The following is a 288,358-nucleotide window of genomic DNA, read 5'->3' on the forward strand; positions in this document are numbered from 1 at the left end:
AGAAGACAGTGGAGAGGATTTACCTAGGTTGGACACATTGTCAATAAGAGATCTTGAGATACCACCTCAACACCTCCCGGATCGGCAAAAACATAAAGCCTGACCACACCAAGTACTGGAGAGAATGTGAATCAATAGAAACTGTCATCGCTGCTGGTGAAATTGCAAATCTGTTCAAGCAGTTAGGTGTTACCTAGTCCGGTAAAGTGGAGCGTGAGCACGCTCTCTGACCCATCCACCCTGTTTCTAGGGCAGCACTGACAAACATGCTCCAGAAAGCATACACAGAAGGTTCTGGCAGTGCTGTTGATAACACAAGAAATGTGAAAATAACCAAAATGTCCATCGTTACTACTAAGAAAAATAAATGTTGGTTATCATTATGGAAATCTGCAATCAAGTGATCCATAGCTACCTGAATCAAAGTGGATAAATTTCAACAACATGATATAAACAAAAGGAATCACATAGAATATATACAGTAGGATTGCACCAGTAGAAAGTCCAAAAGCAAGAAAGCTTAAGGATGATTAACGCATTGTTAACTCTAGGTGTATGTATGTGAGTGTCTGCATGAGTGTGTGCGTGTGCGTGTGCGTGTGCGTGTGCGTAGTAAAAGAACAAAGCCATAGATACACACCAAGTTCAGATTAATGTTTACTTTTGAGGAGGAAGAGAAGAGAATTAGAGAGGGATAAGAAAAGGGCTTCCAATGTCCCTTATCGGTGAGATCTTATTTTAAAAAATAAAACCCAAAGCAAATATAAGAACATGTTATCATGCATTCAATATGTGTGACAAGTGTATAGGATTTTTATAGTATTATCTGTAATTTCCCCCAGATTTGAAATAGTCCTTAGTTTTAGAAAGAAAGCAGACTAGTGTACATAATACATAAAGAGCTCACAAAAACTACTGCGAAAACAACCAACCATAAAAATGGACAGAAGATGTGAACAGATACTTCACTAAAGAAGACATATGGATGGCAAATGAGCACACGAAAAGCTCAACATCAGCAGTCAGTTAGAAAATGAAAATTAAAAATTCAATGAGACACCACTAGTAGAGACGATAAAATTTAAAAGACCCTATCAGGTGCTGTTAAGGATGTGGAGCAGCTGGAACCCTCTTACGTTGCTGGTGCAGATGTACAATGACAGCATTTGTTTTGAACCTCACTTAGGTAGTTTCTTAAAAATTAAACTTAGAACCCGTATGAACATATAAACTCTGTCACCCAGTCATTCCACTCTTTGGCATTTATCTAAGGCAATAGAAAACACATGTCCATAGAAAAACTTTTACACAAATAAGCATAGTGGCTTTATTTGTAATAACCCCAAATTGGAAGCAATCCAAATGTCCATCGACAGGTAAGTGCACAAACTCTGAGACAGAATATTATCCAGGAATTTAAAAGGAATACATTATAGGCTACAACAAGAATTGCTTTCAGAAAACATTACATCAAGTGAAAGAAACCAAACAAAAAGAGATACGGTGTGTAATTCCGTTTACTTTTAGGAAACGTAAACCAGTGCATAGCAACAAGAAACAGCTCAGTGATTGCCAGGGGATGAGGTGGTGGGGACAGGAGGGGTGGGCTGGAAGAGAGCATGAGGAGACTGCTAGGGACGATTCGTGTGTTCATTACCTTGATTGTGGTGACGGTTTTCCGAGTCTATTCCTATGTCAAAAGCTGTCCAACTGTACCCTTTAAATATGTGCATTGTTAAATATCACTTATATCTCAGTAAGTTATTTTAAAATAGAAATAAAGCATAGGGAGAAATAGTAACTGACTACCAAGGCAGATGAAGGCACAAGCCATAAAAACGCAGAGAGTTCCAACAAAATTGAGCAAATTCTCCTCAAAATACCAGAAAGTTTCAGGAATTGGGTGGCCCAGGGATGTGGGAAGGTATAAAAGAAAGTCATTGGATGAAAAGGTTTGCAAACCAGCAGGTCACTTTCCCTGTTCAGCACTCAGACACTGACGCACTCCCCACCCCGCTCTGCCCGCTGCTGCAGTACTGCCGGCCACGCCCACCGCTCTGCTCCTGCAGTGCTGGCGGTCAGGCTCGGCCCGGCTCACTATTGGTGGATTCGACTTCAGGGAGAGGAAGGGCCCCCCGGAGAGATACACAGGGAATTCGCTCGTCATGTGATGCCTCCCGCAGGGCAGCCCTCATGGGGTAAACAACCTGCCCCTGGAAGTCAGCTTTCTCTTCACTGTCTCTTTAACACAAATAGATAAGGGCTTCCCACGCTTGTAAGGAAACTAACCAATACGAAAGAGAGAGCCAAAAGAAAGAGAGAGGAGAGGTGGGGAAAGGAGGAGGGGGAGCGAGGAAGATTAAACCAGAAGAAAATGGAGACAAGACAGAAAACAAAACACAACCTTAGAAAAACGGTCACTGATTATTTAGAGAAATAACAGAAGACAGTATAGCCATAAATGAAGAACATTTGGCATACGAAAGCGCAATCACAGATTAAGAAATGATCCTGGGAATTAAATCTATGATAGCTGAAATAAATGGAGAATTTAGGGAAAGGGGCTTTGGAGGAAGAGTGTGGAAAATGAGCAGAGCTGGTCTGAGCTGGCCAGGAGGGAGGAGGAGGATGGAGACCAGCAGGTCAGCCAAGAGCTCCAAGCGCTGGGACAGCAAACTCCGCTCACGCTCCAGCTTTTTGAGGATTTCATCCTTCGCCAACTTGGGTGGAGGATGAGAGTGCAAGGTACCTGCAGGGCCACCACGCAGGGTGCTCCGTTTCTGCCCAGCCACAGGGCACTGGGATCTCAACTCGCGCTGGGTGCACGGCTAGGGGCACGAAGGGAGTGAGTCCCCAGGGAAGGGGGCCTTTGTCAAATTGACACAAAAGAGCACAACGGGCCAGAAGGGCACCGGCGCAGGACAGCTATTTGTCCCACAGGGGAACACGGACCTTTGACAGCTGGCCGCGGCCCTGAAACATGACTGGGGCACTTGGCTGTTGAAAGGCTGTCCCCTAGCAGGCACAGGTCCCACTGAGCTCTCTCCACACAGCATCCCCGCATCTGTCTCCCAGGCTCGCCTCTGCAGTCTCCCCACCCCCAGAGCCCCTCTCCCCGCGGAGGCAGCAGCATCCTGCTTCCTTTGTGCTCCCCTCCCACAGAAGGACGCTTGGGGGCAGTCGTATGACGCTGCATACACTTCATCCTCTGGGAGGCTGGCGCTCAGGCTCCTGCTACGCCGAGAATGAAGCCTTTATCTGGGGGCTCCAGGACGCTCTGTGACATCTCCGAGTCTAATCCCCAAACAAGACCGCAGGTGATGATGCTGGAACTCAGCCGCTGCGGTCCAGCCCCGCCAGCCTGCACTCATTCAGGTCACTCACTGCGGGTGGAAAGGAAGGGCTGGACAGCCCCGCTGGCAGGACGCATAAATCACAGGCCCTGCTCGGGCTCAGTGAGTGGGAAGGGAGAGCAAATCGAGAGATGCGCCGATTCAAGTAAATTTAGAGACACACACACCAGTACACAGCTTGATTTCCTCGTCTTGCTCCCTTTCGTTCCCTTGATAGCGCTGCCGCACTTGCGGGAACACTTCCTCTCCATGGAGACGCGTACAGATTCTATGTGATAAAATCATTCGGTCTTAAGCAAATCAAAAAAGAGGGGCATAAAACAGACCGAAAGTGATGTTGGGGAGCGCGGCGCCGCGATCCGCGCCCCCCGCGCAGCCCTCCTCCGCCCCCCCGCGCCCCCCCGCCCGCGGCCCCGCGCCGCCCGAGAGGAAGCCAAGTGCTGCGGGCGGGAGACTGCGCGGCGGCGGCCGCGGACTCTGCTCGGCGCTCCGGGCCGCCTTCGCCCCGTATTTCCCGAGCGTGTGTGCGTGCGTGTGTGAGTGTGTGCGTGCTTTCCTACAAAGGGCGTTTTACGATTGATTCGTAGTCCGCCCCCTTGGTCCTTTGTGCTGTAACCCCTCTCCCGCCCACCCCAGGTGCTTCGTGCTTCCTCCCCGCGCCGGCCTCTCCGCGAGCGCGGGTCGCCGGTCGTGCCTTCCGTTCCGCTTCGCCCCCTCCGCGTCCCGGTGCTGCCCGTGGCCTCCGCGCCCCGCTTTCCCCGCCGCGCCTCTCGCCGTGGCGACCGCGCCCCCGTGCCGCCGCCGCCGCCGCCGCCGCCGGCGGCCCGGCCGCGCCGCGGAGCCCCGCGCGGCTGTCGCGGCTGCAGAAGGAGGAGCCGCGCGAGCTCAGCGACCGGCTGGCCGTGTGGCGGACAAGGTGCGCAGCCCGGAGCCGGAGGCCGGCGCGCTGCCGCTGACATCACACGGCAGCATGTCTGCATTTGGGGCGCTTTTAGGTGGTTAATTCTACGGGATGTGAATGTCAACTCAATAAATTACTTTAAAAAAAATACAGATAACCACGTGACGAGTTGCTGCTGCTCCTACTATAGCACCTGCTTTATTTAGGTGGTCAGCGCCCTCCCTCCTACTTTTGCTCCTCTCTTTTCTCCTAAGTTGTATTTGGTGGACTCAGCATGTCCACATAAAGGGAACGCCCAAACCCCCTGCATACTGGCCCCTGATCAGCAGCCACTGGCCAGCACCAGCAGAAGAGGGACGGAGCAGCAGAACCAGTCCCCGGAGACCAGGTTAAAGATGAGTGCTGTCACCTCCCAGGTGTGCAGTGCCCTTGGGGACAGAGCCCTTCACACGGCCTCCACTTCCCCCTTCATAAACCAGGGTCATAACAATGCATTACCCAAGTCTTGAGACCACAGGGTGTGAGAATTATATACATGCTCTTGTAAGCTGCAAAGCACCAGGAGGGTGTAAATTTTGTATTTGATTGCGCCACATGAAATTGCCGAGTCAACCATTTTGACCTCAGTTGCTGTCTTTTCTTAGGTTGAAAATGATTAACCCTTGGCAATTTCATGTGATTGAGCCTAACGTTTAGTCCACTATGTAGCAACAATCTCTTGCATTAAAAATGCAAGATGATAATTCAGTTTTATACATGCAAGGTAGCGCTTCATCCTGTCCCACCACGGACCCCTTAAACATGCTAATCTACACACCTTACAGAGCTCAGTCACATACAAAGAGGTTAAAATATTACAGTATGTTGTCACGTAGAGGTTCAGAGCACAGGTGCTGGAATCCCATTGCTACAGTTCTAATCCTGTTCTAGTATGCCCTGTGTGACCTTGAACATGTTGCTTAACCTCTCTGTGCCTCAGTTCCATCATCTATAAAATAAGATTAATAATTATACCTACCCCACAGAGCTGTTGTCAGGAGAACATGGTAAAGACTATCTAGTCATTCAATGTTATTATTACTGACTTTCACATTTTGGACTTAATTCCACAAAAAATAAGAACGGAAGTCACCCTTTAAATGTTCTGTGAATTTTTATGTGCCTATAGGTCTATGCAATTTAAGAGGAATAAATGGCAGTCAGTTTTGTAGAGATTCAAGAAATCATTTGGCCCTAAAAACTCCAGAATACACGAAACTGGAATTCTGAGAGTCTTTCTGTGCTTCCATAGGAAGCCTCAGTATTTCTAGCCTACTAGCCATAAACTCTAACTTTTGATCTAAGTTTACTACGATACTACATAGGAGTTCATGTGTGATACACTGAGGGTACTTACCAAAGACGAATTTTGCCAGCATGTTAAGGAGAAGATTCTAACATTTTGCTTAATGTGAAAAGCCTGCCTTTATTCTTAAATTCTCTGAACATATCGTTTTTCCTGTTAAATTATGGGAAAATTTGATGAGAAAATCCAGTGAATAAAATGGATATTTTTATCTTTCTTAAATTATACCCATGTTTCTCAAGGAATGTTCTGAGGCACAGTTGCATCAGGGTCACTTGGAATATTTGTAAAAACAGAGATTGCCAGAGCCTACAGGTTTTGAAGTGAACAGAAACTGAACTTAAATTAATCGTGTTATTAAGTAATTTTTAACGGAAGCCTGAAAATATGATCAAGAAACAAGACACTATAAATAATATCTGGATAGCCTTAAAAAGCACAAAATAATTTCTAGGCGTAAAAAATCTTGGGTTAAATTAAAGCACAGTGGGCAGATGAACATTAGATTATAGTCAAGTAGAGAGAGAATTGGGAGAGGGCTGGAGGGTAGAACTAGGTCAATTATGTAGAATACACTGCAGAGAAACAAAGAAAAACAAAAGGTAGTCAAGAGATGTGGATGCTCAGTGCAGCCATTAAAGAAAACAGTATGGAGATTCCTCAAAAAGCTAAAATTCGATTTACCATACGATCCAGCAATCCCACTCCTGGACATACATCCAGAGGTAACTCTAATTCAGAAAGATACATACACCTCAGTGTTCATAGCAGCACTGTATACAGTAGCCAAGACATGGAAACAACCTAAATGCCCATCGACAGGTGACTGGATAAAGAAGGTGTGGTATATTTATACGGTGGAATACTACTCAGCCATAAAAAAGAATGAAATAATTCCATTTGCAGCAACATGAATGGATCTGGAGATTGTTATTCTAAGTGAAGGAAGCCAGAAAAGGAAAGAAAAATACTATATGATATCATTCATGTGAGGAATCTAAAAAAAATTAGAAAGAAAGAAAAAGGAAAAATAAGACATTAATGAGCTTACCTACATAACAGAAACAGACTCACAGACATAAGAATCATACCTATGACTACTGGGGGCATAGGGGTGGGAAGGGATAAATTGGGAGTTCAAGAATTGCTAATATTAACTACCTTATATAAAATAGATGAAAAAACAATCCCAAAATGGGCTAAAGACCTAAACAAACAATTCGCCAAGGAAGAAACACAAATGATCAATAGGCACGTGAAAAAATGCTCAATATCACTACTTATCAGAGAAATGCAAATGCAAGCTACAATGAGGTATCACCTCACACCAGTCACAATGGCCGTCGTTCAAAAGTCCACAAATGACAAATGCTGGAGAGGCTGTGGAGAAAAGGGAACCCTCCTACATTGCTGGTGGGAAGGCAGTTTGGTGCAGCCACTGTGGAACACAGTATGGACATTCCTCAAAAGACGAGGAATAGACTTACCATACGACCCAGGAATCCTGCTCCTGGGCATATATCCAGAAGGAACCCTACTTCACAATGACACCTGCACCCCAATGTTCATAGCAGCAATATTTACAACAGCCAAGACATAGAAACAGCCTAAATGTCCATCAGCAGATGACTGGATAAAGAAGAGGTGGTATATTTATACAATAGAATACTATTCAGCCACAAAAAATGACAACATTAACACCGTTTGCAGCAACATGGATGTTTCTGGAGAATGTCATTCTAAGTGAAGTAAGCCAGAAAGAGAAAGAAAAATACCACGTGAGATTGTTCGTGTGTGGAATCTAAAAAAACAAAACCAAAAACCATAAATACAAACCAGAAACAGACTCATAGACATAAGAATACAAACTTGTGGTTGCCAAGGGGGCAGGGGGTGGGAAGGGACAGACTGGGATTTCAAAATGTAGAATAGATAAACAAGATTATACTGAATAGCACAGGAAAATATACACAAGACCTTGTGGTAGCTCGCAGTGGAAAACATATGTGACAATGAATCTATGTATGTTCATGTATAACTGAAAAACTGTGCTCTACACTGGAATCTGACGCAACATTATAAAATGACTATTACGCAATTAAAAAAAGTTAAAAACAAGTACAGTGTACAATTAACTATCTAAAAAAAGGAAATTTCTTCTGTAGAGCTCAGGAAACCATATTCAATATCTTATATCACCTATAATGTGAAAGAATAGGAAAATGAATATATGTATGACTGAAACTTTATGCTGTACACCAGAAATTGGCACTTTGTAATTGAGCATATTTAAATAAATTAAATATATATATGAGATGCAGATTCTCAAGTGAGCAGGTCAATTATATGTCTAACTGGAGTTTGAAAGGAAATAATGGAGGATGAGGAGGAATGTTTTTCGAGTTGGTTGCTGAGAATTTTCCAGAATTACTGAGGGACACCAATGTTCAGATCCAGGAAGCTGAATGAACTTTCAGTATAAACTTCAGAAAATCCTCTCCACGTATAGATATATCATAGTGGCACTGCAGAACAGCAAAAGGAGAGAGAAGATTGTATAGGATCTCAAGGAATGAAACAGATCATCTACAAAAGAACTGATAGTAGCAACAGGATCCAGAAGACAGTGGAGAGGATTTACCTAGGTTGGACACATTGTCAATAAGAGATCTTGAGATACCACCTCAACACCTCCCGGATCGGCAAAAACATAAAGCCTGACCACACCAAGTACTGGAGAGAATGTGAATCAATAGAAACTGTCATCGCTGCTGGTGAAATTGCAAATCTGTTCAAGCAGTTAGGTGTTACCTAGTCCGGTAAAGTGGAGCGTGAGCACGCTCTCTGACCCATCCACCCTGTTTCTAGGGCAGCACTGACAAACATGCTCCAGAAAGCATACACAGAAGGTTCTGGCAGTGCTGTTGATAACACAAGAAATGTGAAAATAACCAAAATGTCCATCGTTACTACTAAGAAAAATAAATGTTGGTTATCATTATGGAAATCTGCAATCAAGTGATCCATAGCTACCTGAATCAAAGTGGATAAATTTCAACAACATGATATAAACAAAAGGAATCACATAGAATATATACAGTAGGATTGCACCAGTAGAAAGTCCAAAAGCAAGAAAGCTTAAGGATGATTAACGCATTGTTAACTCTAGGTGTATGTATGTGAGTGTCTGCATGAGTGTGTGCGTGTGCGTGTGCGTGTGCGTGTGCGTAGTAAAAGAACAAAGCCATAGATACACACCAAGTTCAGATTAATGTTTACTTTTGAGGAGGAAGAGAAGAGAATTAGAGAGGGATAAGAAAAGGGCTTCCAATGTCCCTTATCGGTGAGATCTTATTTTAAAAAATAAAACCCAAAGCAAATATAAGAACATGTTATCATGCATTCAATATGTGTGACAAGTGTATAGGATTTTTATAGTATTATCTGTAATTTCCCCCAGATTTGAAATAGTCCTTAGTTTTAGAAAGAAAGCAGACTAGTGTACATAATACATAAAGAGCTCACAAAAACTACTGCGAAAACAACCAACCATAAAAATGGACAGAAGATGTGAACAGATACTTCACTAAAGAAGACATATGGATGGCAAATGAGCACACGAAAAGCTCAACATCAGCAGTCAGTTAGAAAATGAAAATTAAAAATTCAATGAGACACCACTAGTAGAGACGATAAAATTTAAAAGACCCTATCAGGTGCTGTTAAGGATGTGGAGCAGCTGGAACCCTCTTACGTTGCTGGTGCAGATGTACAATGACAGCATTTGTTTTGAACCTCACTTAGGTAGTTTCTTAAAAATTAAACTTAGAACCCGTATGAACATATAAACTCTGTCACCCAGTCATTCCACTCTTTGGCATTTATCTAAGGCAATAGAAAACACATGTCCATAGAAAAACTTTTACACAAATAAGCATAGTGGCTTTATTTGTAATAACCCCAAATTGGAAGCAATCCAAATGTCCATCGACAGGTAAGTGCACAAACTCTGAGACAGAATATTATCCAGGAATTTAAAAGGAATACATTATAGGCTACAACAAGAATTGCTTTCAGAAAACATTACATCAAGTGAAAGAAACCAAACAAAAAGAGATACGGTGTGTAATTCCGTTTACTTTTAGGAAACGTAAACCATTGCATAGCAACAAGAAACAGCTCAGTGATTGCCAGGGGATGAGGTGGTGGGGACAGGAGGGGTGGGCTGGAAGAGAGCATGAGGAGACTGCTAGGGACGATTCGTGTGTTCATTACCTTGATTGTGGTGACGGTTTTCCGAGTCTATTCCTATGTCAAAAGCTGTCCAACTGTACCCTTTAAATATGTGCATTGTTAAATATCACTTATACCTCAATAAGTTATTTTAAAATAGAAATAAAGCATAGGGAGAACTAGTGACTGAGTACCATGGGAGGAAGTACACTGGCTCGGTGGGCAGCCCATGAGCGCGAGCCCTCCTCCCAGGCGAAGGCTGACTTGGAAACATGCATACTGGGAACCTGGGGCAGGAGAGGCAGCCCCTAGGCCAGGCCCTTTTGGAGATGGGAGCAAACTGATCGGCTCCCTCAAAGCAGTCTGCTCCCCGCGACTTCCTTGTCCCCTGAACTCACCTCGACTGCCTCCCAGTACCTGGCTGACAAGGAGAATTAAATCTGGGGTAGCAGAGGCCGCCCCGAGGCCAGGAGACGGGTAGATGGGAAGAAAAAGAGCAACTCGCCGAGGGATCCCCCTTTGCTGCTGGGCTTCCTCCGCCTCTGTGGCCGACCTCTTCCCCCGACAGCACCACGCCCGCTCCCAGGAGCAGGCTGACTTCAAAGGCTTCAGTCCGGTGAACCTGGGGGAGCTGAGGTTGCCCCCAGGCCAGGCCGCTAGGGACATGGGAGAAAATCCTCTGGCTCGTCAGGGGCACCCGTGTCCCCTGTCGGTGATGCCGACCCCGTCCCCAGAACGCACCCCGCCTCTAGTGTGTCAGTGTGTCTGTCTGTCTGACTGCCTGCCTGACTGCCTATCTATTGGAGGAAGGGAGAGGCTAGTCTATGTGTGTGTCTGTTTATCTAACGGAGGAGGAGGCACCTAGCATGTCACTCTCCTTGCCTGCCTATCTATGTATCTCTCACTCTCTCTATCTATATATCTGTCTATCTATCTAGATGAGGCATAGGAGTAGGCTAGTGTTTCTTTTTATTTTTCTGTCTGTTGGAGGAGGGGGTTACTTTGTCTATCTAACTATCTACCTATTTGAGGAAGCGGAGGAGGCCACAGAGGGTCGAGGAGGGACAGGGAAACACAGAGTGCAGGGGGGCAACGAAGGGGAGACCCCACCTCAGAGACGGGACCCCACAGAGGGTCCAAGAGGACAGGGACAGACAGAGTGCAGGGGGGCAACAAAGGGGAGACCCCACCTCAGGGAGGGGAACCTACAGAGGGTTAAGGAGGACATGGACAGACAGAGCTTAAGGGGGCAATGAAAGGGAGACACCCACCTCAGGAATGGGACCCCACAGAGGGTTCAGGAGGACAGGGACACACAGTGCAGGGTGGCAATGAAGGGGAGACCGCATCTCAGGGATGGGAACCCCACAGAAGGTTGAGGAGGACACGGACAGAGTGCAGTGGGGCAAAGAAGGGGAGACCCCACCTCTGGGACCCCACAGAGGGACCAGGAGGGACAGGGACAGACAGAGTGCAGGGGTGCAATGAAGGGGAGATCCCACCTCAGGGATGGGTCCCCACAGAGGACCAGGAGGGACACAGACAGAAACAGGGGGGCAATGAAGGGGAGACCCCACCTCATGGAAGGGACCCCTGAGTGTTCCAGGAGGACAGGGACACAGAGAGTGCAGGGGGGCAATGAAAGGGAGACCCCAAACTCAGGGATGGGACCCCACAGAGGGTCCAGGAGGGACAGGGATATACAGAGTGCAGGGGGGCAACGAAGGGGAGACCCCAACTCTGGGTCCCTGCAGAGGGTCCAGGAGGGACAGGGACAGATAGAGTGCAGCGGGGGAAATGAAGGGGAGACGCCACATCAGGGACCCCACAGAGGGTCCAGGAGGACTGGGACAGTCAGAGTGCAGCGGGGCAATGTAGAGGAGACCCCGCATCAGGGATGGGACCCCTCAGTGTTCCAGGAGGACAGGGACAGACAGACTTCAGGGGGACAAAGTAGGGGAGACACCACCTCAGGGATGGGAATCTACAGACAGTCCATGAGGGACAGGGACAGAGTGCAAGGGGGAAATGAAGGGGAGACCCCACCTCAGGGACCCCACAGAGGGTCTAGGACGGACAGGGACATACAGTGCAGGGCGGAAATGAAAGGGAGACCCCCTACCTTAGGAACGGGATCCCACAGAGGGTCCAAGAGGTGAAAGGACAGACATAGTGCAGGGGGGCAATGAAGGGGACACCCAACCTCAGGGACGGGACCCCACAGAGGGTCCAGTAGGACAGGGACAGACAGAGAGCAGGGGGCAGTGAAAGGGAGACTCCCCCTCAGGGATGGGACACCACAGAGGGTCCAGGAGGGACAGGGATAGACAGAATGCAGGGGGGCAATGAAGGGGAGAACCCACCTCAGGGACGGGACTCCACAGAGGGTCAAAGAGGACAGGGACAGACAGACTTCAGGGGGTCAATGAATGGGAGACCACACCTCAGGCATGGGAAACCACAGACAGTCCAGGAGGGACAGGGACTTATTGCAGCGGGTAAACAAATGGAGACACCCACCTCAGGGATGGGACTCCACAGAGTGTCCAGGAGGGACAGGGACAGACAGAGTGCAGGAGCGCAAAGAAAGGGGTCTCCACCTTTGGGACGGGACGCAACCCATTCCCTTTGTGCTAGATGAACGAACGTTCATTAAGAGTTTGTTTAAATTCTGCCTTAAGATGCTGGTACTTGGTCTCCACTTCTGACAGTTCTTCCTTGAGCTTTTGAGTAGCTTCTCCCTTTTCACCTAGTTCTGCCTGTATTCTCTGCAGAGACGTTTCAGATGCAGATAACCTTGACTGAAGCTGTTGATAATCTAAGTCTTTCTGAGGAAGGCTTGCTTGTATATTCTTTTTACTCACACATTCTTCATTGTGTTTCTCCTCTAACTGAGTATAGTCCAGTTCTTTCTTCTGCAACTTTTCAGTCAAGTCCTGAAATATCAATTTAACAATGTATTTCTTTTCCTAATACTTTCAATTATTTTAATTATTCAAACAATCTTTAGAGCAGTATCATTTCGTACTAAATATTTTAGTCATTATTACAATATAAAAACAGTGAAAATATCCAACCAAGAATTAAATCATTACATACTAACTTATGATTTTATTATTGGTCCACTTGACTAAGCTCTTAGTACTAGTGTAATAAGAACTACTAACAAAATTTTGACATGAAATGAAAACACTAAAATCTACTAACTAGACTCTTTAAGGTATGCAAAATATTTACATTCTCTCATTTGAGTTAAAAATTAAAACTACTCCTCTATCATCAAAAATTGTTTTACATAACAATATACCTCAGCAATTCTGATTTCTGGCTTTACAATTTCATAGTTGGTAAGAGTTTTAGCATAACAATACCATTCACTGCTGTAGTATGCCTGATTCTACTGATTCCTAGTTTTTGCTCTTCTTAACAAACACTATTTTTAGGAGTAATTCAGAGTTCTTTCTAGGTATGTAAAAACAGTGATCTAAAAATTTCACTAACCTATCTCATGTTTTGTTATTTTACTCAGTACTATCAAGTATAAAGTATAAAAACTGACACCTCCAATCAAAGATCTGGATCAGTCAGCCTAATCAAATGTCAAAGTCTGGTCTTAGTGGAGTTGTTACAATTAATATTGAACATTTTTAAGTCATCATATGTACACATAAGGTATGGATCAGAATTTTAACTCAATTCTGTAACAAAGATAGCCAGGATAAGAAGCCACGGTGAGCACCTGATGAGTCAATCATGGACATTTATAATGCTCACTTTTTATATGCAGTGTGCTAGAAGGGGATACTACAGATGTAGTGGAGGACTAGCAAAGCCTCTGACCTTTAAACAGACTAATCTAAATGAAACACGCATATCAAAAAAACAAAAAACTTTTCTAACAAAGTTGAAACATAATGCATAGGCAAAAATGGATTAATAGAAAAGCTGTGTTAAATTTCTTGAGTATATAGTCTTAAATAAAATGAGTAAAGTTGAGTGGGACTAACTAGTAAGTTAAAAATCACATGAAAATAAACTTTTAACTTGGTAAAGTGGTGAGAGGAGTTAAGCAATAGGTAGACATGACTCATGCTATCTGCTCTATACAAGAAGACATAAATAGATAAAGTCACAAAGGAACAAACAAGTTGCATGAGGGAAAATAACAAATGCTATTTATTACCTCGAGGGGAGTAATAAGTCTAGGTACCAAAGTGGGAAAGGCAGGCAGCAGTAATGATTCTTGAACACCCGTCTGAGAAGTTCGTTAATATAAATTACCAAGTAGGAATATACTATAGAAAAAGCAATGTCAGAAAGATGATATAAGTATATATATAACAAAGAGAAGATGGGAGACAAAGTAAAAAGAACAACCATAAATTCTGGGCAAAATTAGCAGAGATGTGTCTTGACCAACCAACAGAAACAGAAAAAAAGAGACAGAGCCAAAAGACTAGAGAAAAAAATAGTAATTTTGAGTCAATCTGTATATTAGGAAAATTCTTTTTTTATATAAATATTTGTGTCTTGTTAGTAACTCCACATCTTTCTTGACATAATTTTCTACTTTTAAGAAGATAACATTTATTTTAGAATTCGTAAGCTAAATCTATTTGTTGATCATTATAGATATCTTGTATCTTTTTGAAGAAAAGTCCAAGTTACTAAATTTTATGAATGCAACCACACTAATACTGAGAACTTGGGTGGGATATAATTTTTTTTAATGCTACTAAAATTAAGGCTAGTAATGAGGTAGTAAGTCTTCTTCCCCATAGGCTTAAAGTAACCAAGTAATCCCACTAGTTCTACACATAATCCCTCAGACAGCTCCGCTCTTTAAGAAGCAAAAAATACATAACAACCATTGACTGTTTAAAATTCACTTGCCTAAAAAATTAATCAAAATCTTCCTGCTTTACTGCACAGATGAGAGCTAATTAAATTTTAAAAGAACCTAAATCACTTACTTTCTTTTTAAAAGAAACTAATACACTCACATGATGTAATTTTTACATGCAAAAGGCTAACTGAATTTAGTATGACAAACTTTTCATTCTCATTATCATCTTCCCATAGAATCTGAAGCAAAAAGTATAGTGAAAACATGGTTTTTGAAGATTGATTTTTTAATGCAGTAGAATCCATTAAGGAAATCAATAATTGCACATTCTCTTCTCTATATCAATCCTTACAACAAAAAATGAGATAGACATTATCATCCCCATTGTATGGATGAAGAAGCTAAAGTCAAAAGCTTGATATGACTTGGCCAGGTGGCAGAGTCACGTATTATGATTCTAAGTCCAATAAACTTTCCACAACACAATTCAGACACTCAGTGAGTCAATTCATGCTCCTCCAAACTTATACTATTCAAATTTAAAATATAAAATGAATGTTAAGATTGGTTTATAACAATTATCATTTGAGTAGGCAAAAGTCTTTCCTTCTGAATGTCCAGTCCTCTTTTGATTTCCTCACCAATTGTTCTTTCAACGTATTTTCTTACAGAGACAATTTCCCTGTATTAGGCTCTATTATCCACTTGTTACTAGTCAGGTAATGAGAAGAAATGCAAAAAGAATGGTATTTTTTATAGCTTGAGAGCTTACAGAGTAGTTTCAGGGATCTCATTTGTTCCTCAAAACAGCTTTGTGAGAAAGAACAAATTAACTATTTGTAGCTCTCCAACATCTTGTATTTTGTGCTCTTACATGTTCCCATGCCTTCTATAGATATATCTATCTCTAAAATGAAATGCCATTAACCCCTCTGCCACATGATATGCTCCTTAGCATCCCTAAAGACTAAGCTAAATAAAGTTGTCTTCTACAAACGCCTTTCCTGATTTACTAGTCAGTAAGATAGGAAAACATCCACCGTGGTCTTGATCCAACTCGGCATCACAACACTTCCAAATAAAAACAGTGACAACAAATATTCATTGAGGTGCTTTCTAAAAGCCAGACACTAGTCTAAGCACTTTAACATCTATTAATGTATTCAATACTCACATCAATCCTAAGAGGCAAATGGATATAACAGTACTTCTTAGCAGAAGAGGAAACACACTTTAAGAGGATGTGTGTCACAACCAGTTAGTGGCAAAGCTGAGATTTAAATGGGCTTTTGACCACTGTACTATTCTGTTCATGTCAGTATACCACTTGGCAACACAGTGGTAATACACAGCGATACAACTACTTGCCACATCTGGCTCTCGCTCTGGCCTATGAGCACCTTAATACTGGGACCGTTGGAAAGTGGAGAGCAACGAAGAATGGAAAATGGATAAGAGGTGTAACCCAGAAAACAGTCAGTCTCTTACAGTGACCCATGTTAATCACATTAGTAGCTTTAAATAAACATATGATTTTGTTCAGAATCATACAGAAATAGTTAAACTAAGCTGCAGAATTGTTTAAATGTCAGAATATGATTCTTATTAGAAACTAAGAAGGAGGCTCCCTCAATATTCCTCTCGTTTTTAAGTTTTCCAAGTCAGTAATTAAAAAACACTGGCTTAATGCTGAGAACTTGACATTAACATAAAAGCAACTATTTTTCCCATTCATTATATTTTAAAATGTAATCTATCCACCCTGATGCTGCCTATGACCTACAAAAGCTGCCAAGGCATTTCATGTAATAGCCTTCAAAAGACCAAGCATAGAGATTTCCAAATTTACAACACTTGGATATCACCACTGTCAACAATTATGATTTATCAAGGCAAAGGGTGAGGAGTGGCGAGGGAGGCAGAAGGCAAAAATTCAAAAAAAAAAAAAAAAAGAGAGAGAGAGCGATAGATAGATGCACCTCTCTGCTTGCTCCTGCTCTAACTGGTGAAAAAAATCCTAAGCAGGAAAACACTTTGAAAAAAAATTGTCAAGTATTACACTTCTGTAAAGATTATTAAGATTAGTAGAAAATCCTCTTATCCCCTAATAAAAAATTCCATTTTTACCACACTAAACCATCTTGATTCCCTGTAGTGCTCATAAAATAGACAGAGTACTTCCTTTAACAGTGTGTGTGCACGTATGTAGGCATGTGTGAATATATATATATATATATATATATATATATATATATATATATATATGATATTTGTTTCATAAATATTAACGGTTTGATGTTTCAGAAATACGTAACAAACTACACTGATCATAAACATCTGCTGCATGTACACATCTGGCCATCTTCCAAGAGGCAGAAGGTCAACTCTAATCTCAAAAGAAATTAAAAATCAAATTGAGGGACAAAGATAAAACTAAAGTGTATGTAGATGTTTTCTACATAGAGTTTGACAGGAGAAAAAAAGGAGGGACAGGGAGGCAGGGAGGTTTTTATCAGCCATAAAAAGATTAAATTTTAAAAATCCGTCAGCACCAAGTGTTGATGGAGAAATAGAAAATGGTAAACTAGTATAATTACTTTGGAAAACAGTTTGGGATCACCTAGTAAATATGAGTATGTATGTAGCCAGTAGCCCAGCAATTTCACATGAGAGTACATAACAATTTAATTCCTGCACAAATGCATGAGATTTATGGTGAAAGTTCATAGCTGCAGTATTTGTAACAAGAAAAAAGAAAAACTGTGTGAAAAAATAGGAAGTATATATGGATCACTTTGGCTGCATACCAAAGAATAATGTAATTGTCACATAGAAAAGCATTTATGCAATTGAGCTAGTTGCTTTTTTCCTTGAAACGCTATTTCAACTGGAAAGAATCACGGACGAACTATCATTATTCAGACTTGGGTAGGAAGAGAATCTGTCATGTCAAAGAATAGAAGTGATCCCGTTGGTTGCCAATGATAAAACTGAAGCTTCAAGATGAAGCTTAGAATTTTGGAAAACTTGTATCTACCACCACGAGCTTGACACTTCCTTATGCTTAAAGCCTGTACTGAGATTGATGGTGATGTTGACAAATGTGACTTGTTTTATACTGTACAGTGAACTGTTCAATATCTGGGAAATCTGCATAACTCAGTGAACCAGTATTTTTCACATGACTAATGCATTATGTTATAAAAATCATGCATAGGAAAGGTCTATTCAAAAGGCAAGACAGAGGAATGAATTTCAGTGTTACAAAGTACAAAAACTGCATTGATATGGTTTCAGAATCTACACTGCAACTAACTTTTGAGAAACTATACCTTATCTAATTTCAGTACAATATCAAATAAAAATAGCTACAATTATCTGAAAAGGCTATTTAGTCCTCCCTTTTCCAACTACATCTGTGTAAAACTAAGTTTTCTATGCACACTTCAACCATATCACAACAGATTAAAGGTAAAAGCAGACAGAAGAATCCATCTGTCCTGTATTAGCTAGACATTAAAGAGGACTGAAAAAATGTAAACTAACACCACTATTTTTTATATTGGAAATTAGACATTTTTAATAGGATTTTTGTTATTTATGTTAATATCTAATGGTTACTGTTTTCTAAATAAAATAATGAACATATATTTTTAGTTTATTTTAATTTCTGACATAACTGTCCATAGATGCAACCAAAAAAATAAATAAATAAAAGTTCTTTGGGGTTCATGACACTTTTGAGAATATAAAGCAGTCTTGAGATCAAGAAGTTTGAGAAATACTGTGCAAGGGCACAAGCAACAAACACCCCAAAACTTAGGAGCTGAAAATTTTATCTATTATCTCACACATTTTCTGAGGGTCAGGGAATTCAGAAACAGCTTAGCTGGATGGTTCCACCTCAAGGTTTCTCTTAGACTATAGTAAGCCATGGGCCAGAACTATAGTCTCTGAAAACTTGACAAGACTTGGAGGATGTGCTCCCAAGTTCATTCACCTGGCTGTGACAAGAAGCTTACTATTTACAACCAATTATTCTCATCTCTTTTTCCCTTCTACCATGTTACTTTCTGTCTTGATTTTTCCTTGTTATATTTCATCAGAATACTAGGTTCAAGTTATTTAAAGCAAAGCCAACAAATTCACCATACATTTGAGTAAAAAGATTTAATAACTCCCTATTATTCCACCAACAAAAAAGTAAAGACATGGGGGGAAAAAGTATTAATACCATGCCTGCCCTGCCTCCAAACTAAATATTATCTGTTGCTCATCTTTAAAGAAACAAAGTGGAAAATATTAACATTAAAAAAAATACAGAATAAGAACAAAGTTGGAGGTCTCACACTTCCTGATTTCAAAACTTATTGAAAGCTACAGTAGTCAAAACAATGTGGTACTGACATTTAAAAAGACATCTAAACCAACAGAATAAGAATAGAGAACCCAGAAATAAATACTCACACATGGTGAAATGATTTTCAACAAGGGTGCCAAGACCATTCAATAGAAAAAAAGAACAGTCCTTTCAACAACTGGTGCTAGGAACACTGGATATCCAAATACAAAAGAAAGAAACTGAACCCTTACCTTATGCTGTAAAAAAATTTTCCAAAATGGATCAAAGATCTAAAATTACAAAACTATTAGAAGAAAACAGGTGAAAAGCTTCATGACAAAATTTGGCAATGATTTCTTGGATATGACACCAAAAACATGGCAAGAAAAGTAAAAACAGACAAATTGGATTAGATCTAAAACTTCTGTGCATCCAAGGTGCGATACTGTAAAATATACATTTGGTCCTGGTCCCCATTTCTGGAACTGGGCTCCTAAAACCCTAGGAATTTCCTATGTGATAAGAGCAATAAAGATATCCTTTGCTATTCATAACAAGCCCCCTTCAGCCACCTATGAGTTTTTAATAATGAGGTGATTCTTTAGAAAGCTCTAAGGATGGGGGCCGGTGCTAGGGGCACCAAACTTGAAGGAAGGGTTGAACTTTTAGCCCTACCTGCTCCCCAGGGAGAGAAGAGGGGGCTAAAGGTTGATTTAAATCACCAATGGCCAGTGATTTGATCATCTGTGCCTATGTAAAGAAGGAAAGAAATTTGAGAGATTTCAGGTTGATGAACGTGTGGAGAGCTCCCAGAGAAAGCATGGAAGCTTCATATACTTTCCCACGTATCTTGCCCTATGCATCTCTTCCATCTGGCTGTTCTTGAGTTACAGTCATTTATAACAAACCAGTCATGTAATAAGTAAAATGTTTTCCCAAGTTCTGTGAGTCACTCTAGCAAATTAATTGAACCAGAGGCAGAGGCCTGGGAACCTCCCATTTATAGCCAGTTGCTCAGAAGTACAAGTAACAAGATGGACTTTGAACTGGTGTCTGAATTGGGGTGTGGGGAAGGTACGGGTGTTCAGGCACAGTCTGGTGGGACTGCACCCTTAATCTGATGCCAGCTCCAGGTAAATAGTGTAAGAATTGAGTTAAACTGTCGGACACCCAGCTGGTGTCGCAGAATTGTTGATATACAGAACACCCACACATCTGATGTCAGATGTGAAGTTGCGGTACAGTACTGAGAGTAGAGGAGACACACAGGAGTGTTTTTCCTTTACAAAAAGACACAATGAACAGAGTGAAAAGGCAACCTAAAGAATGAGAGAAAATATTTGCAAAATCATGTATCCAATAAGGGATTAATATCGAAAGCATATAAAGGACTCCTACAACTCAACAAAAACACAAACAACCCAACTAAAATTATATGGCCAACAAGCATATGAAAAGATGCTCATCAACCTAATCACTAGGGAAATGCAAATCAACCATGATGAGATACCACCTTAACACTCATTAAGATGGCTACTATAAAAAAAACAAAAACAAAAATAAACACAGAAAATAACAAATTTTGGCAAGGATATGGAGAAACTGTTGAATCCTTGTACACTGCTGATAGGAATTTAAAAGGATACAGCCACTATAGAAAACAGTACGGTGAAATCCTCAAAAAATTGAAAACAATTACCATCTGATCCAGCAATTCCACTTCTGGGTATATACCCAAAAGAACTGAAAGCAGGGTCTCAAACAGATATTTGTATACCCATGTTCAAAGCAGTGCTATTCACAATAGCCCAAAGAAGGAAGCAATCCAAGTATCCATCAACAGATGAATAGATAATATGATAACACATGTACAATGTAATATTATTTATCCTTAAAAAGGTAGGAGAATCTGACACAGGCTACAACATGGATGAACCTTGAGGACATTATCCCATGTGAACTAAACCAGGCACAAAAAGACAAATACTGTGATTCCACTCATATGAGTTACTTAGAATAGTAAATTCATAGATATAGAAAGTAAAAAAGGTTTGGGTCAGGGGAGACAGTGAATGGGGAATTGTTTAATACTGTTTAATGAGTATAGTTTTAGTTTTCCAAGATGAAAAGAGTTCTGGAGACAGGTTGCGTAACAGTGTGAATGTACGTAACATTAAAAAAAAAAAACAACAACAAAAAACTTAACTCACACTGTACTGTGCCAATATATAAATAACATACACAAGATTAAAATTTAAGATATACAAAATCACTTTCCCATTATATATAGTTTTTAAATTCTCACCTGATTTTTTTGTGTTAATTCATTAACTGAACTTTTAAGTTTCTGTAGTTCCTGCACATATACAGCAACTTCCTGGGGGCGTTTGGCAAGTTCACTTCTCAGCTGGCTTACTGTGGCCTAAAAAGAAAAATAAAAAAGAAAAAATTAGAGCAAACTAAAATGAAAAAGGAAATGAAAGCATCCAGAGGTTTTAAGATTCCATAGATTTTTGTCATTGTTGTTGTTAAATTGAAATAATCCTTAGAAATTTCAACTTGGTTCTTTATCTTACCACCCTCTACTGCCACCCCACAACTTCTTTGACTGAAAATTAATTTTTAAAATTTATCCAAAATGAACAACTTTATTTAATAATACAGTAAGTGAAAAGTTGACATCCTATTTTATGTGTCTGAAGTAAGCACCAAACTGCAAACTTGAATTTACTGGCTTTAAATTCTATACTTTAATCCTGAATTTAAAAAGGATATGCAAGTCATGCCTGTGTTTTCTCCCAACTTCTATAGCATAGCCTTTTCTTTTTACTTCAAAATCACGTTAAATGCAAACAACCAACACAGAAACACCTTTAAAGGTGGTGAATCATCTTTTTCACTGTAATTGAAAGTACCTGTCTATAGAAGTTATCAAACAGAAATTATATGTAGTTTCACTAACCTGGATCACACTATGATCATGGATAATAGCTGGACATGAATTTGCTTTAATACATTTTAACATTTTTAAATAAAATTAATGTCTATTATTGAAACAATGATTTGATCATTTAGTAAATATTATAAGAGGAAGATAAGCAAAGATCTTGGAAATACAAACTTTCTATACATGAAAGTTTTAACCACTACAGAGACTAAGTACTGTTTTTAAAGTATGCTTTCCTACAACTGAAAAGAACTTTGTATTTCTAATTCATTGTTTACATTGTTAGTAAATAAACTTTATAATATGAATATGGTAAACTTTTTTAAAAATTTTAACAAATACATCAGCAGTTACTATATTATATATTACAAATGAGTACTTTCATCTTCAAGGGGGAAACCTTAGAAGGCTACTAATTTATTATAAAAATAATGCCAAAAGATCTTTTGCTATTTCTTTTGGAAACCCTTCCAGAATGCATGGCACCTTTTTTCTTTTTAAAGATTCTCACTAGTGACAAAACCAAATCCACTATAAATGGATGAATATATAAGTTTTAGAAACAAACTAGTAAACAAGGTAGGTGAACTGAATGATCAAACACTTGGGTTTATCTTATTTAATAACCATAAATTAATGAAACTAGTTTTCTGAGTGTTTTCCCAACTGGTTTAAAGTCAACTAAAAGAGGTTTGAAAATGTTTTGGGGAATGGCAGCATGTCTGAGATATGTTCATGGCCTTACCTTTTATGGAAAATATATGTATAAAAAAATATATATATATATATCATATATTTCAAAAAAGGGAATGTTTAAATATTCATGTCTTTTTAACTGTGTTCAATTTAAAGTATATCCTAACACCTCCTGTCTTAAAATGGTCATGCATCCTTCACATGGTTATAGGTATTAAGAGTTTACTTCAAATTGCTGTATCTAACAACTCTGAATCTCAGAATCATTTTCTATTAGCAACACTATGGATATTAATAAAAACATTAAAACAACCTGGCTATTTCAAATTACTATGTTTTAACCATGTAACACAAATGCCTACTTATCACACAAGAAAAGAAATTATATTTAAATCCCTACTTGTAAATATCCTATCAAAGGAATGACTAGAGTATCTCGCACATAATAAACAGAAATAATAAACAGTATGTACTAAAGTGCAAATTTTGAGTATATTTCATTAAAATACCCTGATTCCACTTTAAAGTCTGTAAGATGTAACATGTCTATCTTGCTGATAAATTCCAACATGCAGAAGAAACTAAACAAAGAAAATATATCCCAATTTTGTTATTTTTATAGCTTTTAGATATGTTCTTATACATAATTTTATAATGTATCCTTTGTACACTAAATATGTATTTTTTAAAATTATAATTCATATTTTTAAAAATATAAAAGCAAGAATATTTTTAAATTTAATTTACTCAAAGAGGGAAAAAAGAAAGATGTGGGAAGAGTATATACCTAAAGGTACATTTTAGTTGTGGGGAAGAGGAGAAACGGGAGTGAATTACAGGAAACTTTCACTTTCTCCACTGCACAATATGAGTCATTTTAATTTTTTACAATGATCATGTATTATGTTTCTAGTTAAGAAAAAATACAGATTGAAGAAAGACACAATTTTGAAAGAAAATAAATACATTCACTATTTAGTTATCACTATGGTGAAATTCAAACAAAGAAGATTCAAGCCACACTGACACTCCTTACTAGTTAACAGGCGAAGCTCATCTGTGCCCGGAGGCTGTAACACTTGCATTCCCTCTTCCTGAGAATGCTGCTCCCAGTTACTCACCATACTATTTGCTTACTTCATTCTTTCCCATGTAACCTCGTTGAGGATATCTTCCTTGATCATTCTAAAACTGTCCCATATTACTTCCAGCCCCACTACTGCCTGTATCTTGCTTTGTTTTTCTTTATAGCACTTTGCATGAACCGACTTTCTATCATGATTTGGTTTACTTACATATTATTTGGCTAAAGGAAGATAAGCTTTATGAGAGCAGGCACTCTGTTTAATTCACTCTTGTACTCCCCACACCTAAAATAGTTGCTGGCACTCAGGCATTCAAAAAATACTCACTAAAGGGATGAGTGACTCTATATCCTAGAAGTTAACAAATATTTGTTCCCATGAAAACAGTATATAAGATCCTATAAAATAGCCTGCATTCCCTTGAAGCCATGTTATTGAATTTAACATCAAATTTTACTAGAAAACTATAAATTACAAAAGAATTAAAGAATGATATTTCAAGCAAACATCCTGCTAGTGCTTTAGGATTATAATTGTTGTCCTCAAATTCTACTACTCTTAGCAAATAATTATTTTAAAGATGGTTAAAAGTTTGCTTGGTTAATAAAACAAAAATGAGTATATCTTTGAAGTTCTTATATTGCCTTGAAACACAAAATTTGCCATACGATGAAAGAAGGTGCTATATTAGAAGTATTACTATTATTCAAAGCCTTCCAAAAACACATTACCTCAAGTTTAAGCATCCCCATTAGAAAGCAGAAAAAAAAAATGATAGATGAAAGGTGGAAGACAAGACTGACAAAAGTACACATTGAACACACGATAAAAAGTCCAAACACACTACTAATCTCTGATCTCTTACACTAGCATACTTTTAAAAGATATTCAAATGCTCTTTCATAACTATGCATGAGTGTAATATTACTTATTTCGTATCTTTTTAAACTTTTTAGCTTTAAAAATTAGGACTCAAATGAGTATATTTGGAATAGAAATAAAATTTTTAAAGAATCATTTCATTAAAGACCACACCAAATAAGCTGATTACCATTTTGATATTTTCAAAAATGCAGATTTTTGGAAATAATACTTTTATGAACCTTTAAAGCCTTAATTTCTGATCTAAAGAATGGCTAATTATTTATAAAGCCCTTTTAAATGCTTTAAAATGAGTTATTTTTCTATATGCCTTTTAAAATATCTGGACCAAAAAAATGAACTGTCTACAAATGCATAAGGTATATTTTCAATGACAGTAATGGAACATATTTAACAATGTACACCAGATTATATATCTTCAGCCTAAACTAGAAATATCAAATAAACCACTGCATTTTTCACTTCTTTAATTATTTTAATGTGTTTTGTTTCTGATGTCAATATTTAGGTTCAGTTAAAGCAGTAAAATAAAAAATAAAAATTTTTTCTATTAAGTTCCTTCAGTGCTATAATTTATTAGCATGTTTAACTAAGAATAAATAGAATGGAATTTTAATAAATTAATAAAACACATGTCATATATTTAAAGAGTAAGCAGAAGCTAAAAGAGTTATAAACAAATAAATGAGATGGAAGATTAAGACGGTAATTTTTTTCATATGGAAATGGTATGAGACACAACTCAAAGGTATTTAAGCTATATTCAATACAATATGTCAAAATTTAAAAAGTAATAATAATAAGTATTAAGTAAAGATTAATAGCACAAATTTACTTACAAGGCAATCATCAGATCACCTAAAATGGGAGATAACATGATACAAAAAGAACACGGGCTTTGTATACAACCTGGGATCTAATGCTACCTTCTTTATATTAGGTACATGGCCTTGAATGAGTTATTTAACTTCAATGAGCCCAAATTCCCTACACATAAAACAAACTTAGTACTTAACTTACATGGTTAAAACAAACTTAATACTTAACTTACAGGGATAAAAGAAACAAATGAAACCACATATTTAAAGTGCCTAGCATAGTGTCCAAAACCTAAGTGCTCAAAAAGAGTTTGTTTCTAATAACAATATACTGCTCTGACTCTCAAGCTACTATTTCCTAAAGCTATTCAAAATATTTCAGCATAATCTGAGGTCTTGATCACTATGTATTTATTAACTGAACAGCAAGTAAATAGTATCCTTGTTTTATTAAAAATATGATGAAATATTAAATCAATTACCCTGAAAGAACAAATCCCTGTATTTTAAAATTTATTTCAAAACACTTGGAAAGATACATTTTAGGAAAACTTAAAAGAAATTAAAATGTGAAGAATGGATTTCTAAGCCACTTTTCTTCTTTCTCAGAAATATCTTTTCTAGAGAAAAAAATAAATCATTGTTTCCAAACAGACACAGATCCAGAGACATAGAAAACAAACTTATGATTACCAAGGGGTATAAATTGAGATTTCGAGATTTGCAGATACTAACTACTACATATAAAATAGATAAACAAATATATACTGTGTAACACAGGGAACTATATTCAGTATCTTATAGTAACCTATAATGAAAAATTTGAAAAGGAACATATGTATGTATGTGTACGACTGAACATCATGCCAGACTTTGACACCACACTGTAAACTGACTATATTTAAAAAAAAAATTAAATTAAAACAAATCATTGTTTCATCACCCATGTTGACAGGTGGACAATGTGGGAAGATACTAAACCCTTTCACCTCAAATCTTTTATGTCTAGTTAAAACTTTCTCATCTCTAATGACCTATTCTCATTATATATAAACATATTTTAATCTACATGAATAAAAACAAATTTATAAAAATCCTCCATATTAAACTTAGAGTAATTCTTTTGCGGGGGGTAATTAGGTTTATTTTTTTATTTAAATGGAGGGCCTAAGGATTGAACCCAGGATCTTAGGCATGCTAAGCATGCACTCTACCACTGAACTACACCGTCCCATATAGAGTAATCCTTAAGTAAAATATTACTTAGATATATTTTCCCACATATATTTTTCCCAAAATATGTAAGTTTATTCTCTTTGGTCAAACTCTACTTATAAAAGATGTGTATGTATAACTCCATAATTCTCAGTTGGAAAAGGTCAAAGAGGATTGCACATTAAAATAGATGTATTCTAAAACTACCATTACTGTGATTCAATTTTAGTCACCCTATTACACTTATTTTGAAATTTCAAATAACATTAAAGGAATTTTTTAATCAAAAGAGTGTAACTTTTTTTTACTAGTATTTGAGAAATACTAGTAATCAGGCAGATTTAATTAAAAGTAATTCTTATTGAACCACAGAAATAAATGACTAGATTCACCTATGTTCAAGTATTTCTACTTTAGCATTGTTTGAATCAGGCTTTTCCTCATGAGATTCTTTGATTCAGACTCTCCTTAATTATACATTGGGAGCTTTCATCTGGCTTTGATAAATTCATGAACTCCCTGAAATTGTTTGAAAAGTTGTGAGATTAAATGTCACTGGGCTACAAAGATCACTTTTGGGAAATCTACACCTGAGGTTCATGAAGTCTGAAGTGTTAAGCATCATAAATTCTCACATGCCTATATGTGTTATACCATAAACTTTTACCATTCCCCCATTGATAAGATATAGGAGGAAGTAAACTAAAGAGTGACATACGTTATCTATAATATTTATACTTCATTGGCTTATTAATATGTTACCAATTATGAATAGAGTGGCTTTTAGATCACAAGCTGAAAAACTCTAAGAGATGCAAATTAAAATATCACTATAACTTAACTTTTTAAACTGAAAACATGAAAAACAAACATCCACATCACATAAGGGAGCTTAAGAACTGCACATAGTAGTAGTTATAATAAAATATCTCCTATAATACAGTAAAAAAAGAACAAAGGCTAGGATTTTTAAGAGAAATATTTACTACATATCCCAGAGCTTGTCATACACTGACATAATTACATAAGGGATTTACAGGCCAAAGTCACGTGAGCAATAGAAGAAACTGAGAATGTTTATCTTGGAAGACAGAAAACTCAGAGTAAATATGAATAGTCTTCAAATATTTCATGTGGAAAAAAAGAACAATTTATTCTGTGTAATTGCTGAAAACTGAACCTGTGCATGCAAATTACAGGGAAACAAATGTCAACTCAATGGAATGGTTGACTTATGAAGAAATGTATCACCCAGCAAGAGTTGTAGATCACTTACCAGAGATGCTATAAAGGGGATTCTTGGATGCAGTGTTAGACTGGATGATTTTTAAGACTCCTTTCAACCACATAATTCAATAATTGATAAACAAAAAACAAGTCTACTAGAAAATAAGCCTTTCTTGAATATTTTTTTCTAAATATTGGTAATACAATTGAAGAAAATTAAATCACACTTCCTTTACCCAAACTGAATTTAGGTAAATTCAATTAAAACTTATTAACTAGCCTGGAGCAAATTTAACTTTAAATATCATTTCTCCACAATATACCATTTGTTAAATAGAATAATACTCTTTAATGCAAACATTCGTCTCTAAGTTTCTAGCTTCATAAAACAAAAATAAAAAATACTATCAAACCATACTGACTATATACAAATATTACTCAGACCAAATGAAAGAAAGGCAAATACTGTTTGATAGGTCTTCAGAAAAAAATCTCAAATCCTGGCTTTACTCAACAGTATACACTAAACAAGTTAACAATAATCTCATTTAAGTGCAGTGAACTTCATTACCTCTGAGTTAGCATACTCTGTTTGTAACTTTTTGCATTCATCTTTGAGTTTTTCAGATTCTTTCTCACGTTCCAAGGTCATGTTATCCATTAGCATTTGAACTTGGACCAGTTCTTTCTTTAGCACAGCAACATCTTCTATACCAGGTCTCTGAAGCTATGAAGCAACACATTTCCATTTCAATTAAAAATTACAGTGAAACTAAAATAACATATTTTTAAAATAATTTTACTGCAAAGAAATCAAAATAAAAATAATCTTTAATGTCAATTATTAGATTCCGAACATCAAACACTAATGTCTTCCCTTCAACAGTCCTCTCCTTTTCCCGCTCTGCCTCATATTTAATAGTATTACCACTCAACGTGCAAACTAGCAAATTCACAGTTGTCTTCAGCGCTTTAATTGCTTTCCCTTCCTTCGCAAAGTACACTCACTGGTAATAACAATCACTTGATAAATGCTAAATTCTTTCATTTTCTATCTTAGGAAACTGGTAATAAAATGAAGGAGGAGCAAATATAAGCATAATTAGAGTCTGCTGCAGGTTCAATATAGTTGATTCATTTATTCATATATCTATTAAGTACTAAATAAAGGACAGGAAGGAGGCAAGAACAGATCCCAGGTTGTTAAGCCTGGGGAGAGTGCTGAAAATGGGTAGTACCAGTGACAGAAATATAGTTATGGAGGAAATATGATGACTTGATGTTACACTTGTCCAATCTGAAATCGAAGCTAGAAAAGTATCCTAAAAGTAGGTGGATTTACAAAACAAAGTTCAAAGGACGGTAAGATCAGAGATGCAGATATGAAAACTACTAAGTAAGACAGATAATATTAAGACAGAAACAATAAGAATGTTAACATCATAAATTATGTATTGTAAACTTCAATTTTTACTTTAAAATTCATATATGTAGGTGGTAAAACTATGGAGAATTTATTTCCTCCATTTTACTCAAGCTGTATTTCTAAAAAGTTTCATCAGAGTACATATTTTATTTTTCAATTTCAAATAAGGTTTATAGTCTAATAATGGTTTCTAAATTACCAGTTCAGTCTTCAGATCTTGAATTACAGTCGCCTCTTTATCTAATTGGTCTGTCAGATGTGTCATTTTTTGTTCAGCAGCTTCTCGAAGACTCTTTTCTTCATCATATTTTGACTTTATATCTAACTAAGGATAGTTATATAAATATTAGTTTCATGACATTAACTTTAGAGAAGAACAGTTTTATAAATTATATTCCAGTACATAGCTATATCTGTATCTATCTATATATATATCACTCTAATTCAAATTCACATTCCTTAGATAACTATAAATATATACAATAAAATTGTGCTTCTAATTACATTAAATGATAAATTTAAAATGATCAAATGTCTTTGTCTACGTAAATTCCACACACTAAATTACTAATTAGCATTTTAATGTATACTTAATCATACATAATATTTTACCCAAAAGCATGTAGTTGAAAAAATTACATGTAATTGATAGCATAAACAAATACTAACTCTATATTATTTAACTTCTTCAAAATGTTACTTGTTAATCTTTAAGCATACCCCAAAAGAAAATTCATCTTCTGTAAAGTGAGTCTTTTGAAAGGCAGAGATGAGAGGACAAATGAAGCAATTTATAGAGCACTCTGTTATCATTATAGCAACTCTCTTACCATTAAATTCCATTAATCATCACCATATTAAGTCTAACAAATGCTTTATCACACTAAAATACGATGTTTATTTCTCAAACATACAATGGTAAAAAGGTAATGAGACTGATTTATTGGCTAAAAAAAATTCCGATTCATTTTACCTGCAATTTCAGTGGCAAGTTGGGCTGCTTTCTGTTCAAATAAGTCTTTCATTTGCTTAATATTAAAATTTTCTGTTTGAGCTTCTTCTAATTGTCGTTCCAAAGACTGTAGTTCTACAAAAAAAGTACAGTAGCTATTGAAACACAATATTAATTACATTTCCTAATTGTTATTACTTATATTTTAATCATTGTAGTAATTAAAGACAATCAACATGAGTCTACTATCCAATTACAAGCAGAGTATCTTCACATTTCAAGAATTAAGCATATGTTTCATTTAAGGTCAAAGTCATAATTTACAAACATATAAAACAAATGAAAGGAGTACTCAGCATCACACCCGAATGACATAAATGTTTGTTTAAAGATTATTTTGATTTCATATTTCAGTTATTGTCCTAAATCTGTCAACTGACCAAAAAGGAATACATTCTCTCCTCTGATAAAATGTACTATAATATGAAATGTAATTAGAAATGTTTTAAGAACAAGCAAGGCCTTATGTAAAATAATCAACTAAAATATGCAGTAAACTTCTACTATTTCATTCTAACAAAGAAAAGAGATATCAGAGGGACATTAAATACAACAGCTAACCTCAAAATATAATTCTGATTAATTCATTGAGCATTTCTCCAGTTAAAGTCCATTACAAAGATGCTAGTTTCATCTTTCCTTCATTTCAAGAGAAAAAGAGTGCATCTCTTTAATATAGATTTAAATTTTCACTAAACAACCATATTAATGTAATATTCCAGAAGTTTGTTTATAACTTCAGAATATAATGATCTAAGGAGACACTAAGATTTTCGTTAACTGATTAAATTATGAAGTTCACAGGCAACAAACATGCTGCTCAGCCTAGAATATGACTGTTAATCTTCACTGTTTTAGAGCCATGAAGTATCCACAAAACAAAATTCACGTAGCAGGCATCAGAGAAAAAGAAATAAGAAAGAATGAGAAAGATGAAAAATAAAAATGGAAAAAACAATAGCTTCAAGTAAAGTTACCTGCTGGTGAATCAGCTACTAATCCATCAGGTTTAGACTCCTCAATGAAAACAAAAGACAAATGCATTAAAAGGAAAAGACAATGCTGTTACAATTGCCAATGTGAAAAAAAAAATCTCTGAAAGCCACAATCTGTCAGGTAAGTAGCAAGATTTTGACAAAAATTAAATTTTGGCCTGCTTACATTCTTCAAGATCACTAAGGTAACACTAAGCAGACTGGCATAAAGATCTAAATACAGCTCAGTTCCTCTAAGACTTTTTGTATTTTAACATATTATTAGATTTTTAGGTCTTGCAATAGATGGCATCTTAAATTCCATAAATCCAATAACAGATAAATAAGATAAATTATTACAATTATAAATATAGATTCTAAAGCAAATACTCAAGTTAGCAGGTAAGATTCAGTCCTATAATATTTGAAAATTTTCATAAGCTAAAATAGGCCATGAAGCAATCACTACTAAAAAATGGCTTTTAAAACATAAATTTTTAATTCAGGATAATAAACTGTCTTTAAAAGAAGCAGAAATAAAGAATATATTCCATAAGATTTAATTTACCACATGCATTAGGAATAAAATAATATACCACCTGGTCATTATTTCCATATTCTAAAAATTATATATATCTAGAAGAGTTTAATAAGGCTTCTCACAGTGTATCTGACTTTTTATTTTCCTACACATTGATTTAAGCATATTGACTATTAATAATCATCAATATTTAAAATACACTTTCCCCAATGGTAAATTTCTTATTAAGGCAATTGCACTGTGGAAGATGTATTTAATGTATTAAATGTAAAACAGTTGTCTCAAATGAGGAAACAATTTCCTCTGTGTTTTCAGGTACAGAAAACAATATAGCCCATTTCTGATTTTTAATAACATCTACATAAAACATGAGTAAGTAAACTATAAGTATTTTAGATTACTAAAAACCTCTTTAATGTATCCTCAATTACAGAAGCTGAATAGTAATAAGACTCATCTTTTTATCCATTTGTTTTTCTTCTCTAGTCCAAATGACGATTTTTGATGAAAAGATAAAAAAGGCAAAAAGACTAAGAGTCACAATGTGCTAAGATAATGTGCAAAAGGATTATTAATTCCTTTATAAAAATATTAAAGCTACTGTCAAAGGGTATCCACTTTATTCTTATAAATGAAAACTATATATGCATTAGGTAAAATTATTCTAGGATTCTTTATGTAATTTTCGTATAAAAGTCAAGATAATTTTAGTGTAAAACTCGTAATTGGATTAAGACATTTCCTTAGAAAATATATTAAACTATAAAGATTATGAAATATATATATATATTTATATATATAGAATCTAGGATATCAAACGAAATCACTAAAAATAACCACTTCTGTTACCACAGTGACTTTTCTTTTCCTCATGTATTTTTTTTTTTGTAAAGTTGTATAGCATATGTATCTGTGTGTGTACAAGGACACATAAAAATTTTTATTGAGTTTTTTAAAATCTAACATTAATACAAGAGTTTTCCCATGCTTTCAAATGATCTCCACTAATATAAACTATCTGCAGTTAATAGTTCTTTCCCTCCTAACAGACATTTTAGTGATTTCCAATTTGTCACCAATTCTTTGAAGAGTTTCACTGTTGTCTGAACTTATTTATACTTTTTAAACATTTAGGTATATTGTCAGAAAATAAGAATAATGTAGCCTGATATAAAAAAAAACCAACACATAGGTAAATGATTCTTAGTGGAACACCTTTAAAGAGTTATATCTTAGATTCCCATATTTTGGTTATATTCATTTGCATTCATTAATATTAAAACGGGTATACATGCAGGATATTAAACACATAGAAACAAATTAGGAAGTTATTCATATCAGGCCACCTGCTTACAAAAAAATATTATGCTTAATTTTCAGCAATGAAAATAAACAACTAAAAACACACTTCAAGTATTTAAAAGCAATTACTTGCTGCTGTAGCCCTTGAAACTTTTCTAATTCTTTCTTTCATTCTTCTGAGTACCATTTTTCTTCCTAAAGGAAAAAAATGCCTTTTAATTAGTAAATTTTAAGACTTTTTTATCTGAAACATTGAAAATAAACACGTAAAATCATTTTTATTCTTACCTTAAGTGAAGCTTGTAGGTCTTGGACCTCTTGTCTAAGTAGTGTTATGTCATCTCTAAACATACATTGGGAAAAACAGGAATTAATAGTTAATGTTCTTTAACAAGTCATGGCTAGTGACTGTATATTAGTATTCTAGTTTTCTCAATTCTTAAAAAAACTACTGTACATTTTATGCATAGTGGAATATACATATAAATCCCTTAGGAGAATAATTGTATTCCTAGAGTATGTTATTTATAAATGGAAGAACATTTTATCACGGAAATGATAGAACTGTCAAATGCCTGAGCCAGAAACAAAATACCATTAATTTACCAGCAAGAAGTATCCATGGCTTCCTATTGCAGTTAGTATAACATCTAAACTCACTAATAAGGACTATAAAATCTGTACAGTCTAGTCCCTGCCTTACCACTCTCCCCCTCACTCATCTAGCTCCAGCATTACTGGCTTCTTTCTGTTCTTTGAGTCTGAAATGCTATTTCCTGGCAAAACTTCACATTTTGTTCCCTTCATCTAAGAGTCAGTCTGATACAGAATAGTGAGAGACCACCCGAAGTCCTAATGCAGGAGAGATTCCATGAGAAAACACATTTGGGATTATTATTCGGGGTATAAGAAACATGTATCTTCCCCTGTTGGATTGTAAACAGCAGATAAAGGGACCCTCCTTGCTCCATGCCACTGCAATGCTGCCATGGTAGAAGACACAATAACTGAAATGAGTAGACTGAAAATACTCAAATGAATTCATTCTAGTACAAAAGGAATAGGAGAACAGGATCAGTTCTAATGATGGGGAAGACCAAGTCCACTACAGCACAAGCATATGAGAAAGGTAAAAGATAACAGGACAATGCTGGTGGAAGAATTATTCTCTAGGATGGGGGTGGGGGTAGAGAGTAAAGGGACAGAATCAGCTTCATCTGTGAAACATGGTTAATGATAGGAAAGGAAGGAAATTGCCAACAAAGAAAAATGTAAAAGATGGAGAATTGAGTCCTCTATTTTTTGTACTCATTCATAAGTAAAGAATTAACTCATTGTTCCACAGAATTTGTCTACTCCAGACTCTCAAGCTGTTCAGTTTAACGGGGGAAGTAAACATGTAAACAAGTAAAAGCAATAGATGATCATCAGTTCTATGATAGAAATAAAAGCAGAGGCATAAAGACAGTGATCACTTCTACCTAAAAGCACTTCATGATGGAGATAAACTCTGAGGTAAAGTCTTTAATCTCTGAATACAGAAGTAAAATTAGATAATAGATTCCTGTGTCTTTTGTTGACTCTTAAAATTTATCTTTATCTGACACTTTCACTAATTTTCATTTCTCTGTTGTGTGTGTGTGCGTGTGCGTGCGTCCCCATCCCTCCCTCTCTCCCAAGTGGCCCTAGGAACATATCTATTTGTAGAGACCACAAGCCAACTGGAGAAGACTTAGTCTTTACATGCATATGGACAATTGTGGGTGTGTTTTAAGTTTTCCCTACTCTTTATTAATCTTCCAAATCCATGTATAAACTAAAATGATGAAGAAAGGAATTAATAACAATATACTTGAATGGCTCATACTAAATTGAATCAAATTGCAAAGAAGATAATCCAATTCAGTTTCTAATTGGGTGAACTTAGTTATTCCAATTAATCTTTTAAAAAGTGCCACTTCAACAAATTTGTGAGAGTAATTTGCCTATCAGTGTTTAGAAGGAAATATAATGAGCTCTGTTTTCAAAATGTCAACAGTGAGATGTTCCTTTGGAACATCAAAAGATACCTAGTAGGCAACTTGGGAGATAATTCTAGGTTGGGAATGTAGTTTAGGAGGAAGTCATAGATGTAGATATCATCACACATATAGAGGAAGAGGAATACATTAAACAGATCAAAAAAGAATGATAACAATGGTATGTTGTCTCAAAAGAGCAGAACGAAAGACAGCCAGTAAACCAAATTTGCAGAGACTGTGACATATGGTCTACAAAGATGGCTGCCATCAAGTTCTTCCCTTCTTATATGTAAAAGCCACCCCTTCACTGAAAGACAGTTTACTTCTTGGCCTCTTGAATCGTAACGGGCGTTGAGCAGTCTTGTGGCTACTTTAACCAATAGAATAGGGCAGAAGTGACATTCTGACACTTCTGAACCCAAACCTTAAGAAGACTGACAGCTTCTGCTCCTTTCCTCTTGGAATGCTCTTTATTAGGACCTAACTGCTATCCTGTGGGCAAGTCAAAGCAGCCACATACACAGGTCCATATAAAGGAGAACTGAGCCCCCTGACATATAGCCCCAGCTGAGCTGCCAGCCAGTATCCAGTTATAACCCCCAGCCATGAATGTGAGGCCATTTTGGCCCTTCTGGCCTTTTCAAAACCCAAGTCTACATAACTTAAAGCAGAACCACCCAGTCAAATCAAAGAATCATGAGAAGTAATACACTGTTAACGTTTTAAACCATTAGGTTTTGAGTGGATTGTTACACAGTAATACGTAACCAAAACAAAGGTCTACTAAGATAAAAACTGAAAATAATCCTTTTTTTTTTTTTTTTTAACTGTTGGGCTTTGAGGGAATAGTTTCAGAGCATGGTAGGGCAGAAACCAGGTTTCAGTGAGCTAAACATTGGATGAAAAGTTAAGGGTAGACTGAATGAAAATTCACGTACTAGGCACTAATTCGTAGATGAAAAAGCAGCTCTGTTAAATTGACACTAAATATAAAGGCACTTATACATGATTTAATATAAATATATATTTTATATCTATTTCCTAATAAAAGACAAAAGAATGGTACCAAAATTATTAACTCATACACAAAAATCTTAAAGAGCATTAATAGTCACATGAAAAGGAAAGATTCACACATCCCAAAAGCACTGGTTTTCCCACATATTTTAACAAATTAAAACAACCATATTTTATAGTTCTTTATTATCAACCATAATGTGGTCATAACCAACTATGAGCCATTTTTTAAAGAAAAACATGAAACAAATTTTTTACAAGTAGAATAAAATCAAGATTTCTCCCTTAGTGGGAATATAAGATAAAGAGTTTTCACCAATAGCAGAAGAAAAGGAAAGTTATATTGTTGAATGCCTTTCTAAGTAATTATATTTTAGCTTGATTTAATTTTAAAATGGTCAGGCAAAATTGCCAAGAAGCAGAATGTGTATGTGTGCTTGTTATTATATTGGTGATTACAAAAGAAAATTTTAAAAATAATTATTAAATTTAACTCTTGGCTAAATTAATTATTTTAATAACTTACTATAAAATCTTCTAAATAAAGTATATCATTTTTTATTAAGCAGAGTATGCTAAATATAATTTAACCTTTTGATAAATCACAACCTTCTTTCAAAACATAACCTCTGAACCATGTTGTAGATGCTGATATAGTTATTGGTCAAGGATAGAATAAGTTATAACAATAAAGGAGGAAGAAAAAAAAATGATAAACGAGGAAGCCACAATAAATGAAGACAGATTTAAATTAAATAATATAAAAACACTATTTTCAAAAACTAAGTATTCACAATGAAACAATGGTATCACACACATTCACTACATTACACTTCAAAACTATTATACTGTACCGCTTCAGAGCAAGAGCTTCTCCTCCATGACCTGAATCATTGCCAGCATCATGAACTGCCTCATAGTGTTTGAAAAGTTCATCAGCAGATCCAAGAGATTTCATACACTGGGGACATATGAAACCCTAAGAAAGAGATAGAGAAAGGTTTCAAAATAGTATTTTAGTATTGCAGAATAACCGTTTGTATGTTATGAAATACAGTCACATGTATTATTCACACCAATGGTACCATTAAGTAAACTCTAATTTATGGTGTTAAGTCCAAATTCTGGTATTGCGCAAAGGTACGTCACTGCTTATCCTGGATGCAGTTTACAAGATATAAAGAAAACCTTTACAACCTTCTTTTAGGTTGAGTAAATTAATGGTAAGAGAGTTTTATCCTGAAAAGTCAATTCTAATCTCGAAGTCTAGTTGAGAAGATTTGTCTTCATATCCTCCATCTCTGTAGATAATCCTCTTCATAAATAATACCTGCTCCAATCTACTTCAAAGGAATGATAACCAAAAAATTAAGAACATGAAGTACTCTGATCATTGAGAAAAAAGGTAATGTAAATAACTCATAATTACCACAGAGTTATCTACAATGGTTGAGAAGTATTCTAGTCAGTAATGCTAACCGAAGACTAACATAAAAATTTTAAATTAACATATAGTCCTGTACTTCTCTTCTAAGAACTTGTGGTTCCTCCATACCCCATTTATACTTCTGTAATTTGTCTCTTCAAAAATTAAGTTTCTTGAATTACCTTAAAAAAATATATATATAGTCTATATATATATAGTCCTGTAAAATAATAAAAACTTACAAATAATCCCAGAATGACTATATGGTTATGGTATACAAGGTCCTTCATGTGTATTACCCGAATGACCTAACCAGTCTGATATCTGGACACCCTTCCTTACTCTATACAACATGGCTCAACTATACTGAAGTACCTATGCTTCTCTGAACACACCATGGTATCTCACATTTTTATCCTTTTGTATGTATATTGCTATTTTCCTCCAGCATTATTATTAGTGTGTCAAGTTTCTACATTCACTGCGACACACAACACAAAAAAAGATTTTAATCTATGTTTCCCTAATGGCTAGTGTAGTATTTTGAACATACCATGTATTTCTATACTGTGTATTTATTTAGTGAAATATGAATAAACCCAGCAGGGAAGAATTTGGGGGGCAGGGACAGAAGAGCTTCAATAGTTTGCAGATCACAAAGCTTCCAAGGGACAGATTGAGCTAACTAATAAAAACTCTGGATACATAAAAACTAAAAATAAATAAATAATTTGTGCTCTTTTGTTGGCTGTTACACAAGTAATATACCCTTACTTATCATTTGTGCATATTATATGGCAAAACCAAGGCTCACTGAGCATAACATTACCAGACAATGGTGTAACAAGTATATATAAAGGATTATAGGAACACAGGAGGAGAGGTATCCAACTTTGCCTGTGGTAGCAGTTAATGCTTTACAAAAAATACAGATACACATACATATTGTGTATATGTGTATATATACATATATGTAGAGATATGTATATATGAGACATTAGAATTAGGTACTAAAGAATAAGTAGGAGGAAAGAGACTAAATAGAAGTTTACTTGTCAGAAATAAAGTCATTCTAAGCAAATGGAGGAGCATGAACAAAGATGAAGGAAATGGTATGAAATACAGTCGTGCTGCATTTAGGAAGCAGAGGTCTGTTCTGATTATAGAGCAAGAGTGAAGGGCAGGGGCACTATAGGTGAATGAATGCAATGATCTCCAAGAAACTCCTAAAATAAGCAAAGACAGTAGTACTGAGGCTGTGCATTTGGACATCAGAATAACGCATCAGGATCCACAGATATTTGATGCTCTGCTGAATTTGATGTCTTCTGAATGAATGAATGCTCCCAATCTATGAGTTAATCTAGCTGATGTTATGCTCTTTTTTTTAAAGCCACCTATTATCTACCATCATGTTTCATAACTGCTCTATATTATGCTTTATTTGGCATTCTTGTAAACTTCTGCCCAGTAACTACTGTATCACACAAGTTAACATGCTTTTGGTGCAACAGCACATAAACCCCTATAATATTTAGCTTGTCATCTCTCTTTTGCGTCTCAGCTTCTTCTAGTAACTAGAAGGCAAATTACAGTGTTCCTCAGGGAATCCACACCCCGTTACATTATTTAATCTTCACAACTTTGGCTTCTTGACTATTGTCTCTACTTCCAGGTTTTGGCTTTAGATACCTAAGTATGCCAAAAAGCTAGTGATCACATTAAGGTATGTCATACCCTCTTAAAGCTTCTAAGTATTACCAGATTAATATTCCAGAATGAACTGATTCATCCCTAAAGAGAAATTTTAGAAATTCAGTAATAAATATTTAGTTATAGAAATATTCCACCTACGTAAATTTTCCATGTGATTAGAGCTTTCATGGATGTTTAAATAAAACTTCAGTTTGGGGACATTTCTGATAAAAATAAATCTTCCTAAAGTACATATATGCACTTTCTCACCTTCTTAAATAGATGATATTAAACCTTTGCTTAATGTCTAAGCAGCATAAATATTAATCACTGAATGAGTATCTTCCACTCTGTTAATTCTGGCAAGCATCTTTAATTCCTGTAACCACATTTCAGTTTTTTCTAAACCCTGTTTTGTCTTTCAACAATCATTTCTAAAAATTATTCACGTGCTATTTCTAGCAATGCTAGCCTCATATGAATGGGAAGGGTATACTGGGGGGGGGAGTCTATTAAAACTATATCACTCATTTAAAATAAAAGTAAAATAAGCTCAGAATGAATATCTGAGAGATGTCCCATGAATGGGACTTTGTGATACTAATTCTGGATATTAAGAGATTCCTCTATTTTTTCTAAAATATTGTCAAGGGGACTGAAGTTGCTAGATAGCATAAAACACCAAATAATAAAATACTCAAAATAGCTAGCTACATTTATTTCCCTTAGTCATTCCAAATTTCTCACCAACTTACACACACACACACACACACACAGGTTAAAAGCAATTAAATACCTTACTCTTAGCTTTCAGTTATCTGCAACCCTTTCTCAGATCCACTGTAGCTAAGAGCTTATCTTAACTTGATACTGATGATACCCTGTTGTACCAAGTATCCTTTCAGGTAAAAGGAAAGTTCTTATTAAGTGACAGGGAGAACAGGTTGTCACTTTTGATTCTGGCTAGCCCATAAAGAAAAGCTGACCCATATGTTCTGGAAGAAAGACAACTGGTAAAATGCTAAGCAGAGTTCCAAGACTTTTATGCCTCTATCTTTGTTCACACTGCTTCAGCTAGTTTAACTGTATCCTCCCACAGGCACCCGTTCCCCCATCACCCTAGAGAATGTCTGGTTTAAGTGTTCCCCACCAAAGTTTTTCTGCAGTTTCCCTTAAGTTGAATTAGACATTGCACTCTTTTGCAAATATGTATCATAGAAACTTCCTGGCATAGAGATCATATCTTATTTACCTTTTTTTTTTTATCCCTTTTATCTACCAAAATACCTGGAACATAAGAGGTACTCTATTAATGTGTTAAATAAGTGGAGGTTTGGTGAGATTGTGTTCCTTATATGTCATTATCTCATAGGAAAAAGTAAGTGTGATTTTTTTGTCTTTCATGGTTAAAAAAAAGTTTCATTCTTTTATAAAACTTATAGAAGAATTTTTTAAAATCTATGCCTCTATTTGGTTATAGAATACTGTAGTCATTTTCAAAGGAAGAGACATAGCAGGATCATCTGAGAAACTGTTTCCAGCCTAAAAATTGGCAACAATTCCCCTCACTGGTTCCCACCTCTAGCCTTAGATATGCTTAGATATGCCCCACACACTACAGAGAAACATTTGGGTAACCCACAGTTCATGGTAAGTATGCCTCATTCTTTCCATCAGGTCTGGGTAGTCAAAACAGAGGTTGAAACAGTGGTAGACCCAGGTTCTAATGCAGTGTATTTTCCCAAATAAAGACAGTGACAGTTCACATGCAAAGTCGTCTTTAAGAGTAAAGCATTAATCTAAAACATTGTAATATATTCACCGATAAAACATTAACTAATAAAGATATAATTATTGAATAAAAAACTCACTTTATATTTCAAATTTCATGGCAAAATTTATGCAAAAATATTAACTTAAATGTTTATATTTGTTTACAGATTCACAAAGAATAGCCAAGCCAACTTCCCAAGAGCCTCTTTTCCTTATTGAAGCTTCTTTAAAGCATGCATAATTAAAGCAATCCATATTCCCTTGTAGCATAAAAAATTAAGCAACACCAAGGCCAGGAAAAACAAAGCTATTTTGAGCAACCCATAACCAAGCTGCTAAAACAAAATATATAGGACCCACAGTAACACTGGAGTCATTAAGAAGTTCCTGTCCTCTTGTCTCATTTTCAGCGTGCACTTTCTGGTAATGCTCCGACAAATCAATAGCAGTTATACATCTTTTCATACATAATGGACAGATGAAACCCTGTGAAATAACAACTTTTAGGAGGATATACATAAAGTTATTTATGAAACAAAATATAGACAGTAAAAACAGACATAACAGGAAAATAATTAGTATATCTCTTTTTAGTATATAGAAAGGAAATTTTTAAGCAGTAACTGCACGAAAGGTGAAAGACCTATCCAAAGTAGGACTTTGAAAATTAGTTTCCATCCTCATGCTACAAGTTTCCTCTGGTTCAGTATTATAGTAACCAGCTGCTTCAGTTGGAATATAACTACTCTTTTTGTTTATAATACTTCGTTCTTGCTTATCTGAGAGCCATTATTGGCAAACTAGTTTTTATTTTAGATCAAGAAATGACTGGCAGTTTTAACAAATACCTTTATGTAAGATAACATTCTCAACAAAAAAAAATTCTTATGATGAAAGCAATTTTTAGTCTTCACCATATTCCACTAGCCTAAGATTCTTCTTGTCCACACCCATGTGTTCCAGTAGGTAGGTTTCTAGTAGGTAACCTTTTATTCTAACTTTATGAGCCAAATAAAATCATTTAAAAACAATTTCCCAAAATCCCTATACCTAACAATATCTATATTTTAAATGTGAGATGTTACACTTATCTTTGGTTTGGGGTTTTGTCAGACAGGAACAGTAAAAGGATAAGAGGATAGAGGAATTGAGAGGATCAAGGAGAAAGTAAATTAAATGAAGACAGTGGTGAAGGACAATAGGTTATAAAGTTTATAATGTTATGGGTTTGGTGTCAAAAATAGATGTGGTTTTGAGTCACAACCAATATTGACTATATGAATTTTAAAAGTCACTTTATTTTGCTAAATATCATTTCCTCATCTATAAAATGGGGCTGATATTAGTATCTGTTCTTCTAGAGTTATTGTATAGTATATAAAATGCTTAGTACAGTGCCTGAGACATTATAAGTGCTAAACAAATATTAACTGTCATTGGATGTACAGTTAGAGAGTAAAGGAAATGAAGCTAAGAAAGGCTGAGAGACTAGAATAAAAAATAGAAATTAAAAACCTGAAATACTCAGTAAGGCCAAAGAAGTTAAGTAGTGAGGAGAGAAAAAGTTTTTGCGAGGACAAGCGGTTAAGGTAAAGAATGCAGAGATACGATTTTATTTAACATTTCAGATGAAACTATTCTACCTGATAAGAAGATGGAAGGTACTACCATGGGCTTGAGTAACTAGAAAAGAGGTAATAAAGATCATTGGCACTGATAACATTAAGAACTGGGAGGCTAAGATGTTCCTTGAGTCTCTAACATCACTTAGGAACATAGCAAGCAAGAAGACTGCAAACAAATGTTCCAAAGTGAGAAGCAAGGCAGGGTAGCAGTTAAAAGCCAGTCCTGGGCTTGAAACCTGGATTCATACCACTCTTAGTAGCATGTATGACCTTCAATTTCTTCATCTTAAAGGAGGTAAAAATAACACCTACTTCATATGGGGGAGTCGCATGAGATTTAAATGAAATAATAAATGCTAAGTGCTTATCACAGCATCTGATATAAAGAAAACATTCAATAAATGTTAGCTATCATTAATATCATTGTTCCTTTTGTTAACAACCCTTAAATGGGACTAGCTAGGGGATGAAAGTAAGGAACATGAATTCACTTTTTTTCTTTTTACTGATGAAAATGCTGTCTTCCAGGCAACCACAGTCCCGAGTACTAAAACTACACAATAATTTTTCAAAAGAATGCACTGTTGCATTTTTACCACAATATATTTATGCTGCCTACCATTTTACTCATTTCTTCACTGTAAGCATCCGCATATCATTCAATCATTCATTCAAAAAGTATTTACTGAGTGTGATTACTAGGTCATTATGCTACCGTGCTGAGAACACAATGGTAAAATAAAATGAAGTCCCTACTCTCAATAAGCTTGCAGGGTTCTTGAAAAATTTACTAAAGAAAATAATCACATTTTACACTCCACTAATCAGAAAATCCTATTAAAACTACCTTCAAAATATATTCAGAATCTCAGGACCTTTACTGTTATCGCTTGATCCAAACCACCCTCACAGTGTACATGGATCACTGCAATAGACTTCCAACAGTCTCTCTGCTTCTACCCTTACCCCACTAACAATTTTATTTTCCACAGAGCAGCTAGAGTGTATCCTACAAAAACGTAAATAAATTTTGTCGTTTCACTGCACAAAACTCCCAAGTGACTTCCCATCTCACCAAGAGTAAAACACCTAAGTTGTTACAAAAGCCAAATGGCCCTATGAGGTGGGCCTCATTACCTCACTATCCCAGCCTCCCCTCACACTCACTGTGCTGGAGCCACAAAAGCTTCCTGGCTTTTTCATCACGCCAGGCATGCTCCCACCTCGGAGACTGTCTACTTGTTCCACATGCCTGCAACATGCTTGTTCCAGAAGTTCACATGACTCATTTCCTCACTTCCTTTAGTTCTTTCTGAGCTATCCACTTTCTTAGAAACATCTTCCCTGACAATCCTATTTGAAATCGCACCCACCCAAAATACTTTCTGTGCCCCCTTCCCTGCTTTTATTTTTCAAAATAACACTGCCTCCTTCTGTACAATTTTAGTGTGATTTGGGTTTTTTGCCTGTTTCTACCCACTAGAATATAGGTTTCACCAAGATAAAAACTTTTTACTATTTCACTCACTGCCATATCTTCAGCATTCAGAACAGTGTCTGGCAATAATAAATATTCGACCAAGAACTGAATCTCATAATAATAGTCATTACCAAAAGGATAAGGAATACTTTTCCATAGAAGAACATGGAAGAAGTCTCCATCCTACATGTGAGCCAAGGAAAGTTTACTGAAAAAAAGTAATTATCTGCGATGAGACTTGAAGGATAACCAGATGTTAACCAAGAAAAATGAAAAGCCAAGAACAAGTAAGGTATAGAGATCAGCATATTCAAAAGTCCAAAGATAAGAAAAAACTTGGAACACCTTAAAATTAGGAGTTCATTATGCCTGGATCAAAGAACATTAAAAAAAAAAAACCCACATATATAAGGTTGACTGATTTACCACAAAAGTAAAAATTTAATGCCATGGGGAAAGGTAACATTTTCAACAAATGGTCCTGACAGGCATATGGGGGGAAATGTGATTTCCATATTCACGTGGAAAAAATGAAACTCAACCAGTACCTCATACCATACATAAGAATTTAAAAGAAACCACAGACTTAAATGTAAATGCTAAAATGATTTTTTTATCCTTCAGTCTTTTTTTCTAAAATATAGTTGATGTACAATATTATATGTTACAGGTGTACAGTATGATTCACAATTTTTAAAGGTTATACTCCATTTATAGTTACTATAAAATATTGGCTACATTCCCTGTGTTGTACACTGTATCCTTGTAGCTTGGGTTTTATTTTTTTAGTCAGGAGAAAGTTTTGCAGTCTTGGGGTAGGCAAAAAATTTTGTAGAACCCAAAAAGCACTAACCATAAAAGAAAAAGATGACAAACTGCACTTCACCAAAATTTAAATCTTCTCTTTGAAAGACATAATTAACAAAATGAAAAACAAGCCAGATTGTAAAAAAATATACACATCACATATTTCTGATTGTGGTATAAGGCCTAAAATTAAGGCCCAATATTATATGCTGCTTTGACAACTGGTGAAACTGGAAGAGCTTCAATGATCTAACTACAAGCTCCCCTCCTTACTCTGCTCCAGCAGATAAGGTCCTCTAGCCCAAAAACCCTCCTCTTCACTGGGAGCAGGCACAGGGCCTGCTTAAGCCTGAGCAGCAGTTTTCAGTTTCCTACCAGTCCCTGGAATTATTCAAACAAGCCAATCACATCTCCTGTAGGAAGCAGACACCTCACCTTCCTGATACTATAATGACTGCTTCTCACAGCCCCTGAGTGTTCGTTTCTTCCCCAAGTGCAATCCTTGTGTGGCCCTACTTGGCACACAGTGTCCTCCTCATCTGGGCTGTGAGTATATGTGAATAATAAACTGCTGTTGATCTCACTTATCGAGTGTCAGGTTAATTATGTGTTGAGCCATCCCCATAAGTCTAGGGAGGGGCTTCCCTTAGCAATGGGGTGAATAGGAGGCAATCAAAACACTGACAAAGGACTTGTACTCAGAATAGATAAAGTCATCTTACAATTCATTAATAAAAAGATAATTCAGTTTTTTAAATGGTCAGGTTTCCAGTTCCAGATAAAATGGAATAGATACCCTTCTTTATTTTTCCAGCTAAACACAGCTAAAATCCCTAGGCATTATATATAAAACAAACATAAGACAATTTTGACAGATAAAGAGAGAAACGCAGACCAGCTAAGGAGCTCAGAAGGCAAGGACTGAGACAGTGGTGAGTACTCTGCATTTTCCTTTTGCATCATATATTCTAAACTAGGTGCTAGAGAAGCCGGCAACCTGGAAACTTCAGTGGACCCTTACCACTTACCAGTGGACAGCACCACAAGAAAAGGCTGCTCTCCCTAGCCAAAGGAGCAGAAAAATGAAGATTGGATTTGGTAATATGGTGGTCATTAGTGAGTGCTTTCAGTGAATACTAAGGATGGAAACCAGACTGGAAAGGGTTAAAGAGTAAATAAAGACATTTGCTTCTGCAATGTGATATACTAAATAGTCTGAACAACTACCCTGACAAGAACAACTGACATAAAAAATCACTTATTACATTATATATTATATGTATTATATATTTGTTATAGACTGAATGTTTATCTACCCTCAAAATTCATTTGTTGAAATCTTAATCCCCAATGCGATGGTACTAGGAGATGGGATCTTTGGGAGATAATTCAGTCATTAGAGTAGAGCCATCATGAGTAAGATTAGTACCCTTATAAAAGAGACCACAGAGAGCTCTCAAACCCCTTCTACCATGTGAGGACAGCCATCTATAAACCAAGAAGCAAGCCTCCATCAGACAAAGAATCTGCCGATCTTTGATCTTGAACATCCCAGTCTCTAGAACTGTGAGAAATAAATGTTTATTGTTTAAGCTACTCAGTGCTTTTGTTATAATAGCCTATACTAAGATAGTTATATATATTATTATACATAATAATATATAAAATGTGAGAAAAATGAGCACTAAAGCAAGGTATTGCTTTATTTCTATTTCTTTAAAATCCTGGAAGCCATATTTCAAATTTCATTTAGATGGCTGCTAAAGGAACAATGTTAAAACCTAGAGTTTGTTCAAAGTGGGAAGCCAACTTCAGAGTAAAAGGGAAATAACCTGAGAGAAAGATTAAGAAAAAAAGAGACTGAGGGAGGGGGAGAGACATCGACCAACATCTTAAACAAGTCTGTACCTTAGCATGGGCTAACGGAAAAAACAACATCTCCTGAGAATTCATAATCACCAATAACCCTTGGGTGGGTAGTTGGATTTTACGCTAGTTAGTAATCTGAAGAATTTCAAGCACCAAACTTAATTTAAGGGAGTCTCAGGTTAATGGCACCTCTAAAGCAGTATTTATACGCTGATGGGAATAATTTGTGGCATGGGTAAAAATCAAAATCGTAGGAGGGAAAGATGATAAACTGAGAATATGAGAGAGAATGGAATCCAGAGCAAAAGCAAAATGACTGAAGTCTGATAGCAAAAGAGACCTGTCTTTCACATACAAAAGTAAGAAAAAGAACAGAGGTGCAAGTATAGCTTTTAGTGACAAAATGAGCACATTCATCTAATGGTTCCTATTTTCTCAATGATGTAGAGGGTGACCAAAGGAAGGTGAGAATAAGGTAAGACATACGGAAGATTTAAGGATAACAGAGAGAGTACGGCTATCACAGACAACAGAAAAGGGACCCTGATAAGAAAGCACAGCAGGATTACCAGCCACTGCTCACTACCTTTTGGAGATTCTTTGTTGTTTTTGGTCTGAATGAGGTCAGCAATTACTACTAAACTCCTTTCCAGGGTTACAACTGAGCACTCTGAGCTCATCACATCATGAACACAGTTTGGAATGTTTTCCTTGAATGTATTTCCTTAAACTTGCTCATAATATAAAGTTCAACTGATACTTTCCTTCTCACTTTCACAGTCTTGTTAGATCTTATTACAGTTAATACACATATACATGAAGACAGATGGCCAGAAAGAGACAAAACAGAAAGATGAATGGATAGAGACATACCCAGAAACAAACACAAAAATAGACTCACCAACCAAGAGGTGGGGAAGAGTAAAGGGGACTGGGTAGATAGTACAGTTAGATTCAGAAAGGGACAACTGACAAAAACTGTCAGAGCAGAAACACAAGTGTATCAATCTCTTAGGGGCAGTATTATGGGTGGTTTTTATCTTCTTCTCTCATCTTACCTCCTTTTTCTGTGATGATCATATATTGTTTGTTAAAACTAATAATAACAATAAAGCAACTACTAAGGCTGACTTTTGGAAAAATGAGGGTTTTTTTAGACTTATTTACTTTATCCATTAATTTTCAATAAGTTATCAAAGATAAAAGTTCTTACAAAGTCATAAATGAAGACAACAAATAATGTATAAACTTTATAGCTAATCTAATCTTTCATTAGCTTAGTAGTTCATGACAGTACAAACATAATTAGATACTAATCAACTGTAATTCTTCACAGATTTAAAAATCTTCATTAAGTTGAGATGACATTAACATTAAAGACAAATTGGTACTACTATTTTTCGGTCTTAATATACACTTTCTCAGTCTCAACTAAGCACAAATAGCTATCCATAAATATGATTCAAAAGGTGCTTTTCAATTTGTAAGAAAGATTTCTGAGAACTTTTTCTACAAAAGTTTATATTACCAGTTGTTACTTGAAATATTTGCTATTTTTCCTTAAATATTGAATTTTATTGTAAAATTTTATTTTCATACCTCTGAAGAGCTTTCATTAGTGACATCCACAGTGTTTACAGGAGCTGCTGATGAATCTAAATCAGAACCTTGAGAGCCAACTCTCCCAGGAGTCTGAAACACAAGCAGAAGGGGGAAAATCAAATTAAATATTAACAATATATTCATAAACTATTTAATAACCTAAACAGTAATCAAGGCTAGCCATATACATAAAAGTAGACATCCTCTCAATAATAACAAACAGTAGTAGAAGCTATCCTTTACTGGAGACCAACTGTACCTAATATTTTATCAAGATCTCTACCTGGATTCTCTCAGTTTTAGTTTTTTTGAAACTAATAAAGTTTATTTTTGTATATAGTGCTTTATCATCCTCATCTCACTTTCACAGAATATCTTATTTAATCACAATGACATCTCTGAGAGAGGCAGGGATAATGTTATCTCTATAGATAAGAAAAGAGAGAAAATAGACATCACAAAGCAGCTAAAAGATTTCTCAAAATTGTACTGTTAAAAAAAAAAAAGGAAGCAGAACCAAAATGCTAAAATTTTAATTCCTCTTGCATTGCTCTCTACTACACCAACTAAACTACAATTATTTGAGGGGAGCTAAAAAGATCAACACACCACACATTATCTAGTCACCCATCCATCTACCACCATACTAACCATTACCAATCTATCTCCAATACTTAATATTCCATTGTCAGAGACAGTTTGGAGGTTTCAAGATGATGGTGTAAAAAGATCCTGAATGAACCTCCACCCACAGACACAACAAATATACACTTACCTATGGAATAGTTCTCCCAGAAAGGGACCTGGAAACTGAATGAACAGAACCTCCACAGCAAAGGGTAAAAGGACAGCAATGAGATGGATAGGAGAGGCAGTCACAAAACCAAAACTACAGCAAGCCACAATTGGGAGGGATCACAAAGGAATAGATCTTTCCCCTGAGAAGCAAGGGATTTAAGCATCACATTAAGCGCCCCAACGCCTACACCCTGCACGAGAGATGAGAACCAAAACATCTGGGTTTGAAAACCAATGGGGAATATGCCTGGGAAAACTAGAAAACTATAGGGAATAGAAAATCTGCTCTTAAAGGACTTGCACAAAGACTCATTTGACCTGAAAACCAGTGCAAAAACACCAAGCTGTAAAGTGCATGAACAATGGGTAAAGGGGACTCACCTACTAGCCTTGAAGCATCTGCTGGAGGGGCAGGAACCAGTTGGCACACCCCCAGGGACTGAGTCACTGGCAGGAGCCATTTATGTGATCTCAGGCTACCTTGCTAATACCAGTGCTGGCTGGCACCATTTTGGAATTCTCCATCCAACCTGTTAGCGCCAATGGTCACACCCCCACTGAAGCTAGCATTAACCTGATACCTAAATCAGACCAAAAAAGAAAATTACAGGCCAATTTCTTTGATGAACATAGATGCAAAAATCTTCAACAAAATATTAGCAAACTGAATCTAACAATACATTAAAAGGAGCATGCACTATAATCAAGTAGGATTTATTCCAAGATGCAAAGATCATTCAACATCCACAAAGCAATCAACATGATACATATTAACAAAATGAAGGATAAAAATTATACTGTTATCTCAATAGATGCAGAAAAAGCATTTGACAAAATTCAACATCCATCTATGACAAAAACTCTCAACAAAGTAGGTATAGAGGAAATGTACCTCAACAAAATAAAGGCCATATAGGACAGATCCACAGCTAATATCACACTCAACAGTGAAAAGCTGAAAGCATTTCCTCTAAGATCAGGAAATAAGACAAGGATACCCACTATAGACACTTTTATTTAACATACCATTGGAAATCCTAGCCAAAGCAAGTAGGCAAAGTAAAATAAAATAAAATTTAATTTAATTTAATAAAAAATAAAATAAGGAAAGAAAAAAGCATCCAAATCTGAAAAATAGAAGTAAAACCATCACTATTTTTGCAGATGACATGATACTATATATAGAAGACCAGAAAGACTACACACACATACACACAGTTAGCACTAATAAATGAATTCAGTGAAGTCACAGGATATAAACTCAACATACAGAAATCTGTAGCATTTCTACACCAATAGCAAATATCACAGAGAGAAACTAACAAAACAACCCCAGTTACAATTACATCAAAAAGAATAAAATAACTAAGAATAAATTTAACCAAAGAGGTAAAAGACCTGTACAGTGAAAAACCAAAAGACAATGATGAATGAAACTGAGGAAGATACAAATGGAAAGATATTCCACAGTCACTGATTGGAAGAATTAATATTCTTAAATTGTCCATACTTCCCACAGCAATCTACAGATTCAATGCAATCCCTATTGAAGTTCTAACGGCATATTTCACAGAACTAGAATAATTCTAAAATTTGTATGGAACCATGAAAGACCCCAAATAGTCAAAATAATATTAAGAAGAAAACAGTGGAGGTGTCATGCTCCCTGATTTCAAACAATACTATGAAGCTACAGTAATCAAAACAGTGTGGCACTGGCACCAAAACAGACACACAGGTCAATGAAACAGAATTGAGAGCCCAGCAATGTAAACCCACACATATGTGGACAGCCACGTGCAAAAGAATGAAACAACTCAAAATGGATTAAAGATTTGAATGTAAAACCTGAAACCATGAAATTTTTAGAAGAAAACATGGGCAGTAACTTCACTGACATCAGTTTCTGTGGATCTGACTCCAAAGGTAAGGGAAATAAAAGCAAAAATACACAAATGGGACTGTATCAAACTAAAAATCTTCTGTACAGCAAAGGAAACTATCATCAAAACAAAAAGGCAATCTACTGAATGGAAGAATGTATCTACAAATTATATACTCAATAAGGGGTTATTATCCAAATATACAAAGAACTCACAACTCAACAACCAAAAAACAACTCAATTAAAAAAATGAGCAGAGGATCTGAACAGACATGTTTCCAAAGACATGTGCCAACAGGCACAAGAAAAGATGTTCAATATCACTAATTATTAGATGAATGGAAATCAAAACCATAATGAGATATCACCTCACACCTGTCAGAAAAGACAAGAAACAACAAATGTTGGAAAGGGTGTGGAGACAAAGGAACCCTGAAAACTGGTGATTTGACTATAAACTGGTGTAGCCACTATGAAAAAAAAGTATGGAGAGTCCTCAAAAAATTAAGAATGGAACTACCATATGACCCAGCTATTCCATTTCTGGGTATTTATCTGAAAAATACAGAAACACTAATTCATAAAGATATATGCACCCCTATGTTCATTACAGCATTACTTACAATGGCCATGATATGAAAACAACCTAAGTGTCCAACAATGGATGAATGGATACAGAAGATGCGATAAACACACACACACACACACACACACACAAACACACACACTAGACTACTAGTCAGCCATAAAAAATGAAATTCTGCAGTATTTGCAATAACATGGATGGACCTTGGCGCATGATGGACTATGCTAAATGAAATAAGTCAGATGGAGAAAGACAAACACTACATGATTTCACTCATATGTGAAACCTAAAAAAAACAAACAAACTCAGATACAGAGAACAGATGAGTAGTTACAAGAGGTAAAGAAGGTTGGGAAAATAGGTAAAGAGGGTCAACTGTATGGTGATTGACAGCAACTAGACCTGGGGTGGTGACCACTTTGTAATAAACACATATGTCAAATTATAAAGCTGCACACCCAAGCTTACATAATAAAATCTTAAGTGGACTATCTTCAAAACAAAGAATAGGTTAACAAAATTGTAACAAACACACTCAACAAACCTGACAATTAAAAGTGCCAAGAGTGAAGGTTGTGGAGAAAATTTACAACACATGTGATATGATGTTGAATTTGTACAAGAGGTAAAAAGTACAAAATTTGCAAATATTATGACTTCAATTATGTAAAGACATAAACAGAGTTCGAAAGGTCATAGGAGATTGATGCATTTTACGCTAGGGTTATTTTTGTTGTTGTTACTATTTTTTCCCTATGTTATTGAAAGGATGAGATTTGTGTTAATGATTTTGTTAATCACCCACCTACCTCCTCCCAAAAATTTTTTATTAGCATGGTCATATTATTCTAATTTTCAGACTTTTTTAAATGTAAAAAAATTGGGGCTTGCAAAAAGATCTAGATGATTATATTTATCCAACACCCATCATTATTCCTTAGCGGCCTCCACCAAACAGATCAAAATTTGAAAATATAAGGAAAAAAGTTTATACCGTATGAGGAAAAAAATGTATATGGTATTCAAAGTATTTACTTCAACCAAATAAGAACAGGTGCCTGCTATATATTTGGCTACCCTAGGTTGTTGATAATATAAAAATACATTCCTACTATCAACAACTATAAGATCAACATAAAGTAGTATTAATATCTGCAAAAACTGCTTTCAAAGAATCACATGCAAGTTTTTGAAGAAAAAACAGTACTTCACGGGGGGGATGTTATCATTGTTTACTGTATGCAATACCTTGAAAGGAAGTATCACTATCATACAAGTTTTAACAACATGAAATTTCTTTGAAATGCATATTTGATCTATTTCAGTTGATCTAAACAATCAACTTGTGAAAATGATAACTGCACTGCTCTAATCCAAAGCAACCAATAACTAAGTCTTCTAATTGTGACTGAAAATCTGATAGCAAAGAAGACCAGAATCAAAACAAACGCCTAGTAGCATATAAAAAAACAACTATTTTATAGATGAAGAACAGAAGTTTTTCTAATATCTGGTGATATACTGAGTCAGAGCTTTCAAACTCAACATAATCTCCCCACCCCTACCACTATTTATGACTCTACTCCAGAGAAGATCAAGCAGGAAGAGAACAAGAATTTCACTGGAAAAATAACTCAGTTTCACAACCTAATTGCTACTGAAATAAAGAACCTCATCTTTAAATTCTACCTAGCTTCAAAGCACTAAAACTAACTAAAAGGATAACTAATCTTTGTACACAAAAGAGACATAGTAAATGCTTACTAAGCAAATAAACAACCCATAACACTCTGAAACTAGACTGGAAATAAGACAAACAGGCAAAAGCTGAGTTAATAATAGATTAATTGCCACACACACACACACAAAGGTGACTTGACTAAAAAATGAATTATTACTTTTAAAAAAAATATTTGAAAAAAATTGTTATAGGCTACTAAACACACCTTATGCTTAGCAAAATTATTTCTGAAAATGGAAAGGATACAAGTATTAGAAATTAAATGACATATAACCTCAAAACCTTGGGGACTTAAAAGACATCTATTAGGATTTCTTATAAAATGTAACTTTCAGCACTGATTTTGTCACACTATTTCACCCTCAGCCCACCATAGAAACCAATTAGGAAAATTTTCACAAATTCAAAAAATGTGAAAAGCCACCTACTATATGCAGACCCTAAGAAGGGTGCTTTAAATACATTACCTGATCCTTGCACTAAAAACAATAATCGAAGATTTCTTAGGGCCCTCACTACCTCTTTACTACTATTAAGAGCTAAGACCTTACCACATTCAGATGAACTGAGAAGTATATTTGCAAATGATACTGTTTTTATGTCATGGAAAGCATTCCAGGGCTTCCTAGGGAGTTTTCATGCTCAATCTCTTAGCTTACTGTACACTATTCAGTGATCTCATTTACTCCTTTAATTTTAATAACCCCCAATGCAGACAAAAACAAAATGCTAAATCTAATCCAGATCTCTGCTGAACTTCAAATTCATATTTTCCTGTCCTGCTAAATATTTCTACCAGAGTGCCTTGGAAGCACCCCTAAGTCATTTTGTTCAAAACCAAATCCATTATCTTTTTCCACAAACCTTTTACCTGTCTGCATTCTCTATCTCAAATTACAAAAACATCACATACTCATCTTGCCTAAATCCAAAGCATTACCCTTAACTATTCTCTTCCTTAAATGTCACATCCAATCCCAAGTTAATTCAATCATCTACATTATCTGACATGCATCTCAAAAATGTTCTCCTAGAACAGTCTACCCAAGCAATAGAAATAGAAGAATAAACAAATGGGACCTAATTAAACTTACAAGCTTCTGCACAGCAAAGGAAATCATAAGTAAAACAAAAAGACAACCTATGGAATGGGAGAAAATTTTTGCAAATGAAACCGACAAAGGCTTGATCTCCAGAACATATAAGCAGCTCATACGAGTTAATAAGAAAAAAACAAACAGCCCAATCCAAAAATGGGCAGAAGACCTAAACAAGCAATTCTCCAAGGAATAAATACAAATGATCAATAGGTACATGAAAAAATGCTCAATATAACTAATTATCAGAGAAATGCAAATCAAAACTACAATGAGGTATCACCTCACACCAGTCAGAATGGCCATCATTCAAAAATCCACAAATGACAAATGCTGGAGAGGCTGGTGGGAATGCAGTTTGGTACAGCCACTGTGGAAAACAGTATGGAGATTCCTCAAAAGACTAGGAATAGACTTACCATATGACCCAAGAATCCTGCTCCTGGGCATATATCCAGAAGGAACCCTATTTCAAAATGACACCTGCACCCCAATGTTCATAGTAGCACTATTTACAATAGCCAAGACATGGAAAGAGCCTAAATGTCCATCAACAGATGACTGGATAAAGAAGATGTGGTATATTTATACAATGGAATACTATTCAGCCATAAAAACCGACAACATAATGCCATTTGCAGCAACATGGATGCTCCTGGAGAATTTCATTCTAAGTGAAGTAAGCCAGAAAGAGAAAGAAAAATACCGTATGAGATCGCTTATATGTGGAACCTAAAAACAAACAAACAAATAAATCATAAATACAAAACAGAAACAGACTCATAGACATAGAATACAAACTTGTGGTTGCCAAGGGGGTGGGGGGTGGGAAGGGATAGACTGGGATTTCAAAATGTAGAATAGACAATCATCTACATTAATTTTGAATCTATCCTTCTCCATCTCCTTTGCCGTTAACTCAGTTCAAGGTGTCATCATCTCTCACCTAGACTATAAAAAAGACTTAATTTAGCACTCTATCTCTACACCACAATTCCAGTTACTTTCTAATTTATTTCCCAAAGCACCTCAAATGAATCATATCCAAAATCAAACCCACTTATCTCAATGTTCTACCATCCTAGGGAAAAAGTTCATTTCCTCCTATGTTCTCTAGCTGAGTTAATAACCCTCATTTATTGAAAACCTCAGCTAAAGTCTAACTAAACACAAATTGGTATCTGTACATCACTGTTCATAGAAGCATTATTGACAATAGCTAAAAAGGTGGAAACAACCCAAATGTCCACTGATAGATATGTGGATAAACAAAATGTGATATATACATACAATAGATTATTATTCAGCCTTTCAAAGGAAGGAAATTCTAATCATGCTACAACATGGACATACCTAGGAAGTATTAAGCTAAATGATATAAGCCAGACACAAAACGACCAATATATGTGACTCCACTAATATGAGGTCCTAGAATAATCAAATTCATAAAGACAAAAAATAAAATAGTGGTTGCCAGAGGCCAGGGGTAAGGGGAATAAGGAGTTATTGTTTAATAATACAGAATTTCAGTTTGGTAATGATTTTAAAAAATTCTGGAAATAGTTGTGATGGTTGCATAACAATATGAATGTATATAATGCCACTAAATTGTATGCTTTAAAATAAAAACGCTGAATTTTATGTTGCCACAATTTTTAAATTTTTTAAAAAATTTTAAACCTAACTGAATCTCAAGCTAGTGGTATAGCCACACAAAGAAAATAATTATTTCAAGTGTTTTAAGAACAGTGTTTTGACTATATAGCCTTAGTGAGCAATAGTATAAAGATAAACAGAATTGCTTTAAAAAAAAAAGTAAAATTCATATTCAGTAATCTTATTAACAATATTAATATTGTTATTTTAAAGCTATTTCATGTATATATTTATGAAAATTGTGTTAATGTTAAGAACCAAGATATTCAGTATAAAATTTAAAAATATAAACTCAAATAAGGAAAAAGCATTTTATAATCTTAAATTTGAACTCTTGTTTTGCTTTTCAAATCTATCAATATGTATATGTGTATATATAACCTAGTTCTAATCTTGAAAGCTTAAAAGCAATGAAAACAGAGAAGCAATGAGCACTCTAAATGTCCAGACAGCGCTATCTAAACAGCATTCTCCATTTAAAAGAGCCAGGACTCTTTGGAGAAATGGATTATTCCAGCCTGGAGGAGAAATTTTATAAGATAAACCTGGGACATGTTGTTATGCCACAAAGCAAAGAGACTATCAAACACTGTTATGGTCCAGTCAAAATAACAAGTCACCTTCAAGGTACTTCCACTAGCCACAGCTGGGACAATCTGCACATCAAAAAAAATCACACTGACTTCAAATGACTGAAACCCACTAAATATATATAAATCCATGAATTCGTGAAATATGTTAAAAATCCATGAGTTCTCTTTTCTCGAAGAAAGAAAAAGTCAAAAGACAAATAAGCAAGCCTCACTGATCACTATTAGAGTAGTGTATCAACTCTTACTCTGAAAATTCATAATTAAAGGAAAAGAATTAAGCGTTTATCCTGCCCATCCAGTATACACTGAAGTTCACAGCAACCAAATAGCCCCGAAAGATACTGAAAACTTCTTTACAGAAAAATGTCAGTTAATACAGAAAAATGTCAGTTAAAAATCTAGAAAATCAACAGTTTGCAACTGTCGATGAAATCAGTCTTTCCAACTTTGGTAACATCATACAACCTTTCCTTAGATAAGAAATATTTCTGTTCTTAAAACTATTATATCTTTTATTTATACTTCTCCTGTAACCCTTACTCATAATACAAGGAGGAAGAAAGTGCTGGTAGATTGTTATAGTAATGACCCTCAATGAACTGTGCCTATGTTTTAATGCCCTTGTAATTTTTATGTGTAATCCTCTCCCACATGGGCTCTGGGCTGGCCAGACTTGCCTTGGCTATTGACAGAGTAGCAAATGAGATAAAAGCAAAGATCTGAGAAGTGCTTGCACAATGGGATTTGCTCACTCCTTGCTGGAAACTCTTCTGCCACCATATAAGCCCATACTACCCTTGGACATATGTGGCTCAATGAATATAATCAGCAATCTGAGTGAAGCCACAGTAGACTATGATCCCAATCAAAACCACAGATATCTCCAGCTGTATGAGTAACTCCAAGAGAGACCAGCAGAAGAATCACTCAGCTTAGCCTAGCCCAAAATGCTGATCTACAGAATCTAAAGCAAACAAAATGGTAGTGATTTTAAACCAAAGCCAAAGTTTGGGGATGGTTTATCATGCAGCAACAGATACAATTAGATACAGTAGATATAATGTCATACCTTCTCCTCAAAAGAGAAAAGGAACCTTTTTGAGGGCAGGAGCCCGATACAGAGTGAGTATTCATCACAATTCCTAGTAAGGATACAATAAAAGTGTCCACCTGAGTTTAATTTACACACAATAGTTTTCAAACATTAAAAATAATTAATATAACTACTCCAAGATTTACATTATTCTACTTCCATTGTTTCTTTTTTAACTTTTTAAATTAAACCAGAGATTAGAAGACTAAATGACAACTGTCAATGTGGTTTTCAGGGTATTTGAGAAAAACCAAGTTTTTTTTTTTTAATCTTTGACAATACTCATTGGTAGAAAGGGTATTGGAAAACCATCACTCTCATACATTATTTGTGGGAGTGTAACTATATACAAAAAATGTACATACTCTCTGGCTCACTGCTAGGAAATTATGCAGCGGACAAATTCATTAAAGGGAGACCTATCTATGTGTACAGGCATGTTCACTGCAGTGTTGTTTATAATAGCAAGATTAGAAACAAATGAAATGTCCTTCAATAGGGAAATAATTAAATTTTGATAATCCATATAACGAAGTATAATGTAGTTATTAAAAATAAACAAATAATATAAGACACAATTCTGAAAATGCTAATACTGAAAGAGCTCCAAATTGTATTAAGTGGAAAAAAGAACTCAACTCATACGAAGAGTATTATTATACTGTATAATGTTAATGGACATATGCATAAAAATTGTGGAAAAATACACAAGAAACCATCAGCAACGATTACTGGGGAAGGACCTTCTACTTTTCATATTATAGCTTCTGTACTCCTAATCCCTAACTCCTGTCAGCTTCAAACTTCATATAAAATTTGTCTCTTGTCCTTTCCTGCTTGCTCTCTCTTCAATCTTGAAAATAGCCACTAATATTCTTCATTCTAATCTCCATTATAACTCTAACACCTTTAAACTTGTCTCATAATTCATTTTTGCTAATTATTTTTTGTCCTGAGTTCCTTCTCATTTCTCCACTTTCTTCTTAAAACTCAATATATCCCAATCTATATCAAATCCTGATGTAGAAGGCTTACTCAGACTTTTCCATAAGATGACCTTGACCTACCATTATAACTCTACAAATGCTTTCCTATCCATCATAAAATCGTATACAATAGTAAGCTTCCCTAAAAATATACCACATGCAACCCTAACTCACTTATATCAGCTTTCAACTGAAAACAATTCCTATTTTTTTGAAATGTGAGCAATTCCACCTAACTTAGAGCCATCTACAACTTCAGTGAGTATGCAAATAGCCATCTATGTTATTAAAGTATTAATGCTGAATTAAGTACCATCCCTATTCAATTTGTCTTTTAAGTGGCTTCTAAAAGGCTATATCCCCCCTGTTGTACCTGATTCTAGCCCACTCCAAAATTTCTCAAGCACCACCACACAATGTACTTCTGCATCCTAAGTCTTTCCTGCTTAACCTACTGACACACTACACTATGCCAGAGAACGGGGCGAGAAGCATATACTTATCTAAATGCAATTGGCTCTCATTTTCAGCAGGGCCTGTCAAGTGTTCCAAAAACAAAAGTACATCTAAATCTAGGAATAGTGATTCAGAATATAGTGGTTGGAGTCACACAGACCTGAAATCAACTTCCAGTTTACCCACTTAGAAGCTTTATAAATTTATTTAACCTAAGACCCAAATTCCCATTTGTAAAATGAAACTGTTAATGTCAGCCTCACAGAATTGTTGTGAGGATTAAATGAAACAGTATGTGTAAACTGTTTTAGTCAGCACATGGCATTTGGTCGATATACTATAAATAGTAGATAAATGTATTATTATTAAGTGCACCTCTCTCAGAAAAGACCTAGATTCAAAATTCAAAACCTGGAAAACATCTCAGAAATCATGTTCTAAATGTAACACTTCATAGATGAAGAAATGAAGCCCTAGAAGGTATAACTGGCTTACCTGACATCACTATGCTATCTAATTAATGAGAGAGTTGCAATTAAAACTTAGGTTTCCCAAGTCCTAATTCAATATTCTCTCTGCTATCTCAAATGTTTCTTGGCCATCTCTCTGATATCCATCAAGACACTTTATCTTTCTAATCTCAGCTTCTTCAATGACACATTACAGGGACAGAACAAGATCATGGTTCCTTCTGCCTCCAAAATTCATATTCCATGATTCATGTGGGCCCTAACCTGGCTAACTTAAAAGCATGCACACAGATATAAAGTCAAATATATTCCCAGTCTCTATATATGCTTAGCTTTTTTATGGATACTTTCAAAACTCAAACTTAGTTATTGGTTACTAATAGTTACATGAAGTAATTTACCTCTCAAAGCAGTTAAATCAGAAAAAAAAAAAGGCAGCCAAGTCACTGAGACTACACAAAACTAATTATAGACAAGCTACTAGTAACTAAATTGGGTTTATAGACATCATACAATGAACTTGATATTAAGTAAAAGAATAAAAGTTGTTAATATCTAACAATTTTTAAATATCAAACATATAATAAAATATCTAACACAGTTAGAATTGATCTACATATTTTAAGCAAGTTTAGAGTATAGGGTGTTTTGATTCAATAAATATGGATAGACAGATGCAGAAATACATCAAAATAAGAATTCACAGTCTAGTTCTAAGAAGTTGCCACTTTTCATTCTTCAAGTCTAAAAATCACTTGAAGGAACTGGGAAAGGTGCTAATGATAAAATTTCCTGAACAGACTATCTGTGGGCCATGTTCAAAATCCCAGAATGTGCTTGAAGTCCTACCATGTAATACTCCAGTATCTTTAAAAAAAATTCTAATCTACTGGCTATGGATTCTTCTTATAAAAGATATGTAAAACATCAGTTTCAAACAAAATTCATAAAATTAAAATCCATCCTGAATATTACCATCTTTTATGATACATTAATCCCTGAGAAAGACAATCCAAATAGCCAATGACTCATAATTCAGGCTCCCAAGGAAACAGATTCTGAGACTAAAATCTGCAAGCAGAACATTTATTGGGGAGTGCTCTCAAGAACACATGTGCAGGCACATGGGGAGCATGACTGGGCCAAGGGAGAAACTGAACAGTATTGATCAAATAACACAGTTGGAACGGCAGCCTCAGTTAGTCCGACTAAGAGTCATGAAGCTAGAATGACCCTTCATATTAGTCTCTAATCGAGGCAAGAGGATGAATCTTTGTATGCCCTACATTAACCAGTAATGAAGTATAGGCTGCTTCCAGGAAGGTGACATAAACTTTGGTGAGGCAGCCATGATTCCAAGCAACTAAGAGAACATGTTTCCATCCTGAAGAGGGGAAATCTATCCACTACAACAAACGTAACTTACTTGAATTTGAGATAACCATAAAGTGCTTTATATTGGGGAAAGGGGGTGGGGGAAGGAACTCAGCAGAAAAAGAGATCTACTATCTTCTAAAGCCTACTATGTAGCAGGTGCTGTGACAGTCACTTTGCATGAGCTATCAAATTTTACCACTGAATCCTTGCTTTCTTCTCTGCAAAGATGCTAGGAAACAGGATAAAAGAGATCAGGATTTGTTAAGTAACACCTAAAATGCTACTCTGGGGTTGCAAATGATCTGCAGACTCAAAATCCTGGTACTTATAATTTTCAACTAATATTTTCCACTCTGAAAAGCACTTTAGAAATCACCTAGATGGTACCCTCATTGGACAGACAAGGAAAGTAAAGCCAAAAGAAGTTCATGATTTGCCTAAGATGACATTGATAGCAGAATTCAGAACTTGAACTCAAGTTTTTTGATTCCAAATTCAGTGATTTCTCTACTTGCTCTGGTGCCTTTATACTCAAAAATTTAACAAAACCAGAATAACCCTAAGGCATGAATCTTACTGTAAAGCTCAGAATATCTTCTCCTAAATCATTTGTACTTTGAAAATCATGCACACTAGAAACCTGAGTTTTAGACTCACGGACCTAGAAAACAAACTGTGGTTACCAGTGGGGGAAGGAGCGGGGATAGATGAGGAGTTTGGAATTAATAAATATACATTACAATACATAAAATAAACAAGAACCTACTGTATAGCACAGAGAACTATATTCAATTTCTTATAATGAGCTGTAGTGGAAAAGAATCTAGAAAAAAATATATGTATGTACATGTATAACTGAATCACTTTGCTATACACCTGAAACTAACATTGTAAATCAACTACACTTCAATAAAAAAAAAGAATTAAAAAAAAACACCTTAGTTTTATACTAAAGAAATGTCTATGTGTAGTCTGCTAAATGAAATATGTCTTTCTCTTAACAATAATAATAGCTAACATACAAACTCTATGACAGGTACAACATCAAGATCTTTATATACATTATATTATTTAATCAAAGAATTAAACAATTCTTTGAATAAAGTCAAAGGGATTGTTTCCATTTAGCCAAGGGGGAAAACTAAGGTTAAAGTTGTTAAGCTAAGATTAACATAAACTGTTAGCTAAGATTACAGATATAATAATGCACAGAGCTGGGATTCTACTTGATTCCAAAGTGTTAAACTACCCCCTATTCTACAAGCCCTATGTTTCTTCTCAATTTTCCTGTTCTGAACTTTTCAGATTTCCATGATGTACATGATTTATTTTCATAACCAGAAATATATTCTTTTATTATTTTTAAATATTTAACATTGCTTAAAATATTTAGAAGTTGAAAACAGATACAATAAAGTTATATCAGAAAAATGTCTTGACAAACAAAATAAATCCATACTTCCTTATCAGAGATCTAACTTATATGATTTACCTCTTAATCCATTCCTCACTACAGTCTATTTTGGCATAGAACTATATAAAGACAGGAATTCTTAAAACATTTTCCAAGTATTATTTAGATAATTAGCTAATAAAGTCCAAATAAAGTATCACTGAGACTTTGGAAAAACTTTTTTACTTACGTAAAACTTAGCCATAGCATGATATTAAAAATTGAGATGAAGAAAATGTGGTTTTTATTCAATTTCAGCTACCGCTATGGCCCATGGAACACTTAACCAGATATCTATGTAACTAAGTTATTCATGTTATTGTATGAAATATGTCAATCAATCATAGTGCATGCAATGGCCATGGATCCATCCTAAAGTATGATACCCTACCATAGCCCATGTTGAGACCCCTCATCCAAAACAGCCAGGTTGTATGACCCTATGTCTATCGACAACTGACCATATGTGATCACCTGGACCCAAAAGTAGCCATTTACAAGCTAGCTAGCAACCAATAAAATGGCTCAGTAGCAAAACAAACCCCAATGTGAAGAATGAACTACTGCTGAGCTCCATGCTTAGGCCTCTGAATTGCAAACTATGAAAAGAAGTGACTAACTAGCCACACAAACTGGTACTAAATAGAAACACAGTGCAGTCATGAGGTAAAGTAAGAGTACAGGAGGGGCTTGAGCAAATCAAAATTATAACCCAGCAAAACTTTCAAAAGACTATAGACTCTGAGCATGCAGAAGGTATGAAGAAAACACTACAGTGTAAGAAAATTAGCTAGAATCAAATGAACCTAATCAGAGCTATTATCACTATTTCAGAGCCACCGTAAAGCTTATTTCTAGAAGAATGATCTGTAAAAGATGTCTTTCATGTATCACAATTCCTAAAAGAAGGAATCCTAAGTATCAAATGACCCCACTCCACTCCCAATCTCAGTTGATCAAACCAGCAGTGGACATATACCAGCAGAAAACAACTTTTTATTGGCCAACCAGAGACCTACACATGATCTAAAAAGAAAAGATGAGGAGGGCATTTCAGATTCTTCTCTTGGGATTTGGGAATTGAGACACTGGGCCAGCAGACTATGCAAAGCTAAGGTGAAAAGCAAGTAGAATCATGTGGTCAGATGGCCATTTGGGGTCTTGGGCACACTGAGTAAGCAGCAGTGAGGAGGATGGACACGGAGATGCAAAGACAAAAGGCCAGTGGTCTATGAGACTGTAGAGACAAAGAGTGCCGCCTCTGTCCCTGACACCATTCTAGGTCCTACTGTCCAGAGACTCAACTGTACAGCAGTTCTTGTTCTTAGATCACTTTGAAACCTTACAATAAATCCTTTCAACTTAAACTGATTAAATGAAGTTTATAATCCTTAAAAATAAAAAGCATTTGTTAGATGCTGTCCAAGGATGACAGATTACATTTATATATTAAATATTTTAGTTTTCCCTTCTCCATATATCTTGGAAGAATAATAGTGTGTGCTCCCTGTTTCTATTTCCTTACTTCCCAGCCAACCATTTTTCCCTATGACTCTCCTGAAACCAAACTAGACATGCCCAAACTGTTCCATTCAGTGGACTTCTTAGTCCTTATTTGACTTGACCTTTCAACATTCACACACATCTAATACTTGACTCCACCTGTCTCCTGAGTGCTGGACCTATATTTCCACCTGCCTGGTGAACACTCCATAGGGATGTCCACACCTCTAGTTCACGCTCATTTTCCTCCCCAAACCTGTTCTTCCTCCTCTTCTATTCTTTACCTTGGTCCATTCCACCAAAACTATTCACAAGTCAACAAGTCCTATTAATTCTCTCTCTTAATTTCTTGAAAATCAATCTGTTCTTTCCCTATCCCCAAAGCTGCTGCCTGAATTCAAGTCTTCATCATCCCTTGGACTGACAACCAGAGATCCAGAAATTCTGATTCAATGAAGGTACCTGAGAACATTTTTGGGGGGGATTCCAAAGGATTCTAATACATAACTATTGCTTTCTGTTGTTGGTCTCTCCCTTTATGGAGCCATCCTCTTTACACAGCCACCAAGCAGTCAACATATAGTACTGAAAATACAATACACTAATGGAGAAAGAAAGAAAGAAAACAAAGAAACCAAGAAAGAAAACAAAAATTCCCACCCTAAAGGAGCTCAAACTAGTAAGGGAGAAGTCAGGTAAACAAATCACAAAAACAATGTAATAAATTTTGCAGAACTCTGTAATGTAACAGCTACTGCATACTAAGTGTTTACTGAATGCTGGAACTGTGGTGGGTGCTCTGTGAACATTATTTCATTCAATCCTTCCCCAATACTGTAAGGTACATATTACACTCAATTTACAGATAAAGCAACTGCGTCTCAGAGAGCTTGAAATTTTGCACAAGATCTCACCTTCATGAGTGGAAGAGCCCAGGGCTTAAATGACGGTCTAATTTCAAAAGCCCATTCTCTTAATTAGTCTGGGGTGCTTTGGGAGAAGGGAAAAAAAGCAAGCAAATAACTCCTAGTATCACCTAAACTGAGCAACGTGGACAAGTGATGGTAGGGTACTCTGAGCAGAATAAAGAGTTCTATAGAGATGAGGGGATGAGAGAACAGGAAAGTTGTGCGACACACAATTAGTGAAGATGGCAAGGTCAGTGCACGTAGAGAGGTAGTTGGAGATGAGCCTGTAAAGTGTAAAGGAACCAGAGCAGTATGGGCCTTGCATGGGTCATTGGTAAAGAGTCTGGACATCTTCTGTGGGCACGGAGTAGTCACCAATAGATTTTAGACAGAAAACTGATTCACCTGATTTGCTTTTTACAAGGATTACCTAGGAAAAATATTTTAAAGGGTTTTCCTTATTACAAATTAGATCATTTGGAAACTTTCCATGGCTCCATATTATCTATTGTATAAAGTCCAAAATTCTGTCCAATCTCATCTCACAACTGTCCCCATCCACATGCAGAAATACCCACAAATTCCCATATGCTGTGCTAGGCTGCTCTGTGCTTTGGCATCTGCCTGGTCCTTATCTCTAAAAATGCCTCCTCTCTCTTGCTCCACCTTGCCTGAGTCCCTCTGGCTTCTGCAAACCTTCAACAATCTCCATTCCCTGTCTCCCCACCTTTCACCACGGAATTAGTTGCTTTTTCTTTGTGTTCACACTCTTCCTCTGTGTATCTATTAACACTTATCACATTGCTTTGTAATTATTTATGTCTTCCCCATTAAAACTCAAAAGTTCTTTTTAATCTCCCAGCCCAGCATAGTTGGGTGTTAAGACCCAACATCAGGGGACAGATTTCTTCATTGAGTAAATGGACAAACTGAGGCATAGAAAATTTAGGTAGTTCTAGACTCTGCAGCTGCAGAGCCTACCCCTGTCACCAGGACACTATGCTGCCTATGGAAATTAAATCGAACAGAGGTGGAAAAACGAGTATTTTTGGAACAACACACAAGGTCCAGAGGAAAGAGTCTCTGGTGTGTTCAAGGAACTGAAGGAACGCCCGTGTGACCAACAGGAGCAGAGTGCACCAGGGAAGGATCATGTGAGATATGAGATAAAGCTTGAGAATACCACAGTGTGTTGGTCACTCACAGCCTTGTGGGTCATGGGAGAAGGTCTGGATTTACCTTAGAGTAATGAGAAGATCTTCAATAGTTTTGAGCAGGGGAATGACATGACCACTTCTGTGAGAATTGGTGGGGTTCAAGGAATATTTTGGATTTGAAATAACTTGAAACTTGGTGACTCACTGGATTTTCTCCTCCAGGGAGGAGATAAAAGTTGGAGAGGGGAGTGTGATAAGCTTGTAAGAAATAAACCATTTTTGTGTGTTCAGTCCCTGAGAGTTCAGGACTAATTTGTGATCATAGCATAACACAGCCTATACTGACTAATGCAGATGATAACTGAAGTCATGGGAGGGGCTAGGACAGAGCCTTGAGAACCTAAGTTTGGGTAGAGGAAGACTGGGCAACAAAAAAGTGCAGCATCTGCCAGAATGGTAGGAGAAGAACCAAGATCATGGGGGACCCTGAAACCAAAGGCAGTGAGGCAGTAAAGCATGAGGGTATGCTCAAAAGCCACTTCTGCTGAAAGGTTAAACAAGATGAGGATAGAAGAGTGTCTGTTGGATCCTGCAACATTCCAGTCATTGGTGACCTTGACAAGATTGGAAGGATTTGAAGAATGAATTGGAGGGGAGGAAGCAAATACAACATGCACATACTATTCATTCATTTATTATATTGCAACAAATAAATGAAGCAGTATTATGGAGGAGCATGTGGGGGTCCAGGGCTTTTATATTTTTTTAAATGGGAGACACTTGAGAATATTTAAATTCTGAAGAAAAATTCAAGAAGTAATGGATAACACACATCTTGGACACTGGCTAAGCACTTTACATGCATGGTCTTATTGAAGGCTCACAAGCAACCCAGTGAGGTGGTTAGCTGAGAACAGTTTACAGTTGAGGACATGGTGGCACGAAGAGGTTAAGAGATTTTCCCAGAATCTCACAGCTAGTAAGTAGCAAAACCAGTGTGTGAACCCAGGCAGTGAGAGACTTTGCATTTTCTTCCTCTGCTCTACAGACAAAGAGGTTAAAGAGAAAGGTAATGGGTTGACCCCCATATTTCATAAAGGTCCAGAGTAGGCAGGAAGTAGTACTCTCTAGGGTACTAGCTTTTTGGTATAGCACACCTCTCCATGGTGACAGCAGGTGTGGAGGAGAGGATGAGTCAGATGCAATCACTGGACTGAGCAGTGAACTGTTGGGGGAGTATTTTCTGCTGGTATCTATATTCCCTGCGATGCAAGAGGCTGGGTCACGTATCAAGAATGAAAGGGTGAAGTGGGACAAGGCCCTCGAGGAAGGGAGAAAAGATGTGAAACAGTGCGTACGGCGAGTGAAGGCGTAAGCGGTGTTAAGGACCCACCTGAGGTTGGTAATGATGAATTTAAAGCAGAACCGACCTGCCTTGTTACAAGAATTCTTCCAGCAGTGAGCAGCTGTGGACAGAATAATAGCAGCTAAGCTAATTGAACACTTGGCATGTGTCGGGCATTGTGCTAAGCACTTTACATGTGTTAGTTCATTAAATACGCTCAATGACTATGAAACGGGTTCAAGTGCTGATCTGAAGAAGGCTGCTGCCTCACGTTACTTCAGCTGGAGCTAGACTTTAGTTTTCTTTTTCCCTCACATCCTGTCAGTGCTGCTGATCATTGCCTCACCATTTCTTGGTCTTGTGTCCTCCCCTCTTCATTAGCAATGGCCCTCCTCCGGCCAAGCACTTCTGACCTCAAGCCTGAATGACCACAGTTGGCCTCCTCATCGGCCTTTCCCTTTCCAGCCTCGGCCTGTTCCTGTACATCTTTTACATCTAAGGCAACAGGAATAATCTATCTTAAGGAGCTTTTGAATAGATTCTTCTCAGGCTCAAGAACCTGTAATGGTTTCCCACTACACCTTGAATCAATTCCCAATTCTTCAGATTAAGATGTAAGACCCTTCATCAACTAGCCTCAATATTTTTCACCAGTGTTATTCATTATTCCACCCTATTTTCTGCATAAATGCTTCTAAAAGCAAAGATCATTCATGATTGTGAATCTTCTGGGCTCCGTGCTTTTGTCCTATTTTATGGCTACAATATACACTTGTGTATAGAAAATAGCCACTAATTTGAAGAATCCAGTCTAGAGCTCTTTCCTAAGTTTTAGTCTGATCTATCTCGGGGTGTTCAGGCACATACAACTCAGAATGTCCAAATGTGAGCTCATCCTCTCTCTGCAACCCCTATGCTGGCCCCAGTTACTATACTTATATTCCTCACTTCAGCCAATGGCAGGACCGTCCATTCAGCTGTTCTAATTAGAAGTCTGAAAGTCATCTTTTACTCCTATTTCATTATTTCTGAGGTATTATATACATACAGTAAAGTGAAAACACTGTTAAGTGTAAAGTTCGATGAATGTTTACATATGTACACACCCATGTAACCACCAACTGTATCAAGATACGGAATGTTTTTAGTACCTAGAAGGCTCCCCAGTGCCCCTTCCCATAAGTACTAGCATCCAAAGATAACCACTACTCTGACTTCTATCACCTTTGACTAGTTCTGCCTGCTTACATGAATGGGTTCCTACTGCAGGTACTCTTCTGTCTTTCACAAACATTACATCTGTGAGAATCATCCTCGTCATTGCTTGTATCAATAGTTTGTTCTTTTTATTACTCAGTTGTGTTACATTGTACGACTATACCCAAATTGAACTATCCATTCCACTGTTGATGGACCTTTGGGTTGTCTGTGAACAGTTGAGGCTTTTGTGAATAACAATGACATTAACATTTCTAAACATATTTTTGGTAAGCGTAGCCATTCATTTATCTCAGGTATATACCCAGAAGTGGAACTTTTGAGTCACAAGATAGGTTATTGAACTTTAGCAGATGCTGTCAAACAATTTTCCAAAATGCTAGTACCAATTTACACTCCTACCAGCAGTATATGAGACAGCTAATTGTTCCACATCCTTGCTAACACTGCAATATTGTCAGACTTTTAAATTTTGGTCATTCCGGTAGGTGTGTAGTGGTATCTCACTATGGTTTTAATGTGCATTTCCCTAATGATTAATAATGTTGATCACCTTTTCATGGCTTATTAGCCATTTGCAAGTCCTCTTGTAAAATGACTCTTCAAATCTTTAACTAAACTTTAAATTGGGCTGCCTTTTCCTTCTTGATGTGTAAAATTTCTTTTTATATCCTAGACATGAGTTATCCAACAGACATATGTAAGTGAATATCTTCTCCTAGTCTACTGCTTGCCTTTTCACTTTCTGAATGGCATCTTTGAATGAATAGAAATTCTTAATATTAATGAAGTCAATATATAATGTCTCATTTTATAGGTTCTTTTTGTGTTCTGTTAAGAAATCTTTGCCTATGCTCATCCTTATTTTGACTTCTCCCTCTCCTTCAACCCGTCAACAACCAATCAGTACCAATATCTATAAACCATGCCTCCAAAATATATTCCAAATATGTTCAGTGTTTCCCACATCCACTGCTAAGATCCAAGCTGCTGTGCCAACTTCCTAACTAATCTCCTTATTGTGAGAATCTTCTCCAATCCATTTTCTACACTGAAGCCATAGTGACATTTCTGAAATGCCAGTCTGACCATGTCACTTCCTTGCTGAAAACCCATCAATGTCTATTCATTTGTCTTAGAGTCATAAATGCTATGGTTCTTTCTTACCTCTTTGATTTCATCTAATACCACTCTAGCAACCCTATTCCCCCAGCTCTTTAATTGGCCACAATGATTTTGTTAGTTCCTTGAACGTGCCATGTACTTTCTTGCTTTGTGCATGCTGTTTTCTCTTCCTGGAATATCTTCCATCAATTCTCTACCAAAACTGTGCTAACTTGTACTCATCCTTGATAGAGGACCACAGGAGTCACCTTCTCTGAACACTTTGAGTCACTAGGAGTGCACTTGATGCCCCTTCTAAGGGCTTTCATAAAACTGAATGCATACTCTCATCACACTGCACTGTAAACAACAGTTTATGTGTCTGCCTCCTCGACTAGACAGTGAGCACCTTGAGGGCAAGGACTGTGTCATTCTTTTCTGTATTCCCAACTCTGACCATAGTGTCTGACACATTGTGAATGAGAAAGGAAGGAAGGAAAGGAGGAAAGAAGGAAGGAAGAATGGAAGGAAAAAAGAAAGCAAGGAAGGAAGAAAGGAAGGAAGGAAGGAAGGAAGGAAGGAAGGAAGGAAGGAAGGAAGGAAAGAAGGAAGGAAGGAAGGAACAGAGAGAGAAAGAAAGAAAGAAAGAAAAAGAAAGACAGACAAATGGACATGGGATGTAGAGATGGAGGGAGGAAGGAAGAAAGAGACAGATGGGTCCAGATCTAGGTGGTACTCTCTAATTTGCAGAATGGTCCTATGTCTTGTTAATCCTCTAATAGAATGGCTGCCATCACTAGCACTACTACTACAGACCCCAGCCGTTGTCTCCAGGTAATCAAATAACCTTTTATTAAAGCTGAGCAGAAACAAATGTGGCCTTAACCCCCAAGTCCAGGGAGCCACTAAAAGGCTTTTTTAGAAAGCAATCATTGATGTAGGAAATTAAGGATGAAGCTGGCCAAAGATGGAGAGTGGGCTGTTGGAGGATATTTCTGAAAGTGCTGGGGATACTAGATAACTCTGGAAAGGAGCTACCTCGGGGAATAAAGAGGAGGGCAAACACAGATGATGTTCTCTTTGGAGAAATGTCAGAATGTGGTGGGCAGATGGGATGTGAGGAACAAAGCACACTTAAGAGCCAAAAGTTACTTTCCAAAGAAAATTTGTTTCTTTTTGCCACCAAGAAATCTAGCTTCTTTAACTGTTAGACAGCCCATAATTTAGTACTCATATAAGACAAAGCAGTGCAACTTTGAGGTTTGCATATCCAGTCCCCAGACTTGCCTTGTTGACAGGATGAAACCAATGGGTTGGTTGGAGTGGAGCAGAGAAATATCTACAATGACAGTGCCTCAGCATAGCAATCTCAAAATACCAGGAGAACACCTTCAGTAACATGGGCTCCTTTCTGCGAGGGTCCAGAGCTGGGAGTGTAGAATGTACTGAAAATGAAGATTCATTGCCAGCCTCACTCACTGTTAATGCCGCACTCCATCCATTCATCCAATTCCACGAATATTCATTGAGCATCCACCATGAGCTGAGCACTGTTTGGAGTTTTGTAGATACCACATCACTCATGATAAAGTCTTGTGTAACTTACATTTAGATATACCAAAACAAACCCAAAAAACCCCAAGTAAACTCAAAAGATAATTTTAGGGAATAATAAATGCTTAGAGGAAAATAAACAGAGTGAATCAGGATGTTTTCAGCTATATCTGGTAGAAACGCCAACTCAAAATGATTTAAAGAATAAAGTAATTTATCATCTCATGGAACAGCAAGTCCAGAGGTAAGACAGGATCCAGGGGTGGTTCATTAATGGCTCAACAATACCATCAAGGATCCATCATCTTAAGATTGGCTTCATCCTCTGACTGGGTGCAAGATGCCGCCCCAGTTCTAAGCATCACCAAAAGATGGGAACACGTCTGGAAGAGCATGAGAGACACCCTTCCCCTGTTATTATGCTGCTAAAGACAACGAAGGTCTTTCATAGGTGCCAACTCCCTCCAAAGCTCTGGGAAAGGCCTAGCAATGTGTTCACATGGTCATAAGTTATTGTAAAATTTGCAAAGATAAGATATTTTAACCACTTTCAGTTAAGGCCTCTGTCTCCTTCTATTTTGGCATCTCTTCTGTCACACTTCCCCTGATGTCAGGTGGCAATGGAATGGCCATGGGAATGTTAGGGATCCAGCTAAGGGACAGTTGAGTTGTGGATACACTTAATATGGATCTAGTAATATATTTTTACATGTTCTCAGTTACCTCAGCACATACTTAATTTGTCCCTAGCCATTCCAGAGTAGGAATGGCTTCTGGGAATACTCCCACTGCTCATGTTGGTGATTTACCTTGTATCATGAAATGAAAGTGCTGAACAGAAATCATTTCATAGTATTATATGTCCTGCCATGCCCAGCCTCAGCCCCAGAACGATGTGGATATTCAAAAAGAAACAAAGTTTCAAACATTCAGAGCTACAAGCTAGTCTATGGAAAACTCTTCCAACCATTAAACATGTAAAATTTTGGGTTTTCATTCAAACTATTGAAATGGAAGTTCTCACACATCAGCATGATCATTAACTACAAACATCCAAAGAACAGCCTTGGATTGCTTGATATTCCACTTCACAAAGAGGAGTGAATCACATAAACATATTGGAAAATATTGAAATTAAAATTTCTTTCTGATTTGCCATGAAATGATGACATTGACAAGGAAAATATAAAACTCAATTTGCCACTACTAGGTATTCCACAAATTGGTTCATGAATCTGATCAATTCAGAGTAATCTCTGCACAAAAAAAATCCTGAAAACTTTTCTTTCATGGAAGAGACTTGCTAGAAGTTTCCCCCAGATTAGACAATTCTAAAAATTGATTTGATGTTACTAACATCAAGCTGTGATGCTGAAACTATTGTTTCTAAATTACTGATGATAAAAAATAAAATGTTAATCACATTTGAGGAAGGGACTAGTTTATCTTTCTACAGAAAATATTCCATAATCATTGTCATTAAAAGAGGTGATCAAAGAATATTCAGTCCAAATCCAGGGGAATAAAACACAGTTGTCTGCCAGGCAGTTGTTCTGCTGAATTCGTGAGGTCTGATTTATAAAAGTCATTAACTTGTGACTTATTTTCTAATTCGAAATATACAGTTTTATGAACAATTTTGTATTTTCATTTTTGCAAAGAGTGCCCCCCCCAGACTATGAAAGCAGCAATTCCCACACAATCTGGCTCTACTCCTACTCAAGCCTTATCCAGGTTAGGGAAGTTTTCTGCTATTAGCTCTTCAAATATTTTCTCAGGCCCTTTCGCCCTTCACCTTCTAGGACCCCCATAGTACAAATATCTGTGTGCTTGACGTCATCCCAGAGGTCTCTTAAACTGTCCTCAGTTCTTTCCATTCTTTTTTTTTTTTTCTGTTTTGCAGAAGTGATTTCCACTACTCTGTCTTCCAGCTTATTCGTGTGTTCTTGTGCCTCATTTATTCTACTCTTGATTCCTTCTAGTGTATTTCTCATTTCAGTTATTGTATTCTTCAACTCTGTTTGGTTGTTCATTATATCTTCTAACTCTTTGTTAAAAACTTCTAACTTCTTGCTCTATGCATCCATTTTCCTCCCAAGTGCTTTGATCATCTTTATGATCATTACTCTGAACTTTTTCTTTGGTAGATTGCCTATCTCCATATCACTTAGTTCTTTGGGGATTTTATCTTGTTCCTTTGTCTGGAACATATTTCTCTGCCATCTCATTTTGTCTAAATTTCTACTTGTATTTTTATGTATGTGGTAGGTTAGTTATGTTTCTCAACCTTGGAGAGGTGACCCTCTGTAGGAGACGTCCTACGTGTCCCGGCAGTGCACTCCCCTCTTGTCACCCAAGGGCCAGGGGCCAGTTGTTCCTGAAGTAGGGTCTGGCCTGCGTTTGCAGACTTGTTCTGCAGGCTGCAGAATTATAGTTTTCTTCCCTCTGGTGTCTGGTCTCTAGTGGGTGAGGCTGTTCTAGAGGCTTGTGCAGGCTTCCTGGTGGGAGGGGCCAGTGCCTGCCCACTGGTGGGCAGGGCTGGATCCTGACCCTCTGGTGGGCAGGGCTATGTCTATGGGTGTGTCTCGAGGTGGCTGTGGGCTCAGGAAGTCTTTAGGCAGCCTGTCTGCTGATGGGTGGGGATGTGTCCCCACTCACTTAGGTGTTTGGCTTGAGGTGCCCCAGCACTGGATCCTACAGCTTGTTGTGTGGGGCCAGGTCTTGGCGCTAACAGCCTGTTCCCCCTACTAAAACGTAGGCTTGAAGAAGGCAGGTATTTTTCTTTGTTTTGTACATTGCTGTATCCCCAGGACATAGAATAGTGTGCAGAATGTATCTGTTGAGTGAAGGGATGAATTGTCCAGAGTTGGTTCTCATGCCTGCTCCTCAGCCAGTCGCTGGCACATGGAAGACAATGAGCTGCAGAGGAAGCAGCCCCATTCCCTTAATTAAGACTCAGGGCTGAAGGCGGCAGAGGTGAACACATGAACAAAAGCGGCGTCCCGTTGAGAAGGAAGGGGGGGCTCAAGCCAGGTAGGAAACCCACAATGTCCAGCATGAAGGACGAGGAGACAGGGCAGTACGGAGGCTGCTTTAGGGAAGGCGGTCAAGTGAAGACCTCTCCGAAAGGAGATGACATTTTATCTGAAATCTGGAAGATTAGGAATAATAAGATCTGGGGGGAAAGCTTTCCAAGTAGAGGGAATGGCCAGTGCTAAGGTTTTAAAGCAGGTAAGAGCTTTGTGTGTTTCAAGTACTGAAAAGAAGGCCACTTGGCTGGAGAGGAGAAAGTGAAAGGGAAGAGTGAAATGGGAAGAATTTGAAGAGGGAGGCCGGGCCGTTTCAAACCCTTGAACTCCAAGGTTAGCCATGTGAAGGGACAAGACGAAGCCACTGACAGGCAGTAAGCAGGGAGTTGTGGGATTTGACTGATGCTTTTAACTGTACATTTAGCTGCTGGGTGGGAAATGGGTTGTAGCAGGGCCAGACCAGGCGTGGGAAGACCAAGCGACTAGCCTGGCTGGAAATGATGGCACTCCCCTCTCCCCAGTCCCTTGAAAAAGCCTCTAACTGGCTCCCCTGCCTCCACACTCACCCCCTCCATTCTCCTTTGTATCGCTGCCAGGGCAATTTTTCTGAATTTACTACTCTCCACAGTATCATCAGTGCTGTGCCCCCTTCCTGCCAGCAGAATCAGATTCAGACTTCCTATCTGCCATTCACTAGGCCACACACACCTAGAGAAAGGGGAACTGATGTCTGATTTGCAGACTAGTGTGAACTCACCATGGGTATCTCCTCCTGCCACCTGTACTGAGTAGAAACTCTCACAATGTGAGTTCTGGACTGATGTCCCTCAGACATCGATGTGATGGCCCTGCCTGAGGCCCCAGTTTGTGTTAGGTGCACCTCTCCTGTCCTTGCACACCCTGAACTTACTGAATGATAGATGGCTTCCTACTTGCCTTCTTCCAGCCACTAGAAATTGAGCACCTCCTGGGAAGTTTTCCCTTCCCCTCGCTTCCCCTCCTTCTCCCTTACATCACTGGTGCCTTTACAGTTCCTGACATGCAGGGAGTTGCCAGTATTTTTTAACTGAACAACTAGACTAGATTCCCTGATGGTAAGGGCCATGGTTTTCTCCTTTCTGTGTCCACCATAGCAAAGGGCCTTGCACAGAGTAACTACTCAATAAATGTTCATTACATGGAATCCCACTACTTATTTGGAGGCCTGTTGCCACTAATGTAATGGAGATTTGCACTACAAAGCATTGATCCAGGTCATCCCTCAAAGCTAAATTTACATGCCTGCTGAAATTGGAAGGAAGTACCTCCTGATGACTCCTCTCTAACTACAGAATCTCTCCAAGCACCCTCCAAAAGCAACTGCTCCTGAGAATCACATCCAAACATGGCTCCAACTCCATCCAGCTCTTGTGATCTCCAGATCCACATTATGAAAACACACAAATAAATACCTGAGGACATTTCCCAACAATATCCAACCTTAGTAACCTCCTTTCCCCTTGAGAACTAAAAGGTTTCAGTATCCCTCAAAGAGGAGGGATCGGTTATGGGTTAAATTGTGTCTCCCCAAGATTCCTCAAAATACTAGGAATAGACTTACCGTATGACCCAGGAATCCCACTCCTGGGCATGTATCCAGAAGGAACCCTACTTCAAAATGACACCTGCACCCCAATGTTCATAGCAGCACTACTTACAATAGCCAAGACATGGAAACGGCCTAAATATCCATTGACAGATGATTGGATAAAGAAAGAGGTGGTATATTTATACAATGGAATACTATTTGGCCATAAAAAAAGACAACATAACGCCATTTGCAGCAACATGGATGACATTCCAGAGAATGTCATTCTAAGTGAAATAAGCCAGAAAGAGAAAGAAAAATACCATATGAGATTGCTCATATGTGGAATCTAAAAAAAAATGAACATATAATACAAAACAGAAACAGACTCATAGACATAGAATACAAACTTGTAGTTGCCAGGGGGGAGGGGGATGGGAAGGGATAGACTGGAAGTTCAAAATTTGTAGATACTGACAGGCATATGTAGAATAGAAAAACAAGATTATACTGTATAGCACAGGGAAATATATACAAGATCTTGTGGTAGCTCATGGTGAAAAACAATGTGACAATGAATATATGTATGTTCATATATAACTGGAAAATTGTGCTCTATGCTGGAAATTGACACAACATTGTAAACTGACTATAACTCAATAAAACAAAATTTTTTAAGTAATGTAAAAAAATTGTCTCCCCAAAAGATTGAGTTGAAGTCCTAACCCCTAGTATCTCAGAAAGTGATCCTATTTGGCAATAGCATTGTTGCAGATGTAATTAATACAGAGGAAGTCACACTGGAGTAGAGTGGGCCCTCACTCAGTATCATTGATGGCCTTATGAGAAGAGAGAGAGCTGGACACAGACACAGAAACACACAGTGAGAAGGTCATGTGACAATGGAGGCAGAGACTGGAATGATGAAGTTAGAAGCCAAGGGAGGCCAAGGATTGCCAGGAATCACCAAAGCTAGGACAAAGAAAGGAAGTATTCACCGCTAGAGCCTTTAGAGGGAGCACAGCCCTGCTGCACCCTTGATTTTGGATTTCTAACTTCCAGAACTAAGAGAGAAAAAAATTTTTTTGTTGTAAACCATCAAGTGTGTGACACTTCGTTACAGCAGCTATGAGAAACTAGTACAGTTCTTCAGGCCATTTCAAAGGAGTAGAAAGGAAACAAAGAATGATCAAGTAGTAGGTGGTAGTGAACTTGGAAGAGCAGTGGGTTAGGCAGTCAGACGACCTGGGTTTGAGTCTGACTCTGTTGCTAATGTGTGATCCCGAACTGTGTAAAATTCAGTTTCCTCACCTGTAAAATGGGAAGATAATACTGCCTGGCTGGCTTATCTTACAAGACTGTTATCTGTTATCTGCTGTGAGGATCAATAAAATAACACACTAGAGCCATCTGAAATTTGTAAAATCAATCCAAATGTGAGGCATTACTACTACCATTAGATCGAGTCTCTTACTTGACTCAAATAAATTTAAATCTGATTCAAATAAACCCAGTGAAAATGGTTGGTTAAAAATAGCATCTAAAAATCTCAAATTTGGGGAATGTAGGTCCACTATGAAAGAGAAAAGCCCCAGTGTTCTGATTAAGATGAAGGAAAAATATTTAATTGGTCCCAGGTGCATGTGCATGTCTGCCTCCTGCAATATATCTAGTTTTGTTCTTTTGTTAACAATTCAGGATGTAAAAAATTAAGCCCATCTATTTTTTTAAATATCTGAAATAATTGTTTCACCCTCCTGGCATTATTAGAAGGGAGTGAATTACTATTACCTATAAGAGTTTTTCTATAAAAGAATTCTTTTTCCAATTTTAAGTGACACTCTCACAAAGATCTTCTATGTTTAGTGAGTTTTAGTCACTTCCACCATGAAGAAAACATACAGAAGAGATCCCTTTTGTATAGGTTTTCAAGTCTGAGAATATAACACAAAAACAGAAAATGAGCCATAATTGGCTAAAGGTGACCCTTAGATACTCCCAAAATGGAAAGTTGAATCATTTTCTTAAATGACAAAGAGGGAAGAGATTTAGCCCATTTCCATCCTCAAGCTCAGTTCCTTCAACAACCCCACTCATCACATATATGCATACAAAAGAGAGGGAAAGAAAAACCTTTAATGTAGGGACTAAAAATAGATAGCGACTGCTTCAGGACCTGCAGGCACTACCTGCTCCCTGTGATGATTCATATTTTGATGATAAAGAATTCTAGGTATTCTCCATATGTAGTATATCATCCTGACAGCTGATGATGAGATACAACAAGTCAAACCACTGTACAGCTTTCGTTTCCATTCCTCAAGGCGGTTCAACATTTAATTAATAACTGGGATAACGGGGGGTGGAGAATAGAGCTCAGCGGTAGAGCGTGTGTTTGGCGTGCATAAGGTCCTGGGTTCAATCCCCAGTAACTCCACTAAGAAAAATAAATAAATAAGTAACAGGGATAACAAAGAGAAAATATCTGTTTGAATAAAATAAGCATCCAATTAATGAAGATGAAGGAACTAAAGCTCAGAAAGATTAAATAACCAGGCCCACATCACAGACCTAAAAAGTGGTGAAGCTGGGCCTATACCTAGATCTGTCTCCATCATCTATATTTTCACTGGCTGATCTCTTAAAAAAAACAGTAAATTGTTTCTTTTCGCCTCTCCCTCCCTCCCCTTCTCTTTCTCTTTCTCTTTCTCTTTCTCTCTCTCTCTCTCTCTCTCTCCCTCTCCCCCTCTTGTCTTCCCTTACCAGAGCAGAGATTCAAGCTACACAAATAAAAGGGAAACCATTAGCCAGAAAATGGTCAACACCCCAATCCAAGCCTGCCCTGGTTCTAGACATCACAGCTTCAGGGTATATATTCCACAAAAATTAAGCTACCAGCCATACCAGCAGAAAGGCCCTTCCAAGAAGATACATGGAGGCAAAGGGTACATCGGGGAGGGCCACAGACCGTAACAGAAGAGAGAGGAGCCCTTTCCCCACCCTCTCCTCATGCCAGCTGCCAAGTGACCAAAGCCAAACAGATTCTTCCCGGAGAAGTGGTTCAAAGTAATTAGAGGGGTTCAGTTACTGGGGTTGGAAACTAGGTTATCAGATAGAGGGTTGGAGGGAAATTGTACCGTTAGGCAAGGCTTTGGTGTCCATTTCCTATACTTGACTCAGAAGGAGTCCTTAGGCAGTTTCAGGCCTCTGCATGGTTCAAAGAACTCTGAGAAGCTAGTGAAATAAGACTTTTGTCACTCCAGCCTTGACTGGCATGTGCGGTGGCTGGCCATCTGGCCTCCCTCCTGCAACTCACCACCATCGATTCCATTTTTACTTCAGTCTCTTGGGCCAACTTGGTGCTGGCATAGGAGGAATGACGGTTCCCAGGTACAACATCAGCATCAAAAGCAACTCCCAGTAGAAGCCGTAAACATTCCCTCTGTAGCTTTTCTTGCCTTAACTTAAACTCCAACCTCTAAAAATGTCATTGTCTAACAACCCTCCAGTGGAGGCTGCTCATTTTCCCACAGCCCTCATCCATCCGGGCAGAAAGATAAGTTATCCCTCTCCTGGCTCCCGAGTGGAGCTTCCCTGAACCCTGCTTCGCAGCTCCCCTGTCGCTGAAGCCCACACCATCTGGTTAGTCCACCCTTTTCTCATCGTCCGCACTGTCACTTTGAAAAGGTGCGGAATATCTCCTGCGTGCCTGGCGTGGGGCTACGCACTTTGCACACGTTGTCCTGAGTAATCCTCACAACTGCTCTGTGGAGTGTTCATTCGTATCCACACGGGGTCGTGTGTCCTTCCCAAGGTCACATAAATAGCAAGCAGTTGCACCAGGTGTGAACCCAGGTCTGTCTGGTTCTGACGTCCATCTTAACCATTAATCCGTGCGGAGAATCAACGACAAGCCTCCATGGTAATTGCCATACTGGAGTGTATAAACGGTGCCAGGTGAAGACAGGGACAAAGACACTGAGAACCCACCTGGCGTAGCCAGTAAAGTTCGGAGAAGAGCTGAGCGGAGGGAGGAGGGGTAGCACCTGCAGGGCGCGGGACACGCTAAGGCATGGGTGTTCACCCTGCGTTATGAGAAATGTGAGTGCTGGGTCTGGCTGGAATGTTGGGTCTACGTGAATGAGTAGCAAGGCTCAAGGAGACTTGAATACCTTGTGAGGGGGCACAAATGTCTCCTGAAGGCAGCGGGGATGGATCCACCTAAAGGTTTAAACCCAGGGACATGAGATTTGTACTTCTGAAAGCTCACCATGGCAACAGGGTGGATTTTAGGTGGGCAAGCTAGGAGGCAAGGAGGACAGTTAGATTATTATTTAGTCATCCAGGTGAGAGAGGATGGTGATCTTGTGATGGATATGAGGGAACAGATTCAAAAACTCTTAGAGAAAATTCAGTAAAATGGATAACTATAAAAGTAATGTACCAAAGCTTTTCCATATACAAATAATAACCATTTAGATCATATAATGGAAGAAAAAATCCTATCATACTAGCAGCATAAAGTTAAAAAACACAAAGGACAACCTTAAGTAAATCCTTGGAATTATCATTTTAAATAATCCCATGAATAAATCTATAAAGCTCTACAAAGGAGGTAAAAATATATTTGAATTAATGGAGAACGGTAGCTTGCTTTCAGATAGGAAGACTCTACAGTGTAAAGATATGAATTCCCCATGTGCTAATCCATGCATTGAATGTCATCCCAACTAAAATTTCACCAGGAATTTTTTTGAGGAACCTGTTTCTAAAAGTCATCTGGAAGAATAAGAATGCAAGGCAATATAAGGCAGTGGTTAAGATAATAGGCTTTTGAGTCAAAAAGACCAAGTTTCAGTCCAGATAAGGCCCCTGCACGTGCCTGACAACCTGCTTCATGAACTACAGCAAGTTATTTAACCTCCCTGTCCCTCAATTTTCTTGTCTGTGAAATGGAGATGAGAGTATTTACCTCGTAAAGTAGTTGTCAGAATTAAATGAGCTAATACATGTAAATAAAGCACAGTGCCTTGTACATATTAAGGACTAAATAAATATCAGTTATTATGACTAATGGAATGATTAGGCGGAACTGTAAGAAATTGCCATTTTTGTGGGTCAAACACGATCAAATATTGGCAATTTCATATGATTCAATCTAATATATACACATACTTTTATGTGTGTGTGTATATATATATATATATATATAAAGACTTAATATTCCTCATATGTAAATAGTTCTACAATCTTGAAAGAAATCCCAGTAAGGAAATGAGCAAATAATACATCCAAGAAGTACACATTTTAAATGGCCAATAAATGTATAAACCGTGTTCTATGTTACTCACAATAAAAATATAGAAATTAAAATAATTACGAGGTATTATTTTGTGCTTAGATCAGCAGTAATTTTGACAATATCGTAAGTATTTTCAAGGCTGTAGATTACAGGCAGTCCTACGCGCCACTGGCTCCTTACAATAGTGGCCACGAAGCATGGGTTTCAAGAGCCAAAGTACCTGGATTCCAGTCTCAACTTTACCACGAAACCCTCTGTGTGACTCTGGGCAGATAATCATGCCTTTCTTTGCCTCACTTTACGTTTTAAAGTGAGGATGGTAGCCGGGCTCTATCTCATAAAGGTTGCCGTGAGGACTAAACGAGCCCATCTACGTAGAGCACTGAGAACAGGGACTGGCTGGCTCATGGTAAGTACCATGGAGGTTTTTAAAAAATCATCATTATCATTATTATTGGTGAAATTAAGCCACTGACCCAGTTCCCAAGGCCTCAGACCTGAAAGTCATCCTAGATGTGTCTCTATCACCCCCACATCCAAATGATTAAAATATCCCTCTGCAGTGAAAAAAAAGAAAATTGCATTCATGTCTTTATTTCCATCATGACTGCCATTCAGGATCTCAAAATTTCATCACCATCCCATAACTTTATAATTACATTCCATTTTTTCTGTATCTCCCCAGCCCATGAATCCATTTTTCCACACTACTACCTGGGTTTTCTTTCTTAAACTCTACACAGATCACATCCATCTCCTGCTCAAAAACCTGCAATGCCTCCCTAGTGCCTACAGAACAAAGCACGGAATTCAAGATCATCTAGAGCTCAGAATATGCACATTCATGGCTTTCTCCACATTCATGTGACTTTCCACATGCTGTTTCTTTTTTTAAGCTTAGGATGCTGTTTCTTCCATTCTCCATCTCTTCTGATCATACCCTTCATTAAGTCACAGTTCCAGAGCCACTTCCTCCATGAAGCCTTCTTTGATCCCTTGGTCATCAGTTCCAATCCTCACCCCTTGCCAAGTCAGACTGACTTTATTCTACACTCTAGACTTCCACAGCCCATTGTTCATATTTCTTGTATTACTTACACCATCCTGTGTAGAGATGTTGTGTTTTTTTTGTGGGGGGGGGAGAAATTAGATTTACTTATTTTTTTTTTAATGGAGGTATTGTGAATTGAACCCAGGACCTGGTGCATGCTAAGCTCGGGCTCTACCACTGAGCTATCCCCTCCCCCACCATGTAGAGTTGTGATTGCGATTTGTTTGTCTTCTCCACGTGGATCCAAGTTCCTTAAGAATAGGAACCATCTCTTTATTTATTCTTCTTCCCCACACTTAAGCACACAAATTGCCTTCTCTGAGATCAGTGCCTGTCTATTGAGTCAGATGCAACAAGATATTTGACATCATAGATCTTGTCAGTCCCCACCAAGTAATAAAAAGAGGTGACTTGTCTGTTTTCTGCTTTTGAGAAGATGGAATTCCTTCACAGAAACCAGGCCAAAATCCATCTAGGTGTTCCTCTAGCCAGCTCTGCATCCCCTGGGCTCTGTCACAGGGTATGAATAATAGGCTATATACCAGCCAGAGTCTCTATCCCAGGCTCTTGTGTGGAAGGCAGAGGTCACAACAGGTTGAGAAGCAGCCCCTGGCTGGCCTTGCAGGGGGAGGAATTCTTCTGGGGATGTGCTGGCTTCTAAGTAAGCTGAAGCCCTGAATATACAGAGAAATGTTTGTAAAGATCAGCTTCTATTCAGGAGGTAATTTAGTTGCTCTGCTGCCCCTACCTAACAAGGTTATTCTCCCACAAAATTACAGCATATTCTGCTCTACCTTGGAAGTCACCAAATTAAGGTAATGGTTGGCCATTTACAGTATTATTTTGTTTTGGTTTTTGAGGGGGGAGGTGATTAGGTTTATTTATTTATTTGTTTATTTATTTATTTAATGGAGGTACTGGGGATTGAATCCAGGACCTTGTGATTGCTAAGCATGTGCTCTATCACTGAGGTATACCCTCCCTGCTCCATGGTTAGCCATTTAGAATAAGAAAAATCTATACAAACAACTGAATCAACTGTTGGGGCAGATACATCAATCCATAATATCCAGACAAATGTTTAGCACAATTATATAAACACAGAGTAAGCAAATGCAGATGTGTGATAGTGAAAAGAAGATGGGGGTTCAAGATCAAAGAGATATGAGCTGCATCCCTAACTTCACCACTTCTAGCTGTGTGACCTTGGATCCGTCACTTCCAGTCTTGAGCCCTGGGCCTTTCCTCATCTGTAAAATGGAGAAAAACAAATACTCACCTTTCAGGCTTGCAATAATGAGCTAATGTGATGGAAGTGCTTTAAAAAGTCTTCCACGAACCTCAGCTATCATGATTTTTGAAGCAGGAAGGCATTTAGAGATGATTTAGTACAATATTCTCCTTTTCCCAATGAAGAGACTTAGGCTTAAAGAAGTGACCGCACAGCTAGTAAGTGGTATATCTGGGTCTAGAGCCCAGTTCTCTCGTCCCTTGTGCTCTTGCTTCTGCCTAGACAAGGGAAGCAAAGTACCTAGGTGTCTAACAGAACTTTGGACAAAATGGATTATATGCTTTGGGGCACTGAGTTAGCCACTCCTCCTGGAGAGAGAAATTGTTTTCTTAATACATACTCTTCTTCCTTAAGATCACTTCTCTAGACTTCCCAGAGAACACATTCAATCTACTGAGTCACTCTTGCCTGCAGCTCAGTGAGTCAGAATCTTATCTATCCCCATCAGAAGTTCAATTTGTTGTCAGGAATAAGATGAAATGAAAAAGAGACACAAATGCACAGAGCGGCCATCACTTGCTTGTCCTTGGGGCATAAAGCAATTTAAATAGAGGAGCACTAAAGAGGAACGCAGTTGTTAATTTTGCTGCAGCGCTGGCACCGGCTGTAGAAATAAAACTGCAAAATAAACGTAGAGCATATCATCTGGGGTGCACAGCAGCCACACCCTGGCATTTGTGAGATGTATACAGAGAGGAAGGGTATCTGACAGGAAGATAGGTGACCTAGATTCTAGTATCCGTCCTACTAAGCAGTGTGCCCTTAGACATGTCCTTTAACCTCAAGGAACTTGTGGTCTTATCTGTAAGGTGAAGAATGACACTAGCTCTGCCAGCCTTCTAGGACTGAGTAAGGTTCAAATGCAACACAGGTATGGTGTGCAGATTCAATGAAATAAGATATCAAAAGCCCCCACTCAGTGCCACATAGTCAGTTTCGCTCAGTAGAGATTAACAACTACTGCAATTAATGTTGCAATTAAGTTTGTCATTGTTTAGCACTTCTTTGTCATAGGACTACTTCTCCATGGTGACTAGCAATAAAGCTTTCATACAAAAGGGACCACAGGTTAGTAAGAGGTAGAGGTAAAACAGGCAGAAAAAGAAAGGCAAGCTTCAGAGGCCACAGCGCATGGAGGGAAAGCCCACGGCCTCCGGGGCACTTGGATCGGACTTAGAAGTCAGGCTGTACCTCCCACTGCATCGGCAGACACAAGGCTCTTACCCCAGCCACGCCTCAGTCTGCTCATTTATAAACTGAGATCACAAGCCCTACTGCGTGGGAATGTTAGAAGGGCTGAATGAGATAGACTATAGAGTGCTTCAAATGCCTGGCACAGAGAAACTGCTGGGTAACTTACTAAAGTGAGATGATAGACATCAAAGCACGTTTCAAACTCTAAAGCAATATAAACATGTAAGAAATTATTATAACAAGGACAAAATTTTATGCAAAACACCAATGCTTGGTTAATTGCTTAAGTGTTAAGGGAAAATTCACTATACTGTCCAAATGTAAAACATGCTCATTTACAGCAGTTTCCTCTACAGCTGTGCCAGGGATGAGGTGGGGAATATTTGAAGGTTTCTTTTTTAAACACAGCTGCTTTATGTATTATTGTCAATTTTCTCCATTCTTTTCAATTTGATCCTTTGGACTTCATCTTTTATGCTTCTAAAATGGGCAGAACAGCAGACATTTGGTGACGGTAACTTGCAAATGCAGAAGTGAGCACTCCAAAATGAGTTAGAATCCACATAAGCTCCTCTACTCCAAAAGATCGTCCCAGATAAATGCTTTGAAATCATTAGTCTTAATACATGGAATATTCCAGAAAAGAAAGTGAATTTGCTTTCAGAACTTATTTTAGGAATATACTTTTTAAAATAGTTACTGTTATAAGCAAAGATAGAAAATAAATTTTATGATAAGTAATATTTTGGAGGAAATAGAGTGATCTAGATGATCAAGGGTCTTAATAGTTGTATTATACTACTGAGATCTCAGTGAAATACACACACATGAACACACATAGATAGTTAAACCTGAATGATTTCAAGACCTCTTTGGTCCAACTTTATTGTAGATCTTTGAAATAAAGAATTTAAAATTAAATGCACCCAGAAGTTCACATTAGTCTAAACTCCTATCCAAACAATAAACTGCTTCTAGAGCCTCCCAAGAAAGATGCTCTCCTGCTTCCAGTAACTTCCAGTGACAAAGCAATCTTTTCCAGCTCCATTCTTAGAAACGGCTGCCTTAAGCAGAGCAGCCAAAAGTGACTCCAGCATTTCTCTAGAGCAGGGGCTTCAAGGTTACAAACTGGTTGGGAAGCCAGGTTAGGAGACTTGTCTTGAAATTGCATTTGCCAAGCAAGCACACTGTTTGTACCTGGAGTGTGTGTTTACTCGACATGGCTTGGGAATGGGGCAAAGCTATGGGCATTAAAGTTGACTAAAAGTCCTGTTCCAACCACCCATTGGTACCTCCACTGTCCCGAGAAACTTCCATCTTCCCAGTTCTGCCCTTGGCAGCATGCCACACATGTGTGATACTGCTGGTTTGTAGAGTCACAGTCAAATGCCAAATGCTAGGTGTCTGTATATGTTAAAACTAGATTAGACAAATAAGCCATGTGCTAAATTGTCATGATTTCAATAGATCAACTGTGCTGAGGAGATTCCAAAGCCAGGAAGTGGTAGATTCAAGCAGCAAGATATATTGTCAAACAAAATTAACTAAGAAATTATGTATCAATCAATAATCTTCTAAAAAGTCTTGTAATGACCTCTGCTACTCTATTTAAGCATAAATAAGATAATCAACCATGTTCCCTATCTGGAGATTAGATCTTTTCCAATTAACCTGACTTAATTAACTCTCTAAGGTACTGAATTTCAGATGCCTCAGACACTGTACTTTAAGATCATTACAACTGGAGTACTCACAGAACTTGTTATTTTTATCATTTCAAGTATAGTTACTCATTAGACAAATAGAATTCAAAATTTAAATTCATGTGTGGGGGTTGGTAAGGAGTGATACAATCAAAAAATGCAACCCCAATAAAGACAACTGAAATAAACCAAAATGAAAGAATTGGGAGACCAGTCTGTGTTCCCTCATTAAGGATTATAGGAAAGGAAGTCAGTTAGCTTCTGGTAACCACATGGCGCTATGTCAAGTAGCCAGCTTTAATCAGTCTTCTTTGTATTGCCCTTGCTTCCCATCTCATAGACAATGCCAGTAGATGGGAACATCATCAACTTCCTCTCCACATCCCCATCTGCCTTGGCATCTCTTCTTCCTGCCTCCCACATAATGGGAGGCACATTCCGACCTTCTATTCAAGGCTCATCTGTTTACTTTTGCTCTGGCTCACATCCCTATCTCCTCCATAGAGACCATGCTCCATCAGACAGCCAGTGTCTCTCTGTATCCTCAAACCCTCTCTCTCCACTGGCTCCTTCTCCTCATTTGATACAAAGGTTTAGGTCTCCCCCATCTTACAGTCAAGAAACAATGCCCACCATCACCCCTCCAATTCTACTGCTATCTTCTTCCTTCTTGAAAGATTTGTCTATGCTCCTTGCAGCCCCATTCTCAACACTCATGCCTCAACTGCCCAGAGTCTGGCTTCTGCTCCCACAATATCACCGATGCTACTCTCACAGAAGTCTTAATGACTTCCTAATCCAATGACCACATCTCAGTCCTCATCTTATATTTTTTTATTGAGGTGAAATTCATATGAAGATAAAATTAACCATTTTAAAGTGCATGGTTCAGTGACATGTAGTACATTCACATGTTCCGTCACCCTGAAAGGAGGCTCTGTCCCAGCAGCCGCTCCTCATTCCCCTTTTCTCCTCAGCCCCTGGCAACCGCTAACCTGCTTTCTATCTGTATGGATTTGCCTGTTCCAGACATTTCATATAAACAGTGTAATACAATATGTGGTCTTTTGCGGCTGGTTTCCCTCACTTAGCGTAGCGTTTTTGAGGGTCATCCAGTTGTCGTGTGAATCAGTGCTTCATTCCTTTTGCTGACTAAACAGTGTTTCATTGTACAGATACACCGCCTTTTCCTTATCTATTCGTCAGTTGATGGGCATTTAGGCTGCTTTTACCTTTTAGCTAGTCCTCATCTTATTTGACCTTTCAGAGGCATGTGACATTGCTCGCCTCCATCTCTCTCTTACGAGCCCCTTCAGTGTAGGTGTTCCCAACCACCCAGCCTCGGTCCTCTTCTTTCAGTCTCTGCACTCTGGTTAGGTGAGCACCTCTGTTCCACAGTGCCAACTACCAATGGCCCCTACGACATCTTTGTCTGCTTCTAGTACAGATCAAGGTGTACTGTTCCCAGGATGTGAAGAAAAGTGCAACAGGAGTACTTGGGACCCCAATATGCAAGCCATGCTCCAGGTAGCAGCAGAACACTTTACATTGACTCCCAATCTCCCACCACCCAGGAAAAGCCAGACAATGGGAAAGAGAGAAGGACCTGGAACCAAATGCCTCCTATAATACTCTCCCCTCCACTGGCCCATTTTCTACCCTTCAAACCACATATACACAATATCAATTCAGTTGGGAAAGAAGTCAAAGAATATGTGTCATGCAGACAGAACAATTGGTTGACTCCATTTTTCATTTTTCAATCTATTGCTTTGTTGTCAGACACAGCTTCAGTGCAAAGTTTTAGCAGCAGGGGGAAAGTTCCGTTCCAGCAATTCATGCTTTTGTTATTTTCTCTCTTTTCTCCTCCTCACACTGACTCACCTTTGGTTAAAAGAAATATACAATCAGCAAATATTGACTCAAAGGACTATGTGATTTACATCTTAATGCAGACTAATACGTCTCATTGCAATGCTCTTGGGAACTGCTTATCCCGGCCCATTTTTGTCTTTTGCTTTCAGTTTAATTCTATTTCTCCTTTGTGATTTTAACAAGTGACACAGATCAATGCTTTAGGTTTTGCAGGGTAGAGATGGACAGTGTTACGGCAACAGGGTCTCTTCAGCTTCCAGCCCTTCCCGAGGGGCTGAAAAGGACAAGAGTCATTAGGACGGTGTCAGTGCTTCAAGGGAAGTATTTCTGTTGTTATTAATAAAACTAACTGGAAATCATTCGTTCAACATTAAGCAAGCATTTATCGAATGCCTACCGTGTATTCCCATAGCCTCCTTGGCATGCATCCCTAGTACTGCAATTAACATGTTGAATAGGAATTCTGTTCACTTTTCTATTTCTCCTCTTTGCAATGTGAGCTTCTTGGGGCAAGGACCACGCCTTGTTGATTGCTGTACCTGTGCTGAGAATAAGTGTTCATTCATTCATTCAGGCAATCAATAACTAGTTACTGAGTGTGTGTGTCTGGCATTGTTCTGTGCACTGGGGATTCAGCAATGAATAAAACAGATAAAAATTCCTGACTCTCCTGGTGTTTTATTTACATTGTCAGTGGGGGGGGGCGGCGGCGGGGGGAGTAGACAATAGATAAGAAAGTAAAATATGCAGTATGTTAAATGATGGCAAATGCTATGGATAAAAATAAAACAGGGAAGGGGGTAGGAAGTGTGGGGGATAGGAAGGTTGTAGTTTTAAATAGGATAGTCAAGGAGGTCTTCCTGAGAAGGTGACATTTAAACCACGACCAGAAGGAGGGGAATGAGCAAGCCATGTGGATAAATGCAGGAAAAGTGGTCCAGGCAGAAGGAACAAGAAGTGTAGTGGCTCTCAGAGGTGATGGTAGGAACTTGACTTTTACTCTAAAGGAGACAGGGAGCCATGGGTAGGCTCTGAGGAGGCAAATGACGGGATCTGACTTATATTCTAACATTGTTACTCTGGCTGCCATGAAGGGAAGAGACTGTGGAGGTCAAGAGTAGAGGCAGGGAGGTCATTTATGAGGCTATGATATTAACAACAATTTGAGTAAGAGATGATGCTGGCTTGGACCAACATGGGAGCAGTAGAGGTCAGGAGAATGGTCGGGCTCTAGACCTATTTTGAATTTTCATTAAAAGGATTTGCTGGAGGATGGGATGTGGGGTAAGAAAGAGAGGATTGAAGCAGGACATGAGGTTCTTTGGGAAAATGGGAGGATAGAATTTCCATTTATAGAGATGGAGACCACTCCAGAAGAGGCAGATCTGGGGAGTGAAGGATCAGGAGGTCAGTCTGGGTACTGTGAAGCTGAAGATGTCTGCTAGACACCAAAGGAGGGATGTTAAGCAGGGAGGTGGAAGTAGGCGCCTAGAGTTCAGGGGAGGAACCTAGGCTAGAGATAGACATTGGGGAGTGATTGGCACAGAGTTGGTATTTAAAGCCATGCGATTTGATGACAGCAGCATGGGGGTGAATGTAGATGGAGTAAAGATAAAGGATGGGGAAAGAGGGTGAACCAGCAAAGGAGACTGAGAAGAAATGGCTAGTGAGGGAAGAGAAAGCTCAGGAGAGTGTGGTGTCCTCGATGTGTTTCCAAGAGAAGGAAATGATCAAGTGAGTCAAGTGCTCCTGACAGGTCAGTCTAAATAAGGGCTTGGAGTTGATCATCGGGTTTAACACATAAAGATCATAGGTGACGCTGAGAAAGCCATTCCCCTGGAAGAGCAGTGCTGCTCTAATTGGGTTCCAGAGAGAATGAGAAGTGGCCATTCAGAAAGAGAGAAAATGCAGACAGTGAGTACCTGCAACTTCGCTCAGGAGTTTTTTTTTTACTGGTTTCTGTACAGATGGGCAAAGAAGCAGTGGTAACTAGAGGGGAATGTGGGGTCAAGAGCTCTTCCCGAATCGGGAGCAACTGCGACGTGTGGATGCTGATGAAAAGACCCAGGAGTGAAAAGAAGATTGAGGACGCAGGAGGGAGAGAGGAGAATGAAGATAGCAAGGTCCCTGACTAGCAGGTGAGAAGGGAGGAGTTTAGCACAGGAATGAACAACTCTCACTGAGTTCCTCCAATGAGAACCTTCTATGCTAGGTATCTGCATCTCTAAAATGGGGCTAGTGGAACTCTCTAAAATGTGTGCTCCATGAGGGCAGGGGTGTTTGTGTGGTTGGTCCTCTGATGTATTCCTGGTGCCTAGAACAGAGCCTGGCACACATGGCAAGAGATTAAAGATATTTATTGAATGATTGGCTAACTTGTTTCTAATTATTTGATAGTGAAAACCTCAAGATGGGCAGAATAGTGTTACAGCGTTTTGACAATTAAATGGAATGTATTCTAACATTGGGATTTCAATCTTCAGATACACACAGTGTATTCTAAATACATCTCTGTACTTTTATACATAATCTAAAAGTATCAGGCATGTGGATGTTTAGGAGACCCAGAGGCAGCACCACTAACACTGTCATAAATGTGCCTAAAATGGATATTCAAAACCTAGAAAATGATGGTTTTGGAGGCCTCAGCCATTGCTGGGGAGCCGTAAGGAAGTGTTATGTACACATCTGTTAAATCAAAGGTGCAGCTTAAAGCTGTTGGGAGAAGGTGGGTATTTCATTCCTTGAGCAGAGTCAAAAACTCACCTCCTCCTTCTTAAAGACATCTAGTGATGGAGAGTCTTCGATTCTTAAGGATGTGTTATGACGGCTTCTCTCTTTAATTAATTCTAAGAGCCAGTGGCTGAAAGAGGAGAGGATTATCAGCCCCTGAGATTGTTTTCAGGATCTACTAAGGCCCCGAAAGCAAGCTCCTCGGAAACAAAACATGAAAGAGGCATTCCAAACAGAATGCATACTCGACTCAACACATAATTTGTTCCCAAGTGATCCTTTTACATTTTTATGTTTTGTGGCACGTATGGTGATACATAAATGAACAATATGCAGGTCTCTGCCTTGAAGGAGTTCATGGTCTATTAGCGGAGACTGTCCAGGAAACAGATCATTAGGAGAGCATTAAGGGATGATACAATGGTGTTGTTAAGGAGTATCCAGGACGGACGTCTCATCAGCTTGGGGAGGGAGTTCAAGGAAGATTTGTTTCTTTTCTATGGAAAATTTCAAATATGCCCCAAAGTAAAGAGACATGTATGTGAAACCCGTGTGCCCGTACCCCAGCTTCAGCTGTTCTCAACATCTTTCAACCTTGTTTCACTCATTCCCTTCCCCTTATTTTTTCCTGGAGTATTTCAAAGCTAATCTGAGGTATTATGCCAATTCACCTATATTCCTAAACCTTATTACACTTCTTTAACTATAAGGACTTTGTAAAATATATAACTGCTATCACTCTTCGCCCAGTTAACAATAAGGAAGACGTCTTAAGGATGGTGGCTTCTGCATGCGCGCCCATAGAACACGGAGGTGTGAGCCAGGAGAAAGCGATGGCCAGAGTCAAGGGGACTATGAGACCTTGAGAGGGGCAAGAGAGAGCCTGGATTTTGTGGAAAACTACAAGTTGTTCAGTGACGGGAACACAGGGCCACCACTGTGCTTCTAGGCTCTGAGCCAAGCAAGGCCCTCATTCATACTATCTTGTTTAATCTTCACAACAATGGTACTACAAGACAGACATATAATTAACTACAGGCAGGGGAAGTAGGCTTCAAGATGTCAAGTAAGTGGCCCAGCTCTGGCCCCGCAGATAAATAAGCGGAAGAGTCTGACTGTGAAGCCAGGTCTTTCTGACGTCCTCGGTGCGTAACCACGGGGCCATCCTTCCTTCACAGATTGTCCCCAGCCTCAAATGTTTGTCCCTTCAGTCTTGTTCTATGTAACTATCTACTTTACCAATTAATGATCGCTTGATTTGCTTCTTAAAGTGTTGATGTGAACCTTTTCGAGGGGCAGGGGTTGGTTGGGTTCAAAGGAGTAGAAATTCACAGCAAGACTCTTGCTTATAATATATGAACCTTTGGTTGATCAAGCAATGTGAATTTAACTGAGTCATCTACTGTCGCCAGAGATGAGCATATCCTCATTGCAAGAAAAGCATCCAGAAGGAAAACTCAGTCTCCTGAGTGCTGAGCTCACCAAGCTGCGGTGGCGAAGCCGTGGTGAGCAATGCAGATGGAAGAACCCCCTTATTTCCCTTCTTGAGAAATGCCCGTATCTGCTGATGCAGATATACGAAGGTAAGAAAGGGCTAATTATTCTGTTTTTATGAGAACTGAATTTTGTACTTAATTAATAGATTAAGTTATTGCCTGTTGCTAACAGGCTGTGTTCTCAATGAAACCAAATACTATGACAATTGCCAAGTTTATTTGATAGTTTATTGTATGAATGCTAAAAGTCTATTTTACTGAGTTTTTTCCCCCTGTATTAGTTTTGGCCTCAAGCCCTGGTTTTAGGTATCACAATTTCCCTGCTATTTTCATTTGGCCGTTCTCTTGGTATGCGTTTAGTTTGGGGTTTCTCCTTTACAGAGTGATGTTCCAGAGTCTAGCAGTCTACACACTTCGATTCCTCTAGCAACAGAATCACAAGAAAGATGGCAGGGCCTGGTGAGCCCCTTCCTCTCTCCGCCACGCCCCAGCAGGACATGGTGGCTGAGGTCATAGGCACTGGCCCCAAAGACATGTGTTCTTATTCCAGTTCCACCATGGCCAGTTTTGGAGCTATGGGAAAGCGAAAGTGACCCTGGCATCTGGCTCCATGTCCAGGCTTTGGCCCACGCTCCCTGGGCTTGACACCCAGTCCAGCTCACTGCTCAGCGGCATATGCTGTGCCAAATCGCAGAACTTCTCCATGCCCTGGCTTCCTCAGCTGCAAAACAGGGTTGATCTTCCAAGCGTCTGCTGCATGGAGTTGTGACGTGAGGAAGGACTGAGCGCTTGGCAAATACATGTTAGCTGTTACTCATTTCCCAATGTCCCAGAGCAGAGGGGAGAGAGTGGCTTTGATTGTTGAAACCCTAAAAGTCAACAAAAATCTGCTATGCAAATGATGAAAGAAATCAGAATTCCATTTGCTCAGTGAGGCAGAAAGAGAGAGAGATTAGCAAGCTGTCCTTGGTAGTGGCCCCACCAAGGCTGGGAGGCTTGTGGAGACGGCCAGGCCATCATGTCTGTCCAAGGAGCTCCTGAGGTGCAGAGGCCCCTGGAGCTTCTAGACGGAGCAACCTTACACTCTTGGTTTCAGAGAAGAATCCCATACAATTAGCCTGTCTCTCTTGCCCTGGGAAAATCCCTGGAGTTGGGGTGACAGTGAGCTTAGGGAGACTGCTGACGGCGGACACAATGCCAGCGGCCTTGTGAAGGGCTCCCTGACTCCCACGTTGAAATGCTACTGTAGCATCTTTAGGCTGTCTCTTCACATTCCGCTGATACCAGAGCGTCCTGAACATATCAGAACCTTTTATTTGAAATAAAGTCTGCTTTGCCTAAAGAACAGAGCTCAATAGCCTCGTTAGAGCAAAATGCCACCTGAACATTAAACAGAGCCTGAAGGGAACGTCCCTACCCCAAATTTAGGGTGAAGGGTAAGGGAAGAAAAGGGGTTGGGAAAACAAAGAGAAACAGCAAAATGCTGAGAAAGGTAAGGAACAGAGGAGGGGAGTAACTTAGAAATGTGTACTGCAGAAGTGTGGGACAGGGCCACGGAAGCGGATCCAAGAAGCCACATCGGGGCACCAGCCGCACGTCAACTTTACAGCAAGAAAGCACCTTCTATTTCATTTACCAAACCTATTCATATTAGAGACTGGGAAACTGACGCTTGCCTGCTCGTGGTCACACTGGGCGTCGGTGAGAGCTGGGGGAGGAAGCCTGGCCACCTGCCTCCCTACCTGGGTCTCTGGAAGTTGTTGCTTCTCCCCACCACCAGGTGCAAGGCTTGGTTTGAAATGAGAACCCTTTTCTTCCTACAATATCTACAGTGAATTGTGGGGACATTCATGCCACTTCTGTCCTAGACGTCAAGCCTTCATTGCATGGTGTGCTTTATAAGTAAACTAGGGTTCCCTGGGTAGAGGCTGGGTTCTTTGAGAGGCCTGGAGGTGGAGAAGAGCTCCACCAAAGCCCTGGAAATAATAGTCAAGGACCCCGACTGACCGGAGGGGAAGCAAAGAAAGCCCTGAATTTTCTGCGACTTTATCAGAATGCATTAAAAATGAAAATTGTGATTTCTTCTGAGAAAATATTGGTGCTTTCTTGTTTTATTAAAGGGAAACTTCTTCTTTTCTGATACACACGCTGGTGCCATGGAGTGATTATTTGTCCCATTTTATCTTCAGTGACCTGGGAGAAGAACGAGATAAAGCTCCTTTCAAAGTGGCCTGAAGAATCCTCTTGAGATGCAGATGGAAGCCAGTGACTTTCAAAACTGGTCAGAATAATTTCACAACGGAGACAAAAGCAAATATACTCTGCTACTGCCTATAAATTCTCACCCATAAATGCATTTTCCCAATAAGCCTGCTGGCCACCCATCTCGTCTCTGAATTCCCATCCTGTGCTAATGAACGTCCCAGATCCACACAGAACACCCGCTACATCTGGTCTGAGCCTTTGCAGCTTGCGTTCGTCTTTATAAATTTGGTTCTATCTTGCAGTAAAAACAAGATCGCTATCAATTTGTTTGATCTCCCCTGCAAGCAGCTATAGGACATTGTTAATTCTCTCCCAAGACCTTTCCCCTCTCACTCTAAGGGAGATAAACAGAGTTATTCTAAACCCTTTGCTGTGTTATGACAATCTTCTCAGAATAATTACCCTAACGCATCCACAAGAGCAAAAGAGGACATAAAAGATAAGACTGCCAGAGTTTAAGCCAAAGATCAGTTGAAACATCCAGCACTTTCAAAAATAATATTTAGAAACAAGAACTCCCAGAAAACATTCTTATGCTGATTTCCACAAGGCTGTAAAGGTCAATGGGCCCGACCCCATGCTGAACAATAGGTTTAAAATGCAGAGCTAGACATCCAGTCACATATGAATAAAGGAATGTAATGCATCAAGAAGTATATTTTTCTTCCGATGAAAACATTAAAAAATAGTGTCCCAAAGATAGCAGGGTTGTGGCAGTGAGCTTGTCACCAAATGATGGAATTCACTAAACAAGTTATAAGAAACTTGACTAAGGAAATTGTGCCAGCCCCTCCAGTTTGCCGTAGTTGGTACTGAGATACAGAGCCAGTTAGCACATGTTGGGGGTGGGTGGCTGGAATTTGAACCTAAATAATAAGACTCTAGAGCCAGTGCTATTAACCAGGGATGGTGTGAGAAATTGGGATAAGGTGAAGCTCAGGGATGGGATGTGTGGTCACTTGGAAGATGTTACCTGCTCTGTCCACTAACCTTAAGGGGTAAATCTGGCAGCAGAGGTGGTGGGAAGGAAGATGATTTTTCAGTTAGGAGAGAGTATTTCAGTTCTTGGTTATGCCCTTTGTTAATTTCTCATTCAAGTTTCTGAAGCCTGTCCTGCTGATAAACCATCCTTGAAGTGCAGTTGGTTGGCATCTTGTTAAAAAAGAGGTTTTCAAAAATACAGTGCTTTTATAGGACACTGTAGTAGACTGAATTGTGTCTCCCCAAAAGGTACGTTGAAGTCCTAACCCACAGTACCTATAATTATGAACTTTTTTGGAAATCAGGTCTTCGTAGATGTAATCAAGTTAAGACGAGGTCATGCTAGATTACTGTGGGCCCTAAATCCAATGACTGGTATTCTTATAAGAGGAGTGGAAATGCAGACACAGGAACACAGACACATAGAGGAAAAGGCCATATGATGACAGAGGTAGAGGTCAGAGTGAGGCACTTCCAAGCCAAGGCACACCAGGGATTGCTGGCAAGAGGAAGGAAACCTCTTCCCCTAAAGGCTTCAGAGGAGCATGGCCCTGCCAACACCTGGATTTCAGACCTCTAGCCTCTAGTACTGTGAGACAATACATGTATATTGTTTTAAGCCAGCAAATTTGCAGGGATGTGTTATGGCAACCCAAGGAAATTAATACAGACACTATAGCATTGGAACAAAGTTAGTGTCCCTTGAACAAAAATTATTTTGGCTCTTCTGTTTATTTTAAGAATGGAGCTCTAATACTAATCCATTCTGGATGGAAACCCCAAATGGGTAACTGTATCATTTTTGAAAAACACTGGAGTGAACCTTTAATTATGTTATAGTGTGTAGTCATAATAAAGTATCTAGAAATATCCACTGTGCAGACTGGACAGTCAAGCTAAAGTGTGTTGTCTGCTAAACTAATTCCATCTACTCCGCTTGATTTATCATTTCTATATCGCTCTGCTTCTTTAGAATACTACTTTCTACATTTCCCCCTTTGCTCACTTTGGAACAACATGAGAACAATTCCCAGAAGACAGTTCTCCATATGGAATCAACTGCAAAAAGCAAACTTTAACCTTCTGAAACAGATCTTTGGTGAGATAGAGTCCCCTATACCTATGATTTCCTTTAAAGGGTTCTCTCTTCACTAACACCAAATATTTCTTATTGTTCTTCCAAAAGCTTTGCATTTTGTACTGCTGTTGATAAAAGTACATACTTAATCTATTTCACACATTACAACTGAAAATTGTAATATTTAGTATATATTTACTTTAGAGCAATATTTAGTATATCACTTTACAGCCAACACACCCTAGAATTCTGTGATAGTAATCTGGTTATCTTCTTATCTGAAATGTATTTAAGTACACACACACACCCCTTATCTTTTACACTGTAAGCAAGAAATTAGCATTTTATTCATTATTATTCACTTCTTGTGGCAGGGATTCCAAAGGACCTGACTGAACTGGTTAAGTGGCTTGATCAGTGACTTTACCACAGATGAAAATACTGCCCAAACTCTGCACATGAAGTTATCTTCTCATGCAAAGTGGATGTGACATCCAAGTTCTTAACTGATGCCTTTGATCAAGCATCTATAGAATTAGCTCTACGAAGAGCTCCAGTCAGTGAAGGCTCCCAAGGTCATATCTAATCCAATGTATCTCCTCCACCTGCTTGCTGGGCAGTCACCCTGACCTAATCCCCCCACCATTTCAGTCATTGTTCAAGGTTAGATACCTAACACGGAGGCCTGAATCCAGGTCTTCCATTAAGTAAGAACATGTGACCAGGAAGGGGAAGGAAGATTCTGAGTCAGGTGTGCCCTAGCCATCTCTTGTTCACACATCGGGGTGAATTTGCTTATCCTATCATATGGTGCATATTTTGGAATCCAGAGAGAATGTTGTTTTGTTAAGGATGAGATCCAGTAATGGGGAAGTGGGAATGGAAATGATGCCCTAGCAGGTCCTGGGTAATGACATTGAGAGTGAGTGAAAGCAGAATAGTTAATAATGAACTAACTCTGTCTCGGCTACTTACCCAGCAGAACTCTCCACCTCCACCCTCTCCACGGACTTGCATGATGAAAGCCTTAAGCCTGATGTTGCAAGCCTAGTATTGCACCCCATACACCACTACAGATTATGTAAAGGCCAACAGATTGAACTTTTGCAGTGAGACAGAATCATATTTTAATCTTGTGTCTGGTATTTACTGGCTGTGTGACCCAGGGCAAGTCACTTGACCTCTCTGAACATTCAGTTTTTCATCTGTAAAATGTGAATCATGAAACTCCCATAACAAACTTGTTATGAGAATTAAATAACTTAATGCTTAACACATCATCTTGCACATAATAAGCAATAAATAAATATCAGCTATTATTAAATGAACCCAAACTATGCAAAGTAGCATTTATTCCTGATGGTCAGTCACTGACCATCAAATGGTTGATTAATTGATCCAGTTCAGCCCCCGAGAAGTCTAAGGTAACTTTACCCTAACTACCTGTGGGCCAGTTATATCGCCTTATTAATCAAATAGGATATTTACTTGTCTAATTTCACTACTATCAAATAAAACAGCTAGCAATTTGTCAACTACAGTATGGGGAGACAGAATGGAAGGCAAGGATTCAGAACATTCAAGCAAATACACCTGGCTGATTTATACTTGGAGAGGCAGGCTGTGTAGGGGCACCCAAAGACTTTAGTGTATTTGCATTATTTGGTTTCCTGTCCACACTCAAAGAGCATCCTGTGTGACTCTGAGCCAGGTTGGCTTCCAGATGGTTGGGCACCCTATCTGATTTATTCCAGTGGGACCAGTAAGTAGAAAGGCTGGTGGGACAGATTTGATAGAAGACTGGGTTGTTCCAAAATGTAGTGAGCTCCCCATTGATGAAGATGTATGAACAGAGGCTTGATGCCCAATCCTTAGGGAAGCTGGGGAAAGAATGTGTTCCTTTGGAAAATATGTGTCTAGATAAGAGTTAAGTGTCTTTCTACCTCTAAGATGGTATTATCCAATGACTCTATAACAAGCATGAGAATCTGTATTTATAATTTCAGTATTTCAGGAGGCTTCCATTAGGTTTTAAGTCACCTATGGATAATTTCATGCCAAAAAAAAAAAGATGAACTAATCAAAGGAATAACTGCAACATATTTTATATACAGTAAGGTACAGTTATTCATTCCGGTCTAAATTACTTTTTAAAACAAGTAAATAGTCTATAACTAGTACTGGGATTATACAAAGAGTATATGCTATTTGCAGATATGTGCAGTAGGAGGAAGAAAAATATGCCCTAATAAAATTACAGCTCATAAGTTTCAACATTAAAAACCCTGCTTTAATTTTATAATCCATCCTTATGAAGTCACTGAAGATTTGTAAGCTTTTGCCTAATGAGGATCTACAGTATAATGGTCATAGCACTCTGAGGATGGAGGGGCAATGTACCTCGGAAAACATTTGAAAATCCATTTAATTATATCAGGCCCCATGACAAGCATTTATGAATGCACACATCAAAAACTAGAGGTGTGATTGGGGACCACATATCATCAGCTGAGTAGCAGACACAAAGCTAAGTACAATTCTGCTTCTCTTCTCAAATTAACAGGATTGCCTCTGTTTAATTCCAGTTGTGGTTTTCTTAAGGAGTAAACCAATGGTGCAGCACTATTGCAGCCCAATCAACTGCCTAATTTCTCATACTGAGCCCTTATGATTTTGCAAAGCTAAGCAGACATGCCAGGTATATTTCTGTGGAGACCCACTGCAGACAATAGCGACTCTGCTCTTAACCCAAGCAAAGAGTCTGGGGCCGACAGCACCCTAGGCTTCCCACACGCTGCTGTCTGCACGTTAGGTGTGATAAACTGAATACTAATTAGGTTTTAACACTTGCAATTGGATGGTTTATTCATGCTGTTGTAATGTACTTTTCCTTTCCAAATTTGGTTTCACTGTTGTCACTTACCAGGTCATTGCCTGAGTTTTGGTGGCAATACTGATAACTTCTTATAGCCTCCTCCATTAGTCAATGCTTATTTGTTGAATGCACAACCTCTTCGGAGTCCAGCCACTTCTGGTTTACTGCAAGAGTCCCCTAAACTAATTTTGCTTCTTCCATCCTTGATCACTTACAGTCCATTCTCAACACAGCTGCCAGAGGGCTTCTCTATGTCAAAGTCAGCTCATGGCCCTCCTCTGCACAGATTCCTCTGGGGGCTCACCGTTTCACTTGAGATCAAAGCGGAAGTCTCTTGGAAGGCCTGATCTAGAAGGTTCTGTATAGCCCTGCCCCTCCATTGTTTCTGTGGTGGCCTGCCCTACCACTCCCTCTTTCACTCGCCCTATCCCGCTCACCCAGCTTCCTTGGAATCCCCAAGCCTAGAACGCTCCCGCCTTAGAGCTTCTGCACTGCCAAAGCTTCTGCACTACTGGGACTGATCTTCTCTCCTAGATCTTCACTGACCTTCACTCTTCTGTCATGTCTTTCAAGTCTTTTCTCAAATATCACCTTGACTACCCTACCTGAAATTTTAACACCCACCTCCAACATCCTGCTCTATTTTTATAATTAGGTATAAATCAGATTAAAAATACACAGAATCTATATTCTGAAAACTAAAAAATACCACAGAAAGAACTCAAAAAACCTAAATGAATGGAGAGACCCACTATGTTCCTGAATGAGAACACTCTACATAGTAAAGATTCATATACAGGTTTAACACAATTCCTAGCAAAATCCCAGCAGGATCATTTCATAGATATAGACGAGGGGACTTTAAAATATATATGGAAAGGTAAAGGAACTAAAATAGCCAAAGCAATTTTGAAAAAGAAGAATAAAGTGGAGGAATCATTCTACCTAATTTTAAGACTTACTATATAGATAGCTAATACTCAAGACAGTGTGTTACTGGCAGAGGAATAAACACATAGACCAATGGAGTAGAGCTGAGAACCCAGAAATACACCCACACAAGTATGACCAACTGACTTTTATCAAAGGAATACAAGCATTCAATGGGAGAAGAATAGTCTTTTCAACAAATGGTGCTGGAACAATTGGACAACCACAGGCAAAAAAAAAAAAAAAAACCAAAAAAACCACTCAATCTAAACCTCATATCTTATATAAGATTAGCTGAAAACCAATAAAAATTTAGATGTATAACATAAGAACATAAAACTTTTAGTAGATAACTTAGGAGAAAATCTTGATGACATGGGGCTAGGAGGTGAATTCTCAACCATGGTTAAAAAATGATAAATTGGACTTTGTCAAAATTAAAAACTTTTGCTTTGTCAAAGACAACTGTCAAAAAAAGTGAAAAGACAAATGACAGATTGAGAGAAAATATCTGTAAACCACATATCCAACAAATGACTTGAATACAGAATATGTAAAGAATGCTCAAAACTCTATAGTAAGAAAACAACTACCCAACTGAAAAATGGGCAACAGGCGTAAGCTGAAACTTCATCAAAGATGATATAAGCAAATAAACACATAAAAAGATATTCATCAGCCATTAGGCAGATACAAATTAAAACCTTGGTGAGAATTACTACACACCTATTTAGCTAAAATTTTTAAAAAGACAACAATTCATGTGGAAAGGATGTGGAGTAACAATTCTAAATCATTGCTGTTGGGAATATAAAATGTTACAGACACTTTGGAAGACAGTTTGGCAGTTTCTTATGCATTTAAACATATACTTGCCATATAACCAACAATGTCACTCTTAGATACTCAAGTGAACTGAACACCTACGTATACACAAAAACCTGTATGTGGATGTTTATAGTAACTTTATTCATAATTGCCAAAAGCTGGAAGCAAAAATAAAAGATATCATTGAGTAGATGAATGTATAAACAAACTGTGGTCTATCCACCCAATGCAACATTATTCAGTGATAAAAACGAATGAGCCATTAATCCACATAACAACATGGATTAATCATAAATGTATTTTGCAAAGTGAAAAAAGCCAGATAGAAAATACCACATGCTGTATAATTCCATTTATATGATAGTCTGGAAAGGCAAAAATGTAGATGTGGAAAACACATCAGAGACTGTTGGGGGTCAGGGTGGGAGGAGTGACTGAGTACAAACAGCTGCCCAAGGGAACTGGCAGGGCGCTGGGACTGTTCTCTCTGGTACGATGGTGCTGGATACACGACTACATTTTTCAAAATCCACAGAACTCTACAGCACAAAGAGTGACCTTTACTTTATGCAAATTCAAAATATCAAAAAGGATTTCAGGAGAAACTAGGATGGAATGCAGACCATCACAAATGAATCTACCTGTATTACAAATGTATAAGGTAACCTTGCTGAAAGGAATGGGGGAAAAGGTAGCCAACCTAAGTAACTTCGGAAAACAATATTTTGAATTGATGCTGTAAGGCGAAAAGCAAACAAAACTATATATAAACTATGTGCCCCAGTCAGTAAATTTGTTTCTCACAAGGATACAGGTTGGCCATTCTGAAACTACACTAGGCTTGAACAAATAAGTAAATGGATAGTGGATAGATGATGAGAGCCAGGTTTCTCACAGTCAGAGAAAGAACTTACAAATAACCAAGGTGGGAAGTTAGAAGAATAAAACCTATGGTGCTGGACTGGAATCAGAGACACCAGTATGAACTCATACATATATGTATGTATACGTGTACATATATACAAACGCACATATACACATATAGATAGATATAGAAATAAGTACATATATGGATTAATACACACTTATACATATATGAATATTAATATATATCTCCTATCCTAGCTCTGTCTGCTGAGGGGTCCTAGGAGCAGGGACACTCCAGTAGGAATGAGCACACCCTGCACCCACATTATAGTTTATAAGTATCACTCTCCAATCAAAAGAGCCAGGGCTTCCTGAGGAAATGACAGTTCTAGGGCTGGGACAGGGAAAATGGGGCAGGGAAAATGCAAGAAAAGGGATGAGGACACGTCAGAATGACACAGAAGCCAACTTGAAAGAGTTCTCAATTGCCAAAGCTAGAATAATTTGAGCAGCAAGGTAAATAACTATATAATTATAGCATTGGAGTCTAACCCAAAGAGTTAACTAAGTATCCATGGGTTCATACTGATCTAAATAAATGATCGAATAACAAATACATGTGGAAGAAGGGCGAGATCTTTCTTATAGGAGAATTATCAGTAATAAATGTAGAAGGAATTACGAAACTAGAGAATCCGCATTAGAACTCCACAGCAATGATTGCTACAGGTAAGGTTCACTGGTGAATGCCAACATTAGGGGGCAATACTTTAAGGAGAAACAGAATAGTTACATAGCTTTCTCAAAGTATCTCCCCCTAAATATTGATTAATTACTATAGTGGCTTTAACATATGTCCACAGATTTTTTGATACTCCTTCATCCAGGAGGTAGAGCTTAATCCCTCTCCTCTTGCTTGTGAGCTGGGTTGAATGACTGGCTTCTAAGGAATGGAGTATGGAAAGGGAAAAATTAGTAATTTTATAAAGGAGAAATCTGGCAGAGACCACCCTGCAATAAGTGATCAAGTTTAATATGATGAGAAATAAGTCATGTTGATATCATGTCCCCCCTAATACGATGTGATGAGAAATCTATAACTCCAGTCTGACCATGAGAAAACATAAGGCAAACCCACACTGGGAGACGTTCCACAAAATAATTGATTAGTACTCTTCAAAACTGTCAAGGTCACACAAAATGAGGAAAGACTGAGGGATTGTCCAGATTATAGGAACAATAAAAAGACAGGACCAGCTCAATGCAATGTGGTATCCAGGGTTTGATCCCGGAATAGAAAAAGAACATTAGTGGGGAAAACGGTGAAATTTTTTAAAAAGTCAGTAGTCAAGGGTATCATACTTCTATTAATTTCTTAATTTTGATACATGTATCATGGTTTGTGAGATGTTAACATTAGGAGAAGCTGGGTGAAGGATAAATGAAAAATTTCTGTATTATTTTTGCCACTTTTATTAGTTTAAAATTATTTCAAGATAAAATGTTTTTTAAAAGCATGATGAAAAGACTAAGTGCTGGCTAGGGTGCAGAACAGTTGAATCACTCAGATATTGCTGGTGGGAATTTAAAATGTTACAGCCACTCTAGAAATCAGCTTGACAGTTTCTCGTGAAATTTAACATACAAAAGACAGACAACCGTAATTAAACAACTAATTGTATTATTCATGGGTATTTAGCCCAGAGAAATGAAAATGTATATCCAAATAAAAACTTCTATATGAATATTTATAGTCACTCTACTAATAACAGCCCAAACTGGAAACAAAACCCAGGTGTCTTTCAATGAGTTAACAATTTTTTAAAACTGTGGTATATCCCATGGAATACTACTCAGCAATACAGAGGAAAGAACTATTGATACACACAACAGTTTAGATGGATCTGGAGGGATTCATGCTGAATGAAAAAAAAAAAAAAATCTCCAAAGGTTATGCCTTGCATGTATGTACTTTTACAACATTTTTTTTTTTTTTTTTTTTTTTGTCAGTGGAGGTACTGGGGAAGGAAGCCAGGACCTCATGCATGCTAGGCACAGGCTCTACCACTGAGCTATACCCTCCCCCACTTTTATGACATTTTAAAGACATTCTTGAAAAGACAAACCTAAGACTAATAATGGAAAAGCAATCAGTGGTTGCCAGGAGGTAGAGGTAGGGTGATAGAAGGATTCTGTATTTTGATTACAGTGGTGGTATTTATTTGAATTTATAAATGGTATAAACTTAATAAAACTATGCAGCAAAAGAGTCCATTTTACTGTGTGTTAATTCTAAAAATAAAAAAAAATTTTAAATGAAAGCCATACACCAAAGATTACTGCACTTTAAACATTACTGTATCCATATTGTAACTCCATGGAAAATGAAGAAATTCCAAAAGAATGTAAAAATTGTGCATATGTTAATGTCTACATTTTAAATTAAAGTTAAGTGATGAAAAAATGTAAAAGCCATACACATGGGGCTGTGTTGGTTTTATTTTTCCTATTGATTTCTACTCACAGCAGTGAGTGAGCTGACTGCAATACTTTGAAATAGATTTGGACTTGCTTTTGGCCTAAAGTGTTGTCAAACTTTTTAAACATTCCATATATGCATGAAAAGGATAGACAGTCTATAGCTGTAGATATTAGTTTATACCTAGTCTGTTAGGTCCAATTTGTTTAATGTGTTGTTCAAGTATTTCTCTATTTTTCTTTAAACTAAGATAGGAGTGTGCATCTCATTGTCATAAAAGAATTACCTGAGGGAAATTTTTAAGTTGAAGATGAAAGTAGTTTCTTACAGAAGGATTTGTGTACACTTCTGCCAAGTGCTTGGCGGCATGACCAGTCCAAGACCACCTTTAGTCACATTCACAGCTTGGTGTTTCTTTGACAACCCAGGCAATGCAAATCCAGGCTACAGTTCTACATAAGGACAGGCCCATGGCCACAATTCTCAGTGACGAGTCTTTCTTTTTTTATTTCCACTGCTCTTGTTAACCCTGGAGAAGGGTACCTTTGGCTCCTACTTTCCATCAGAGTACAATCCTATGGGGTCCAAAGTTAATGTGGGGGAGAGTCTTTTATTAGTGTCCTCCCACAACCCTAGACTGTGGCCCTTCTGTCTGCCCTGACTCCTGACTCCTTCCTGGCTCCTTTGCCTGTGCCCTGATCACCTAGGTTTCTGACCTCCTGACCGTTCTCTGGTGCCCCATGCCTGACCTCTGAAAAACCCAGCTCCTGTTACCCGTGGGGTGGCCATTCAGCCAGGGCTGGGTGGCTGCTGTGGTGGCTTTGCTCCTCTCTCGAGTCACTGAGGCAGAAGGAAGCACAAATGCAGACCTACTATGCTTCTCCACCTCAGCTGAGGTGATCAAGGCAAAGACTGGGCATATGTATTAGTGTCCAGGGGCCCCTCATAACAAAATACCACAGACAAGCCGGCTTAAACAACACAAATGTATTATTTCCTCACAGCTCTGTAGGCTGGAAGTCCCAGATCAAAGTGTCAAATGGGCTGATTTCTTTTGAGGTGTCTCTCCTTGGCTTGCAGACGGCTGCTTTCTCCCCGTGTCTTCATATGGTCTTCCCTCTATGTGTGTCTGCATCCTAATCTCTTCTTATAGGGAAATACTAGTCATGTTGGATTAGGGCTCATCCTAATGACCTCCTTTTAACTCAATCACCTCTTAGGGACCCTGTCTCCAAATACAGCCACGTTCTGAGATACTGCGGATTAGGACTTCAACGTGTGAATTTAGCAGAACACAATTCAGACATACCCACTTATATCGAAACCGAGAAATGCTGTGACCTGCCCACGTTACCACACCAGCATCATCAACACAAATGAGTTTGCCTGCGTACCACCCAGGTTTTGGCAATAAGCAACTTTACCTCGCACAAGCACGATATGCCATCTGCTTCCCAACTATACGAGAGAATTGGCAAGCTTCAGTGCAAAAGTTTGAGTTCTAGATATTAAATATTTCAATATTAATTTGTTCTTTGAAATGCTTACCAAAGTTATCAGTATGTTCATTACAAGCCTCATAATATTTAATATTCACTCATGAAATCAACAGGACAGGATTCTACCCTCAGTTCTTTGGTGCTGAAAGTAGAACCTCTTATTTTGTTCTCCTTGTCATTATTTCTCTTCTCCTCCAGGTACTTCAGTGAACCATATAAGACTGTACATATTAAATCCTGTGATATGCTTAACTGACAAAATATGGGAAAAAATGTCTGTACCAGTAGCTATAAATGACATCATATGCTCTGGAGGAAAAATGTCTCAGTGGGAAGTAAGGTAGCAATAATAAAAACACACCAGTTACACTGAAAACGGGAACGCGTTTGGCCGAGAGAGAAAAAAATTGTTTCTCAGCACAGAATTTTTGATGGAGAAATTGACTTTAAGTAGGCTTAACACAGAGGGTGTGTGTGTCAGCACTAACAATGGGCATTTCTGTATTTTTATTTAACATTATTCACGGCTTCAAAATAAGTATTTTCTGTTTCTTCCTGTATCATAGAAGAGAAGTGGGATAAGCTTCCCAGGCTCCCCAAGGAAACAGTGGCTCACGCTTACGGAGCACGCCTCTGCCAAGGACTGCCTGCATCAGCTCATTTCACCTGCAAGTCAATCCTCAGAGGCAGCTACCATTATTTTCCCCACCTTATTGATGAGAAAACTGAGGATGGAGTTTGGGTGATTCCCACACGGTCACACAACTAGGAAAATAGAGGAGCTGTGACTTGAACTCCGCTCTGACTTTAAATCCCATGTTTTTAACCACTATATTTAACCTCTTCTTGACCCCACATTTCCTCAAGTGTACAGGGCATAAGATACAAATGAAGACCTTGGCAATATTAAGGAAATACTATACCCAGAAATATTAGAAAAAAATAAAGCTCCCTGCAAATAGGCACGGAGCTAATTAGGGGAAAAGTGAACTCTCACTGCCTGCCATGTCCAGGCACTAAGAGGTCTTGTTAAGCTCGTCACAGACTAACAAAGCTGGAAGAAAATACTTTATGGTTTGGCAACGTCAATGGCCTAATTTACCGAGTATTAGTTAAAAGGTACTACACAGTGACTGTGTCTAACAATTATTAGTAAAGGAAAGCTTTAGAAACCTTATCTCACAATCAATACTGCTTATTCTCTTAAAACATTGAAGAGAAGTTTTAACTATTTTCAATGTCAACTTCAGTAATAACAACTAGAACAAAGAGAAAAGAACAAGATACTACTTTCATCCCAATTGTTCAAAGAATTCCACGGGAATACAGAGGCGCAAACGACCTTTTCCTTTATTTCTTTTGAGGGAAAGAGGCCCAATCATGCTGTGAAGTAAAGGTTTGCAAAAGTAAATAGTATGTAAGGAAACTCTTGCCTAGGTTGCCTTGTCAATATCAGAGTGTGTCAATAAAAATGGCTGCAATGCACGGGAGTGTACTGAAGTAGACATTTCAGACTCCAAATAAGGGACACGTCATCGAGCAGGAGAGTCAGGAGACCTGGGTTCTAATGCAGGTCCTGCTATTTACATCTGAGGGCCTTCAGCCAGCCATTTCTCAGGCCTCAGTTTCCATACTAGAAATGTGAAGCGCTGGACAAAATCATCTCCACGGGCCATTACAGCTCTAGTGCCCTGGCCCTCTAGGCCCGTCTCTGCAACCTCCTTCTAGGGGCTGAGCTTTCCGGGGTGAGTTGGAGAGCTTCTTCCCCATGCCCAGATGTGAGAGAAAGCAAAAGGAAGTGCTTTGTTTTTTTTCCTTCGGCGATTGGCATTGAGGAAAGCTCCTTGTCAGGAAGGAGTATATTATCTGAATGTTTAACGGCGTCACAAACACATGCTTCAACAAAGCAAGAGCTCGCTCTCACTCGATGGAAACAATCCCTGTCACTGGTATCAGCACTAGCCACTCAACCTGAGCTTAACCGTCTCCTTGCAATTCCATATCTTGTCTGATTTTCACTTTTTGGTTTGCTATCCTCACATTGTTCTTTTGCACAGCGTGAGAGCTGCTTCTGATTCTGTTTGTTGCCATAGGAATCAACTCTCATATAGATATGCAAGTGACTCACCTGCGGCTCCTTCCAATGGCACCAGGGGCCAGGCCTAGGATGTGATCTATGGGGAAATTATGGCTTGGGGCTCCAGGCAGTCATTCTATAAGGAAAAGTAAGCACCTACGATTTGCATGGTAATTCCATTTTTCAACAAGCAGGCCACCTGTGTTTTCCCATCTTCCTGAAAACATATATTCCAGAGAGGTAGATAAAACAGTGATTCTCATCTTAATTTGCAAATAGGGAAACTGAAGCCCAAAGGCATTACATAACTTGACCAAAATCCCACAGAAAGTGAGTGGCACTACTGAGGCTCGAGCCCAAATTCTTCAGGTCAGTTCTCCTTCCTTGCATTAGATCACCGTCTCTAATTCTAGGGTACTTAATTCTAAGACCAGAACAATTGTTGCTGCAGACAATTAGGGAAGTGTCATAGCTTAGTTCAGGGGTCAGTAAACTACAGCCAAAGCTAGCCCATCACCATCTTTTTAAAATAAAGTTCTAGTGGAACACAGACATGCCTATTCATTTACGTATTGTCTATGGCTGCTTTCATACTGTGACAGAGGCCATGTGGTCTGCAAGGCTGAAAATATTTACTATCTGGCCCTTTACAGAAAAGTTTGTGACACTCTGGCCTAGTGGGTAAAGAGTTGGATTCAGAATTCACACACACCGAGATTAGAATTCTAATTCTGCTACTTTGAAGTTGTGTCACCTTAGAAGTTACTTAACCTTCCTGAGCCTCAGTTTCTCCCTATGTAAAATGTGGCTTAATAATTGTGCCTGCCATGTAGGGTTGTTTCTTATCCCTTAATAGAATAAAATGAGATAATGAATGCTTAGAATAGTATCTGGCATATGGTAAACTGTCACTCAATGGTAATTATTATTATTTCTGAGGAAAATCAGGCCCCCTTTCCAGTGCTTTCTCCTGGGTAGCTGAGGTATATTCCACGGCACTGCCAAGATGTACGAAATTTTCATAGATCTGGTGCAAAAGCCTAAAAGCCTGGGCCTGCCGTCCTGCCTCGCTATTCCTACCCCTTGTGGCCCCCACTCCCCCCAGCCATGCCTGCTACAACTGAACCCACTTCTGATTTGGCTTCTGAGCTTGATTATCATTATTCAGGCCTTTCCTCTGCTAGTTAAGGATATTTGGCTGCTGCTTCTGCTTGGACACTGTTGCTACGCTTGGGATTTCTACCCCCAGTGGATCTGAGCTCTCGAGCAAAGTGTAGCCTGTGACAGTAAGTAGAACAGGAGGCGAGGGTGGTGCATTTTGTGGCAGGAATGGGGCCCAAGCCACAAACTGCTGTACAGGTGTGTCCCTTTTGTGCATGTTTCTGGATTTTTGAGTTATCTTAGTGGTGCAGGATGACTTATTTCTTATGTTCTGAGCTTTTATGTAAGAAATAGGTCATTCCACTGACATAGCCAGCTCAGAGACTCTACGTGATGAGCTGTGAGTGCATGTAGTCACCGCTCTCCTTGAGGTGGTCCCCAAAGGTTGGAGTTTATTCTGCACTTCCTGGACCTCTCTACCAGCCCAGGGTAAGGCTATCACTCACGACATGACCTAAGCCAATAAACGGCCCCATCTTCTTATCCTCTTTTTTTTAGGTTTTCCCCACGGGGAACTACATATTTTAAAATATTCCCCCATATTAACTGCAATTAATTATTTGAATAACTTTCTTTACTAACTGTACTTATGAAGTAATAATTAATGAAACTCTTCCTTTTTTATTTTTATTATTTTTTTGATGGAAGTATTGGGGATTGAACCTAGGACCCTGTGCATGCTAAGCACACATGCTATGAGTGAGCTGTATCTCCCCAACCCTCAAACTTTCCCCTTTTAAAAAATGAATTATAAAAGGAGCAGGTAACTCATAATCAGTTTCTTGTCAGTGTGAAATGGCCTCAAGTTCCTCATCTGTAAAATGGGGATGGTGATAGTCTGTATCTCAGGGCTGCTGTGAAGATTCAATGAGATCAAACAGTGGCTGACGCGCAGTAGGAGCTCAGGATGGGTTAGCTATGATGGTTGTGAAGATGAGGCTAAATTACTAGTCGAAAGCCAGAACTGATGGACTTGACAAAAATCTTGCCCCAAGGTCAAAGCATTTGTGGCTTTGGCTGCCTGCACAGTCTTAGGGGGATTATATATAAATTCTGTGTCAGGTTGGGAGCATTTTTGTTTGTTTTGCTTTGAGAACAGCAATCCCTGCATTTCTACCCTCTAGGTGTCTAGGGAACTGATCTAGACCCTTCTCAAGCCAATCTTTTCAGGCTCTACAACTTGAGGTTAAAAAAACAAGTAGTATTTTTGTTCCCCACTACACAGAGACGACTGCCTTCAATTTGCCCTGAAGTGCCTCCTTTGGGTTTCAGGATGTGTACCAGGAGGGCTCGGAAGGAAGCTGTCCTTTCATTTTAGCATCCCCAGATTCAATGACTAAGTCCAGGATGATGTATTTATAGCCTTTAAGAGGGGAGGTAGTAAGTAGGGTAATTAGGGGCATAAGCTTTGAGTCATGCAGACCTGGCTTCTGCCCCTGGCCCTTTCACTCTCTGAGCCTCTGTTTCCTCACCTACAAAATGTAGAAAATGATAGTACCTACCTCATAAGCTGGATGTGGGAGGGAGTGAGACGGAGCACAGTCAACAGCTACAGTGGCCCTCGTGCAGGGGACATGCACAGGAGGGGCAGAGTGCGGCAGGCAGCATCTCGTTTCCTTCCTCCTTGTCTGCGCAGCCGGATCGTGGCCCCTCTCTGCCTCTGTGTTCTCAGGCTGACGAGTCCAGACCTCATAGTGTGCCTAGGGAAGAGACAAATGGCGGGATGGTGTCTTGGTTAATGTCAAGCCCATTTCTTCAGGGAAAAAGCAGGCATGCTGGGAACAGGTGGAAGTGAGCTAACCACAAGCGGACATCAAACTCACACAGCTGTTGGGGCGTCAGTTGAAGATGATACCATTTCATGATCCCCATCAGCTCTATCATCGGGAATCCCCAGACAAGCCCCTCAGAGTCTTGGCAAGCTGGTTTCATAAAAGTCCTGCTTCATCCTGGAAGCACATGAGGCTCAAAATCACTCCGGAGGGGCTGCAGCCTGGGGTAGGAAACCCATAGCCTGCAAGGCCTCAGAGAGGGTCACACTGTCTAATTAAAAGTTTCTCCTGGAAACTTGCTGCAAGGAGCAGGTGAGTATAACACCAGGACCGAGCCATCCCAAACAGCCTGGTCTCTCCCAGGCCCAGCTGGTTCCCCTCCCGCCGGACCCCCGGGCATTGCATCAACACGACGCTTGTGCATGAGTTCACTAGGGCTCCGTAACAAAGCCTCACAGACTGGGTGGCTGAAACAACAGAAATGTATTGTCTCCCAGTTCTGGAGGCTGGAAGTCTGGGATCAAGGTGTTGCTAAGGTTGGTTTATTCAGAGGTCTATTGTCTTGGTTGTAAATAGTTGCCATCCCCCATGTCTTCAAGTGGTCTTCCCTCTGTATGTGGTCCTAATCTCCTCTTCTTATAAAGACACCAAGCAGATTGGATTAGGGCCCACCCTAATGATGTCACTTTAACTTAATTAAAGACCCTGTCTCCAAATCCAGTCACATTCTGAGGTGCTGGGCATTAGGACTTCATCATATAAATTTGGGGGGACACAATTCGGCCCTCACACAGTGAGCCTGGGGCCCCAGCCCCCCAGTCTAAGTGAGGTACCGCCTGCCCTTGGAAATATTAGTTTCTTTTCCTCTTCTCCCCTTCTTCTCCTGCCAAATGGAGACCTTGTTCTCTTGTTCCTAAAACCTCCATTATGGGACTCCTTTACTCTCCCCAGCTGCAAAAGATACACAACCAAACGGCTCTGAGGTCACCCAGCCATGACCTCCTTCTGACCTTTTCCCTCTGCAGAGCAGTCCCCCACCCCCGCCTCGCTTTATGGTCTTACAGACTTGAGCCCAGCTTAGTCTCCTCATCCTCGGTTAAAAAGTGCACACACATTGGGCACAGTGCCTGCCAAGGGACGTGTGAGCGTTTCCAGGACGGCCCAGATTTTAAAAAATCCAATCTCCTTGTCAGACCACGTTTCCAATTACACTTCTCAGTTTGGGATTTGGGAAATGTGGTCACTGTAGGTAGGAGCCTACCTCTTTAGAGGCAGATGCACAATTATGTATAATAATGTACCTCCTGAAGATGCATAATGAATGATAATTAAGATATTTACATTATGCACATGTGCTTTCAGCCCCAGGACTCCAATTCAAAACGCCAGTTGTTCCTTAACATAAAATGAGATTCATGACAATTCTTCCTAGAACTTTATCTCAAATGTTTTCTTCCAGCTCTATGAAGTACAAAGGGAGACTGGAATCAGAGTGCTGGTATATCACCCATCTTGAATTTTCCAGGCAGTCCAAGTTTCAAAGCATGTGTCCCCGATTGGGGTAAATACAATCTTCATGCAAAAATAATTCAACCATGAGGTTTGGTTAATTTACTTCTTAAATAGTCAGTTCCATTTTAAAGAACCTACTGGGTACCCCATATGATGACAACCATCACCTTTTTTAATTTACTAGCAGCTGTTTTTCTCTTCCCCTTCCCCTCTCACCCATCTCCAAAAAAGGAAAATCTCAGGTCACTTTTGGCTCCCTAGGTGTTTAGTAATGTGTGTGTGAAGATTTGTCATTATCATTCCTATTTCCTGTATGATTTCAGTATGTTTAAGAACCTGTTGCCATGCATGGCTCTAATCACCTTGTTGTCACTTCTTTGGATGATGAGAGAGAAATGCCTAATATTCACTTTAGAGAACATTCTAGAATATATAACTTACAATGCAATTAAATAGATCTGGGGGGTTCTTATCCTGTGTATCTGGTGATGTTTGAGGTAGAGAGAAGTGGTCGTGAAGTAAAGAGGCACTTCTTTATTTTTTTCCCTCCAGCATTGTACTAGAAAAATTTCAAGTCTATAGCGAACTTGAAAGAATTTTACAATGAACAGCATTCAAGGGTTTTAGAACTATAAAGACAGCAATCTCCTTTTGGTTTCCCCTAGTACACTCTGACCAGGCGAGCCTGGGCAGGGGCATTTTGGTCTCTGTCCTTCTGAACAGTATGCACCTCAATGGGACAGTCATTTGTAATCTGAACTAACTGTATGTACTGTCTCAGCAAATGACTGTAAGTACAGTATATTTCTTAAAATGCCCAAAGGTCTTTGCTATTTAAAGAACACTGGTGACTCCCTTGCCCTGCCTGGGACTGCCCCCACTGTCTGCCCTGATCCCAGCCCACCCACTTGTGTATCCCAACTCTCCTTCCAGCTGCAGGGCCAATCATTGGGGAACGTGAACATCTAGACCACGGGGAATATTTAGTTGCTACCTCCCAAAGACAGTTTAATGAAGCTGGAAGAAAAATTTTCAAGCAAATGTCACAGGGAACATCCAGCAATCTGAGGTCACCTTATTAGACAGAGAAATAGCTGTCTTCCCTTTTATTTGGCTCCTGATTCCTGTCAAGCTTGAGTAAATCATAACACAGGGTTATTTCAATTCTTCCTGCCACGAAGGCAAGGCAGATTACTAAAATTACAAAATACAGGTGGTAAAAGTACTCGGGGGAGACTGGAGTCCTCATCAATTGGTGCCCACCCAAATGAGTCAGAACTCGAGAGGCTAGAGAGGCTACTCCCCAAAATAGTCATTTCAAAGGGTTTATTCATTTTAAACAAGTCCTAGCTCTGCATCTGAATTGGAAAATATGTGTGTGTATTAATTATAACATTTATAATACAGAAGGTAATCATAGCTTGTAAATTCTAGACTCTTTAATTCAAAGACTTCAAGGAACTTTACAAGTATCAATTACTTCTTTTAACTTCCCTGTGAAACAGATACGTATCAGTACAGCCATTTATATTTCTTAACAAGTACCCGACAAACTTTCTTATTTTGGCTTTAAAATTTATATTGGATATAAAGCATCTAGTGTGTATATGTGACAATACTTTGCATATATATAACACCTTTTTCCTAAGAGCTCTAAGTACTTAAGAGGTATCTTCACAAAAGCCTTTGAGTATCTTGTAATAACCTTTAATGAAAAAGAATATGAAAAAGAATATATGTATATATATGCATGCCTGGGACATTGTGCTGTACACCAGAAATTGACACACTGTAACTGACTATACTTCAATTAAAAAAATTGAAAAGCCTTTGAGGTAGATAGGATGGGGCACTATCATTTTGGACTTCTAGATGGGAAAACAGAAAAGCCGGACTTAAGTTGCACTGGCACACAGCAACTGAGTGAAAGGCTGAGATCCACTTTCTTATCCCAGAGAGCAGATTGGGCAAAAACCAATTTCCTGGCAGAACTCGGTGGAAGAACCACATTCTCAGTAAGCAAAACTCTGAACCTGAGTTTTACTTTTGCATTACTTTCGGGTTGTAGCTAGACCTTTGCTGGGCAAAATCTAATTTTCTCATTCTAAAAAATAATGCTTAAAAAGAAATAAATTCCTATTCAACTACTGTAGGAAATATCAAGATGAACTGTACATGGTCTCAGCTCTCCAGGAGCTTCTCAAATATCCCCTGAAAGAAGGAACCCCTGTTGATAGGCTAGACTTTATGTCATTACATGAAGGTGAAGGTGGAGGTGATGGGGCCCAGGTGCCCCAGAGGCTTCCTCCAGAGCTCTGACTTCAAGTAAAGAAAATCAGCCAAACAAGACTGTTCTTCAGGCCCTAGATTTAATGAACAGGATTGCAGGAGTCCTTCCAAAGCCTTAGGCAAGTCACAAATTCCTTCTCTCAGTTTCTACACCATCTTAAAAGGAAGTTAACAACCTCCCAGGGCATTTTGTGAAGATGCATTCACAATTACCAAACGCTTTGAAGATTGTAAGTGTTGTTCCTATAGTGTCGTGTAGCCTTAGTCAGAAATTCTGCAAGACTTAACTCCCTACTTATTTCTTATCCTTTAAATGCACTGAATCCCTTCAGGGTGACTTGAAATGAAAATGTTTATTTGACTCTCATCCAATTCTAGGCAGAATAGGTATTCCTCATTAAGATTCAAGATAAAATGTAAATATTTCTATTAAGTATTTCTTTATATGCTACATTTAAAAATCTTTGATTGTATTGAGTCAGAACCAGAAAATCAGATGACGCTTTAGCGATCAATCCCGACCCCTCTCATTTTACAAATGAGAGAACTGAGGCCCAGAGAGGGGAAAGGATCTGTCAAGGGTCAAATAGTAGGACAATAGCAGTTTTCTTGACTCTTTCTACGTTCTGTGCTTTTTCTAAAATGACACTTAACCACGTTCCTTAAAAGACAATAAAATAAAATTTTATCAGAAGATGCAAATTTTTGATATTTTGCATATACACTGGCACACATTCACATGCCAGAAATTCGTTCCTCCCTGTCTTCTCTTCTCCACCCAATCCCTTCATAGGTCTTGCTTTCTTTTCCACAAAGAAGATTGAGGCCAGCAGTGAGAGCGTCCTCAAGCTCCACCCACCACATCTACATAAATACTTATTCTTGTTTGCCACACCCCCACCTTGTCCTCCCCACAGATAGCAATTCCTCTGGACTCATGACCATAATATCTTGCCCCATCTCTTATACCTTCCCCTAGGCCTATGAAGACATTCCACATGCACTCATCTACTTTTGAAAAACCATTCCTTAATCCGAATCCCTCCCTTCCAGAATATTCAACTACCTGCTGGTCTACATGTAAATGTCTCATAGACACCACACATTCAACTCATCCGAAATTTAACTCATCCTCTCCACATTCAAACTTGCTTGGTCCCCAGGCTGCCCTTCCCAGTAAGTGACACCAATGGGCTGTTCAAGTTAGAAACCTGGAATCATTCTTGATTCCTTCCTCCCCATCAAGCTCCTCATCCAACCACTCAGCTTTAATGAGATCATGCCCTTTGACTTTCCAGGTGGCATATGGCACTTGCTACTTAGGCATCACTTGGAACCTTGTTCGAAATGCAAATCACAGACCCACTCCAGATCTGATGAACCAGAATCTGCATGTTAACATGTGGCTCTTAGACACAATCAAGTTGTGGAAGCACTGCTTTAGGCAGTGTTTGTGAAGGACACAACCACCTCCGTCTATGAGCAGCCCCATGCTTGCTCTCGTTCTGCAGGTACACTAGCTTTCCATCAGGTCCTTGATCCCCCATGCTCCTTTCCCCCACAAGGCTCAGACACGTGCTGTTCCGATGGCTTGGAACACTCTCCCCCTTTCTTCATCTGGATAACTCACATTAGCCTTTCTGACCTCAACTCAAATATCATCTGTTCTCTGATCTTCTGGCCCAGGGGTCAACAGATTTTCTTATAAAGGGACATAGTAAATACTGTCAGGTTTGCAAGCTGTGTAGTCTCTCTTGCAACAATTCAACTCTGCCACTGTAGTGCAAAAGCAATCTTAGATGACAAAACAAATGGGGGTGGCTGACTTCCAGTAAAACTTCATTTGCAAAAACAGATCCCTGGCTGAATAATGGCTTGCAACTCAAAGTCTGTGCTGCCCCCTCCCCGTTCTCTGTTCTAGACGGGAACAGGAACCCCTGGTATGTGATCTCATAGCACCGTGCACCTTTTCTTCCCCCACTGATCACAGTTTGCTGTTACACATTCATTAGAGTAACTTTGGCATCACCACATCAGTATATTCAAACTACGTAAGCCATCAGACCAGATAGGGTCACCTGGGAGGTGGACATAGCTAGAAAAGAGAAGGCCACGGACTAATCCTTAGGGCACTGCAGGGTTTAGGGGTTAGGAAGAGGAGGGGGAAGCAGCAACAACGACTGAGAAGTTAGTGGTTGGTGAAGTAAGAGTAAAACCCAAAGAGTGTGGTGTCCTGAAAGCCAAGTGAAGAACATGCTTGAAGAAGGAAACAGTGGCCAAGGGTGCCAAACTCTGTTCCTTGATGAAGACTGAGCAAGGACCACTGGATCTGACACCAAGGGAGCCACTAGTAGTCCTGACAAGAGTAGTTTTGGGGGAGGAAAGCCTGACTGCAGTGGGCTCGGAGGAGAATGGGAGGAGCAGAAGTGGGTTCTTTACCAAGTATAGACAACTCTCTGGGTGAGTTTTGCTGTAAAGGGAAGCAGAGCCATGGGGGCAGTAGCTGGAGGAGGCTGTAAGGTCAAGGGAGGGTTTTAATGATGAGAGAGATTATAGCATGTTCCCATGCGATAGGAAAGATCCAGGAGTAGGGGAAGAACTGATGAAGAATGAGGTTACGGCCAGTGCGGCTTATCTGATTTGCTCTCACAGGGTGAGGTCTGACACCATAAATCTCCTTGAAAGCTGGGCCATTGGAATGACCAGCTGGAAAGGCTTGAGTCATGGATACAGTGGCCCTAGAAGAGGCCACCAGGCAGTTTTGTTCAACACTCTCCTGAACAACCTCTGTCCCTACAAACGTTTCACTGGACTGCGGGAGTCACACTAATTATAGTCATTTACAGAAACTGCTTAATATTTTGACACAATTACCACACAAATCATTTCTTATTTTAAATTTGTTGCAAATCTTATTTGATTATAATACTAATTTTTTTTAAATTGAAGTATAGTCGATTTACAATGCTGTGTTAGCTTCTGGTGCACAACATAATGATTCAGTTATACATATATATACATTCCTTTTCATATTCTTTTTCATTATAGGCCATTACAAGGTATTGAATATCGTCCCCCATGCTATACAGTAGGACCTTGTTGTTTACCTATTTTATATATAGTAGTGTGTATCTGCAAATCCCAAACTCCCAATTTATCCTTCCCCCATCCCCTTACCCTCCTGGTAAGCATAAGTTTGTTTTTTATGTCTGTGAGTCTGTTTTGTTTTGTAAATAAGTTCTTTTTTTTTTAGATTCCACATGAAAGTGATATCATATGACATTGTCTTTCTCTGTCTGGCTAACTTCACTTAGTATGATCATCTCTAGGTCCATCCATATTGCTGCAAATGGCATTATTTCATTCTTTTTTATGCCTGAGTAGTATTCTATTGTATACATATACTACAACTTCTTTATCCAGTCCTCTGTCGATAAGACATTTAGGTTGTTTCCATGCCTTGGCTATTGTAAAATAGTGCTGCTATGAATACTGGGGTGCAGGTGTCTTTTCAAATTTAAAGTTTTCTCCAGATATTTTCTGAATGGGATTGCTGGATCATACGGTAACTCTATTTTTAGTTTTTAAAGGAAACTCCATACTGTTCTCCATGACAGCTACACCAGCTTATTATATTCCCACCAATAGTGTAGGAGGGTTCCCTTTTCTCCACACATTCTTGAGCATTTATTGTTTGTGGACTTTTTAATGATGTCCATTCTGACCAGTGTGAGGTTATACCTCATTGTAGTTTTGATTTGCATTTCTCTGATAGTGATGTTGAGCATCTTTTCATGTGCCTATTGGCCATCTGTATGTCTTCACTAGAGAGATGTCTATTCAAATGTTCTGTTCATTTTTTGACTGGGTTGTTTATTTTCTTGTTATTGAGTTGTATGAGCTGTTTGTATATTCTGGAAATAAAGCCCTTGTCAGTTGCTTCATTTGCAAATATTTTCTCCCATTCCATAGGTTGTCTTTTTGTTTTGTTTATAGTTTCCTTTGCTGTGCAAAAGCTTATAAGTTTAATTAGACCCCATTTGTTTATTTTTGCTTTTATTTCCTTATTGCTTTGGGAGACTGACCTAGGAGAACATTGCTATGACTCATGTCAGAGAATGTTTTGCCTATGTTCTCTTCTAGGAGATTTATAGTGTCCTATAAAGGCATTTTGAGTTTATTTTTGTGTATGGTGTGAGGGAATGTTCTAACTTCATTGATTTACAGGTGGCTGTCCGGTTTTCCCAGCACCACTTGCTGAAGAGATTGTCTTTTCTCCATTGTATGTTCTTGCCTCCTTTGTTGTAGATTAATTGATCATAAGTGTGTGGGTTTATTTAATTTTTTTTTTTGTATGTTCAATTTGGATAGGTTCATGTAACAGGACTACCTGCTCCCAACTCAAGAGAATTAGAGACCTTATGAAAATATTGACCCAATCAGCTTGAACCATGAAGACAGCAATGACTAGTTCTGTAGGCTCACATACCAATAGGTTTCAATTTAAGTAAACTCAATACACAAAAACCCAGGCTTATAAAATCAGTGGTGATATTCACATTACACAAAGACATTTCACTTTACAAAAACTTGATTTGCAATAATGACCACATTATGTTAACTCAAAGCTTCATTATATATGTATATGTTTGTCATTTACTCCATGTGTGTAATTTACTCACTGGTTTTCAGAAGCACACCTATTACATAAATGGGGGCATACCAGCAGCAGCCTCCGGCTCTTGCTGGGAATGAACTGGGAAGCTTAAGAGCACCACTTGGATTTCAGATTATTCTGAGGCAGTCCTGTCACAATTCCAGTCTTTTCCTGGAGATTTGCCACTGATGTCAAGAACAGCTTCTTTTATGAGAGCTAGGAACCCTGGCAAGGTGTGAATGATACACCGTAACTCATGCCTTGTAGCTGGTTCTTGGGAGTTCCATAGCCTAAGTGCCATCCACACAACTAGGTAAGAATCAATTCAAAGCAGTTCAGAGAGGGAAGAAACTTATTATGATTCTGTGTTCCATTCCAAAATGTTATTTTAAAGACATATTTATATTGTTAATGAGGACAGGAGCTGTATCAGTCTTGTGCACTGAATTGTCATGTAATGAAGCCATTGCTCAGAATTCTGATTAGCCCAACGGGTCAGTCAATTCCTCCTGCCCACCTGACAATGATAAATAGCCAGTGAAGTGCTCCGTCTGGTAGTGGCCTTCCTCATTTAGAGCGTCTTCACGATCAAAGGGGAAATCCCTTGTCTTATATGTGAACTCAATACTCAGATTACGTGGTCAGCCCAAGCCCTTCTGTCCATACCTCCCAGCCTAAGGCTTCTTCCTCCTGCCTGCCAGTTCAGGACTCAAGTGCTGAGCAGACCCACTTGACCTCCCTTCAAGAGAGGCCTCTTCTGGGAAATCTTCTTGGATTAATCCCCTCAGAATCCTCCCCCTCCTTAAACCCTCCCTTCTCAGCTCTTGTGTATTCAGATTGGACTGCATTATTCTGCACTTAGCACACTGCTTCGTCAAGTCAAAAGAGAGATGGAAAAAAAGAGTATATAAAGGTGGGCCTGGGACACAGGAAGGAACCCAAATCACTGTCACTGCCGGAAGCTCAAAGCTTTGTGAACAATTCTTTCACCTCAGTGGTTCTTAACCTTTGGGGATCAAGGGCTCTCTCTGACTCTGATGAGAGCTGAGCTCGTCTCCTTAGAAATATGTTCATATGCACATACATGCAAAAGGTTGCCCCTGACTTCAGGGAGTTTATGAACCCCACATGGTGCACCCATAGGCCCCAGGTCAAAAGTCACCAGTAATCACCCCTCATCATGAAATCCAGTCACACCATCTGTGATTCATGTGACGCTTCCTTGAGAATAATTTTATTAAAACATCTGACATATAGTTGGCTGATTTCCTCAGTTCTGCCTGGACCTCCCTCTGCTCGCCCCTCTTTTCAGGAAGGCTTACTCCCTAGGTGTCCGCAGGCCTCTCTATCAGTGGCTAGCCATCCTCTCTGCCTTTGCGAAACCCACAGAAGTTCAAAAGTCTCTCTCAAGAAACAAACACTTAAACACACATCCCCTCAGTCTGGCCCCTGATCTTCAGCACACTCACATGCCACCTGAAGTTCATCCACAGACCCAAGATGAAGAATCTCTGGCTTAGAGGGAACCACATCTCCTTGTACTAAGTGGATTTAGGCATTTTGGTATTTTAACTTGGGATATAATTTTATTCCAGTAATTCATACAAACAATCTTTGCGTTTCCAAACAGCTGTATAATCCAGTTTCAAATTGTCCTGGCTTCTTAGTTCATTACAGAAACCCTGATCAAGCCCCCAGTGCCAAAAATGCAGGTGACTCACACAAGTTCTGCAGAGCCCAGTCGGTTCCCCTAGGTCCTGCCACAGCCCTCTAGGGCACTGTGAGTGAGCCATTAGGCAGGCCTTGGCCCACCGTGCTCAACTGGGGACTAAATCAACTTGTTTCATTACCCTATTAAACCCCAAGTCTTTTATTTTGGTGCTATTTACAAGATAATGAGATCCAGCAAAGCCTAGTCATGAAAAAGATCTATTGCCTGTAATGAATTCTAATTTTGCAAGCAGCTCCATCTCACATCAATAGCTAAACATAATATTACTGATTTGCCTTTACCTTGTTTGTCTGTAAATTTGATGCATTTCTACTCTTGACAATAAATATTCATAAACTAAGCTAAATGGGTTTTAGAAATGCAGCCCCTTCACGTGTGAAGTGGAATGCTGAAATTGAAAGAATATGAGCTCTGGAGTCAAGAGGAAAGTGTCTGAGTCACTGCACTGCCATTTCCTAGCTGTATCTTGCATTAAATCCTTGAAGCTTTCTGAGCCTCAGTTTCATGATCTGTACAATGGGGTTAATAAGGGACCCTTTCAAGATTGTTCTGAAGATTCAAATGACATGTTGGGTTCTATAAGTTTCAAATGCTATGAATTTGTAATTACTGTTTTCTGTTTCGTATATAGATGATTTTTGAAAGAACAAACGACAAATGTGGATGAAAAGGACTAATGATGTTGAGTACCACTCTATACAAATACTAACGGGAACTCATGCAGATTCCTTACTTATTATTGATATTAACCTTTAAGCATAAAAACATAGCATTTTGTAGATTTTGTAGAGACTAGGTAACGCCCACTTCTGCCATCCTTGATACTCCCTTTAAAATCAGTATGGGTTCGACATGGTGGAAAAGCCACAGGCTGAGAGGTGGGGCTTCACTTGTAACTTCAGCTCTGGCAGTGACGCGCCAGGTCACTGAACCACTCTGTGGTTCCGTTTCCTCCTCAGCCAGTGAAGCTAATACCACCTGCTCAATTTATCCAATGAGATTAAACGGACTTTAAAAATCCGAGGGAAAAGAAAACAATCTTGAGGCACAGCAGCAGGGTGGAGGGAGAAGAAAGTCAAGGATGAGGAGGAGGAAGAGGGAAGTAAGGAGAAAGCAGATAAGGTTCTTGTTCGCCCTCGCGAGAGCTGCCGGCAGAGAGGAGGCCACAGAAGGAGAGGGGATCTGAAAGCCTTTCCACGGTGGGGGAGGCGGCGAGTGGGGCCAGACCTCCCAGGGAAGATTTGGTTTGCGGATCTGCTTCAAAAGCACCGCCGCGATCCTGTGCTGCGGACCCTGATTAGTAATCCAATTGGCACGAACCCTAGAGACATATTTGTCGTAATTAAATTCCCAGAAAGTATAGGAGTTTGATAGAAACTTTAGATCAGCAGAAACAATTGGATTTATTTTGAGGCGTGCAGTAGGAGAAAAGGCAGCAGGAACTGTTTAAGAGGGATTCTGTGGGGGTCGGTTCAGTTAAGGTCTTTGTTTTCTTGAGAAGTCAAATCATAGATGCCGGAAGGGTTTCAACCTGGAGCAGAAAAGGCTGTGATGTAGGAAGACAGTCAGGTTCGGGTTTGAGGTCTGGGCTGTCGAATCTAATGTGGGAAGGAGAGTTCTGTTCAGTTCAGTTCAAGGGCATTTTTGCCTTGGCACTTCCTGTGCCCCAGGCCTCGGACTGGATGTCAGTGATGCAACTTTTCAGCTATTTGACAAACATTAACTGCGCATCCACTAGATGCCAGAGTGTACAGGCTAGAATGTCCTAAACATTGTACCTGAAACATGGCCAGTCCCCCAGAGCCCCTGTGGATCAGGCGCTCTTCTAACTCCCACTTTACACAGATGAGCACAGCGCAGAGGCCAGGAGCCACGTCCCTGTGTGACTGACGCCCAGCACTGGCCTCTTCCCTGCACCGGGCTGTCTACCTCGGGATGTGGGCACAGGGAGGGCCTGGACAGGTCTGGGAATGGGAGGCTCCATCTTGCTTCCTTCGGGAGAGAGGGTTTGTCAGCCTCCATAGAGGCAGCGGCAGGGTGGAAGGTGGGGCACATTGGGGCCGCCAAGAAACCAGTGAAGAATGAGATGAAAGAGATGAGCCAATAGACGTGGGCCCAGTTTGTGAAGGAAGAGGCAAAACTAAAAAGGGCAGAAGGAACAGTAGCAGGTAAGGGGAGGCAGTAGAAGAGGGAAGAAAGATGAGGCTAGGTCAAAAGAAACCTGGAAGCACTAATTAAAGTAACACCATCGGGGAGAAAGCGCATCACAGAACAGGTGATACAAATAATCTAAGAACACAGGAAGCTCAAGACAGAGCCTGTGGGGCTCTGAGAGCAAAGAAACAGGATGTAATTTTAGTGTAAGAAACAAGGCTGAATACAAAGAAGGACATGCATTATGCATGAAAGGACATGGCTTCCAGGATCCACACCGTGGGCATCAGGGGGAGGAAGTCATCCAGGAGAGGAAGTCTGCCCAGCTCACACCATGTGGGGTATCTGAGGCCTGAGCTGGACGTGTGTAGAGAGAAAGGTGCAAAACTAACCCTCCATCTCCAGATGTGTAGACAATGCATAACATTCTTCATTGCTATAATGAAGTAGTTCTTGACTGGGAGCAATTTTGCCCCCCAGGGACAGACTGTCATGACTAGGGTGGGGAGGGTGCAACTGGCGTCTAGTGAGTAGAGGGCATGGATGCTGCTAAATATCTTACAGTGCCCAGGAGAACCCCTGCAACAAAGGGTTGTCCAACCAAAAGTCTCAGTGGTGCCCAGGGCAAGAAACTCGTAAGTGTTCTCATCTCCATCTGAGGTCCCTGTTCTCATGGATGGTGGTGGTGAAGGGTACCTTAAAAGCTCCTAATTAATGGAAACTCAGTTCTCTGTCCATCAGAAAGAGTCTCTTCTGGGTTAACTTAGTACCTCTGGGTAAATGCTCAGTGTTCCAGGGTTTCTCAGCCCACCCCTATTTCCATCTCCCCAAGATGGCAACAGAGGTTGATATGGGGGTCCCTGTGTGCCTCCTCACTGGCCTCTACACTAATGCCCCAGATACCCTCACTCCATCACTGAGCTTCCCTAACCTTCCTGGCATCCACTGATGAGGTCCAGAGCTTGTGAAATATAGAGTCCTTTCTCTCAGCCCAGTCCGGGCCCAGTGTTGCATTCCACCTTGCTGACTTGGCCCTGCCTCAGCCTGTCACTGTCGTTCAGGTCCTCTGAGTCTCAGCACATCCTCCATCCAGCCCCTGGATGAAGCTATCCACCTTCAGCCTCTGCCATGGGGCCACCTTATCCTTTACCACTGTGGCCCCATGGCAGGTCTGTTGGCTCTCAACACCCAGCTCCCTTCTGTGTCCTCCACTGGGAGCATGTGGAAACATCTGGATCCCAGGTAAGTGTTCTTGCATTTCTCCTCCATTATGATTGCCCCATAATGAGGAACTCTCTGAAAGGTGGTCTCCCAGAGTCCCAGGGAGCAAAGATGGCTTAAATCCAGTGTATTGTCAATTCCTCCTTAAACCTGGTTGGAATACTTTTGTCAAACCTCCACTCCTCAGCAGGTTCCACTCTCATTAATAAGGAGTGGGTGGGAGAGGTGGCAAACTGCTATCTGGCTTCTTCCTCATATTTCTCTCTTTCATTTCCCTCTCTGCCACCTCTCAGTATGCTCCACTTTTGTTCCTAAATAGTAGACCCTTTGCTTGCATCATAGATCATATTTTGGGTTTTCCCAATTGATGACTTATATAGTAAAACTCTAGAGTCCTAGTTAACCAGGCTTGCCCTTTCCTTCCTTTCCTCCCTCCCTTCCTTCACAGCTTTATTGACATATAACTCACTTACTATAAAATTCACCCTTTTAAAGTGTACAATTCAGTGGTTTTTAGTGTATTCACAAAGTTATACAACCACGACCACTACCTTACTGTAGAACAATTTCATCACCCCAAAAGTAGCCCCAAATCCATTAGCAGTCCCAATTCCCCTCCTCCAACAATCCCTGCTGACCATGATTCTACCTTCTGTGTTTATGGATTTGCCTACTCTGGGCATTTCTGTAAATGGAATCATACAATATGTGGCCCTTAGTGACTAGCTTCTTTCACTTAACACAATGCTTTCAAGGATCAACCATGCTATAGCCTGTACAATGCTCTTTTATGGCTGAATAATATTCCACTGTATGGACAGACCACATACTGCTAATCCATTCATCAGCCGATAGACACATAGATTGTTTCCATATTTTGGCTGTTATAAATAATGCTTCCATGAACATTCATATCCAGACTTTTTTTTTGAACATAGGTTTTCCTTTCTCTTGGATATATATCAAGCAGTTGAATTGCTGGGTCATAGAAAACTCTATGTTTAACTTTTTGAGGAACTGTGACACTGCTTTTCAAAGTAGTGGTACCATTTTACATTCCCACCAGCAATGCAATTTGTAGCCCTGCATCCTTGTCAGCACTTGGATTATCAGTTTTTCACGCTAGCCATCAGTGTGAGTGTAACAGTTTGGCCTTTTGATATAGAAAAGAAATTTTGGAAATTTAGAGATTCCTGACTCTAAAGGCCATTGTCTCCATGAGGACTTAAACACTTCTAAGTAGATGATTAAAACCTAATAATGACTTAAAGCACTGCAGTCTACTGATTTAATGGCAGAGGGTGATGGAGGAAGTGACAGGGCATTTTGATTTAAGAAGAATGAAAGATGTTTTGTTTGGGTCCCTGATACACACACACATAGATGTGAGAGTGGAAAAGAGCACCATTGGGAATGGGTATGACCATACGACCCCTAAAATACAGAGGAAAGAGAAACTATATCAAAGGTTATTTGCTTGGAGGGTGATGGTGGCAGGCAATATCAACTGCATCAATGAAAAAAGGATGACAGTGTTGAAAGCAGCCAAAACATGCCAAATATTTAGAATTGGCAAAGAAGAATCCTGAAATGAAGACTACTTACAAATATCCTTTGGGAAAAAATAGTTACAGAAAAGAAGTAAGATAGCAGAATTGCTAGGAAGTAAGTGCTTTAGAATAGGTGCTGTGTAGTCAAAAGGGAAATGTACTGACTTTTCTGATTATACTTTGGTAACAACTGAAATTAATGCATCAAAAGACAGAATGCTTGACATGGATATAGAGAGGATATGTACATGCCTGTTAGAACAGAGCAAAATTTAAATTCTGCTAATAGACAAGATCAAGGAATGCAAAGCTTCTCTGCTGTCTAAGATGCTAGGGAGCACAGGACCTGCTCTGAGAAGACAAAGTTGACTCAAGATACGTGCCTTCAAGAGACCGTCTCAAGGATAAAATCTAAGAAACTCTATTATGGGGGAACTGACCTATCTCAGGAGAGCTGCAGCCTGTTGTGGTGAAAAGACAAAAGGCTTGGACGCAGGCACAGCTTTCAAGTCTGGCTTTATAAACTTAGGCAAGGTGTTCATCCTGCCCAGGCCTCAGAAGGCTCATCTGTGAAGTGGGGTGAATAATAATATTTACCACAGAGGTTAATTGGCTGGTTGATTGTTGGGTAATTAAATGACACAGCATCTGTAAAGTAACTGGGCATACGGTAGGCACTTATTATATGACAGTATATCGGTAATACTATTGGGTACAACAACGGCCTTTAAAAGAGAGATGAGGGATGTTAGAAACTGGATGCCCCTGGAATCCTTGAATGTGAACTATGTTAAATTAGCAGCAAACTCATACCCAAGACAGGCAAGGCTATCGAGAGGACTTATCCAGAGATAACTGGTAGACTTGGACTTGCGATATGGCAGAAAATGCCCATTGAGGGAAGTTAGAAAGGATATTTATTATGGGTGAATGAGGGAAAATTCATCCAATCCTCAACAAATCTTGAGTTTCTCTCCAAGCTGTGGTGTGTTGGGGTATCCAACAGGACCCCTGGGAGCCCATGTGGCCACTTCTCAGTGATGCTTTCCCTGACCTTCCTGTTTAATGTGGCCCCCCAGCACTCCTTACCACCCATCCCCGCTTGTGTCATGTCCTGCACTGCGCTCTGCACTGTCTCACAGTCTGTTAATGCCAGCTTCACCAGGGCAGGGTCTGTACCTCTGTCGTTCACTGCTCTATACTCAGTGCCCAGAACCGCACCTGGCACACAGTAGGCACTTAAAATATCTCATGAGAGACTAAATGATTTAGTTAATGAATACATAAATGATTTATTCAATATCAATGCAATTACATGTCCAAGATCAACGGGCAGAAAAGTTAGAATAAAGGGGGTGGGAAGAGAAATGAAAGTGAAGCAGGGAGTGAGGCAGAACCCCCACAGCACCCCTTCCCTTGTGCGGTCCCTGTGGGCCCGCTAATATGGTCTACAGATCAGTGGAGATAAAAATAAAAAAGAACACTTAATAACAGTTGCACGAGACCCCACCATGAAGCCTGGTCCTGGTCCAAGGTCGCTCTTTGATTTGATCTCAGAGGATGCATGGGTGGACTTGGCGGCTCAGGCCACCCCTGCATGTCTCAGAGGCACGTGTCAAGTTCTGCAGCGTGGGAAGCTCACACACAGATGTCCACCCAGGGCACAGGTGTTGGGAATTTCTCGTTTGGTGTCTTTTCCACCCTTAGTGTTATGGACTCAATGTTTGTGTCCCTGTCACATTCACATGTTGAAGCCCTACCCCCTGAATGTGGTGGTGTTTAGAGATGGTACCTGGGGGAGGTGATGCGGGTTAGATGAGGTCATGAGGCTGGAGCTCCCATGGTGGGATTAGAGTCAGACACCAGCGAGCCTGCCCCACCCCTCTCCGTGCACTCAGAGAGAAGTCCGTGTGTGCATACAACGCGAGGTGCCCATCTGCAAGCCAGAGAGTCCTCGCTAGAATCCAGCCATGCTGGCACCCTGAGCCCAGACTTCTAGCATCCAGAATGATGAGAAAATACCCAGTCTGTGGTATTGTGTTATGGCAGCTTGAGCTGACTGAGACAGTATTCAGCACCCAGGGACAACTTACACCCTACACAGTGTAAATCTGGGCCCAATGTCTGCTTTTTAAAAAACTTGAAATTCTTACTTTGCTGAATCTCATGGGGTAATCTCTGCTTTTCTGCACTTGTACTAGGAGTTTTCTATTTTGGTCCACGTCAGTGCCTCCTGTGGCCCACCACGCCAGTCGCAGCTGAGCGAGCTCATGTGTTACATCACTTCCGCAAGAGCAGCAGAAGAAAGGCAGCACGGATTCAAAATATCAGCAAGAGTAGGCCTAAGAAGCAGGAGCCAAAATTAGTGGGACAAAGAGTAAGCTATGAACACGGGGCTCAAATGGAAAAGTAGCAGCATGAATGCACAGGTGAAAGGAGGGCTCATCAGAATCCTTCACAATGAGACAAACTTATGGTCACAGTGGGGCAGGGAAGGTGGGAGGAGGGATAAATTGGGAGTTTGGGATTAGCAGACAGAAACCACTATATACAGACTAGATAAACAGCAAGGTCCCACTGTATAGTTCAGGGAACTATATTCAATATCTTGTAATAACCTACACTGAAAAAGAATATGAAAAAATATATATAACTGAATCACTATGCTGTACACCAGAAATGAAGACAACATTGTACGTTGACTTTACTTCAATTAAAAAAAAAGAATCCTTCACAATTGTTTGTAGGGAAATATGATGCTAAAAGAAATTGGTGCATGGGAATAAAAGCATCAGAAAAGGAAGGGATGGCTCGAGGATTTGGGAGTTTGTCATGAAGAAATCGTAAGACTGATGAGGAACGTTCTGACACCAGTTTCCTGTTCATTGCATGTCTCCCTTCAGAATGTGCAGGCCTGCCAGAGGGGACCACTGGCATGGCACCTGGATTTCCAGCCAGAAGGCAGCTGGCCAACAGAGAAGGGAGAGCTCAGCATTATGCACACAGGACTACCTGACAGCTCCCTGTTTTGGCGCTTCAATGCTAAGAAGGCAGAAGAAAGGAGTTGGGGACTAGCTCCCACCCACTGGTCCATCTAGCGACACAGGCTCAGACTGTGCCCCACATGGAAGAGCCTTTCAGCCAAGAGCCTGTGAGAAAAAAATTAAGAAACAAGTTAATGGCCATAAAGAGAGTTTATGTGGCCGTATTCAAACAGAGGGAAGGGATTAGGACCAAGAACAAAGAATTCCAATCTGGAGGATGAAGAAATGACGGGCACTGGAATGGCGGACCCACAGTCTAGAAATCACCTACTGCTCGGAGTAAGAAAGCAGTGAGTGCCGGGCAGCACCACCTCAGTGAGGGGCTGTGACTGCTACCCACAGGCTGCTTACTGAATTTACACGTGGAAAATACCAAAGCATAGAAATGTTTAATATGCAGATACATTTTATAATAATAATGGGTAATAATCATAAGGATAAAATAACATATACAAAACTGAGGATGTTTCCAGAAACTCACAAATGCAGGGTTGTGGAGATGTTGTACTAGTAATATCTCAATTATGTGGTGTGTTTATGGAATCCATGAATAAATATTCGTGAGGTTATTCTACGTAAGTGAGGAATCGAAAGAAAGAAAGAAAGAAAGAAAGAAAGAAAGAAAGAAAGAAAGAAAGAAAGAAAGAAAGAAAGAAAGAAAGGGCTTGAAGTGTCTTAAATTTTAAAATGTTAAAACTTAAAAAAAAAATCTTTCCACAGTATATTCTATTATCTTCTACCGTGATATACTACCCTGAACCAAAGACTATTTTCCTGATGAGTCAGGCCTTAGCATCATGTCCAGTGTGTTCAGTGCCCAGAGAGAGCACTGAGCTGTGTACGCCTGCCTGCCCTTACACCCGGTGACTCCATATCACTGCACTCTTCTAGTGTGCTATTCTGGGCTGTGTCTCTTGGTTTAATAGAAGACATGCCCATCTAAGATTAGAAAGAGTTGGGTTTCAGTCCTGACTCTATCAATCACCTACTTCACCGACTATAATACAACTTGGAGCAGATCATTTAACTTCTTAGAACTTCAGTGTACTCATCTGTAAAAGGGGGAAGGCAAACATCTGTCCAATCTACCTCCTAAGATCATATGAGGAACAACCAAAAAAGTCATGAAAATATGTTTACAAAACACCATTTTGTCACTAGTACTATTGTTCCCTCATGGTCATCTCTATTGCAGGGATGTTCAAAGTGGCAGCTGGGGACCATCTGCATCTGGGTGGGATCGTGTGGAAATTCAGATTCCAGGCCTAGCATAGGCTTGCTGAACTGGATTATGGTGGTGGCACCAGAAATCTGTGTTTTTAGTAAAGACCCAAGTCATGCTGATGAGCTTAAGGATCTGGAAGTGCTGATCTACTGTCTGTTGAGTCTGTGAAGTGCCATCTCTACTCTGCACCTCTAGCTCTGCTGTCCCTGCTGCCTTCTCTCCCATCTTTCTTTTATTCTTTCTTCTCATCTTCCCTGACTCCTTGGCTTTACTCCTGTGAAGTTTCTATAGTCATCACCAGTGAATGAGAAAGCTCTTGGTGCCTACGAGCATACTCTCAATGCTGAAGGAACAGGAGGCAGAGAAGCAGGGAACGTTGACAGTCACCTGTGAGGGGAAGGATTTCCTTGGTGATTTGGTAATTCTGTCTTGTCATCTAAGTCTCGGGCTGTGGAACCTGGAGTGGAAGTGCCGCCTCAAGCTCACATCAGCTTTCCTAACTCTCTCCTTGACCAAACCGTCATTTTCGATTGCAAAAATAATCATAACCAAATGGCTTTTGACTTGCTGTATTTAAGAATTTTAAGGTCACTTTTAGAATGGTAAAAGTGGGGGCTAACATGTCAGATCTTTCTTTTGCTAAATTGTGCTGTTTCTATATACCCACTCTCTCACCAGGTTTGGGGTAGAAAAAAACCCAGAGGTAAGTGATCTATCTGATCAAACACTGAGTTATCTATGCTCCAGAGCTATTAGAAATCTTATATTTTCACTGGTTTTATGCACTCCCCTGTAAATTGCAAAAACTGTACTTCATTAAGGTCCAGGTGTGTATTAAACAGGGTACAACAGACTATTTAAATATGGAAGAATATAATCCCATATACTGTATATAGTATATTAGAAGGTAAGAAATCTCATTTGGTTGACCATGAAGAAGACTTATTGATAATACTGCTGAAGTAGATTGATGTCTAGATACTGGCGAAATCTTGGTAAATTAGCAACAACAGGACATTTCTATGCAAAATGAAGTTTTAGTCACATCTATAGAAGTTCAAATGATCTGCTTATCATTCAAGCCCTGGCTGGAGCACTGGAAGCTTTTACTAAACCATACAAACAAGACTGATCTGTGCTTCCTCTGAGCCACCACTGTAGTTAAGCCAGTGGTCCTCAACCTTGGTCCCCAGAGAAGCCTCTAAAACCTCTATGTCTATGATATACACCAGGCCAACTAAATCAGAAGCTTTAGGGGTGGAAGGCAGGCATCAGCATTCTAAAAACTTTTATTGAGATATAGTTCACATACCATAAAATGCACCAATTTAAACTGTGCAATTGAATGGCTTTTAGTATATTTACAAGATTGTACAACCACCATCACTATTAAATTCTAGAATGCTTTTGTCACCCCAAAAAAGAAACCACATACCCATTAAAAGTCACTCCCCATTTCCTCTCATCCTCTCATCCTTCACCCATAACCCCTCAGCCTCTGGCAACCACTAATCTTCTTCCAGTCTTTATGCATTTGCCTATCTGCATATTTTACATAAACGACACCTTATAGTATATGGCCTTTGTGTCTAGCTTCTTTAGGACATCAGTATTTTTAAAATCTCTCTGGGTGGCTCTAATGAAGCCACGGATGATTATATGGACTTTGGATATGGTATCCCCTATTTCCATTTGAGTTTACTTGCCTCCTTCCTTACAGGTCTATGAGTCCTTGAAGGCAAGGACATTTGTCACATCTTTCTTGTACTCTAAACGCCTAGCCCAGTATGTAGCCCATAGTGTTAATTCAAGAAATATATTTCAAAAGGATAAAGAAACACACACCACCCTATTACAAAAACTCCTTTTATAGAGTTACTTATAACACATTCTATTCCTTGGGAAAGGACAAGTATTAAATTCTTACAGACTCCCGGTGTGGCGTTATTCAAGGTTTCTGTGTGCCAGACACTGTTCTGGGAACTTTGTATATAGGTGTAGGAATGGAACAGAGAAATTTCACACCTTCATGGGGCACAAAGTGTAGTGGGGGAGTCAGATCATAAACAAGTAAAAAACTTAACAAGGTAATTTCAAATTGTACTAAGTGTTAAAAGACAATAGAGCTGAGTGATGAGAGGGACATGGGTAGCACAGAGGGAAAGGAGGGCTGCTTCAGACACGTGGGCCAGAAGGAATCAGGCCTCGGGACTGATTTCATAATGCAGAAACCAGCTCCAAATCAAACTGTCAGACAGAACGTACAAAGTACAGAGAAAATTGTTAATCAGCAATTAAAAAATAATGAAGATAATTTTAAAAATAACACTGCTGTTCAACAGAAACAGCATAACGTGGGGAAGAACATGGGCTTGGGAATCCAAGCCAGTTCTGTTCTGAAGTGTGTCATCGCCACGGAGAGTAGAGAGCCAACACGGCGCCCTCCGGCTCCTTAAGCCCAATGGCTGTGACAAGATCCATGTAAAGGAAACTGCATTCCCACAGAATCCAGGGAAGAGGCCATCCAAGTGCCAGGGGCTGTGTGTGACTCCTGCACCAGCATCCTAGACTCCCACTTGTTGCCCAGTGACACTATGGATGAATTAGCCCTCTTTCCACTTTATCAGAAACTTTACAACATTGACTATCTCCTCTTTTCCTTTATTTTCAACTTTCCCTGGTGTGCTAGCCCTTTCATTCATTTTCTTAAATTTAAGTATAACTGATCTACAATATTGTATTATTTTCAGGTGTGCAACATAGGGATTCAGTATGTTTACAGATTACACTCCATTAAAAGTTATTACAAGATAATGGCTGTAATTCCCTGTGTTGTACAATATATCCTTGCAGCTTCTCTATTTTATACATAGTAGTTTGTATCTCTTAATTCCAAACCCCTAATTTGCCACTCAACCCTTCCCTCTCCCCATCAGCAATCACTACTTTGTTGTCTATATCTGTGAGTCTGTTTCTTTTTTGTTATATTCACTAGTTTTTTTTTCCTTTGGTGGCAGTTTTCCTTTGGTGGAATTTTTTTCTTTTTAATTTAATTAATTTTTAATTGAAGTACAAGTCAGTTACAATGAATGCATCAATTTCTGGTGTGCAGCACAATGTCCCTGTCATGCATATACATACATACATTCGTTTTCATATTTTTTTCCATTAAAGGTTATTACAAGATATTGAACATAGTTCCTTGTGCTGTACAAAAGAAACTTCTTAAAAAATCTACTTTTATATATAGTGTCTAACATTTACTAGTTTTTTTTTTAATTCCACATATAAGTGATGTCACAGAGTATTTGTGTTTCTCTGTCTCACTTACTTCACTTAGTTTGATATTCTCTAGGTCCATCCATGTTGTTGGAAATGATATATACATATATATTGTGGAATGATTACTAAGATCAAGATAGTTAACACATCCAACAGCTCATATAGTTCTCTTTGTGTGTCTGTGATGAGAATACTTCAGACTACTCTCAGCAACTTTCAAGCATACAGTACCATATTATTAGCTAGACATTACTGTACATTAGATCCTCAGAACTTACCCTTCTTATAATGGAAAATTTGTACCCTTTGACCTACATCAACCCATCTCCCCATCCTCCCAGCCCCTGGCAATCACCATTATATTCTGTTTCTATGAAATTGACTCTTTTTTTAGGATTACACATAAAAGTGATACCATACAGTATTTGTCTTTCTTTTTCTGGCTTATTTCACTTAGCATAACATCCTCCAGTTCTTCCATATTGTTGCCCAAATGGCATAAGCAGGACTTCCTACTTTGTTATGGCACTTCCTCTCCCCCTGTCTTTCTCTCTCTCTCTATGTATACATATATATATATATATATATATATATATTTACACACACACACACATTCTCTTTATCCCTTCATCTGTTGACAGATACTTAGGCTGTTTCCATGTTTTGGTGACTATAAACAATGCTGCAATGGACATGGGAGTATAGATATTTCTTCTAGATATCTTTTAGATAGAGATTTCCCTTCCTTCAGATAAATACCCAGAAGTGGGATTGCTGAATCATATAGTAGTTCTATTTTTAAGTTTTTTAAGGAAACTCCATACTGTTTTCCACAGTGGCTGCACCAATTTACATCCCTATCAGCAGTCCATGAGGGTTCCCTTCCCTCCACACCCTCACCAGCACTTATAGTCTCTTTTTGGTGATAGCTATTTTAACAGATGTGAGATGATAACTCATTGTGGTTTTGATTTGCATTTCCCTGATGATTAGTGATGATGAGCACTTTTTCAAGTACCTATTGGCCATCTGCATGTTTTCTTTGGAAAACTTTCTAGGCAGGTCCTCTAGCCATTTTTCAATCAGATTATTATTTTTTTCTATTGAATTGTATGAGTTCCTTATATATTTTAGGTATTAACCCTTATAAGATACATGATCTGCAAATATTTTCTCCCTTCCATAGGTTGCCTTTCACTCTGTTGATCATTTGTTTTGCTGTGCACGTTTTTAGTTTGATGAAGTTCCACTGAATAATGCTTGCTTTTGTTGTTATATCCAAAAAATTATTGCCAAGACCAATATTGAGGAGCTTTCCCCTATGTTTTCTTCTAGGAGTTTATTATAGTTTCAGGTCTTGCATTTAATTATTTAATCCATTTTGTGTTAATTTTTTTGAGTGGCGTAAGACACAGGTCCAATTTTATCCTTTTGCATGTGGAGTTTCAGTTTTCCCAACACCATTTTTTGAAGAGATTATCTTTTCCCCATTGATTGTTCTTGACTCCCCTGTCAAATATTAGTTGACTGTATATGTGTGGGTCTATTTCTGGGCACTTGATTCTGTTCCATCGGTCTATGTGTCTGTTTTTTCACAAAGTTCTTTGTACTCAAAGTGTTCAAGAAAACAAAGTCTCATATAAATGTCAAATGATTTGGGGTACTGGACAATGTCCCATGTTTTCAAGACTACATGTGCCCCATTTCATTCATGTATTCTATTTTCTATTATATTCACATCCAATCATTGATCTTCTATTCATTTATTGTTGGACTAATTTTTGAGGTTTGTATTAATAGTTGCTTAATTGGCTCTATAAAGAGGTTATTTTTCTACCTTGGGCACAAATTGGGAAGGTGAAAAATTTACTGAAAGAAGGGAAACATTAGAGAGAGAGACAGAGACAGAGACAGATTGACTGGTGACCAGAGGAAAGATCAGACCATGTTTTGGGGTAATAATTAGGGTACTGGAGTTCACGGCAGGAGAATGGTATGAAAAACCTGGAACTTTGCTATATCTTAGATAAGGGCAGGGATACTAAAGGTAAAACAGTCACCCCACATCCCAAGGAATCAATAATTCTTTCATTCCTTCAAGGACGTTTTGAAAAAAGTCCCCAGGTACACAGTATCCAAAATGGAACTACAATAATAAAAGGAACAAAAGTATTATGACAAGATTATGCTAAGTATTAAATTGTGTTCATTTTACTCAAATAAAAGGCCATTAATAACTATAATTTGCTTGCTAGCCTTTAATTAAGCTCAATATCCCTTCCTAAAATTTAAAGTCTCCTTTGTGTTTTATACAAATATTTCCTATATTGGCAGGAATATAACCCCACCTCATGGTCGGGAACCCACAGAGGGGGCAGGAGGACAGGGACAGACAGAGTGCAGGGGGACAATGAAGGGGAGACCCCACTTCAGGGACCCCACAGATGCTCCAGGAGGACAGGGAGAGACAGAGTGCAGTGGGGCAATGAAAGTGAGACCCCACCTCAGGGATGGGACCCCACAGAGTGTCCAGGAGGGTCAGGGACAGATCTAGTGCAGGGGGGCAATGAAGGGGAGTCCCCAATTCAGGGACTGAACAGAGGGTCCATGAGTACAGTGACAGACAGAGTGCAGGTGGGCAATGAAGGGGAGACACCACAGAGTGTCCAGGAGGAACAGGAACAGACAGAGTGCAGGGGGCCAGTGAAATGCAGACCGTCAACCCCGGGGATGGGTCCCCACAGAGGGTCCAGGAGGGACAGGGACAGACAGTGTGCAGGTGGGCAATGAAGGGGAGACCCCACCTCTGGGACGGGACCCCACAGAGGTTCCAGGAAGACTGGGACAGACAGAGTGCAGGGGGCAATGATGTCGAGAACCACCTCAGGGTCGGGACCCCACAGATGGTCCTGGAGGACAGGGACAGACAGAGTGCAGGGTGGCAATGAAGGGGAGACCCCTCCTCAGGGACACCACAGAGAGTCTAGGAGGGACAGGGACAGACATAGTGCAGGGGGGAAATGTAGGGGAGACCCCACCTCAGGGACAGGACCCCACAGAGGGTCCAGGAGCACCTGAGCCAGCACGGGGGAAGGCAAGCTGCCCAGGGGTCGTGCTGCCCACCCAGCACAAGGATGAGGGAGCCCTGGCAGGGGCTCACCCTCTCCAACAGAGCTGGTTCATCAGAGGCCAACTGAGCTGAGCTGGGCTGCCAGGCCTTCAGGGAGCGTGTCCCGATCAGTGGGCAGAAGCCTGCCCCGGGCTGCACTGGGCTAGTTGTGCCAGAGACACAGGGCTGGCCTGGGTTCCCGAGAGCTCGGAGCTGGCAGTACAGGGGCTGCACACCAGCTCCACTGGCTACAGGAGGGGCGATGGGAGCCAGGGCGCAAAAGGTCAGGACTAGGAGCTGAGGGCTGGGAGCAGGTGGGCGCAGAGACGCAGACCAGCACCTGGAGGGAACTAAGGAACAGGGGAGACTTCTGGGGGCTCAGGGAGCAAAGAAGAGGCTTAAGGTACCCAAGGGCCAGGAGCTCTGCTAGGAGGGGACCAGGGTGGGACAGAGACTCTGCCAGGGGACAGCTGCCCAGAAAGGGAGGGGCACCTAGCAGCTCCAGGGAGAAGGGCCCAGGAGCAGAGCGGAACGAGGGGGGTGACCTGCGGCAGGTCAGAAGGCAGGGGCTGCTAAGGGCCAGCACCCCAGGGACAAAGCTCAGGGAGGCCACAGGTGAGCAGGCGACTGAAGACCAGGAAGGCAGGGGGCTTCTCAGGAACATGGAGAAAGCAAGTAGAGCATGTGCGGGTGAGCAGGGGCTGGGAGGGCAGGGCGGCCGCTCCAGCATCTCCAGGAAGCAGGTAGGGCTTGTGCAGGTGGGTGGCGGCTGCAGGGCACAGGGCTAACACAGGATTTCAGGAAGCAGGCAGAGTTTATGCAGGTGGACAAGGGGCTGGGAGGGCAAGCAGCTGACCCAGGAAATCCAAAGAGCAAAGCCAGTCCTGGGAAAGAAATTCCCGGACTGGATCTGAACTAGGCTGAGGGCTCTGGGGCTGGCCAGAGGGGCTGTAGCTCCAGGGACAAGGGTCAGAGAGGGTGTAGGTGAGCAGGGTGCTGCACCAGGAGGGCAGGGGGCTGCCGCAGGGGCTCAGAGAAAGCACGTAGACCTTGTGGAGGTGAGCAGGGGGCTGCCGCAGGAGCCCAGGGACATGTCAGAGAGTTTGAACTAAGGTCTGAGTAGCTGAGCAGGCCCAGCTGAGGGCTCCTGGGGCAGCAGGACCCTTGAGCCCCTGAGGGGCTGGCCAGATGGCGTCCTGGGGTGGAAAGAGGGACTTCTGTGGGAATGAAGGAGAGGGGTCACCCCTGAGGGGACCCGATGGGCCCCAGTCCTTGGGCTCAAGGGCCTGTGGCGGGCTGGGAAAGGAGGGGTGGACATGCCATAGCCTGGTGGGGTGAAACAGACCCTGGACCCCGCAGAGGGAAGGAAAGCACGGGGCTCGTTCAGGGCCTGAGCTCGGCTGCCAGCCGGAGCAGAGCAGATGGGTCAGGTTGAGAGGAGACAGGCCCGGCCAGCGATGGGCCTGGGCTGCTGGCACCGAACAGGAGAGGAAGGTGGGGGCAGTGTGGGGCTCCAAACTGTGCTGAGGGATGAGCTGGACTGAGGAAGGACAAGGGCAGAAGGAAAGCAGGGACCTGAGAGCCACGAGCTGGGGTGGGGTCAGAGGCCCTGGTGGGAGGGGGAAGTGAGCCGAGGGGCTGCAGCTGGAGGTCCAGAAGAGGGACCGGAGCTCCCCAAGGCACAGACTCGCAGCCAGGCTGAGGCCACAGGGATGAAAGGGAAGGGGCCAAGGAGGAGGCCTGCAGGGACAGAGTCCGGGGGGGCCAGGGCCCAGAGCCCAGGGCCCAGGTGCTCTGGCTGCAGAGCTGACCCAGAAGACACGGGCCCGGAGGAGAAACAGCAGGCCAGGCAAGGGGCCAAGAGCAGGCTTCTGGGTGGTGGAGGCCCACCACGCCAAGGACAGGCCCGCTCACCCAGGGCAGGGCCGGGCTGGGGCAGCAGGACGGTGAGCTCAGGGGACCAGTGGACGCTGGCCAGGAGCAGGCAGCACTGGTCAGGACTCAGACACAGGGCTCAGTCAGGCCAGGCACTTGCAGGAGGTTAGGGACCTGGGGGGCTGTCACCCAGGTGATCACCCAGCTCTGACCCACAGCTGCAGAGGCACGAGGCCCCAGGTGGTGAGGGCCCTGCCGGCCAGCTGGTTTGCAGACATTCTGGAAGCACGTGGGTGCTGGGCTCAGGGGTGCCCAGACCTGGGCACGTGACACCCTGCGCGGACCCTCCCAGGGGTGAAGCCCCGGTGGTCACACGGCCTACTTTCTTGCAGCCTCCACCAAGGCCCCATCAGTCTATCCTCCGACTGCTGGATGCTGGGACATGCCTGACTCCACGGTGGCCTTCGGCTGCCTGGTCTGGGGCTACATCCCTGAGCCGGTGACGGTGACCTGGAACTCGGGCGCCCTGTCCAGCGGCATCCACACCTTCCCGTCCATTCTCATGTCCTTGGGTCTCTACTCCTTCAGCAGCTTGGCGACCATGCCCGCCAGCAGCTCGGCCGGCAAGACCTTCATCTGCAACGTAGCCCACCCGGCCAGCAGCACCAAGGCGGACAAGCGTGTGGGCAAGAGGACAGGCCTCAGGGAGGGCGTCCACTCCCAGACAGGACCGAAGTCAGCCCTCCTCCCGGCTCGAACCACATGCCAGGATGGCGACCTCGGCCCAGGATATCAGAGAGGATGCGGTCTCCTCACCTGAAGGCCTCCCAGGCTATGTGAGGGGTCCTCTGGGTGTTTCCACCAGGTTCAAGGTGGTCACAGGCTGGACAACTCTAACCCACAGAACTGGTGCCGATCTGCACCTTCCACAACCTGTCCCTGACCTAAACTCCACCCAGGGCCATCTCCCGCCCACAGGAACCCCCCATCTGCTCTCTCTGCAGCGCTCCACAGCGAAGACCCCAGCTCCCAGTGTCCCAAATGCCCAGGTAAGGGAGCCAGGCTACACCCTCCATCGCAAGGAAGTGACCAGAGACCAGGCCCCGCCTGATGAGGGAAACGTGTGCCCTACAGGAGGCCCGTCCAAGTGCTGACCCACATCTTGTTTCCCCCTCCAGCCCCTGAGCTCCTTGGAGGGCCCATGGTCTTCATCTTCCCCCCGAAACCCAAGGACGTCCTCTCCAGCATCCGAACACCTGAGGTCACATGCCTTGTGGTGGACGTGGGCAAGGAAGACCCTGAGATCGAGTTCAGCTGGTCCGTGGATGACACAGAGGTACACACGGCGGAGACAAAGCCAAAGGAGGAACAGTTCAACAGCACGTACCGCGTGGTCAGCGTCCTGCCCATCCAGCACCAGGACTGGCTGACGGGGAAGGCGTTCAAGTGCAAGGTCAACAACAAAGCTCCCCCGGCCCCCATCGAGAGGACCATCTCCAAGGCCAAAGGTGGGATGGACAACGGGCACGGGAGGGTCCTTTGGGGCTGCTCAGAGTGACCGTTATGCTCGCAGACACACCTGTCCCCACAGGGCAGGCCCGGGAGCCGCAGGTGTACACCCTGGCCCCACACCAGGAAGTCCTGGCCAAGGACACTGTGAGCGTAACCTGCCTGATCAAAGGCTTCTACCCACCTGACATCAACGCTGAGTGGCAGAGGAACGGGCGGCCGGAGGCAGAGGGCGCCTATGCCACCACGCTGCCCCAGCCGGACAACGCCGGGACCTACATCGTCTACAGCAAGCTCTCGGTGGGAAAGAACACGTGGCAGCGGGGAGAAGTCTTCACCTGTGTGGCGATGCACTAGGCTCTACACAGATCACTCCACCCAGAAATCCATCTCCCAGTCTCCGGGTAAATGAGCCTCACCCCGGCACCCAAGCGAACCCCCCCTCCCCGAGGCTCTCAGGGTCCCGCGTGGACGCCTGAGCCCCACCCCTGTGTACATACCTCCGGGGCCAGCATGAAATAAAACACCCAGTACCTCCCTGGGGCCCTGCAACACTGTCATGGTTCTTTCTGTGCAGAGCTCCGGCGCCCGCCGGGCCTGCGGGAGGCGGGGGCAGGCCAGGCTCTGAGGACAAACTTGGTGCCAATGAAGGCAGGCAGCAGCCCGAGGCCAGAGAGGGGGCTCTGCCCGAGGCAGCCGCTCCCCAGGGTCCAGGGTCCGGCCAGCACCTACTCAGGCTGGAGCGTGTAGAGGGGACTGGTAGAGCCTCCCAGGGACCCTCACGGACATGAGTGCATGGTTCTTCCCACCTCTGTCCAAGCCCAGCTGTGGGACAGTGGCAGGTCCTTGTCCCCACATTTCCCATCCCCGGGGCCTCGAGGGTCCACGTGCTGACACCCTGTCAACATGGGAGCCACGCCTGGCCGGCGATGGGGGCACAGGCCTCCTGCTCCCAGGACACACGGAGATCAGGCCTCACCTTCCCACAGGCGAGGTGCTCGGGGCCAGATCTGTAACCTCGAGGGGACACTCACCCAGGCCCACAGGAAACAAGCCCTCTCATGGAGCACACCAGCCTGCACACCCCTCGTCCACCTGCAGACTCACGCACACGCACATGCCTGTGCAACTGCACACAAGGGCACAACCACACAAGTGCACACAAGCCAGCCTTGCTCACTGGGTCCTCAATGGGGTATCGACCCGGGGCCAGACCAGAGCCTGGAGCTGGGTCTCATGAACCCTCTGTGGACACCAGCTTGGTCCCCACTCCTCAAAGCCCCAGCAGCACTGACCACACTCTGACCACACTGGCCAGCTCAGACCCCCACCCCTCCTCTCCCCAGGACACCTGCACCCCCTCCTCAACAGACAGAGACCCAACACACCACTGGTCCCTAGCACGCCCACCCCACCCCCTCAGGCACACAGGGACACCCCAAGGTTGCCTCCGCCCTTCCCTGCAGTAGGACCCACCACAGACCTGCTCTGCAGACCCCTGCCGTCTAGGCCTGGCCTCCGGTGAGAGGGAAGGCAGGGGTCAGGGCACCCTCTCCCCAGAGGACCCCATGAAAGGCACCGCAGAGGAGACGATGAGGGACACGCACTGGCCAGGCCGAGATCTGGGCCCAAGGAATCTGGCCAAGACTGAGGCCCAAGCTGGAGGAATGGGGGACACGAGGTCGGTGCCCAGGGATTGACCTCAGGGAACCATTGATCCAGCCCCCTAAGGGGATCCTAGTGCCCCACCCGCCCTGTCACAGACAGACCCACCCCCAGGTGCCACTGACCCTGCCCTGGCACGTGATGGGCAGCCACAGAGCTGACCACCCCCTCCCCATCCAGAGCCACTCCTGGAGGAAGAGAGCTGTGCCGAGGCCCAGAGCGGGGAGCTGGATGGGCTGTGGACCACCATCTCCATCTTCATCACCCTCTTCCTGCTCAGCGTGTGCTACAGCGCCACAGTGACCCTCTTTAAGGTGGGCGGGCCAGGCCAGCTGTCCCTGCTGTCGCCACACAGTGCCCGCACAGTCCCCCTTCCCTGTCCACTCCCTGTCCCTCCATGTCCCTCCCTGTCCCCTTCCTGTCCCCTCACAGTCCCGTCACTGTCTCCTCACTCTCCCCTCTTGTCCTTTCTGTCCACTGTCCTCTGTCTCTCCATTTCATTCTGTTCTCTCACTGTCTCTCTCTGTCCCTGTCGGGACCTCCCTGTCCCTGGCTGTGCCCATGGAGTCCTCGCGCCACCCCACCCGAGTACACTCGCGGCCGGCAGTCCCCGGGCTGGGAGGCCAGGTCCTTGCGGGCAGCTGGCACGAGGGCCCCGGCTGTGCCCACAACCGCCGTCCCTGCAGGTGAAGTGGATCTTCTCCTCGGTGGTGGAGCTGAAGCGGACGATCGTCCCAGACCACAGAAACGTGATCGGGCAGGGGGCCTAGCGTGCCCTCTGGGGGTGTCCACGGCCACCCCAGGCCCCAGAGGTACCCCGTTCATCACTCCGAGCTGCTCAGCCACTACTCCGCCCGCTGCCCTGCCAGCTCTGATCTCTCGGCCGTGCTCACCCGCATCTCCATCCTCCGACCTCACGGCCACCACCGACCACAACCTGCACCCTGCCCACCTTCAGGGGACCAAGTGGACAGCAGGTGCTACCACCAACCTGACCCGAGGGGTCTGCCTGTCCTCACCAGGAGTGCCCGGGGCACCCTGGGGTTCCTTTGGATGAGCAGGAGGCTGGCATCCCAGGGCAGTGGGCAGGGATTGCTCTGTGGACACCATCAGGTTGGTCATCAAGCAGGGTCCCCAAGGGGAGGCGCCTGTGTCAGATCCTTGGTGGGAACATATGCAGCCCTGGCCAACGTCTCACAGCAGGGAGGCTTTTGGATGTGCCACCAACGGTCAGCCAAGTACTCAGCTCTGAGAAGGGCCAGGGCCCATGGCCCCTACAGGAGCCAGGCCTGCCAGGAAGGGGGTGAGGTCTCCCCACTCCAGCTTCCCAGAGACGGGCCTGGTGACCGGGTCCCCCACGGGCAGGACACAGCCTCGCTGGACACAGAAATAAGGACACTGGCAAAACAGGGCAGTGGCCGCAGCCAGCCTGTCCTGTGGCCAGTGGCCTGAGACACCTTCAGCAGGAGCTCCCCTGCACTGGGCGGTGGGGTGAGAGGCGAGCCCCTGGAGGAGGGAGCCCGACAGCCTGAAGTCCCGGCCCAAGACCCCTGGGCCTCTCCTGTCTTGTCCCTGGATGGGGAGGGGCATGCCCCAGTGCCAGGTGGTGGCAGGAGAGGGGGGGTGTGCTACAGCCAGAGGTCACGCCAGGCCTGGCTTGGGAAGCTGTGCATCCTTTCTAAATGTCTGGAGCCCATGAACTTTCTGCGCTGTTTATCTTTGGTTTGGGTTTTTTGTTGGGAGACTCTGGCTTGTCATGTTTTGGGTTGTGGAGACAATAAAGCATCCTTTACCATTCCATAGCTCTCTGGGAATCGCTCTATGTTGCGGCCCCTCCCCTGGTGACTCCACAGCCTGGCCGCCCTCCACACCCTCCCAGCCCCAGGCCCCAGCTCTCCCCCTACCACACCCATCCCTGGGGTTCCCTGGGGGCGCAGAGTCAGCAGCAAGTCCCAGGTGTCGGACGCCTGGTCAGCACGGCTGCTGTAACACGCAGCACAGTCGGGTTGGAACCACAGAAATTATTGCCTCCCGTCCTGGAGCAGCACGTCCCAGGTCGAGGAGCGTGAAGGCCACTGTGCCCACCGGCTGCCAAGGGTGCAGGGACGGAGTCAGGACTCGGTCCTCCCGGGAGGCCAGACCCTGAGCTCCAGTCCCTCCTGGTGGTTCCATCTCAAAGGAACAGTCTCAGGTCCCGGGTTGTAGGAGACACAGCACTCCCCAGAGGGCAGACACAGGAGCCACAGCTGTCTGCCCTTCGCAGGAAACGCTCCAGGAAATGGAGGCCAGCGCCTGGTCGGGGCTGGCTCTGCTGGGCGATCCTCGCCAGCGCTTCAGGAGATCTCAGTCACCCACGGGACACGGCCCTGGGTGGCTGGACATTGTCCAAGTGTCTGTATGAGCCTTTCAGTGTGTCAGGGCAGAGGGGGTGAAACTAATGTGCCGAGTCTGTGGCTCCACGGCCCCAGGGGAGGCCGAAAGGACAGGCTCCTGGAGGGGAGCTGGGACCAGCACTGAGTGTCTATCAGTAAAGCCACAGCACCCTAGGGCTGTTGGAAAGGGCCATTCCAGCTTCCTGTGGGGGACAGGCAGACAGACAGACAGACAGAGAGACAGAGGAAGACAGAGAATTTTATGCAGGAAAGGGACAGCTCGCTGCAGTGGGCTCTACACCAAAGATGGTGAGGCCATGGGGCAGGCAGCTGTGTCCAGGGGCATCGCTGGCCCTCAGGGACCCTGCCAGGCGTGAGGACACTGGGCACCTTCTGCCTCCAGGGCTCTATCGGGGCTCCAGAAACCATCCTGGGGGTCTCCCCCACTCACAATCTCCCTCACACGGAACACCTAACCAACAAGCTGAACCTGCTAATGGTCCCTGCAGCCTGCCCGGCCCCAGGCCCTGCCCCTCACCTCCATCCCCTGGACCACAGATCTGCCTCCAGCCAGACATTCCCATGGGGACCCCAGGACGGTCGATACCGGGCTGGCCCCACGGGTCCTTGAGGAGCACCAGTCCCAGAACAGCTGCCCCCACCAGGCCTGAGGGCCCCGTCCTGACCCTGGGGCAACACCAGGCCACAGCACGTCCCCCATGCACAACCCCTCCTGGGCCCCTGGAAGCGAAGTGGCCGACGCCTTCCCTTGAGCCCCTGTGTCAGCACCGGTGTGAGCCTGAGGTCAGCCTCCTGCTGCTCCTGACCCCTCGGGGCCCTGCCCCGGGCAAGACCTCCGACACACTCCTGTCCGTGTCTCACCTCTCCTGCCCGCACCCCCATCCACATCTTACACACACACACACACACACACACACACACACACACACACACACCCTGGGCTGCCACCCCACTGCGCTCCTGGGCCACCACCAGATCCCCCACCAGGTCCCCCCTCCTCCCGCCCTCCAAGGGGAACATCTGTCAGTCTGAGCTTTGAATACCTGGATTGCTGTCCGTGTGTGGTGTCCATGGATGTGGAGAAAAGAACCCCTTGTGCACTGTTGGTGAGAACATAAAATGGCATTACCGTTGTGCAAAACAGTTTGGAAGCCCCTCAAAGAAATTTCAGAAACAACTACCACACTTGCAGCAATCTCACTGCTTAGAATAAACCCGAGCGAACATACAACAGGTCTTAAAGAGGCACTTGAACACCCACTTCACAGCAGCTCCGTTGACAATACCTACCACGAGGCAGGAACTCGAGCGTCCTTCCGTGGATGGACAGATGAGCACGATGTGGGCTGAGCGTACAATGGAACAGTACTGCCCCTGAAGAAAGAAGAACATTGTGACGTGTGTGACAGCACGGGGGCACCTGGGGGACATCGGAACTCGTACCGTGAGCCAGGGGCAAGACGGTGAATCGTGTGCGATTCCACTTGTGTGAGCGATTAGGAGTGGCTGCATTCCCAGAAAGAGAAAACACAGAAGTGGCTGCAGCCAGGGGAGAACGGGGGGTTGTTGTTTACGGGCATAGGGTTTCACACGTAAAGACGGGGAGAGTTATGGAGACACAGGTGGTCGTGATTGCACTGTATGAATGTATTTACTGTCCCCAAAACCCGGAGAGAGGTTTAACATGGTACACTTCCTTAGGGGCAAATCCTATTCTTTTACCACAATAAAAAAAACCTTTTAAGCAGGAGAAATCTAACCCATTCAATAAAATCTGAACACCTTCAAGAAGACCTGGAGCCTGTGTCTCTCCCTGTGGAAGAAACCGGTGGCAGCAGGATGGAGCTGCACACCTGCCTGGCCCAGGGCTGAACCCCCTGCGGAGGCCAGCGGGCGCCAGAGGAGCAGCTTCTCCACACTGACGGCGTGAGGGTGCAGGTCAGTGACAACGTGCACGGCTGTAGCACAGCCCCCCAGCCAAAGGACTGCTCCTTCAGTTTGCTCTCCAACAGGTGTAAACTTCTCTTCTGAACAACCCTAACCTAGAGACACACAAAGGGAAGGGAACGCTAAGAAAGCTGCTTACGGCTTAGCTAATCTGACGTAGAACAAGAACAGCTCAACCCACTGCTTGTCGGCCACCGTGGACCACGTTAAGCTTCCCAATTAAAAGACAGCAATACAGTTTGTGTCTCCACCTAGTGCAGGGAAATTGTCTCAGATACAATATAAAACTGCCAACCCTCCTCCAGGAAAGGCTTGAACTCCCATTGTCCATCTTACGTATCTTCGGCTGATGTTCATTTCTCGTGTTCATGAATAACCTCCGTCTTGGGTGTCCATGTTGTCTAAGTTTTTTTTATTAGAGCAGTTAGTCCATTTATATTTAAAGTAATTACACAAATGAAAGGATTTACTTCTGTCATTTTTCTAATTGTTTTCTAAATATTGTACCTTTTTTGATTCTCAAATTCTCTATTACTCCCTTTTTGTGTTTAATTTTATTTTGCAATGTGCCATTTTTGTTCTTTTAAAATTTCCATTTCTGTATTTTTTTTTTTTTTGGTATTTTATTAGTGGTTGTGTTAGTGATAACAATTGACCTCTTCAGTTTATTATGACTATATATGTGTGTGTGAATGCATGTGTGTGTATACATGTCTGTGTGTGCACATGTGTGCATATATGTTTATTTATAACAGCTAAAAATAAGGTGAATTTAAAGATACAAGTATAGATATATATACATATACATAATAAATAAACAGTACATTAATTTCCTCTGTAGTTCTGTATAGTAAGAGAGACATAAACCTGTGCACGTGGGGACATGTCATTGTGGTAAACGTAGAGGAAGCATGAAAAGCACATTTAAGCCCAGACACAACTACACCAAGCTTTAGGAATTATAATGTGCTGCCATGCATTGTAGGTTAGTTAACCCATTCAACTATTTCATGAGGTAGGTATACTTTTGGTGTGGTTTTTGATAGTTGAGATAATTGATGCAAAATGCTTGAAGTTGCATAGGTAGTAAGTGATGACAGTGAATTTGAAATCCAGGTCTCTAAATACAGACTCTAAATCCTGTGATTTTTCCAGTATTTTATAAAATTTACCAACCAGTCAATTCTTAATTGTCCATATGCAAATTATTAATGTCAGTCTCATAGTCACCAGCTCATACATCAAAACTTTCTGGTATATTTTAATTTGTTTGTATGTCTTCACTTTAAATCAATGTATGTAACACTTCTGTGTTTGAAAAATTAGCAAAAATTACCAATTTTACATGATAGTATTTTGTGATGTTTCTTGTTCTGCTCACTTTATAAATCTAAATTGACTGTCATTGCTGTGTCTTGCATCTCAGGGATCACGTTTTCCTTCAGATCCACACTATGCAGAATTGATTCAAAGTCCTTGAAGCATAGCTGGATGTGAAATAAATGAAAGTCTGCCTAATACTCGGATTTAAGTCTACAAATTTAGATGGAAAAAATAAGCTGCCAGTTATCACAAGTATGTTCTAAATTATTTTGCTTGGAAAACAGTTCTCCTATTCCACAGAGTTTTCACAACTTCTATTTAAATGAGTTGAATGTAAGCCAGTCCTTTTCAGGTACATCTGAACATGAAAATGACCAAATTAAATCATTTTCTCTAAAGACTGACAAGAACTTGATTAAAAAAAAAAAAGAATGATTAGCAAATCATAAACTCCATGCAAACACAATCTGCCTGTGAGAAGAGGTCTAAAGGGGCAAATGTGGAAAGTTAGGAGAAAAAAATATTATTTTGGAAGCCATTAAGATTTTATTCTAGGAGTATTTTTGCTGCAAGTCTAATACCATATTCATAATGAAATCCTCTGCTGTAATATTTTAATCATCAGCCATGTCTCTATTCTTTGATCTAACAAATTCCAGGATAATTTGTCCTATTATTCTAATGAGTTAGGCTTACAGTCCTTTCTGATTTTGCTTACATAATCCTATTAACCATTTCCAGATTAACTATTATTCATAAAATCATTTAATCTTTACCCTATTGACATGAAATCTATCTTAACATTGTTAGCTGTACAGTTCTCCAACCTCTCAGCTTTTGAGTTTCCCAAATATTATATTCATCAATGTTTTATTCACTTTCTCCTGTTTTAAGATACTTTTTTTGCTCTAGGTATTATATGACTTTAATATTTTAGATTTCTTTTTTTTTCCTTTTTTGGTTCAGCAGAGAAATAGACAAGATCTGTATACCTACAAAGAGGGAGTTTTAATGCCCTTAAGTAAAAGAGGTAAGTGCAGAGAGAATAGATTTCACAGATAGAAGAATGGGTAATGTTACAGAGCAAGACTAGGGAACTGGAACAACCCATGATTCCAGGGGCCCAGGGAAGGACATGAAAATGCCCACAGGCAATGTGGTTTGTGTGTGTGTGTGTGAGAGAGAGAAAGGGGGTGGCGGGAGAGAAGGAAAGATGAGATAGGGAGAAAAAATAGACAGGTGGGTAGATAGACTGATTAACTATAATATATTTCTATTTGTGCTTTTTAAGTGTAGTCAGTCTCAATGAACAACTTTTCACTGTTTGGTGAATTGAATGTGTAAAAAGATAATAATAAATGCACTAATAAGATAATTTAATCCTTCCTCCAAAAGAGAGGGCCTGCTAAGATGGTGGGGGTGGGGTTACTGCAGACAGGAAAGTCAGTATCATTTTGTGTTTATGCTTCCTATTGGAATAAAATAATTTTTCTCCAAAGATAGGCAAGCCAAATAATTCACTTTTTTATAGTATTCTCAAACTGCCACAATAAGTAATATTATAGAATGTCTTCTTGGTTCATAAAGAGCACGATTAATGTGGGCAAATCCACAGAGGATAATGTTTAAGTGTGCTGTGTCATCTGCTTGGCCTTTCCTTCTCAGTTAAGAGTGTCATAACATGCAATCCAGGCAAGTCATAAGAACGTCTTAATGAAATATGCATAGTTTTTAATTAGAAAGAATGGCATATGTATTTTTATGACATTCTTGAACTTTTAAATAATAGAAGAAAGTGGACTGAATCCACAACTTAAATTTTGTGCAGCACAATAGACAACAATACACAATGTATAAAAGACTCTACCATGGTGCTTTATTTACTTAATTAATAGCATGTAAAACTTAGATCGAATTAATTTCCACCAGCATCTTATTTAGATATGTGGTCCAATCTTAATGTAACATTAAATGATCTTAAACAATTTTCTGATGCTTTATAAAATTATTTCCAGCTAAAGAAATTCATACCTGGGTTCATATGATAGAAAGTTGGAAAAGTGAACTTTTGTGTGTGGTTGTATAAAGAACATATTGATTGAATAATAATCAGTAATTAAGCATCTACCTCTAGATAGAAAAATTTCAAAATTCTTAAAATGAGAAACAAGGAAAGTGCTTCTGCAAGTTTCTGCAATGTTTCCACTTAAAATATCATTTTAAAAATGCGTAAACATCCAAGTAACTTTATGTGCTATTGATTGTGTATCAAATATCAAATTACCTCTTTGGACAGGGATTTTATCTTTAAAATGTATATTCTTTCCAGGAAAACTATATTATTTGAAACTTCATGGTACTTAAAACACTTTCATGAGTTAATAAATAATTATGATTTTAAAAGTCAAAGAATAAATTACTAATATGCTTGAGTAATAATGATTAAATGACATTCCCTGGGTCAAAAAGATTTAATGTAAAAGAAAAAGACTTGCCTTTTGAGTTAATACAATTTTTTAAGAATTAAACATTTTCATTCAATTACTGTGGGTAATTAAATTGCTCTCATTATTACAAAACATACACACAGATATTGCTTCAAAATATTTGTATTTGTGTGTTTGTGTGTGTGTTTAGCTAAAAAAGCATAAAGAAAGGAAATCTTAAGTTGAAGAAGAAAAGATACTTTTAAATGAAAAATAAATGAGATATCTATAGTTGCTTTTTTATTTTGAATCTTTTGAAAGGTTCAGGTCATTTTACAATCTTGAAAATAGGATACAATCAATAAAGCTTAAAAATCGCAAATGTATAAAGTTATAGAAATGTTTCTGGTATCAACTTTCCATCTTTCATTAGAAGAAGATATTGACAATAATGGATTATATGAAACAAGGTCTCTTAATATTGAGTTCTTTTGTATATAGTGCCAGGAGTGCTGAAAAGTGGGAGTAGATGGATTTTTGCTCTTGTTTTTTCCTTGCTATGACACCTGAGTCTCAGGAAAGATAGACTTTGAGTCCATTTGACTCTAGTGCATACGTTGACAGAAGGCAAGTTTGTTGTACTATTCAGTTAGGCAGATCAGCTGTTCACCAAGAACCTGGCACATAACAGACACAACGTAAGTTACAGTTAGACAGTGGAGTGAATAGATCTATGGGCTCTTTGTGTTACATTCAAGGCAATTCTAAAAAAGCTTTGGTGGCTGACTTATCAGTTTGTTCTCACCCTAGTACCAGAAATCCTAGGAAAAGTGTGGCTTAGGATCTCTTACCCTTTAGATTGAAGTTTGTACTGGAGTTGTCCTGGGAATGCCCTGGTTATTTTATTAGAGCCTGGAGGTCTTTTCCAAGATAATCATACTAAAGGAATACAGTGTTCTGAAGAAACTTTAGGGGATATATCTCTTTAAAAAATATCTACATATACATTATGTCTGAGTATATACCTACACATATGCTTATATATGTTATATATATATAATATATATGCAAATATATAATTTGTTACAGGTATACCTTGTATACATTTAGATTTTGGAGTTGATTTGTATCTGCTTGAGACCATCTTTAATGTTATAAAGCTACAGAGATACAGGATTAGGAGCATTTGGAAGAGAACTGCCATTTAGGTGTCTTTGAGTCCTAAGAGGGGTTCTGAAAGATCTCTGGCTCACAGGAGATAATACTAGCTATATATTTAAAGAATAAGTGGCCAGGTTCCTTTCTTTTCTCCTTCCTTTTTTTCCCTTTTATTTCTGCTTCCTTTCTTCCTTAATTTTACATACAGTACAGGTACAGAAGGAAACAACATGTACAAAACAAGAGTAAACATTTTCTCATGTGTTTTTGGAGACTGTTGCTGTCTCCAGTTCTCTGTTCCCTTTCCAAGGAAGCCCAGTCATCAGTAGGTACACCTTTATGCTTTTCTTTCTTTCTTTCTTTCTTTCTTTCTTTCTTTCTTTCTTTCTTTCTTTCTTTCTTTCTTTCTTTCTTTCTTTCTTTCTTTCTTTCTTTCTTTCTTCCTTTCTTTCCTTTCTTTCCTTTCTTTCTTTCTTAATTTTTAACTTTCCTCATAGTTACCATGATAGTCTGCAAACTCCTGGCCCATAAACATATACATACATGGGCCAAGAATATTATGTATATATCTAATGAGCCGGATGAAGTTTTACTTCTTTTGCTTGTATTTTCACCATTAAACTCCTTATATCCTAAACACTAACCCTTCACCCCAACCATATTCTTTTAATATTTACTCTTAACAAAGCAACAAATATAATAAATATTTTATTAAAAGTGTGTTCTTTTGAGGGGCACAGGGAATGATCAATTTAATATAAAGTGAATGCTTTTAATTATGAGCATCAGAGTGTATTTTACATTGATTCATGATACCATGAAGATTAGTGAAAAAGGAAACATGTAATAAGCATATTGCTACAGGTATATGTAGATGGGGTTTAGAAGAGAATCACAGAAGAATTAAATTAATAATATAAAACAGGTCAAAAAAGGTAAATTGCCTTTGAAAATGCTCAAATTTTTAACATACCTTATTAAAAATCTAGTTAAGAATTTGACAGCTATCCAATTAATGTAAAAAATAAAAAGGAATGAGATAGGTACTTAAATATAAGATTCAAAGCAAAGAAAACAACTAAAATACACATTTTAACTGCTGGAGGGACAACATGATATCTTAATAACACAATTCAAATCTTTGCCCAAGATACTCATTTTTTGCAACTTTGTGATTAATTTATATATCTGAGTTGTATAGTAGAGATTTGAAGCAGAAGATTGAACTGGGGAAAAATACTTCTTGAAACAGCTATAGATTTTGAGTAAACACATAAATAATTCAATATGTTGGTTATATTAATCAATTAGTTTATATCCATAATTATATTTTGTTATGGATATGTATGAGTACAAATTTAATGCATTGATATTTCTTTATAATTTCATTTTTTATCTGTTCTTTCATGTTCATTGCTTCTGCATTATTTATCTGCTATATTGTTTGTTCATACAAGTTTATTTCTTATAAAGGTGTGCCTTTCATCGTCACGCACGTTTCCCTTTATTTTGGTAAATATCTCCTTTGTCTTGATATTACTTCTGCATTTTCAATATTATTTTTCTTTATATTTGACAGATACAATTTTGTCAACCACTTATTAGTACTTTATTATATTTTCTATCTTAAGATTTAATTTATATTTTAATTTAAATATAAAATTCATTGATATGAATGTATTTCAATATAGTTTTAATGATCATTTTGTTACTTCACAACCGATTGCATATTTTAGTTTTATCTTGAATTTTTAATGTCAAGAAAGTTGACACTGTCATTCCTGTTTTATAAACAGATGTTTGTTTTTATCCTCGATTCCTTGCTTCCCTCAAATCTTCAGCTAAGATCAGTTTATTTTTGTGAAGTATAACCTTTAGAATTATAGGGCATTTGGGCAGTAAATATTATCAAGTTTTACTTGTTCAAATATATCTATTTTTTATGGACTTTTAAAAAAGATTTTTGTTTGTTTTGTTAATGGAGGTACTGGGGATTGAACCCAGTTTTATATTCCCTTCCACTAAATTCAAAATTATACACTCTGTTTGTTTAATGGTTAACCTATAATTTATATTAAGCATTGTTAACATTTCAACATATAAATTTAATTCAATCTTTTGCTTTCCTTTTAGCTAACAAAGACCTTCGATCAATGTCAATGCATTTACCACTCCAACCTTTTTGCAGTTTTCATGTTTTAAAATTATATTTTATTTAATCACAAGACATTTTATTACTATGAAGTGTGACTTGAATATAGTGTTTACTTGCTTTGTTCATGGATGTCTTTCTTTAATTTCCTTTTTTTGTTCTATTTCAGACTCCCTAGCTAGAATAACATTCCTTCGGCCTAAAGTTAATTCCTTTACAATTCTGTTTAAACTTCCAAAAATTGAGAAGAAAATGGCCAACAAATTAATAGAAACATTAATGATATTTATGTAGTATTTTCACATAAAAATAAATAAATATGACCCTTAAATATATGAAAAAAGCTTAAACCTATTTTGAAATCCTTTATTATATATAAATCCTTATAATAAAGGATTTCAAAATAATATACTGCAAAAACATTATTCAGCTACCAAATTATCAACAAATGAAATGTCTGACAACATATTCTGTTGGCCAGCCTCTAAATAATGATGCATTCTCAAGCATTGCTGATGGGAATGAAAAATGGTACAACACTATGGAGGGGATTTTGCAATACCTAATGAAAGTATACACACGGTCATCTTATAAATTCAGGAATCCTATTTCTAATAATCTGTCCAAAGATACAATGGCATAAACATAAAATGTTATATTTCATCTTTATTATACGAAAAAATTAAAAACAAGCATGTGGATGCAAGTAAAAATTCTGCTTTATAATTTTGAACTTGGAATTATGTATATATTTTACATAATTCAAAGTGAAATAAATAAAATAACCTAATATAACAATTATTAAAATTGAAAATAATGAAATGAAACCTATCTACGTATAAACTTGGTGGCATAATCCCACTACGAGGAATCATATTTGTGCAGTAAACCTACAATATTTTGGCTCTGTTGCTAGTAATGTATAGCCTGCAGTTAAAAAACAAACCTTTAGATAAATCTTAAGTTTCACATATTAAACTCATTATTTAAGTATTATGAATATGGCTATGTTGAAGTATTAGTATTCATGTGTGGGTACGTAGATATCAGTAAATTGAAATAAAATGAATTAGTTACTGTGTTCCTTTTAATGTCTTAGGAATTAAGTTTTCAAGTGGAAAAGAGGTACAATTATAAAATCTAAGTAGTCAAATAAATTTTACAATGTTGAATTTCAAGGTTCTCTAAAAAATGCATATCTCCAACTTTGTTCATTGAAGTGTCCTACAAGCAATGGCAACCCAGAAAGACAAGCACCCCAAACACCCAGATGATAGTCTCTAAATAGAATTCTGCACAATTCTTAACTGTTATCGCCACTAATATTTGAAATATTATAACCTCAAACAATGGCCTCCATTCTCTCTCTCCCCTTCTCCTTCTGGAACTCTGACTAGATGGTTGAAACCTCACACTCTGTACCTCTTCATTTATCAGTAGGCTGAGTTAAATGCATCGCTTGAGTTTCCCTGATCTTGATGATTTGAACTTATTGTCTGTAAAGTGGCCAACTTGTAGATATAAAGTTTCGAACAATTATTTGGTTTTTTTTCACTGTGCACTGACTAGCACCAAGATAACTTTTTAAGAAATCCTGAAATAAGAGATTTATTTTTAACTCTTCCATCCCTCTTCTCTCTGTCCCAGGGCTAATGCCCCACAGCCACGCCCCCCGCCAGACCCTGATCGGTACCGCTCGGCCCGACTCGCCACAACCCGAGCAGCAGGAGCACGAGCAAGAGGGTCAAAGCTTCCGGCGGGAGGATGAGGGGAGCGCGCGCACGCGCCGATGCGCCTGCGCAGACGCGGAACAGCCCGAACTTGAAGAAGACGGGCGGGAGCCAACTGCTCCCGGAACAGCTCCTGGAGGAGGAACGCGGCCTGGGGTCTAGGCCGCCGCTTCCTGCCGCCGCCGCTGCCGTCGCCGAGCCGGTAAGGGGGAGCTTCGAGGGGGCGCGCAGGTCGGGAGCCGGCAGGTGAAGCCTGGGCTGCGCTCGCGGGTAGCGGTGCGTAGGTGAGGCCCGGGCCTCGCGACCCGTTAGGACACTGAGGTGGGTCGGGGGCCACCGGGTGGTTCGTGGTGCCCACTTCTCCTTCCCGCTCATTAGTAGTACGGGCGCCTGTTCGTTGCCGCTTATACCCGGGGGGGGGTAGCGGATGCCGCCACCCCAGGAGGTGGGAGGGCACCGGGCAGCCAGGGAGCACGTCCGACTGGCCCTCAGGCCATGGCCTGTTCCCAGGAGGCGGGTGCGGTGCTGTCAGGGTGCGGGGGCGGCGGCGGCGGCGGCAGCGGGGAGAGGGGTCTACCCTTGGGAGCCTGTCAATTTCCTCCCATCTCTCCTGCGTCCTGTCCTAGGGGCAACTTTTGCTGTCCAGATTTGCAGGGCCTATGTTGCAGGTCATTTCTGCCCCTGGGAGATGAGGAGGTGCTGTCAGGGTGCGGGGGCGGTGGCAGCGACAGCTGGAAATGGGAGCATATTCCCGCTCTAGCATAGGCAGCCCCAATCCTGCCATTGCTGCTGCTGCTGCTGCTGCTGCTGCTGCTGCTGCTGCTGAGCCCCCCCCGGCACCGACCACACCCTGCCTACCTCCCAGGAGCAGGCTGACAGGGAGAGATTCTTTCCAGGAAGCCAGGGCAGCAGAGGCTGCCCCCCAACCCTGGCCAGGCAGCGGGGGAGTTGGGAGGAAGTTGACTGGCTCTCCCAGGGCAGCTCACCTCCCCGCCTCTGCCTCTGCCGCTGCCTGCTGTCCATTCTGGGTGGGGCTGCCCCCTCCCTGCCGGCAGCACCATCAACCACCCAAGGCCCACTGGCGAGTGGTGTGCACCCTGGTACCACCCTGCCCCATCAGCTGAGACGAGGCACTGGGTGGTGGGGGGAGAAGTGGGGGGGAGTAGCGGTGGGGGCAGGGCGCCCGGGCGAGAATTGGAACTGAGTCCAACCCCCGCCCGGGCCCAGGAGCCTGGGACACAGGGCTGTGTGCCAGCACTCTGCCCGGGATCCCTGGCTGGCTGACTGTCGCCATGGTGATGGGAGCCCAGACCATCCTGCCCCCCGCTGGTTGAGGGGTGAGGGGGTCAGCTGGGGGTAAGGTTGCACTCCGGGTGAGGGAGGATCCCGCGGTGAGTGGGCACAGGCTGAGGGGTGAGGAATCGCTGGGAGTGGAATTGACCCGGCTGAGGGGTGAGGGGGACCATCTTGGGATGTTGGGGGTCCTGCAGTGAGGCATGAGGGGTGAGCTTGTGGCGTGGGGGCCATAGGTTACTAGCGTGGTGGAGTGTCGGGGCGGGTACCTCGGTGTGAGAGGAAGTCCCATTTCGGGGGTCCTGTGGGAGACTTGGGGGCTTGGCTGTAGGTGGGGGGGCATTCACAGGGTTTGGGAGGGAAGGCGAGCAAGGGGAGTGGGGCTAGGGGGTGTGGCCTGGCCCTGAGCTGTTCGAGGTTTTGGTTGTGTCAGGACCGGTAGGTGATGGGATGGGGGTGTTAAGGATGGAGACCCGGTGGGGCGGGTAAAGGGATGGGCCCTCGGCCCCACTGCCAGGCCCTTGCCCCCAGCCCCCAGCCCCCAGCCCGGCACCAGTCCCCACCTCCCGAAGAACAGGAGTTGCAGCCCGAGCGTCCGCGCTGCGGGCGGGAGGAGGAGGGGCGCGCATGCGCGTGGACGCACAGACGCGCCGACCGGACCCGCCCGGAGCGTGTGAAAGCTGGGCGGGAGCCTAGTGCTCGCGGACCAGCTCCTGGAGGAGGAACGCGGCCTGGGGTCTGGGCCGCCGCTTGCTGCCGCCGCCGAGCGGGTGAGGGGGCGCTTGGTGGGGGCGCGCAGGTCGGGAGCCGGCGGGTGAAGCCTGGGCTGCGCTCGCGGGTAGCGGTGCGTAGGTGAGGCCCGGGCCTCGCGACCCGTTAGGACCCTGAGGTGGGTCGGGGGCCACCGCGTGGATCGTGGTGCCCACTTCTCCTTCCTGCTCATTAGTAATAGGGGCGCCTCTTCGTTGCCGCTTATACCGGGGGGGGGGTGGCGGTAGCGGATACCTACGCCCCAGGAGGTGGGAGGGCACCGGACGGCTAGGGAGCACGTCCGACTGGCTCTCAGGCCATGGCCTGTTCCCAGGAGGCGGGTGCGGTGCTGTCAGGGTGCGGGGGCGGCGGCGGCGGCGGCAGCGGGGAGAGGGGTCTACCCTTGGGAGCCTGTCAATTTGCTCCCATCTCTCCTGCGTCCTGTCCTGGGGGCAGCTTTTGCTGTCCAGATTTGCAGGGCCTACGTTGCAGGTCATTTCTGCCCCTGGGAGATGAGGAGGTGCTGTCAGGGTGCGGGGGCGGTGGCAGCGACAGCTGGAAATGGGAGCAAATTCCCGCTCTAGCATAGGCAGCCCCAATCCTGCCATTGCTGCTGCTGCTGCTGCTGCTGCTGAGCCCCCCCCCGCCCCGACCACACCCTGCCTACCTCCCAGGAGCAGGCTGACAGGGGGAGATTCTTTCCAGGAAGCCAGGGCAGCAGAGGCTGCCCCCCCCCGGGCCAGGCAGCGGGGGAGTTGGGAGGAAGTTGACTGGCTCTCCCAGGGCAGCCCCCCTCCCCGCCTCTGCCTCTGCCTCTGCCGCTGCCTGCTGTCCATTCTGGGCGGGGCTGCCCCCTCCCTGCCGGCAGCACCATCAACCACCCAAGGCCCACTGGCGAGTGGTGTGCACCCTGGTACCACCCTGCCCCATCAGCTGAGACGAGGCACTGGGTGGTGGGGGGAGAAGTGGGGGAGAGTAGGGGTGGGGGCAGGGCGCCCGGGCGAGAATTGGAACTGCGTCCAACCCCCGCCCGGGCCCAGGAGCCTGGGACACAGGGCTGTGTGCCAGCACTCTGCCCGGGATCCCTGGCTGGCTGGCTGTCGCCATGGTGATGGGAGCTCAGACCATCCTGCCCCCCGCTGGTTGAGGGGTGAGGGGGTCAGCTGGGGGTAAGGTTGCACTCCGGGTGAGGGAGGATCCCGCGGTGAGTGGGCACAGGCTGAGGGGTGAGGAATCGCTGGGAGTGGAATTGACCCGGCTGAGGGGTGAGGGGGACCATCTTGGGATGTTGGGGGTCCTGCAGTGAGGCATGAGGGGTGAGCTTGTGGCGTGGGGGCCATAGGTTACTAGCGTGGTGGAGTGTCGGGGCGGGTACCTCGATGTGAGAGGAAGTCCCATTTCGGGGGTCCTGTGGGAGACTTGGGGGCTTGGCTGTAGGTGGGGGGGCATTCACAGGGTTTGGGAGGGAAGGCGAGCAGGGGGAGTGGGGCTAGGGGGTGTGGCCTGGCCCTGAGCTGTTCGAGGTTTTGGTTGTGTCAGGACCGGTAGGTGATGGGATGGGGGTGTTAAGGATGGAGACCCGGTGGGGCGGGTAAAGGGATGGGCCCTCGGCCCCACTGCCAGGCCCTTGCCCCCAGCCCCCAGCCCCCAGCCCCCAGCCCCCAGCCCGGCACCAGTCCCCACCTCCCGAAGAACAGGAGTTGCAGCCCGAGCGTCCGCGCTGCGGGCGGGAGGAGGAGGGGCGCGCATGCGCGTGGACGCACAGACGCGCCGACCGGACCCGCCCGGAGCGTGTGAAAGCTGGGCGGGAGCCTAGTGCTCGCGGACCAGCTCCTGGAGGAGGAACGCGGCCTGGGGTCTGGGCCGCCGCTTGCTGCCGCCGCCGAGCGGGTGAGGGGGCGCTTGGTGGGGGCGCGCAGGTCGGGAGCCGGCGGTGAACCCTGGGCTGCGCTCGCGGGTAGCGGTGCGTAGGTGAGGCCCGGACCTCGCGACCCGTTAGGACCCTGAGGTGGGACAGAGCTGAATTAAGTGAATACGTGTAAAAAATTGAAAAGTGAACACCACTTTCCTTTGTAGATCTGAGAATGTGATTTATGTTTTTGAAGATAGTCAGTTACAGTGTGTCAGTCTGTGGTCTACAGCTTAATGTCCCAGTCATGCGTGTTTGTACATATATTGATTTTCATATTCTTCTTCATTAAATGTTATTACAGAACATTGAATATAGTTCCATGTGGTATCCAGAAGCAATTTGGGGTTGTTTTTTAATATCTTTTCCTAATTTAATTGAGAATTTTTTTAGAGGAGTTTCAGGTTCACAGCAGAGTTGAGCAGAAAATACAGATTTCACACATAACCCTCTCCACCCACATATATATACTCCCCTACCCTCAACATCCCTCATCAGTGTGGCATATTTGGTAGAAACGATGAACCAACATGGACACACTATTATCAACCAAAGTCCGTAGTTTACATTAAGGTTCACTCTTGATGTTGTACATTTGACAAATGCATAATGACATGTAGCCACTATAGTATCACGTAGAAGAGTTTAATCACCGTAAAAATCCCTTGTGCTCCATCTGTTCATTCCTCCCTCCCTCTCACTAAACTCCTGGAAACCACGATCTTTTTATTGTTTCTGTAGCTGTGCCTTTTCTAGAATGTCATTTGGTTGGACTCGTACAGTTTGTAGCCTTTTCAGACTCACTTTTTTCATTTAGTAATAGGGGTTTTTAGTTTCTTCCATGTCTTTCATGGCTTGATAGCTCATTTCTTTTTTTTTTTTACTGCACATATATGTTTTAAATTTACATATATATGCTGTTCATTATTTCTAAGGATGTTTAGAGCTTTAGCTTTTTAAATTTATATAGTTATCAAAGGAATAAAGCCAACCACAAAATAAGAATTAATTAAAAAAGATACACACACCTTGCTATTAGCAGCAACATTATTTATGATTGCCAAGATATGGAAGCATCGTAAGTGCACATGAGTAGTTGAATTGATAATGAAGATGCAGCATGTATATATATCTATAGCTATATGATGAATGTAATGTAAGAAATATGTATATATATGTATGTATGTATGTAATGGAATACAACTCACCCATAGAAAAGAAGGATATTTTGTCATTTGCAGCCCTTCATTCACTTTTTTTTTTTCCACTTCAAAAGCGAGAATTTTATAACCGGCATGAACATTTCCATTACATCAAAAACATCAAAATACCTAAAAATAAACTTAAGGAAGGAGGTTCCCTATACTCCAAACACGAAAATGACACAAAGAAATGAAAAGATTTCTTGTGCTCCTGGATTGGAAGAATCAACACTATCAAAATGGCCACACTACCGAAAGCAATCCATAGATCCAATGCAACCCCCATCAAAATACTCACAACATTCCTCACAGAACTAGAACAAAGAATTCCAGAATTTATAAGGAGCCACAAAAGACCCCGAACAACCAAGGCAGTTTTTTGTAGGTCTTTTTTTTTTTTTTTTCCCTCTTTCTTCTTTTTGTTCTTTTTTCTTATGGTTTGATGATGAGAGAAGTTGTAACATCTGTTGTAAAGCTGGTTTTGTGGTGCTGAATTCTTGTAGCTTTTGTTTATCTGTGAACCTTTTGACTTCTCCATCAAGTCTGAACCAGAGCCTTGCTGGATAGAGTGTTCTTGGTTGTAAGTTTACCCCTTTCATCACATTAAATATATTATACCACTTCTTTCTGTTCTGTAGAGTTTCTGCTGAAAAATCAGCTGATAAACTTGTGGGAATTCCCTTGTATGTTATTTGTTGCTTTTCTCTTGCTGATTTTAATATTTTCTTCTTATCCTTAATTGTTGTCAATTTGATGACTATGTGCCTTGGTGTGTTCCTCTTTGTGTTGACCCTATGTGGTCCTCTCTGTGCTTCCTGGACTTGGGTGACTGTTTCCTTTCCCAAGTTGGGAAAGTTTTCAGTGATTATCTCTCCAAAAATTTTCTCAGGTCCTTTCTCTCTGTTCTCTTCCTAGGACCCCTATAATGCAAATATTAGAGCACTTCATGTTGTCCCATAGTTCTCTTAAACTATCTTCATTTCTTTTCATTCTTTTTTCTTTTTTCTGTTCTGAAGTAGCGATTTCCACTAATCTGTCTTCCAATTCACTGATCCGTTCTTCTGCTTCATTTAGTCTATTCTTGGTTCCTTCTAGTATATTGTTCATTTCAGTGATTTTATTCTTCAACTCTGTTTGGGTATTCTTTGTCTTTTCCAACTCTACTAAAAACTTTGCTCTGTGCATCTGTACTCCTCTTGAGTTCTCTGAACATCTTGGCCATCATTACTTTAAACTGTTTCTCAGATAAATTGCCTATCTCCTCATCACTTATTTCTCCTACTGGGATTTTATCTTGTGCCTTGGCCTGGGAGATGTTCCTCTGCCACCCCATCATCTATTTTTCTGTGTGTTTGTGGGCTCCTTCCACAGGCTTTGGGATTGTTGTTTTCTTATTTTTAGTATCTGCCCCTGGTGGGTGATGCTGGACTAGAGGCTTATGCAGGTTTCCTGGCAGGAGGAGCTGGTGCCTGCCCACTGCTGAGTGAAGCCTGGTCCTGGGCCTCTGGTGGGTAGGACTATGTCTAGAGGCCTTTGCAGCTCAGGAAGTCTGCTGATGGGTGGGCCTGTGTTCCCACCCTATATGTTGCTTGGCCTGAGGCTTCCCTCCAGGCTGTTGGGTGGGGCCAGGTCTTGGTGCTAATGGTCCGATCAAGATGTCAGCCTCCAGGAAAGCTCATGTAGATGAACACTCCCATAATGTCCATCACCAGCTTTTATGTCGTCTGGGTGAGCCACAGCCATTCCCCACATCCCCAGGAGACCCTCCAAATCCAGCAGGCAGGCCTGGCCCAGGTTCTTACGAAATCACTGCCACTGCCCTTGGACCTGGCGCACGTGAGTTTTCGTGTACACTTCCTAAGTGAATGGAGTTTCCATTTTCCTGAGTCTCGTGGGGCTTCTGGAGCCAAGCTCCACTGGCCTTTGAAACCAGATGTCCTGGGGTCTCCTCGTCGTCCCAATACAAGACCTAGACTGGGGAGCTTGACGTGGGGCTTAGAGCTCTCACTCCTGTGGGAGGGCCTCTGGGACTTCACAAATCTTCAGCTTGTGGGTCACCCCCCCCAGGGTGCATGGAGACTGATTATATGGTGAGCACACCCCTCCTACCTTCCTGATGTGTTTCCCTCTTTATGTTTCCAGTTGCAGAAGATCTTTTTTGCTAGGTTCCAGTCTTTTTTTTTTGATGGTTGTTTAGCATTCCATCGTGGATTCGTTGTAGTCTCGAGGAGAGGCGAGCTCGTGGTCCTACCACTCTACCATCTTGACTGGAAATCTTTTTTATCTCTTTTTATATATAGTGGTTAACATTTACAAATCTCAAACTCTCAAATTATCCTTTCTGCCCCCTTTCCCCCGGTAATCATAAGATTTGTTTACCTGTGTGCGAGTCTAGTTCTGTTTTATAGATGAGTTCAATAGTGTCTTCTTTTTCCTTTCTTTCTTTCTTTTTTTTTTTCAGATTACACATATGAGTGATATCATATGATACTTTTCTAATTAACCATCACTGGAATGAACACACTGCAGCAAATAGTTATCTAATACAGGGGTTGTCATGCTTTGTCTGTAAAGAGCCAAATAGCAAATACTTTCAGCTTTGTGGGTAATACATTTTTTTGTTAGAGCTAGTTACTCTTGAAACATTGTAGCATGAAAACAGCTATAGCTAGTATGTAAACGAATGAGCATGGCTGTGTTCCAAAAAAAGTGTTATTTATGGACACTGAAATTTGAATTTCTTGATTTTTATGTTTATAAAATATTCTTATGATTTTTTCAACCATTAAAATATGTAAAAGACACTCTTAGTTCATGCTGTACAGAAACAGGCAGTGGGCCAGATTTGGCCTGTGGACTATCATGTGGTCTATCCATAATATATGGAAAATATGTTCCTGATGAAATTGCTAGAATGCATACTATAGGAGCAATAGTCAAAGATATAATAGGAGAAAAAAAATCTGCCTGTAGGTTAAATGTACTTACCCTAGCCTCAGTTGGGAAAGAAGATACTCTGACTGGAGCTATTAGTGAAGATTTATGAAAGTAGAGGCATGGACTTTGGGAAGTCTTGACAGATGGTAGTTAATCAGTTAATGAATGTGTTTGACATATGAATGAAGGGGAGAATAAATGAGTTCAGTATAAAAATAGGTGAATAGAGTGTGATGTGGAAGGACTCATGTCATAAGGAGGATGAGGACAGAGAAGAAGCAGCCTCTGGGAATTCCCAATTGTTCTGCTGAGCTCAGACAGGGCTTCAAATGCCAAGCAATCAGCAGGACTGTATTTGAAAGGCAAAGAGCGCTACTGAAGGCTTTAGGACTATGGATTGCATTATTTCCTGTTCTGTTACTATCACAGGTAAGCAAAGCCAGACACCAGTTAAAATGGTCAGGACAGATTTTAATCAGTACTATACTATTGCAGTGGGGAAGAGAGCCCAGCATAAACTGAACTCAGAAACAATTGTCAGCATCCAAGAAGTGGAACATTACAAAGGGGTCCTCAGTGTAAATGCTGATGAGGCCAGCTGGGTCTGCTGGCTGGCAAGTATTGAAGGGAGTGGGAGACAGGGGCTCCATCCTTCCTGGTGATCACATTTCAAAGGCATGGCTTTCAGGTACTTAGGAAAGACACTCTAGAGTTGTAGGAGATACTAGTCTATCTGAAAGGGACAGAGGAAGGAGTCACAGTTGTCAGGCCTTTTTAGTAAATGCTAAGGCAAATGAAATTCTCTTGGCAGCCTTCAGCTTTCTCATACAGGCCCTTTCTGGTTGGGGATTGGTTAGAGTCATTCTAAGGATGTGGCCTTCAGCTATTAGAAAACATGTTAGTGTTTAAGTCTTTTAATGTGAATTGGGTAGGGGTCAGGGATGGGCAAAATCATTTTTGTTGAGAGTCTGTGGGTTTTTTTAGGCCAAGGTTGAGGCCTCATGGAGAAGAGGATTTGGAGGAGCCTGGTGAGAATTTGATCAGGGAGTGAATCTTTGTCCTCCCATGCTGGTTTGTGTATTTGGACATGCATAAACTTCCCTGGGGGTACAGTCAGTCCAGCCTGATTGAGTTTACTGAGAGATAGCCTGCTTTTGGGTGTGCACTGTTCTCTCCCTTTCTGAAACGCCCTTGTATAGTTTTTGCTCCTGAGGGAAGCCTGCTCACCCTCTAGGCAGCTGTCAAATATCTCTTCCTTTGCGAGGCCCTCCTGCATTTATTTGCATCCCCCTCCTCCCTTCCCCCCATTCAAGCATAATGAATTGCTTTTTCTACTGCATCTCTTGTTGCTAAATCGCATGACCCTTTAAATTTACTTTCTGAAACTATTATGAAATAATAAGCAGGAAAGCACCTGCAGGCAGAGGCGGCATCTCATCTGTCTTGTATCTCAAGTGCATAATAACACTTTCGAGGGAAGTAGATGATTAATAAATGTTGGTTGACTTTTGACTGATTTTCCTCCTTTGGAATGATGACCTAATTAATATTGATGTGTCAGTTTTGATAGTGTGCTAATTAATTTGGCTTTAAAAAAATTCCTACTGTATCTTCCAATGAATGCACAGGCATTGTCTTCCTGCTTCAAGAAATTAATTTAATGTCTTTAATGTTCCAGAGTAAGTATTCATATTTGTGACTGTAATAATGCTTAATCCTATACAGATTGAAGGTGGAATTGGTCCCATGCATTTTCAGTGATAGTTAATTTACTACTTTATGTTAAGAATAAAGGCAATATGAAAAGGCTACCTACTATAGAATTCCAACTCTGACATTCTGGAAAAGGCAAAACTATGGAGACAGTAAAAAGATCAGTGGTTACCAGGTGTTACAGGGAAGGTGGGATGAAGAGGTGGAGCACAGAGATTTTTAGGGCAGTGAAACTATTCTGTGTAATATTATAATGGTGGATACACATCATTGTACATTTGGTGAAACCCGTAGAATGGACAGCACCAAGAGTGAACTCTAACGTAAGCTATGGGCTTTGGGTGGTAATAATAATGTTTCAGTGTAGGTTCACTGATTGTAACAAATGTACCACTCTGGTGTGGAAGGCTCTGTGTGGGTGTGAGTATGTGTGTATGTGTGTGTGGTAGGGGGTATATGGGAACTCTCTGTACTTTCCACTCCATTTTGCTTTGAACCTAAAACCGTTCTAAAAAGTAAACTCTATTTAAAACACATACAAACAAAAAAGGATCTCAAAATTTTGTCAGTAGGGAAATTAATAATCAAATTGTACTATATTCAAACAAGGTTATACTGCACACAGTGAAAATATAAACATACATATCAACAAGAATAAATTCCAAGAACATAGTTTTGGGCAAAAGTTAAAAATTACAAACATATGTATTATGATACCATTTATATCATTTTACAATATGAAAAGCAATTCTGTAATTAGTATTAGAATATAGACGTGTAATATTGTTGTGAAAAAGTGCCCTTGAATGAGAAATTGTAAATTCAGCAGAATGGTTACTACTGTTTTGGGGAAGCAAACAGAATAAAATCAGGGCTGGGCACCCACCTGGTTGAATTCACTTATGTATGTAATAATTTGTTTTTTAGTTGAGTGTTGAAACATGGGTGTTTATTATAATACTTTCATATTATTTTGTACTTCTGAAGTTCTCCATTAGAAAAGAGTTAATGGAAAATGATACTTTATTTGTAGCCAGAACATTTAAAAAACTAACCAGTAAACACTCAAGTAATTAATCTGGGAAATTCTGATGTTATGAATAATAATTTTTTGTCTTGTTAGATTTACATTTTCAAGGTCATGCCTTAAAAGCCTGCAGCAGAAATTGCTTTACTGGGAGTTACTGTCATTCAGGGTTTAGTGTGGGGATAAGACAGTCACCTTGGCATTCAGGAAGATGGGAACAGAGAGGAGCTAAGGTTAGTAGCACTAGAGAACTACACTGCAACTCTGAGGGCTCACTGGGGGCGGTTTGGACTTGGTGACTGAAGTTTGCCACCAGTCTTTCAGTTCATAGGCCTCGATTTGCATAAAACATACGCCCTACATTGAGTGTCAGGATTTATCCCATCTCTCATTCTCATGGAGATGCTGACATTCCGTGCGTAGCTTTCCTCTCTGGTTTTTCCATTGTCTCTTGGTATTTTTTCAGTACCTTGTTCCAAGGAGCTGCTGCCAATCAAGTGCACCTGAAATGAAGCTGACTTGCTTTCCTGGGTGAGTCAGGATAAGCTAAGTCATGCTTTTGTAAGAAAAAAAAAATGAGCCCCCCTCCCTCAAATCCCAGTGGTTTAATTTGTGTGCATGCCGCCTGCCCAATACTGATTACTTGTTTGTCAAAGAGAATCAGTTTAACAGCGTCAGAAACACCAGAATGGTATTTATACCCATTGGGGCTTACAGGGCATGTGGCCAGGGTCCATTATTGGCATAATACCTGTTTCTCAGTATCTTCAGCTGCAGAATGTGTGAGGTAATTGTACTTACCTTACGCTATCATTATAATGACTATAGGAAATAAATAAAAAGTTCTTTGAACAGCATCCTCTGTAAGTGTACAGTAAATGTAACCAGTGGTTTTTACTGTTTATTATTATTAATTAGGATGCTGTTCAGTTGTTTTCCATCACTGAAGAAAATTACATGTGAATAGATTCTAAAAATGAGTTTGGATAGATTTCTAGGAGAGTTTCTTTCTCTTAAAGTTAATTACAAGTCAACATAACCTATAAACAGTGTTGTGGATTTTATATTTTCAGAAGGGACAGAGTTTGAGTCAGTTTGGAGATTTACTGGTTTTCAGTTAGAAAGGATTCTCTCTCTTTCAAATTTCATGTGTTCTGTGAATTTTTGAATGGTTGTTAATTATTCATGTAACAAGTATTAATTGAGCACCTAGTAAATTTTAGGCTCTAGGGACTAAATGGTGAATAACACACACTCCCTACTGTTGTTGAACTTTCATGCCTGGAGTGGAGACAGAAAACCTATCTTCATTTACATGTCATAAATGGTATCTGGGTACAAGATGCTAATGGAACCCACAGGAAGGTCACCTTACTCAGTCTCAGGGTTTTGGGTTCAGTGGTGCCTACGTCAAGCCCTGAGGAATAAGTGCAGTTATCTACAGGGAGGACACAGGGATCAGCAGAGCATGGCTATACAGAAAGCATGTTTACTGGATAGGTCGCCCCGCTCTTACAAGCTCCGTGTGTTTGAGTTGTCTTCGGGTGTGCTCTTTGTACAAACACATTTAGTAACAGACTCACTTCTCATAAATACAGAGCTTACCTACTATGTGAGACGTATTTTTAGGGTTTAGGTCAGTTTTCTAAGGGTAATTGAACACATTTGGAATGATTTTTGAATGGAATCAACTTTTGACATACGGTTTTTAAAATATTGACATCTTATATCCATCGAATACATTACTTTTCATTATTATTTACTCAAGGAGTTGACTGCTTGCATTGAATGTCCCCCATTTTTACTTTTGATGAATAAAGTGAAATAGGTAGTATTAATAAGCAATAAATTAAATAGACTAAAATCAATAAGGGAGTAAATTTACTAGTACAGTGTGAAATAATGACTCTCCTTACATATCTAAACATAAGAAATGGTGAGCCCTGTGTTCTAAACATTTGTTGCAATTCATGTTTAAATTTTTTTGTTGTTCATTTTTGGTTTAGAGATGCTCTCAAGTAATTTTCCACCAGTGCTAATGAGTGTACTGTTAGCAACTTCCAGATCTATCAGAGTTAAGTAACAGGCTTTTAGGAATAACTTTAATACTTTTTTCTTACTTGCTTAATATTTGATGAATAAAAAGTGAGTTGAATTAAAATATAAATATTACTGACCTTAGGTGGATGAAACTGATGACCCATTAATGTTTAAAGTATGGGTTGATGGTCAGGAAATCTTACTTTATTAACACAGTATATATTGATACTGCTTTGGTGTGGGAGGTACCTGGATTGGCAGCATAGTATTTGTATTGTGAGGTCAATTGATGAAATAGAATGTAATACAACTTAAAATATTGAGCCGCCTCTAAATTTCAAAAAACTTTTACGACTTTAACATCATAGTAGCTGTATATTTATTTGCTGTCTACTGAGAAAATGAAACATGACTAAAAATACTATTATGAATTCAGAAACACTATTATATATTTAAATAAAATGTTTTATTCGATGAGTCAAATTTAAACAAAATATATGCAATTGCTTATGCATACACAGACATATATATGGATAGACAGACATTTTCAGTGTGTAAATCATTCAGTATCAGACAGTGCTTCTGGAATATATGGTGGTTTCACTTATTCTTTCTTATAATCTATAATCCCAGGCTCACAGGTTGGCAACTTCTGAATTATAAGTTGAAGATTTCAAGAAGAGTTGATTAACCTGGGGCACAAATTCTTTGTGAGAAGAGTTAGTGAAATAGTATTAGAGTATAGGTTTTTTTGTTTTTTTGGACAAAGAAATGACTTAAGTAAAATTTTCTTTTAGAAATTATATTTACAATGTTTGAAACAAAAATGGAGGGGGAAAGCCAGAAGAATGGAGGGAGGATTACTTCCTATAAGTACTACTTCGTATAAGTATAATGTGATGAAAAATGTGATCTGTCTTAGTGCGAGAGGGATGGGGTCCAGAAAATTTGGAGACCAAATCATAGGAGCAGACCTTGGTGATACATTTCACATTGCCAGCAAAATTCACATAAAGTTTAGATTAAATTCCTTAAATCAGAGAAACATAAGATATGTTTTAGATAAGGTAAAGAGACATTGAGGTATGGGTTATCTGCATTTTAATTATTGACAGTGCAATAATCTATAATATATAATTAATATCATGTAGGGTTTGATGGTACTATAACTTCTGGAATAGTTCATGCATTGTAATGTAACATTTTAATATTCTTTACTGCCTCAGATTTCCATGAAAGTTGCCTAAGATAAATGTTTACTTGAGATCTTTTAGTAAATGTGATAACTTTCCGTGAAAAGGAAAAAAAATCAATGCCATGAAATTCATAGTTTTGTTACGTTTAAAGTCACTTCTTTAAATTCATTCATTTAATAAAAGCTTTATTGAGTGCCTACTATGTGCTAAGCAATGTCCCAAATTGTGGTGATAGAGCAGTGGTTGAGACAGAGTTCATCTGGTGGAGAATGACAGAAAAGAATTTAGTTAACAGTTAGTGATCATACTGTGGAGGATAAGGTGGTGGTACATGGCAGGATGACTCCATTAGATTGGTTTGGTCATAGAAGGCCTCTCTGACTATTGAATAGACAGAAGGAAGCAGCCACTGGATGTATGGAGGAAGGAACATTGTAGATAGAAGAGATGGTGCAACGACTCTAAACTGAGAATGAGAATGGATTGTTCCCAGATAAGAAAGAGTCTGGTTGGAATCTAGCAGGTGAAGTGGGCAAGTGACATGAGATGAGGACAGAGAGATCGACAAGGGCCAAATCATTAAGGGCTTTGCAGGCCAGTATAAAAGATTTGGGTCTTATTTTAAGTTCAATAGAGAGCTATTGGGCAGTTGTAAGCAAGTGTGTTACACAGTTTATGTTTCTAGTTTTTGTACTGGGAGAGAGGGTTGGAGAAGATGAGAAATGACAGAGCTTGAACTGGGTGGTAGTCAAGGCAGTAGAAGGAATCGGGTTCAGAATCGTTACTGCATTGGATATGAGAGGTAAGGGAAAAAGGAATCAAAGATTTTTGGATTTGAGTGTATTGTTGAGATGAGGAAGATTGTTGAAAGGCATAGAGAAAGGAAAACATTAATATTAAGTGTACTCTTTTGATTGTGCTGGGTTTATGATGTCAAGTGGAGATGTCAAATAAGCAGCTTAGTCTCAAGCACTAAGGAGAGGTCAAGTCTGATGATGGAGATTTGAGAATCACTGGGTTATATTATGGCATTAAAAACCAAAGGCTTGGGTGAGAACTCCCTGGAGGAATTTGTGGTTATAGAAGTGAGAGAGGCTTAGGTCAAGCACTTACAACATTTAAAGGTAGGTCAGAAAAGAATGGCTCAGCAAGGGAGACAGTTTTGTTTTTTTTTTTTTTGTGTTCTAAGAATATAAAAATCTTTCTTAGAATCTTTATTCTCTGAATAAACTAGAAGACTATTCTGTGAGTTTAATAATGCACAAAGCCATTGGGTACTAAAATGTAAATACCATGTACGGTTGAATTTTAATGGTAACTATTTTGTTACTGCAAAAGTTGAAAAGTGCATGATGAACACAAAATCACACTTTTGGAAATTATTTAACAGATGAACATATTTGGGAAAAGTAAGGAATGTAAAAGGAGCAAAACAGTTGTGAAAAAACACAAACGGTAAAAGTCAAGATATTATAGTCCTATTCCTTATGTGGGAGAAGAAAGAAAAATGAAACTAATAGAAAACTCCATCCCAGAAATACCTGAGAGGAGGAAGGAGGCTGACGTGCAAAGAAAAGGAGGGAAACATAAGAGAAGGTAAAGCTATGAAGCTGGTCCATAGATTTAAATAATTAGAGGGAGGGCTGGCGGTAATCTTTGTGCGTTACCCCAACAAACTGCAGGAACAGGTAAGGCATTAAACATGGTGTGTTTTAACACCAGGTGATGACTTCTGTGAAAGTTAAAATCACCACCTGCCATTTCTATAACAGTCTACCTACAGAAAAGTAAGGTAAAGGTGGGTATTAGGTTTCAAGACTTCTAAAACCCAGTAAGACTAGGTATTTTAAACAATTTAAAAGCGTTTTTAGTAGAATCCCATCAATTGGGAGCATAAGGTACTGGTTTCATTCAGTTAAGTTTGAAGACGTGTAGCCTCCACCTGAAATGTCAACAATAAGTTCAGTTTTGAAGTTTCTTTTATTTTTTAATATGTAATGACTTTAAATTTAAAATTAAAATAATTTTAATTAAAGTATAGTCAGATTACAATGCTGTGTTAGTTTCTGCTGTACAGCACAGTGATTCGGTTTTATATATATTCCTTTTCACATTCCAATTTTTAAGTTTCTTAGTTTAAAAGTATTCTGGAACTCCTATTGAGAATTTCACTGTGAGAGAGTATTCATAATACCTTGGAAGCCCTCAAGTATTAACTTTGTAATTGGCTTCCTTTAAAAGGCCAGAAAAGAAACCATTTTTCTTTACAGGTTTTAACACAAGTAACAGCGCTACTTCTGAGGCATTTGAGTCCTCTGCTCCTTCAGAAGAAAGGCGGCCCTTCCCTTAACCAATCAGACGAGTCCTTGCGGTCACCTGACAGCGGACACGCGTTCTCATGGGGGGGGCTCTGCCGCCTTCTGGCCTCCGGCGCGGTGCTCGCCTCAGATGTGGAAAGACCAAGAAGGCGTGTCCCGACCTGGGGAGCGTGCGGATTCTGACAGGACTGTCGCCGGCGTTGGAGGTGTTGCTGCAGTCGTGGATATGTGGATACGCATTTCCCTCATGTTAAAGGTAAGGGCGGTGCCGGAGGCGAGGGCGGTACCGGGGGCAGAGGCGAGGAGCGGTGTTCTGGTCTCTACAGATGTGGTGAGCAGAAGCGCCGTGGGGCTGCTGTGGCTCCGGCTTCCATTCTCCTACCCCGTGTTCGGGTTCCCTCCCCCGTCTTCGGTCCTCCTCCCCCGTCTTCGGGTCCCCTCCCCAGTCTTTGGTCCTCCCGCATCTTCAGGTCCCCCCCAACCCCTGTCTTGGGACCTCCCCTCCAGTCTTCGGGTCCCAGAGGGCGCGGCCTTCCTGACCCGGGCCTGGCCGGCTTCGTTCCGCTGGCCCCCCAGGCCTGCGTTAGCCTCAGAGGAGGTGCCGCCGGCGCGCTCGGGGGTGAGCGGGGCCAGCTTTCTGTTCGGAGGACGAAAGGCGGTTTGGTAAGAGCACTGCGAGCTCGTTTTGTGTCATGTGTGCGACTCTGACGGACTGGTCAGTCCGGGTATAAGGGCCTCGGAGACACTTCTCGTGGGCAAAATGGGCAACATTTAAACTAGTGTTCCCTTAGAGTTCTGATTTTGGTTGTCTGGATCTACATAGGTTTTGCTCTCAGCTCGGAGTTCGTCGTAAATTTTGACTTTTTATTTTTTATTTTTTTCCTTTTCTATTTCCTCCTCTTTGTTCTGCTGGTGGAATTGAGTTATCGTTGACTAGATAGTTTTTGCCCGCTTGTGGCTTTCAGCAGGTGACCTGCTTGTGTGTCACTAATAAGAATCAAGGTGGTGGAGGGAGCAGTTAAGCACCCAGAGCCCCTGCGCCGCTCCTGAAGGGTCCTTGCTGCCCTGTTAGTGTGTAAATTCTAGAGCTGCATATTTCAGCCTAAGGCCAACTTTGCTTTCAGCCTCTGGCAACATCTGTTTCTGCTTTCAGGACAGCACATCTTTGTCTCAGTAATGGAAACCGTTACTGCAGTCCAAATATTCAGTACCACAGGCTGATGATTTTTTTCTTCAGATTTCCTTTGTTGTTTAAGTGGCAAAATTCGGTTGAAGCATCCAAAATAGTTATGCCCAGAGGATGTTTTCTTGAGAAGAGTGGACATGGTGTAGATAACTTTAAATGGTGTAATATGATCTTAAGGAATTTTTTTTTTTTTAACTATCTCCAACAGACTGAAATTTTCCTACTTTTACAGTTCCATATTTATTACTTATCTTTAAGCTTAGATATGATTTGAAAATTGCATTTTAACCCTCCTTCTCCTCCTATTATGTTTTCACTGCAGTAGCTCCTTATTGCCTGAAGTATACAGTCCTTGGTCTGACACCTCTCTTGTCTGAGGGCCTGTCTCTCAGTCTCTTTCTGAGTTTATGCTATAAGCCTCAAAGAGGAAACTCTCTGCTGTACTTGATGTTCCCATATCTCTGCCCCTTTGGGTACCATTCCCTTAATTAGGGGGACCATTCACTCTTAGAGGGCCAGGGAGGCCCAGGCCACTTCCAGTTATGAGGTTTCTGGTATATTAAAAATGAAAATCTCCAAACTAGTTTCTAAAAGTTTTGATATGTCTTAAATACTTACACTTAGCCCCTTAACATCATTAATATTGTTAACCTCAAACCCAATGTACATACAGATTTACTTGGAGACAGCATCTCTGAGTATGTAACTGTGAGGCCCAGGCCAGAGGGTCCTACTGGCTTCTCGCATGCCTCACCCTACAGGAATCCCACATCTGCTGGGGAACTACCACCTGTCCTCACGGCCCAAAACAGGGAACTCTGTTCCAGTTAGGCTGGCTGAAGTGATCTGTTCTCCCAGTTCTTACAGCACTTTGATTACAGTTCAGCTGGCGTTTCCAAAATACTGACTCACAGCATTTTGTGGATGTATTTTACCTTTCTTGATAACAAGCCCCCTTGGGATGGGGATTGTGCTCTATTAATATTCAGCACATGCTTTACACGTAGTATATTCAGGGAACCAGGATGAATTAACAGATCTGTTTATCATAACATGGCATGAGCTTTCACCTGAATTCAGTAGTAAAAATATAAACGCTGGTATTTTGAGTCATCTTCTGATGGTTTAGTGAAATCCATATGGTTTTACAGGTTTGTATGTGTGTGCGCTTGTGTTAGGTCATTGAAATAGGAATATTTATGGAATAACTTAAAATATATTTTTAAAGCTTATGCTCCTATGATTTTAAAGGTTGTGTTAACTCCTCCACATCCTTGTTTATTGAGTACCCTGCTTGGTGCTGGGAGTTCAGTTGTGAGCCTGTGTCAGATAACTTACAAGAGGCAGCAAGAAAAAGACACTCAACAATCACATTGTGTAATGAGGGCCATGAAGGAGAATGTGTTTTGTTATTTGTGGAAGCAGATGGCATATGATTAATTTGTAAGTAGTTAAAGAGTTTTAGCATATTGGAAAGAAATTAATTCAATAAAGGCATCTCAGCCGGGATTTGACAGGCCGAGGTGAAGAGGATGTTGTGAAGAGGCAGAGAGCTGGTTGAGAGGAGGAGGTGGAAGAGCCAGTTGTTGCTAAATCTCATGCATCCACTGGCAAACTTTCAATCTTATTGATTGGAAAAATTATTGATAAGATAATGGTATGTATGTCAACTGTCAGAAACTTCTTTGGTCTTGTTTTTAAGAGAAAGAAAATGAAACCCCCATATTTGCTGGTGCCTTGAGGTTAGCATATTTAGGCAGAAGAGACCGTTGGAGTTGAAAGGCCTGTAGCGGGAACCAGGATGACTCTTCATGCTGTGACTGCCCTTCATCTAACTAGGAAGTCGGATTTCTGGGAAGGTTCTGGCGCAGTTAGTCTTTAAGAGCTTAGGCAACCATCGGCATTGGAAAGTGTTGTAGGAACACTGTAGGAGTGGTGGTGATGTTTACTGAGATGACTCCAAGGAAACAGGTGGTTGTGCTCAGAGTGTCTGAAACTCTTGCAGTGGTCAGGTAATAGTGAAATAAGCACAGCGTTTGGTGTTACTCATCGTTTTGTTTTTCTTTACTTATCATTTCAGAACTCACGTATTACGGCTCTCAAAGATACAAAATATGATATTCTTTTAATACATTTGTTTTTAAGAAGGAACATCTGAAATTGGCAATATCTGAATTTTGAAGGAAATTTATTGGCCTCAGTTTTGATACCTCTTGGGCAGTATTGCCATCTAATGACTGTTACATCAAATTGTAGATAAAAATTCCCAAAGAACCCTATAAAATTAAGACATCAGTCCAGAAGATTTTACCTATTTCATTGTCAAAACAGTGTCACACCGTGATATGTAGAAAACTTAAGCCTCTAAAACAAAATAGTCTGTTTTAACAAATAAATGTATGATAGTACATTCATTTATGTGTTTTCTTTTTTACTTGAAGTATTGTTGATTTGCAGTGTCATATGGCATAGTGATTCAATTATAAATATGCATTCTTTTTCATTATAGGGAATTATAAGATACTGAATGTAGTTCCCTGGGCTGTATATAGTAGGACCTTGCTGTTTATCTATTTTATGTATAGTAGTGTGTATCTACAAATCGTGAACTCCTAATTTATCCCTCCCCACCTTTCCCCCCCACCTTTCCCCTTTGGGAACCTTAAGTTCGTTCTCTTTGTCTGTGAGTCTATTTCTGTTTTGTAAATAAGTTCATTTGTATCACTTTTTCTGGATTCCACATATAAGTGATATCATATAGTATTTTGCTTACTTTGGCTTACTTCACTTAGTATGACAGTTTCTTGCAAATGGCATTATTTTTTTCTTTTTTTATTGCTGAGTAGGATTCCATTGTATAAATACACCACAGTTTCCTTATCCAGTCATCTGTCAGTGGACATTTAGGTTGTTTCCATGTCTTGGCTATCGTAAATAGTGCTGCTGTGAACATTGGGGTACATGTATCTTTTCAGATTAGAGTTTTTTCCAGACATATGCTCAGGAGTGGGATTGCTAGATCGTATGGTAACTCTATTTTTATTTTTTTAAGTAATCTCCACACTGTTTTTCATAGTGGCTACACCAAACTGTATTCCCACCTACAGCATAAGGGGGTTCCCTTTTCTCCACACTCTCTTCAGCATTTCTCCTTTGTGAACTTTTAATCATGGTCATTCTGAATGGTGTGAGGTGATTCATTTGTGTGTTTTCTGTTAGTGGCTTAAGTAGTAACTCTTAGAATGAAGCTGAAAAATACATAATATCAAATATAAACTCTAATTTTTTTTGACCAGTCTCTTAATTTTTGAGGGACGGGATTGAAATAGATGTTGTCTATGGACATTTCCAGATCTGTGATGTTCGGTTAGAGTTGCCAGGAGCACTTACGTGTGAAGAGTCACCCTGAGCCTGAAGTGATGCCTCGTTTTGCCTCCAATGCAGCACTTTGTCCTACGGCAATAGCAGCTTGCACGTGGATGCCGCCTTCCAGCAGACCCTCTGGAGCGTGGCCCCCATCAGCTCAGGAAGCGAAGCAGCCCAAGGTAAAGACACCACAGCAGTGAGGAGGCTGTTCCCTTGATGCAGAGTTGACAGTCATCCCTAATGATGATAGGGATGATGATAACGAGCAAATGCATTAGAGCTCTTTGTGTCAAAGTAGCCTGTAACACAGATGCGTGACATTAAAGACTCATGTAAATTGTTACTTAAAAGTGAAGTTTGTGTTAAGATCTGTCCTTCCTTATTTTTACATTTCTGTTTATTTGTGTGTATTTTACACGTGAGCTTTCTAGGGGTTATTTTCTCCAATGTTCTGGCCTCAGGATATTGCTCATTTAGGCTAATGTCGAGATGTCTCATCCTCCGGGGTGCGGGACTTAGACCTGGAGCACAGTAGTGCCTGCGCTTCAGGGTTTCCAGGGAAATAGCTCTGTTCTGATCATTCTCACTTAGATGGTCCAGAATTGAGCCTATCCAGGCTTGTCTGTTCAGTGGAGGGTCTTTTGAGGCTACAGTCATGGATTCTAGACTTGGGAGCCCAGGGCTCAGAGATAGAAGGCAGGTGGCAGCACCTGTGTCTGTGATTTTTCCCAGTTACCTAAGCCTCACTAGGCTTCTGGATCTTTGACTATGAAAATAGAAGGCTGAACCAGGTGATCTGTCCATCTGTCAGCATCTGACCATGACTGTTCCAGTGTGACTGGTTTCGATCTTTCCAGGGTATCTCATCGGCAGTGACGTCCTCAGGTTGCTTCATGGACACATGGATGAGTGCCTCACTGTCCCCTCAGGAGTACATGGCGAAGAGCAGCGGAGGTTGGTACCTAAGCCCAGAGCCTGGAGCCTCGCACCTTCTTGCCTTGACACAGTTCCTTAAGTTCAGGATGTGTCTCGTCAGGCCATTTGCATAATAGAAAGTGGGCCACTAACGTTATCTGTCTACTAAAGTGATCCATTTGCTGGCCTCCTCTGAAGTTTTTACTCATGTTATGTTTTGATTCCCTGTCAATAGAATTGATGAAAATTTTTGTCCAATTAAAACATGGTAAGAAGCATTGAATGAAGTAAACTAAGTGGGAGGAGTGAAACATTCAGCTACTTAAAACCTCATTAAATGTTCATTAGTTTCAATTAGTCTTCTTTCTGGAATGTTCAGTCTCATACTCAGTTTCAAAATCAGAGTTCTCAAATGGCCCAGAGGTTCAGGTCCTTTTTATGTTGTCTTCTATTTACTGACATAGAAGATAAAATTGACCACTGTCCCTAGTAGTTTATGTGATTTTAATTCCTCTCTCATGTTAATCTCATTTGGCATTGGACCAAGACTGCAGGGGTCTGGATCATGGGGGAAAGTGCACAAAGTGACTGAAAAAGAAGATAAGAAGAGATTTTTTCCCCCAGACTTAAAAGACATTCTTATGGAGCAAATGGATGCCCATAGGGGGAGAAAAGATCAAAAGAACTGCAGCCTAAGCCTCACACTTTATACAAACCCTAATTCAGATGGGTCATTTGTGTAAATGTAAAACACAAAACTATAGAACATTTAGAAAAACTCTTGGAGATCACAGTTTTAAAACTTGACATAAAAAACATGTCCATGAAAGGAAAATATTGATAAGCTGGATCTCATCAAAATGAGAAAGTTTTGTTCTGTAAAAGCCCCTGTGAAGAGGATGAAGTGTGAGGCCCAGTGGAGAGGGAGGCAGTGGGTCCTCGGGAAGTAAGCGGTACATGCACAAGCTTTGGTTTCCTTAAAGCAACCTTAAGGGATTGGTACAGAGACCAGTTTAGGTTTAAGTATGTACATTACTTAGCATCACGTCTGGCATATTAACAGCCTGTTGTAATGAGAGCTTTGGAACTTGGGTGTGTGTGATGCACATCCAGAGAAGTTTCTCTTTGTGTGTGTGAGACTGTTCTGTTGATATTTATATTTTTCTGTCTCACCATTTAGCAGATTGTTATATTAAAACATTAAAATTAATGGGTTCTTACATTTCTTCTAAATGTTTTAAATATCTGGAATAGAATTTAGAACTTCAAATAACCATATGCATGTGTTGAAATGTAATATATTAAACTACACCTGAACTCATAGCTGAGTGCTTCTGTGGACTGAAATTAGATGGGTAAGGTGAATGTGTTCACTGGAGGGAGGGGAGAGGGAGAGAAAGAGAGTGAGGGAGGGGGGAGGCAGGGAGGAAGAGGAGAGGGGAGGGAGAGAAGGCCAGGGGGAGGGAGAGGGAATGAACGGGATTAGAGGGAATAAAAGAGGAGAGGATGTGTTTAAATCAAATGTGTATTCAGATCACTGTTATTATTTTGCTACTTTTATTTCCAGATATATTCTCTCCTACCAAAAAGTATAGCTTTTACTGTTTATCCAAAGACTTCCCATTTGTTCCTCTCTTTAATTGGCTTGAATAAATAGAGTCCAAGAATGAAAAGTTAACATTTTGTTTTGTTTTGTTTTGTTTTGTTTTGTTTTAACAGAAGTGTTCACTACGAAGTTGGTGCTGTATCTGTTCACGCACGTGCCCTGTGGAGGCTGGAGACACTGAGGGTTGCGTAAGTAGAGCTTGGTGCATCCCATGCTCTGAGGGTGCAAAGTGCTTCTGCTGCTCTTGTGCTTTTGTGTAAAATGGCCACGCTGATGGCCAGCTTAAAGACTTAAACATGTAGACAAGACACTATAAACCTTTTAGAAGAAAACATAGGCAAAACATTACCTGACATACACCTCAGCCATGTTTTCCTAGGGCAGTCTACCCACACATTAGAAATAAAAGCACAAATAAATGCACAAATGGGACCTAACTGAACTTACGAGCTTTTGCACAGCAAAGGAAACAATAAGCAAAGTAAAACGACACCCTATGGAATGGGAGAAAATATCTGTAAATGATTTGACTGACAAAGGCTTAATTTACAGAAAATACAAATAGCTCATAAAATTTAATAACAAAAAAAAACCCAATCCAAAAATGGGCAGAAAACCTAAACAAGCATTTCTCCAATGAAGGCTATAAATGGCCAATAGACACATAAAAAATGTTTAATATCACTAATTATCAGAGAAATGCAAATCAAAAGTACAATGAGGTATCAGCTCACACCAGTCAGAATGGCCATCACTCAAAAGTTCATGAATGATAAATGCTGGAGAGGGTGTGGAGTAAAGGGAACTCTCCTACACTGTTGGGGGTATGTAGTTTGGTGTAGCCATTATGGAAAATAGTATGGAAATTCATCAGAAAACTAAAAATAGACTTACCCTATGATCCAGCAATCCCACTTCTGGATATGTATCCGTAGGAAACTCCAGTGCGAAAAGATACCTGCATCCCAGTATTCATAGCACCACTATATACAAGAGTCAAGACATGGAAGCAAACTATAGAAGCAACAGATGACTGGATAAAGAAGATGTGGCGTATTTCTACAATGGAATACTACTCTGCCATAAAAAGGGATAAAATAATGCCATTTGCAGCAACATGGATGGACATAGAGATCGTCATTCTAAGTGAAGTGAGCCATAAAGAGAAAGAAAAATACTGTATGATACTACTGATATGTGCAATGTTAAAAAAAAAGACACTAGGAATTCATCTACAAAACAGAAAGAGACTTGCAGACTTAGTAAATAATTGTATGGTTGTATGGTCACCAGGGAAAGGAGGTGGGAAGGGATAAATTTGGGAGTTTTTATATATGGTGGCTAACATTTACACATGTTAACCACTATATATAAAAATAGATTAAAAAAATGCTTCTTATGTATAGCACAGAAACATATGTTCAGTATCTGGTAGTAACCTGTAATGGAAAAGCTGCTACAACCACCAACTGAGGAAGCAAGAAAAGAAAGGAGAGGTAGTTATTCCGGGCTAGAGCCCAGTCCTGGGAAAGTCCTTGACTGCTGCTGATGCTGCCCCCTCAATGCACTGCGCCCTCCTCCCAGGAGCAGGCTGACATGAAGACATGCATCCTGTGAACCTGGGGTAGCAGAGGCAGCCCCCAGGACAGGCCCTAGGACAGATGGGAGCTAGTCCACCTGCTGAGGGAGGGCAGCACCCCTCCCTGTAGCCGCCCTCTGCACGGTGCCTACCTCCCTGTGGCCTCTGTAACATTGCTTTTGGTTTTGTTTTGACATAGGAAGAGCTAAGCGTCTCCCTTCTGGCTGTGGCTTCACACTTAGAACAGCAGTGCCTACCCCAAGATTATGCACAGAGTTAGTATAGTTACTAAAAGGGCTTCATTTTGTGCATCTCATCTTTAATCCATCTGGATTTTCCTCTCAATACAAAAATGCGAATTCATGTAAAAAATAATTCACCAGTCCCTGCTTCAGATATGTAGGCAGACACAAAAAGCCACCTTTTGTATGAATTCTTTGATAGGGAATCTCCAGGATGGGTGGAGAGAGAGAGAAAGAGAATGGGGATTAGGCCTTGTCTTGGGCTGGGGGAGGGAGGACATGGGTTGTGCTTTGGATACAAGCTTTTACGTTGAGGAAGGAAGTAGTCTGAAACCAGACAGTGGTGTTGGTCTCACAGCATTGTAAATGCATTTAATGCTCTTGAATTGCACAATTTAAAATGGAAAAAGGCTGAACTTCATAATTGTAAACTTAAACCATAAAAATAGAATATACTGTAAAAGAAAATAAGAAATCTGACTCCATATTAGATATGCTCTTTTGGCTTAAACACTGCCTTGTTTTCTAGGCTTAGTCTTGCTAGCTCTGCACCTTTTGTAAAACAATGTTGCCTTTAGCCTGAAATAGACAGGAGAGCCTATTCTCAAGGCTCTGACCTTTAAGGATATTAACCCTTTTGCACTAACATAAAGACAACCATTTGCAGAATAGAAAATAACATTTATTTTGTTAGAGGTTTTACAGGGCCAGCATGACCTGACCAACGTGGACAGCTGCAGACCAAGTTAATGGCAGACTTAAGTCCTGGAGAACCATCTTCCCCAAGTCAGACTTCAGGCTCCTTTTCTAGTAAAAGGGGGAGGGGATGTGGTTGGTTGTTGCAAACTTTTTGGTGTAGGACTTTTCATGTTCTTGGAATCCTTTGCAGCTGTCCACATGGGTCAGGTCACGGTGCCCCTGTAAAACCTCCAACAAAACAAAGGTTATTTTCTATTTTGCAACTTGTTATCTTTATAGGAGTGCAAAAGTGTTAATATCCTTAAAGGTCAGAGCCTTGAGAATAGGCTCTCCTGTGTATTTCAGGCTAAAGGCAACATTGTTTTACACAAGGTGCAGAGCTGGCAAGACTGAGCCTAGAAAACAGGACAGAGTGTTAAAATAAAAGGAACAGATCTAATACGGAGTCAGATTTTTTCTACTACGTAGTGCCTTGGTAAGAGGTAAGAGGATATTTCTGAGTGGGGCTTCCTCTGCCTCAGGCTGGGGTTCACGCAGGAGCCCTGCCAGGTTCACCATAACTGTGGACCTGATCTCCTATTATAATTACCTATCAAAGTCCCTTCAATTGCCTGTAAACTATATGGGGGGAGGGGGAGGCGACGTCTCATTGGCGGGTGAAGGTCAGTCTCTCCGTAGGCAAAGACCAGGGTTGTGGAGGGTTCCAAGGTGGCCTGGCCAGTGCAGTTGCCTGCTTTGCTCTCTAGCCTTGGCTTGGACACTTTCGAAGCTCCCATCCCTCTTCCCTCTGCCCTGGCGTGAATAAACAGGGTCCCTGAACCCACCAGGATTGAGCCCAGGCCATGCACATAGCCCACCTGCCTGCTACCTGTCCCCAGGTTCAGCTGCACCGTCCGCACCACCCTCACCCCTGCAGGTCCACGTGCCCAATGTCTCCGCCCTAGGGGTCCTGATGATCATCAGGGCCATTAACGAACCATGACCCACCTGCCAGTGGTGGGCAGCCTAGGACCACCCTGACCCGCTGGCTCAGAGGAGGCACAGAGCACAGAGCAGGGGTCAGGGTGCAGGGGCAGGTATTGGAACCGCCTCCAGCCTCACCCGCCACACCCTGTAGCCTCCAACACTAGCTGTGCAGCAGCACACTAGGCTGGATCCCCGCTGGTGGCAGTCCCCATGGGGACCAGAGCCCAGACCTCCACGCCCCACACGCAAGGTGATGGGTGAAGGGGTCACCTGGGGGAGGGATGCACTAGGAGTGAGGGGGGATCCCACGGTGAGGGGGGACACGCTGAGGGGTGAGGGGCCGCTCAGAGAGGAACTGACCCCGCTGAGGGGTGAGGGGGATCATCTTGCGATGTTGGGAGTCCTGCAGTGAGGCATGAGGGGTGAGCTTGTGGCGTGGGGGCCATAGGTTACTAGCGTGGTGGAGTGTCGGGGCGGGGATCTCGGTGTGAGAGGAAGTCCCATTTCGGGGGTCCGGTGGGAGACTTGGGGGCTTGGCTGTAGGTGGGGGGGCAGTCACAGGGTTTGGGAGGGAAGGCAAGCAGGGGGAGTGGGGGCTAGGGGATGTGGCCTGGCCCTGAGCTGGTCGTGGTTTTGGTTGGGTGCCAGGACCGGTAGGTGACGGGATGGAGGTATTAAGGATGGAGACCCGGTGGGGCGGGTAAAGGGATGGGCCCCCCCGCCCCACTACCAGGCCCTTGCCCCCAGTCCCCAGCCTGGCACCACTCCCCACCTCCCCAGGAACAGGAGTTCCAGCCCGAGCGTCCGCGCTGCGGGCGGGAGGAGGAGGGGCGCGCATGCGCGTGGACGCACAGACGCGCCGACAGGACCCGCCCGGAGCGTGTGAAAGCCGGGCGGGAGCCGAGTGCTCCCGGACCAGCTCCTGGAGGAGGAACGCGGCCTGGGGTCTGGGCCGCCGCTTGCTGCTGCCTTCCGCTGCCGCCGCCGAGCCGGTAAGGGGGCGCTTGGTGTGGGCGGGCAGGTCGGGAGCCGGCGGGTGAAGCCTGGGCTGCGCTCGCGGGTAGCGGTGCGTAGGTGAGGCCCTGACCTCGCGACCCGTTAGGATCCTGAGGTGGGTCGGGGGCCACCGCGTGGTTCGTGGTGCCCAGTTGTCCTTCCCGCTCATTAGTAGTACGGGCGCCTCTTCGTTGCCGCTTATACCCAGGGGATAGCGGATGCCGCCACCCCAGGAGGTGGGAGTGCACCGAATGGCAAGGGAGCACGTCCGACTGGCCCTCAGACCATGGCCTGTTCCCAGGAGGCCGGTGCGGTGCTGTCAGGCGGCGGGGGCGGCGGCAGCGGCGAGAGGGGTCTACCCTTGGGAGCCTGTGAATTTGGTCCCGTCTCTCCTGCGTCCTGTCCTGGGGGCAGCTTTTGCTGTCCAGATTTGCAGGGCCTATGTTGCAGGTCATTTCTGCCCCTGGGAGACGAGGAGGTGCTGTCGGGGGTCGGCGGCAGCGACAGCGGGAAATGGGAGCAAATCCCCGCGCTAGCATGGGGCAGCCCCAATCCCGCCACCGCCGCTGCCCCCTGACAGCACAAGCACAGGTCTCGCCTTCCAGGAGCAGGGTGACCTGAAACTTGAGCCCTGCGAACCTGGGGCAGCAGAGGTCAAGGCCAGGACACGCCGGTGGGCAGTTTGAAGCAATCCACAGGCTCGCAGAGGCGGACCCCTAAACCTGCCGCTGCCGCCGCTGCCTCTGACCACACCGCGCCCGCCTCCCAGGGGCAGGCTGACCTCGGGAAGTGCCTTGGGCAGCAGAGGCAGTCCTCAGGCCGTGCCGCGGGGGGAGATAAGGGCAAATTGATCAGCTCGCCAGGGGCAGCGCCCCTCTCGCTGCTGCCCCAGGTTCGCAGGACACTTGTTTCCAAGTCAGTGGGTTCCAGGGAGGCAGGCGTGGTGCGGTTAGGGGGAGGCGGCGGTGAGGGGTTGCTGCGCTCCGATGGGAAGGGGAGGGACTTGCTCCCATTTCCCCAGGGGCCTGTCCTGGGGCGGCCTTTGCTGCCCGAAATTCACATAGGAAGCCTGTCTTCGTGTCAGCCTGCTCCTGGGAGGAGGGCGCAGTGCGGTCAGTGGACAGCCTCAGTGGCTGGCCAGGACTTTCCCAGGACTGGGCTCTAGTCCAGTATAACTGACTCACCTTTTTTCTCTTGCTTCCTCAGTTGGTGGCTGTAGCGACTTCTCCATTTTAGGTTATCAGCAGGTATTGAACGTAGGCTTGTGTGCTATACAGAAGAAACTTTAAAAAAAAATCTGTTTTTATACAGTGGCTAACATCTGTAAATCTCCATCTCCCAAATTTATCCCTTCCCACCCACTTTCCCTTGTAACCGTAAGATTGTTTACCAAGTCTGAATCTTACTCTCTTTTGCAGAGGAGTTCACAGTGTCTTCTTTTTTAAGATGGCGCGTATTAGTGATACGGTATGGCATTTTTCTCTTTCTGGCTCACTTCTCTTAGAATGACAGTCTCTAGGTTCATCCATACTGTTGCAAATGGCATTGTTTTATCCTTTTTACGGCAGAGTAGTATTCCGTTGTATAAATAATACCAGAACTTATAGTCACCTATTGCTTCATTTCAGTTGCTTCCACGTCTTAGCTAATCTGTATAGTGGGGCTGTATATACTGAGGCGTAGGTTATCTTTCTGCATTGGAGTTCCCTCTGAATACATACCCAGAAGTGGGATTGCTGGATCATAGGGTAAGTCTATTTTTAGTTTTTTGAGGGATTTCTATCCTGTTTTCCATAATGGCTACACCAGACTACATTCCCACCAGCAGTGTAAGAGGGTTTCGTTTTCTCCACACCCTCCCCCAGCATTTATCATTCATGAACTTTTGAGTGAGGGCCATTCTGACTGGGGTTTTGTAGTTTTGATCTGCATTTCTCTGATAATTAGCGATACTCGAGCATTTTTTTGTGTGCCCGTTGGCCATTTGTGGTCTTCATTGGAGAAATGCTTGTTCAGGTTTTCTGCCCATTTTTGGATTGAGTTGTTTGTTTTTTGTTACTAAGTTTTATGAGCTTTTAATATATTCTGGAAATTAAGCCTTTTGTCAGTCGAATCATTTACAGATATTTTCTTCCATCCTGTAGGTTGTCATTTTGCTTTGCTTATGGTTTCCTTTGCTGTGCAAAAGCTTGTAAGTTCAGTTAGGTCCTGTTTGCTTCTTTATTTTTGCTTTTATTTCTGTTGCTTGGGTAGACTGCCCTAGGAGAACATGGCTGAGAGCTTATGCCAGGTAATGTTTTGCCGTTGATTTTCTTCTAAGAGATTTATAGTGTCTTGTCTGCATGTTTAAGTCTTTAAGCCACTTTGAATTTATTTCTGTGTATGGTCTGAGGGAGTAGCCTGACTTCGTTGATTTGCATGCAACTGTCCAATTTTTGCTACATCTTTTGCTGAAGAGACTGTCTTTACTCACTGCGTGTTCTTCGTCGAAGATTGATTGACCAGAAGTTTGTGGGTTTAATTCTGGGCGCTCTATTCTGTTCCATTGTTCTGTATGTCTGTTTCCCCCCCACCCCCTTTTCCAGTTTTATTAGGTAGAATTGCTACAGTTCAACCACACGTACACATTATATTGCATGTAGATACGTACATACGCTATACTGCACTATTTTTTAGTTTACGTACATGTACTATTTATCATTGTTAGGAAGAGGTTAGATTTTTAAACTTACAGTTATTAAAGGAATAAAGCCAACTACAAAGTAAGAATCAACAATGTGGTGATCTAATCATGGACAGTCCGATGTGCTTACACATATTCAAGAAGTCAAAATGATAATAAAGTCCATTTGTGGCCTTATTATTACTGTTACTATTTTTTAGATTCCTCATATGAGTGATGTCATATGGCTTTTTTTTTTTTTTTCGTCTTTCTGGCCCACTTCACTTAGAATGACAGTCTTCGGATCCATCCGTATTTCTGCAAGTGGTATTGTTTTATTCTTCTTGTGTGTTTGAGTAGTGTTCCGTTGTGTATATGTACATGTTCCTTATCCAGTCATCTGTTGACGGACAGTTGGGTTGTTTCTGTATCTTGACTATCGTAAATAGTGCTGCTGTGAACATTGGGGTGCATGAGTTTTTCCCAGGACTGGGCTACATCTCCTTTCTTCTCTTTCTTCCTCAGTTGGTGGCTGTAGCGACTTTTCCATTTTAGGTTATTACCAGGTATTGAACATAGGTTTCTGTGCTATACAGAAGAAATTAAAAAAAAATTTTTTTACATATACTGGCAAACATTTTTAAATCTCCCTTCCCACCCCATTTCCCTGGTAACCATTAGATTGTTTACTAAGTCTGCAAGTCTGTTCATGTTTTGTAGATGAGCTCATAGTGGTTTGTTTTTTTTTTTTTTTAAGTTGCACATATAAGTGATATCATGTGATAGTTTTCTTTCTCTTTCTGGCTCACTTCATTTAGAATAATGATCTCTGAGTCCATTCATGTTGCTGCAAATGGCATCATTTTATCCTTTTTTATGGCAGAGTAGTAGTCTATTGTAAAAATATACCACAACTTCTTTATGCAGTCATCTGTTGCTTCATTCAGGTTGCTTCCATGTCTTGGCTGTTATATTATAGTGGGGTTATGAATACTGGGGTGCAGGTATCTTTTCGCATTGGAGTTCTGTCCAGATATATACCCAGAAGTGGGATTGTTGGATCACAGGGTAAGTCTATTTTTAGTGTTTTGAGGAATTTCCATACTGTTTTCCATAATGGTTACACCAAACTGCATTCCCAGCAGCAGTATAAGAGGGTTCCCTTTTCTCCACACCCTCTCCAGCATTTATCATTCATGAACTTTTGCATGATGGCTGTTCGGACTGGGGTTTTGTAGTTTTGATTTGCATTTCTATGATAATTAGTGATATTAAGCACTTTTTCATGTGTCTATTGATCATTTGTAGTTCTTCCTTGGAGAATTGCTTGTTTAGGTCTTCTGCCCATTTTTGGATTGGGCTGTTTGTGTTTTGTTATTAAGTTTTATGAGCTGTTTATATATTCTGGAAATTTAGGCTTTGCCAGTTGAATTATTTATAATTATTTTCTCCTATTCCATAGACTGTCGTTTTGTTTTGCTTATAGTTTCCTTTGGTATGCAAAAGCTTATAAGTTTAGTTAGGTCCCATTTGCTTATTTTTGCTTTTTTTTTTTTTTTTTTCTGTTGCTTGGGTAGACTGCCATAGGAGAATGTTGCTGAGATATTATATATCAGGTAATGTTTTGCCTATGTTTTTTTCTAAGAGGTTTATAGTATCTTGTCTATATGTTTAAGTCTTTTAGCCATTTTTGAATTTATATTTGTGTATGGTGTGAGGGAGTAGTCTAACTTCATTGATTTGCATGCAGCTGTCCAGTTTTCCCTACACCGTTTGTTGAAGAGACTGTCTTTACTCCATTGTATATTCTTGCCTCCTTTGTCAAAGATTAATTGACCAGAAGTTTGTGGGTTTACTTTTGGGCTCTCCATTCGGTTCCATTGATCCGTATGTCTGTTTTTGTATGAATACCGTGCTGTTTTGATTGTAGCTCTGTAGTATTGTGTGCAGTCTGGGAGGGTTATTCCTCCAGCTTCATTCTTTTTCTTCCATAATGCTTTGGTAATTCTGAATCTTTTATTATTCCATATAAATTTTAGGATGATTTGTTCTAATTCTGTGAAAAATGTCCTGGGTAATTTGATAGGAATCTGATTAAATCTGTAGATTGCTTTGGGTAGTATGGCCATTTTAGCAATATTAATTCTTCCAATGCAAGAACATGGGATATATTTCCATTTCTTTAAGTCCTTTCTAATTTCCTTAGTCAGTGTTTTGTAGGCCTTTGCAGATGTCTTTCACTTCCTTGGTCAGATTTATTCCTACGTATTTTATGTTTTTGGGTGGTTTTAAAAGGGATTATTACTTTCGTGTAGAGAAATGCCACTCATTTCTGTATGTTGATGCTGTGTCCTGCTACCTTGCTGAATTCTTTCAGTAGCTCTTACAGTTTTCGTGCGGAGCCTTTAGGGTTTTCTGTGTATAGTACCATGTCATCCGCATAGAATGACAATTTTACCTCTTGTCTTCCAACTTGGATCCCTTTTCTTTCTTTTTGTTGTCTAATTGCTATGCTAGGATTTTTGATACTGTATTGAATAGAGCTGGTGAGAGTGAGCATCCTTGTCTTGTTCCAGGTTTTAGTGGAAAGGCTTTCAGCTTTTCACCGTAGAATATTATGCTGGCTATAGGTTTGTTACAAATAGCTTTTACTATGTTGAGATATGTTCCCTCTGGACCCACTTTGGTAATACCATGGGCTCAGTGCAGTCAGGGGGCTGGGAGGATGGTAGCAGCGGAGGCAGCAGCGACAGGAGGAGGGGGGCTGCCCCTTCCAAGCCAGTCATTTGCTCCCATCTCCCTGTGGCCTGGCCTGGCCTGGCCAGGGAGCGGCCTCTGCTACCCCAGGTTCACTCTAGGCAGGTCCCCAGGTCAGCCAGCTCCCAGGAGGTGGGTGTGGTGTAGTCAGGGAGCAGGGGGCAGCTGGGGGAGGGGGCCTGCCTTGGAGAAGCTGGCCTATTTGCTCCAGTCTCCCTTGTGGCCTGGCTTGGGGGTGGCCTCTGCTGCCACGGGGGGGGTGGGGGTCACCTGACCAGTACCAGCTGACCCCATCTCACCAACCTCCAGTAAGTAAACTGGGAAATATGTGTCCTGCCACCAGGGACAGCAAAGGGTGCCCACAAGCCAGGTGTTGGGGAGACAGGGAAGACTGGGGCAAATCCAAAGGCTTCCCCAGGGCAACCCTCCTCCCCTTGCCATTAGCTGTGTATTCTTGCTGGATTTTAAAATTTTGTCAATCTAGTGTATGTGTAATATTTCATTATGTTTTAAGTTTATGTATTCTTAATTATTCATGAGATTGGTAGCCTTGTTATGTTTGTTGGCCATTTAAATTTCCTTTCTGTGCTTGTTCAAGTCTTCTGCTCATTTTTCTGGTGGAATGTCTCTTGTCTTTACTGATCTGTAGGAGATCTTTATGTAGCTGGATGTTAAGTCTTTTTCTCAGTGATACCTGTTGTAAATATTCTCTCTGGCTTTTTTCTATGGTTCTTTTTAATAAAAACTTTTTTTTTCTCAAGTAGTCAAAATAATTTTTTCTTTCCATATCAAAGGAAAAGTACTCCTATATTATTATCTAGAAGTTTTTTTTTTCCATCTTTAAATCTTACATCCATCCGAAAGCAGTTTTTGTATATGGTTTGAGGTGGAGAGTCATGTAATTTTAAAAAATATGGATGCCTAGCTCCCCCAGCAGCAGTTATTTTGAAAGGTTGCCTTTCCCCATGCTCAGCAGTGTGGCCTTACCATGAGTGTAGCAAGGGTCTATATGCTTGGTCTGTTTTTCTGGGCCCTTTTCTGTTTGATTGATGTTCGTTTCTACATCAGTACCACACTGTCCTAAATATTGTTACTTTATTGATATCTTTAAGAGAGTATTGACTATTCTTGACCTTTGATACTTCCAAATACACTTTAGAATCAACTTGTCAAATTGCACCGCAAAACTTTTTTAACCTTCTGATTCTAATAGGGGTTGCACTGAATCTGTCATTCAATGTCAGTTTAAACTGACATCTTTACATCATGAGTCTTCTATTTAGTGACCATTTGGCATAACCCTTTATTCAGTTGTCTTTCTATAAAGTTTTTAAATTTTCTCTGTAGAGATTTTTCATCTCTAGATTGTTAGGTTTACTGTCACAACTGTATATTTTTTAGCACAGTAGTGCTATTGTTAATAATTAAAAATTTTTTATTTCTAACGTGTGCAATATTTACTATAAAATTTTTATGGAAGGCTTTTGTTTCTAGTATGCTAACAGTTTTTCTCAAGAATAAATTTCATTACCTTTTCTCCCTTATATTTTCGTTATAAATTTTTTTAAACATTTTTTATTGATTCATAATCATTTTACAATGTGTCAAATTCCAGTGTTCACAATTTTTCAGTCATTCATGGACATATACACACTCATTGTCTCATTTTTTTCTCTGAATTATCATAACATTTTGTGTATATTTCCCTGTGCTATACAGTGTAATCTTGTTTATTCTACAATTTTGAAATCCCAGTCTATCCCTTCCCACCCTCCACCCCCCTGGCAACCACAAGTCTGTATTCTCTGTCTATGAGTCTATTTCTGTCCTGTATTTACGCTTTGTTTTTGTTTGTTTGTTTTTGTTTTTGTGTTTTAGATTCCACATATGAGCGATCTCATATGGTATTTTTCTTTCTCTTTCTGGCTTACTTCACTTAGAATGACATTCTCCAGGAGCATCCATGTTGCTGCAAATGGCGTTATGTTGTCGTTATAAATTTTATTGATGTTAAAGCACCCTTGAACTCTGGATAACCGTAACTTGATCCTAGTATATTATCCTTTTTATACGTTTTGTGTTTTGTTTTTATTTAGGATGTTTGTTTGTATCAGTGTTCAGGATAAGATTGATCTGTGATTTTCCTTTTCTTTCTTATCTTCTGTTGGGTTTAGGTATCAGAATTTTGTTAGCCTTATACAGTGAGCTGAGGAAGTTTCTCTCTTTTCTGTTCTTTATGAGATTTAATGTTGGGAATAGTTCTTCCTTAAATGATTGCTAGGACTTAGAGTGAAGCTATTTGGGCCTAGAGTGTTCCATATGGGAAGATTTTTGACTATTCAACTTCTTTAGTGGTTAAAAATCAGCACAGCTTTTCCATTTCTTACATCAGCTTAGTAAATTATACTTTTCCAGGAATTTACCCATTCAGATTCTCAACATTAATTCATAATAGTTTCTTCTTAATGTCTGAAGATCAGTAGTAACATTTTCTTTATTTGTGATACTACCTTCTCTGTTTTGAGATGTATAAAGTGGTATGAACTAGTTATTTCTATCAGCTAATTATTATTCATCTACAAATACTATCATAAAATTACTAGATGTAAGTTTTGCAGTCATAATAACTTATTTTTATATGGTAATATAATATGTTGATCTGTAGCCAATCTTTGCATTTTAGCAATAGAATATGCAATTGAAAAGGTGTAACAGGGTCACAGAAACCAAGCACGAAAAGAGTTTCAAGAAGAAAAGAAGAGCCAGTGGTACTGAGGAAGGTTCAAATAGAGGGCAGATTGGAGGTCTTAGATTCAACAGAAATTGGCCTTACCAAGAGTGGTCAACCTCTTAGAGTTATGACCTTAAGTTCCTTTCTTAAGACACTTCTGATTTCAAAATCCACCAGGCATCAGAAGTAAAATTTCAGAATTCTTAGCCAGAGAAATTGCAGCTATATTCCTTTTTTTCATTTCTTTAAAGTTAGGGCTCTAAGATCAAGGATGAAATTCCCTGAGGGGAGTTTGGGGAGGTGTTTTTTCCTTTTCATCCTGTAGGTGTCGTCACCTAAGTCCTGAATGTTTAGTGCTTTCATTTTCTAAGAATTCTGAATTATACCTTTTATATCAAAATCAGGTTTTTCACATGGTACTTTTAAAATTTTGCTAAATATGCCTTTAATTAAAATTGAGGCCCTGTGTTGAGGTCTCCTGAAAGGCAGTGTAGAAGCCCATGAAAATTTTGAAGGAGGTGATCATGCTTCACATCTGTGGAAATTCTATTTAAATTTAATGTTAAAGATCATTTCATCTTTGCCTTTCATTCCAGGAACTTGTGTCCCTGAGGCCTGGTAAAGCTGCAGAGCTGGTTGCTACTCACTTTTCTAAACAGATTGAAACAGTCCTTAAAAAACTTCAGGTAAATTTTGTACTCACCCTAGACATCATAACCACAGAGGCCCCCCCCGCCCCATATCTTCTGCTGTAGTAGCTGCAACGGTATTCTCTTTGGGTTTCATGTAATTTATTCAGACTTCTGTCATCCTCACATTGTGTTAATGATGACTAGAATTTTTCTTGGAAAATCTTAATTGGAATATAGCTGTATTAATGTTGAATACTGAGATGCTCAGTTGGAAGTACTGTATGTATCATGCAGCTAGTATTCCGCTCGTCACCACCACGGCATTGCTGGGAGAGTGCTTTGCTCACTACCTTTATGGCCACTGAGTGGTAGAGATAGGGAACAGGATGGTGACAGGGACACGTAGCACAACCCAGGGTCCCCACGTGGCAGTAATAATAGTAGGAGACACGTACACAGGATGGAAACCACAGCAGTGAGTGGGAGGCAGCTGGCATAAGAGACAGAGATGCGGAGTTCATTCACTGACACTCTTCATTTTCCCACTACTGTGCCCCCCACCCCCCACCTCCCACAGTATGGTAGTCTCTGGGGGGCACAGATAAGTGTACATTGTTTTCTTTAATTTTTTCATAGGAGCTGAGAAGCACTTGTATAAGCACAGTACAGTGTTAAAAACTCTACACCAGACATAGTAAAAAAGTGCTGCAGGAACAAGAGGAGAGAGGGATCGACTGAGAGAGTCAGACAGGAGTTCCTAGATACGCACGAACTGGGCTTAAATAATTGGTATCAGTTGTCTAGGCAGAGAATTGGGCAGGAGTTCTAGATAAAGGGTCCTGGGTGTGCAGAGACTTAAAGGCACAAAGCGTCATGCATTTTCAGAGGATGACGTGGGGGCGATAGCAGAAGATGAAGCTATAAATATGTCGGGGGGAGAAGTTAGAAGTATAGAGACTGGAAAATAGGGTTTGGGGGTTACAGTGAACAGTTTAATATGTAAAGCTAAGAAATAATATACTGAATCTTCTGTGTGCTGGAGAATTACTAAGTGTTTTATGCAAGGGAACTATACCATTAGATTCAATTTATAGAAAGTTAACCCTGTAGTGTGAGTATGACTTAGAGGCACCACCGCTGAATATTGTTACTGAAGATTGTTTTTCCACTTAAATGAGAAATACCATGCTTTAGAAGGTCTCTGATGTAATTTGCAGTTTTACCTGGCCAAAAAGCAGTCTTGGTAACGTACTTTTTAACTGTAGCTTTAATTATAGATGTGATTACATAATGCTTTTTGTTTTAGAGAAGATGTCTTTGTAAATCAAGAATTGCTGCAAACGTCTCCGTGTGTTGCAGAGCAGTTCACTGAGCTGTTGTGTCCGTTCAGCCCCAAACGGGTTATAGAGATGCTGCCAGGCCTGGAGTGCTGCCGCCTGGAAGAAAGCATTCAGGTGAGACCAATGGTGTAGAGGAGGCAAGAGTCAACTTCCCTTAATCATTCACCATTGTATAAATGAGCAAAGGGAGACTCATATTAAATTATCTGCTTAAGTTTATACCTGGTAAGTGCTAGCACCTGAGATTAAACCCAGACAGTCTGACTCCATGGTGCATGGGCTCCATTGCTGTGATAAAGTTCTTCTTTGTTTATTCCAGTAAAATCAGAAACAGCACGTGTCCATCATTGTTATTAGTCAAGGTTCACAGCCATTATAGCCAACTTGATAAATGTAGAAAAAGGAATACCATAAAAATACTAAGAACAAAACACACTCTAACTTGCAGGCACTGATGTCACATGGTCCTGCTGTGCCGGGACCTACAGGCTGAATGGCAGCCAGGAGCCTTAGCGCAGGTGTTGCCTGGATCCTCTTTTCCTCGTATTCTCCTGTTTCCAAATGAAAATGAATGTGTGCACACACGCGCGCGTACCTGTGTGTATACGCATATACACATGAACTCTAGTCTAGGAGAAGAGGTAGCACATTCCCTGTTTAAAATTTGTTTTTAAGCCTCCATCAGGTCTCCTTTCCTCTGCTGTTAGTACTCCTGAAACGGTAACCTGCGTTTTCCACATCCACCTCCTGAACTGCCGACACACTTAAAAAATTTTAATTATGAAATATTTCAAATGTATAGAAATGTACAGAACATCAGGTACATGTATACCCACCAACCCAATTTTATAAATGTGAACACTCTGCTGTACTGGCTTCTATCTTTGTTGTTTTGTTGTTTGTTTTAGAAATAAAGCACCCATTACCTGTTATGTCCCCCTGAGCTTATCACCCACGTGAAGTTGGGCAGTTTCTCCTTCCCATCCATGTTTTTAATTTTCCCTATATATGCATTTACCTAAGGAACACAAGATACAGTTTTATATATTTTAAAAATTTGTATAATGATATACTGTATGTATCCAAATGCAAATTGTTTTTTATTAATTTTTATCTATCTTTACATGTATAGATCTAGTTCATTCATTTTAACCTTTATACAGTAGTCTATTAACTGACCACAACATTGTACACTGACTATACTTCAATAAAAAAAGTAAATAAATAAAAGCAGTCTACTGACTGACCCGCCACAATTCATGTATTTCCCTATTCGTGGACGTTCCGATTGTCTGCAGTCCTTGGCCGTTACAAACTGCTCCATGGGACATCTTTGTGCATATCTCCTAGGTACTCAGGTGAGGTTTCTCTAAGTAATGTGCCTTAATATCCCCGGAAGTGGGATTCTTTAGACAGTAGAGTAGCTTAATTCCACTGGTTTTTGCCAAGTTGATTTCTTAGTTGTTTCCATCCTCCTCATCCGTGTTTTTAGTTTGCTGTTTTTTCACATCCTTGCATGTTCCTAATATTTAGACGTCTTACGTCTTTTTTTATTTGATGGAGCATGACACGTAGCCTTGTTGTTTTAGACTTTAATTTCTGCCAGTTCTGATGGTTCTCATTGATCACTCATGACACTTCGTCGCTTTCCATGTGTTCAATGACACTGGGTTTTCTTGTCCCTGAACTATCTGTTCACATCACTGGCCCATTTTCCTAGTAAGGATTTGCCCTTTGCACTGATTTCTCAAAGTTCTTGTTATTTCTGGGTTTCTGATGCTAAGCGCTCTTTTATGTTGGAGGTGCCTCCTTCCATGCTGTTATGGCATATTTTTTAAATTCATTTTCAGTGATTTCCATTTTAATTATCAGTATTTTCCTTTAAAGTTAAGTTTTTGTGTGTGTGACTTTTATTTCCATTCCTACTTTAATGGCATAAAGGATATCCTCTTATATGAGTTTTATAGTTTGGTTTTTTACATTTTATCTGGAATTTATTTTTGTAAACAGACCAAGAGAGGGATTTATATATTTTTTCCATGTGGATGACTGATGATCCACGTGTCATTTTGTCCTTTCTTCCCTTATTTTTAATGCCATACACCAAACTCCCAAATACACGTAGATGTTTCTGCGGATTCTGTTCTTTTTTGGTCATTTTTCTTTCCTTATACTAATACCACAGATTTTAATGAAAACAGCTTTAGAATAAGATTTACTAGTTGAAAGAAAATTCTTCCCTTGTCATTCTTTTTCTTTGAAACCCTTTGGCTGTTCTTGGCCTCTTACTATTTCATATCAGTTTAGGAATCACATTGTCACATACCTTTATAAATAATACATTTTCTAGGATTTTGATGAAGAAATGCATTGAATTTATAGATTCATTCCAGGAGAATTGACATTTTATGGTATTGTTTTCACATCCAGCACCATGGTTGCCTTTTAAAAATGCCCTTTGTGCTCTTTGGTGAGGCTTTGTCACTTTATATAACATCTTGTCTCTTGTGTATTTTCTTAAATTTGTTCCCAGATACTTAAACTTCTTGTTAACATTCTAAAGAAAATTTTTTGAAATGACATTTTTTACTGATTAGTCACCTGAAATTTTAAGAGGTTAAGCTATAAGTTGTTGATAGATACAGGAAGGTCTTAGTAATCTACTCTTACAGTGCCCAAGTCATTTTAATCTTTCTGTCATCACATTTTAGTATCGTGACGAAGCAGATAAATGAAATGCTCAGACCTAAAATGAGTATTTTGAAATTAAGGTTCAGTTGTGTGAACAAAAAAAGTAAAAGAAAAAAAAAAAGATTCAATTGTGTGGATTACCTTGACAGTCCAATCCAGATTTCCCAGATGAACTGATGTGTAAATGCTGTATCTTGTACTTTTCGTTAGTAGCTTTTTATTTTTAGTTGGTATAATCTTACTTTTATCCATGTCAATTGGAATTAAATTTAGAAATATTTCCATCTCAACTCATGTATTGTTATGACCTCGCCACTCCTTAAAGGCATCTACTTTTCATTCAGTCATAATTTGGGACAATTCGTAAATTTTAGCAAAACTGTGTTTGACTTAGTCTCCCCTGTTCTATTTATAATTTACTTTGAATATTTTTTCAAATAATGTGCTCACAATTCTCATTTCAAGGCTCAGTTACTGTCACTTGGAACTGGAACTAAGTTTGTCCAGTACAGAGGAACTGGAGCGCTCTGTGATGTATGAGTTTGGCACTGGGGTCCCATTTTCAGACTGAGGAGGAGCAGGCAGAGTCCTGAGTGGCAGGAAGGGAGTGAGTGGGAGGTGTTGGGGGAGCTGTAGGAGCTGCAGTCCAGGAGGCAGGGGAGGCCAGGTTGTCACGGGTCCCCAAAGCCATTGGAATAACCTCATTTTTTATTGTGAGATAGGAGTCTGTTGGAAGGATTTAAACACCAGATTGAATATGTGAAGATCTCTGAACTTAAGCCTCTAATGAGAAAGAGGGAGAGTGTTCCACAGTGTGGAACTTACCTCCACTCATCCCACCCACACGCCCATTTCTGTTTGAGACTTCAGTGGGGGTAAAGCTTGGCCACTTCCTGGGAGGGGCAGGGAATGGCTGGTGGGGCTGCATCCATTGTCTAAGTTAACTTACTGTCAGTAAGGCAGGAGGGTCATGCCTTCTGTGTCTTTAATGAAATTCAGTAAACAGTAATGTGTGCCTGTGAGGAAATGAAGGTGAATTGATGTCTGTGGGGATAGTTCTCAAAGTCCATATGTTGCAGTTATATATTATTAATGTAACTTAATGATAAGGTGACTTAAAAATCAGTAACACAGTTATCTCTTTAGGCCTGTATGAGACAGCTTCAGCAAGAGCTGACTGACACCCGAAAGAAAGTGTCCATGTTGGAAGCTTCCCTGGAGGTGACAGCACATCATCACACTAACTCAGAAAATGAGAAGCAGGAGTCAGAGAGGAAGTCACATCAAGCTGCAAACCCAGTACGTGCAAAACCTAGCACGTCGGCCGTGAGTGTGCAGCGCAGAGCGTTGCAGGACACTAGCTTCTCAGGGACAGCTTTCTTTTGTATCTTCATTATAATTACACTTTTATTATCTTTATAATGCACTTGTTTCTTAAACTTTGACTTTCATTCTGCCATTTCTTTATTTATTTTTCTGTTATATTTACCCTTAGATAAGTTGAGAATTATACATCTTTCCTCACAGAAGTTAACTTTTTTTTTCCTACTAAACAGTATTTTTTAGTGATCTCTCACCACAATGAGGCAAGCAAATAAAATCAGAGGATAATGTTTCATGGCATGGTCCAGAAAATTGTCATGTCTCTTCGCTTTTGTGAATGGATATAAAATCTGTGTGTATTGATTTCATGGATTTCAGAGTAACTTGTGCAGAAAGGTCATTATACAAACCAGTTGAAGTTAGGCATTGCCTTCATTTTCTCTTCATTTTACGTATGTTGTCAAAGCATGGAGAAGTTCAGATGACGTCTGTACACCCAAAATAGAGAATTAGGAAAATTGTCTAGATCCTGCCTTTGGATTTTTTCTTAACTTTATTGAGGTAAAATTCACATAGGGGGGATTGCATAACTCAAGTGGTAGAGTTCATGCTTAGCATACACAAGGTCCTGGGTTCGATCCCCTGTACCTCCTCTAAAAATAAGTAAGTAAAACCTAATTACTTCCAGCCACCAAAAAAAAAAAAAAAAAAAAAAATTCACGTATCATATAAGTCACCCATTTAGGATGCATAGTTATTATCTCCTAGTATATCCAGAGATGTGCAGCTGTCACCACAGTCAATTTTAGAACATTCCCATCACCCCAAAAAGAAAGCCTGCATCCCTTGGCCATCACCCCCAACCCCCGTCCCTCTCAGCCCCCGACAACCACCAGTCTGATTTCTGTCTCTACAGATGTGCCTGTTCTGGGTGTTTCCCATGGATGGAATCACATGCTGTGTGGTCCTTCATTATTAGCTTTTTTCACTTGACGAAACGTCTTCAAGGTTCATCCATGTTACAGCGCTTGTCAGTATTTCCATTTCTGTTTATTGTCGAACATTACTCGGTTGTGGGGCTAAACCGTTTATTTATCAGTTGATGGACCTTTGGGTTGCCTCTGCTTTTTGCCTATTGTTAATAATGCTGCTGCGAACATTTCTGTCCAAGTTTTGATGTAAACATGTTTTCATTTCTTTAGGGAATAGACTTAAGAATGGAAATGCTGTCATATGGGTCATACGGTAACTGTGTTTAACCTTTTGAGGAACTGCCATACTGTTTTCCAGAGTGGCTACATGATTTAACATTTTTATCCAAAGTGTGTAATTCTCCCAGTTTCTATGCATCCCTGTCAACACTGGTGATTAGCTCTCCTGGTGGGTGTGAACTGGCATCTCATTGTGTTTTGATTTGCATTTTTCTGATGACTGAGAATGTTGGGGATCTTTCCATGCGTTTATCCATTTGTGTATCTTCTTTGAAGACGTGTCTGTTCAGGTTTTTGCCCATTTTAAATTTGGATTGTCTTTTTATGATCAAATTGTAAGAGTTCTTTTTGTATCCTGGGTGCAAGTCTTTGATCAGATGTAGGATTTTCGAGTATTTCCTCCTATTCAGGAGATTGCCTTCTTACCTTCTTGATGGTGTCTTTTGAAGACTAGAAGTTTTTAATATTGATGAAGTTCAGTTAATCTATTTCTGTCTTTTACTGTCCTACCTAAGAAACAAGTGCCAGATCCAGTCATGAAGACACACACCTGTGTTTTCTTCTGAGAATTTTGTAGTTTCAGTTCTTTCATTTTGAGTTAGTTTTATATGTATTGTATGAGGTAGAGGTCAAATTTTGTTCTTTGGCTTGTGGATATCCCGTTGTCCCAGTACCATTTGTTAAAAAGACTATTATTGTCTCATTCAGTTATTTTGACACTCGTATTGAAAATCAGTTGATCATAAATGTGAGGGTTTCTTTTAGATTCTCAGTGGTGATGCATTGATCTGTCTGTCCTATGCCAGTACCAAGTCAGATGTTATGAGAACACTTTCCGAGTCTTCTTGCATATTACCAGTTGTTTTACATAGTAATAAAAAGTCAGTGTCGTGGAATGTGTGTAACTCCACTTCTGTGGAGACCTGCTGCTTCCTGAAGGGGCCTGTGGCCAGCTTATGCTTTGCTGACTCTGTGACATGACAGAAAGTAGGCTTACAAAGATAAAGTCCATTCCTTCCCCCCCATTCAGACCTTTAGTTTATCACCCAGTGCCTCCCACTTCACTCCACTTTCCATCAAATCATGGTCACGGCATCTGCTGACTCAGTCTGCAATATACTTCATTATGTTGCACTTATTATAATTCATAGAGTCATCCATAGATTTCACTATCTAGAGGCAAAAGATTAAGCCTGGAAAAGATTAATTCAACCTTCCTCTTTGGAAGCCTCTCTAATCCATCATCTTGTGGTTCTCGGTCAAGTCCTCTTTTGGCTTGGTTCTTGTGTGTAACACTGGTGCCGATCTTGTTCTTGGTGTAGATCCTGCACTCTCAGCTCCCTGTGTCTACCTCCTTTTACTTAAAAAGAGAGGTGCCTAGCTGTATTCTATAGCTGAATGCATAATTAATGAAATAAGTATTTTATCCCATCCAAGGAAAGTTTTTCAAGAGTACAGCTGTTAAAAATTAGATAATATTCAATCAGTTTATCAGAAACAGATAACAGATTAGTAATTTGAATTTCAAAAGCTCAAAGCCACTCTGTGTGATACGGAGAAGCATTGTGCTACAACATGAAGCTGAGACAGTCCTACCTTCCCTTACCAACCAGCTTTGAAGTCAGGTAAAGGAAAAATTGTATTTAATTTAAATACTGCCAAAGGACACTACATTTATGGTTCCATAATATTTTATTTTCTCTCTGAGGAAAGGAAAATGAAGAGTGAGTGCTAGATTAATAAATTCTCAAAGCTGCCTGTCTCTTAGAAGTTCAGTTAATTGAAATGAGGTAAAAAGGCTGATTTTAGTAAACTGACTGTTTCTAGTTTTTCAGTTACTAGACTTCAAATCCTATGTCTCCTTGCTTACCAGTCTTCCTTACCCTCAAAGTTGAGGGGAAATTGTGAAATAGATGCCAATTTGTAAGAAACTGTAATTGGAGGGAACTCCGAAGTACCTTCCTTCTCACTAGTTCTGAGGTCTTTCTTTATCTGCTTCTCATCAGCACTTTGCCATTAATAAGTGAATCTCAACGTTTGTTACTTTCCACTTTATAGGAGACCAATTTCTACTATATTCAAGTTACATTACTTACTGTTTTATTCATCCACTTTTCTGTTTATCTGTTTTTGCCTAACAAACTCCCCAAAGTTCAGTGGCTTAAATAAGCACTTATTTTGTTCACAACCTACACTTAGGAAAAGTGTGGTGAAGACAGCTGGCCTCTATTCCTCTCAGCTTCAGGTGGGGCAGCTCGAAGGCGGGTGTCTGGAATCACTTGAAGATTCATCCATTGATGTCTGATGGTTGATGCTGGCAGTGGGCTGTGGCTTTGGTGGGGCGGGCAGGTGGACCACCTCCCCTGGAATACCTAAGCTGTCTCTGTGGCCTGAGCTTGCCCACCTGAGACTGGGTTCCAGGGTTAAGAGTGAGGCAGAAGCTGAACTGCCTTTTCAAACCTGCCCTGCAGGGCACTTAAGGTTGGCCCATATTCTACCTTTATTATGGAATTAACTTTGAAAGTTTATGGAGACATTCAAAAACCAGCATAATCTACTTACTAGCCACAATGTTTTCTTACTGCTTCCATATGAGAAATCCACTTATCCCCACTCAGTCCCTGAGCAGGTCTCGGTCGCAGTGGTGGTAGGCTCAGGCTCCAGTCCAGGGTCTTACTTCCCCATCTTCATCAGGTCCAGGTGGGGCTGAGGTTCCTGGGCGTGGTTTCTGGAGTGCAGCCCCTTGGGTACACTCCTCTCAGTGCTGAGGCTTGAGGATAAGGAGACACGGGATATTCGCCACCACACACCCAACATTCTGCTAAACTGCTAAGGACTCCCTCACTCACAGATGGAAGATGGGAGGCACACTGGTCTGTAGCAGTTCTGAAATGCAGCCTGGTGCTGCTGGCTCTTTGATTAGGACTTAGTCCTAACCCTGGGAGGGGTTCTCCTTTGCTGCCCTCTCTGAGCTCTTTGTTCTGTCCCTTTCATGAGCAGTGACCTCTGTTTGCAGCTGAGTAGTTCTCTCAAGCCAGCTTCCTACTTGTAGACCTTCCAAGAAAAACCCAAAGGCCTCTTCCCGTTTTGCACTATCTTTGTCTCTTTCAGTCCAAGCTAGCAAGCAGTGTTTTTGCTACCACAGTTCTCTTTAAAACTTTGAGTTTCCTGTGAATTTTATTGGGTTCATGCCATTGGAAAAGCTACTCTCACGTCTTCTTGAGATAAACTCTTCACCTTGGGCTTCCTGTGAAGCTGTTGTGGGACCATGCCTTTGAAATTCGTATGCTTTTAAGATCTTTAAAGGAATTTGAGGCGGCACCTTAAATCTTTCCAAGGTCTTAACAGAATCTTGGCTTCGTCTTTAGACTGTTTTCCTGGCAGCACCCTAGATTTGATCTTAGCCTGGAAGCCATTTCTCTGCTTACCCATTATGTGACAATTGGGCATGTGGGGATGCTTTAAATGGGATACAGATATTTGAACCCTGTGAGTCCTGGCTCCTTTCTATTTAATAATCTTTTTGTTTGTTTGTTTTAGCTTATCTCTCTCATCAATTTTACTTTCAGCTGTTCGGTAGCAAGAGTCCCGTTTCCTCCAGTTTCAGTGTCATTTTCTTCCCTGGCCTAGAAGCCGTCACTCTCAGCCCTTCAAGAGCCCTCAGGCTTCCACTAACAGTCTCGGGGACACTTTGGATTTTCACTCTTACTCTTCTCTACATCTGTTCAGGTTTCACCTACCTCCAGGTGCAAAGGCATCCCCACATTTTGGGTTCCTTTTTAATGGCTGTGCCCCATTTTTAATATCTGTGCCAGTTATTTATTGCTAATAATTTATATAATAAACTGCCTCAAAACCTGGTGACTCAAAACAGCATCTGCTTGGTTCACAAATCTGTATTTAGACAATGCTCAGTGGAGCCAGCTCATTTCTTCTCCACTTGGCATCAAGCGGGCACTAGAATAATCTAAAGGCTTGTTCATGCTCATATCTGGAAGTTGGAGCTGGCTTTGGTTAAGGACATTGCCTGGGGTCATCAGCTGGGACAGCTGCATGTACAAAGACTCAGTAGGTGGCCTGGGCTTCACAACGTGGTGGCTGGGTTCTAAGGGTGAGCATCCCTACAGAGTGAAAGTCAGAAGCCATTTAGCCTTAGAAATCACACAGCAGTGCCCCCACATTCTGTCCCCTAGAAACCAGTTGACTGAGGCCAGTACATACTTCAGGGGAGGGAATTTCACAGGGGAAGTGTCAAGGAATTTGTAGTTGTTTTACAACCACCATCTCTGCCTGCCTTGTCTTACCAAATAATCCTTCTATCTGAAGGAAAGTAGTTCTTCCAAGTCAGTGTCACTGAAAATCCAGCAAGTATTTCTGTTTGTCTTTGTTGAGTATGTTCTCTTGTTTTGTGGAGAGCCACAAAGGATTACAAGAATTAAGGCTTTTTTCTTTAGAAAAATGTATGGATCACCTTAAAACCACTACATTAGGAGATGGGTTTCTCCTTAACTCTGTGAATCACTCATTGCTCCTTGGAATGCAATTCAAATAAGCATACAATATTTGTGGTTCAGAGAAAGGCTTATGGCATTAGAACCCATATTTGTAAGATGTATTAATTGCAGTCTTTTTTTCAAAGTCTTGTTTTGGGAGGCATTTATTAATTCAGCCCTAAGTAACTCAATGTGATCTCCCTAAAACTTTAAAAGTCATGGAGAGTTAAGACTTGGGGGAGGAAGAGGTAAGAGACTTTCTACTAAGAGGTGCCTTGTAGTCATTTTATGTAGGAAAGACATGAACTGATTACAGAAAAATAAGAGTGTAAATTCAAGTACAAGTGTATAACAAAGATGATGACAGTAAACAGTATTGTTTTGTGACTCTTGGTGGTTTGAGCTTTTTTCTTGACTTTCTGAGTAATTTGAGTTTCTCCATTCCACAAGGCAGATACCATTTTATTGTAACTGAATTTATTTCAACCTTTGATGCTGGTTTAGAGTTAGGCTGTTCTTAGTCTGCTAACCTCATTACCAAACAGTTTTATGTTCTTCATGCAGAATGCTGATCTTCCAGCAAAAGTGGAATCTACATCTTCAGTACTTCTCCATCTGAGTGCAGAAACTCAACGTTTTCTAAAGGAGTTATTTATGAAAGAATTGCAAAAGAAATCTGACACACTGGAGGAGAAAAAGCAGTTGGAAGAAGAAGTAGTGCACCTCAGGCATCACCTAGAAATCAACGCAGTGGAACACAGTCCAGTGGAGCAGTACAAACGGGAGACTGAGGAGCGAGCAAGACGGGATGTAGTAGAAAAACTGAAAGAACTCAGTCAAGTCATGCGGTACAAACAGGAGACTGAAAAGCAAGCAAGACAGGATATTGCAGAAAGATTGGAAGAAATCAGCCAGTTCTTACAGGTGAAGCATTGATCTGTAACGTGCTGTAATTCACTTCGCTGTGAATTACAGTTCAGATGTGTAGATTTTATGTGTTTCCTCTACTTCCCATATAGCGTTTTGTTTTGTAGATTTCTGGAAGGAAGTCCGCATTTGTTACTCCCTTTAAATAATTCAGTTTCCATCATTACTATCACTAAATTGATCTTTCAGAACATCTCTCACTAGAGAATCACTTTTAAGACCAATTCGTGTAAATGAAGACGACTAGGAGGAAAAGAATATATTGTGACTCAAATACTGTACCACACTCTGGGATTACTGTTAGGTTGTATTGTTCAACTGTTAAAATTTTAAATTGATCCTATTATTCTTTGAACTATCACATTACATGAGTACTAATGTAAGAGTGATTCAACTTTAATTTCGTAATTCAGATTTAATTCACTTGACATTGATGATAAGTATTTTAAAGTTCAGCTTTTTTTCACATTTAAAAGTTGCTCTCTGAATCACTGACTCAAAACTAAAGGGAAAAAATGTACTGTAATTACTTAGGTTATAAGTATTTTTAAAATTGTATCCTTTTAATTTGCTGTAGGCCCAAGCAGCATCTCAAGAAAACTTGTTAAGAGAGTATAAACGTGCTTCAGTAAGTCAAATGGAACACAGAGTTAAAGGTCTGGAAACTGAACTGAAAAGTAAAACTTTTCAGTTTGATTGTAATGAAAAAGAATTGGAAAAATACAGGCAGCTGTACCTGGAAGAGCTAGAAAATGGAATGTCATTGGCAAGCCAACTAAACTTGTAAGTTAAAACGTAGAATTATAGAAAACAATTTAGCTCATTAACTTGCCTCTAAGGCATAATTTTTATTGAGCCAAGTTCATGAAGTGAGTAGCAAGTGAGAGCTGACTAGATAGTGTCATTTTGGGAAATGGTGTTAGTAAATGAACTCCCCTTTAAAATGTCAGTCCAGGGCAGTTTGCATCTCGCTGCCTTTTGTTGCTTTTACATGACTTTATTTTTTATATTTGCATATATTTATCCTGATCTAGTCTTTAAGCTAGGGGTTTTGCAAACTTTGTAATTTAGACAGCCATATTATCACAAAATTTCTAGCTGGAATTCCCATAAATAGAAGTGTTAATGAGTTTAAAATTAACTTGTGTTTTGGAAGAGTACAACTTAAACCCAAGGGGCCCCATTCTGGTGTTTGGTAAATTTACTTGATTGTGATACTTGGTGTCACCACTCGTGGGCATCGAGATGAAGTACTGTATCCTTCTAAGTTTGTCTCCGCTACGTCAAGGCATGCTTGGGAAACAGGGAAATTAACATCGGGGTGAAGGGCAGTATAGTGGTTCACAAAGTGGCTAAAAAGAATATGGTGGCCTGCCCGAGAGGGTGTGTGGAAGACAGAAAGGGTAGGTCCATCCTCCGGTGCCTGAATAACAGTATAAGCTACAGGTCTCCGTGCTATCCAAAAGTAGAGTGTTTCTATGAAAGTTGTCGGTGTAAAGCAAAGAGGCAGTTACCTTAGGACACATCTTGCTGGTGGATGCATAAAATAAACATGCATAAAGCACAGGCGCTCACAGACACAGTCCAAAGCCGTGGTGGCGTGATGCCGGGATACTGAGTGTGGTTCTGGGGAAGGAGCTCAGTGGGGCCTCTCTCGCTGCTCGGGGTGCTCATTGCCCCTCTGATGGCTCGGGCTGAAACAAACACCCAGTGCTATTCTGGCTTTTTGCTTTTTTTTCCATAAAAGTGAAAATCCACTTGAGTATTTTTTGGTTATGGAAAACAGGTGCTGATGTAGGCCTCTGGTAAAAGCGAAGTAACAAAATGAGCTTTGGGACATTGGGGGACACTTGAAACTGCCCCTGGTGCTGTCGTAGTTCTTTCCCACCATCGACTCTGCCGCCTGGTGCCCCCAAGAGGTGGTGTCTCTAAACTGTTCCTCAGTGCCGCATGCTTAATGTCTCCCAGTTAGTGAGTGAAATGTGTGTATAAGGGGGGTGAAAGCAAATGCTTGAAAATGGCTTTGACGGATGGTTTAGTTTTTATTTCTAAATTGGTTTCCTGAGTGTGAACATGTCTAGATGCAGCCAGTGCAGAAGGCAGCGGGGATCCTCTGGGGGGGCGTCTCCATCTCTGACTCTCCCCACTTTGAAGTACTCGTTAGTTAAGGGCCCCCCAGGCATATACGTCCTTCTTTAGGACAGTTTTAAACTGTAATTGTTTACAGTAGGTCTGCGCTGTCGTATTTTTTGGTGTCAAAACTCAGTTTAATGGGACAATCTGTTTACTATTATAGCAACTTTAAAAATACACATCACTTAGGAAGAAAATGAAATGAATGAAATCTGTGCTTTGCAATCCTCGCAGGGCTAATGAGAGGCTGGCAGCAGTGAGCACTGAGCTTCAGCTGGAGAAGCAGCACAAGAGTTCTCTCCTCAGCTCTGTTCCCGCACGGCCTGTTGACGGACCGCCTTCTGATGAAAGTTCTAGTACTAGCGTAGAGACCGAAAGGAGTCTTACTCGAAGAAGGAACTTCAGGAATTTTTCAGACCCTTCGACTAGCATAAGCGATCTGTTCAGGGTTAGTTATGTTATCTTTTTTTCCTTGGTTTTCAGATTTCTGATACAATTCTTGTTTTTAATTTGATGAAATTCTGAGTTGTTTATTTGACTTCTGCACACTAAGTAAAAGCCATAATTAATTGTGTTAATAAAGGATACAAATTTTATAATTTTTTTTAAAGTCCCTGGACTTGTAATTTTCAAGAGATACCTGTCATTAACTTTATTCAATAAATGCAACTAAACTGATAAATTTTAAATTTCTTAAAAAGCTCCATTTTAAACTCTAGAAATTAAGTATTATTGCCAAATAACTAGAGATCCACTTTCCAATGTTTGGCTTAGCTTCTGATTGATTTCGGTTTGGCATTGGTTCATAGTCATTTTCAAGTTTTGCTGCACCCCAGTTTTTCTACCCCTAAGCATAAGTAAATGATTGACATTGAGCTACTTAACCACATGCAGATGTTTTTTATTTAAAGGAATCCAAGATGTATTCTTTTTATGAATTCAATAAGCTTGTAACACTAAAAACATTAAGGCCTGTTTTTAAGTTTAAAATTCTTATCATTTTCTTCTGTAAGAGTACATCCTTAATTGCTATTTTACTTATAGCATTGTTATTTTAATTGCTATAAAATGTCTTACTGAGGAATTGTAGAACATTTCTAAGTATGTAGTCAAGTAAAGGAAATACTTAAATTTTTAAAATGAAGTTCACTTACGTCTCTGTCTTGCCCTCACTAGGAATAATGAGGTGGCAATGATAGGGAGTCTTTAAATTACAACCAGTTTTCATTGTGTATCATTGTTGTTAAAATACCCATTTAAATTGGTGCGTGTTGGTTTATGGTTTGATGGTGTTTTCATGATCTTCTTGATGCAGGAAAAGGTAGCACGGGCCCTTTTTAAGTGAGGTATCAACCTGTTTCTTCTCACTTGGCTTCATGTCATAATAAATCGAAGAAGAAAAAAGCTCAGGTTTCATAGACAGTGTTGTGGGTAAATTGAGTCTAAGTGCTTCAGAGTCATGAAACCAGACTGCATGGTGTTAAAAAAAAAATGCATGGCTAACACTTCTGTCAGTGGCTAAGCATGATGCAAACTCGAAATGTTTTCATTAGTTGTCACCAAAAAATCGACAGTGGGTCACTTTACAGGATGATGGTGGAAGAGTGTGAGTGCAAAAGCAATTCAGGAGAAGACTCCTGAGGACAGTTGTTTCCTTTGATGTTTTTGGAGGAAAGAGGTGTCTATTTTTTAGTACTTCTAGATACACTGGAAAATGATTTATTTTAAACTCAGTGTTGTAGTTCCAAGGTACACGTAGTTCTTCTGTGGGGCCGTGGGGCCGAATCATGCTAGGTTTAGCAGGGAGGTTAACAAGCCCCATTCTGTCCAGGTGCAGAGACACGTCTCCCTCAGCACTGCCGGGAGCCTCATAGGAGTTACTGTACAGTTACTGCTTACAGGTTTCTTAGTCAGACTTAGAGAAAGAAGATGCCTTGTGGAATTGCTAGGGATGTAATTATTTCTGCTGGGAAAACATAAAGTAATGCCATGAGAGGTGTGAACATACTGTTTAAAATGATGAAGGGATGGGTTTTTGCATGGGGCTTAACAAAACAACAGACTTGCACAGCTTTTCAGCTATGGTTCTAGAAAGCAAAATGTTAAAAATGGCATTGGGATTGAATTTAACATTCTCCTTTATGTGCAAGATTTTAACATTTTGGACGGTTCCTACTGTGAAGTTCCAGCTTACTCAGCATTTTCTTCTAACTTCACAGTATTGCTCTAAGTCTGATTTCAGTCGTGCTGGTTGTCGAAGCAAGTTTTTTCCAGTTCATAACACTTGGATTTATTGCCTCTCTTACTGCTGCTTGACGTACAGCCTTGTCACGTGACATCGTTGTAGTGGTAACAGATGGACCCCGTATCTGTTTTGCTAATTTTTTACCCTCAGATTTCACATTCTAGTTTATTTCTGGGATGTTTTGTCCTACATGTCAGAAGCAATTTTACAGTTTTACTCAGTTGTCTTATCTATATTACTATAAAATACAAAAGGTTAAAATTAGCCTGAGCAGATACATCAATGTTAGATTTTCTTGCACGTAGAATTTTTTTCTGAGAATTGAAAACTTAAAAATGGATTCCAGACAATATTATAACACAAAATTTCTCTGTTTTAGAGGTTTTTTTATGTTCAAGAGTTTTTAAGTGTTGGTGTGCCTAACATGAAGCATGGCCACAATAGTTAATAAATGTCCTTCAAATCTATTTTAAATAGGAAGACTAAATTTTACACTCATTGATTTTGGACTTCTGGTGTATTACTGACACTTTCAAACATTTTCTAATGATTTATTTAAGTAACTTTTAAATTTCTCAATTGTCCATTCAGTTTAGCAGCCCTTTTTCTAAATGGGACTATATCAGTGCACCAGAGCTAAAATGGTTAACATTCTAAGACTTTAACTTTTTACATGACACAGCACTGTGTCTCAGCAGAATCTGGTCACGTTTCTTTTAAAAGTAGGCTTCCAAGGCAGGGCACGTCCACTCTGAATTTTAATTCGAATCAAACTATCACTGTAGTTAAGCTCATTTCTCATGAGGCAGAGGCAGAGTTCAGTAACCTTGTTTCTGTTATCAGCTCTCTGCCCTGTGGACTCCCTCCTGCCCTCATTTCATTTTGTCTGAATGGACAAATGAGGAAGTGTGTTATCTTTTGAAAGACAATCACTCAACTTCCAGTTATTTTCTTTCATTCACTTTTTTCTCTGTACTTAATTTTTCAGCTCCTTGATCAACAAATTTTCATTTCTTTTCTCTGTAGCAAAATACATGTATTTAATAGTTATAAACTGACAAGTGTCATTTCCTTCATACATTAACCTATTTACAACAGGATGATGAATCAGAGTGGTTAAATGACTTGATTCTATTACATTTCTGGAATTGTACTAATTTTTATAACATTTAAAATAAGAATGACACCAAGTTTTAACTTAAAAAGTATCAATAATCTGAAAATATATTCACTTCAGAAATGAACTTGTGTGTATATGTGTGAGGCAAGTGTCTTTTTATCAAGTTGATCTCGGAAAGAGAGGGCAGCATTATCTTCCAGCCTGTGACCTCAGTTTTGACCTCAATCCTGCAGTGTCCCCAGTGGGACCTACCATTTCTGTGGGACATGGTCTGCAAACTGCCAGTTATGAGAGTCCTCCTAATTAAAAATCATTAGAATTAAAACTTGCTGATACATTGTCTTTCTGTGTATAATTTTCTCATCTTTCTGTGTTTTTGTTAAATGGAAAAGTTTAAAACTGTAGGTGCCTTGTCCTTATTAATGTTGGACTTCAGACCACTTCCACCATCGGGACATGGGGGTCCTCACCTAGAAATAAACATAAAGGTCCCAGAAGTACCTATTTAGGAAAATAGCTTTGCAGAGGAAAAGGTAGTAATCTTACATTCAACTCATGTAAAAATGTGATCTACATTTTGCATAGTGTTTATTAACGGTTATATGAAATTATTTCAGTAAAGGCTTCTCCCTTCATCTGTTAGGCGTTTTTCACTTCACAGGACCCGCCTGGCACTGATGTCACGTTGTTGATGGCAGAAGGCCTCTCTAGAATGCTCTTGTCAGAGTGTTAGGGAAAACAGTCTCTGAAACTACTGGCAAATGGTAGCCCCACATTTTGTCTTTGCACCTAACATTTACAAAGGCCTCGGCTCTCGTGTCACTGTTGTCACCACAGTGTTTATTATGTCTGGTGTACTAGTTTAGACCCTGTTTAGTGAGCCGGGTGACTTTTATAAGAAAGATTTTTAAAAGAACACTGTAGGTGGGGACACGTAGTTTGAAATGTCCCCACATGTTTCATAATTAAATACATAACTAATTAAGTCGTTTCAAATAGTGGGCTCCAATTTCTAGAACAGAAACAAAGTTACAGTTAAAGAATTACGTATTGTTTTCCTTATTTTTAACTCAAGGAAGTTGTGAATCAGGAACCAACTTTGAAAACTGGCGCTAGCCTCCTTTTCTTCAAGCAGATTTTGATAGAAATATCTTAGTCATATACAGAGAGCAAAATGCATTTGCTGAACTTGTTTGCCAGTAGAATTTTCACTTGATATCATAACAGAGCCCTTTTTTTCATTTTATGTATCTACTATTCTGTGCTAAAATCATTAGCAAGAACAGACCTTAAAATTTTAATTTTCTAAAAGTGCTGGAATGGAAAAGCTCATTTTAAGGAAAAACCCATTAACGTTAAAAAAAACTAAACTTTTATAAAGGGCAGTTTTTCTGAGAAATGCAAAGTAATGCATTCAGTGTAGAACATGAATTGTTTAAACTCTTTGTGCTAATAAGATCAGGCATCACCCTCTGAGATAATGTGTATCTGACAGGGCAGTGTTTACTGTGCTTTCCATCAGGGGAATCTAAATAGCCTTACGTATATGTTCTCTATTATCTAAAATCAAAGTGAGTAGGAATTTATTTTATTTTATTCCTGTGATTATTTTTTCTATTTAAGCAATCCCCAAGTTAGGTCAAGTCTCTGAAAGTATTATTTAAAGGCCACATTTCATAAGCTAGCTGTCATTCCTATGATAGTGTTTCTTATTTAACTTAAACATTAAAAATAATATTTGACTTATTTCAGATGCGGAAGAAGTTGGAGAATAATATAGATAGAGAATTAAAAGAAGGTATGTTGCCAACATTTCTGAATTAAATTTAGACATTGATTTCTGAAATACACTGTAAACAGTAAATGGCACCTCATTCTGTTGTTTGAATAACAGATACTATGTTAAGTTTTTCCTTACACCATAGCTAATGAAAAACGTGAAAGCATAATCTCATTCATAATGATAAATGTACTTATTCCTCATTTATTCATCATGATCCACAGCTTTAAAAAAATCTCAAGAAGTCTGTGTTCTCTGTTTCTGGCTGTGCCCTTCCTCTCCTGCTGTCCCCGTGGGCCTGTCACCTGTGCACAGACCTGTTCTCAGAAAGCATGGAGGTCGTCAGCTTCTCGAGTTTCTGGTAGTGACTGAGGCAAAAAACCCAGACTCAAGCAATCACAGTTCATGTACCTGTCCCCTGGTGGATGACAATTAATTTCCTGTCATTCACTTTGTCACTGGTTAACATTTTGCCCTCAGGAAAAATTCCAAATTCCTTAGCTTGGAAGAAAAACACCCACATCGATTTGGCTCTTGCCAAAGTCTTCAGCCATATCTCTTTCCTCCCCTGCTCTGCCCCTGTGCTCCAGCGGCTGGTCAGACTGCGCCCAGCTCCGCGGGCGCCCTTCCTGCCTCTGCTTTGTGTTTGCTTCTTGCCTCTCCCTCCCACACTTTCTCCTCCTCCTTCAGGTATCTGCTTACACATCACGGCCACCAAAGGGGACAATATTGACACAAACCTGGACGTCCCTTCTGAGTGTTCCAACTCTGCCCTCTTTTATACCTGTCATGGCATTTATGTCTCTGTACCGAAACTGCCTGTTCATCTGTTTCTCCAGTTTATGGTACAAGATCTTTCAGGGTGGACTCTGTCATCTTCATCTTGTGGTTCCAGTGCTTGTCACAGTGCCTTAGCACATGGTTGCTGAGTAAATGAATGAAGAGTGAGAAAACCAGGCGCTCTGATCCTTAGCCACAGGAACAGTTAATTCAACGTGCAGCCCTGGGCAAAGTCTAGAGTAGTAATCTTGTATTTTGTGTTGTAATCATATGTAGGTATTTTTCGTTCTTCTTAAAACTTAGAAGAGTCTCAGCTTTTCTTAAAAAATAAACTGACATTTAGTTACCTATGAAGTATTTTAAGTAAATCTAATTCTTTCATTTTCTTTCCAGCTACTATTGAACTTGAATCTAAGTCCTACAGACTCTCTCGTAGGCTCGATGGACGAGTCAAGTCCAAGTCCAGATCTGGTTTCGAAAGCACGTGAAGAATATGTGGAAATTCTGAAGAAAAGTATCTGATCTACAAGATAAATAGTAAACATTTACCTGCTCTGAAATAGTAAACATTTACCTGCTCTGGTCTGTTTGCCTAACATTTTAATTATTTCCCGCTAAGTAAGATACTGACAATGTTTATTAAAGGGAAATATTCTTGTATTATATATGCATGATTAAAACTGATGTAGTATTTTAAACCACGTTTCTCTGCATCTCATTGACTTTTAAGCAGATTTTGGGAATAAAACTCAGCACTTTGGAGTATTATATACTCAAACTGAGCCCGGATGCCAGCTGTTTATGCAGCACCCAACCACCGACCAGATTTGTCCTTGTTATTGAGCCGTGTTGATTGGTAGCTTTTTTGAATTTTCCAGTGTTAATCACTGTCTGTCAACCTAAAGATTTAGACGGACAGCGTTTGGATCTGCTGTGGCTGTTTCAGTGTTCTAATGGATCACAATCGTTACAGTGCTGTCAGATTTTCTGTATGTTACCTGAAACACTGATTCACAGATGTTTCCTCATGGAGAAATGAAATCTGACTCAGGCTTTTCATTTTCTCTATTTATTTACTTACTTTTTGGAAACAGTCTTAAAATTAGAGACAAGTTCGGAGCACCAGACTCAAACGGACATTGTCACAAACCTGCCATCTCTCCCATACATTCTCCTAAGGCATTATCTATCTTTCCTAAATGTCACTTGTTCTACCGTAAGTGCCCTTTCTCTCCCCTCTCACCAAGAAGTCATTTGTTTTTCAGAAAATGCCTTTCTCCTTTTCCTGTCACGTATTAAATTGTATGTAAGCCCCCAATTCTAGCCACCCCTTCAAATCCCATTGCTTTGTGAACTCTTGCATGTATTCATACGTAATTTTTTTCTCACAGTAATCTGCTTTAGTCAATTTAATTTGCAGGTTCCCAATCACTGAATGTAAGACAGTAAAGGAAATACTCTCCTTCTCAACAATTTCCCGGAGCTAAAATTTTAATAACTCCTACTTAGATCCTTTATTCCCTTTCCCATCCTTTCAGTGTACTTACTTGGCAAAACTCCCAACTACACAACAGACTGATTCTCATTCTTTCCCCCTTACATCCCCCCAGGCATCTAAGTGCTGCTGAAAAAAGTCACACTGCCCAGCTATCCTGCTACTTTTATTTAGTTGATTTGCACCTTCTTCCCCCTGAGTGATGATTTCAAATTCCCCTCTCTGTAAACATCTCCCTCTGTTTCTTGCCTCTCACGTGAACCAGTCTTACTTCTGACGACAAACTTCCTGAGAGATCTGCTTGCTTCCCCACCAGCAGTCCGTCCCCACCCACTCTGGTGTGTCTTCCCTTCCTCCATTCCCACGCAGCGAGTCTGATGACTCCCACGTCTAAATCAACGTGACATCTTTCCAACCCTTGTCTAACTGAACTTCTCATGCCTCCGGGCATTCCATGTAGCTGACCTCTGTAACTGACCGCTGCCTGCAGCTTCCTCTTTAGTCTTTAGCTGAAGATGATGTTGAAGGTGAGGGCTGCAGCCTTCTTGGTGAGTTCACTCAGTTTACTCTGGCTGTCTCCCATGGGTATACACAGGAAGTATACGTGTTATTCAATTTTTATTTTTCTCCTGTTAGTCTACCTTATGCCAGGTTAATTCTTAGACCAGCCAGGTGAGCCTAGAAGGGTGGAGGGATGCTCCCCGCCCCCACCCCAGCACAAGCCTGAGCACAGGTAGCTGTGCTCATTCACAGCTGGCATGGGCGCTGCCGCGCCTGCAGGGAAGAGATCGAAGGCAAACTCCGCTATTCCTACAGCACTAGCCAGTGAGCTGAAGCTCACCTGAATGTCCTCCAGGCTGAGCTGGGGTCACTGCTCCTGGCAGCAGAAGACTGCCTTTGTGAAAGAAAAATAAAAATGGAGTCTGCATTGCTCGAGAGGGCTCACTAAGGAGGTGTGACTTATGCACATCTCAGCCCACAGAGAATCCGGCCCTGTGAGCACTTACTGCCCTAATGAAGTCATCCGGAACACCTGCCAGAAACTTCAGCTACTTACTGAGCCACTATCCTGAAATAACCTGTGATTCCTTAAGGACACGTGTCTCCTGACTGGCTCACGTCAGTGTCAGTCACAATCCTCATCAGGCGACTTTTGACAGCCTCTTGGCTTTTTGTCTTTATAAGCCCCTGACTCCTGTCCTTGAAACACTCAGTTTTACCCAAATCTGTGTCTCCCAAGTCGCAATTTATTTCTTCAGTTTTACTGAGAGTTAATTGACCTGCAGCACTGTATTATAAGTTGAAGGCATACAGCACCAAATTCACACCGCCCTTGGCCGAGACCCCCAGCTTACCAACACAGGTGAGGCAGAGCACCGCACAGGCCAGGGGCAGGGGCTCAGGGCTGGAGTGGCAGAAAATCTGAACTTGTAGAGGCGGGCCCAGGGTCAAGCTGGCTGAAGCCAGGAGCCCTGCCCCCGAACAGGTCTTGGGGGATCTGGCAGGTAGGGGAAGAGACCTCAGGAATCTCATTGCGCTAAAGTTGGGTTTACCACCCTGACTTCCTTTAGCCTTCTCTGTGCCATTTATTTTTCCACGCCTCAATTGCCCCATCTGTAAAATGGAAACTATATGTGAGGGACTCCATGGAGACCTGCGTCCCGTTGCTGCCGACGACCACTGTGGGGTCTGGGTGAGCCTCCGCTCCCTTTTAGGTCTCCATTTCACCAGCCATAAGATGAGGGGTTTGGATGGGGCAGGCTTTAGGGATTCTCTCTTCAAGCTGGGATTCAGATAAGTCTCAACTTGAGCCCAGGAAATGTGGATTCTGTGACCTTGGCCAAGGCCCTTCAACTTTCTGAGCTCCCTCAGTTTCCTCACCTGCAAAATGGGGATCACACAGGTCCCTACCTCAGAGGATGGGCGTGCAGCTCTGAAATAATCCACATAGAAGACTGATCCCACAGGAACTGCCCAAGGACTCCCAGTTCCTGTTAGTGGAGGGAGTCAGTGCAGAGCTCAGGAGTCAGCCTGCGCTGGGATTCAGAACCCACCAGGCGAGGACATCCCTGGAATTCAGTTGCTGTTCTCACCGGGCTTCAGTTTCCTTAGCTATAGAGTGGGGATGATAACGTTTCCAAAGTGTTAATTTCAGGCTATGAGGATGAAAGGACCACGTGACATGCCTGTCATGGTGCCTGGCCCACAGCAGGCACCCAGTACCTGCCAGAGGTGAGGCTGAAGATGCGGGTGATGATAAAGAAATTCCGGGCAGAGACAGCAAACCCCTGTGTCCCCCGGCTCTCCACACGGACATTCCCTCCTGCTGTGGGTCCCTCAGCTCTCTGGCTCTGATGTGCTCATCTCAGCCAGAAGGTTCAGGAGCTTGTAGGGGCCACACCCCCCTCAGTCCTGGGAGCCCCTAAATCCTGTGGTTATTAGACCCCATGTGCCAAGCCCCAGCAATGATGTTCGCCGCAGGCAATTGCTTGGATCTTGGCCAAAAGTGGGGGAGAGGAACTGAGGACCCCCCTGGACCACCCTCCTCAGCCCCTGAGATCCTTAGGGCCAAGGAACTTAGAGCACTCAGGGAGGAGGCCGGATTTGGTGCTGGAATTGGAAAGCTTGGATCTGCTGCAGACTGGCGGAGTGCCTCCAGTGGCCTCAGCAGCCTCACCTCTGAAGTGAGGAGATGCTGCCCTCCGGCTTGAATAGTCAGAGTTCTGGGAAAGGGCCCAGCTCACAGTAGGCACTTAAGTCATGTCAGCATTCTCCACTCCCCTAGAGGGGGAGAAAGGGGAGTCAGCTCATGTCCAGAGCTCTGCCCTGGTGTGTGTGCCTGGTGGCACTGGGGATGTTGGGGAGGACCAGCTGCCAGTCTGAGGTAGGTTTGAAGGAACATCACAGTGTATCAGGAGCTGAAACTCTGGCCCTGAGCTCTGCCTTCAGAGCCACTCATGTGGGTCAGAATCCCTGCAGGGTAGCTGAGCAGTGATGCTGAAAGTCCAGGACCACAAGCTTCCCCGTTACCCCCTCTCCTTGCAGGCAGTGCACGTGCTTCTGTTATCCTGGTCATCACAGTGCAGATTGTCCCTGTCACAAATCATCAGCAGGATGGCTCCAAACCCACCAGGCCCCCAGACCCACTTCTGCTGCCAACGGCAGAGCAGAGCTGGTGGTGAGGTCCCAGACCAACCAGCACCCTTCCTCAGTGTCCCCCTGGCCAGCCTCTGAACCCCATCTGTTCATCTTCACCCCACCCTCTGAGGATAGGTCCACTCCTGCTCAAGAAATGGAAATGGCTTCCTAGTGCCCACACAGTCAAGTCTAACTACACAGCTGTCTTTCATGGATGTCCGTGTTACGTCTCCAGCCAACATCCTCTTTCCCTAGGCAACTTCCTGACTGTAAGATCCATTCCTCCTTCCAGGTCTTGTTCCTTGTTGTCCCCGCACCTGGAATGTCGTCCTTCTGGCATCGCTCTGGAGCCCAGCTTAAGTGGACTTCAAGTGAGTCCTTGCTCACAAAACCCATCCTGACCCTTCTCTGAGCTCCCAGGGCATTAAGTGCCAGCACAGTCCAGCCCAAAGCTCATAGTTTCATCCTTGGTAGGTTTCCCTTTTCACCTACATCAGGGGCTTGACATACTACTGCCCAAGGGCCACATTTGGCTCAGCCACTGCCTCTTTTTCTAAGTGGAGTTTTATTGGAACACTGTCACATCCCTTTGTTTCAGTGTTGCCTGCGGCTCTGTCATCCCACAGTGGCAGAACCAAGTAATTCAGCAGAGTCACCATGGCTCTCAAAGCCTCAAATATTTACTAGTTTGTTCTTGCAGAAAATGTTTGCTGACCCTGTCTAGACTGAAAATCCAGAAGGAGTTTTCCCTTTAAAGGAAGGTTTGGGCACCTGTGTGCCTGAAAATTCTTGGTGATGATTTTTCTCCCAGTGAATGGCCCCCAGGCATGCCTGGTTCCTCTTTGGCCCCCCCGACCTCGGCATCAGCCGGGAGGCAGGGGGACACCTGAGGGCCCTCATCCCTCTTAACCCAGCCTAGAGCAGCTCCAAACTCCATCCCCCATTCTGGGCCCAGCCAGAAAACCCCCTACCTTGTCCACAAATCCCCTATCCTGCCTGACTTCACAGCTCAGGTCGCAGTCCAGGGCTGTGTCTGCAAGGGGAGGGCAGAGGGTAAGTCACCACAGGGTTCCCAGAAGCCTAGCACAGGCCCATGGCCTCCACCTTCTAACCTGTCTCAGGACCCATCTGGGGCCAGACAAATCATTTCCAAGAAGACACTGCCCAGAGGTGAGAGCATCTGGAGCCCCCCCATACTGGGCTAGGGGCACAGGGGCCTTGGGGAGGAAGAAGGGTCAGAGCAAAGGTCAACTGCTGCCCCCTCCAGGAAGTCTTCCCTGAACTCACTCTCTTCTGCATCCCTACAGTCCTCACTGTCTGGGGTGTGCCCTGTATGGAGCCCGGATCACCCTGGACGCCCTTGGTCTGTGTGAAGCTGCTTCATCTCCTTGGGATGGGGCAGTGAGCTGGACTCCGGTGTCAGTCGTGGATGTGAATCTGGGCTGGCACCTGCTGTCTGTGTGGCTTCTCTGAGCCTCAGCTTCTTCCCAATTCCCAGCCCACTTCCCACCTTCTTAATCTTTCTCCCTAGAAATGTGGGGAGATTTTACAACACCAATGAGACACTGAAGGGAGAGAGAAGATCCCCAGCCCCCAGTACAGAGAGAATTTGAAATGATTTTTAATCGTGTGAAATGACACCCTATCACCATGCAACAGGGCATGAATCTCACAAACACAACATGGGGCAAAAGGACGTGTGTAATATGATTCCATCCATAGAGAATTCAAATATAGGCCAAAATAGACTGTATTATTTGGGTGTGACCACAAGATAGTGGTTACCTCTGCGAGAGGGAGGGGCTTATGATCAGAGAGGAGCTTGGTGGCAGGGTGTGATTTGGGGAGCTGGTCACATTCCATGTTCTGTTTCTTGACCTGAGTGATGGTTGCACAAGTGTTTTCTTGGTATCTATTCATTAATGTGTGTGTATGCACGCACATACACACACGTAAAATAAAGCTTTGTGCACATTTCTGTATGTGTATTTTCTTTTTTTAATTAAAAAAATTTTAATTGAAGTATAATCAGTTATAATGTGTCAATTTCTGGTGCACAGCCTAATGTTTCAGTCATACATGTACATACGTATATTCCTTTTCATATTTTTTTCATTATAAGTTACTACCAGATATTGAATATAGTTCCCTGTGCTCTACAGTAGAAATTTGTTTTTTCTGTATGTGTATTTTCCAGTGAACAAGGATGTGTATGTGTTCTGGGAGGGGGAGGCAGAGAGATACCTAGCCTCAATCCTAACAAAAGGAAGGCAAATTAAAGCAACAGTGAGAATCTGACCTCTCAGATTGTCAAAAATGAAAAATGGTTGATAATGTACAGTGTTGGCAAGGCACTCTCACCAAATGCTGTTAGTGGGTGTATAAAGTTGTATGGTCTTTTCTGAAGAGCCATTTGGCAATATCTACCAGAATTTTAAATGTATATCACCTATAACTCACTGAAATCTGCTTCTAAAAATGCTTCCTGCACACAGAAAACAAAACATGGTTACCAAAGGCACAGGGTGGGGGAGGGGTAAATTAGGAGTTTGGGATTAACAGACACACATGACTTTATATAAAATATATAAACAATAAGGTCCTACTGTAGAGCACAAAGAATGATATTCAATTTCTTATAATGACATATAATGGAGAAAAACCTAAAGAGAAGAAATATATACATATTTATATGTATAACTGAATCACTTTGCTGTATGTGTGAAACTGTTACCGAGTCCAAACTCTGCTCACTGCAGGACAGGCCAATAAATCAAAAGATGAGGTGTTGGGGCAAAGAATGGCAACTTTATTTGGAAAGCCAGCCGACTGAGAGGATGGCAGACTAATGCCTTGGAGAACCATCATCCCCCAGTCAGAATACAGGCCCATTTTATAAAAAAAAAAAAAAAAAAAAGGGTGGGGTGCGTGTTAGTTGTTGTAAACTTCTCACTGTAGGAATTCTTTGTTCCTGCAGCTGTCCACATGCGCCAGGTCATGGTGCTCCTCCAAAACCTCCAACAAAACAAATGTTACTTTCTAGTCTGCAGCTTGTTGTTATAGGAGTGCAGAAGTGCTGACAGCCTTAAAGGTCAGAGCCCCGAGAACAGGCTCTCCTGTCTATTTCAGGCTACAGGTAACATTGTTTCCCAAAAGGTGCAGAGCCGGCAAGACTAAGCCTAGAGAACAGGGCACAGGGTTAAAGGAAAAGGAACAGATCTAATGTGGAGTCAGATTTGTTCTTTTCTATTACATCACCAGTATTTGTTATTGTAACTATTTTTTAAACTGCACATGAAAAGATGCTCCCGACGGAGAAGATGGCGGAGTAGAAGGACGCTCGTAGCTCACCCTCTCCCACAAATACACCAAGACCCACATCTACAGACCCACTCAGCCAACCAGAGCACCTGCGGAACTCCAACAGAACATCGCCCTTTTCAAAAGATAAAGACGCCAAAAATCTGTTAGGAGAAAAGGAAAAAAGAAAGAACAAAAGGCAAAGCAGCATGGGACGGGTCCCGCGGGGAGGGAGCGGCAAAGGAGGACTGGCGCTCGCTCGCTGGGTCTCCCCTCTCCAACTGAGAGGCCAGCGGGATGGAGGGGGAGCCTCCGAGGCTCGGGTCTGTACAGAGAAGCCCTTGTCTGTCAGAACTATGTTAAACGGGCACAGAGCGTCCCCCCGACACCCAGCCTGAGACGCGGGCCGGCAGCGGCGGGCAGGGCCAGGCTGCCCAAGCGGGGCGGAGGACGGGGGCGGCTGCACGGAGGCAACCCTGGGGGACTACAAGGGGCTGCGCCCCGTGGCTGTGGGTGCACAGGGCAGAACAACCTGGGCCCGCCATAAAACAGAAAGGTTGATGTGCTCTCGGGGGAAGGGTGCACACCCCCATCTCTGAAAACCCGCGGAAAGTTTTCGGGGGAAGAGAGGCGGGGCTCAGGCACAGCCGCCATATCCTCCGTGCTGAGAACCCAGGCGGGGGCGGGGGCGAAACCTGCATCCGCACGGAAGGGCTTAGCAGCCTCAAAGGCCAGACTGAGACTGGCCTGCAGCCCGGGGCAGATAGGATCCTTCCATCCTGGTCCCTCAGAGAACTTGCTCCGCAAAGACAAACAAGGAGCTGGGTTTTGGCTCGGAGCAGGGACAAGGCTGTCCCTCGGTCTTCTCCGAGCCCACCTGCGGAGCGCCGACCAGGGCGGAGCGCCACCAGGGCGGAGCGCGCAGCCGCACAGAGCAGCGGAGATACCGGCGGCGGTGCAGGTAGAGGGAGAGCGCCCCTCCCACCTTTCGGGCAGGAACACAGCCCCTGACCGAGGTGCTGGGAGGGGGCACGACCCGCCCTCCTACCCGGCCAGTCTGCAACATCTGACTGCGGCATCCGGAGGGGCAGCGACCCGCCCGCCCACAGCAGAGAGCTGCACCTGACCCAGTGTTAGGAGGAGGCGTGATCTGCTTGCCGACAGGTGCTGGGAGCAGCACAGAAGAGGGCGCCAACGGAGGGCCTCTGAAAACAGCAAGCTGAGCTTCCAAAACAGGACGAAGCCAAAAAGACTTCACATTAAAAGCACACAGACTCCAGGAGAACACCGACAACCCCCCTCTTTTTTTTTTTTTAAATCTGTTTTTACCTGTTCTATTTTCTATTACTCTCTTAATTTTTACTTCTTAATTCATTTCTATTTCTCTTGGGTTTTGATATCCTGTTATTGATTAGACACAGGTTTCAAATACATCTATTCATCTCCCCCCCCTTTTTTTTAAGGGTTTTAAAAGGACGTCTCAACCCGATTAATACTCTGCTTCAAATCGCTCTTCTATTATTCATTATACACTGTTTTCAAACCCTCTTTCTCCCTTCTTTTAAAATTCTTTCTCTCTTATTTTTTTCCCTTTTTCCTAAGTTCTATTCCTAATTAGGCATTAGATAGATAAAATCCTTAAGGACCAAAATAGACAACTGATACTCCATAAACCACAGTGCCAGAGAGGTATGAGCAAGATGAAGAAGCAGAAAAACCTTTCCCAATTAAAAGAACAAGAGAAATCCCCTGAAAGAAAGATCAATGAAATAGATATCGATAGCATACTAGATCAAGATTTCAAAAAAGGAGTGATCAAATTGCTGAAGGAATTAAAAGAGATAGTGTTTAGAGATATAAAAATGTCAAAAATGAAATTGAAGCTATAAAGAAGAGCCAAGTAGAACGGGTAAACTCATTGACAGAGATGAGGAATGATCTAATAGCTGTGCAAAGCCGACTAGATAATGCGGAGGAACGAATTAGTGATCTAGAAGACAGGGTAATAGAAAGCACCCATTCAGAAAAACTACAAGATAAGCAAATAAAAAATAATGAAAATAGCATAAGGGACCTATGGGATAATATAAAGCATCCCAATCTTCTCATAATAAGGGTCCCAGAAGGGGAAGAAAGGTCAAAGGGGATTGAAAAGGTTTTTGAAGAAATCATGACTGAAAACTTCCCAAACTTAAAGAAGGAATCAGATATCCAAGTACAGGAAGCTCAGAGGGTCCCAAACAGGAAGAACCCAAATAGACCCACATCAAGACATATCATAATCAATATGGCCAGAGTCAAGGATAAAGAAATGATTCTAAAAGCAGCAAGAGAAAAGCAAAGAGTAATTTACAAGGGAACCCCCATAAGGCTCTCAGCTGATTTCTCTACACAAACACTACAGGCCAGAAGGGAGTGGCAAGATATATTCAAAGCCCTGAATGAAAAAAAGATGCAGCCTAGGATCCTTTATCCAGCAAGGCTATCCTTGAGGATAGAAGGAGAAATAGTTTCACAGACAAAAAAAAAAAAAGCTGCAGGAATTTAGCAACACTAAACCCATGCTAAAAGAAGTATTGAAAGTGCTTTTCTAAATAGAAAAGCAGCAGGATGCTACAGAAATGAGAAGCTCACAACTAGAAAGGTGATAACTCATGAATTACAAATAAAGTAAACACGAAATTATAAAAGAAGACATACAAATCACTGAGAGTGGGAGAGGGATGCAGGGAAATATAGAATATTTTTTTCTTTCTTTTAAAAAAAATTTTAACAGTAGGATGGGTTTGAGATCATGTTAATATCAGTTTAATAAAAACAGTTATAGTAATGAGTTAATAGATTTACAAAAAAGGGTAACCACAAGCCAAAAATTTACAAGGGAGTCACAAATATTAAATAAAATCCATGATAATACAAAGGAAAATTACCAAACCACAAAAGGAAGAAGAAAGGAACAAAGAGGATATACCAATTCAACTGCAAAGATAAGTTCAAAATGACAATAAACACACATCTATCATTAATTACTGTAAATGTTAATGGACTAAATGTTCCATTCAAAAGACATAGAGTGGCAGACTGGATAATAAAGCAAGAACCTTCAATATGCTGCATACAAGAGACCCACTTTAGGGAGAAGGACACATATAGATTGAGAGTGAAAGGATGGAAAAGATATTTCATGCAAATGGAAAAGCCAAAAAAGCAGGTGTTGCAGTACTGATTTCAGACAAAATAGACTTTAAAACAAAGGCCATAAAGAAAGATAAAGAAAGACATTTTATAACGATTAAAGGAATGATACAAGATGAGGATATTACACTTGTTAATGTATATGCACCCAATATAGGAGCACCTAAGTACATACAAGAATTACTAACAGAGATAAAGGGGGCTAATGATGAGAATACAATCATAGTTGGAGATTTTAACACTGCATTAACATCACTAGACAGATCTTCCAGACAGAAAATAAACAAGGCAATAGAGAAATTAAATACTACAATAGAAAAACTAGATTTGGTGGATATTTTCAGAGCATTACACCCCCCCAAAATAGGATATACATTCTTTTCAAGTGCACATGGAACATTTTCCAGGATTCATCATGTACTTGGGCACAAAAGAAACCTCAACAATTTTAAGAAGATACAAATTATCTCAAGCACCTTTACTGACCACAATGCCATGAAACTGGAAATCAACAACAGAGAAACAAAGGAGAAAAAAAGGAAAACATGGAGATTAAACAATATGTTATTGAAAAAACAATGGATCAATGAGGAAATCAAAGCTATAATTAAAAAATACCTTGAGACAAATGGTAATGAAAGCACAACCACTCAAAACCTATGGGACACAGCAAAGGCAGTGCTAAGAGGGAAGTTTATAGTGATACAGGCCTTCCTCAAAAAGAAGAACAATCTCAAATAAACAAGTTAACCCACCACCTGAATGAATTAGAAAAAGAAGAACAAAAAGCCCCAAAAAGCAGCAGAAGGAAGGAAATAATAAAGATCAGAGAGGAATTAAATACAATAGAGATTAACAAGACCATAGAAAAAATCAACCAAACCAAAAGCTGGTTTTCTGAAAAAGTAAATAAAATCGACAAACCTCTGGCCAAACTCACAAAGAAGAAAAAAGAGAGAGCACAAATTAGCAAAATAATAAAGGAAAATGGAGAAATTACAACAAACAATATAGAAATGCAGAATATCATACGAGATTATTATGAAAAACTATATGGAACCAAACTGGATAACCTAGAGGAGATGGACAAGTTTCTGGAAACATACTGTCCACCAAAACTGAATCAAGAAGAAACTGAACACTTGAACATTCCGATTACTAGAAAAGAAATAGAAATAGCAATTAAAAACTTCCCTACAAATAAAAGTCCAGGACCGGACGGCTTCACCGGGGAATTCTACCAAACATACAAAGAACTCATACCAGTACTTCTCAAACTCTTCAAGAAGATTGAAAAGGAGGGAATACTCCCAAACTCATTCTATGAAGCCACCATCACCCTGATACCAAAACCAGGCAAAGACACTACAAAAAAAGAGAATTATAGGCCAATATCACTGATGAACATAGATGCCAAAATCCTCACCAAAATTTTAGCAAATAGAATCCAACAACACATAAAAAAGATTATACATCATAACCAACTGGGGTTCATCCCAGGGACACAAGGCTGGTTAAACATATGCAAATCAATCAATTTAATACATCACGTCAACAAGAGAAAGGACAAAAACCACATGATCTCAATCGATGCAGAAAAAGCATTTGATAAAATTCAACACCCATTTATGATAAAAACTCTCGCCAAAATGGGTATAGAGGGAACATATCTCAGCATCATAAAAGCTATATATGACAAACGTGCAGCCAGCATAGTACTCAATGGTGAAAAACTCAAAAGCTTCCCACTAAAATCTGGGACAAGACAAGGATGCCCACTATCACCACTCCTATTCAACATAGTCCTGGAAGTCCTAGCCACAGCAGTCAGGCAAGAGAAAGAAATAAAAGGGATCCAAATTGGAAAAGAAGAGGTTAAAGTATCATTATATGCTGATGACATGTTTCTATATATAGAAAACCCTAAAAGGTCCACACAAAAGCTACTAGAGCTGATTGAAGAATTCAGCAAGGTAGTAGGTTACAAAATTAACGTTCAAAAATCAGTTGCATTTCTTTACACTAATGATAAATCAACAGAAAAAGAAAGTAAAGAAACAATCCCCTTTAAAATAGCACCCAAAGTAATAAAATATCTGGGAATAAATCTAACAAAGGAGGTGAAAGATTATACAGAGAAAACTATATACCACTGATGAAGGAAATTAAAAAAGACTTTAAAACATGGAAAGATATTCCATGCTCTTGGATTGGAAGAATCAATATTGTTAAAATGGTCACACTGCCCAAGGCAATCTACAGATTTAATGCAATCCCTATCCAATTACCCAGGACATATTTCACAGAACTAGAACAAATCATAATAAAATTTATATGGAACCATCAAAGACCTAGAATTGCCAAAACTTTACTGAAGAGAAAGAAAGAGGCTGGAGGAATAACTCTCCCAGACTTCAGACAATACTAAAGAGCTACAGTCATCAAGACAGCAAGGTATTGGTACGAAAACAGACTATAGACCAATGGAACAGAATACAGAGCCCAGAAATGAACCCACAAATTTTTGGTCAACTCATCTTCGACAAAGGAGGCAAGAATATACAATGGAATAAAGACAGTCTCTTCAGCAAATGGTGTTGGGAAAACTGGACAGCAGCATATAAAACAATGAAGCTAGAACACTCCCTTACACCATATACAAAAATCAACTCAAAATGGATTAAAGACTTAAACATAAGACAAGATACAATAAACCTCCTAAAGGAAAACATAGGCAAAACATTATCTGACATACATTTCAAAAATTTTCTCCTAGAAGAAATAAAAGCAAGAATAAACAAATGGGACCTAATGAAACTTACAAGCTTCTGCACAGCAAAGGAAACCAGAAGTAAAACGGAATGGGAGAAAATTTTTGAAAGTGAAACAGACAAAGGCTTGATCTCCAGAATATATAAGCAGCTCATACGACTCAATAAGAAAAAAATATACAACCCAATCCAAAAATGGGCAGAAGACCTAAACAAGCAATTCTGCAAGGAAGACATCCAAATGATCACAAGAATGCTCAATATCACTAGTTATCAGAGAAATGCCAATCAAAACTACAATGAGGTATCACCTCACACTAGTCAGAATGACCGTCATTCAAAAATCCAGAAGTGACAAATGCTGGAGAGGCTGTGGGGAAAGGAGAACCCTCCTACACTGCTGGTGGGAATGCAGTTTGGTGCAGCCACTATGGAAAACAGTGTGGAGATTCCTCAAAAGACTAGGAATAGACTTACCATATGACCCAGGAATCCCACTCCTGGGCTTGTATCCAGAAGGAAATCTATTTCAGGATGACACCTGCACCCCAATGTTCATAGCAGCACTATTTACAATAGCCAGACATGGAAACAGCCTAAATGTCCATCAACAGGGCACTGGATAAAGAAGATTTGGTATATTTATACAATGGAGTACTACTCAGCCATAAAAACCAACAACATAATGCCATTTGCAGCAGCATGGATGCTCCTGGAGAATGTCATTCTAAGTGAAGTAAGCCAGAAAGAGAAAGAAAAGTACCATATGATATTGTTCATATGTGGAGTCTAAAAAACAAAAACAAAAAGAAACAAACAAAAACAAAGCATAAATACTGGACATAAATAGACTCACAGACAGAGAATACAGACTTGTGGTTACCAGGGGGGTGGAGGGTGGGAAGGGATAGACTGGGATTTCAAAATTGTAGAATAGATAAACAAGATTACACTCTATAGCACAGGGAAATATACACAAAATGTTATGATAAGTCACAGAGAAAAAAAATGTGACAATGAGTGTGTATATGTCCATGAATGACTGAAAAATTGTGCTGAACACTGGAATTTGACACAACATTGTAAAATGATTATAAATCATTAAAAATGTTAAAAAAAGAAAACTTTGATGCTGTACAACTAAAAAATAAATAAATAAATAAAATAAGAGAGAAATTCTCACTGCTTTGCTGTATCTGCTGTTTGACACCGTTTCACTACACCAGGTGAGTGTATTGTCGCGCTCAGCATGTGTCTTCTCAGAGCACCACTGCCGGCTGCTTCCCGGGAGCTTATGGTGTTTGGGCAAGGCTGCTGGGGGGAGGGAGGCCAAGGACAACCGGGCAAATAAAAATAATCGGGTGAATAAGGAAACAATGTCAGATTGAAATGAAGGAAATAACACAGTGTTGAGATGGGAGACTTGGGGGGAAATGAGTCAAGAAAGCTATCTTTGAGTAGGTTACATGTGAGCTGAGATGGCGATAAGGAGGCTGGACTTTGAGGATCTGGGATAAGTCACCCCAGGAATAGAGGCAGCTTGTCCATTGGCCCCGAGGCACAAATGTGCTCAGCAGGTTTGAGGAGATACTGGAGCCAGCGCTGGTGAGAGTGACGAGACGCGAGGTTTAGAAGGGCGTCAGGAGCACGGAAAGGAGTGTAGACTCTAAGTGCAGTGAGAAGCAGTCATGATAGTTTAAGCACTAAAGTAATTTTCTCTCACTCACATTTTGCAAAGATACTGTGGAGAATGAATTGCAGGGACCCAGAAAGCAGGGAGGCCGGGTCCGAGGCCCTTGGACTGGGCCAGATAAGAGATGGTGGGAGCCAGGGAGGAATGCGTTTGGGGAGTGGGGCTGACAGGATGCAGTTATGGGCTGGCTGTGGATGGTGAGGAGAAGAGGAGGGTCAAGGTAGCTGCAGGTCGGCCTGGAGCCAGGTGCCTGTTGCTTCTAATCTCAGTGCCCCATGCAGGTGCCCACCTACTTGGGCAAATCTCTTAACCTTGAAAGTGAGGGTTTTAAAACACTGAAGTCTTTTTGTTTGTTTCATATTTTATGGAAAGATTCAACATGTACAGAAGTAGAGAGAATAGCACAGCCAGCCTGCCTGTATCAGTCACCCAGCTCCAGAACTGTAAACTCAGAGTCACTGTTGTTGCATCTTTCATCGCCACCTCCTCCCCTCCCCCACTACGGGATCATTTTGAAGACAGTCCTACATAGCTTAACCTTTCATTAGTGAAATGACAAGGTCTCTTTCAAATACAATTGGAATATTCCGTTTTTTTTAGGGTTACAAAATAATTCCCTGATTGTCACAAAAATACACTTTTAAGTAGTTTTGGGGTCGAAATCAGGATCCAGACTAGGTTCACACATTGCAGCTAGCATATCTCTCAAGTGGGTTCTAATCTATAATTTTTCTGTTTCTCATTTTCCTTGAAATTGCTGAGGGGTTTCTCTATTTACTGTGTGGCTGATTTCATTCTCCCCTGTGGTGTTAGGCTTGTTTCTCCATCCTATGTATTGGCTTTAGCTAAGTGATTTGATCCTCCCCTAAAAGCTTGATCTGACTGAGGTTCAACTCTGTGCAAGAATACTTGTTATGTGAAGTTTTGTACTCCTGTCACAAGGTACATTTTGTCCAGTTGACTCTCTTTTTTGTGATGACAGCATCCAATAATGATTGTCACCCGGGATCATTATTTCATAAGGGATTTTATTTCATATGGTCATACTCTAATTTTCTCCCTCAATTATCAGCAGGATCACAGTCATGAAGAGGCACTTTCTCATTAACCCGGGTTATCCTGTAGAACACAGTTTTAAAAGAGGATGTTTGTATATATGTAAATATTTAAAGTTGATACATTTTTCTTTTCTTTTTAATTTTTTTTCTAATGAGGGTACTGAAGATTGAATCTAGGTCCTTATGCATGCTGAGCACACACTGTGCCACTGAGTGTACCCCATCACCCTTGAGATTCATATTTATATGATATATTCCTTTTGTTATTTTTATTTTATATTATACAGTATTTGATGGCAGGGCTATGGGTTTGAAGGCTCTTTAATCATTCTTTATGGGTTTTGGGGTTTGTGTGTGTGTTTGTGTTTCTAAAGAAAACAATTTTCCCATTATTTTAAGTATGTTTTGCTAAGGAAAATATGTTGATCTGTTCCCTGCTCCTGGTCCATGTGTTCCCTTTGTTGCTTCCCACTAGTGGCCCCTTGAGCTCTGTGACAAGACTAGCATGTCGTTAATCCAGGTTGAAGGAGATCTGAAGAGATTTATTCAAGGAGATGAAATTTGTAGACAATGTATTGGAAAGTATTGAGAAATTTATTCATTAGGAGAAGTTCTGGGGTTGAATTGCTAAGTGCACAGAAATCTAAGCTATGAGCCACCAAGACAATTATTAACTCCAGGAAAAACAAAGTAGGGAAGAAAAAAGTAAGCCTAGCAGACAACTTGCTACAGCTGTGAACAGTCTGTACAGAGTCATAATAATGTAAACAAGGATACTGAGCTGATCAAAATTATAATGTAATTGTATCAAAAGCTTGGAAGGATGAAGGTTTGCGTGTGTAGATGAGATGGGGTTTGAAAGAGAGCTTAATCCTCATTTTCCAAAATAGAAGGTTAAAAAGGTGATACATAAAGCTGAAAAAGTCAGTAGGCTGTGTTACAAGGACATTAGTCAGAGAAAGGGAGTAATTATTTCAAGAGTCAGCAGTAGGAGCTGAACGTGGTTGCTTCTGGCCAGGAAATGGGGCTGTTGTTGGAAACTGCTTCTTTTTATAATCGGTGTTCGAGAACTGTTTGACTCTTTAATGAATGTATGGTATAACTTTGATAAAAAGATATCAAAGCTGAATTTTGAAAAAATTGATGTTAAGAATTGGGGTGTTTTTCACAGAGAGAGATAACAATCAGACAAAACTACATTTGAAGGGATCCTCATTATTCCTAGCATTTCAGCAAGGACTAGGGGGTAGACATCTGTTTAAGGTTCAAAAATTCTTTCTGACCTTCTTGCCGACATGTAACCTTTGGAAGTAATGAACTCCCCGTCACTGTAAATATGCAGGCAGAGGCTGCCTGACCAGCTCTCTAACTGTAGCAGGGTGTGTTTACCATTGGGCAGTTGAAGCAGGCAACTTCTAACATTCTTTCAGTTTTGAATGTGGCATTTTCAGGACGGATAGTTGATTAGAATATATTACAAAAAACTTAACAAGAAAGAGTCCAAGACATCTCAAACCCATTGCCAGGGTTTTCTCTGCCAGACACCATCCTGAGCCTGCCATCCGTGAGCCAGGCCGCAAAGCCCAGTCACATGAGAATGAACACACTTTGACCCTCTTATCTGATTTGGCATCGGGCTCAGCCCTTTTCCCCATGGAATGGTCCACGCCCAGGTCTCTGACGATGGAGCTGGTCTCACAGCAGCCCTGTGAGCGCTGGTCCAGCCCAAGGGGGTTCCTGCGTGAAGTTTCCCAGGACTCCAGGCTGTTCTCAGAGCTGAGTCCCCTCTAGGCTAAGCCCACAGAGCTCAGCCCAGCTCCAGACTGAGCCAGAAGCCTCAGAGAGAACTCAGAGCTGAGGAAATCCACAGGTTTTACCCAGCACTGCCGAGTCAGCAGTGAGCCAGCTGAGGGAAGTATCAGCGACAGCAAACACACCTGAGCCGCCGTCTCATTGTTCCGCCTCATTCCTAAGCCCTCTGTGTCTGCCTGTCTGTGTCTGTCTCCCTTTCAGGACCAGCCTGGCACCGCTTCGTGCCCTGCCTCCTTTCTTCTAATCTTGCCTCCCTGGCCTGTTCCATCTACTCCAGATTAACTGAGAAACATTGAAGAGTTTTTAAAACCTAAGAACAACAGACGTGCTAGATACAAAGAATACAGTGCAGTGCCTTCCTCAGTCAAATCTCTCCTGCCCTCTCCCATTGCCACAATGAGTTTTGTAAATATTTTGTCAGAGAGACATTGCACTCCCAGTTGTTATCATTATCAGCCATTTCCTTATTATCTGTGGTTTACGATGCATTTGCTCCAGGGACGTTCCCGAGTTAAGGCAGGAGAAGATGACTGAGCCAGTTGTTGATGTCCACTTGTGTCAAGCCTGTTAAGAATGATCTTTGGGGGGATTTGCTGAATGTGCCAGACTGTCCAGTGAGTGGTGATGATCCCCTGCATCTGCTCCGGAGTCGGCCTCGTCCCCTCCTTTGCTCTGTTCTCATTTATCTCTCTTCAGCAGGTGAACCAGTGATCTGTACTTCTATGATACGTAAAATACTTCTTATTTCACGGTAGAATTTGGGGGCTGCTATGAAAACGCATATGTTTTAAGTGTGAATTGAGTCAGAGGTTTAAACTTAAAGCCCCCTTGATTTAGAATCAGAAATTAATATGAAGGAAAGAGGGTATGGCTCAGTGGTAGAGTGCATGCCTAGCATGCATGAGGTCCTGGGTTCAATCCCCAATGCCTCCATTTAAAAAAACAAATAAATAAACCTTATTATGCCCCCCCAAAAAACAAAGATAAAAGAAATTAACATGAGGATGAAGCTACAGATTGATTATGTTTGTCTTCTGAAAATACCTTCTGTCTTTCTGCAGGAAATTCTACGGAGAGAAAGTCTGAATCTACTTTCCTTGGCTGGGCTATTACACTCAGATGCTCCTCCTGGCAGCAGTCGTGGGGGTGACTTGCTTTCTGTATGGATATTTTAATCAAAATAACTGTACCTGGAGGTAACTTCTCTTTACTCCTTGTTACCGTGCTTACTTAACTTAGAATGACATTCTCCAGGAGCATCCATGTTGCTGCAAATGGCCCTATATTGCCAGTATTTATGGCTGAGTAGTATTCCATTGTATACATATACCACTTCTTTAACTAGTGATCCGTTGATGGACATTTAGGCTGTCTCCATGTCTTGGCTATTGTAAATAGTGCTGCTATGAACATTGGGGTGCAGGTGTCATCCTGAAGTAGGGTTCCTTCAGGATATATGCCCAGGAGTGGGATTCCTGGGTCATATGGCAATTCTATTCCTAGTCTTTTGGGGAAACTCAATACTGTTTTCCACAGTGGCTGCACCAAACTGCATTCCCACCAGAAGTGTAGGAGATGCCCATTTCTCCACAGCCAATCTAGCATTTGTCATTTGTGGATTTTTGAATGATGGCCATTCTGATTGGTTTGAGGTGATACCTCATCGTAGTTTTGATTTGCATTTCTCTGACAATTAGTGATATTGAGCATTTTTTCATGTGCCCATTGATCATTTGTATGTCTTCCTTGGAGAATTGCTTGTATAAGTCTTCTGCCTATTTTTGGATTGGGTTATTTGGTTGTTTCTTAATAAGTCATATGAGCTGCTTATATATTCTGCAAATCAAGCCTTTGTCAGTTTCATTTGCAAAAATGTTCTCCCATTCTGTAGGTTGTCTTTTTGTTTTACTTATGGTGTCCTTTGCTGTGCAGAAGCTTGTAAGTTTCATTAGGTCCCATTTGTTTATTCTTGCTTTTATTTCTATTGCTTGTGTAGACTGCCCTAGGGGAACATTTCTGAGATATATGTCAGATATTTTGCCAGTATTTTCTTCTAGGAGATTTATTGTATCTTGCCTTATGTTTATCTTGCTGAAGAGACTGTCTTTATTCCATTGTATATTCTTGCCTCCTTTGTCGAAGATTAGTTGACCAAAAGTTTGTGGGTTCATTTCTGGGCTCTCTATTCTGTTCCATTGGTCTATAGTCTGTTTTCGTACCAATACCATGCTGTCTTGATGACTGTAGCTATTTAGTATTGTCTGAAGTCTGGGAGAGTTATTCCTCCAGACTCTTTCTTTTTTTCTTCAGTAATGCCCTGGAAATTCTATGTCTTTGATGGTTCCATATAAATTTTTTTTGTGATTTGTTCTAGTTCTGTGAAATATGTCCTGGGTAATTTGATAGGGATTGTATTAAATCTGTAGATTGCCTTGGGCAGTGTGACCATTTTAACAATATTGATTCTTGCAATCCAAGAGCATGGGATACCTTTCCATTTTTTACATTCTTGTTTAATTTCCTTCACCAATGGCTTATAGTTTTCTGTGTATAATTCTCTCACCTCTGTGGTTAGATTTATTCCTAGATATTTTATTACTTTGGGTGCTATTTTAAAGGGGATTGTTTCTTTACTTTCTTTTTCTGTTGATTCATCATTAGTGTAAAGAAATGCAACTGATTTTTGAACATTAATATTGTAACCTGCTACCTTGCTAAATTCTTCAATCAGCTTTAGTAGTTTTTGTGTGGACCTTTTAGGGTTTTCTATATATAGTATTGTGTCATCTGCATATAGTGACACTTTTACCTCTTGTTTTCCAATTTAGACCCATTTTACTTCTCTTACTTGCCTGATTGCTGTGGCCAGGACTTCCAAGAATATGTTGAATAGGAGTGGTGATAGTGGGCATCCTTGTCTTGTCCCAGATTTTAGTGGGAAGCTTTTGAGTTTTTCACTGTTGAGTGCTATGCTGGCTGTAGGTTTGTCATATATAGCTTTTATGATGCTGAGATATGTTCCCTCAATACCCACTTGGGTGAGAATTTTTATCATAAATGGTTGTTGAATTTTATCAAAAGCTTTTCTGCATCTATTGAGATTATCATGTGGTTTTTGCCCTTTCTCTTGTTGATGTGAAGTATGACATTGATTGATTTGCGTATGTTTAACCACCCTTGTGTCCCTGAGATGAACCCCATTTGAGCATGATGTATAATCTTTTTTATGTGCTGTACGATTCTATTTGCTAGTATTTTGGTAAGGACTTTTTCCATCTGTGTTCATCAGTGATATTGGTCTATAATTCTCTTTTCTGGTGGTGTCTTTGCCTGGTTTGGGTATCAGGTTGATGGTGGCTTCATAGAATGAGTTTGGGAATATTCCTTCTTTTCAATCTTCTTGAAGAGTTTGAGAAGGACTGGTATGAGTTCTTCTTTCTATGTGAGGTAGAATTCCCTGGTGAAGCTGTCCGGTCCTGGACTTTTATCTGTAGGGAGGTTTTTTTTATTGTTAATTCGATTTCACTCCTAGTGATCTGTTTGTTCAAGTGGTCAGTGTCTTCTTGATTCGGTCTTGGTGGACTGTATGTTTCCAGAAACTTGTCCATCTCCTCTAGGTTATCCATTTTTTTCCATGTAGTTTTTCATGATATTCTCATATGATATTCTGTATTTCTATGTTATTTGTTGTAATTTCTCCATTTTCCTTTCTTATTTTGCTTATTTGTGCTCTCTCTTTTTCTTCTTTGTGAGTTTTGCCAGAGGTTTGTCGATTTTATTTATTCTTTCAAAAATCTAGCTTTTGGTTTCATTGATTATTTTCCTTATTTTTTTAATCTCTATTTTATTTATTTCCTCCCTGATCTTTATTATTTCCTTCTTTCTGCCGACTTTTGGGTGTTTTTGCTCTTCTGTTTCTAGTTCTTTTAGCTGGTGGGTTAGATTGTTTATTTGATATTGTTCTTCTTTTTTGAGTATCTATCGCCCTAAACTTTCCTCTTAGCACTGCTTTTGCTGCGTTCCATAAGTTTTGTGTGGTTGTGTTTTCATTTTCATTTGTCTCAAAGTATACTTTAATTTCAACTTTGACTTCATCATTGACCCATTGGTTTTTTAATAGCATGTTGTTTAATCTCTATGCTTTCCTTTTTTTTCCTCCTTTGTTTCTCTGTAGTTGATTTCTAGTTTCAATGGCATTGTGGTCAGTAAAGATGCTTGAGATAATTTCTATCCTCTTAAAATTGTTGAGGCTTCTTTTGTGACCAAGTACATGATCAATCCTAGAAAATGTTCCATGTGCACTTGAAAAGAATGTATATCCTATTTTGGGGGGTTGTAATGCTCTGAAAATATCCAATAAATCTAATTTTTCTATTATATCATTTAATTTCTCTGTTGCCTTATTTATTTTCTGTGTGGAAGATCTGTCTAGTGATGTTAATGTGGTGTTAAAATTTCTGACAATGATTGTATTCCCATCAATTTCCTCCTTTATCTCTGTTAGTAGTTGTTTTATGTACTTAGGTGCTCATGTTGGGTGCATATATACTAATGATTGTAATATCCACATCTTGTATTGCTCCTTTAATCATTATAAAATGTCTTTATTTATCTTTCTTTATGGCCCTTGTTTTAAAGTTTATTTTGTCTGAAATCAGTACTGCTACACCTGCTTTTTTGGTGTTTCCATTTGCATGGAATATCCTTTTCCGTCCATTAACTCTCAATCTATATGTGTCCTTCTCCCTAAAGTGTGTCTTTTGTATGCAGTGTATTGAAGGTTCTTGCTTTGTTATCCAGTCTGCCACTCTGTCTTTTGACTGGAGCATGTAGTCCATTAACATTTACAGTAATTAATGATAGATGAGTGTTTATTGCTATTTTGAACTTATTTTTGCAGTTGATTTGGTATTTCTTCTTTGTTCCTTTCTTCTTCCTTTTGTGTTATGGTAATTTTCCTTCATATTATCTTGGATTGTATTTAGTTTTTGTGACTCACTTGTAAGTTTTTGACTTGTGGTTACACTTTTTTGTAAGTCTGTTAACCAATTACTGTAACTGTGTGTACTAAACAGATAGTAATGTAATCTTAAACCCATCCTACCGAGAACAAAACATTTAAAAAAAAGAAGAAGAAAGAAAAAATACTCTATATTTTCTTGCTTCCCTCTCCCACTCAATGATTTAGATGTCTTCTTTTACAATTTCATGTTTATTCTATTTGTAATTCATGGTAGTTATCACCTTTCCAGTTATGAGTTCTCATTTCTCTAGCAACCTGCTTCTTTTCTATTTACAGTTGACCTTTCAATATTTCTTTTAAGATGGGTTTAATGTTGCTAAAGTCTTTTAGATTTTGCTTCTCTGTGAAATTTTTTATCTCTCCTTCTATCCTAAAGGATAGCCTTGCTGCAGAAAGTATCCTAGGCTGCATCTTTTTTTCCATTGAGGACTTTGAATATATCTTGCCACTCCCTTCTGGCCTGTAGTGTTTCTGTAGAGAAATCAGCTGAGAGCCTTCTCTTGTAACTCACTCTTTGTTTTTCTCTTGCTCTCTTTAGGATCATTTCTTTATCCTTTAGTCTGGCCATCTTGATTATGATATGTATTGGTGTGGGTCTCTTTGGGCTCTTCCTGTTTGGGAACCTCTGAGCCTCCTGTACTTGGGTGTCTGATTCCTTCTTTAGGTTTGGGACGTTTTCAGTCATGATTTCTTTAAATACCTTTTCCATCCCCTTTGTTCTTTCTTCTCCTTCTGGAACCCCTATTATGCATTGATTGGCATGTTTATATTATCCCATAGGTTCCTTATATTGTTTTCATTGTTTTTTTATTTGTTTTTCTCAGCTGTTCTGATTGGGTGCTTTTTGTTGTCCTGTATTCTAGGTCACTTATTTGTTCCTCTGCATTATCTAGCCTGCTTTGTACAGCCTTTAGGTCAGATCTCAATTCAGCCAATGAATTTACCAATTTTACTTGGCTCTTCTTTATAGCTTCTATTTTGTTTTTGACATATTTTATGTCTCTAAACACTATCTCTTTTAGTTCCTTCAGTAATTTGATCACTTCTTTTTTGAAATCTTGATCTAGTAGGCCATCAATGTCTATTTCATTGGTCATTCTTTCAGGGGATTTCTCTTGCTCTTTTAATTGGGAGTACTGCCTCTGCTTCTTCATACTGCTCATACCTCTCTGGCACTGTGACTTAAGGAGTATCAGTTATCTATTGTGGTCCTTAATGTAGTTTATTTATTTATCTATCTAAAACCTATGTGGGAATAAAGTTTAAAAACAAGAGAGAGAGAAAGAATTTTAAAAGAATGGAGGAAAAGAAGGTTTGAAAACAGTGTATAATCTATAATAGAAGAGCAAGTTGGAGCAGATTAGGAATCGAGCTGAGATGTCTTTTAAAATCCTTAATAAAAAGAAGAAAAAAATCAAAACACAATATTTGAAACCTGTGAATAATCAATAACAGATCAAAACCAAGAGAATTAAAAATGAAATGAGAACTGTAAACGTATAGAACTGTTTAAAAAGTAAAGATATAAAATGTAATAGAAAACAAAACAGATATAAAAAGATTAGGAAAAAAAAGAGATGTGTTCTCCTAGAGACTGTGTGCTCTTAATGGTTTTACTGAGAGGTCTTTGTGTCTTTGCCCTGTTTCATTGACTCAGCTTGCTCTGTTGGCCCCCTCGTCTGTGCTGCTCACAGTGTCCGTCGGCAAGAAGATCGCGCCCCTCCAACACTGGGTCAGGTGCTGCTCTCCTTCGCAGTGGGTGGGTGGGTCACTCCCCCTCCGGATGCCGCAGTCAGTGCTGTGCCAGTTGCTCCATAGGTGGGCTCAGCTTCAAGAATAACATCTTTGTAGAGATATAATTCACATACCATAAAAATGCAGACTTTGAAAGTGTGCATTAGGGTTTTAAGTACATTTCAGGGTTCTGTAGCCATCACTTCCAAAAGGAACCAGTACCCTTTAGTAAGTCACTCCCTAACCTTCCTTTCCCTTAGCCCCCAGCAATCACCACTCTACTTTCTGCCTCTACGGATTTGCCTGTTCTGGGCATATCATATAAGTAGAACCATACAGTATTCTGCCTTTTTTGATTGTCATCTTTCATTTAGTGCAGCATTGTCAAGGCTCATCCATGGTGTAGCATATATCAGTACCCAAATTCCTTTTTGTGTTCAAATAATATGCCATTGTTATAAATATTCCACATTGCTTATCATTTGATGATGAATAATTCTGCTGTAAATGCTCATGGACAAGTTTTTGTGCGAACACATATTTTCAGTTCTTTTGAGGATATATCAAAAAATGGAATTGCTGGGATGTATTCTACTTTTAATATTTTCAGGAATTGCTAAAGTACCTTTTAAAGTGACTGCACCATTTTATATTTCCAGTAGTAATGTATGAGGAGTCCAGTTTCTCCATATCCTCATCAACACTTTTTATTACTGGGTTTATAGATATATATTTATATATTATATATCATATATATTTGTCATCCTAGTTGGTATGAAGTGGCATGTCATTGTGCTTTTGATTTCTGTTTCCCTAATGCCTACTGATGTTGAACATCTTTTTATGTGCTTATTTCCCATTCATATGTCTTCTTTGGAGAAACATCTATTCAAATTCTTTGCCCATTTTAATTGTATTTGTCTTTGTATTGTCACGTTTTAAGTCTTTTTTGTCTATTCTCGATAAAAGTCCCTTATCAGGGAAAATATTGGAAATATTTTCACCCATCCTGTGGATTGTCTTCTTACTTTCTTGATGAAGTCCTTTGAAGCACAGAAGTGTTTAATTTTACTGAAGTCCAGTTTACTTCATTTTTTTTCTTTTGTTGTTTGTACTTTTGGTGTCATATCTTAGAAGTATTTGTAATCCAAAGTCCTGAAGATTTTCTCATTGTTCATTTTCTAAAAGTTTTATAGTTTCAGGTCTGTGAATTATTTTGAGTTAATTTTCATAAATGGTGTTAAGATAAAAATTCAGTTTTCTTTCTTTCCAGGTGTATGTTCAGATGTCCCAGCATCATTTTGGTAAAGATTATATTTTCCCCATTGGATTGTTATGCAACCTTTGTCAAAAGTTAACTGGCTACGTGTAAGAGTTTGTTAATGGACTCTCAGTTCTTTTCTCTCAATCTATTTGTCTGTCCTTTATGCAAGTACCACACTGCATGGATTACAGTTTTGTTAGTGAGTTTTGAATTTGGAAACTTCAAAACTTTGTTCTTTTTCAAGATTGTTTTGACTATTCTGGGTATCTTGCATTTCCATATTAGTTTTAGGATCAGCTTGTTCATTTCTGCCAAAAAGCCAGAGTTGCATTGAATCTGTAGGTCATTTTGAGGACAATTACCATCCTAACAATAATAAGGCTTCTGATCCATGAACACAGAAGAGCTTTCCATTTATTTTAGGTCATTTTTAACTTCTATCAGTAGTATTTCATTTTTCAATATACAAGTTTCAGACATTTTTCTCAGTATTCCACATATTTTTCTTAATATTCCTAAGTATTTTATTCTTTTTGATGCTATTGTAAATGAAAATGTTTCCTTCATTTTATTTTTAGATTAATCACTGCTGTTGTATAGAAATATAATTACTTTTTTATATATTGATTTGTGTCTTACAACTTTGGTCAGACTTGGTTATTAATTCTAATAAGTTTTTTTTTCTTTTCTCTCTCTTTTTTTTTCTTTGTGGATTCCTTGTGATTTCAATATATAATATCATGTCATCTGGAATCGAAATAGTTTTATTTCTTTCTTTCTAATCTAGAGGCTTTATTTTCTTTGTCTGGTTGCTTTGACTAGAACCTCTAGTACAACGTTGATTTTGGGAGGAAATCATTCAGTCTTTCACCATTCTGTATGATCTTTGCTCCAGGTTTTTCATAGATGTTGTCTGTCAAGTTGAGGAAGTTCTCTTCTATTCCTAGTTTTTAATCCATTATTCTATTAATATGGTGTATTACATGAATTGACTTTTGTATGTTGAACTGCCTTTGCATACCTGGATATATCCCACTTAATTGTGGTCTATTTTATATGTTACTGGATTGGATTTGTTGTATTTTGTTGGGGACTTTTGCATTTATATTCATAAGAGATAGTGTTTAGTTTTCTTCTGATGCCTTTGTCTGGTTTTGGTATCAGTGTGATACTAGTCTCATTGAATGAATTGGGAAGTGTGCCCACCTCTTTATTTTTAGATGAGTTTGTGAAGCATTGTTTTTTTGTTTGTTTGTTTTTGTTTTTGTTTCCTCTTTAAGTAGTTGATGGAATTCACCAGCAAAGCCATACGGGCCTAGCATTTCCTTGTGGGAATGTTTTGGATTACTATTTCAGTCACTACTTACTGTAGGATTATTTGAGTTTTCTATTTCTCCTTGAATTAGCTTCAGTCATTTATGTCCTTCTAGAAATTTATCCATTTCATCTACATTATCTCATTTATTAGCTATATAATTATTCATGGTATTCCCTTATATTGCTTGTTATTTTTGTAAGGGCAGTAGTGACATCCTTCCTTTCATTTCTCATTTTAGTAATTTGAACCTTCTCTCTTTTTTTCTTCAGTACTAGCTAAAAATTTGTCAATTTTTTTGATCTTTTCAAAGAACCAGCTTTTCTTTTTGTTGATTATTCTCTGTTGTTCATCTATTGTCTATTCCATTTATTTCTGCCTTTAGTATTTTGATTACAATGTTTAATTCATTTACATTAATGTAATTTCTTATCAGGTTGAAGTTACATCTGCTATCTGATTTCTATATGTCTTTTTTTTTCCCCATTCGTCTATTACTACACTTTTTTGTACAAAGTAGGCATTTTCAAGTGTGCCATTTTAATTTGTTGTTTATTTTATCTTTTTCTTCTCCTCCTCCTCCTCTTCTTCCTCCTCCTCCTTCTCCTCCATTGCCATGGAGATTATAATTAACATCTTGTTTTAAAGCAATCTAGTTCACATGAATGCCAAATTAATTTCAATAGTACACAAAAACTTTGCTTTGGTATCAATCTTTTCCCTCCCCCTCCTCATGCTGTCACTGTCATACAAATTACACCTTTATGCATTTATAAGTGCATCTACACAGTTTCATAAGTATTGTTTTATGCAGTTGTCTTTTACATCAAATAGAAGAAAGCACTTACATGTAATACTCTATTTATACTACATTTTTACTCATGTAGTTACCTCTAATAGTGTTCTTTATTTTTCAGCTGAGTGTCCTTTCATTTACACCTGCTGGACTATCCTTAATATTTCTTGTAGGGCAGGCCTGCTAGCAATGGATTCTTTCAGATTTTGTTTTTGTAGTTGTGTCTTAATTTCTCCTTTAATTTTTTTGGAGAATCATTTTGCTGGCTATAAAATACTTGGTGACAGTCTTTTCCTTTTATCACTTTGACGATACCATCCCACTGCCTTCTGGTCTCCATGGTTTTTGATGAGAAATCAACTGTCTTACTGAGGAGCTTTTGTATATGTTGAGCCACTTTTCTCTTTCTGCTGTCAAGATTCTTTGTTCTTGTCTTTTGACACACTGAGTCTGATGTGCCTATTTTAGATGTCTCTACGTTTATACCATGTGTAGTTTGTTGAGCTGCTGGGATGTACAAATTAATGTTTTCATCAAATTTTGGAAGTTTTCAGCCATTATTTTTTATATATTCTTTCTACCCCTTTTTTTGTCTCCTTCCTTCTGGCCCTCCCATTATGTGTGTATTGGTATTGTTGATGGTGTCCCACCTATCTCTGACACAGTGTTCATTTTTTTTTTTATTCCTTTTTCTTTCTGTTCCACAGACTGGATAATCTCAGTAGTTTTAAGTTAACTGACTTTTTCTTCAACAAGTTCATATCTACAGAGAAACCTCTTACTGAATTTTTCATTTCAGTTATTATATTTGTATCTCTAGAATTTCTAGTTGGTTTTTAGTATAAATTTTATCTATTGATATTCTCTGTACAATGAGATCTTCACGTAATTTAATTCTTTAGGCATGGTTTCTGTTAGCTCTTTGAACATATGTGTAATTCCTTATTTATGTCTTTGTCTAGTAAGTCCAGTGTCTGAGCTTCCTCAGGGAGTTTCTATTGACTACTTTTTCCCCTGTGTTATGGCCAGACTTTTCTGTTTCTTTGTACATCTTGTAATTTTTCTGTTGAAATCTGGACATTTAAAATATTACAACGTGGCAGATCTGAAAGCCAGACTTTCCTCATCTCCAGGGTTTATCATTGCTTCCATTGTCATTGCTGCTGCAGCTATTTATTTAGTTACTTTTCTGAACAAATTCTGTAAAGTCTGTATTCTTTATCATGCATGGCCATGAGATCAGTGTGTGTGCAGAAAGCCTAGTTGTCATCACTGTAATAATTATTGGACAGTGATTTCTTTCAAAGCCTGGAGCCAATCGTTTGAGCTGTTGCCAGGTGGCTGTGTGTCTGCGTGCTGAGGGATGCCCTCAGCACCGGCAGGCAGTCTGCAGCTCTTCTGTAGCCTTTAGTACTTGCTTATGCAGAACCTCAAGTTCAGCCAGAATTAAAGGCTTAAGATTTTCTCAGATCTTTCCTTGCCATGTGCCACACATGTGTACGGCCTTCTACAATTCTCAGAATTTTTTGGAGTTTTTAACCCTACCTCCACCCCCAGAACATCTCATTACTCAATTTTGCTTTCTAAGTTTCCTAGTCAGCATCTAGTTAGCCTCTACTGGTACCACTGCTTCAGGCAGTTGTAATGTTAAATACTCATTGCTGATTGTTTTCCACACACACTCCGGGGACAGGCTGTTTGCACAGCATGAGTTTCAGATAGGTCAAATAGTGACAGCTCTCTGGGGATGGATTTTTTGGGTAACTTCAAATCACTTCTGCCCCTACCTTGATTGTGAGACTGTTGCTTTTAAAGGCCACCATTTAAGGTGAGGATACGGAGATGGGGGTAGATCAAGTTACACTGCCACAAAACTCACTATCTTTATGGAGATTTTTTTTTTTTTAAATAAACACTCCCTGGATTGCTGGAAACCTTTGTTTAATTTCCAGAGTTCTGCAGAGGTTAATTTTGACAAATTTTGCCATTGTCATTGCTTCATAGAGGAGTAAGATTTCCAAGATTTTTACTCAGATATTCTAGAAGTGTATCCCATTTGCATTTGTTTTTAACTGAGTTACTTGCAAGACTAACTAATTCTACAGCTCCAGCCCCATTCACATAAGAGTCCATCTGCATGGCTTCTCCTACAGGGAGCAGTGTGCAACCTGTTGTCAGTTTGTTGTTTTTCTTATTAAAGTGTAGGGGTTTTTAAAAATATGCTCATGAATAGCCCTTTGTCATATTTACACGTTACAAAACTTCCACTAGTCTGTGGCTCTTATTTTCCCTCTCTTTTCGTTGCTTTGATGAAGTTCTAACTTTTAAGGATTTTCAGTTTAGCAATATGTGGATGCTGATCACATGGGTGAGGCATTTAACTACTGTCTAAACCTCAGTCTTTGCTCTGATTCACTGTCTAGAACATCTGAACACATCTACTGAACCCCGTATACCAATGGATGCTGACAGCCTTAATTAAAAAAAAGCTTTTCAGTAAAGCAAAAAATATTAACTTTGACACTGGAAAAGACAAATCTCAAATTTCCTAGCTGATCTTACATTCTGTGATCATTAGCTACATCATGTTTATAGAGCTGACAGGCATATTGAGCTACTGATTTTATTTCATTGGATTTTAGAATGCAGAACACATTTCAGGACCACTTATAGCACCATATGTGTATCTTTAAGGATATGTACATATGATGATGTCTTTATTTTAAGTACCTTATTTTATTTTAAGTACCTACTGCTGTGAACCTCATTACGGAAATCTTGGAACTGCAGAACTGAAATTTTTCATACCACCATCATCCCGTAGCATCTCTTTTGCACTTAGATGTTGTGTGGCAGAGTATTTTTCTGCTCCCTAGAAATGATCAATGTTGAAGGGGAAAGAAAAACCCTCCTCTAATAAATATATTCCAAATCGCACACTTATCTGAACAATGGCCATGATTTTAGTCCACACCAATCCATCTACTCATACTGACTCAGAGTCCTCAACACAGACAATCCACCACTGAAGTCAGGGTCCTCAGCACACGTTCTATCCCCTCCCCATTCCTTGTTGTTTCTGACCTACTTTTGTCCAACGCGTCCTGCCACTCTCTTCGCTGCCTGACTGCAGTTTTTAATTTTTACCTTTGAGTTCCAGGCTGCACCTAGTGATTTCCAGAGAAAAGCCAGACAGCTGGTTCATCAGAAGGGGCAGGGAGGATTTCAGGAAGCTGTTACCCTAACTCACTTGCAGATCAGTGAGGTGCAGTTTTGAGCATTACTTCTACATCTCTGCTATGCCGGCTGCATTCACCCCAGCAAATTAATGTATCTCCTCCACCCAGTTCTGCCTCCATTCACCTGGGTTTCTGCTTTCAGTTACACTCAGATGCTGCTGATGGGCATTATATATATATATATATTTTTTTTTTAATTCAAGTATACTCAGCTACAATGTGTCAATTTCTGATGTACAGCACAATGTTCCAGTCATTCATATACACGTATATATGTATGAATTCCTTTTCATATTATTTTTCATTAAAGGTTATTACAAGATATTAAAAATAGTTCCCTGTTCTATACAGAAGAAATTTAGTTTTTTAAGGTATTTTTATATATAGTAGTTAATATTTGCAAATCTCAATATCTGATGGGCATTTTTAAAGCCAATTCTGGAACCCTTGCTGCAGAAGAGTCTGAGAAATATACTTTCAACCTCATAGACTTCTGGTTAGGAACTTGGAATAAAGGCTGAGCTGGCTCAACTAACTTGCCTGCCTATGTGAGTAAAGAGGTCTGGAGTTTCAAGGCACAATGAAATGTCCCAGCCCTTCAGTAGCAAACTTAAAGGAACCAAAATGCTACCATTTACCCGAGCATGACTTGTCCTTACAGTCGAGGGTCTCAGTGTCCATTGTTTCATCCGCTCACAAGCTCCTGACTTCGGAGCATGAAGCAGGAGCCCCTCCTCTCTGGAGATGGTCTTTGCCTCTTGCAGTCTCAGCAGAGCCAACATAACTGCTCTGTACCTTTGGAAGTGCAGGGCCAGAGCATACCTGGGAGTTCCCACCCTACATATGTAAACATTTTAAGTGCGGTAGGTTCTAAACTCCTGCCTTTACAAATACACATTCATTCTAAGGGGGAAGGCCAGGCTCAACTTTAGGATTCCCAGACTCAGGGGAGTCCCGCAAAGAAAGTGCCAGTGTGGAGAGAGCCGATTCCCAGTCTCTGGTCACTAGCGTGACCCTTTTCTTCCCAATGCTGGCTCCATCCCATGCCCCAAGGGGCCTTGGATGTGCACAGGGGGACACTCAGACTTCCCATCTGGGCTCTGTCCATAACCTCCATGCCAACAGCCACCCATTGGCCTCTCTGTGAGCCCTGGGAACCTGAACTCTGGGGAGAGCCGGTACAGACACTAGAAGTGGGTCAAGGGCTGCTGGGGCAAGGCATTTGGGGTACTGGGTTTCCAGAGCAAGGGGTGGAGCCAATGGGCGTGTCCCCTTGGCCCTGCTGACTCCACCCCATGGAGGGCTTGGCCAGAGGGAGTGTCAGGACCAGAGGGACCCTCTGTAGTGCAGGACCCAGGGTGGGGGGTGGTCATGGCGGGGTCTAAGGGCAGAAGCCCTAAGGAAGGGCCTGAGGAGGCTGTAAGGTATCCTCATTCCCATCAATTAAAATAGAAAAAGCTCACTGCAGGCGAGGGTGGGAAGGGTTTTGTTAGAACAAGGGAAGGCGCTCACCAGGGTCTGGCCAGAGAGGGCTGGGGTGCTTGCCAGGCTGATGAGGAACCGAGAGGCCATCAGCCTCTAAACACCGCCCGAATTCCTCCGGGTGACACTGAAATGCAGTGAGACACAGAAAGCACAATAAACGCAGGCCGGAAACTCAGCAGCCTGTTGCTTGGGTCACTGTCTGTCTGGCGCCGCCTCTGGTAGGAGCCTTTAGTGCATCACCCAGGGCTGACCCGGCTCAGGATTCCAGCTGATTTTCCGCAGGTGGCATCACTTGATGGTGACACGAAGCAGGCACGTTAGCCACCTCCCAAACCCTGAGGCTCCTCCTGGGAGGAGCCTGCGGGCCCCCAGTCCAGCCTCTGCGCCACGATGCTCCTTAGTGCCACTCCCGGTTTGCTGCCCCGGGCTCTAGCTCTGGCCGCAACCTCGCTGGATTGTCGATAAATGTCACCCATGCACCATGTCTAAGCTTGGGGTCCAGATGGGACCATGGCTCTTATCTTCTTCCCAACGATGGATTGTTCGGGCTTCATGTCATCGTGTTGGCGGGAAGGCCAGCACCTCCCTATTAAGGCCTCCCTGAAGACACATAGAAACATAGGACACAATGCAGCCCATCTCTTTTTTTTTTTTTTAAAACACCTTGATTGTGGTACGATTTCTGTTCCGTAAACTAGACACATCTCACATGTAATAATTGATGAATTTTCATACACGTCTACACCCAGAAATCCATCACCACAATCAAGGTAGCTTCCATTTCCATCACTCCCCAAGAGGAGCAATTTTCCAGTTCCCATATTTACCCCTTCCCACCCGCTTCTCTCCCTGGTAACCATAAGTTTGTTTCTCTATGTCTGTGGGTGTGTTCCTCTTTTGTTGTTAAGTTCATTTCTGTCTATTTTTTAGATTCCACATGCAAGTGGTATCATATGGCATTTTTCTCTCTTCTGGCTTACTTACTTCACTCAGAATGACTATCTCTGTGTCCATCCATGTTGCCGCAAATGGCAACGGTTTATCCTTTTTCATGGCTGAGTAGTATTCCATGGCATAAATAGACCACTACTTCTTTATCCAGTCACCAGTCGATGGACATTTGGGTTGGTTCCATGTCCTGGTGATTATAAATAGGGCTGCTGTGAGCATTGATGTGCATGTGACTGTTTGAATTAGACTTTTCTCCTGACATGTCCCCAGGCATGGGAAGGCTGGATCATAAGGTAAGTTCATTTGTAGTTTTTGAAGGAACCTCCATCCTGTCTTCTCTAGTGGCAATGCAGCCCATCTTACTGAAGCAGAGCCATGCTCAGAATGTAACGGATATTTCTAGAGGTCAGATATGAAGTACAGTGAGCTTGGCCTGTTCCAGAAGAAGAGGGCAGTCTTTAAGGACTGGAGGAGAGTGACCAGGGGAGTGTGGTACAGGCAGGATTCAGACCACGTGGGGACATGACAGGCTGGGATTAGGAGCCTGGGCTTCATGTCCTCCCTTGGTAACCATGGGGCTCTGGCTCCAGGACTCCCCACAGATGCCAACATCCATGGATGCTGACGCCTCTTTTATAAAATGACACAGGACTGACATGGAATTACATGCATCCTCCCATGTACTTTATTTTTTACATACAAACATTTTTTTTCGAGTTATAGTCATTTTACAATGTTGTGTCGAATTCCAGCGTAGAGCACAATCTTTCAGTTATACATAAACATACGCATACATTCATTGTCACATTCTCTTTTGCTGTGTCCTCCTGTGTACTTTAAATCATCTCTAGAGGACGCGTGGTATGTAAGGCAACGTGAATGCTACGTAAGCAGTTGCCGGTGTGTGGCAAATTCAAGTGCTGCTTTTTGAAACTTTCTGTTTTTTCCCGAATATTTTCAACCCACAGTTGGTTGAATCTGCTGTATCGGGAGCCCCTAGTTACGGAGAAGCCTCAAGCCCTTCCCACCTCCTAAATTTCCACTGTAAGCGCTGCAGGACACCAAAGAGAGGAGAAGAGCGCCCTCTAGCGCCTGGAAACGCTGAGGAATTTCTTCAGCGTATGCAGCGTTCGAGAGAAGGTTTCGGTCCGACTAGCGCAAAAGGAGGGCCTGCCTGCACAGGAAGGGGGAAGGACGGCAGTGGAAGCCAGCTCGCACCCTTCCTGGAGCTAGCTGGTAGCAGTGAGGGACGCCGAGGGACTGGGCACAAGTCGCATGGGGGTGCAATCCTGGCCGCCAGCTGCACGGTTCACACAGCTGGCACCCAGTTTGCACGATCAAAATGACAAGGAGTGGGGGTGGGGGGAAAGGGCTGCCTCAGCACCGGGATCCTGACACGGGCCAGAGCACCGTGACCTCAGCTAATGCGGCTCCCCTACTATGCCAGAAAAAGGAAACTCTGAGGCAAGATATTGCAGATTCCACGGCAGCCACACGGATAACCAGATCTCTAAGCTGATAAAATGGAACCATCGGAACCAGGCATCATTCCTTTTCTCTTCTTTTGGACCTTGGTACAGGAAGCCACACATCTCTGACGGGAAGCATCTTTACTCCGGTAGAGAGCTCACTTTTTCAGGAATAAGCATGGAGACAAAGAGTGCGGTGATGGTTTAGTGGTTCAAAGCGGAAGCCCGTCTGAGAAACGGTAAAAATAAAAGCTTCTCATTGAAGCCGAGTTATGGCAAAAAGCAGGAGGAAGGTTAAGGAATTCTTTATTAATATCCATTTACCTGACAAGACTAGCCAGTCGTAAAAAGGCAGCACTTTAAATATAGAATTTTTTTTTTTTTTTTTTGGTGATGGAAACAATGTCATATTTTCAAACAAGGCTTGGGGCCCTAGATACGGAGAGTTGAGTGTTGAGGCTGAGGGTTGTTGATGGGGAGAAAATAAAGCTGCATATAGACAGGTAAGGGTTCCAAGCCCACCGCTTGAAAATAAATTAGACAATCATTTGTCCCTTTGATTGAGAAATAAGTAAATAACTCAAAAATGGGAAAGACATGGGATTAAATAGTGGTAGTGAGCAATTAAATCCAAGAAGTTTATACCTATATTTTCATTGTTAATGTAAAAATCTTAGAGCAACTGTCTAAAAAGTAGTAACTGTATCACGCGCGAGCGCTGACACACACACACACACACACACACAAAATTTGGAACAGCAAAGAGGTAAAATATGCTAAATTTCTCATTACTGAGGAACAAGATCTAATCGATTATTTCATTCTTGGGACTGTTATAGGAATACTGGCCCAATTACATGTAAACTTGTGAACTTAGTGTTGATTTATAAACATTTAGAGAGAATTTTCATTCAAAGACAATAGAGCTTCCAAATCATTGAAGGGAAAATTAACAATAAAACAATGAATCAATCCAGCTAAGATGAAGTAACGGAGACCATTTTTACCACCCTACAATAAACCCCAAAATGGATAAAATATATGAAGCAATGATTTTTAAGACACGTGAAAAACATCATCAACTAGGACCTCGTCCTTCCACCCCTATACCAAGGCTGCTAGGCTTCCTACTGCCACTAGCATGGATGTCCACCAGGTGGCGACGTTTCCTACCTCTGCTCCTGCTGCAGAGTCATTCATGAAAGGTCCCGTTTCAGGTTTTGTCAGGCAGCTCCCAGAAGCGCTCTCGTGGGCCTTGGTCCCTTTTACTTTTAGCCACCAGCAAAGGGATCGGGGATGAGCAGTGAGCCTCCTTCCTCATCGAAGATCTAGGAACCCAACTGATTTCTGAGCAGCCCTTTACCCTCGTCTGCTGTCTGGTTCTCTCCACCCAACATCCAGAGTCCGCAGCATGGGCAGCCTGCACGCTGTCCCCGGCCCATCAGAATCTGTTCACCCGGCCAAGAGGCCACGCGCGGTCGTGAGCAGGGCTCCAGGCCTCTGGAGCCGCGCCACCTGCTCAGAGGTCCAGGACCAAGCTTCACCCAGCAGTGGGCAGGCACTGGCTCCTCCAGCCAGGGATCCTGACTATAAGCGTCTAGTCCAACCTCATCCAACAAGGAGCAGATACCAGAAAGAAGAAAACAACAATCCCAAAACCTGTGGTAGGAGTCCACACACAAGCCAGATTCTGCACTGGGACTGGCTGGACCTTGGCCCTTGGGTGACAAGAGAGGAGCATACTGCTGGGACACATAGGACATATGCCACAGAGCTCTGCTTCTTCAAGGTCAAGAAATGTAACTAACCTACCTAAAAATACATATAGAAATACAGAATGAGGCAGCATACAATAACTCCCAGTCCAAGGCACAAGATAAAATCCCCGAAGAAGAAATGTGATGAGGAGATAGGCAAGTTATCTGAGAAAGTTTTAAAGTGATGATGGTGAAGTTGTTTAGAGAACTTTAGAGAAGTACAGATGCACAGAGCAAAATTTTTAGCAAAAAGTTGGAAAATATAAAGAATACCCAAACAGTTGAAGAATAAAGTCACTGAAATGATTTTAATGATCTAACACACTAGAAGGAATCAAGAATAGACTAAATGAAGCAGAACTGATCAGTGAGCTAGAAGACAGATTAGTGGAAATCACTACTGCCTTGCAGATAAAAGAAAAAAGAAAAGGAATGAAGACAGTTTAAGAGAACTCTGGGACAACATGGAGCACACTAATATTTGCATTATAGGGTTCCCTGAAAGAGAAGAGAGAGAGAAAGTACCTGAGAAAGATTTTTATGAGATAATAACCAAAAACTTTCCCAGCTTGGGAAAGGAAACAGTCACCCAAGTCCTGGATCAACACAGAGAGGAACACACCAAGGCACATAGTCATCAAAGTGACAAAAATTTAAAATAAGGAGAAAATGTTAAAGTCAGCATGAGAAAAGCAACAAAACAACACACAAGGGAACTCACATAAGGTTATCAGCTGATTCCTCAGCAGAAAATCTACAGACCAGAAGGGAGAAGCACGACATACTTAAAGTGATAAAAGAAAAAAATGTACAATGAAGAATACTCTATCCAGAAAGGCTCATGTTCAGACTTGATGCAGAAATCAAAAGCTTCACAAATAGACAAAAGCTAAAGAATTCAGCACTTCCAAACCAGCTTTACAGCAAATGTTCAAGGAACTTCTCTAGTCATCAAACTGCAAAAAAAGGCAACAAAAAAGAAGAGAGCGGGGGAGGGGAAGAAGTATAAAAAATTGCTTTGGCTGTTAGGGGTCTTTTATTGTTCCATATAAATTTTGGAATTGTTTGTTCTAGTTCTGTGAAAAATGCCATGAGTGTTGACAGGGGTTGCATTGGATCTGTAGATTCCTTTGGGTAGATGGCCATTTTGATATTGTTGTTGCTTCCAACCCAAGAGCATAAGATATATTTCCATTTCTTTGTATCATCCTCAATTTCCTTCATCAGTGTTTTACAGTTTTCAGAATATACGTAACCTCCTTGGTTAAGTTTATTTCTAGGTATTTTGTTGGTTTTGATGCAATGGAAATGTTTATGCCAGTTCTAAAATTCTGGGTTTTGAAGTTAAAAATGAATGAAGGCCAAAAAGGGAAAAATACACTTCTCTCTTATGGGTGAATTGTATTCCTTTACCTACATATGGTGAATCTCCTTTATCCACTCATCTGTTGATGTGTACTTGGGATGATTTCATGTCTTGGCAATTGTAAATAGTGTTGCTGTTAATAGTGGGATGCGAGTATCTTTTTGAATTTTTATTGTGTTTGGTTTTATTCCTTTAATAACTACATAAGTTTAAAAAGCTAAAACTCTAAACATTCTTAGAGACAATGAACAGTGCATACATGTAAATTTAAAAAATATGTGCAGTAAAGACAGCTGATAGACACATGAGGGATTTCCTTTTCTGTGACACTTTCCTTTTTTCTTGCTGCCTTTAGAATTCTATCATTGTCTTTAAATTTTGCTTTTTGAATGATGATATGTCTTGATGTGAGTCTGTCTCAGCTGATCCTGTTTGAGACTCTCTGATTCCTGTGCCTTGATACTCGTTTCCTTCTTCAGATTAGGGAAGTTTTCAGCCTTAATTTTATCCAATGTTTTCTCAGCCTTTTTCTCTTTCCCTGCAGAGGCCCCTGTAATGTGAGTGTTACTATGCTTGCTGCTGTCTCAGAAGTGCTTTAAACTCATGTAGCAGGCCTTTTCCTCTTGCTTTTTTGATTGGGTGTTTTTCATTCTGTCTTCCGGATTGCTAATGGATCATCTGCATTGCCTAATCTTCTGTACTACCTGCAGTTCTGCTCTGACTGGTTCTTTTTTATATTTTCTAGTTCTTTCGACAGTTCTCCCGGTGTCCATCTCTTCTTTTCTCCAGTTCAGTTATCATTCTTGTTGCTATTGCTTTGACCTCTTTGTCAGGTATTTATTTCTCTTCATTATGGTTATTTTGTTATTCTTTCATTTAAAATATGTTCTTCTGTCTTCTCATTTTAACTTTCTGTATTTCTGCGAAATTAGGTGAAACAGTTGCCTGCCCCAGAATGAAAGGTGTCCTTGTGAGAGAGCATTCCTGTGCAGTCTTCTGTGCCCAGCGGGTTTGTTGGGAAGAGCTGGACCTGAAGTGATCCTGGGCTGCCCTCTTCCCCCGGGACGTGCTGGCAGCCGCTGAAGTGGGGGCGGCAGGGCTGGAGTCAGAGGGACTGGAGCCAGTTCCAGGTTGAAGCAGAGGCTTCTCCTCTGCTCAGTGACTGTTCCAGCCCTATCAGGGGTGGCACGGAGTCCTGTGGGGCTGGAGCAGGATCTCTGTGGGAGTGGGGTTCTCCTGGGTGTGGTGGCAGTCTCTGGTTTGGGATGTGGCTGAGGACTGAGGGCTTGCAGCAGCCCTTCTGTACTGGTTTTACCTTTTCCCCAGTGTGCACACCTTGGCTAGAGGGTGGGTCGGGGCCAGAGAGATTGGGGCCGCACCACTGAGCTGGCCCCACCCCGTCAGGCGTGCACAGGAAAGTGAGTTCTGGGGATGGCAGGCCCTGCCCTGGCGCTGGTGCTTTTCCCTGCAGAGTGTGTGCGGGGACACTAGCTGGCCGTGACTGCCGGCCGTCTTTTCAGAGGCAGGGCCGCACCCAGGCCAGCGCCACTTTCTCCCACGGTGTGCACACTCACTGGCAGTGTGGGACTCCCCCTGAGTGGGGAGCAGCACCAGAACACGGAGGGCGGGAGCAGGAGCCTGGGGGAGTCCGGGGGTCCCCCTGAGCCACCCCTGCCAGCCGGCCGGAGCCCCAGGCAGTGTTCAGCCTGCTGTGTCCCTGCCGTGACGGGGAGTCAGCAGGTCTCTGCACAGGCTCTTCAAGAGCAGTGGCTCCGCATCTTACAGCGCCCCAGCAAGCTCGCTGGTTTTCACCCCAGATGAGGGGGCTCCTCGTCCCGGTGCTGAACCCTGTGCCTGGGTTCCTGACACGTGGTTCAGACCATGACGTAAGGCATGGGTGGTTGTCAGGGCTGGAGCACCGCTGTGACACCATGCTGTCTGAGCACAGATGCCCACAGCTCCTGCTGTATGTGGCTGGTGGGGAGCCCTGCAGGGAGCGGCTGTACGTCTGTCCGGCACAGACAGATGGGGCTTGTTATGATCATTCCTCATAAAGATAGTATAAGGACAGGATATACCATCTGGTTTTCCAAGGGATTGAATATTATAATGTGTGATGTGCCCCAGCTGCCTAGTGTGAGCAGCATGACTGCAGGTGCTCTGGGTCCAGGAATGCAAACTCCAGTTATGCCCTTGGGAACCAAAGGAGCAGGTCCTAAAGGGGTCTGCTTACTGTAAATGTTCTTACACGTGTCAGTCATAGGGAAACACCAGATTAGGAAATGGATGCTGCCTGAGTTTAGTGTTGAATTATTATAAAGTGTTAAGGAACCTACAAGATTCTGGGTAAAAATTAGTGCAGTGACAAGTGAAAGTGATCCAAGGAGTACATACAGTAAGAAACAGAGTCCTGAATTTAATCATCTTGTCTGATTTTCTCAGTGGGTAGTAAATAATTAGGGTTTTGACTCATGTTGTTTTGATTAAAACTCTAGAATGTGGTCAGTTGTGAAGTGTGAAAGTCTAAGGATGTTTGTAGTAAGGGTACTTGTGATGATACAGTTTCGGGGGTTAATGATTGCTGGGATGGATGAAATCGGCTGGCTGTGTGTGCTGGTGGAAGAAGAGACGTTGTTGATGCAAGTTGAGGCACTAACAGAGAGGAGGCTAGTGAAAAGTAGAGGCTGTGTCAGTTGATTCAGGAACAATAAGCTGTTAAGTCTGGTTAATAGGCCATAAGGTTTAGTGTTAATTCAGAGGATATAATTTTTGATAATCATGTTAATTGTATTACTATAATGTTTGGAATAATGAGTTTTAGCCTTGAAGAAGGTTAAGATTTTGTACATAATCAGTACTGCAGGCGCTGGATCCCACAGCTGTTAGTGACGGTCCCGGTGCAGCCGCACAGGCGGGGAGCACTGATGGCAGGTGTTTAGCCAGCTCACGTAGAATGGGTGCTGAGTGTGGTGACAGCGGCTGTAATGAAAAATGATGATATTGTGCTATCTGAGCATAGTAATGGGGATGTTAAGTGTAATTTATATATTAGTGGCCATATAGGGTACTGTAAATGCAAAAGGGATAGTAATGTAGACTAGTGCCATTTGATAATTATGAAGTTAATTATAGTTTTATGAGTCAAAATGTTTTTGTTTAAAGTAATTATCATATGTTCATTCTAATCCTTTTAAATTCATTCATAGGCTAACCTTATGGCTACTAGTAATGCGATTACAGTTTGTGCCATGTGAAGAGTTTAGTTTTTAGGTTACTCTTGAGATGCTCAGGGTAAGGGTAGGAGGAGGGCAACTTTTAGGTCAAATAATAGGAAAGTAGTGACAACTGAGAGTTAAGTAAATGGAGAAGGTGGGCGTGCTGGCCCTACAGAGTCACATCCACACGTGTGTGGGCTTGATTTTTCTGGACACTTACTAGAGGAGGTCAGAGTGAGGTCAGGACAAGCTATGAGTCTGGTAGTGTATTGGTGAGTGACGTCAGTATAAGCTTTTTTGTTTCTCCAGTTACAGGAAAAGCTGTAGATTGGAAGTCAGTTGTTCTACTTAATACTAAAAGAATAAAATGCTCATCGATAGATAGCGATCTATAGGAACAAAATCACACTTTACCTTACCTACAAAATGCACTATCAGGCCACTGACTGAAATCCAAAATAGATGTATAGGGAAATTTTAGTTGGCATAGAAAGCACAGAACAAGAAAAGTAGAGCCAATAATTTTGTGTAGTCAGTGGAAGCATTTAACCATGAAAACTACTGAGCCAAAAATTCCATCTGAAATTGTGAATTGTATATTCTTCTGACACTTGCAATAATATAAGTTCCTAGAAGAACTGTAATGAATCAGACTTGAAGTATTGTTTATGATTTCTTTCTGTTAGATGATGGTGAGCACAAGTGAGGGGAACTTCAGAGGCTCATAGAACTGAAGTATTAAGAAGTTATTATAGGACTGTGTGTGTGCTCAGTGTGTTGTTAGGTGGTGTGAGCACATATCTTTGTCTTTTTTTCTGATCAGAAGGTAAGATGGTCATTTTAGAATCTATGTGCATTTATTTGCCTTTGTGCGTGTGTGTGTGTGCATGTGTGTGATGTGTGTTTGCATGTGTGTGTGTGTTGAGAGTTTGGTCATGAGGAGAAGCACTGTGAACTTACCCACCCTGTACTAAGAGCTGTAGGACCCCCTTCCCTGCTAAAAATGACCCTGCTCTTGTCACCACATCCCCACCCATGACAGCACTTCTTTGTAATGAATGTACGTAATGTCTTGTTTGTCATGGACCAATGCAGTGCATCCATTTATATAGTTCATTAAGTTATTTATATTTTAAATTAAATACTCACATGTATAATGGATTTTATGTTTTTACACTTATTTACCTTGGTGCCTGAATTAATGATAGAAGACCCATTTCCTGAGACAAAGTTGACTTGCTGTTAAGAGTCAGGATCCCTCGTGAACACATCCTCACCGTTTGTCCTGACTGATGCATGACTTAATGTCATTGCAAGAGGAATTTCCCAAGGAAAAGCCAACAGTCTTCCTCAGAACCTCAGGGAGCAGGTCACAGGATGGGCTCCAGGTGGATCCCTTTCCAAGGTAGACCTTGGTTCAGGGTAAAGTTACAGTGCTTTCCAGCCCCGAGACCCTTAGGTGATTCACATCCCTTCTGTCTTCTCATCCATAAAATGGATTATTGAGAATGTTGTGTAGTTGGAACACTGCACTTTGAATTTGGTCAGATGGCACATTTTATTGCTTAGTTTGAGACCTCAATACCTTTGACCTGATGTTAATTGATTTATAGGGGGTCCCGACTCCTGAGAGTTGGAAGGAATTCTGGTTGACAGTAGGAGAAGACCCAGGGTCCCTGAAGCCTGCTCACCCTGGATGGGACTCAGTCCCTCTAGGCCAGGGGATCCTGGAGCCAGCATAGCACCTGAAGCCTGGCTGTGGGACCAGGAAGGCCCAGCAGTGCGGTTGGAAACGCAGCCCCACTGGGTCTGTGAGGAGTCAGGGTCAACTCCCCACAGGGCAGGCTCTGGAGTTTCCTCCCAAGGGGCAGCCCATTCTCCTGGATGTCAGCCCCGACAGGGACAGACACAGAGGCTGGTACCAGCAGTCCCAAGGAAAATGGGACGTACCAGTCTTTGCAAGTACAGTGACCCCTGGGGAGCTCAGCTCCAGGGAGGTGAGAGCCTTAGCGTGGGAGAGACTGTGATGCCAGGATTCCTGCCTTTTCTGCCCCCTCCACTCTGGGCCCCTTCCCAGAGTCAGGCCACCCTGGCCCTTTGTCCCCCACCATGCACTGTGGGCTGGCTCCCTCTTTACTTCTTGCCTTGTCTTTTATCTGCTCTCCCTACCCTGTTCCCCCCTGTCACTGTCTGTCACTCTCTAGGACTTGACTCCCACCTCTCTCTGTCATGCACTGTCTCTCTCCCTGCCCGTCTCTCTCTGTCTCTCCCCCCAGGCCCTCAGGCCCTGGGCTCTGGTCCAGCCCTGTCCAGGGCCATAGGGCCGCACCTCTCCCAGCCCTCCCACCCTCACTGCCACATTTTGGCCCCGGCCCTGCTCACAGTGGAGGAGCCCGGTTACAGAGGCTGCTCCTGCTGGTACTTACTGCTTCACTGCTGTCCCCCCTCTTCCTGGGCAGCACAGTCATACCTTGACCTGTTGGTGGCCCTTGACCAGTTGGCCCAGCCTGGGCCCCAGAGCTGCTGCAGAGCTGGCCACTTGCCCCAGCTGGAAGGAGGGAGGGCCCTGTGGGCTTAAGGGGCTCCTGGGGGATTGGATTGAGGGACGTGTAAGGAGCCAGGTATTTTCGCCCAACTCCTCTTTGTCAATGGCAGAGCGTCCCAAACCACTGACTGCCCCCCTGCCCTTTTCTCACTTAGAGCACTGGGCAGACTGTGGGAGCTCCTGAGACTTAGGAGCGAGCTGCTGCCCTCGGCCCCCCTCAGAGTTTGCCTGGAATTGGGGCTCCTGGGGGCAGCTGGCAGGGCTGGGGCCCAAACCCTGGATGAGTGCGGGGCCCTCTCACTGGACTCTAGTGGCCACTGCAGGCACCTCATCCCTTCCTCACTGTCAGCAGTTGGCCACTTCACGGGGACAGACACGAGGGTCTCTCCGACTCTTGAGACTGGCAGGCCCCATATGCTCAGTATTTCTTGATTGAGTGAACATAACCACCCCCCATATCTAGACACCAAGTCTTCCCACCGCCCCAAAAGGGTTTCTCAGGCCCCCTCACAGCCAGTACTGCCCCAAAGCACAACTTTGCTTCTGTCCCACACGGGTAGTTTTTGCCTCCTTGAACCTGGGTGTATGTGAATCACCCAAATGCAGTGTAGGGCGTGTGACAATTTATAATTATTTTTTATAGTTTTATATATTTTTGGCAAAAATCATAGGGCTTATTTTTATGCATGTAACATATGTACTTAAAATTAATGTGTCACCTACAGGTGTACTACAGATGAGGACGGCCACATGGGTGTGGCGATGTGATTAAGATGGTGTGCTGTTAAGATCTTCTCCGTCTTGTGGATGTTCTCTCTGCACTTTGTGTGCAGTGCTGAGCGAAGGGGAGTGAGGACCTCCCACCCTGCCTGTATATTTGATTCCTCTTGGTTCTGTCATTGTTTACCTAATATGTTTTTCAGCCACTGCCCAAGGGAAATCCTGGGAATTTGGAAAAGGAGGAGGGAGCAGCCCGGAAGTAGAGGGCAGGGGACATCGGTTGTGCAGGACCAGAAAGCATATGGTCAGAAAAGTTTTCAGAGAGGACCCAGGGTTGGCTGGCAGTTGGTGGTGGGGGATCAGTTAGGTGGGGCGCATTGTAAAAGTGAGGTCACACAAAATGTCCACTGTGAGGTGCCAGGGGCAAAGGCAGGTGATTGGTCAAGAGAGGTCATAAAGCACTGGCGTTGCTAAGGCAGCGTTCAGACAGGAGAAGGCTTGGAGGGAGGTGTCTCGTCCCCTCCAGCTGCTCCTGATAGTCGGCTTGCCTGCTGTTTGTTTTCCTGACCTGCTGACCTCCTGACCTGACTGAACCCTCCTTCCTCCCCTCAAGAGCTTGATTGGCCCTCATCCTTTCTGTGACCCCCCTTCTTCTCCTCTCAAGTGCCCAACCCCTCTACCTGTCACACTCCCTCCCCACCCCATCCCCTCCCCTTCCCAACCCTCCCCTCCCCTCCCCTCCCCTCCCCTCCTCCTGCCTCGGGACCTCAAGGCCCTGAGAGGACCAGGACATGGAGGTGATGAGGATGTTCTGGTCCCACATGCTGGGGTGCACTGGATATGAAAATTCAAATGTGAGTAAACATCGGGCATCAGGTGTCCTCCTTTTTCCTGGGCTCTTTCACACTGCGGTTAACTAGCTGCTTTCTCATGGGGTCCTTGATGGGAACGCATCATTGGTGAAGCCCGAGGCTCTCAGGACAGGTTTCTTGACCAGCCTAGAGCGGCCCTGGCCACCGGCATCCTCAAGATCTGAGTCCTGTCAGGACCTCTTGGACCAAACAGCAGGTTGACAGGATGAAAACTGAAATAGTTACTTTATTGCATCAAAGAAGGAAGTGTGAACATCCTAAAAGCCATTGAGTTGTATGCCTCAAATGAGGGAATGGGGGAATTATATCTCAGTAAAGCAGTTTTTTAAAAAGCGAGAAACTCCTATTTACTAGAAGTCATAGTGAGACTGGCTCCTGGAAAGCTTGTCAGGATCCTGCTTCAAGTTGTGCGTGTTCTGGTGCCGTCTCCGTGCGGTGCGCTCTCCTGTGCGTGCGCCCTTCCTGGTGGTGACGTCTGACAGTCCTGGGAGCAGTGGGGTCTCAGCACTAGATTGGTGCTGGTCTGTTAAACAGGGAAATGTCATCTGTGCTCTGTGCTTTCTGGTTTGTTAACTTACAGCAACTTTGTTTTCTTTGAAGTGTATTCTTTTCAGAAATTTTAATGTAACAAAAATACTCAATAGCCCTATAAATTTTAAAATATTTTTACTGAAGTATAGTCAGTTTACCATGTTGTCCATTTCTCGTGTACAACAGAATGCTTCAGTCATATGGGAAAATACATATATTCATTTCCATATTTTTTTTACCATAAATTACTACAAGATATTAAATAGAGTTCCCTGTGCTGTACAGTGTAAACTAGTTGTTGTCTACTTTATATAGATTAGTATCCATGCATCTCAAACTTCCAATTTTTCTCTTCCCACTCCCTTCTCCTCTGGTATCCATAAGTTTGTTTTCTATGCTGTAAGTCTGTTTCCGTTTTGTAAATAAGTTTGTCTTTTTTTTTTTTGATTCCACATATAAGTGATATCATATGGTATTTTTCTTTTGCTTTCTGACTACTTCACTTAGAATGACATTCTCCAGGTCCATCCATTCCCTGTTACTGCAAATGGCATCATTTTACCATTTTTATGGCTGAGTAGTAGTCCATTGTATGAAATATAACACAGCTGCTTTTTTTTTACATTTTTTATTGAGTTATAGTCATTTTACAATATTGTGTCAAATTCTAGTGTAGAGCACAGTTTTTCAGTTATATATGAACATACATATATTCATTATCACAATTTTTTTTCTCTGTGAACTACCACCAGATCTTGTATATATTTCCCTGTGCTATACAGTATAATCTTGTTTATCTATTCTGCATATGCCTGTTGGTATCTACAAATTTCAAACTCCCAGTCTGTCCCTTCCCACCCCCCAGCCCCTTGGCAACCACAAGTTTGTATTCTATGTCTGTGAGTCTGTTTCTGTTTTGTATTTATGCTCTTTTTTTTTTGTTTGGATTCCACATATGAGCAATCTCATGGTATTTTTCTTTCTCTTTTTGGCTTACTTCACTTAGAATGACATTCTCTAGGGACATCCATGTTGCTGCAAATGGCATTATATTGTTTTTTTATGGCCGAATAGTATTGCATTGTATAAATATACCACCTCTTCTATATCCAGTCATCTGTTGATGGACATTTAGGCTGTTTCCATGTCTTGGCTATTGTAAATAATGCTGCTATGAACATTGGGGTGCAGGTGTCTTTTTGAAGTGGGGTTCCTTCTGGACATATGCCCAGGAGTGGGATTATTAGGTCATATGGTAAGTCTATTCCTAGTCTTTTGAGGAATCTCCAAACTGTTTTGCACAGTGGCTGCACCAACCTGCATTCCCACCAGCAGTGTAGGAGAGTTCCCTTTTCTACACAGCCTCTCCAACATTTGTCATTTGTGGACTTTTGAATGGTGGCCATTCTGACTGGTATGAGGTGATACCTCATTGTAGTTTTGATTTGCATTTCTCTGATAATTAGTGATAATGAGCATTTTTTCATGTGCCTCTTAGCCATTTGTATGTCTTCACTGGACAGTTGCTTGTTTAGGTCTTCTGCCCATTTTTGGATTGAGGTTTTTTTTTCTTATTTAGTTGTATGAGCTGTTTATATATTCTGGCAATTAAGCCCTCATCAGTTTCATCTTTTGCAAAGATTTTCTCCCATTCTGTAGGTTGTCTTTTTGTTTTGCTTATGGTTTCCATTGCTATGCAAAAGCTTCTAAGTTTAATTAGGTCCCATTTGTTTATTTTTGCTTTTATTTTTATTGGACTTCTAGCAAATTCTTAGTTATCACTTTCCTTTTCATCTTGGAGGCTGCCCCCAGGGACTCTGTGTCCAGCTAGGTTGATGGAGGAGCCCTGAGAACTGAGCTGATGTGAAAATCAGTGGCTGCAACCTGCTGTGATGTTTATAATGAGGAAATACTCAGGAGGGATGTGACCAGGAAGTGGACGAGTTGTCTTTTTTTTTTTTTTTTAGTGACGTGTCCTTGTGAAGAATGTTGATTTTCCCAAAGCAGAAAGTGTCCTTCATGTCCTTAGAATTGTCCAAATATAAAGAAAATTCAGATACATGTTGTAAAATTTTTACTGTGTCAGGAAAAATCACCTCCACACCCTAAAAAAGAAAGACTGAGAACACCTCATGGATTTAAGTGGGTTTGTTGTGATAGGCTTCCACCAGATTCTTACAGACCTGGAAAAACCGAGTGTCAGGAACAATCTTTGCACTGAAGCAGAATCAACGCCACATGAACACTCCACCCAAAGAAGAGTCTGTTCTGTTTCTTTTGAGCCTACTAAGTAGGGCATTTATAGGTCATCTTTGTTTGGATTTTTTCCCTCAAAGGGAATGAGGCTGAGTTCTCACAGGTTAGTCAGCCCTCTTTCCCTACCACATCTTTGAGCATTTGGATAAACTAACTTGTCCTTCTCCACCATTGCTCATGGCCGCTGACAGAACCTGAGTCCATCGGCCCTGGTGGATAGACTCTAGGTAGGAGGCAGCTGCTGAAGTCAGCGCTCAGACAGTGCCGTGTGTAACAAGCATGCCCACGGTGGAGGGGGTTTTACCAGTTAGCAACTAGATGGTGTTTGTTTTTGTGTCTTTGATCTGCGTGTCTCTCCTTTGTGCTGAGACCCACTGCTCTCTCAGACGGCAGCTATGCAAAGACGGTGCACGTTTTCCACCAGCACACATTTTACTGACCCCAACTGTGAGAGCTGACAATGACAGTGTTACTGATTCAGAGGCTGCTTTCTAGAGAGACTTTATTTGCACAAGACTGAAACTTGGTATCTAGATAAGTACAAATTACATTGTGCATTTATTCCCTCCTATAATACTTATAAATCTAGTTTTTACAAAACTATGTGTTTGACTTTTGTTTTGGTGACTGTACATTCCAGAAATACAAATTAATTTTCTTGGTGGCTGTTAATGGATGTAGGTACAGTACTGTGAAATATGCATGTAAATTATTTGTACTGATTATTTTGAGTTCTCTTTTTATATAACTTCATTCTTTGAGTAATCTTGTACAATATGATTAAAACTCTTATTATACAAATCCTTTTTTATTTCAGAAGTCTGACATTACGTGCTCTGGTTCAGAACCAAAGTGAATATTGAAGAAAACCTCCATGGTTTTTAGATAGTTGGGCTAAAATATATCATTAATTTTTGCTGGAATAGTAATTTTGACATTATTCTAAGAGCTGGTCTGCTTTCTCACTCATGTCCAGTCTATAAATGTAGAAATACATCTCTGTACATCTCTCTGTATTTTAACACATACCTTCATTGCTCTTTCCCCATACATGTTGGGTGTATTTTTGGGGACACTACATAGGGGTTTGTCCAGGTACTTCATGAACATCCAATAGAAGATGGAGGTGTCCCATGCCATGTAGGTTTGTGTTTGTTTATTTTCAATTTCAAGTTGGCTTCTACATTCATAAGTTAAGTTCTGTTAACTATTTTAAAAATATTTGCAATGTGCCTGTCAGCAAAGTCAAATCTCTAACATTTTGTTTATCAGGTATTTGACGTATGTGTGCAGCAGTGAAACTATTACCAAATGAAGGCAGTAAACATGTCCACACTCCCAAGAGCTCCTTTGAACTCAAGTGTCCCTTCTCGCCTCTCGGTGGAGCTATTTGAGGATGTGGTTGAGGGTTTCTAAAGATGATTCCCTGTGACAGATAAACTGCTAATGTCTTTGAGGTTCCTCATTATCTCCAATCTTTTCAGATCCTCCACACTCTGATTCTCCTTATCCATCCTGGGTCTGATGTTTATGAACTTCTGTGGAAGCTTCTTCTTCTTGTTGTCGCCTGGGATGTTTCCAGTTTCCTCTTGTTTGTCTGGAGGACCATCCGTTCTGTGAGTATTACTAAAGTACCTGACAGTGTCCTTTTAATCACACCTAACAGGAATTTTTATAGTCACTGGACATTTTATTTGCCTGCCTGGGCCAGAATCCAGGAGTCTTTTCTTTGTTTCCTTTTAGATTACTAACTTGAACAGAAATTAGTTTTGAAATGGAAATTTGTTGCAAAATCTTTATAGTAAGAACTCATTGAGCAAGACAACAGTATATTCTCAATGAGACAATGGCAATTCATAAAATCTTCTCTTCAATAACAAAACAGGAAGGTTAAGTATTTGGTGAGCCCATCTATCTCTCCACCTGCCCCTGCCTGTGTGTTGGGTGACAGGGGACAGGGAAGCTCAGTGTTCCTGAGCAAGTGTGAAGTTAAGGGAACATCTGTGGTTTTCTGTTTGCCCTCCATGTATGCATTCTTCTATTGCCACATTATTGCCACTGGAGCTTCGACACTGTGATGATGCTCCAATATCTTGGCAAGGTTAGGGGCTGGCCTCAGTCTCTGATCATCACTTAAAGTTTTGAATGAAGAAAATATGTGTTAAGGGTCAGGGAAATGTGTCTACATGGTATTACAGTGGAGTCCTGCCTGGGTTTTACTGAGTTATTACTCCTCAGATGATGACTTGTGTCTGAGTCAAGAAGCACGTTCGCTTCTTGAAAATGGTCGCTGTCCGTCCTGCTGCTGCATGTGCTTTTACTACAGCCATTGCTCACTTTCATTCTCATCTGATGTCTCATCTGATGTCCATTTGTTTTTAGTGGTCTTGACAAATCTTACGACCTCATATGTTACAATTGCTTATCAATTCAACAGTCAACTCTGTAAAAGATTTCAGAAAACCTTTCAGTGAATGAAAGGGGTGCATCTTAACCTTAGTATAAAGATTTTGCCTTTATTTTTCTTTTAGTTTTCTCCTCTCTGTCTCTCTCTCTCTTTTGAAGATTATACAACAATCCAGGTTCTGGACTTAAGTGTGGATGATTGGTTTGACAAAAAAAAAATTAGATAAATGATGCAGTACAACAACATATTATGAAAATAATATAGTTCAGTGTTGTTAAATATGAATATGCATTATGAAAATTGAATAGAGTGGTGATTATTTAATAGAATGTAAACAGATCTTTTGTTCTAAAATAAGTTATTTACCATTGTGCTATCAGAAATGGTGAGTGAAAGACCATGCCTTAAGTAGGAAATTCTGATTTTTCCTGATTTTTAATCATACTGTTACACTGAACCAAAATGATAATTGTGATTTCAATGATTACTGTTTTGATAGTTTATTAGAAATTATAGATTTACTAATTATATGTTTTGACTTCAGATTTATTGTTTCTTCCTCTCCTAGGTAAAGCCTCCTGCATCTCAAGGTAAGATATTAGGGTTTAGTTTCCTTTGTAATATTTTCTCAATACAAGGATTCGATATGGATTTTAATTCAACTAAGAGTAAACACAATGACTTCTGATGTCTAACTGACTTCTCAACTCTTGAAAATTTTACTCCTGCGATGGTGTCTAAATGACATCGTAGAGGAAGTTGGCATCTATTGAGCTAAGAGGCCAGGAGGGTCACAGGAGTAGGGAGACTAGGATGAGTTTAATTTTGCATAGCAACCTTTAGGAAGCAGGTGAAGAGAAGTCTAATGTTCGGAGTGAGTCCCTAACATGAGCTGGCTCTTGGTGAAAAGTAAAGATGCTGAAACACTACTTGAGCCTGTCAGGACCCTCCAGGCTGAGGGAGGGATGCAGATGTAGCCAGGCGGTGTGTGTCACAGCAGAGGGGAAACCATGGGCTGTGACTTCGACGTGAAGGGAGCCATTCATGGCAGTGGGGACTTAATGGAGGTGATTCAGCCTGAGGATGATGCTTTCTGTGCAGGCTTCACAGACTCTGCTGACTGAGTGGGGCTGTGCGTGGTGGGCAGGGTGGCTGCCTGGTGCTCAGTAGGCCCTCAAGGGCTGCTGTTGGTGACAGTTGATGCAGAAGGGCTGGTGCTGAGAAGAGGGATCTCAGCATCAGAGCGTCCCCACTGGGCAGAGAGAAGACACGTGTGCGCTGTGTGGTCAGATGAGGGACTTAGATGCCCGAGAGAGGAGTCTGGTTCTGAGGGCTGCGTTCTAGAGCTTCACACGTGGAGTCGCCTGTGACTGGCTGTTTCACATGTACTGCTTTCCTGAAGCAGTGATGGTAACATTCTCATCCTGGCGACGGAAAAGCTTGTCATTTAGGGCCTGTGTGTTATCCAGGTTCTCTAGTGACTAGGTGGGGAAGCCCACATGGTACCAAAGCTTTTAATTCCAGTGACCTTGTCCTTCAGGGCCCCCAGCATGGTTTTCATGAAAGACGATCTGCCAGGCAGCAGGAAGACACTGGAGGCCTGTGCAGGCCCAGTCAAGGCGACGTTTTGAACTTGCCTTCTGTGGTGCTGCAGATAGGGCCTGGCTGTGGGGTGAACCTGCATGGGATAAGGGTTCTATTTTTTTTTTTTAAAGCAGGGGCATGTTTACTTACCTTAGTATTTGGAGGGGAGAATGTTAAGGGGACAGGATGCTTGGTTTTTCTTTTTCATCTCTGGTGATGTCAGAAGTATTTGAATGAATTTTCTAAGAATGGTGCTTATAGCTGGGAGGGAATTTAGGGGAAGACTTTTTATTGTGTTTCTGCATCTTTGAAAAAAATTAAACTAGGAATCTCAATGATCTCACATTTAGAATGCCACTAAGATTTGCTTCCTTTAGGCACAGTAGTAAAGCTAAAAAGTTAATTATACTCATAGTGCCAGCCAGATATGTCTCTACTGCTAATAAATCATGATAATTCTATTCTACTGGGTTTTCTTGCCAATATGAGAAATTGCTTTATCTCCTTTTAGTTACTTTAAAGCAGATGACTGAGCAGATCAAGAATTTGGAGAACGAAAAGAGAGAACTTGCAGAAAATATATCTGCTTGTGTGCAGAAGGTATCCTGGTCCTTTTGCTTTTTTTTTTTTTTTTTTGTGATTTCACCTTCAGTTCCTCCCCCCTCTGGTAGTTCAGTTATTTGGCTCTCTTTTCCTTCATCCTACTGTCCTGTTCCATATGTTCCATAAGAGGTCTAGGCTCAAAGCAAGTGTCCTAGATAAAAAAAGTAAAACCAAAAAAAAAAAAACAAAACCAAAAAACAATTTTCTTCTGTAGAGCACAGGGAACTCTACTTGATGTCTTGTAATCTATAATGAAAAAGAATGTGAAGACAAACATAGGTGTATATATATATGTGTGACTGAAACATGCTGTACACCAGAAAATTGACACATTGTAACTGATTATATTTCAGTAAAAAAAAAAGCAAGTGTCGTAGATGTAAAGCACCACTTTCTGTATTAGTGGAAGGGGTCACACACAAGATAGGTTCAGCTAGCAGTGTAATTATTATTTGTAATTCTGTTTCCTTCATTACATTTTTGCATAGACCAACAATGCAATGAAATGCTTAGAGGAGACCATCAGGCAAAAGAAGATGCCCTCTGAGAAAACACTGAATTTTAAGGTACGAACCTCTTCTCTTGTTAGATCACATTCTGAAAACAGAAATGAAAGTAATGAGTAATTGTTATGAATACAATGTTTCCTTGAAGGAGAACTTGAAAACCATTGAGAGGGTGAATGAACATTTGAATGACGTTCAGATTGCTCGAGCTAAGCTGCAGGCAGTGAGGGAGCAGAACGCCAAGAGTCCACACTTGGTAAGAGCTGCCACATTGACCATAGCCGGGCTTCTGAGGCTTTTTGTGCCCTGGGCGAGCTGCACGCTCCCGCTTCTCCTGCTTTTGGCCACAGCAGAGTGTGAGAGCCCAGGAGCGGAACCTCTCTGTGAACAATGACCCAGAATTTTATGGACTAAAACCTTCGTGACTTTTCCTATTTCAGAGACTAGGAAATATGTCTTATTTTCACAACTTAGAGATTTTTCTCACCACTCACACTGCCCTCCAAGATACACAGAAGATGCCAGGAAATACCTGAGAGGTGAAGGAAGTTACTAGACTAGGTGCACAGCTCCTTGCCCTGTTGATGTTAAACAGAGAACTTTCCATGTGAATTTGGGTAAACTTTGTTTATATTTTACCAGGGACACTCATTTGTGAGCTCTTTGACATGAGCAGTTTCCCACCCTTGCTTCCCCCTGTCATCCAGTCGTGCCCTCCATTGTCCAGTGAGGAGGAATCCTGTGGAGGCGAGGAAATATCTGCGCCTGGAGGTCTCTTTTTTCTGCATTTCTTTATGGGCTTGACATTTGTCCTGGGCTCAACCTGGATCAGCTGCCATCACAGGAAACTTAGGGGTAGTTGTGGATACTGGCTGAGAAGGGACAGGATTCCAAAAGGGTTGAAGAGAAGCAACTGCCCATCAGAACAATCCAAGACTTTCTGGAAGAGATTGGCAGGCTGGCAGTGGAAGAGGACCAGCTGAAGAAGGAAATGCAAGACTCAGGGGGTCAGAACGAGCTGCTAGGATTCCCAGTGCTAGAACTTGAAGGAAGAGGCACTGTCTGCTGTAAACTCTAAAATGGAGCACTGTCTTCAGCCCCAAAACAAAATTCAGGGAAAGTCCCAGATGCTTTCAAGCATGTGTAAGGGAACGTATAACACTTGCTTTCCTTTCTTTGTAAAATGTGTATGTTGAGAATCATTTCACTGCCTTAATATCTTCTGGAGAGAATGCTCACCAAAGTCTTTGGACATGCACCAGGGCTAATATATTTATTTTCCATTGTTTGTTTTGCAGTTAACAAAATACTTTGTTTTTGGGGAAAAAAAAGTTACACTTTTTAAGCATATCACCCTGAGTTTTCATTGAAATCTTAGTACATACTTTATTTGTGTCCTGTGTGAAGATACTGGAAAAAGGAACATCTCCAGAGAACTTGAAAGGTACTGTTTCAATGAACACTTCAGGAATTTGAGGTAAATGCCTCCAGTTGCAGCAGGATTTCCACTGTACACATTAGCTTTCACAAGGAACAACAATCTCATGTTTTAGAAGATTAAATGTTGATATCTATTCAAATTATTTTTCTTGGGAATTTAGTCATCAATGAGAATGTTTTAGGTTGAAATTGCCCTTAATAAATCTCACGTCTGTGAAGCCACAGTGAAATCTGAAGAAATGCATGTGCATGAGGACGTTCAGCTCAGCAGCAAGAAGAGAGTAAGGAATGTTACTCACCACCAGAGATGCTTAGCTCAGAGAACCGAGCATCAGTGTGTCAGAGTTTAATTGTGCTGTAATGCACGGAAAGCAGATGGCCCGTCTTAGCTGATTCCAAGAGTACGATTCCTCTCGTGTTAAGTATGTTCACATTGCTGTAGATCAGTACTTCTTGAATGTCTTCTCATATCTATCTTACAGCCAGGTGTTTCGAAGACCAGATCTGAGGGTTCGATGCAGCGAGCTATGACAACTGGAGACTGCAGCCTGGAAGGTATGTTGCTTGTTGGGAAGAAAACCTTACATACAGGCTTCCTGGGAGATGTTGTGGCTTCAGTTCTAGACCCCTAGAATAAAATAAATATAATTAAGAGAATCAAATAATTTATTGGGTTTTTTTTTGTTGTTTTCCAGTGCAAATAACAGTTAAGTTTACACTATACTGTAGTCTATTAAGTGAGCAATACCACTGTGTCTAAAAACCCCAATGTTCATAACTTAATGAAAATACTCTTTATTACTAAAAACTGCTAGCCATCATTGGAGCCTTTAGTGAGGTGTAATCTTTTTGTTGGTGGATGGTCTTTTTTTTAACTTTTTTTTTTATTGAGTTACAGTCATTTTGGTGGATGGTTTTGAATTAATGTTGGTGGCTGCTGACTGGTCATTGTGGCAGTTGCTGAAGATTGGTGTGGCTTTTGCAATTTCTTAACATAAGACCACAGTGAAGTTTGTGACAGGATTCTCTCTTCCTTTCAGGAACAAGTCCTCTGTCGCAGGCAATTTGACACATTTTACACACAGTAGAACTTCTTTCCAAATTGGAGTCAGTCCTCTCAATCCCTGCGGTAATTTATCAGCTAAGTTCATATGCTCTTCTAAGTCCTTTGTTATTTCAACCTTCTTCACAGCATCTTCACCAGTAGATTCCATCTCAAGAAACCAATTTCTTTGCTTGTCCATAAGAAGCAGCTCCTCATTCATGCACATTTTATCATGAGGTTGCAGCCAATCAGTCATATCTTGAGGCTCCACTTATAACTCTAGTTCTGCTATTTTCAGCACATCTGCAGCTCCATCCTGCACTGAACTCTTGAGCCCCTCAAAGTCACACATCAGGATTGGAATCAATTCCTTCCAAACCCCAGTTCATGTTGATATTTTGACTTCTTCCCATGAATAACGAATGTTCTTAATGGCATGTAAAATGGTGAATCCTTTCCAGAAAATTTTCCATTCATTTGCCCAGACCCATCATTGGTGTCACTGTCTATGGCAGCTAAAGCCTTCCAAAATGTATTTCTTAAATAATAAGACTTGAAAGTCATAATTACTCCTGATCCATGGGCTGCAGAATAGATGTCGTGTTAAGCATGGAAACAGCATTCATCTCATGCATCTCCATCAGAGCTCCTGGATGACTTGTGCATTGTCCATGAGCAGTAATATTTTGAAAGAAATTTTTTTTGTGTGTTTTGTTTTGTTTTGTTTTCTGAGCAGTAGGTCTCAACAATGGGCTAAAATATTCATGTTGTAAATAGATGTGCTGTCATTCACGCTTTGTTCTATTTATAGAACACAGAGTAGATGTCACTTGATTCTCATGGGACATAGGATTTTCATAATGTTAAATGAATATTGGCTTCGTTAGCCGCTAACGGGAAAGTCAGCCTGTCCATTGAAGCCTTGATGCCAGGCGCTGACTTCTCTCCAGCTGTGATGGTGCTGGGTGGCCTCCCCTTGCACTTCTCTGCATTGAAAACCTGTTGATTAGTGCAGCCACCTTCATTAGCTGTCTTAGCTTCATCTCCTGGAGCACTTGCAGCAGCCTCTGGGTCAGCTCTTCCCACCTTACCTTGCACAGGTATGCAGTGGAGATGGAATCTTGCCTTAAACTTCATTGGCCAACCCCTGCTGGCTTCACACTTTTCTTCTGAAGCCTCTTCACCTCTCTCAGGGTTTATAGAATTGCTGAGAATTAGGGACTTCCGCTGGATTAGGCTTTGCCTTAAAGGAATGTCATGCCTGTTTTAATTAAAATGATAAAGAACGAAATATTTCAGAAACTACCAAAATGTGACACAGAGATAAGAAATGAGCAAATGCTGCCAGAAAAAAATGTCACCAATGGAATTGCTGTACTCAGGGTTGTTACAAATCTTCAATTGTTTAAAAATATGCATTACCAGGGAGGGCAATAAAATGAAACATGCCTGTAATAGCAATGAATTTGCACTGGGAAGGTAAAAAGGGGATTCCTGCCTTCAGAATTCTCTCCTTTCTCCACTCCCCAGCACAGCCAAGCTCTTGAGTGCACACGTGCACACACAAAGCCAATTGTTTTATGTTTATAGAGGGTAAAAAGAAAATGCAAGACCACCATGCTGCATCGGGATCTCTGAAAGAACGTGAGGAAGACGGTTTCCAAAGGCAGGTGAAGAAAGTACTCGTCCTTGATGAAATCAGTGGACAGAGAACTATGGACACTGAAGGGTAAGACGTTCCCGTGTTAATTATGACAATGTGTGAATGAATGTGGGGAGTTATGTGGATATTGTAATATGTTTCAGAATACTTACCACCATATTTTTGTTACCATATTCGATCAGTACAGATGTGCATTTATTTTTCAACCTTGATTTCTGTAATCTGCAGCTTCTGTTCATTCTAACTGGTTACCAGAGTCTTGTTTGTATTTAGTTTGAGATTTTAGCGGGTTCTTGGACCAGATTTAGTCACTTCATTATCTGGATCCCTCTAGGTCCATTTCTATTGTCCTTAGGTTTCAACCACATCAAAGTGTCATGACCTGCCATGTGTCTATCATTTTTAATAAACTCTAGACATTGGGTAGAAAATAGAGAAAACTTGAGGCCTCGTGTGAGGTTAACTTGCTGCAGAGAAGGTGGGCATTACAGCTGGCAGGTGGTCAGGGCGCCAGCAGCGCTACATCCTGTTAACCCGGTTAGCAGCTGAGATCAGTCAGTGCAGCCAGCCCTCATGAGGCCCGTGTGTCTCCTGTCCACCTTTGTTTCTGGCATGTAGCTCTCACGGATCCCAGCTAAGTCCTGCGGGTCTTTCTAGGGATCACCTTCGCTGACGGACCATGAGCTCCAGCTGCCTGACTGCGGTGCCCGTGCGTAGGGGGCACCGGCTGCCGGGCTGCTCTGCATCTCAGTGGTTTCCTCTGCAGTTACCGGGTGACCCCCGGGGAAGGTGGGCCCAGTCCTGGGCTTTCTTCTTCTCCATCTTGGCCTCATGTCCCTTTCTGGATTGTTAGCAATTTGGTACATTTGATCATGGATTTCATAATTTGTCCAGAGTTTCCTGTCATTCTCAGGGAGAGGTCATGGACATCACACCCATTAACCCGCTTTCAAAAACAAACATTTCCTTATATTTCCTAAAGGATCAGGTTTTGCTCCAGGTTTTGACTGAAATCTGGGCTCTCTGTGGGAGAAATCAAACAAGTCATGAACGCTTGCTTTACCCTAATGTGTTTGGTTGTGGTGACTTGGTCAGACCCTGATTCCCACGTTGAAACACAGTGAGCTCGCGCTGTCCCAGGCACAGGAGCCTGAGCCTGGTGGAGGGGAGGGGGCACAGAGCACACCTCACGTGGGCTTTTCCTGTGTGTTTACTTTATGCACAAATGAGTAGGGGTGGGGACGCTGAAGGGAAGCCCAGATACCAAACACTTGCCAGAGGCCTGAGTGTAGTTTTTTCATATTTATTAGTGGGGGTACTTTAATTCTTTCCTGTGTGTTTATCAGCCTGAGCATTTATAGGGAAGGGCGAAAGGAACATGGAATTCTTCCCTTCCAGTTTCTGGGAGGGAAACTGGCAGAATTTCACAGTTTCTTTCCCCTCTCAGGAAGGTGGACATGAACGGAAGTGAGCTAGTGGGAAAGCAGCAGCTGTTGGCAGCAAAGGAGGAGACAGAATTGGCTGAAGAGGAGACAAGATGGTACAAGTGAGTTCAGCTCCTCCGCACATGCAGCTTTGAAAACACCTGTTGGATTTTTTGAAAACTTTTCTAAAATGTTTAGACACAATATCATAAACCGACCCAAACAAAAGACATTTGTATACATGGCTTCACACAGGAGGAAAAGTGTTAAGTTTTACACATGTTAAGTTAAACGTTTAACTTTAAAAAGTATTAAGTTACTAAGAATTTCCTGGTCCCCAGTGCTGGCCAGAATGAGGAGAGAGACGGTTCACAGAGATGTTTCTGAAGGTGCTATAAACCGTTGTCACCCTGAGGATAGCAGTTTAGTGTAGCGTCAGTCGGACCAATACACATTCCCGTGCTGCTGGGGAGACCCAGGTGTAAGAAGTAGGGTCAGGATGTAAGGAAAGGAAGAATCAAGCTTTGTGATGAAAGATGCTCAGCACAGGACACGTGAGGGAAATGCTGAGAACGGGAGGGGGAAATGTGTCAGCGCAGAACCGGGCAGGCGTTCAGTAACAGTGACGGAAGGAGTGGCTGCAGCGACAGCTTTGCACCTGCTGTGCTTCTGCAGCCGTGTGCAGTGTGTCTTGAGCGGTGAGATGATGTGTGTGAGTGTGCAGTGCAGATAACGTGGACTGGGGCAGGTTATTTAACAGCATACCCAGCATTGTGTCTTCTCTGATGCAACAATTTGTAACTCATAGGATAAGACTTGAAGAATGTCATGGGCAAATGCGGGAAGCAGAGGTCACTTGGAGACACCAGGTAACCTGCCTTCCTCCTGACACACCGAGTCCTCAGCACCTAATGCAGACAGTTATTTTGGCCCTGAGAACCCCTTGCCATGGGGTGTTTCTTGATGTGTTGACTTTTTCAGGTCACTCTTGCCGAGAAGAAGGCCCAAGACAGCTCGGTAAGAATTTGTTTCCTTCCTTCCCTTTGTGCACAGTCGGCCACAACTGAACGTGGATGTTTTTCTCCCACAGCTCAGGTCTCAGGAGCTGGAGAGGGAAATCTCTGAATTGAGAAGTGAAAACTCTGACCTGAGAAGGGTAAATTCTGACCTGAGAAGGGAAAACTCCTCTGAGCTGAGAAGGGAAGTTGCCCACCTGAAACAGAGGTACAGAATTTTGACACATTTTTACGGGTGTTTTGAGATTTTTAAGGACTGGTTGTTTTGTGCCTAGTAGAGGAATTCGTGGTGTAATTTGTATTGAAGTCATTCTTTATCTTTAAGATTGGATGCAATCTGCAGACGGAGGCAGGCAGAGGAATACATGAGGCAGGAGCCCACCCCAGGAGGACCGTACAGGCTGCACCCTCCCCTGAGAGGTAAGGAGCACAATGTGAAGTGTGGCAGCTCCATTTCTGCAGCAGGAGCCGCCCAGTGGGCTGCTTGTCCCCATGGGTAGTTGTCGGGATTCCTGGACACCACACCACACACTTACTGTGGGGAACAGGTTCACAGCTGGGTGACAAGATGCTGTTTTCTTTACATGCCACCAGCCAGCAGGGCTCTGTCCCCTGTGAGCAGTGGAGCTCGAGCCCCTCCAGGGACTGCGGGCCGCCCCCCAGGCTCTTGGTTGGCTGGCGTGGCTGGCATGGCTGGTTTCTGTGCTCTAGAAGACGTGAGAGTCAGCCCTCTCTTCCCGCCTGGACACGGTTTTGAAGGCTGAATTTTCTTCTCATTTCAGGAAAATAACATGGATGACGTTTTAGAATGAAGGCAGTATGTCATAACGAGAAAAACATTTTTCTTCATTTGCCTTGGTGGATAAATATTCTATTCAAGATCTGCTTTAAGGCAGCAGGCATTTCTTCACTAATTTTCAGGTCCCTTCGTTCTTATAAAAAAGCTTGCACAGTGACTTAGAGTAGCCAGTTAGTAAGTGACATGACTACGTAGCCTCCCTCTCCCAGAGTTAATGTGTAAATCTAAAGTCTCCCAGCAGCTACTCCATGTAACTCACCATTCTTTTGCCGCTTATTACAACATGAGTCATTGAGGCCACTTCTTTCATAAATGTTTATGTGACATCTGGTCACTTATACAAGACATGCGCTGTCAGAGAGAAGGCTTATAACAGTTTACCAACAGGCTGAGGAGGAAGAGGTGGAGCTCACAGTCAGGGCTTGTTGATACTCTTCCTACGAAAGACCCTTCTTACTTTAATGTATAATCTGTATACAGACTGATTTGCCCTGAAGTGTGCTGTGAGTCCCGAGTGTCAGTGTTGGTTGCCAGGGATCTGAGCACTGAGCCCACATCCAGGGTGATTAGCTACGAAAACACCTGAATAAAGGCACTGTGGTGTCCTTGTCATGGGACAGGGGTCCAGTCTCCCCTCGTCCTCGGGGTCACCTGAGGCGGGAGGGAGACCTGCGGCTTCTGTGAAGAGCCCGGGGCGCGGGCGGGAGTGAGAGCTCCTGGAGGAGGGCAGGGAGGGCTCGGCTCGTGCTTCCCCCGCAAGGCCTCGGTCAGATATAATCTGCCTTCAGCTCTGCTCTCCCTTTACAGATTCAGGACGGGGTGGCCCCCCTGTTAGGAATGGCACCACATTTCCGGCTCAGGAGGCAGAGGAAACCCAGGTAAGTAATTTATTACAGCTGTGTTCCAGTGGTCATTTTGTATTGAAATAATCTCTAGAACTACCATTTCCCTTTTGAACAAATTTTTCTTGGCCTTGCCGATGGATTGGGTATTCCGGGATAAGTATGCCCTGTCATCACAGAGACGTGTGGCAACAGAGTTTTATCCCGAAGGCCTCCTGTGCAGCCCAGGCTGCAGGCAGGCCCCAGAGGGCTGGGCGGAGCGTGTGGCGCCGTGCTGCTCTCTGGGCACCCGGTGGAGGGGAGGGTGCCAGGTGCCGACAGCTGCTGCGTTGGGTTTCGGCTTTTGTCGGTGTTGGCGCTTTTGTCTGTCATCCAACCCAGCTCTCCCTTCTGTCCCGCAGGCCACCCCGTGGGCCGGAGGGCCCCAACCTTTCCGAGGACCAGCCCGCGTGGCCTGCCCCGAGAGTGGCCCGTCGTCGTCCAGCGGGCCACCTGCACCTGGGCCCCCCTTGAGCCCTGTGCAGCCTCGCCCCCCACCGCCAGCTGCTCCGCTCGGTAAGAGGAAAGCATAGTCCTCTGTTTCTTCCTTGAGTCACTGCAGAAGAAGGGCAGATCGCTCTCCAGTGCTTCCCCGTGCACGGGCCGCCCTGACCGGGCTCACGGCCGTGTCCCTCTGGTCCCTTAGCAGACGCACTTGATGGGCCGCGTCTTCCCCGTCCTGCCCTGGGGAGGGAGGTGTCTCTTGTGGAGGGAAAGAGGGTCCTCTGACGGAGGGCAGACGTGTCGGTTCTGCACACGGGCCTTCAACAGAGACCACGTTCCGGGCTCCCTGGAGGAGAAGCCCGCCCCTGTCACTGTCTGCAGCGAGTGGAGCCCTGACCTTCCACAGCCGATGATCGGTTATGGAAGAAACACCCGAACCCGGGGCCTGCGGTCTCTCCCTCAGGGTCCTGAGACCTGTCTCCCATTCTGTCTGATGTGAGGCTTAGTGTGATACGGGGAAGAAAGCCACAAAGATCTTTTGTGCTTGAGCAAACTAACATGTTTTGTAAGGTAGTGAACGGTGAACGTTTTTTGTATTTTATTTTATCTCTGCCGAGAAGCTAGTTGACTTGGGGAAGGATATAGGTTAGTGGTAAATAGAACGCTTGCTTAGCATGCAGAATTCCGTGTGCTCATTCCCAGTACCTCCACTTAAAAGAAGAAGAAACGGAAAAACAAAAACAAGAGCAAACTTCAAATGTTAGAAATACATAGTGCGCAAACACAACTTCGATATCCATTCTTTTTACGTGTTTTCCTCTTACTACTTGGTTTGAAATATATCCCAACCGTGACTTAAGCACTTATTTTTTTAAATGCTCTAACTCCTTGAAATAATTTTCTGCCACTTTTATTTTCACAAATCCACAAACGGAGATAGACGCACATGGTGGTTCTAATTTACATTCGTGATTATTCTCATTAACGTACATGTAACTACATTTTACAGATGGTATGACAGTGCGCCACGTTGCAGAAGAGAAAGGAAGAGGATCTTCCTGGGATGAGGTACTGTCTCTTGTTGTTAATGTCCTTGTGTGACTATGTAAGTACCAGGGGATTCTGAGACATAAGCCGGGGGTTGGTGTGAGTGTGCATTTTCACGTTTGCACCTGCTGATGAGAACTTTGGACTTATACTTTTAACTTACATTTTAGGATGTGATTCTGTGCTTAATGCCGTAGGACTGGATAATGCACTTGTGTTAATTTTCCAGACTCACCTAGTGAAACCAGTGTCTGTATGTGAATTCTTTTTTTCAGGGTCTTTCCGTTACAGTTTATTAGAGGATATGGAAAAGAAATTCATCCCTGGGAAAGTTAGGTGTATCTTGGAGTTGGTTCTTGTTTTAGCCGTCCTCACTTGAAATTAATTAAGTGATGTTTCATTTTGAAGGCAGCATGTTTTGTCTTCCCATTCCACCGCCAGTAACAGTGTTCTAGTTTCCTTAATGCCTTGCGCTCTTTCCCACCTGCTCCTTTCACTCAGGCTGCCCTTCCCCAAAGCCCCTCCACATCCCCCGTCTGCACTGGATCTCTCTTTTATGAAACAGTGCGGTGTTCCCAGCATTCCCTGAGCTGTCCACGTGCAGCAGACTCTCCTGTCCTTTGTGGCGTTACTGTACCCGTTCACCTCAGTTGTAGAGCTGTTGAGACTTTTCTGTGCTGATTTGTTTTCATGGATCCTGTGCCTCTGGCAGAACAGAGAGAGGAATCTGCCTTTTACTTGTACTGCCAGCTTCTCCCAGGATAGGGCTTATGATCTGATAGATACAGTAAATAACTGTTGTCTTCCTGACTGACTGACTGACTGAATGACCAAGTGTATGAACTTGATGGTTTCTGAAGTTCGGTTCTTGTTTTACGTTGTTTTGTGTTCCTAGGAAGGGGCGACTGAGCCCGAAATTAAGAACCCAGAATGCAAAAAGAAAAACAAAAGAAAGAAAAACAAAGGAAAACCAGAATACGTTACTGGGACGGTGGAATTTGCTCCAGGGGAGCTAAGAGATCATAACACACGGACCTCTGTTGGTGGAGCCAACAGAGCTTATACACTGGGTAAGTTAGTGAACGTGGATGGCATTTGTTTTTCTCTGTGCCTAGAAACAAGTGTGCTCTGGGGAGAAGGGTACATATAGCTCAGCAGTAGACAGAATGTATGCTTAGCGTGCAGGAGTTCCTGGGGTCAGTATCCAGGTCCTCCAATAAACAAGTGTGATACGGGTAAGGAAGGAAGGCACAAAGGTTTCGTTTTGCTTCAGCAGTGTCTTCGCAGGAAAGCCTAATCCTCCATCCTTTTCTGTGGTTTTTAGCCGACGCGGGACCTGGCGCGGCTCCGGTGCGGCCCGGCAGCTCCCTGCCGCCTGCGGCGACCTCGGAGGCCCAGGTAAGTGAGGTGGTCGTGCTCTGTTGGACGTCGTTCTGGGAAAGGTGATCTTCCTGTTTTCCCGGCAGCCGTTCCTGGCCTCGTCTCCAGACTGTGTGTTCTGTGACGGGTCTGGCGTGGCGTGTCGCTGCCTTTCAGACTCCAACTCTTGCCCAGGGTTAGTGGGCTGTTTCTCCCGGGAGCCCGTCGCCTTGGCTGGTGCCTGCAGGAGCCATGAGGGAGTGCTTAGAAGCCGGGGCCCGCAGACTTTGACTGCGGGTTTCTCGAAGCAGCATGAGGAGGGTGAGCCCGCGCTCCACACTGACTTCTCCCGGCTCGGCTGACTCCTTCCTGTCCTCCTGCACCTGGGGTTGCTCCTGGGTCACTGAGACGGATTTCTGTGTCGTCACTCTTCTGACTGGTTTCCCGGCTCAGGCCAGGTGATACTCCTGTTTAGAATGTCCATTCAGATCCTGGTAACTGAAATCACAGCCCGTCACTGTCTGTTCTCGGGAGGTAAGTGTGTCTTGGCCGCTGCCTCCAGTTGTACTCTGGGCAGAAAAGCCTGACTCTCCGAGGTGGTGCATTTGTAGCAGGGAGTAGAGGCTGGAAGGGAAAGAGCCCGCCGTGAAAATGCCTCCTCCCCTGCGGGGGAATTCCGATGCGCACCAGAGTGCCTACGTTGTGTTCCCCACCCTGCGCCGGGTCGGGCCTGCCCTGGAAGCTGTCAGAGCTGCTCTTCGGCCTCATCGCACACCGTGGGGCCTTGCGCACGAGCTAGGACAGTCCCTTTGGTGTCAGGTGTGGGATTGAGACTCCCCACGTCAGTCTCCCTTGGACGCGGGTAGGGTGCGTTCTGTAGCGAATGTAAAATCCAGACGTCCCTGAAGGTAGGGAGGATTGTAGCGGAGCCTGACTCCCTTCTGAGGACAGCCTTGTCCCCTCAGGAGCCCTTGGGCAGCTCCGCCGCAGGACTCCGGGATGCCCAGCTCCCCAGGGCTCTTTGCGCCCAGGGGCAGCCCCTGCGGGGCGGAGGAGTGGCCCTTTGTGAGGAGGGGGCAGAGAGGGCCTGGCAGGGCCCTGCAGGCAGAGCCCTGCAGGCAGAGCGGCGACCCCGGTGGAGAATGAGCTCTTCACGCCCGTCCCGTCTCCGTGTTCCTGGTCCGCGCCGGGCAAGCTTGCGTGGAGCTGGGGAAGGTGGCGGGGAGGGCCGTCCCGCCCGCCCAGAGCAGAGCGGCTGGCTCTTGGGAAGGCGCTAGTTTGCCCGTGTGCTGGAAGCTCTGTGTGCAGCCTCTCGGGCAGGAGGACCCTTGGCTTCCTCCACTTGGAGACAGCGGCGGCGACGTGCGGCGTCAGGGTCCTATCCCCGTGTCCTCCTGTGCGGCCCAGGCTGCGGGCAGGCCCCAGAGGGCTGGGCGGAGCGTGTGGCGCCGTGCTGCTCTCTGGGCACCCGGTGGAGGGGAGGGTGCCCGGTGCCGACAGCTGCTGCGTTGGGTTTCGGCTTTTGTCGGTGTTGGCGCTTTTGTCTGTCATCCAACCCAGCTCTCCCTTCTGTCCCGCAGGCCACCCCGTGGGCCGGAGGGCCCCAACCTTTCCGAGGACCAGCCCGCGTGGCCTGCCCCGAGAGCGGCCCGTCGTCGTCCAGCGGGCCACCTGCACCTGGGCCCCCCTTGAGCCCTGTGCAGCCTCGCCCCCCACCGCCAGCTGCTCCGCTCGGTAAGAGGAAAGCATAGTCCTCTGTTTCTTCCTTGAGTCACTGCAGAAGAAGGGCAGATCGCTCTCCAGTGCTTCCCCGTGCACGGGCCGCCCTGACCGGGCTCACGGCCGTGTCCCTCTGGTCCCTTAGCAGACGCACTTGATGGGCCGCGTCTTCCCCGTCCTGCCCTGGGGAGGGAGGTGTCTCTTGTGGAGGGAAAGAGGGTCCTCTGACGGAGGGCAGACGTGTCGGTTCTGCACACGGGTCTTCAACAGAGACCACGTTCCGGGCTCCCTGGAGGAGAAGCCCGCCCCTGTCACTGTCTGCAGCGAGTGGAGCCCTGACCTTCCACAGCCGAAGATCGGTTATGGAAGAAACACCCGAACCCGGGGCCTGTTGTTTCTTCAGTCAAGGGTCCTGAGACCTGTCTCCTAGTCTGTGTGATATGAGACCGAGTGTCATACGGGTAAACAGGGCTCATAGTTTTGTTTCTTTTTTTAATTTCTACTCAGAAATGCCTAATCCTGCATCCTTTCTTTAGTTTTTTTCTGATGCAGAACCTCTGCATCTCCAGTGTTCCCCGGTAGCTCCTGCCTGCCTTAGGCGACCACGGAGGCCCAGTTAAATTGGGATGTCATTTTCGGTGGAAGTCTTTCTGGGATATATATTCTTTTTTTTTTTTTTTTTTTTGTAGCAGCAGCCTCTTCTGCGCTGTCTGCAGACTTTATGTTCTGTTTCGTGTCTGGCATCTCATTTTGTTTTCAAATTGAAACTCTTGCCCAGGGTCCATTGGCTTTTCCTCTCAGCCAGTCACCTGAGTGTTGCTTGCAGAAGCCATCAGCAATGGAGTACATGAGGGCTGAGAACCTCAGCTTTGACTGTTTGTTTCTTAAAATAGCATAAGAATGGTGAGCCCTTGCTCCATACTGACTTCTCCTGGCTCGGCTGACTCCTTTTTACCTCCTTCACTTGGGATTGCTCCTGGGTCACTGAGACTGGTTCCTGTTGTCATTCTTTGAATGGTTTCCTTGCTCAGGCTGGGGGATTCTCCTTTGTAGAATGCCCATTCAATTACTCATAACTGATAACTGAGCAAAGCCACCCCTCCATCCTTACACCGTGTGGTTTGTGCAACTTTTGAGTCTTCCTGTGTGTGGTGAATATCACAGCCCGTCACTGTCTTTTCTGGGGAGGTAAAGGTGCCTTCCCCTCTGCCATCAGTTGTACTTTTGGGCAGAAAAGTCTGACTTCAGAGATGGTGCATTTGTAGTAGGGAATAGAGGATGGAATGGAAAGAGCCCGCAGTGAAAATGCCTCCTTCCCTGCAGGACCAATTCGCACCAAAGTCCTGGCATCATGTTCTTCATCCCGCGCTGGGTCGATTCTGCCCTGGAAGCTGTCAGAGCTGCTTCTCTGTCTCATCACACACCATGGGATTTTCCACATGCGCTAAAATCCCATTCGTGTTATTTGCAGGATTGAAACTTCCCCCTTCCTTTTCCCATAGGACAAATGTAGTGTGATTTTCCTAGCGAACTTAAAATCCAGACATCCCTGAGAATAAGGATGATTGTAGCGGAGCCCGACTCCCTTCTGAGGATAGCCTTGTCCCCTCAGAAGCACATTGCCAGCTCCCCCACAGGACTGCGGGGTGCCCAGCTCCTCAGAGCTCATTGCGCCCAGGGGCAGCTCCTGCTGGCGGAGGAGGGCCCTTTGTGAGCAGGGAGTAGAGAGGGTCTGGCAGGGTCCTGCAGACAGAGCAAGTACCCAGGTGCGGCTCTCATTCTATGTGTGGGAAACCAGGCCTTCGGTTCCTTTCTTTCTCTGTGTTTCTGGTTCATGCAGACCATGCTTCTGTGGAGCTTGGGAAGGTGTCAGGGTGGGTTGTCCTGCACAGAGAGGCTTCCTGTTTGGGAGGCCCTAGTTTATCAATTTGCTGGAACCTCTGTACATCGTCTCAGGCAGGACTCTCGCCTTCCTCCACTTACAGACACTGGCGGTGTCGTGTGGCAACAGTGTTTTATCCCCAAGGTCGAGTGTGTGGCCCTGTGCTGCTGTCTGGGCACCCGGTGGAGGGGAGGGTGCCCGGTGCTGACAGCTGCTGCATTGGGTTTCAGGTTCTGTAGGTGTTGTTCCTTTTGTCTGTCATCCAACACAGCTCTCTCTTCTGCAAGTCACTGTGGATTCCAGAGGTCCCAGTACTTGTCCAGGACCACTTGGTGTGCCTCGCCCGATGGGACACCCAGTGTCACTTCTCAGAGGCTATTCGTCACCGCCACCCCCACCTCCCTTGTGGCCTATGCGGTCTCAGCCACCGCCACCCCCCCACCACCAGTTACAGCACTCGTTAAGATGAGAGCATGTGCTTCTGCTCCCTTGTCGAGTCTTTGCAGAAGGGGAGATGGCACTCCAGGGCCTTGCGATGCCTGAGGAAATCTGACTTGGGACATTGTGACGTCTGTCTAGCTTCCCAGCACACACATCTGATGGACTGTGTCATTTCCCCGTCCTGACCTGGGAAGCAGGCGTCTCTTGTATAGAACAGAAGAGACTTTTGACAGAATATCAGGTGAATTTGAAGTCCCAGTTTGGCCGATGTGCCTCTTGCATGGACCATGTGATGTGCTCTGTGAGGGGTGAAGCACACCCCTAACTTCAGGGGCTCACGGGGTTGCCTCGAGGGGTGAGGGAGCGAGTGAGGGAGAGAGACATTCACAGCAGACAGCTTGTCACCATAGCAGATGTGCCCGTGCAGGGCCTCAGAGTGCAGAAGAAGGACACGTGAGCCACACAGGAGTGAATAGGAGGGTGTGGAGGGGAAGAAAGAAATTGAGGGGCTGCCCAGTGGGCGTTTGTTGGGTTCACTCAGATGGAGCTGGAAGGTCACTCCCGGCAGGGTGGGCAGTTCAGGTGGGCCGTGTGAATGCAGCGTGAGGTCCACTCAGAGCCACGTGTGTGTGCAGGGGACTCAGTGCAGCCATGCACGTATCCCCTTCAGAACCCACTGCCTCCAGAAAGCCCTCAGTTCACAACCTCATATAAAGATAATTGTTCTCTTGGGTTTCTGAAAGTTCTGGGTCTGGATGAAATCTGTGGATATCAGAGAAACTGAAGTTTAGCTTGTTTTTTTCAGGGTATTTGTGTGGCTGAAGTTTTCTTTTGATTTGAAAAGTGCAGGCAGGATTTAGATAAGCTGAGCAGGTGCCTTGCCCTTCAGCATGAGGCAGGTTCTTTGGGGGAAGTCAGGGGTGATCAGGAGACCCCCTGTAGTACCCCTGTCCCCACACCCCTGCTCCCTCATCACCACGCCCACTGTCAGCTTGGCATCTCCACATTTATGTCACAAGATCCAATTTCTGATTCTTTGAGTTCTTGCAGTTCATCCCCTAACACCAAGACTCAGTGGGGCCCCCACAGGGTCTCAGCGTTGTTGTCTGTGAGCCGGGGGGTAACGCTGTTCCCTGACGTCATTGTGAGGAGGGTTGGGTCAAGCACACATATTGTTTTGCAAAATGACTGGGACATATTTCTCACTCAGCATTCTCATAGTTTAAAAGAAAGTGTCTGCACACAGTATCATCAAAAGAGACCTCAGGAAGTACATTAAATTAAACTGAAGATATAAGAGCTCAGGCCCAGAGCTTACCACTCTCTGCTTTAAAGATAAGGCGAAAGGTCCCTTTCTTCTATTAAATATTAGGTCTTACTAGTTAAAGAAGGAAATATAATAATGAGAATGTGCACATTTTGACATCTGTGCCTGAGATGTGAAAACAATTATTTTCATTCTGTATAGACACGGAGATGCACACACAGACTACAGTGTCCGTCAGAGGCCTTACATACATTAGAGAAGACAAAATTGGGAAAAAATAAGATCCTATTAAAATAAATAACTCTTTTTGCCTTACAGCACAGTCTGCCAACTGAAGGGGCCCCTCAGCGGTGGCAATGATGTGTTTAGAGAAGATGTCAGAGGTGCATTATGGCCGAATGTTTCCCTGCTCCAACCTGCCCCCTCTGCTGTTCTCTCCTATTGTCACCCCTAATGAAATTGTCACAGTTCTCTCTGTGTCAGTGTCTGCTTCCTGGAGGACCAGTGGTCACACCCTCTTGAGGGCACGCAGTGATTTACGGGCACACAACTCACAAACCAGCAGGAACTAAGATGACAGGGCAGACGCAAGATTACCCCTTCAGGGCAGCAGTGACCGCAGGGGCCCCGGGGCTCCTCCTGGGTGGTGGGTACAGCCTGTATCTAGATCTAGTGATGGCTGTGCTGCTTCAGTCTGTAAACACTCACTGGGCATGTGGGGCCTGTCAGTCACAGGGATGTCCGGTCGTGAGCTAGATGACCAGAATGAAGTGGCCGTGTCTCATGGTGAGGAACGGATGAGGTGCAGGAGGGGGCCATGGGCGTCCAGCGAGAGGCCCTGCACTGACCAGGCCCATGCCCCCGCCCCATGTCAGCTGCCCAGCAGCCCCGGCTCCAGGCAGGCCCTGAGGCGGGCTGAGGGCGGCAGTGCTCTCAGTGAGCCCCGTGAGCACCCCTCATCCTCCCACAGCCTCCTGACTCTGAGGTGGGCGGGGCAGGGTCAGTGGGTGGGACGCCACCACTGCCAGGGAGGTGTTGGGTATAAAAAGAGTCCACTCTACTCTGCGCCAGCTGTCCCTGGAGCCCACGGGGCCCTCCCTCCTTCCAGGTGGGGGAGGCAGCCAGCCCTGCAGCAGCTCTGGGGTCCAGGCTGGGCCACAAACAGGTCAAGGTGAGACTGCTGCGCTGCCTGGGAAGTGGGGGGAACAGCGATGCAGCAGTAAATGCCAGCAGGAGCAGCTCTGTAACCGGCCTCCACTGTGAGCAGAGCTGGGGCTGGAACATCACTGTGAGGGTGGGAGGGCTGGGAGAGATGTGGCCCTGTGGCCCTGGACAGGGCTAGACCTGAGCTCAGGGCCTGAGGGCCTGGGGGAGAGATAGAGAAAGACACGCAGGGAGAGACAGTGTGTGAGTGAGAGAAATGTGGGGGTCAAGTCCTAGAGAGGGACAGGAGGTGACAAGAGAGGGACACCGGGTAGGGGGAAGCAGAGACAAGAGGAGGCAGGAAGGAAAGAGGGAGCCAGCCCAGGGTGCATGGTGGGGGACAATGGGCCAGGGTGACTGGGAAGGGGAGTTGGCCCATCCTTCACCAAGCCGTGCAGCTGCCACCGTCAGGGCCGCAGGGACCAGCAGCCCGCCCAGCTAGACAGGAACCATCGGCCCTCAGGACGGGGCTGACAGCCGCCCCCAGGGCCCTCCGGCCACTTCCCAGGTAAGGAGGACCAGGAGGGCTCTCCCCAGCACCACAGCAGCACCATCTCTAGCTTCACAGAGACCATGTGATCAGGCACCGTCCCGTCCCCCGTTCCACAGAAGGGAAACTGAGGCTCGGCCAGCCAGCCAACTTGGCCCTGTCTGCAGGGTTATTCACTTTCCCGATGCTTCTTTCCCAGGCAGGCCTGTGCCCCTGTCCTAAGAAGGGGGGCTGTGACAAGCCCGAAGGCCTGGGTCCCACCCGACTGCCCTCCTGTGCTGGGTGACCTGGGCAGGTCTCTTCCCCTCCTTGGGCCTCGACTGTATGACCAGCGGACCTTCTCCCCATTTTCCTGGGAAGTGGGACCCCAGCAGGGCCATCACTCCAGGCCTACCAGGGCCCTGGTTGGGTGTGGGGTGAGCTCTGGCTCTCGGGGGAATTCCTTTCTGGGCGGGGCGATGGCTCATGTGCGCTCACCACTTTTTATGGGGTCACATCCTGCTATTTCCATCTGGATGGGACTTATCTACAATGGAGCCTGAAACTTGGTTTTCCACATTTTTCTAAATTGGTCCTTGTGCAGAAGAGCAGCTCCCCTGGCCGGGATGACAAACTCAGTCCTGGTGAGGAGGCCCTTCTTACTCCCCTCACCTCACTGCTGCTGGTCACACCCAAACTCCAGGGCCATGTTCGCCCCCTTGGATTCCCTGCTCCCCCTCCCCATGCCAAGCCCAGCCTCCTCCTGCCCCAGCGACCCCTCCTCCTGAGGGAAGTTTTGGGGCCCTTAGGTTCAGGACTTCAAGCCCTGTGTCACGGCAGGGAACACCCCAGCTGATTGGTGGCAGGCCTGGAAGCAAGGGTGGGGCCCTGAGCCCCAAGACGGGCTGTGTGGCCTTGGTCAGGTCACAGCCTCTCAGCCCAGCATCACAGCCTCGCACACCCCTCCAGGCCCACGTGCCTGAGATGTCACTCAGTCACACACGCAGGCTCCAGCCCCACTCCCCACCCCCATGCAGGCACATGGAGGGCACACATGCACACACAGGGACATGCACACACATACAGGAACACACACACATGCATGGGGACACACACACAGGCTCATCCCCCAGCCGCCAGGATGCCACTTTTTCATTATCCTACATGTCGCTGCTGCAATAAAATAATTAAAACATGAATATTCAAACGGGAAATGCTGGAGAGGGTGTGGAAAACTGAACCCTTGTGCACTGCTGGTGGGAATGCAGTTTGGTCCAGCAGTTATGGAAAATGGTATGGAGATTCCTCAAAAAACTAAAAATACACATACTATATGATACAATAATCCCACTCCTGGGCATATGTCCAAAGGGAGCCTTAATACAGAAAGACACCTGCACCCCAATGTTCATAGCACTATTTACAATAGCCAAGACATGGAGACAGCTTAAATGTCCACCAACAGATGACTTGATACAGAAGCCGTGTCATGTATACAATGGAATACTACTCAGCCAAAAAAATAATATCATGCCATTTGCAGCAACATGGATGGCCCTGGAAAACGTCATTCTAAGTGAAGTAAGCCAGAAAGAAAGAAAAACACAATATGACAACACTCATGTGGAATCTAAAATTAAACAGACATAGAAAACAAACTTATGGTTACCAGAGGGGAACAGGGTGGGAAGGGATAAACTGGGAGTTTGAGATTTGCAGTTAGTGACTGGTAAATATAAAATAGAGCAACAAGTTTATACTACACAGCACAGGGAACCATAGTCAGTATCTTGTAGTAGCTCATGATGAGAAAGGACATGAAATGAATATTCGTATGTCCATGTATGACTGAAGCATTGTGCTGTACACCAGAAATTGACACAACATTGTAAACTGACTATACGTCAATAAAATAAAAATTTAAAAACCTGAACATTTAAAACGACCCTTGAGAGAAATGGCCCCATCTCACCAAAGGCAAGAAAACGCTGAGACACTATGGGGAGGAGGAGGCGAGATGGTGCTGAGAGGCTGGAGGAGCGGGAGGGCAGCTACAGAGGGGCACCAGGCAAGGGGCGAATGTGGAAAAGAGGGGATAGCTGCTCTAGCCCAAGGAACGCTTGTCAGCCAGATGTGTGACGTGGCCCTGTGGCATTTGGACAGGCCAGGGTGGGGCAGGGTTAAAAATGGGCCACAGGCTGACCTGGGCCTCTTTCTGGCTTCCAGCTGGGCTGGGGATGGAGGGACATGTGTGACCCAGACTCCCCTAGCCAGTGTGAGTTGCAGACCTCCCTGGGCACAGGCTCAGCCAGGAAGGTCTAAAGCTTGGCCCCTGCCTGGGTCAGCTGTGTGCTTTCTGAATGACTGCTGGATCTCTCTGGTCTACGTGCCACCCCACACTGACACACGTGCACACACACACACACCCTCCCAGTAGAGTGCCTTGTAGGGGATGCTCCATGTGGGGCCACCAGGTGACACAAGCTGGCAGTTGGGAAGAGGTACACACTGTGTGTTTGTTCCATTTGTACTTTTTGTTTCTTTGGTCAGGTTGGATATATTATCATTTGTTATGCTCCTCTTCATTTTTATGTACTGAAATTTATTTATTTTTTGAATAGAAAACATGACAATTAGGCAAGTTAAATGGCTGAGAGGTGACACACACACACACTGGGGTGCATCATGAACCCCCTGGATCTTGGCTAATGATGGAAGTGGACACATGAAGGATTCCCTGGTGTGACAAGTGAATGTGAGCATCTTGAAGCCCAGTCATGTGATGTTCCTACCTTAATGTTCTTTGAAATAAATGATTGCCTCCCCATGTTCGTACTTTACTGAATTACCCACTGCTTTGGTGAGTCAGCCTCAGATACCAAAACCTGCAAAGTAATATACCACATCATATGCTTTCACTCATGAAAAATAAATGCACTAGCTTCCTTTTTTTGAAGTAAATCATTTTAAATTTGCATCTTATATTTGGTTATCAAGAGGCACACAGAACCCTCCGATTTTAATGAGAACAGTGCTTCTGTGTCTTTTTGTCACATACCTGCTTAATGTTAGGTGTGGTATTGCTAAGTCAGATCCACATCTAGTTGTTTTTTTCCAGCATAATAGGAAAATCCTGCTTCACACAGGTGCATGGTAGTAAACGAAGCAGTACACAACTTGCACGCCTTGCAACGCTTGTCTACTCCTGACTCAGGCTGCTCCAAAAATCATTTCATGAAAGTTCAGTGAAATTTTGCTTCACCTGGGAATCAGATGTTAAATCAATCAAGCTCTCATAGTCCCATGACACTAATGAGGTTGGGTTAGGTTACTGTAAATAAATTTCTAACCCAAGCATTATTACCTTTTGTTACAGGAAAATATTAACAGAGTAGAATGCAAACCCCTGTGGTGCTGCACAGCGGCCCTGAAAGTATCTCCATCAACCATAGGATTAATTTCAATCAAGTCACTGAGTGTAGGAAAACAAAGTTTTCTTTTGATGACATTTTATCAAATACTGTAAAAACTGTCACATTTTCCCCTTGCATTGACAGATTAACCTCATTTAATTTAGTAAAAATATCTGCAAGATATACAAGTCTTAGCAGCCACGATGAATTTGTTAAACAATCAGATCTTCAAAAAGCAGAATCCATGAAAACCAATCGTTCACAACGAAGCTCAAAAAGTCTTACAAGATCTTTACGTCGGGAAAGCCGCCTCACCTCTGTATTTAGAAGTGCTGTGTGCTGGGCACCCAATTCTTCACATAAAATTTTTAGTAGTCTGGGCTGATGTAGCCAAGCTTCAATATAATTGATGATTTGGACTGCCTGATCGAGCATGTTTTCCAGAGATGTAGGCATTATTTTAACTGCAAGTGCATGTCTATGTAATAGGCAGTGACTCCTGGTGCTTTCGGGAGCCACATATTTTATCCAGGTGAC

At 41.7% G+C, this 288,358-nt stretch overlaps 3 protein-coding genes and 1 pseudogene across 13 annotated transcripts; 3 read left to right on the forward strand and 1 right to left on the reverse strand.

Moving 5' to 3' along the window:
* Window positions 1-12,146: 12,146 nt before the first annotated feature.
* Window positions 12,147-137,930, reverse strand: LOC141573315 (early endosome antigen 1-like). Its single transcript, XM_074360282.1, is given in 13 exon segments — window positions 12,147-12,768; window positions 21,326-21,442; window positions 28,462-28,617; window positions 29,516-29,637; window positions 30,290-30,403; window positions 31,306-31,345; window positions 33,275-33,340; window positions 33,434-33,488; window positions 37,038-37,162; window positions 48,458-48,550; window positions 136,962-137,066; window positions 137,318-137,606; window positions 137,674-137,930. Coding segments are annotated over 13 exon segments (1,842 nt in total). The 3' UTR covers window positions 12,147-12,465.
* Window positions 137,929-143,175, forward strand: LOC141576901 (immunoglobulin heavy constant gamma 1-like; annotated as a pseudogene).
* Window positions 143,176-155,494: 12,319 nt separating this feature from the next.
* On the forward strand, window positions 155,495-212,907 carry LOC141576908 (ankyrin repeat domain-containing protein 26-like). 11 transcript variants are annotated; one of them, XM_074360284.1, is made up of 13 exons: window positions 155,495-155,646; window positions 171,782-172,085; window positions 176,368-176,560; window positions 177,239-177,335; window positions 179,016-179,090; window positions 192,131-192,220; window positions 193,473-193,620; window positions 197,344-197,496; window positions 203,789-204,148; window positions 204,729-204,934; window positions 206,519-206,732; window positions 211,402-211,447; window positions 212,603-212,907. In XM_074360284.1, exons 7-13 carry the CDS (start codon window positions 193,576-193,578, stop codon window positions 212,695-212,697), a joined length of 1,119 nt encoding a protein of 372 aa, XP_074216385.1. In that variant the 5' UTR covers window positions 155,495-155,646; window positions 171,782-172,085; window positions 176,368-176,560; window positions 177,239-177,335; window positions 179,016-179,090; window positions 192,131-192,220; window positions 193,473-193,575; the 3' UTR covers window positions 212,698-212,907. The 11 variants fall into 11 exon arrangements, with proteins under 11 accessions (XP_074216385.1, XP_074216389.1, XP_074216386.1 ...); XM_074360288.1 differs by having other exon boundaries at window positions 193,478-193,620; XM_074360285.1 differs by having other exon boundaries at window positions 176,460-176,560.
* A 61,768-nt stretch (window positions 212,908-274,675) lies between these two features.
* On the forward strand, window positions 274,676-283,190 carry LOC141576902 (uncharacterized). The gene is made up of 3 exons (XM_074360283.1): window positions 274,676-274,721; window positions 278,501-279,161; window positions 283,055-283,190. The coding sequence occupies exons 1-3, from the start codon at window positions 274,676-274,678 to the stop codon at window positions 283,188-283,190; spliced, it is 843 nt and encodes a 280-aa protein (XP_074216384.1).
* Window positions 283,191-288,358: the final 5,168 nt, after the last annotated feature.

The sequence above is a fragment of the Camelus bactrianus genome, unplaced genomic scaffold, assembly GCF_048773025.1.
Source record: "Camelus bactrianus isolate YW-2024 breed Bactrian camel unplaced genomic scaffold, ASM4877302v1 HiC_scaffold_44, whole genome shotgun sequence".
Taxonomy (NCBI): domain Eukaryota; kingdom Metazoa; phylum Chordata; class Mammalia; order Artiodactyla; family Camelidae; genus Camelus; species Camelus bactrianus.

Excerpts from the sequence above, each read along its gene's own strand:
- LOC141576908 (XM_074360284.1), top strand. The coding sequence starts at position 193,576 with ATGCTGCCAGGCCTGGAGTGCTGCCGCCTGGAAGAAAGCATTCAG. Across the intron at positions 193,621-197,343 it reads GCCTGGAAGAAAGCATTCAG|GCCTGTATGAGACAGCTTCA; the intron begins GTGAGACCAATG and ends TTATCTCTTTAG. Across the intron at positions 204,935-206,518 it reads TTGGCAAGCCAACTAAACTT|GGCTAATGAGAGGCTGGCAG; the intron begins GTAAGTTAAAAC and ends CAATCCTCGCAG.
- LOC141576902 (XM_074360283.1), top strand. The coding sequence starts at position 274,676 with ATGGATTGGGTATTCCGGGATAAGTATGCCCTGTCATCACAGAGAC. Across the intron at positions 274,722-278,500 it reads TGCCCTGTCATCACAGAGAC|GGGGCAGAGAGGGCCTGGCA; the intron begins GTGTGGCAACAG and ends CTTTGTGAGGAG. Across the intron at positions 279,162-283,054 it reads ACCGCCAGCTGCTCCGCTCG|CACAGTCTGCCAACTGAAGG; the intron begins GTAAGAGGAAAG and ends TTTGCCTTACAG.